Source organism: Mya arenaria, chromosome 10, assembly GCF_026914265.1.
Source record: "Mya arenaria isolate MELC-2E11 chromosome 10, ASM2691426v1".
NCBI classification, from domain to species: domain Eukaryota; kingdom Metazoa; phylum Mollusca; class Bivalvia; order Myida; family Myidae; genus Mya; species Mya arenaria.
The window spans coordinates 35,271,290-35,549,877 of NC_069131.1; the positions used below are offsets into that span (position 1 = coordinate 35,271,290).

General features: G+C 34.1%; 10 protein-coding genes across 19 annotated transcripts; 7 read left to right on the top strand and 3 right to left on the bottom strand.

The window, feature by feature from the left end:
* Window positions 1–2,221: 2,221 nt before the first annotated feature.
* Window positions 2,222–11,194, top strand: LOC128204637 (uncharacterized). Its single transcript, XM_052906039.1, has 9 exons — window positions 2,222–2,273; window positions 2,836–2,940; window positions 3,593–3,679; window positions 4,441–4,545; window positions 5,967–6,037; window positions 7,172–7,306; window positions 8,144–8,252; window positions 8,596–8,667; window positions 9,521–11,194. Exons 1-9 carry the CDS (start codon window positions 2,222–2,224, stop codon window positions 9,625–9,627), a joined length of 843 nt encoding a protein of 280 aa, XP_052761999.1. The 3' UTR covers window positions 9,628–11,194.
* A 17,373-nt stretch (window positions 11,195–28,567) lies between these two features.
* Window positions 28,568–34,133, top strand: LOC128205226 (toll-like receptor 3). Of its 2 annotated transcripts, none has more exons than XM_052906727.1 (2): window positions 28,568–28,666; window positions 30,477–34,133. In XM_052906727.1, the coding sequence occupies exon 2, from the start codon at window positions 31,342–31,344 to the stop codon at window positions 33,853–33,855; it is 2,514 nt and encodes an 837-aa protein (XP_052762687.1). In that variant the 5' UTR covers window positions 28,568–28,666; window positions 30,477–31,341; the 3' UTR covers window positions 33,856–34,133. The 2 variants fall into 2 exon arrangements, with proteins under 2 accessions (XP_052762687.1, XP_052762688.1); XM_052906728.1 differs by lacking the exon at window positions 28,568–28,666 and adding an exon at window positions 29,067–29,199.
* A 13,032-nt stretch (window positions 34,134–47,165) lies between these two features.
* On the bottom strand, window positions 47,166–55,429 carry LOC128204638 (uncharacterized). Its single transcript, XM_052906040.1, has 3 exons — window positions 55,314–55,429; window positions 51,437–51,664; window positions 47,166–47,664 (listed from the first exon to the last, which is right to left on the bottom strand). Exons 1-3 carry the CDS (start codon window positions 55,427–55,429, stop codon window positions 47,166–47,168), a joined length of 843 nt encoding a protein of 280 aa, XP_052762000.1.
* Window positions 55,430–82,251: 26,822 nt separating this feature from the next.
* Window positions 82,252–112,528, top strand: LOC128206338 (uncharacterized). Its single transcript, XM_052908723.1, has 20 exons — window positions 82,252–82,328; window positions 83,731–83,865; window positions 84,271–84,413; window positions 84,886–85,006; window positions 86,587–86,776; window positions 89,814–89,981; window positions 90,817–90,957; window positions 91,445–91,579; window positions 92,924–93,301; window positions 93,723–93,822; window positions 94,716–94,896; window positions 95,662–97,445; window positions 98,170–98,348; window positions 99,454–99,909; window positions 100,258–100,383; window positions 101,163–101,297; window positions 103,830–104,029; window positions 105,545–105,678; window positions 107,579–107,719; window positions 108,230–112,528. Exons 2-20 carry the CDS (start codon window positions 83,744–83,746, stop codon window positions 108,358–108,360), a joined length of 4,965 nt encoding a protein of 1,654 aa, XP_052764683.1. The 5' UTR covers window positions 82,252–82,328; window positions 83,731–83,743; the 3' UTR covers window positions 108,361–112,528.
* Window positions 112,529–113,838: 1,310 nt separating this feature from the next.
* Window positions 113,839–123,298, bottom strand: LOC128206530 (toll-like receptor 2). Of its 5 annotated transcripts, none has more exons than XM_052909072.1 (2): window positions 123,225–123,298; window positions 113,839–120,402 (listed from the first exon to the last, which is right to left on the bottom strand). In XM_052909072.1, the coding sequence occupies exon 2, from the start codon at window positions 119,217–119,219 to the stop codon at window positions 116,706–116,708; it is 2,514 nt and encodes an 837-aa protein (XP_052765032.1). In that variant the 5' UTR covers window positions 119,220–120,402; window positions 123,225–123,298; the 3' UTR covers window positions 113,839–116,705. The 5 variants fall into 5 exon arrangements, with proteins under 5 accessions (XP_052765032.1, XP_052765035.1, XP_052765031.1 ...); XM_052909075.1 differs by lacking the exon at window positions 123,225–123,298 and adding an exon at window positions 121,242–121,260; XM_052909071.1 differs by lacking the exon at window positions 123,225–123,298 and adding an exon at window positions 120,890–121,104.
* A 4,279-nt stretch (window positions 123,299–127,577) lies between these two features.
* On the bottom strand, window positions 127,578–161,771 carry LOC128206164 (toll-like receptor 2). Of its 5 annotated transcripts, none has more exons than XM_052908464.1 (3): window positions 147,808–147,855; window positions 140,999–141,094; window positions 127,578–131,641 (listed from the first exon to the last, which is right to left on the bottom strand). In XM_052908464.1, the coding sequence occupies exon 3, from the start codon at window positions 131,595–131,597 to the stop codon at window positions 129,138–129,140; it is 2,460 nt and encodes an 819-aa protein (XP_052764424.1). In that variant the 5' UTR covers window positions 131,598–131,641; window positions 140,999–141,094; window positions 147,808–147,855; the 3' UTR covers window positions 127,578–129,137. The 5 variants fall into 5 exon arrangements, with proteins under 5 accessions (XP_052764424.1, XP_052764423.1, XP_052764422.1 ...); XM_052908463.1 differs by lacking the exon at window positions 147,808–147,855 and adding an exon at window positions 141,403–141,482; XM_052908462.1 differs by lacking the exon at window positions 147,808–147,855 and adding an exon at window positions 141,302–141,465.
* Window positions 161,772–164,521: 2,750 nt separating this feature from the next.
* LOC128204639 (uncharacterized) lies at window positions 164,522–180,154 on the top strand. The gene is made up of 13 exons (XM_052906041.1): window positions 164,522–165,128; window positions 165,512–165,589; window positions 165,986–166,099; window positions 166,336–166,398; window positions 166,864–167,088; window positions 167,371–167,613; window positions 168,427–168,501; window positions 175,805–175,875; window positions 178,293–178,365; window positions 179,054–179,117; window positions 179,363–179,464; window positions 179,778–180,016; window positions 180,102–180,154. The coding sequence occupies exons 1-13, from the start codon at window positions 164,522–164,524 to the stop codon at window positions 180,152–180,154; spliced, it is 2,007 nt and encodes a 668-aa protein (XP_052762001.1).
* On the top strand, window positions 179,994–181,249 carry LOC128205143 (uncharacterized). The gene is made up of 2 exons (XM_052906591.1): window positions 179,994–180,219; window positions 180,596–181,249. The coding sequence occupies exons 1-2, from the start codon at window positions 180,199–180,201 to the stop codon at window positions 180,989–180,991; spliced, it is 417 nt and encodes a 138-aa protein (XP_052762551.1). The 5' UTR covers window positions 179,994–180,198; the 3' UTR covers window positions 180,992–181,249.
* Window positions 181,250–193,549: 12,300 nt separating this feature from the next.
* Window positions 193,550–195,451, top strand: LOC128204640 (uncharacterized). Its single transcript, XM_052906042.1, has 5 exons — window positions 193,550–193,630; window positions 193,746–194,034; window positions 194,222–194,455; window positions 194,610–194,818; window positions 194,920–195,451. Exons 1-5 carry the CDS (start codon window positions 193,550–193,552, stop codon window positions 195,376–195,378), a joined length of 1,272 nt encoding a protein of 423 aa, XP_052762002.1. The 3' UTR covers window positions 195,379–195,451.
* A 47,063-nt stretch (window positions 195,452–242,514) lies between these two features.
* On the top strand, window positions 242,515–245,311 carry LOC128204641 (uncharacterized). The gene is made up of 2 exons (XM_052906043.1): window positions 242,515–242,753; window positions 244,813–245,311. The coding sequence occupies exons 1-2, from the start codon at window positions 242,515–242,517 to the stop codon at window positions 245,309–245,311; spliced, it is 738 nt and encodes a 245-aa protein (XP_052762003.1).
* The last annotated feature ends 33,277 nt before the right edge of the window (window positions 245,312–278,588 follow it).

Sequence of the window (278,588 nt, forward strand, 5' to 3'; positions counted from 1 at the left end):
GGTTGTACCATAAGTCGTGTGTTCGTGTATTTTAATAAAAGTTTTGCACTCAAAATACGATTTAGTTATTATTTAACACTAAATTTTGAGTACAAAACAATAAATTACTTAAAACACACATAAATAATTATTGCCTTCGACGCTGTGAAACTCTTGTTGTTTACTGAAGACTATAATCCATTGACTATGACCCTGATTTTCACTTAAAACGTTTATTTTACATTACAAATACTGAAAGTAACCTGAAACTTAATACCGGAAATGAATAACAACGGTGCGTCCTGCAAAATATTCCCGACAAAAAAGACTGTCAACAAATATCGGCTATTTTGCGGTTACCCGGACCTTATTTTGTCCTGACACGAGGAAAGTTTCCTCGCGAAGAATGTTAAGCATGGAATTACCTTCAAAAAGGCGAGGTCGACGTTGCAGGTTTAAATTCTAAGTAAAAGAATTTCAGAAAATAGAGGAAATTTAGAAGTCAACAAAAAATATAAATATGCGCGCCCAAATAGTATGTGCGGGCGCAAAAAAAAAGTTTTTTATTTTTTTTTTCGTTTTTCGAATTTTAGGTGCGGCAAATCCGACGAACAAATGATCAATTTGTTGTGGCCTTATTACACATAGAACATTGATAAAATAACTCCGAAAATTGTTCTGATAAAATGGCGGTTTCGGCGAATTTTGACAAGATCGTGGACATGATAAGTAAATACTAAATAAAGCATCAACATAATTTTGTGGATTACAAAGAAATTTTCATCATGAATATTTTATAAATAAACTTTCAAAACATTTACTGAAAAGGTGATGTATTTGATTGTATTAGCGCCACCTTTCTTATGTTTACATATCGGCAGTGCCGTCTGCTTCAAATCAACAATGTTGAAAATGGCAAGTCTCGTCTGTACAGTACAATAAACAATTATTTTAAAAGATTTAATTGTGCTTCACAACATTTTTCACCATCCCTTCGCATTTTCTATCGCATTTTACGAACTTTCATCATTGGTTGAACGAGTTCTCAATGTATATTCTGATTGGCTGACATTCAATAGGCACGCCTCCTGCCGATGTTTCCCTATTTGGCTCTTCCTAATTATCGGATTAGTAGATGACCGATTATGAATACACAGGTCGTCTGCTCACTACACAAATACACAATTAGCTGTCATATGACTTGGTCAAGGCACATGGAAAGATGAAAGGGCAGTACGGCATATTTTAAGCAATCAATGGGGGCATGGTGACACCTAGCGGGAACACTATTATCATAAGTATTACGTAATTTGTCTCAATTATGACAGCGGATTAAGGGCTGTCAATCTTTTTATAATCATTTCAATAGTAAAAGGGCACAAACGGGATATTTGGGGCTAATAGAGCATTTTGAAAAGGGCACTACTCAAAAAGGGGGCAGGGCGGTAAGAAAAGGGGCACGGGCGCTGCGCCATTGAAAAACGGGCTAGCTGGAGCACTGGCCTTAATTGACACTTGACGCGCCACTGTGTATTGTCTAGATGCTCGCGCCTCGATAATTGGTGACATGCGTGGGTGTATTGACGAAACGAGGGTAAATTAGAGCGTTTTAATCTTTAAATATAAATGTTAAATAAATGTTCAAGATGGAACAAAATTTAGAAAAAAGTAAAAAATAAACGAATATTCGAATACCGATTTTAATATTCGAATACCATTCTTTTGATCGAATATTCGAATATTCGTTTGCATCCCTTGTTTTTTCCATAATTAATTCATTATGTGATTGGCCTTTGTCAAGACCACACAATCATCTATACTGCAGTTCATCATTATGTAAAATTACCTCCAGCTCATTTATCCTAAGTGTGTTAGAATTGTACCTCAGAAGGTTTGTCATAATTTAAAATTGTAAAATGATTTTATGGCGCTTGATATACATGGTTGTGTGCTGAAGACAGATACTTTTATGATATCTCATAAATGATTATGAATCCCAATTGGGCTAATTAAAATCATCCGTGTGTCCTTTGTCCCTCCCAGTTGTGTCTGGACTGTTATGAAGTCATCTATGGACTGATTTTAAAATACTTTTGCAAATGTGTTATGCATACAAAGACGTCATGTTGTGTGCAAGGCCAATGTCCTTACCTCCAAGGTCAAAATTACACTATATAACCCGGACTGTATCCTCTTCATGTATAGACAGTTCTCAAAGTAATTTGCTGTTTTGCATACAAAGATGACATTCCACTTGCAGGACCCGTGTCCCTACCTCAAAGGTCACACTTATGGTTTGATTTCTATGAAATGCTGCGTTTAATGACATAGAGTATATCTGTTCATGTCCGAACTGTATCTTTCACATGTATGGAAATTTTGAAATTATTTGGCACACATGTTTAGTATACTTTAGGCATGTGTTACGTGCAAGGTTTGTGTTCTTACCTCCAGGGTCAAAGTCACACTTTGTGTTTGATCATTATAGATTGTTCAATAAACATACCGTACATTGAGTATAGGTGGTCATATCCAGGCTGTAACCTTTTGATGTTTGGACAGATTTTAAAATAACTTTGCACATCTGTAAACCACATAAAGACAGCCTTTAAGACCTGTTTCCCTTTGTAAAAGATCCAGGTCACACTTGTCTATGTTTTATTACCTCACAAAGTATGCCAAAGGTTTTTAAATAATGGTGTGTTGCTGTGTGATAAATGACTGTATATAACTTTTTAAAATTTTAAAATGACCTTGCAACTCCTGAAACCCTGTCTTTGAACATAAGACAAATACTTCTCATGGCATTGTGACATGGCAGATGTGCGCATGGTATAGAATTTTGATACATTTCAGATGCTGTTAAAGATGGTCATACAGCTGCAGATACTACAGAGGTCACAGAAACATCTGAAGATGCCCTCGGTGAATCAGCAGAAGTCTTGGAACATGCTTATCATGGTAAACTTGAGTGCTATTTAGTTCATACTAATTGATTTAAGCCTGATTGTGTAAAAGCTAACAGCTTATTTTAAACACACTCCAGTCGGTTTTCTTGGTCAAACTCACCAGTACTGAGTGTAAATATGAGAGGAAACTAGAACATTTTCCTCACTGGGGATCAAACCTAGCACCTCTTGGCTGCAAGGCGGACACTATAACTCTGAGCCATCCTTACATTAATTGTGTTTATGATCTGAAACAGGTACATACATGTTTCTGTTGCATCTAGACAAGCATCGACTTTAAAGTACCTCATGATGTATGCTAAAAGTTTGTAATGAATTGTGTGTGTGTTGGAGTCAAACCTCAGAAAGTTTGTTAAGCTTAATTCAGTAAAACTTATGCTTGTTCTCAATCAACAGATTTATTCAGTCTGGGTTATTTAATCACTCATTGGGTGTCACCTTGGGGGACATTGTTTCTCGGAATGACAAACACATGTTGATTTATACATCTAGATCTTGTATGTTCGTAATTTGGCGATGTAAGCATCTAGTTAGTTAATAATTGCTTGTGTTATTTTTGTACCTGAATACCAGTATATATGTGTGAAGCTTTTAGCTTTAATGAGTTTGTAACAGAATACAATCAACTCAACTGTGTGTTTCAGATGCTGTAGGGGACAGTGGGACAGTTGCCCCATCCACAGTTGCCCCATCCACAGTTGTCTCTGAACATGCTGAAGGGCCGCCTCAAGGTAAATTGAATACAAAAACCAAGTTTCTTTACATAGTTATTTCTCACTGGTGACCACAATCTGTTGATGTTAATTACTTAAGACTATTTTTCTGTGATGAGGTACCTCATAAAGTAGACATAATGCTTGTAAAGATGAACATGGAATGTGTGTGTGTGTGTGTGTGTGTGTTGCTTACAAATGTTAGATATCTTGTCATCTATTAAAATCAGGCTTATTATACTCTTTAACATGTATTTGGACAAGGTATGCGTAAAAATATTGGTGAAATGTGTGTGTTGAAATGAAGAACCTCTGTGTGAATTGGGTCATCTTGTGTCGGAAAACTTAATTGTTAGGTCACATAAGAAATAGCCTATTTATACCGTCTTAACCATTTTTTTTACCTTTCTTAAACATGGTGAGATTGCTTCCCTGTACAAATTCTTGGACAACTCTTATACTTGTTTAACATAATTGAATTGATCATCAGATTGGCAGATGTTTAAACCATACAGATGTAATTCAATCATACTTCATTTGAAAGTTTTCAAAAGACATATTTCTATGTTTTATTACCTCACAGAATATGCCAACAGCTTTAAACTAATGGTGTGTTACTGCTTGTCAAAATTGTAGCTCTGAGTGCTTGTATGGTAACTTAAAACTAAACTTACATCTCCTGAAACCTATGTTTTTGAACATAAGACAAATACTTTACTATCTCACAGCATTGTGACATGGCAGATGTGCGCGTGGTATAGAATTTTGATACATTTCAGATGCTGTTAAAGATGGTCATACAGCTGCAGATACTACAGAGGTCACAGAAACATCTGAAGATGCCCTCGGTGAATCAGCAGAAGTCTTGGAACATGCTTATCATGGTAAACTTGAGTGCTCATTAGTTTATACTACTTTATTTAAGCCTGATTGTGTAAAGCTAACAGCTTATTTTAAACACACTCCAGTCGGTTTCCTTAGTCAAATTCAGTACTAAGACAGTGTACATATGAGTGGAAACTAGAACATTTTCTGAGCGGGAATCAAACCTAGTGCTCACCTCTTGGTTGTGAGGAGGACACTCTACCTCTGAGCCATCCTGACATTAATTGAGCTTATGACTGAAACAGGTACATTTCTTTTTTCTGTTGCACCTAGACCAGCACAGTCTTTAAAGTACCTCATGATGTATACTAAAAGTTTGTAATGAAATGTGTGTGTTGAAGTTAAACCTCAGAATGTTTTTTAAGCTTTATTTAGTAAAACTTATTCTTGTTCTTAAATTATTAGATTCATAGAGTCTGGGTTATTTTTTCACTTATTTGGTGTCACCTCAGGGACATTATTTCTCAGAACAACAAACAATTGTTGATTTATACATCCAGATATTGTATGTTTGTTATTTAGTGATCATACACTGATGTAAGCATCTAGTTAGTTTATAATTGCATGTGTTATTTTCATCCCCCCCCCCAGGTGGGCATATTAAATTGCACCGTCAGTCTGTCTGTCCGTCTGTCCGTCTCCGTAACTTTCCCTTGTATGGACAGATTTTAAAATAACTTGCCACATGTGTTCCACATACCAAGACGACGTGTGGCGTGCAAGACTCGTGTCCCTACCTCAAAGGTCAAGGTCACACTTAGTGTTTATTCACGATGGAGTGCTGCATATAAGGACATAGAGTATAGGTTGTCGTGTTCGGGCTGTAACTTTCTCTTGTATGGACAGATTTTAAAATAACTTGCCACATGTGTTTCACATACCAAGATGACGTGTCGCGTGCAAGACCCGTGTCCCTACCTCAAAGGTCAAGGTCACACTTAGTGTTTATTCACAATGGAGTGCTGCATATAAGGACATAGAGTATAGGTTGTCGTGTCAGGGCTGTTACTTTTCCTTGTATGGACAGATTTTAAAATCACTTGCTACATGTGTTCCACATACGAAGACGGCGTGTCGTGTGCAAGACCCGTGTCCCTACCTCTAAGGTGAAAGATACACAAGTGTTGATTCACAAGGGCATTCTGAATATAAGGACATAACAGTGTAGGTTGTCAAGTATGGGTGGTATTTTTTTATGTTCAGAGGCAATTTAAAATAACTTGCCATATGTATTTGACACGTAAAGGCAAGATAAACTTTTCATGTACTGACCTTGTTCGTAGGTCAATGTCACATTCGGGGGCATTCGTCACATACTGTGACAGCTCTTGTTTATACCTGAATACCAGTATATTTTTGTGAAGTTTTAAGCTTTAATGAGTTTGTAACAGTTTACATTCAACTTAAATTTGTGTTTCAGATGCTGTAGAAATCAGAGGGATAGTTTACCATCCACAGTTGTCTCTGAACATGCTGAAGGGCCGCCTCAAGGTAAATTGAATACGAAACCAACTTTCTTTGAGTAATTATTTGTCGCTGGTGATCACAGTCTGTTGATGTTCATAACTTAAAGACTTTTTCTGTCAAAAGGTACCTCATAAAGTAGACACAATGCTTATTAAGATATACCTCGGAATGTGTGTGTTTGTTTGTGTGTGTGTGTGTTCCTTACAAAATGTTATAAATTTTAAAATACCATCAGTTATACTGCGGTTTGATTACCTCACAAAGTATGCTAAAAGCTTCTCAAGATTTGTGTATTGCTCACTTGTTGTGTGTTCAACTTGTACCTCAGAATGTTTGTATGTAACTTAAAATTGATTTTAGGACATCTGACATATGTTGGTGTACATACAATCCTATCAGTTTTAGCATGTCTGTTTTTCAAAGAAAATATCACCATGGTGCCTGGTCAGCGGGGGAGTGAAAAATCTTCAAATAAAGTCACAACTCTTTGGGCAATCATGGCCCTCTTGTTAAAATATTAGCATATTTTCTTGGTTGAAACATTGATAATCATTTCATAATGAACAAAGGGAATGAAAACCAGGCAATATCTGAAGAGAATGATGAAGTTGATTCTGTAAAAGTGAAATGACCATGGAGAAAAAATAATGGAATTCAAGATCGAGATTAAATGTATAAGGTAACCGGAAAGGTCTTGTTTCCTTCACCGGTCAAACCTGAATGTGTCTGTTTTAAAAGCTTGTCAGAAAGACATACATCATTACATGTATCCCTGATACAGAATGAACCCACAACTGTTTGAGTGAAATACCTGCACATAGACTAGATAATTAACCTTGCTCTCAAGGAATCTTGTTTTGTCATTTCATTTTATTGATTAAGGATGTGTTCAGTGCACATAGTATGAATAATGTTAGTTTCTTTCATGTACTACTATAAACAATAAAAACATTGGTGACTGCTTCGCCAATGGAAAGGGCTACAACAGACACCTTTCCATGGAGTTGTGAAACACTTCTACATCAGCTATAGGTGACTTGTGCTAAACTTTACCTATCCGGTATATAAAACAATGTTATGTACCGTAAGCATACTTAGTAATCTTAAGCAATTGTTTGCAGGACATGTTTTTCTATTTTTGTACATGTTTTTTTGCAGCAATGTTCAAGATTTGACCCAGGAGCAGCTACAGTATTATGGTTGATCAGAGTGAGAGGCATCTGCGGAAAATATTTGGAGGATATATTCTCTGCGAGAGACATATTGCATTCAAGCAGGAAGGAAGAAGCAAAAGTAAGGCATTTATGAGCTCAAACAATTTCAGGAATAAATGCACTGTACTTTTATGGGTAATGTATGAACTTTAGGCCACACCAAATATTTGTTTATTTGTTCGATTGTGACCAAGAAAAGTTGAAGCAAGGAGCGGGAGCAACAAAATTCATATTTCCCATTTCTTTCACAACCAGGAGTTGACAAAGCTGATTTTTTTTAATTGTATAATGCCATAAATACATTCTTGAATTTTCCCTCCTAAGTACAAGTTAAAATAAAGAACAAACAACACAAAAAGTATGCACATTATTATTCCTTGTATTTTAATATCTTTTACACCCAAACACCAGTAGATTAAAATAACTTTTTGCATTAAAACCTTATCTTTTGAATGAGGAAACCAGAATTCTTATACTTCTGCTTGGCAATACAATTTTAAACAAGCCCTGCTGTATAAAACCCAGGAACTAAGCCAGCCCGGAAGGTATTTTACGAGTGCGGCGCTTGTGCTAATTTCAACCACAAGTGAACAATATGCTTGGTCCAAAATGGTCAGCAAACAGTACCATTAACCCTACAGAATTATCAGGAGCTCTGCACTTGTAATTTAACTTTTTATGGTATTCTGCATCATAATGTTGTTTGGAAATATGGTTTTCATTATTCAACAATATTTATATATAGAGAGAGATTTCCAAAATTACTAGAAAACTGGCGCCAGTTTTTTAGAATGACTATTTAATGCTATTACAGTTCTGTTTGCCCATGACTTCAACCCAACCCTCTATAACACAGGTATATAATATAAACTGAACCGAGAATGTTGCAGTTTGAAACACTTTCAATGCATTTCAGATGCTGTTAAGACGATTATACAGTTGCAGAAACAACAGAGATCTCAGAACCATCTCAAGATGCTCTTGGTGCATCAACAGAAGATCAGAAGTGGACCATGCCTATCTTGGTAAACTGCAGGCTTAATTGAGCATTTTATCTGTAAATAGGTACATACTTTTTAATGTTGCACCTAGACATGCATTGACTTTAGTACCTCATGATGTATGCTAAAAGTGTGTAATGAATTGTGTGTGTCGAAGTTTAACCGCAGATGTTTGTTCACCTTGATTTATTGTTGCCCAAAATGACAACACTTCTTGATTAATACATTTAGATCTAATAATTTTTGTAACATTTATAATTTATGTATCCAGTAAGTTAATAATTGCATGTGTTAATTTTGTACCTGAATACCAGTAAGCTTTCATAATATTGTAGCAGTTGACATTCAACTTAACTGTGTGTTTCAGATGCTACAGGGAACAATGGTACAGTTGCCCCATCCACTGTCATCTCTGAACATGCTGAAGGGCTGCCTGAAGGTAAATTCATGTTTGTATGTTGCTTGCAGATGTAGACTTATCTTGTTTCTCATTAAAAGTGTTCGCTTAAAAATAAGAGTTTTATTTATGATCCAATAGATTTGCAGCAATGTTGCTGTCTGTTATATAGACAAAGTATGCTTCCAGTTACTGATGAAATGTGGGTGTTGAAATGAAGCACCTCAGTGTGCACTGGGTCATCTTTTGTCGAAAAACTAACTTGTTAGGTCACTTAAAAAAGCCCTGTTATACTCAAGAGACCATTTTGGCACTGTCTTGATAAATCTGGTCATAATGTTTTCCTTGACAAAATCTTGGACAAATTTGATACTTGTTTTCCATAATTGTATTAATCCTGAGATTGACCATTGTTTAGACAACACAGCTCAAATGCAATCATATTTGTTTTAAAGGCTTTCTAAAGACAAGTCTCTATGAGTTTTTTTACCTCCTAAAGTATGCAAAAAGCTTTCTAAAATTGGTGTGTTGCTGTTTGTTAAAATTCTACCTCTGAATGCTTGTATACAACTTAAAGTTGTGTACATGAGGCAAATATTTTATATCTCACAAATGATGTTGCAATCATGAAATGTTATACATTTTTGCCGATTTTGTGATTTTTTAATCCACTTGTGGAATGGTGAGACCAACATTCACATGATCATTTAGAGTTTCAAGCTCTAGTTCCAATTTCCTCAAACCAGTTTGCACATATCTTCGAACTCTTCTGTTGCTCATAACATTGGTAGTTATATATATGATTTAAAGTGTAACGATATTCCTGGCTTGGTGATTTATTCATGTTATTTAACCTTTATCTTTTGTCCAGCTTAAATCCTCTCTTGCATTTCAGCCAGGAACTTTCAGCGTTTAACAGAGGAGCAAGGCCAACTCCTAAGAAAATGTCGAAATGTTCAACATTACTATGAGACGGGAACTGAAGATGATAGACTGTATTAATTCAATCAAAAGCCACAAGTGTTTGAATTCTCTGAAGTGGAATTAAATAAAAAAACACATTACACAGTTGGATAACGACAGATTGCACACTGAAACAATAATAAGTGTTCAAAGTGCTAGTACATCTTGTACATAGTGTCAAGGTGTCCAAGCATGTCTCTGTAAGCCAATGGTTCACTGCATATGAGGTTAATTTATATCTTACAGTGGATTGCAGCAAAAGGCCAGAGGAAAATATGTTTTGATACTCGTCCGTATTTTGAAGAAGAAAAATGGGGCTGAATGGCATGTTTATTTTTTTATTTGACGGGCGGGCTGGGATGAGAATCTAAAATATTTTTCTCTGGCTTAAGGCTTTATTCTTAGTATGTATCTATTATTTCATCATGATGAAGTCATCGTTACTATTCTACATTGTTAAAAATTAGATTCAATCATTTTTAGATTTCCGGAGGTTTTGAAGAGCATATTTTTAACAGCCAATGGGATCATAAGCACATTTCGAGTGTTACATGACCCAGCCTTTTTATCAAAAGTTGCTCAGAGTTCATTTTTGCGTGACAGAGTAATAGGCCTTGGAAACTTCAAAATGGCTGAAAAGGCTTGTCCAAGCACTTTATTTTCGCTTGCACTGTTTATCATCTAGGTTAATAAATATAATTTCAGTTGATTTGCAGATAGTTTACCAGGATAAGAATTTGTCGATTGTCTCGATACAATAATAATTTCAATAAATTAACTTTATTTTCAAACAGTTTTGACACAATGACCACAATGAATTTATATTTTGTCACAACTAAAACTGGTACCAAGGTCTACTGCATTGTAAATGAAAAATAGAAGATATGTGTTGACATACGCTCGAACAACAATTTAACAAAATGGGTATGTCATGTACAACACTGATACAATGTTCTCAGTAGTGGTGACATTATGTCATAATAATTTTTGTCACAAATAGATTTTTAGAGTTGCCGATTGTTTTATTCAAACAGTAATTTCTCATTTGAATTTTATGGAGAAGTGTATTTTAATTATACACATTCACAGTTAATGTGTAATTTCATGGTGTCAGTCATTGGTTTGCAGTTCATGTTACTTTGTAGTTTCTCACTTGTATTTTGTGACATATTCTTAACATGTAAAGATGGCAAATGTATGTGATGAATGTGAGAGATTAACATTGTTCATTGCACAATGTATTCACATATGTGCTTGTTAACCTCGTTCACTATTTTATTTCCCTCTGCATGTAACCAAAAATGACTTGTATATAAAATGTCCATGATTTATTTAAAATTCCATAATCATGGCAACTCGACTCAGTCTCTGCAATATTCAAGTGTAGATCAAGGGGCAATCCCCTGGCATTATTAATTATTAAAATAATTAATTTTACTCGTTTTAATCTTCGAAAAAAGGTGAGGGCTCGCTCCACGGCGCTTCTTGTTTGTTTGTTTCTAGATTATTTTTGCTCTGAAGCAAAATTATGACCCCCAATTCTTTTGCTTATATTTTTTAATGAAATGTATAAAATACATGTACTTAAACGTGAAATAAATTTGCCTTAAAAGGATGCTTTGTTTTACACTGATGGTGAACAAAAAGTTCCTTCACGGAGTTCCACCTACAGAATGGAATGTATACAATGTATTGAGCGAACTATATAATGGACTTGAGGAACAAAATACTACGTCATTATCTTGATGAAACCCTGAAGTGGCTTTAAGGGGGACAGGGAACCCGCTGCTGGGAATTGGCTCTGTGCTCTAAAGGTAGCCAAAAAGTTATACTATAAGCCAGTGGCCAACACAGTTCGGGTAACCGTTTAATATTGTGGTCAGTTTGAAACGTTACGTGTGAAATAATGAAGATTTACATTAACAAGAGGACACATTTCAAAACCAAAATAAATTTAGACGTTTTTATGAAGTATATTTTTACTCTAGCACCGCTTATTAGCAGCCAATCTACAAGTCCGAGTTTCCGAATGACAAATATGTCAAATTCTCTTACTCAGTTATTTCCCTTGACAATTATATCATATTTCTTTTGCATCATCGCTTCTAGATTTGACAGCCAACAAATTATACGCAATGTGAATAATAAGATGAAAATAAGCTCCATGGTTACACATAGGTATAAATAAAGGAAGAAACATAAACTTAGGCAAAACTATGCAGGTATCATTTTTATGCCCCCTTTTGAAAAAAGTGGGGTATATTGTTTTGCACATGTCGGTCGGTCGGTCGGTCTGTCTGTCTGTCGGTCGGTCGGTCGGTCGGTCGGAATACCAAATGGTTTCCGATCAATAACTTGAGAACGCTTTGACCGAGGGACCTCATACTTGGTATGTGTATTGGTCATCACCAGCAGATGAACCCTATTGATTTTGAGGTCAGTGGGTCAAAGGTCAAGGTCAGTGTGACCTTTACATGAAAAACGGTTTCCGATCAATAACTTGAGAACGCTTTGACCCAGGAACCTCATACTTGGTAGGTGTATTGGTCATGACCAGCAGATGAACCCTATTGATTTTGAGGTCAGTGGGTCAAAGGTCAAGGTCAGTGTGACCTTAACATGAAATACGGTTTCCGATCAATAACTTGAGAACGCTTTGACCCAGGGACCTCATACTAGGTAGGCTTATTGGTCATGACCAGCAGATGAACCCTATTGATTTTGAGGTCAGTGGGTCAAAGGTCAAGGTCAGTGTGACCTTTACATGAAAAACGGTTTCCGATCAATAACTTGAGAACGCTTTGACCCAGGAACCTCATACTTGGTAGGTGTATTGGTCATGACCAGCAGATGAACCCTATTGATTTTGAGGTCAAAGGTCAAGGTCAGTGTGACCTTAACATGAAAAACGGTTTCCGATCAATAACTTGAGAACGCTTTGACCCAGGGACCTCATACTAGGTAGGCTTATTGGTCATGACCAGCAGATGAACCCTATTGATTTTGAGGTCAGTGGGTCAAAGGTCAAGGTCAGTGTGACTGTAAGCTGAAAAAAGGTTTTCTGATTGTCCATATTTTATTTTCTTATATAGTAGACAGTAGAAATTTATATGTCACTAAATGCATGAGTTGAAGTATCAGTTTTCAGTGAACATCTAGTTTAATTATGCCCCCCTTCGAAGCAGAGGGGTTATATAATTGCTTTGCACATGTCGGTCGGTCTGTTGGAAGACCAAAGCTTGTCCGAGTGATAACTCAACAATTCCCGGACCTATGGTCATCAAACTTGACATGAAGATTAGGTATGACCAGTAGATGACCTGCCTCATATGCATCCAATGACAAATCAGCTGTCATTTCAGTCCATGCATATTTCATTCAATTGTCCAAATATTTCTGGCAACTTGGCGCTCAGGGGGCATAATGTTTGACAAACATCTCTTGTTAGTTTTAATTTTATTTCCGTCGGCTGGGTTTGGTTAGAATAAGGCAAAAGCCGATCAAGGGTTAAGTACAAAGCTCGTCTTTTTTGTTAATTGTGATTAAGTTGATGAAAGAAACACCACTGGAACACGTGTTACATGTCTATCCGGTCTCCGGACAGGTGAACAGTTGGTTAAATCGAAGTCTCGATGTCAAAGTAGTCTGATAGTCCGCCGATACAAAAGAGAAAACGATTTTAGACTCCTGGCGTCTATCATGTACCATTCCAAATGACATTAATGGTGCCGCTTGTTTTTACAATTTGGTTACGAGGTTGTGCGTACGCAAACTAATTAAACCCCAGTAAAATTACATTTTGCTGACGTTCCAAAGTTTTAACCCAACAATCCTTGATAAACAGTTCCCTAGTATTATACATTATATATGTTGTGTGTCGTCTGTGCATGTTTGTGTTGTTTTTCTGTGTTTCTGGCTTTAACCCTATGTCATTATGTTTTAACTTTCGACTACTGAACTTGTATCTGTACTTTCAAGTCAGTATTAAGATACATTAATGTAGAAATGTTTGCTATGCACCTTTTAAGTCTCAAAATGCGTTTGATATAAGAGCAATAATCAACGATATCACGGCATTGTTCCCAGGTTTGAAGTATTAGTTTAGTTTATTTACTTATTTTTTTTGCAACGATTGTGAAACAAAGTTGTTACGATTAATCACTCAAGTTGTTACGCGATAGTGTGGTGTTGTGTTGTGCGGGAAACCTGAGTGCCAAGAGAAATACCACTAGTACAGCTTGGTGACCACAAACTAAACCAACATGCGCCCAGGCTGGGAACCAAACCCGGGAGTGCGTTAACCGAACAACCTTAAAGGCCTAGTTTAAGCCTTCTATAAGTGCCCCCCCCAAGTACCCAACTTCTGTTAATTGATCTTAATCTTAATGCCTAATTGGCTTATCAGATCTCCAATCTGAGTATCCTGTTGCGCAGTTTTCATTGTTTTATTATAAAAATTGACCCTAAATGGCCCTGAGCCAATAAACCAATGCACATGATATTGGCCCCTACTGTGGAACCAGTGTGATAAGCAGGAGATGCACAGCATGGGATTATCATGCCAAAGATTCCTTAAACTAGGCCTTTAAGAGCTAAAGAAAGCGGATTCTGACTGGCGCGGTTACACCGCCTCATACGACAGTAACTGGAACAAATCATACACCATGATTGAATTTTGACAAGTTTCCGTGACAGGAAACAAAACAACGCAGTCTGTTTAAATTTCATGGTGTGCGCTCTACCCACCCTCCGGGGCAAAACACGGATAGGTGCAAATATTTTTAGAGTCATCAAACAATTCTGAAAATAATGAAGCGGGAAGAAAAATGCCGTGTACAATAATGTGTCAAATGCAGCATAATACTTGTTCAAAGTCGTTAATGCCACACACAAAGTACACGAACGCAAAATGTTATGGTTAGATGACATGAAGTAAAATCTGTATGATAAGGAATGGGCGGAGCTTACGAATGCTAAATAAATAATAATAATAAGAAGAAGAAGAAGGAAACAAAAGGCCCAAGAGGGAAAGATTGGGGTTTGCTCTGGAGGAAGAACACTTGAGGTAAAATCCTCCTAGGGGTTAAAACTTCATGATGAGTGCTAGTAAACTCGAGAATTAATGTATGATTTAACACAACGATATTTTACCTCGGTGAGTAAACACGTATTCACTGATCATCAACGTTATGAGTTAAAACAAGTATTCACTAATCATCAACATTATGAGGCAGTTGTGTGTAATATGCAAACGAGGAGATGACAGACACATGTCATACCATATATGGAGATGCCTCTAAATGATGTTGAAAAGTTGAAGAACAAACTATTGATGTTATTTGAATTCTCGACAGCAATTTACAATATATGCCACATTTACGATATTAATTTGAAAGATGGTTGCTCTATCTTCAACAGAAAGGGAAGACCTCGGTACGTCGGTGTAGCTCTATATAACTCACAAGTATATATAAACGCGTATGTGTGTGTGTGTGTGTGAGCGTGTGCGTGTGCGTGTGCGTGTGCGTGTGCGTGTCATAGTAACAAACCAAATATCTCATAAAGTTATAACACAGACTGATTAACAAAGTATTACTGATGATATCTATACTAAAGCACGACATCATGAGAATGCTTTGGATACATACGTGCGTTAATAAAGATTTAATTTAATGTGACAAATATATAACACAGGATAACCTGCTAAAGTTATTCAACTTATTTCCAATGGGGTTCTTATGACAAATATAATTATTTGCCAATATCTCAGTTGTAAGCTGTTTAAATAAGGTTTTCTTATACAAAAATAACATGCATGTACTCTTGACCAGTTAAAGAATGATTAAATGTTTGAGATCGAACTTTTACAGTTATAATGCAACCGACTGTTAAAACCATATGACACTTTAGCATAATATGACAAAAATCTTTGAACTGATATGCAAGATTAAATGAATAACAATTGATAAAATAGGAAATCTTCCATTTCTGCACATTTCATACCAACAATGAAATGTGATTTCACTTCTTTTTTAAAAGTATTATTATTTTTCATTTCTTTCAACTTTATTGGAAGACTGTTCCAGTCCTGGATTGCTTGATAAAAGGAAGTATTTAATATAAAACTGTCAGCCTGTGGCACTTTAAAATTTCCAGGTTGTAACAATGTGTGGATGAGACTAAAGTAAAATGTTTATGTAAGTATGATGGGCATTTGCTATCAAAGATTTTATGTACATGGTTTAGTCGTAGTTGTCCTTTATCCTATTTTCTATATTAAGCCATCCAATATCACTGAAAGCCGAGACTTTCAGGGAAGTTCTACAATCATAGCCATAAATAAATCTAACAACTTTGTTCTGAGTGACCTATAATCTGTTCTTGAATTGTTTAGATATACCACTGTACCAAGATGTCGATGCATAATCAAAATGACATTGTATTAAGGAGTTACATAACAATCTTCTTAGATTCATATGTAAAAAACGTTTTTGTCTATGTAAAATTTTTAGCCTAGAATTACCTTTACCGACAATATTGTTAACAATAGATGCAGCACTGAGATCATTGTCCAGTATACTTCCAAGATATTTAACAGATTGTTTAGGTTTTATGATATGGCCATTGCAGTTTACATTAAAGCTATCAACTTTTGTTAGTTTTCTTTTAGACCCAAATAAAATATATTCTGTTTTTCCAAGATGAAAAGACAGTTTGTTGTCAACTAACCACTTACTACAGTTTTCAAGTTCCTTGCCGAGTACATTACTAATAACAGACGGATCTTTGTGTGAGAAAAGGATAGCACTATCATCTGCATATAATATTAATTTAGATGTTTCACTTATGCTTATACTCATATCATTGACATAGCATTAAAGCAGCAACGGTCCAAGTATGCTTCCTTGAGGAACGCCACAAGAGATGTTCATGAATTCAGACGTTGTATTATTTACATTGACAACTTATTTACGCCCAGATAGATATGATTGAAACCACTCAATTGAATGCACACCAATTTCTTTTAACTTCTGACATAGAATTTTGTGATCTACGGTATCAAACGCCTTTTGAATATCCAGCAAAATCATTCCTGTATATAGACCGTTGGAATTGTGTTCTTTTATATGGTCGGTCAAATGAATTAGGCAGGAGTAAGTTGAATAGTTACGTCTAAAACCACTCTGAAGTTCGTATTTTAATCCATGTTTAACAAGAAAATATTCTAGTTGGTTGTATACAACTCTTTCTAAGATTTTTGAAACTATACATAATATGCTTACAGGTCGATAGTTTGAAACATCAGATCTGTTGTTTTTCTTAAACAATGGTTTAACTTTAGCATTTTTGAGTTACGATGGTACAATGTTACTTGTGATAGAGCTGTTTATCAGAAATGTTACTGGTATCTTTAAAAATGGTGCAGCATCTTTTAAAAATCTTGCAGGAATGTTATCTAACCCTGTGCTTTTTGAACAATTTAGTTTACATAGTTCCTTGTAAATGTATTCTTCACTAACAGTGTGAAGTTTAAATTTAACAGTCAGACTCATAGTGAGACAAATTGAAGGGCAAAGGTAGTTTTTGTACAAAAGTTGAGGCTACAGTAGTAAAAAAGTATTAAAGTGATTTGCAATCTAACATGGTTCAAAACAATTTTCATCATCATGTTCAAAACAATATTTGGAGAAGATTTACTTTTACTACTATATCCATAGCTATTTTGGATCATTTTTATTTTTTTCCAGCTTGTTCGACGTATATTCCGATTTGGCCTTAATTACTTCTTTCTGAAGAAGGTTTCTGTAAAAATGATATTTATCTAACATCTCCTTCTGTTTGTATTTTTTGAATTTGAAATAAAAAGCATCTCTTTGACTGATGAGTTCCAGAATGTTAGAATCTAACCATGGTTAACTTCTTTGTTTTAGTCTGATTTCCTTGACAGGAGCAACAGTGTTCAAAACTGACAGAAATGTTTCTTTAAAGACAGCCATGAATCTTCTACATTTTTTTTGCAATAAACATGTTTGATCAATCGCAAAGTTTAAATTTGAATAAAATGATCTACATTGTAATGTTTCAAAGATCTTATAACAACATTCTTATGCATAGTATACGTCCCTTTCTGTGTTTTACGCGTATAAAATACAGGCAAATGATCACTGAGACCTATCGGAAGAGTACCAGACTGAACAATCTTGTCTTGATGGCTACATAAAATGTGATCTAACACAGAAGAGGGGGACTCTGAGATTCTGGTAGGGTCATTTATGATCTGTTTTAGATTAAATATATTAAGAACTTGTTCAAACCTTTTAAAGAGAGCTGATTTCTTTGCAAAACAAACAAATGTTAAAATCACCAAGGATGTACTATTCTGTGTCAGATCTAACCGTAGATAAAACATTTTCAAAAATAGCAACAAAAAATGTTTGTTTAGGTGGTCTATAACATGACCCTATCAAAATAGGTTTGTTTTTTTTGTTAATAAAATATCAGCCCACACTGCTTCAAGATTGTCCTTTTCTAGGTCCCGTCTTTCGGTGAACGCCAGATCTTCATTAACGTATAAGCATACTCCACCACCTTGTCTGTTCCTGTCCTTTCTGATCACATTGAATCCTTGAATTTGTATTTCCGAGTCCATAACTAAATTGTCCAGCCAGGTCTCTGAAAACGCTATGGCTGCAAATCTATATTTCGACATTAAATGTCTCACTTCGGGCAACTTTGGTAATAGAGATCGTATGTTGAAATGAATAAAATGAAGTCCTTTAAGTTCAAAGCTGTTAAAATTACTACACGATTCAGCAAAACTATTGTCATGTAAATCTGGCAGAATTCTATCATGAATATCGTTTAAATCATCACAAAGATAAAACGGTAACAATTTAAAAGTACATATCCGACAAGTGAAATAGAAAGATCCATTTGAATTGCATACGTTTGAGAAGAAAGAATCACTTATATAACCTGCGCATCTTATATGTGTCCGGATTTCACAAAAATCACAGTCGACAGCTTTACTACGGGCAGTTACACCTTTTCCACAAACTGAACAAGGAAATTTAGGTTGTCTCCCTTTCTTCATATTTGAAAATCCCGAATTATCAGCATACATGTATCATATTGGTAACGTGTAACCGAAATTGAAATCTTCACGACTTAGTATTTCACGTCATCTATTATTCGCGAACGCTGTCAATTATATGAAAATTGTTAATCCGAAATATCGTTATCCCGAAATATTTTTTGGGTCCCTACGATTTTCAATTAACGGTGTTCAACTGTACTTTTTATTGTCATAAAGAGTTCCAGTAAAAGATACATTTTTACCTCATTTTGTTAAACTGAGATGGGAGAAAAAGCATATAACATAGCCGCCGGTATAAGAAAGGTTCGTCCCAACACTCGCTCAGGGTGTTCTGTGAAAACTCAGTAAACCTCGAGTAAACCTCGTTCCCACAGAACACCCGACGCACAGGTTGGTAATGAACCTATCTTACGCTCTCGGCCATGTAGGATACTAATAATAACGTTGTTACGTAATCGAATTAGCTAAACACTTCCAACTAAAAAACAGAAATTGCCAACCGAAAAATTAAGTTAAAGTTATAGTTCAGTAGATGTAAAGATTGTATGAAAATAATAATTGATTTTAAGAAAATCAACTTATACATGCTAAATTGTTAATGTTTATTTTCCATGATTTCTTTACCAAAGATAACTGGCAAAATCTTATTTTATGTAACAATTATAACTGAGCATAATAAATGATTTTAGTAATGAACTGAAACTTTCCTTCCAGTATTCAAATGAAAACTTGGCAAGTGGCATACATGTATTGCATATCACATTCATGTTGTATGCAAAATAATAACAATATGCAATATAATACTCATATAGTCATATTCATAAATTTGGCAACCCAAGAAATAGTGCAAAAAAATCATACATACTTAAGAGCAAAGTATACTTTTGCAATTGCATTAGAGCCCCGGTCCTGTGGTTAGACCATATACTTAAAAATCACGCGGATTCGAATCCCGCCTCCGTCCAGCATATTTTTATTATGGTTTCCCCACCTCTGTTTGTTATATGCTTTTCATAAAGTTAATCGTTACTTTAGTACAGCAGGATTCAAAAATATATTTTCAGACAGCAGAAACTGAAACTTTAGCCGAAATAGCAGAAAATATGACGGTATGTTCATGTATAAATACAGAAATATAAAGCCATTTGTCTATTAAAGTATGAAACATTATATAACAAACCATTTGTCTAGTAAAGTATAAGACATTATATAACAAATATACTAACCTTAAAATGATCATTAATTGGATTTTGGCTGTAATGGCAATATGTACACTGTAATTTTAAGAATACACCACATCTATAAAATCTAGGAAATACTTATATGTTTGGTTCGTCTTCAGGTGGCAGTTGTGGAAAATACAAACCAGAGTGTGTATATTGGAGAAATGGAGGAAAACATGATGACCTTTGCCCGTCGGCCAGTCGGAAAACTAACAAGTTCTCTCAACGTAAAAAATAAACAGAGCGTGATTTTGAATCCCTTGGACAAAATGAAAATTAATCGTCGATATTTAATTGCAAAATTCGAAGGATGTAAGAAAGACAACGTAATACAATTATCGGAAATTCAGATTCAACTTATAAATCAGTCCGTAGCTTCGTAGTGTTCCAAACAAGCTTCAGACATCTAAAACCTCATATATTTGGTATGATCATAAATATCAGATAACAGTTTGCCTGTACATATCTTTTAAACCTTGTTTTTGTATTTCAGCAAGCTTACATTGTGTTTTCATTTTGTAAATATTTGTACATTTTATGATTGAGTTATTTTTTATTTACTTTTGCTTTGCCTTAAAGCCTATTTTAGTAAGTTACTAATTCAAGTTTCATTTTGTGAACACAGAGAATCGGTCAATCGCGAAGTCGGGAATCTAGTCTTGGTCTCTCGAGAGCCATTCCAGTATGCTAAGCTCTTACCCTACATAACTTATTATTAAAGTTCTTCCTGTGATTTCTGTGATGGAGTTTTTTTATTTATCCACTCCTTTCTGCATAAAGCCTGACATATTTGAGAAAGTGCCGTCTTTGGTATTCATGAAATATTACATTTATACCCTTTACTGTCACTTGATAACAGTTCGAAGGCCATCATGCTTTGGCTCATCTACTCTGTGTTTATTACATTTATCTTTTTTCAATTTTGTTTTCATAATTTGTTTGTACGAAATACCCCTTCTTACAACAACATTTGTGTCCAGCATAAGCTGACTCAGAGTCTGATATAGTGACATCCTTGTAGGAAATATAAATCCACTTTTAAATGTTTGCTATAGGTTGTATAGCATATACTATAAAGTATTCCGATCAAGAAAATGTCTTGTAAATGACGAGAACGAATGATAGAAGTATTATTATTTTCTTGAATAGATAACTTTAAACAGATACTTTAGGTTTATTTTTATGATATGGAAAGAAACATAGAACAATAAAAAAGTATTGAACCTGCTCCATGTTTACTGATGGAACATTCACCAATTATGTTAATCATGTTCTCGATGACTTTTTTATTTAAGCATACTTTAAATGTACAGTTCATAACATACGCTTAGTTGTTTGTCATTCACGTTGTGAACAAATTGTTTAAAACTGTACATGTGTTATAACCGAAAAATGTTCAATACTTCTATTCATTTAAATGCCCCAGTCTGAGAGGCAAACATATTTCACTTGTCTGTCTGTTCGTCGGTTCATCCAGCTGTCACAAAACATTTTGTCACATGTATCTTCGGCAGTAAATTAGCAAGAGTCGTAAAACCAGCATGTCTAGTTTTGTATCTTAAGTTCTATTTGTCTGTTGGCTGTTTGTATGTTTGTCAAATAATCATATTTGTATTTCACTTCATCTGGTAACATCCCCGAATTGATTTGGTTATGTTACCAAACCTTTCAAGATTTAGTTGGTAATATTCCCAGAAATATATTTAACTCTGTCAATAAATGTGAGCTGGTTAAGCTCTGCGATTATGTTAAAGAATCAGTATGTATTCGTAATGCTATTCCTAATTATTATTATTATTATTATTATTATTATTATTATTATTATTATTATTATTAATTTAGTTTATCCTATGATACTGCTGCCTTTACGTCAACATATTTATGTCTTTAACCATAGCACTAATCATGTACAAGCATTTGATATCAAAAACCTAAGTGTATGTGTTTAGACGATGTTCTGATGTATATGACTTATAAACGTCTGTTCTGCTCTTTTCTGTGTGTTTTATTTAAATCATAATATGCGAAAGTCTACACTTGTACTTAAGATAATTATTGTCAAATTGTAAAATTGCAAGAGACATACCTGTAATACTGAAATAACATTCTAGTAGGTTTAAACAACCAGGAATATGTAATCTATGTCGTTCTATCAATCAACACTTAGAGTCAAACGTCATGATCATAACTCATATTCGCCATTAAAATGTTGTCGTATTTACTTATTCCCTTCTAAGAGGACACATTTTATCTGCAAATATCTGTTATCATCTGAACACGATTGAACACTATGTCTACTATCCTCACACTTTGAATGGTCATAATCTTTAAACTGCCTTAAAGTCATCCAATGGCAATGACCAATCAGCTGTCATTTCAGTCCATGCGTATTTCGATTGTTCAAATAATCCTGACAACATAGCGCTCAGGGGGTGGTCGGGATTAATGTTTGACAAACATTCCTTGTTATAAAATGTTTATATTTTTATTGGAAATATTACCACATTTGCGAATATTGCATGTTTTAGAAATATTTAGAACAATTTTAGTCATACTATAGATTATTCTGGGAATATTACAAACATGCTGAAAAACCTTTCAATACTATGCAATGAAGATTTTGGTAATATTCCCAGAATAATTCATGTCCTACAGCAGCCCACGTGGAGCTTTTTCTTTTGGATTATTTTATTTCACTTCATCTTTTGATATGCCCAAAAAAGTTTTAGTAATGTTACCAAATATTTCAAGATAATATAATTGTATTCAGGATGAATTTTAGAACGATAACGGAAAATGTTCGTAATTCATTTTGGGAATATTACCAAATATTTGTGACTATTCCTAGTTTAAGAATGATATACAAAATCTCTCGGCATAATATGGATTATTTTGGGAATGTTCTCAAAAATGCTGAAAAGCCCCAGTTTTCAATACTAATAATATGAACTGTTTGGTCCTACAGAAACTATTTGTGGAGTTTTCAAAGGCTTTTTGTTGAATAAGTCTGTTTCAGTTTATCTGGTAATATTCTCAAATAATTTTGGTAATGTTACCAAATATCACGATCAAATTGGTAATATTCCCAGAAAACCTGGACATTTTATTCAGAATCCTAGCAGAAAATGTTCATCATTTATTTTGGGAATATTACCAAATATTTGTGACTTTTTATGTTGAATAATATTTTTGAAAATCTCTCGGCATAATATCGATAGTTTTGGGAATGTTCCCAAAAATGTTAAAACCCCCACTATAACTTCAATTACTATACTTTGAAATGTTTGGTAATATTCCCGAAAGATTTTGGTAATGTTACCAGAAATTTCAAAATTAACTTTGGTAATATTCCCAGAAAACCTGGACATTATTTCCAAGTCGATTTTTAAAAAGTTAGCCGAAAATGTTCATAATTCAGAAAAAATACCAAATATTTGTGACAACCCCTAGTTTTTATTAATTTTTAGAAAACCTCTCAACATACTATGGATACTTTTGGGAATATTACCAGAAATGTTGAAAACCACACCATAACTCTTCAATACTATACTACAAAGTGTTTGGAATTATTTTCAAAATGTTTTGGTAATGTTACCAAATTTTCAAGATCAAATTGGTAATATTCCCAGAAAACCTGGACATTATATTCAGATTCCTAGCAGAAAATGTTCATCATTTTTTTGGGGAAAATTACCAAATATTTGTGACTTTTCATAGTTGAAGAATATTTAAGAAATTCTCTCGGCATAGTATGGATTATTTTGGGAATGTTCCCACAAATGTTAAAACCTCCACCATAATTTTCAATACTATTCTACAAAGTGTTTGGAAATATTTTCAAAATGTTTTGGTAATGTTACCATATTTTCAAGATGAAATTGGTAATATTCCCAGAATACCTGGACATTATATTCAGAATCCTAGCAGAAAATGTTCATCATTTTTTTCGGGGGAATATTACCAAATATTTGTGACTTTTCATAGTTGGAGAATATTTAAGAAAATCTCTAGGCATAGTATCGATTATTTTGGGAATGTTCCCACAAATGTTGAAACCCCCACCACAACTTTTAATACTATACTACAAAGTGTTTGGAAATATTTTCAAAATGTTTTGATAATGTTACCAAATTTTCAAGATCAAATTGGTAATATTCCCAGAAAACCTGGCATACTATGGATACTTTTGGGAATATTACCAGAAATGTTGAAAACCACACTATAACTCTTCAATACTATACTATGAAGTGTTTGGTAATATTCCCAAAGATATTTCTAATCCTACAGAAATGCTTTGAGGGCATTACAAAGGGTTTCTGTTGAATAAAAATGTTACCATGCTGAAAAGGGAAAGTTGCGTTTTCCCTTTTCATTTTGCGGTTTGTTAATATTTAACTGGAATATTTAACTTTTTATACAATAGAACACTTCACTGACAATCAATTTTAACTTAGAAATACAAAATTCATTTAATTTAAACAAAACATTATACCTCTACTAATAAACCGCCATAGACCCGAGGTCGTCTTCAATGGAAAAGGTTTACGAGTAGCGAACTGACCTGTTCACATAAGCTGGGCGTGTGATGTTCAAATCTCCCCTACATGACCACGATACCCATGGAATTTAGACGAAATACATGGTTTGGTCTGATTCAGCCCTGATGTACGTGATGTACACAGTCGTCATGACTTTGTTGGCAGCCACGCACGCAAGTATGCTCAGTTTAATATCGATTGAAAGGACGATCATTTTCGGTGACGGTGAACCCAGCCGATATCAGGGACTTCACGTATGTGGGATTGTAGACTATAAGTATATATCATGTGTTTCCGGTACGGATTGAAAAATCCGACCCGAGGGCACGTGCGCAAGCCGGTAACGAGGCTTGCCGAGTTACCGGCCTAGCAGCGTGCCCGAGGGTCGAATTTTTCGATCCTGACCTGAAATACATGATTGATATGTTTTTCTTGCATATCTTAATTTATTAATTTGTAAGAAGTGGCGCGTTGTTGCGCGTGACTCATCTTACATGGATACCCCATGTCAGATGGGGTTTTCCAGCACTGGTCACATGACCGGAAACACACGTCCGGTATGCAAGAGTGTCTCTGTTTCAATACCCATTATCCAGAAGTTTAAATGGCAATACTCCAGATGTTTCAATAGCAATACTCCTGATGTTTAAAAGTATATACTCTAGATGTTTCAATGGCAATAATCTAGATGTTTCAATGGCAAAATGTGTGTATGGCAAAAGTCTAGAAGTTTCAATACCAAGCTGTAGATGTTTCAATGGATATACTCTAGATGCTTCAAATGCAATATGCTAGACGTTTCAATGGCTATACTCTATATGTTTCAATACAAAACTGCGGATCTTTCAATGGTTATACTCTATATGCTTCAATACAAAACTGCGGATGTTTCAACGGCTATACTCTATATGTTTCAATACAAAACTGCGAATGTTTCAATGGCTATACTCTAGATATACAAACCTATGTTACTATCAAGTGTCCAACTGTTTGGCAAATTTCTACATTTATCAATCACTGAGTTAAAATAAGAATTTAATATTTGTTGCTAACGTTTTCTATTTGACATTTTTACTATGTAATACCTGCGATGGGATATATAAATGCGCGCTAAAAGCGCTAGATACATAAGATCTCAAATGGAGTTACATGTTTATTCATTCATACCCAAGCATTGAGTGAAGTACAATTCTATATGCATAGCTATATAGGAAACATAGTATTCAGTATGAATAACTACAATAGAGAAATATGCTGTAGTATATAAAGAATTGTGTCCCTTAGATACGAGATATATTTAGATTAAGAATATCACAATAGAAGTTGGAGGATACACACTACTCTATATATACAGCAGACAAGACTTCGCTTGTAGCTGTTTTGTTTTATATAAAAGGATAGTTACATATATAGTAGACAGCTGGTACCACAATTCGAGAGTAGATCTTTTTGATTCCTAAATAAAGCTACAGCAACCAAAACTGCTTTAGCAATACTGTTGGTGTAAACAATAGCTACAGATATATATTCAGAGCATCCATATCTTATCTTATCCCATCTTCTATTATCTTACACTGTCAAATGCAGTGATTGAGCAGTTATAAGGCTGGTGTTCAAACAATGTTGTAAGTGAGAGAGTTAAAATGTGTTGGGCCGTGGGGAAACGGGTTAGGGGTTAGTGACTATAAAAAGTTTTAAATGATACTTTAGTTGCTTTTTTGAGAAATGCGTTTCATTTCATATTATATATTTATGTTTCAAAATGTTCTGAAACATAAGAATCTAGTCTCTAAAGTTTTAAAACTATAATTTTATAGCATGTCGATGTATTCCTCGGGCTGTTGTTAAAGTTTGTTAAACAGGCGTATTGCACCAATTATACATGTAAACAATATAACGCATATGCAGCATGTAATTCAATATATTTTGGAGAAATCTTGAAAATAAACATTTAAAGTATTGGTGGGAAGTGCAGTTTTTAACAACGACCTCTTTAGGCACGTAGTTTTTGACAGGACATGTTAACGTGAAGTAAAGAATGCAGTAATTTCTAAAATATATTATCTGTCCATGTTTGCGCCAACCTTTGTTTCATTGTGTGTTTCCTTCATCTTAAATATTATAAATCTAAAAATATCAGTTAAATGTACATTAGACATTTTTACCCCCTATGATGCATTTAGAAACTGTTTCAAAGTCAGAAACCTTTTAAGCTTAAATTCAAAGGAATTTAATTTATATCCAATTTGAAGCAAGCATATGCACATTTGTACAAATGTAAAATAAATCGTTTTTAAGGAATGAATGTAAAGTAAAAACGTAAAAAACATTTCATGACAAGGATTTTTTCTACCTGTAAAACATCAATGTCAGTTAAATTACTTTTATGGAGTTATATTCAGGAATATTAATTTTAATAGTCAATTTTGCTGTTGGGTTGAACCTAGTTAATATACACAGCTGCTTCAGTGTCATTGACATTTTTTTGTTTTGGTGATTCTACGCTACGTTGAGGGGAAAATAATAAATGTCCACGCTACGCGAAGGGAAAATAATAAATGTCCACGCTACGTTGAGGGGAAAATAATAAATGTCCACGCTACGTTGAGGGGAAAATAATAAATGTCCACGCTACGTTGAGGGGAAAATAATAAATGTCCACGCTACGTTGAGGGGAAAATAATAAATGTCCAAATGTTAAAAAGTTCCCTTTAGTCGCAATATTGTGGCTTAGGTTGACCCATAATGCACTTCCCTCACATCCTCTAAAATGGCTGACAGCAGCAACAAAGCTGAAATGAAGAAAGAACCAACGTGTCAATTTCACTGCGAGCGATCAATATATAAATCAACGTTACATCTTCTACGAATGTTTCTACAATTGGGCCAGTGACTGCCCATATAGAGGGTATCTTACACACAAAGATGTGTTCTACTAGAAAATGTAAAGTTGTTAGCATGTTATTACACAATAATCGGTTACAGAGTAATAACCTTTGACTGCTCTAGTGGTTCTGCGTCGCATCAAACCATTTAATAATGTATGTACATACTTACATCTTTAACTATTTCTAAATCTAAAGAAAAGTATTATTTATAAAAGACGAACACTGTAAATTCATAGAATTAATGAACCAACCTTTTTGAGAATACAACCTACATTTTCAGCCAATGAAATTCCAGGTTTAATACACCAACATATTATCAGATAGAACACAACCTACATATTCAACAAATGCATATTCAACAAATGAAATTGCAGGTATAATAAAAACTACATATTCAACAAATGAAATTGCAGGTATAATAAAAACTACATATTCAACAAATGAAATTGCAGGTATAATACAACCTACATATTCAACAAATGAAATTGCAGGTATAATACAACCTACATATTCAACAAATGAAATCGCAGATATAATACAACCTACATTTTAAGCCAACTAAATTGCAGGTATAATGCAACCTACATTTTCGGCCAATTAAATTGCAGGTATAATACAACTTACATTTTCATCCATTAAATAACAGGTATAATACTACCTACATTTTCATTCAATGACATTGCAGATATAATACAACCTACATGTTCATCCATTTAAATTGCAGGTAAAATACAATCTACATTTTCAGCCAATGAAATTACGGGTTTAATACACCAAAGATTTTCAGATAGAATACCGCTTACATATTCAAGCAAAAATTATTGCAGTAAAATTACAACCTACAGTACATTTTCAGCTGTTTAAATTGCAGGTTTAATACAATCTACATTTCTACCCAATGACATTGCAGATAGGCAATCATTAAGTACTAGACTTAATCAATAAGAGTTTTAAATTTCGCGGGTGTCTAAAGGTCTGCCTACTGCCATTCATCCGATACTCATTCTCTGAGTCAGAATTTCGTTTTCAATGTATCAAACAAATTGGTTGTATTCTTAGTTATATGACTTGAGGTAGAACCTTTATGATCAAGAATGGGCGGAGTGAGCGTAGCAAAGAGTAGATTTAATTTGATGTCATCTAACCATCACAAATAATACATTGCAGTTCAGTTTTTGGACATTTAAACGTCCCTGCGACTCTGAATAACATTACGGAAGTTTATTAAGGTAACTGAAACTCTTCCTTTAGTAGATAACGTTGATCATTTGTTAAATATTGACACACCGAGGTTTTAATGGATACTTCGTTGTAGCATTTGAGGGATGATTGGTGAGTTTTATTTTGCAGTTTAAATGAAATGTCAGATTTTGTTCACAACATTCATTGTCTTATTTATTACATTACGGTGAAATATAATATCAGTTTGTATACTAAGCATTGTGTTTGAAATTATATTTGGTGAAACATGTATGAACAATTTCCGTATTCAAACGATGTGAAAATGATAATCAATTTATATATATATATATATATATATATATATATATATATATATATATATATATATATATATATATATATATATATATATATATATATATATATATATATATATATATATTCACTACATTTTTTTATATAAATCTATAAACACATAGTCTGATACAATGTACAATGGAAAACATGTTTATGTTGACGCAATATAGATCAATTGGGGTGGTATTCAATACTGGTCTTAATTGACACCACGATGATAGCGATAAGACTACGCCCTAAGTATCACGTGACCCCTTGGTAACGGCCCTCCAAATATAAGTACGGAGGAGCTGACGAGAATGCATGGAACATGGTAAATCGTATCAGTAAGAGCAAGTATAACATTTAAGTAGATAATTATTATTAATTGAATCAATGTATGATTCAGGTAGAAATAATTTAGAAACTAAACTTTAAAATAATTTATATCTAAATAACATCGGAATTTTGTTACAGTAGAAGAGCGGTCTCTATTTTAAAACTCAAATTTAGGGAAACAAAACATGTATTAGTTTCCTGTACGAAAGTCAACAAAAAAAGACGTTTGTTTTGATAAAATGTAAAAACACAATGGAATTTGCTGTTTTTCTTCCTTTCTCCATTAATGAACTATTATTATTTATATAACTACCTTATATTTCTCTCAATTAGTCAATGTCCGTTTTAAATGAAATACAAATCGTTCTAAAATGCAACATAGGAGTTAGAAATGATCATAGTCATTATACATGCACAGGTTTATTCTTTGATTTGCGTCATTTACGAAGATGATTTTTCTTAAGAGCTGTTCTAAAGGTAACAACATACGCTTTTAAAACTCTTATGGACATTTGAATAATATTTGTATTGTTTTCTTTGCTTATATTTCCTGCATGATCTTTGTTAATACTTAAGATTCCCGATAGGAAAGTACTGAACTTTAACTTCTGAATCGAAATAACTACGAAATCTACTTGCACCGTAGTAAAATGAAAATATCTATCACATAGTTAACCGTCAGTATGAATCAGAGGTTGTTTTCGATGGGAAATGACCGAGTTTTTCCGAATTGGTATTTGCGTGGTCTTGAATAACAGTGGAAGTATTATGTACACAAACAATTTTTAACACTGAAACGAACTGGTTCAGTGGCACACGGCAAAGAAAGTGAAAGCATTGTTTGTAAGAATGATACTGTTTCAGCGTATAGTTGTTTATACATTAAAATATAAATAGATACATTGGAATATTCAAATACAGAAAATGATCTACTTATCTTTGATTTTAATTTCACCACGTAATGGACACGTTCTTAACTGTTTTAAATAGCGTTTCAAAACGTTTACTTTTCTTGGTGAAAGTGCTTTAATTTGCTATCGAATTTTATTAGTTTATCCATAAAATATTATTTCTTATCTAAGTGCAAACACCAATGTTTATATTTCTAAATAAATTTCCTCTTTTTTATCAAAAATGAATTTAAATAAAACTGGACTCGACGGCTATATGCGGTACTTCCTGAATTAAATACGTGTTTATGTTGAACAAACGTTTAATGAATTAATCACATATAGAAAATATACAGTGTATAACTTTTGTTATCTCAATATCTCTTTGTTTTCAGAACAATAATCGTACGATTTTGTTCCGAATGAGAGCTCACAACTAGTATCTGGATTTCCTGACGACACGTACCAGGATCTGCTGATGATTAGTGCCTGGATTTCCCGACGATAAGTACATGTATTCCATGACTATTAGTATCTGGATGACGATAAGTACCTGGATTTTCTGGCGATATGGACCTACATTTGCTGACGATAAGAATCTGGAATTGTTGACAATTAGTATCTAGACATATATACGACTAGTTTTTGATTCGCATATGATAAGCTGAATTTGCTTACGACAAGTACCACTCGGTCTTAATTGGTTGAAGACGAATTTAGGATAAGCATGCAACCAGTGTCTGGATATGCTGAAGAAATGGTCAAAATAAGTTCACAATAATGATACTTAATTACTAAGGACTTGTTTACAAATAGTGTCTGAAAATGCTGAGGAATAACATGCAGATATGCTAAGAACTATTTATGGATTTGCGGTGGACTATTACAATTTGCTCACAACTAGTGGCTGTATTTATTGAGGACTAATATGAGGATTAGCTTATAACTATTGTATGGATTTTCTGTGGACGATAACAATTTGATCACAACTAGCGACTGGATTAGCTGAGGACTAACATGAGGAAGTACCTAAAACTATTGTATGAATTTGCTGTGGGCTATTGCTTTTTGCTCATAACTAATGATTGGATTTGTTAAGGACTAATACGAGAATATGCATATAACTATTGTATGGATTTGCTGTGGACTATCACATCACAATTTGCTCACAACTAGTGACCGGATTTGCTGACGCTAATATTTAGTACCAAGATTTACCAACTTATTTAAACTTTTATGTAGAAATCAAATTTTGCAAACATGGCCCTTTTTAAACACCGTTTAAGTGTAATGATAATAACCTGTTTTGCAATATCTGTACAACGAGCATATGGAAACAATTTGCGTAAAAGACTTTCTGAGTGTCCCGGCTCCACAATTTGCACTTGTACAAGGTCAAAAGATGGACAATACAACGTTTACTGTGATGGAAATGAAGAACGGCAAACCTTAAGGCAGGAAACGCTACCAGACAATATAACAAATCTCTACGTGGAACAGTTTCTGTTCCAGAGTTTGTCTATTAAACAGTTTCCACCAAATATTCGTGTGAGAAAATTTCATTCCATAAATAATGACATATGGGATATGAAAAATGACACATTTTCTAATTTCGGCTCATTAACAGAGGTGTTGTTCTCAGGTGGAAAACTAAGAAACAAGAGGCAGGTATTCGACGCTATTGAAGGAATTAAAGGCAATGTTAACCTTACACTTGCTATTGAAGGTATGAGACTCACGAATTTGACGAAATCAAGTCTGAGGTTTCATGGTTTTGCGAAAATAACAAATCTTCGCCTTAACCGCAATGACATGGCCATATTAAGGCCCGAATTGATTGAGCATTTTCATTACCTCGAGAAAATTTCTGTTGTACATAATGCTATAAGCAAGTTCAGCAACACAAGCCAACAGTTCTTTTCCTTAACACAACTGGATATAAGCAATAACAGACTTAACTCAAGCACAATAAGATTTTGTTTCGACAACGACAGGGGTCTATTCCCAAACCTTCGAAATTTAAACGTTGCTAAAAATTTCATATCTTACATAGAAGAAAAGTCGTGGAAATGTTTCAAAAAGCTTGAAGTTTTAAATTTGTCAGATAACAAAATACAGGTGTTCGAAATAAACAGTATTAGACTCTTAGTTTCCCTCAAGGAGCTTAATCTAAGTAAAAACTGGATCAACTCCAAGGAAGGTATTATTCCGGGCAAGTATCCACCCCAGCTTCGCTATCTGGATTTGAGTGCCAACCAGTTGGTACCGTTCATGCCAAAGATTTGTGACCAGTCAAGCAACGACACAATAGGAATAACAAAATTAAACCTCAAATATAACCACATTAGTGTGCTTACAGATAAATACACCAAATGTCTTCGAAATCTAACAGAATTACAGCTAAGCAAAAATGCTATAGAGACGATTGAAAATAATGCGTTTGCACATTTTCCAAAGCTAAGAGTTTTACATATGGACAGACAGATTCAGGGATTAAAAAAGTTAGCAGAAAATGCATTTAACATTACAGATCTAACAGAACTAGATTTATCGGGGAATTTCTTGAAATTTAAAGATAACAGTTTTGAAAAAATCTTCAATGCATTTAAACATGTTTTAAAACTTAACCTTACTGACAATCATATCGTGAATAAGCCGGCATTTTTTTCCACTTTGGCGCAATTAAAGAATCTTAAAACTCTTGCACTCAATAGGGTTGGACTTAAAAAAATCCCATATAAAATCTTCTCAACATTTGATGAACTTACCTCTATTAAACTGGACCATAATGCAATTAAAGAAATACATTTTCCACCAAATATTACAATTAAAAGCAAAGTTGAATATATATCCGTCAGGTGGAATCGTATAAAACTTCCGGATAAAAGTAATTTATTTCCAGAGCCAGTTGTGCATTATTTAAAACGTTTGAACATGAAATATAACCTTTTTGATTGCTCTTGTGATGAAAACTCAAGATGGTTCCGAAGTCAGATTAAATCAAATGCGCGTGGAGGGTTTATTCAAAACGTAAAACTTGTTGGATGGCCAATCGGTTACTTTTGCCGTTCACCTCGGGAAATGGATGGAAAAAGATTGATAAATTACCATCTGTCAGCTAATGACTGTCGCCCGCCAGATCCGTACATCCCTGTCTACATAGGGAGTGCTTGTACAGTACTTATTATTTCTGTTTTCGCCACAATGTTCTACTGGAACCGATGGTACATTCAGTACTACTGGCATAGGCTAAAAAAGAAGTACAAACCTGTCCGGGGTGTGTCAGATCCCGAACGGCAGCCGCTTGTAGCAATATTAAATGAAATGTACGATGCGTACGTCATTTATAACCATAATGATAGGCATTTCGTTCTTAAAGATTTAAGAAGACTGTTGGAAGATAAATTACAATACAAACTTCTTCTTTGGGACAGAGACGGCGGTGTAGGTGGTTCTAAAGCTGATGCATACTTTGAGGCTATGGACAGATCAAAGAACGTTATAGTGGTTGTTTCAAACAATCTAATGAACGACGCCTGGTGCGAATTTCAAATAGACATTGCATTGTTGAGTAAAGTTGAGACAAGAGGAAGAAAGAAGATATTTCTTGTAATTCTGACGGATATGGATTTGGAATCTGTGAGTAAATCTTGGTGTGTTCTTTTAACAAAGAAGAGCAACGGAAAATGGTGTGAAACTGAAAATAGTATACGAAGAAAAGTATTTGTAGAGGACCTGAAAGCCACAATGGGAAAACCATTGTCTGATTGTTGAAAAGAGGAGTATTTCCGAACTTTGTCATAAATAATTTAAATTCAAGATTTTACAATATTTTATATTATTCATATACAAGCGTTTATGAACTTGGTCATTTCCAAATACTTCGTTCTTTGAGACTGTATTGTAAGAATTAGTACATATATAAAAATTAATAGACATTCTTCATAGAAAATTGTGTGTATCCGATACCGAATGTTGTGGTCTCATTTTTCTTCATCCATAATATTTGTCTTTGCTGTTTTTTTTTTATTAGGAAATAAAGTGTAACAAATCTTTAAGAGAGTTAAAACTAAGATACTGACGACAGGAACCCTTCAACAAATGTTCATATATGCTCAAATATTGCCTTTGATGTCCACGATTTTTAAAAAGCATTACTAACGCGATTCAGCAAAAGACTGAAGTGAGTGGTTGTTTGATGTTATCACGTGATGCTTCCAGTGTTTTCACCAAGGGGCTATTTATGAAATATTGTGGGCGAGTGGTTCAGTTCTTTAGTTCTTTCTTGACTACTGGCGTGGGTTTACAACTAGGTTTTTAAACAACTTTGTATATTTTTTCCATCAAATTTGGTATCAAAGAGTAAAATAATTACAATAAAGGTATTTTGAGATGCATTACCGGGAAAACTCAGTGCCAAAACATGAGTAAGTCCCTTTGAGGCTTTTCTGTAATACGGTCCAAGATGTAACACAGCATATTATCATGATATAGCAAGACATAATCATTATACTTACTCTTACGACGAATTGATCAAAAATGGACTTTTTCAAAGCCTGTGCCTATAAACTGGGATTCCGTACCAAGCCGACCTATACCAGAGTATATTCCTGTTATAATTGTTAATAATTTAAGATATGAAATGTTCAAATTTTAACACTATAAAAAGGCACATTTTTTAAAGGAAATTTCGCAAGAAAATTCACACTATTCGGCAAAACATGTGTGGGGTCGGGACAAGAAAATAGGGTCGATCTGGTCAGTGGAATTAATCAAAAACAAATTACGCCTTAAGCTAATTTAATTAGTCTGAACTTTCCAAAACTAAAATGCCAAGCAAATTATATATTTTTTGCAAGACACGTCGCAAGTTGTGCTATCAATCGCGTTATAAAGGATTTGTAGCAGGTTTAATCTAAGCTCACAATTTGAGTAATTTAACTTATTTTTAAAAGTTTTAGACTTTCAACGGAAATCATTCTTAGCATTAAAGTTTTAATTAGTATTTTAGCTAAGTGATCAACTATGTTCGTTAAGTAAAATCAGGTATAAAAAAGCATATGACCAAATAAAATAAGGTTATGCTTAAGTTTTTTTCGAGAAATGGGTGCAAGGAGTCATTTGTATTTTGGTACTTTCCACTAAACACGTATATATATAGTTATTTGTGTCATTTTTCCGTTAATGTTTTTAAACAATTCCTTTTTTCGAACATGATTAATTCGCAATGCGAGACTTGATAACGTTTGGCGCAATTCGGCAGCATTTTATAGCATCCCGCTTTGCGCTTGCTGATCGCTTAACTTACTGCAAAACTTTCTCTCTATGGCTTTAATCTTTCACTTTTTCTTTCAACATCAGCACAAATATAGTATAATATTTCTCTAAACAATGGTAAACAATTATGCTAATTCGTTTGCTAAACCTACATATATCTGAAGTTCATTACAATATATATTTTACGTTCTTATCAGTTTGAAAAACAACCCTGAAATAATATTTCAGTTTTTGTATTGTTTATCGCATATATACTGCCGCAACGTTTACAGAACCCTTTATATGGCCACACCACCCTCTCCAAAAATAAATTTGTTTTATCAAGACCAAAAATGATTGGAGCCCGAACATTTATCATAACATTCTACATATCAACCAATATTCCACGATTGTTTCCCCCAGTATATTTTTGTATTATACCTTACATAAAGTTATCCCTTATGTGTACATATAAAGTCGATCGATCCATATATATCAGAGTATTAAATCAAAAATCCAGTTTAATAATGTCAGCGGTCCATATAATATTTTGGAGAGGTCCTGACCTTGTCAAAAATGATATGGACCGCTAACGTCATAAAAATGGTGAGTACAACTTGCTCTTCTTACAACGGCGCACAATTGTCGAAAGTAAACATTAATTGCTTTGTTCAGTAAATCACATCAAAAGCGCTTTCAGAGTATTGAATGGTAATATAAAAGGTTCGGTGAAATACAATTAATATAAAACACGACTTCGGGCCATATGGCATTATAAGGACCGGCCAGTTAGCCCCCGAAAGTTAATGGACCTTGGCTAACGCCTCGTTAGCTGACTGGCTGGTCCTTATAATGGCATATAGCTCTCAGTGGTGGTGTGTTTTATTTCTTAATTATAACAGAACAGAACGGAACAGAACATAAGTTTATTTTGATTTAGACTTCATAGTCTCTCTTCGTACAAACAATCATAGAAATGTACATACACACAAAAACAAAAACAAACACATACACATACAAATAATACATTCAAAAAATAAAACACAGTGATGTGCTGTCTGTCATTACGTTACTGCCGCCTGTTTTTTTTATAAATTGGTACTTATATTTAAGAAATATTACACGCCACTGAGGGTCATATGACATTATAAGGATCGGACAGTCAGCACCCGAAGGTGTATTTGGACCGAGGTAATATGGCCCGAAATGGTGTGTAATATTTTTTTATTATTATACGGAAAATTGTTTTACCATTTAATAATTTTAGAGCGCCTTTGATGTCTTTTATTGAACAAATCTAATAAGTTATACTTGCGAAAAAAATATTTGCAAACAATAGAAGACATTATTAGCTTTGTCAAACATCCGTCGCATTTAAACATGCCTTTTTTAATTGATTTAAAAAAGTGACCTCGTTGCTTTTGATTATTTCTTTATTTGTTGAAGTATCGACACTCTCGTTTGGTTCAAATGGTACAGTATCCTAGTTCTTAAACAAAGTTATGCCTACTATTTCTATCAAATATTTGTTTAAGTTTTTTTTTGTTTTTGGGGGGAGAGGGGGTCTAATGTTTATCATAATGAACTAGTTTTTGTTTTGGAAAATCAAATGAAAATTATTTGTCTTAACAAAATAAGGAACTTGAACTTGTAAGGCTTAAGGTCTTCGGAGAAATTTGGACCTGATGATTAATACCCTTTTTACATTATAAATATCTTTATAAACTACTAGTAATAAACTAGTACAGAAAACCCCATCAACTATATATTGTACTAAAAGCAAATAATAAAACAAATATCAAAAACAAGTATGTATATTGTAGTATTTACATTCAAACAGTTTGTTAAAAGACGAAAATGAAGTAATAGTGGTAACAATTTTGCAAAAGTAGGTCATACAAAACTGCTATACACAAATTGTAGTTATTGTAGCATTCATTTTTGTCAGAAAAACACCACACACCAAATGGGTCTAGGGTATGTATTATCTTTTGGGGAAGGTTTTAGATAGTTTTCAGAGGCAATATGTATTTATGTACAATGGTTATCATTGAATTGTTTCAGTAATCTGCTAATACTCACATTAACAATGATTTAATTGCATAACTAATTCAGTAATTGACAACTTGCAACTGTTATGAGATTTATGTTGAGCAGAAGCAATTGACACTTTAAAATCTAGAATATTGGCTAAAACAATCCTTTAGGTGTGATCATATTTACATAACAGATAAAAAGTAGCATCAAGTTGTAAGTGTTCCAGCAGCCAGTATCTTATATATAACACTCCTATTGACTTGCCACATCTCATTTCATCTCACACAAAATGCATTTTACAAAACATGAGCGAGTCCCCTTTAGGTGTTTTACGAATACCCCTGGTCCCAAGTACAAACTGGGTGTTTATTCTCATACATTTTGCATTGTTCCGATCTTAAATTACAAATGTAAAACCACAAATATAAGCATTTGCCTTTCCCATCCAAATTAATGCCGAGCAAGAAAACACTATTTTACCAAATAAAACAATACTGTATGACACTTTTGTTGTTTTTACATTTTTTATATACATAACACTTAAAACATACATGTTTTTCACAACACTTAATGCATAGTAAACATATAGCAACAAACAATCTTGACCAATTATAATCTTAACATTAGTATCACATTCCCATACTCCATAGCAATGATGCTATGAGATAGATTTAGCATTATCAAAATCTGATGAATAAAAATTAAAGGTCACATTCATGGAAGATAAATTTCGTCAAACAAATCCGATTTTCAAATTCAGCGTGACCTTTAACTGGGCAATCCTCGTTACCGACTACTGCAAGTGCACTGTGGTTTTTCGCATATTCCATTCGCCCTGAATAAATGTGAAGAATACATTACTTAAATACCAAAAAATCAGTGCTTTATTGACCACTCGATCTTTGAATATAGCAAACTGAAAAGAAAAGAAAGAAAGAGTAAGTTTTGAATTAGTATATGCTAACAATTTATTTCAGCACAGTTATGTCATAGTCATGTACTTCCACAATACTTTGCAAGAAATTGTATGTTATGAAATAAAGTTTTACATTGGAAATGGCCATTACCTTGCGATTGATGTTCTAAATCAATCTACAGCGAGTTCATACATTGTATAAATGCGTATATAACAATAACATACATACATTTATATATACATTTAAAAATAAATGAGGCTAGAATTTGATTAATTTCCATTTCAAATCTATGGAAGACTTTCAAATGAGCGTTAAATGGTGTTGCATCGACCATTTGAGTAAAAAAACATGGAATAACTGTACTAGTTTGTAAAAAACATTTGGTGAAATTAGTTACTTATCACGGAAAGATATATATGGTCTTTAAGACGTTGTTTGTTTGTTTGTTTGCATAATTTGTTCTTTTTCAGTTAACATATTGCTTTTTTAGCTTTGCTCAGCTCATGTTGACATATTCTATTCAGCTAACGTTCGTGTGCTCTGCTGAACAAATGATGTAACTTTATCGGTTTTGGCATTAATGTTAACTTGTTCTGTTCAGCAAATACAGACATGTTCTATTCAGCTAATGTTAACTTGTTCTGTTCATCAAATGCTAAATTGTTCTATTCAGCTAATGTTGATTTGTTCCATTCAGCTAATGTTGATTTGTTTACACTTAAAGTCGCCTAGCGACTCCTTGTTCTCTCGGCCAGTTGGTTTGATTGGGGTAGGGGAGTCCGGGCGATTGTCTGAAGATGTGTTGCCATAAAACTCTGAAATAATGAATATTTAAAAAAATCAATAACTAGCTCGAACTGCATTAGGGTGCAATCCACATGTCATGATATCATCCAGAAAATGTCAATGTTACAAAATAGATAGATATCGTCAACAATTAGTTCATTATATACATAATTTATTTATTTGATTTATTTTTTCAAATCTAATGACCTCTTTTATCATAAAATGTAAGGGATTGTTTCACACACTCATCTCTTTAATTTGTTAATGCATCTAAATAACCTTTTATCCAGCTTAGTGTTTCACACAATATTTTCTCTACTGAACCAGCCTCTGTTAAAATATACCAATTCACCTGATAGAGTCAAAAACATTGACTGCTAATATTCCTAAATAAAGGTATGGCCTTTTTGAAAAAAATAATTGAACAATCAGTTTTAAAAACGTATCATACTGTCCATTGACAAGTACCATTTCCAACAATCCGTCACATTTATCCTTTTGAAAATACAGAGAGAGAAATGAACGTACCGCAGTTGGGCAGGATCTCATCCCAGCTGTACATTGCCATGTCAATTCTCTGTGTGACCAAGCGGTTCTTCTCCAGGGCAGGCATCGTGGCTTTGCGCTTTGGGCCCGTATGTAGCAACCAGCACAGTAACATCATCAGCTCTGGAATAATCGTGCAGATTAGATATTAAATCATATGTCCATATCTAGCAGCCAGCTAAGTATACTTCATGTCATTGAGAAAGGGGCGATTTAAGTTTCCCTAAATTGTTCCAAACACCAAACGTACCAACATTTGTTGAATTAATGCAATCCGAAATTGTTGAATTAATGCAATCCGAAAATGTTCACGTGAATAGAAATTTAGCCATGTATGTTAATTATGCATTTTATTTAAGAAACACGTATCATTATAATTATGACTAGTAAGTGATACCCTATATAAACGTTATTTCACACTGATCTCTCGCTGTCATATATTGTCATGTATTGATTTCAATTTCTACATGTATACAATAGTTATACGTTTTGTATTCAATGCGATATCATATATGTTCTGTATATTATAAATATTGCATTGATTACCTGACAACTATATATATTATTTTCTCAAATGTATATACATGGACAGCATGGCTATATGTATTTCTGAATAAACACTTAACATATTAAAAAAGCACAGTATGTGTACAAAGCAATTGGCCCAGTGGCATCCAACAGAATGTCTAGGTAAATATAGTAAAATTAACAATAAGATAAAGTTCTGAGGTATTAGGAAAATGACAAAGTTTCAAGGAGTGAGGTTAACAATAAAGATCCGATATAATAAAGTTGATTAGTATGTAAAAGAGAAAGCAGTAAAAATCAGAAATGACAAAACACTAAATTGCAATTAGAATGATTGACAAAAGTCTATGCAGGAAATATGAAAGTGAATATTTTAGAAAAAAATACCCCCCCCCCCAAAAAAAAAGCAATAACATATTATCTAATAAAATTTGTGAAAGAAAGTCTCCAGGTGAAAGATATAAATTGGAATGATGAACCATGACTTTATTATTCAATTCAAGACATGGTACTCATTTCGTTTTGACCAAGAACTGACAAAAACAGCGAATAAATATCTGGTTACAAATAGCTATCGAATATGGAATAGAGTGGAACAATGGTCCGGATAGATAAATAATGTTAAGCCTCACCTAATGTATTTGCCTTGATTTCTGTTTTCTTTTACATGATAATCCGGTATGAATAAAACAACTCCCTGACCGTAATAGTACTTTGAATATACACTTATACTTTATATTTTTCATTACAATAATGATTTCATTTGAAATAACAGTGTTAAAATAGCCACCCATAAAATCGAAAGTCGCATAGAAGTGTTCAGGGGAAAGTGATAAATTTAGTAGCATGTATATCCACCATTTGCAGCAATACATGCATGGCACCTTGATTGAATCCACATATCAATGCATAAAGTTCTGTAGGATAGTGTCCCACATCTGCAATGAGTTCGTCGGCATTGTGTTGGGGTTAAGTCCTACCTTTCCTCATAAACAAGTACAAAACATTTTCTCTTGGGTTTAGAAATGGGCTGTTTGCCGGAAAATCTATCACACGATGTTATTTGTTGCCAGCATATTCTGAGTTTTCTGTGCAACATGACAAGGCGCATTGTCTTGCAACAACATCATGCCTCGATTTGCTTGAAAGTGCGGTATTAATGCAGGTTAAATGATGTCGTTCTGTTACCTCATTGCGTTTAAATTACCATTGATAGGGACAATTGGAGTAGTTGAGCGCATGCTATTTCCTGCCAAGGCCATAACGGAACCACCTCGGAGCTGGTCTACATTCAGACAACATTCCCTGTTTCTCTATCACCTCCGTCGGTAAATGCGGACGCGCCCGTTTGTCTGACAGAGCACAAACTGGTTTCATCCACAAAAAATGACACAAGCCCAGTCAGCTCTAGTTAATCGTTGATTCTCTCTCGCCCTTACTTACCGTGTTGCTATAAGCCCCGCACTAAGGACACGAAACTTTCGTGACCGACGGGCGCGAATACCGACTGCCCGGAGCTGGCTGCGGACGGTCTATATATCAATCTGCATCAAAATTTAAAAATGGAACAGGATTAAGTTCAATGAATATTAATCTAAATGACAGAAATTGTCATCTTTGTCGCGAATTTCGCAATTGTTTGTGATTTTTATTATTGTTCTTTCCTTCGTTAATTATTAAGAGCTATACATTTATCAAATAATAATATCCGTTAAAAAACCGGTATCAAATTGACAGAGAACCGTTAAGGAAACCGTTCTACATTTGCTATGACTTTCACCGTCTTGTAACGATGCTGTTTTTTTTTTCGTGTAAAATGTATATAAGCTTTTGTATTGTATTAAACATGTCAGGGTTCGCTTAAACTGGATAATTAACTTCTTTAAGATAATGTTTTCTGGACCTATATAGATTCTAAAAGCTCAAGAGTTGTCCCAATAACGTTTGACATTAATATATGAGTATATGATTGTGCCAATTTAATGTCAAAACTTGTGTGAAAAACTACAGAAACAAGCTCAGTAGCAAAGAATTTTAAACATATTCCCGGTTTAATGGCACTGGGTAAACGCCAAAGACATAGAACACTAAAACAAAATAATCACAAATAAGAAAGTTTTAACATGGAAGAACAAAGTTTATACAGTTCTCAAAAAATGTTATAACGCCGCCACAATATATGTGACACTGATCGTATACGTGATGAATTGCATTATTTGTTAGAGTGTAGTTTTTTCATTACCAAATGACGACGTTTCATTGAAAACTTTATTGTTAAAACCTCATTGTTTTCATTTAAACATGTTATGAAACTAAGATTTGAATGTAATATGATTTTTCAATGTATGATAGGAAAGTTTAATGTAGAATATAATGCAATATTATCAGACTTTTAATCAGAGAGTTACAAGTTCAATCCCTGTTCAATATATAGCAGATTTTATGGTATGGTAAGATAATTGATAATTCAGATTATATGGTATGGTTAATTTTTGACAGATCCTTAATATTGCATGCTTAGATAATTAACAGTTTTATCATATGTTGCGGTACCACTGTCTTTTACTCGTTAAAGGAATTCTACACTTTTATATTTTTATCATTCATTAAAAAACAAAACAGATAAACTCTCATTTATTAACACTGTCAGTACATTATTCCCTTCAATTGTCTGTACATACAGCTATCTGAAAATAAATATTTATGTTTTTCTACCATTAAACATAAAATACGAGTTCATTAAAAAAAACTTCCGTTCAATTTGAATACTGTTCGTCTGTCCGCTCGTCCAATGGGTTGTCATACACCGGTTAAAAGGTTTGTTCATGTTCAAGTGCTTTGATGACGACAATGCACATGTAAATAAAATAATTCCTTATCAAGTTTTCAAATATCATCTTTCTTTTTCATAAATGTACTCTTTGATAATACAAGTTAAGTCACAACATCTATAGCAATTTCGAATATTCCTTATATCAACTAAATTCTCTTATACATAAAAGGGTTTAACATTTGTGAGCGAATAACGCAAAGCTGGAGTATAATTCAAAACGGATAAATATGTGGTATTCTCATCATTTTTGTTTTAAATTTCAAAGCTTCAAAGGCAAGCATACAAGGACATCTAATTATTACTTAAATCCCAGTTATCCGTGAACAAAATGACCATTTTGATACAAGATTTCCGATGGATAAGTAATTATGTGATCTTTTCATCAGTGTTGTATTAGAAGCTGCCAGGGCAAGCATAAAAGGTCATCTTATTATCGTTTTAATTAAATTTATCCGTTGACAAACATGAAAGAAGGCCGACAGATAAACACTGATTAATGTATAATGACCATTTGATATTTACGTATAGCATGTTCTTTGCTTTTATTTCTAAACACAAAAACGCGATAAACGTAGGCAATAATTATACGGTTGTTTTTTTTCAAACAAAACACAGCCCAAGAGTCTAGGGTAGTAATGAGTATTGGTGTCTATATTGAAATGAATTGTTTGTGCATACAAACTTGGACCTTGATCCGAATAACAACCTTTAAATATGTTCTCAACTTGGGGCCCGTTTTATTAAAGGTCGTGAATTGAAACTTAGTCTACCTAATTATTATATTTATATAGTTTTCTGTATATTTTACGGGGTTGTATTGAAACCAGTCATTAATTTAAACAAAAAACGAAACAAATCACTTGCTGCCAATAGATAAGTTCAGATTTAAGAGTTTTGACATTACAACAACGATCCTTTAGGAAAATGTGGCCCTGCAACTATGTACAGGTTCCCAGTGATAGAATGCCTATGCATACTTAAGTCCATACCTCTCTGGTAAAGGCACGCATTGCTATGATTTTGATGAGATGCTTGGCCAGGCGTTTGAAAACAAATCTATCTATTATAGAGTTCAATTGCATCATATATTCTTTTTGTAACGTTCAGCTGGCAGGGTAGGTCAGGGATGGTGGATATAATATTGTTGTATACATAAAAAAATAAGCCTCTTAATTTAAAGATACAATAATATTTATTTAAAGTCGAGTATATGGTAACAAAAAACATAAGCTTATTGATCTGTCTTTCGACATGAATAACAAAGATAATAATCATGACAATACATAACAATGAATTGGTGACCAGGAAATATACGCATATAGTTATATAAAGTAAATATGCTTTTCTTGGAAAAGATATTTACAAAAGCCGTTTATATTCATGCAGACAATTACATAAAGAAATATAGATTATTGCACTGTATACAATAATAATATCGACTAGTTTCCGGGCTGTAGGGTCAGACTACACGCGCACAGTTCCGCCAGTTCACATACCACTGTAAAATAGTTATAAGTACATGACAAAAATAAAGGATAATACATTTAATAGAGTACATTTTAGAAAACAAAGTTGATAGTAGCATTATGTACATGGGAATCAAAACATGGTATTATAATGTTTAGTTGGTATAAACATGTTTTTTAATATAAGCTTGCAAGAAAACATGTTTGAAAGTATTGCAAAGAGAAGGTAATTAATGTATTATGTAATTAAAAGCATTAATAGATTCTACTGACATTATCAGAAACAGTAATGTACATACACAATCTCTATATATACATGCAACCATCCAAATCTTTGCCGTGACAATAGCATCACCACGGTGGAAAAATGTTAATTGAATATACAAAATCAGTATTATTAAAAACTTGCTGAGAAAACTCAAGTAGTGGTATGTGTTCTAAAGATGTTAATGATGTAGATATTTCTGTTTAAGTTCTGTGATGATGAGAATTCACATGTATGTATAATCATTCCTTTTGATTTTGATTATCATTTTTATATAAATGAACTGTTAGATAATACAAGATAGTTCACAACATCTAAAGCACTATGAAATGGGCGCACACAAAATTGTAAACAGCAAAATGTTTAAGGGTGACATCTGATAATGTATACATATACTTTTTAATCTTTAAAAATGCTTTTAAACTTTGACCTGCATTTTTGGGGTTATATTGTGTGTACTTAGAATTGAAAGAATACTTTTAATGATTTTCGACTGATATTTTTTCTAGCAAAAGCAGGCATTGAAAACGTATTACTATTTATAATGTGTTTAACATTTGGAGCTCTATCGATTAAACTATTGTTTTATTTACTGAATCAAACAATAATCATCTATGCATATATAATGTCGTAAACAATTTTCAAATTCCTCGTATTGAAGCTTAAACTATTTGGACCTTTCGAACAAATCGGAAACGTCGTTATTCATTCGTTCATCAACTTACTTGATGCTATGCTAAGTATTTATACACTAACTTACGGCTTATGTTCACTGGTTCCTGCTAATCGCACAGATAGTGCTTTAAAACAGTTTCTAAAGTACCTACTAGACTAGCCGAAAATCTATCATGTATTAAAACGTCCCTGCTAAGGCAACACTCAAAGAGGTTTTTGTGACAGAAAACTGTATATCGTTTCATTCTACATAGGCATTAAGTACAAATGAAACCCCGTGCTGACAATATTAAAGCATCAATATCCGGCTACCCACAGAATCTAGATTCATTAAACAGTCTTAGTCTTAACTTCAATAACCTCAAATCTGTTTAAACGTCACATATATGAAATACAGTTCAATACCGCTATTCCGAACACCGTTTATCCGAAATTATCGCTATTAATTATTTTTCGGTCCCGATTTTACTACTCCTTTGTTTACCTCAATTTTTAATCTTTAATCCGAAATCGTTAGTCTGAAATAATCGTTATTCCGAAGTAAAAATTACGGTCCCGATTTGGTATTTCACACCTATTTATCAATTCTTATTTCGAACTCATGTCATAGTTTTCACACCACACTGCGAAATCACTCAGGCATCGGCTTGAGGTGACAATGGATCACAATTAGCGTTTGTTAAAGAATGACATTGAGTACGCGAAGGTTATAAACATCTATGTCAGAAAATGAGCGATTTATTTGGGTGATGCAGTGTGTAAATAATTGCTGGTTTACACAATTTGAATATCATTTGCATATCCCAATCTCATTAGATTCGATCGCCGCATTACTGTTCCGACCCGCTACTGAAATATCCGTGCTATGTTCCGAATGCATACATGTGCTGTCATTTTGTTTTAAATGTTTTATGTTGTTGTAATAAAGAAGTATAAAACGAGTTATTTGTAATTTATTAAACAATAAATCAACAAAATATTTTGTTTACGAAAGATCACTTAAACCGAATGTATCGAATTGGAAACGTGTAATCGACATTGTAATCTTCACAACTTAATAATTCCAGTCATCTATAATTCGCGAACGCTGTCATTTTCTGAAAATTGTTAATCCGAAATATCGCAGTGTTCAACAGCAGTTGATTGAAGGATATAATGTGCGTATGTTTAATACTACCTTAAGGTGAATTGGCACACACGTATAGGACAGTAACGGAAATATGACACAAACACCATTTCAATAAAATACTGAAACCGACTTAGATCTTTATCTAAACGGGCTACTGGGGCCGTATTTAATCATCAACTTAGACCAAACTTAAGTTTAGGAGTACAAGCTGAGTGTTTAGATTGGGCTGTATAATAACTGACCAACAGACAGTATGGAACCACTGAGATATATCTACAGAAAATGATAAGAATGATATTTAATATTGCTCTGTGGATGTATTTAATTTCCACATCAAATTTCACTTAATTTTAATAATCCAATCGTTTTGAATATGGGCTGTAAATATATCTAGCCAAAATACTGAATGGAATTAGAGAGGCATATATTTAAAAGGAGAATGACATTGCATTCTGCCCTTTGGGCTGTTTTCAATAACCACCTTAGATTTTGAATAAAACATCAAAGTGTTTAATTGCAGTGTACAACTAGCTGGCAAATGGACTGAATGGAATCATAGAGGCACATATGAGATTTACAGTAATTATAATATTGAATATATCCCTAAGCATCCAGTTCTAGTCGATATCATAATTACAAGTTTATGTTAGTTAAATTCGAATTCCTCAGTGCCTTGCCCTGAGCCGTAAGCGGGACTTCTGTTGCTGTCGCCCACCGAGTGTGTTTTTCGCGATTCCATATCTGTGGCCATCTTGGACATAGGTTTTTTTTCCTTAAATACCGCCAGGTAAACGATCAAATTAAAAACACCGCCACTGTTGGTCAACACCATAATGAAGAAGTTGAGAAATACCGGTACCTCTGCCGAATTGTCTACAAACATGTTCCAGATGCCGACCACAACAATGAAGGACCATTGGACGAAGAGAGACGCCACAAACATAGACATATTGCGAGCGGCCCTAATATGCCTATAAGCTGTTGACGTCATTTTGCCGAGACTTTCTCTCGCAGCAATCACTTCAATACGGATTTTGATGAACGTCAGAATGTAGAGCAACACGTTGGCAAGCATTATTGCTGCTATGGGGATCGTAATTAGGACCAAACTGCCAACCTGGCCATTGACAGCATCGAAACAGCAACTGAAAAAAGTATACATGCAATTTAATATATTTACAATCACCTAGTACTTTGTATGGATAAAAACGTTAATTAGAAATAACACTCAAGGAGTTATGAAGGTGATTGTATATTTTGAATATTTCGCTCCGATTTCATAAGTGTGTCACCATTTAACCAATGATATACGACGTAACAAACTCAGCTATTAGTTTAGACAAACATATGTTGTCGGTTGCATTTCTAAGAACAAATACTCAATTGCAGAGGAAACTAATTGACAGAATTGCTAAATTCTAATTCTAATGTTTTTGAAATGTAATTAGTATTGATCGCTTTTGTTCTTACGCACTTTGCTCGAGTGTCCTACTGCGTTCATAAAGCATAAATGCAAGAAAAATTCGACCAATCCTTAAATTATTCAATTACAATAATAATGTTGATTCACATTCATATATTAAGGCAAATTTATTAATTTTAGAGCACACTGTTTTATTGCACTTTGCTATTATTTGTGCAATATTTTATATTTTGTAAATATGTATATTTTACACAAACTTTGTATGTTTTAAATAACTGTTTGGAAAATGTCACAAGAAAAATATTGTATTTAGTTTATATCCTATTAAGTAACATAAGGTGTCAGGAGTGTTTTTTTAATTCTAAAATAAAGAGAAACTTGTTCGTTATATTCTGTTCAAATCTGGAGGGATATTAATACGTATTGTCCCCATTTCATTTGAAAAAAAACACCAACGTGTACGTTAAAACACCTCATCTATTTGCACTCCATTTAATCATTCAAACTGACTTAAACCAATTTGTACATGCTTACATAACATGTTTGGAAAGAATAGCGTATAGAAAAGTTTTTTTTATTAACTGCACATCCTGAGCTATTAATGACAATAAACTAGTTTTCTGGTATCATATTTGATCTTAAATAGAAAAAAAACTATCGTTTTCTGTGAAATTGTATTCACATGTGGAACATTATTATATAAATATCATATCGCAGCATATGTGTCATTGATATTATCAACCCGAGTGCAGAATGTCACCCGAGGCGTAAGCCGTGGCTGACATTCTGTTTCGAGGATTGACAATATCAATGTCACGCATGCTGCCATATGATATTTATTTTATTATACCGTACAAAATAAAGAACATAAACAAGTTTTAAAATGTTTTAAATTCATCTAATTTAACAAGGTAAACAAAATATAACATAATACAATACTTATATCTAGAACAAAATTTTACTTGCTGACAGTTCCTATCGTCTGAGATTTTGTGTACACATTAAATAGTGACGTCACTGCTGCATGTGTATAAGAGAGGCAATCACGTCATGATTTAGCTAAAATATTGAATTAGTTATTTGCCCGTATATAACATTCAAAATATCAGTGCGGTCACATGACCTGACAATGAATTTTCGCTTTGTCACATGTCAAAAAGGTTGAAAATGTTTCTGATAGTCAAAATATCTCTTTTTCGGGTAATGGGATTTTACCATTGTGGACAAAAGTGGGGTATAATATTAAAACACATTGCATCATGCAGCAACTTAGTAAGGCCTTAAACTCTTTTGTTTGTTTCTGATTTTACTGCCCCTCGCCCCCCTTGTTTCGACTTATTCGACCGTGCCGGCTAGTTCTCCGATAAGAGTGTAAGTCATATAAGGTTTTGGGAACATAATGTACTCACAGAATGTAACCCTGTTTAGACCTACTTTGGGTCTTTAACGTGCACCAGTGTATAGTGTTATTCCGTACTTTTGTTAAAAAAGTTTATTATCAATTGTTATCATGATTAGATTCATAATTTCGGCGTTCCTTTATGTACAAATAATTAATGTATTAGGTGTTTTTTATATCCGCTTTTTGGTACACTTGTGTGTTGAGATATTGATAATATCCAAACAAATGATGTGTCAGTCGAAGCCATATTGACTTTAGCTGACTGTTTTTATTTTTTTATTTGTATCTATTTTAGCAACCTGTAAGTTCAATTTGACATCATAGGTAATAAGTTTGTGCTGAACTGTCAGCCGTTTTAAAGTCTGTTCTGTATATATTTTGGTTAAAAGATTATGCACAAGGGAGCTGATTTTTGAAATATATTTTATAAACACTCGAGCTCGAAGGTGTTTTTACCACAGTCCAGCAACCGTAAGCGGTATCGCTGTTATACAAATGGATGATGCTTATATTTTGAACTGCATATATTGTGCTTTTATCAAGTATCTGGTTAAGAAAGAACAACAAAAAATATCGTTAACAGGACTTGGTTTGGTCTTTAAAGCTGCACTCTTACATATTGAGTGTTATGAAAACTTTGTCTTTCAATGCGCCAATATGTGCGTACATGTCTGCAAACCAGTGATATAAGACTGCTAACAAAGATCAGTGTATCATATTTATGTTCGAAAATTCATGTTTCATGGCTAAAAACGTTATAAATGCTTTAAGAAAAATTACCAAACATCTTATATTTGTTCTATTGTGAATTTTCAATTATGACTGAATTGAAGGCATGGATTCTCAAATCAGCCGATTATGAGACAACATTTTTTATGTGTCAAACCTAACGATATGTAAAAGCTATATCCGGATTCATGGCACAAAAAAGCACCGTAACATGCGACCCCCATCTAACGATCCTCCCGGAAGATGATTACTATATTAAGTGTTGCGTCGGGGAATCCGCAACAAAACCAAAACAAAAATAACTTTGGGCAGCCTTTATGTATCAATCTGAGACAACGTACTGTCTAATCTAACCAATATTTCATTGCCCCATTTCTCATATACACCTTGTTTGTTATCATAAGGAAAATATATAACCCCTACACATGATTTTCTCGAGAAAAATTAATCAGTTTCGATGAACGTTTAAACATGAAACAGTTTTCATATTGTTGTTTGTTTGTTTTTTAAAAGAGGAAGAAATGCCTCATTTATTTCATGGTCTTTTCAGAATGTATTTATTACACTTCGCATTGGAACAAAAACTGAAATATGATGTAAAGAAGCAAATGCAGCGGTACCTGAGTAATTCTAGTCGTTGTGACCTCGGTAAATAAATCGAGAAAACGAACATTCGATATAACCGAAATACAGAGGTTGCTATAGCAGCGTTCAAAATATCGACTTTCGAGTGTTATATCTATATTCTTAAACAAAATCAGTAATATGTAGATACATATTGAAGCAGTTATTAATATTTGAAAGATAATTTATTTCTCCACCTGGCCCCAATATCACAAATTTTAAGTCAATTCTACAGCAATTTATCAAATAAAAACGTGATATGATTCTAAATGTTTAATTATTTCACTATTTTTAAACGCCTATTTTCTCATGGAATGTGTTGATTAATATCTTCTGTCAATCTCCCAAAGAAAAAACAAAACACTCGTGAGCAAATAATTCAGTAATTGCCCAAAAACAATTAATTGTACTCAAAAACATTGTTCTTAAAAAGAAATGTCCATTTGTATAAAGAACACTATTTTTATTATGATAAAATAGCAAAAAAATTCTAGTGACTATAATGTTTATGCTTTCGGAAGAAATCTTTTAGAAATGTATAAAAGCTATGCATTTATAATTTAATAGTTCTTCCTTATTTTAGCTGACCGGTGCATGACTGTTGGCCCTAAATTTATCAAAGACGATATTGTTATGATTTTTTTCTTCATGATAGTTGACACTTCAAAGAGGGTCTTTGTTAAAAGTGTGGCAACTGCGTTTTGTCCCATTGTTTTATTAAAGAAATAATATGACTTACATAATTCCCATTGGTCCGAACTGCTCAAGCAGTGCTGCAATCAACGCGCCGATGAAGGGAACACCAAAGGACCACAGAAGTATGCCGCTATCAAACTTGCCAAAGGAGATTTTGGTGTTAAAGAACATCATGGCGAAGATGTTTATTGCTACCACGTTGACTATCATGATCTGTGCAAGCATGAGCTCTGTCGTGATGAGTCCAAATAATGCGCAAAGTTCCTTTGGTCTGGCGTGCATTTTGGTGATCAATACTTGTAGATGGTTTACCAAAAGTGATATGCTAAACAACAAATCACAAATCGACATATAAACTACTAGTCGTTCGCCGCTCGTCCATCTGGTATAAAACTCGCCAGCCGGGTGACTCCAAAACGAAGAAATTATCGTAGACAATGCGCATATGAAACTTACTGCTAAGCAAACAATTGCAGGTACTTGAATAAAGTAGAACATGCCGTTGTCCAGTCCTTTTAACGGAATGTCATATCCGTCTTTAAACAGTACCATAGGTGTGTTCGTTGTGTTATTTGATACCATTGTATCGCAAAATTGAAAATACGCTTGTAAATAGCCGGCACAAGTGACCTATGGTTTTTGTTGATGAGACTGATACTAGCCGTCTTTCTTGTAAAACCCGATAACAAAATATTGTTCTGGTCGCAAGGTTTTATACACTTCTTTGATGCAAACTATTCAGCTCAACCGAACAAAAATTCGCCATGGGCGAGCAATGTTGACTTGGAAGGCAATGGTTTAAGATTGAAAATCGTATTCAGAGGATATTTTAAGCGTAAATGTCAATTTACATTGTATATATGTGTAGAATTATCATAAACTTTACCAACCAATCTGTCTGCAAAAAGAAGACATTGAGTGTATACCAACTCGAGAGATGGGCTTTCAATGTAGCTTTCATGACATTAATTTTTTTTAAATCAATCCGGTTTGACATTTTTATTATGGATTGAAAAAGATTGACAATATGCTTTTAACATTGTAAAGAAGCATTCACATTATGTCCTGTACAGATTCATGTTCATGCTTATGATTCCCATAAGTTATGACCTGATCCAGCCTTTCCACTGTTTTTTTTTTCTCCAAATACAATTATCAATCAACGAACCAAACCGCGAATTCTACAGACACGTGTAACTTTTGACTCAGAGAGAGCTGTTTGAATGTTTCGACGTCTGTTTTTCAACTTGTACTTCATTTTAATCATGGTGATTTTATGAAACACTAATTGTGACTCCATTTGCGGATATATTCCCAAGTCCTAAATAACCGAATCAAGCAAAGCACAAAATTATTTTTATTATAAGTTCGTGATCTATACGATAAACTTTTTTTATTACGTAAGATCAAGTGAAGGTTAGTCATTTGGCATATTGAAATAAGGTACATGGGCTTGTAACGCTATTGAATTTTTTGAGACATAAGGGCCAGGTCTTTTACTGGCTCGCCTCTATTAAATCAGGTGAGCTGCCTGTGTCCATTATTGTCCTCTTATGAAATCAATATGTAAAAGAGAAATACCTATACGCTGTACTATTGGCTGAATTTAATAACTCATCAGGATTATGTGTGGTCATTATATTGTATATTAATTTAAGTCTGCTTTGATTTCTATGTATTATGTCGGGGTTCATTATAGCGATCTACAAACTTGGAGCAAACTGAGAAAGCCCGCACCAATTTCTGTAAAATTTATTTCATGTTAGCATTTCTTTGGCTAACTAGATCCTCCCAGAATCTAATATGTCCTGTAGCATTGTGTGCGATTTTAAATTATCCAGACGTAATTAGTATATGAATTTCGCGAGATGTTAGATTGTGGCGGTTTTGTGAATATTTCATAAGTGCAAATAAAATAAAATGTTGTTTGTACAAAAGCGGAAAAGCACCAAAAATAAACTTAAGGGTACTTTTTGTTAAAAGTCAAGAAATTGTAGTTACTTGGATTATATTATTATCATCGATATGCTTGCAAAGTACAGTTACTGGGATGGCATTGCTAATTTTGTCATTTTAATGATGTTATGCTCTTTTCATTCACGCTCTTCTGATTCCTTCTCGTAAAAGGTACATTTCAACAAAATATGCTCATCATGTTCTTTATGAATATGTCTCGCTTGGTTGCATGCTAGAACTAAAAGTAGAAGATCTTGCAATAATTTATTTGAATGTTGTACTGAATAGTTAGCAATACATTTCGATAGCCGATTACACATCTATTTTAATTTCGGGTTGCTGACGTAATTAATTAACTACCTAAAGACAAAGACACCCTTAGCTGTCATCATATTTACTTCGTGCATGTACTGAAGGGACAGCAAACTGGGAAGAAAGACGGATGTACCAAATTATGTAGATCGACTTAATTCTCTCTATGAAAATAAATGTCTGTATTCCCCGTCGTTTTGACCGTCGATTCACCTCCATACGATATAGAACTACAGTGAATGTGGTAAAACCTCGATTGTCATTGACAAAAATATGTGCGAATAACACAAGTCATCACCATTTGGCATAATACAACTTAAAATAAAGTATAGTAGAACAAATTATGTCAAAATTATTAAGGGACACCAGCCACATCATTGTACCTATTAAACCTTAATGTTGTTACACGACGTTGTAATGTTGTTTTCCTCTGTTTTGTAAGGCTCTGATGGCATGGCTGAAATTTACATTCATGCATGTATCAGGAGGTACCACTTGCTTTTCTCATTCCATATCTGTAACGTACATTCAGACGCTACTGTTTGAGTTTGTAAATCCGAACAGTTTTGACAGTTGTGTTAACATTCTTTGCGAGTTTTGGTTTTATCCACTTCAAACTTGGCATGAATAATGCTTGGTACAAACCTTAGCATCTGCCAAAGTACACATTTACAAAATATTTTTATTCGTGTTCGCAAAACGTTCGTTTTATACACAGTCAATCACCCATCACGTGGTGACATGGAGTATGTGAATCCCGATCGCTTTTTAAGTTGTATTTTATCTAAAAATAATTTACTTATCCGTCATTGTTTGGTTTTAATACGATTCAAATATATGTGAGAACTGCATAGTATTTTAATCGAAATGAAATAAAACGGAAACAATCGACTCAAAAACATGATTTGCTGTGACCCGCCAAATGTCAATATCACAAAAATACAAGATTGATACGATTGACGACAGTATTCTATTTAAATTAGGTTTTTTCTTACCAACACAACTGTCGAGTTGTTTTCAAAACATCTTCTCTGTGTTTAAAGTGTGACCTTCTATTTATAAATATACTATAAATAGATCCAGATCACTGCGAGGCCCGGATGGGGGTAAAGCTATAACGCACTATTTTTTAAGAATCTCAAATTCTATATTTTAATAATCTGTTCGTGACGTAAAAGTATTTGAAACAAAACAAAATTCACTCATTCAATCAATCAATCAACATATCACTGGAGTAAACAAGAAATATAAAAATCAGGGAACAGTATAATATTTTTTTTTTCATAGCTTAAGTTGCTGTTTAGAGTTGAAATATTTGACAGTATACTTCATATAAATAAAAACAGGCAAAACTACTGATACACTATCATTTACTCCTCATAGGTTTACATCTAACAAATCCAATCACACTGCTGCAACACACTCTCATTCGCTCCAGACAATTCTTCCACATTTAAACAATAATTTTGAAACCATTTATCGATCATATCACACTCAAAACAAAACACACCATTTGCCTCATCATTCACATTCCCATGTTCTTCACACTCAGCACACACGTACGCATATGCCCTTATAACGTTAATATCATCTGCGGCACTCCTTGCAGTACCTGCCCTCGTTTCCCCCTCGCCCTCTTCCTGGTAGCCTACTCTACTTCCTCTCTCCTTCTCTTCTCAGCCTGAGCAGGCTTAGCCTCCTCCCTTTGGTGACGTTTGAGTTCTGCCTCTAGCGTTTGGGCCAACCGTTTCTCCTCGACCCCCTTCATTTTTCTTTAAATGGCAGCTTTTCCTTCATCCTGACGTTCCTTCTCCTTGAAATATACAAAAAATGTGTTTACATACTGTATAGCGGAAATGGAAATGGAAATGGTAGAATAATTAATTACTCACGAGTAGTTTTTCCTTTTTATTGTATTTTTCCACGCAAAATTTATTGACAGGTTAAACAAAACTAAATTACTTTCAACTCTTGCAGCACTTCATTACTGCTGATTACACGACCCTTTTCTACCCGTTTTCGCGACGGGGCTTTCTTTGTAGCAAGAGAGTTGACAGGGGGTGGCACCAATATGTCGGCCAGTCTTTGGGGAATTATCCCCCTGGTTACGAGAGGGTTTGTAGTAAATTTGCTGCAGGTAGGGCATGTCTCTGCGTCTCTATCCGTAGTTCCTCTTTGAACAATTAAGCACATTGCAGTTATAAAATTTTAAAAAATCACACTGTGCAATATTATAATACAATTTAAAGTATATTTATATTAGTATATATCAGATTGTTTTTGTGTATGTTCCTGCAATGGTCTTTAATTTGATATACAAACCAATGTCAATGGCATTCGTACCATCTGCTTTTTGTCTTGTCAAGAATGAAGGTTGTATGATATGCGTCGGGTGGACTGCCGATCGGTTGACGGTGGCAGCTGGTACTAAGGTGCCCAAGATTTGCCATGAGTTTGGCCATCCTGGCCTTCAACTGTTTGAATACATACAATTAAAACATATCAAGCATTAAACGAAACATATAGGTTACATGACTGTACTTTGACGTATTGCATTTAATTTGGTGTGTAAATCAGTTTAAAGCTGATACTGTGCATTGAAGATGTTCGCCTAACTCCCCAGTTCCTTTCTATACATGTATTCAGAAAATATCTTATTAAAGTAGAACTGAACTGATATTTGACATTTAATTATTACATAACGATATAAAAGATCGATAATTTTAAAGTTTGATACGATATGTTATTCAGTTCAAATCATTTTCATAAGCTGGCAGTTTTGTTACAAACTACCCCCTGTTCCGCATTTTCCGAAAAACTCGACTGACTTGCGTCCCTTGGCGTTGCTATACGTGCGTAGTTGCTTCCCTTGGTACTGCCTCTCGGTTTTGATAGAGAATTAAGATGAAACGGGAGCCGGTCAATCGACATATCAACTTCCGCGTCCGCGAAAATTCAGTAAAAAAAACATGGACTTTCCGAGGTTTCCTGTCCACTTACATGGTTTATCACCAAAATAACGAGTAAAACATGTGGATTTTGCTTAATCTTCCGAAGTAAACGCTTTTAATTTGAAAGTTAACAGAAGGAAATGGAACGAATCAATATGTTCAACCAAGTCAAACACAGAAACTGAGATTGAAGAAGTTTGATTCCTTGAAACGGTTTCAAACTGACGAAAATTCCTGTGTTCCTGAACCGGCTGAAGTCTGAATCTGTGAATAATTTAGTGTACCAGTATCAGTCTAATATGCAGGGGCGGTTATAGATTTTCATTTTGGGATCGGTGTTACCCATAAATACCCCAAATACATGTAGGCAACAGCTTTGCCTCTGTCCAGTCCACTCCTTTGACCAGATGTGATGTTGAAAGACCAAGAAAAAAATTGCCAGCCATCAAAAATTTAGGCACTTAAATTCTCATGAAAAACTTGGCATAACAGTAGTGACACGCAAAACGATGGCAATGCCAAGCTGTTAGTGGCAGTCATTTGACTGATAAAAGGAATGTCGTGATATGTTACAACAAAAGTGGCTTTAAAAACCTAGGTATTTATCGATGGAGTACTATCAACGTTTGTATTTAAAGAAAGATCGTCTCTAACCGTCGGCTTGATTAAAGAGTAACATCCCTTTTATGTAAATTAGCCACGGAATAGATGATTTGCTAAGCAAAAGTTCTCAAATGTCTACCAAATTTTACAAATGTACATCAAGGTTAGCTAGATAAAACCTGCACAAAATGTTAAATCATTTAGCAGAAACATTAATTTATAACATTAATTTTGCAAAACTATCGTGAAATTTGCCAAGAAGCGCATATGTTGTTCATTCTTAAGGTGAGAGAACTTCATCATGGTTCACACTGGCTTTGACCAAAGACATGTATTCTCTACATAGGAAATTGGTGAAATTACTACAAGATCGATGACCTCCTGTGTTGGCATGGACGCCCGTGATCTGTCCATGTTCTCAGCCAAGTACTCCGAGAGGACAGGATGACGGGTCAGGAAGCTCCGGATCCAGTTGTTTGTGGGCCCATTCTCTGTTATTATGATCTGATAAATAAATGATAGTATGATTAATTGTATTAGACAAACAGTAGTAATTAGCAGATTAACAATCCATTCATAATATATTCTTTGATTTATGAGATATTTTACCATAATGTTATTAATCATACCGTATGTAAGAATTATTTCCATTATCTTTTCCCTATAGCATGAACTTCAGCAACTTTTTTTCTCTTAGATTTTCATTATTTGTTAGAGTGTAGTTATTTCATTATCAAATGACGACGTTTCTTTAAAAAAACTTTAATTTTAGAACACTAAGCATATTGTCATTTAAACGTGTAATGAAATTAGGTCCAGAATGTAATATGCCTTTAAGGTTCTGTAAATTCATGTATTACATTGTTAGGAAAGTTAAATCTGGAATATAATGTGCTCCTCTTTATGTCCTGAAGGAAAGTTAAATCTGGAATATAATGTGCTCCTCTTTATGTCCTGATAATAATAACTTATATGATATATATATGCTTAAAGTTAATTTTTAATGCCTTTAAATTCACTTCAATGCTTATTTTGTCACGTATTTGTGACATGAGCTTACTGAATAAACTTACTAAATAAACTTGATTATATTGTATGGTAAGATAATTGACAGTTCCGAATAAATTGTATGGTTAGATAAGTAACAGTTTAGGTTAACGCTTAAGCTAAGATATTATGAGTTCCAATTACAAGTTGTATGCATAGATAATTAACAGTGCCGGCCCCATTTTCTCGAAACTTCTTAAGCTTAACAGGTTTAAGTAGCTTATTTCAATTAGCCGAAATACATACTCAAATCAAATCTTGATGAATGAAAATGGTTTATCCTGATGATCATCAAGATAGTTCCTATTAAAGTATAAAAAAAACTCTTGAAGAAGTTAATATTATGAAATTATTGAACAACAAAAATAGTGAGCTTAGCTTAATCTTGTTAAATTGGACTTAAGAAGTTCCAGAAAATTGGGACTAGATAATTATATTGTATTGTTAAATTAATAACATTTCAGATCATATGGTATAGTAAGAGAATTAACTATTCAGGTTATATGGTATGGTTAATCATTAACAGATCCTTTTAAATTGCATGCTGAGATATTTAACAGTTCAGATTATTTTTTGTGGTTGGATAACTAACAGTTTTTATTATATGTTACGGTACAAGCGCTTTTTTATTCCTTAAAGGATTTCTACATTTTTATCATTCAAGTATAGAAAAACAGACAAAAAATCTCATTTAATTACACTGTCAGAACATACTCTTATTTCATTTTATTTTCTCTACATACAGCTATATGAAAGGAAATATTTATGGGGGTTTTCTACCATAAAACATAGAATACGAGTTCACTTACAACCCCTTTTTGTCAATTTGAAAACTGGCCGTCCATCCGCTCGTCAGACGGGTTGTCCTATACTGGTTAAACAATTATGTACATGTTCAAGTTCTGTGATGACGACAATTCACATGTATATAAAATAATTCCGTGCCAAGTTTTCAAATATTGTTTTATTCATAAATGTACTCTTTGATAATACAAGATATTTCACAACATCTATAGCAATATCGAATAGTTCTTATGTCAAATCAACTACCTTATATGTAATAGGGTTTAACATTTGTGAGTGAAAAGCGCATAGATGGAGTATAATTTTAAATGGATTAATATGTGGTGTTCTCATCACTTTTATTTTCAAAGCTTGAAATGCAAGCATAAAAGGACATCTAATTATTACTTTAATCCCAGTTATCCGTTGGCCAAACTACACACACACACACAGTTCCGCCAGTTGACATACCACTATAAAATAGTTTGTCGTGAACAAATTGAAGTATTGTACATTTATTAATATACATTTTAAACAACAAAGTTGTTTGCAGCATTATGTACATGGGAATTAAATCATGGTATAGTAATCTGTAGTGGGTATAAACATGTTGTTTTTTAACATTATATTGCAAAAACAAAATCGATGGAAATTGCTAAGAGAATGTACTTAGTTTATCATGTATTTAAAAGTATTAATAGATTCTACTGACATTATCAAAAAATATTAATACATAAAGACAATACCTATATCTACAGGCAACAATCCATATCCCTGCCATGACAATATCATTACTATGTTGCAAAAATGTAAATTGAAAAAAAAATCGTTATCATAAGAAACTTGCCGAGAAAACACCAGTAGTGGTATGTGTTCCAATGATGTTTATGATAAAGAAATTTTGTTTAAGTTCTGTGATGATGAAAATTCACATGTATATAAAATAATACCATGTCAAAATTATTAACAGCAACTTGTTTAACAGTGGCACCTGTCAATTTAAACAAATATTTTTTTAATCTTGAAAAATGCTTTTAGATCTTTACCTGCACTTTTCAGGCATCTGCAAATGAGCCACCGGTTCTAAATTTGTTCCCAGAAAATTAAACTTGTTCAAAACCTAAATGTCATTATTATTGAAATCAAAATGATTATTTGTCTGAGGCAGTCATTCGTTCATAAAAATTATACTTTTTGTATAATCAATATTCTCAACTATTTTTAAGATTTTCTTGCAAGGATTGTTAGGAAGCAGAAGGATATCATCAATATTAGTAACAGTAATTCCCCTTTCATATACACTTATTATAAATATAAAACATTGAGAACAAGAAATGTGATAAATAGTCACCCTGTCGTATACTATAACACTCTTATGTTCCAAATTAATGCTTACAATTCTTTTTTTTTACTTAACTGATAAATACATAAGTATAAGGATGCCATATAATCCATGTTTCCACGTGATCAATACCTAACAAGTGTACTTACGAATGCATCCCTAACAACAAAATCAAAGGCTTTTGTGAAATCGACCATCCACTATGCAGCGGTAAAGAACATGCGTAATAAACCATCATGTACGAAAACGTTAGCTTCAGTTTTCATATTCGACCTAAAACCAGCCTGTGATTCACTATCATAAAAATAACTTTCGGCTCACTCAGCTATTCTGTTGTTTAAAAATACTGTTAAACGTATTCACGTTTTTGTGTATTATATAAGCTTTGTTTGCTGAAAAGAGCTTAAGCTTCATAATATATCGTTTCTATACATTGACACACTTATATATGTAATCTATAAACCCGTCATAAGTGAAATGTCCTTAAGAACATGCCGAACATCAAGTTTCGATATGTTTCCAATAATGTGTTGTATTTTCTTAAAATAGTGTGTACTAAGATGTGGAACAATACTTTAAACCCTATTTGACTGTTTTTAGCAAATTCAGCAATCGTAACAACTCGGCCATCTCCGGCTTCGAGATAGACCTCGTAAACAGTAGTAAGGATATACGAAAGTGCGATGCGGCTGCCGGCGATAAACACCGTTTTCAATCCGCGTAAAAGAAGGACCATGTAACAACAAGGAAATGGCAATTGTGTTAAATTAAATGTGCTTGTTTAAGAGAAAATATGTATTGTAACCTCAAAGAATGTTTTATGAATATTTAGATGTTTCCTTATACATGAAACACTCTGTTTTCTCTAGAAAAATCGTGAGTACACGAAAAATGTACTTGACAGTAATTGAAATGATCATACGATTAATGGCATGCATGAATCATTACATCGGATTAAATGCATGCATAGACTAAATGTCAGCATTTTCTCAACAGTCATACGATTACCCTATGAAATGTAAGTTTTAAGTCATACTTTGCTTGTGTTATTTTTCACACCATGCCTTGCCATTCTAACAACATTACTATTCTGAGGTAGGGTGAGTGTGAGCTTGGCACCCAGTCAGCTTTATCAGCTGATAGCCATGCATGCCTTTATTTCAGCATTATTGGGTTTGTGCTGCAAAATGAATGTTTTTGTGTAAACAGTTCTGCGGGGTTGGGGTGGGGCTGTGACTAGCCACCCAGTAAGCTGAATTGGTAGAGCACCAGTACCATACAACGTTCATGTGGCTATGCACCAGTCATTTGTAACCAACCCCCCAACCCCACCCCCAGGTCTGGGGAATAGCTGGTGAATCAAATGGTAAAATCCCTGCCAAATGCCCTGCACCCCAGGGAATCTAAATAAGGCCCATTCCCCTCTATATTTTAAACGAAGACAAAACCACTACATTCACCCAGAACTGCAGGGCCACCCGATAGATAAAAACACGGCCCATTTCCCCGGTTAACCCCAGTATACCCCGGATCTGGGATGGGGGTGGGGGTTACAATTGACTGGTGCACAAAGTTGACAGAACTTGTCTTCAATAGTATTTACATTCTTTTAACCCATGTAAGGTTTATATGTCCGTGAGTGTTGGTATCAAACAGCTTAATGCAATGGCACAATTGAATGCCTGTTCACTAATATAGCTATCTAATTAAATTAGATCTTCATTCTAGTAGTTTAGCAAAATGAGTTTGAACGCATAAACCAGCACACATTTCTTTCAAGGTTAAATTCTATGATATCCACCGGTGGTGGTGATGCAGAAACATTGAAAAACGCTGAGACTTTTACTGTGCCAATGAAATGCAGATATTTAAATTTTAATCTTACTGTCATTTTCAGAGAGCAGTATGGTGGTGCAGCCGACTCTGAATTCCCGGCTTGTTCTAATGAAAAAAGGCAGATGAGGTAATGGTTGTGCTATTTTCGAAATTCAGACAATAATCTAACAATCAAGTACCCATTGGTTTAAGCTCAAATGCACCTGGATGTCTGTACAATTAATCAACAAGGATTGACAGTATTAAAATATCAACATTGTAGTGGAATTTAAACATGATAACAATTTCATTTCATGTTCTTTAATTTACCAGTAGTCCAGAGCTAACAGCTGCTCTCTCACAGATTGACAGTTCTTCTTGGTCATTCTTCAAAAGCCCTCAATTGATATCAAAGGATTAATTAAATTAAATGTACAGAAATATTAAAGCAAAAGCAAAAAATATATTGCAAACAATTGAAATCTGTTCTATTATGTGTGACCTTATATATACCAGTATGATTAAATAGAAGGAATTTATACCAAATTTTCAAACTTGAATATGAAAGACTTTGATCTGATATTATGTCAGTAGTCTAATATCACTGGTGTCCTTACTTTATAATATTTAAAGGCCTAGTTGAATCCTAAGTTAAGTGACCCCCCCCCCCCAAGAAATATATAGCGTATAGTACAAAACATCTGTGTATTGATTCTAATCTAAATGTCTTATCAGATCTCCGATCTGAGTATCCTGCTGTGCAGTTTTGGAGGTGTTATTATAGAAATGGACCCTAAATGGCCTTAAACTAGGCCTTTAAGACTGCCCCTTAATCGTTAGTACGGGTACATATCATATTGCAAGTTCTTGTTAGTTAAATTCGAATTCTTCATTTCCTTGCCCAGAGCCATAAGCCGGAGTTTTGTTGTTGTCGCTGAACGAGTGTGTTTTACGCGATTCCATATCTGTGGCCATCTTGGACGTTAGCTTTGTTTTCTTAAATATCGCCAGGTAAACGATCAGATTCAGAACACCGCCAATGTTGGTCAGCACTATAATGAAGAAGTAGAGAATTTCCGGTAAACGTGATGACTTGTCTCCAAACATGACCCACGTGCCGACCAGAGCGATGATGGACCATTGGACGAAGAGAGACACCACAAACATAGACATATTGCGGGCGGCCCTAATATGCCTATGAGCTGTTGACGTCATTTTGCCGAGACATTCTCTAGCAGCTATCACTTCAATACGGATTTTGATGAACGTCAGAATGTAGAGCAGAACGTTGACAACCATTATTGTTGTTAAGGGGATAGTAATTAGGACCAAACCGCCAACCTTGCCATTAACAGCGTCGAAATGGCAACTGAAAAACAAAGCATACATGTAGATTCATATTCATAGTTAACGCAATTAAATGATTTTATGAAGAAAATTTTATTTGATTGCAGTTGATTTTATTTGTGCAATATTTCATCCATTTAAAAGACACACGCAAGTTCAAAATATTTGTTTGAAAGGTGATTTTTTTTACTGCATATCCTGTAAGTTACATACGAGGTCAGACATGAGTGGTCTGTTCGAATTCTATAATTGAGAGAAACCTGTTCGTAATATTCTGTTAAACTCTGATAAGATATAAAAACATATTGCCCCCGTTTGTATTAAAACAAACATAACGTGTTTGTCTGAACAAACCGTTCGTTTGCGCACTTTTTTATCATTCAAATTGACTAAAATTTGCATATCATGCTTAAAAAACCAGTTTGGAAAGCGTTGTATGTAGAAAATGTTTCATTTACTGTATATACTGGCCCGTTATTCAATATTGGTCATCATTGGACTTTAGAAAGATGTAGCTTATCGGATGTATTGTTCCTTTAACCTACCTATAGAGTGAATTAAGTCAGTGATATATGGCATTATTAACTTGCATATTGAATACTACTCCTAAGCAGTTACTGAAAATGAAATTGTCTTGTGGTATCATATTTTCTTTCGAGTCGGAAAAAACTCTCATTGTTTGTGATATTCAATTCACATATGGGACATTATTTTTATGTTTATTTAACTACCTCTCGTCAGAACTCCCTAGAAAAAAATAAAGATAGGATAGCTAGTGTCGATTTTTTTTTTAAATATTTAGGTAAATTTGTGTCTATTTATCATTGTCACACTTTCAACCCCACCATTTTGTCTTGATTAACGTGAACTAGAGCGCCGTATGAAACAATATATTGATGCGACTTTCAAAAGCCATAGTCTACCGAAAAGAAAACCCCATGAGCAGAAAATATTAACATTCAATAGTGTGAACAATACTACGGAACGTCGGGTACCGGAAGTACACTTCTTTAGAGAAGCATTGTATTGGTGACCGACTGACCGTATAATGGCGAGAGGTTCTGTTATAAATTGCTAGTTTTGACTTAGCCTGCTTGTGCATAATAAAACACAAAATAGTTTGGGTGTGTAAGTTCATTTATATTCGCACTCGGGCAAGACCCATTCGGTGTATGCTCCGATAAGATTGTTAGTCATAATGATAATATCGTGAACGTAAGCGGCCTTATCAATACAGTGTTTTCTTGCCGTCCAAAAAATTGCAAATTAACAAATTAAACTAACGTAGTTGTGAGTTTAGTGTGTGTGAAAGGAATAGGAATATCGGATTGACTAGAACACGTACACAAATCTGGACAATTAACTCGTCATAAAAGTAAAAATAACGAAAATCCAAACAGAACAAATAAATATTATCAAATTGGTGTTCCTCTCTTGCTCATGAGGGAAGAGGATCATATAAGGCAACGTAAATAAGCCTCAAAGAAAGGTTGAAACATGTTCACTATCCTGCTATTGCATAAAGGGTCAACTGCGAAGAAAAAACGCTTACCCTGAATGTTATTAGATTTTGTTGTATCAGCACCATATTTGCTGCTGCTACTAATTATAAGACAAATAAATACATTAAAAATTCTAAAGGGAAATATATAACAAAATGTTCTAGAATTCACGTATGTAAATGCTTTTAGAAAACATCTCAGAGAAATTTGTAAAAGCTATGCATTTATATATTTATATATTTAATGGCCGAGTAACCCAAAAAGGTTTCCTAAATTTTGAATGACTGTGGCAGAATTGTTGGCCATAAAATCATTATAGGAGATATAATAATGTTTATTTCATGTTTGCTGTTTTGAAGCGTTGCGGTTCTTAGTTTACATTGCAAAGAGGCTACTGAGTATGTCCCATTATTTTATTGAAAAAAATATCTTACACAAGTACCATTGGTCCAAACTGCTCAAGCAGTGCTGCAATCAACGCGCCGATGAAGGGAACGCCAAAGGACCACACTAGAATACCGCTATCAAACTTGCCAAAGGAGATTTTAGTGTTAAAGAACATCATGGCGAAGATGTTTATTGCTACAACGTTGACCATCAGAATCTGTGCAAGCATGAATTCTGTCGTGATGACCCCAAAAAAGGCGCAAAGTCCCTTTGGTCTGGCGTGCATTTTGGTGATCAATACTTGTAGATGGTTTACCAAAAGCGATATGCTTGACAACAAATCGCAAATCGACATGTAAACTACTAGTCGTTCACCTCTCGTCCATCTGGCATAAAACTCGCCAGCCGGGTGACTCCAAAACGAAGAAATTATTGTAGATAAGGCGCATATGAAACTCATCACTAAACAAACAACAGCAGGTATTTGAATAAAGTAGAACATGCCGTTGTCCAGTCCCACCAAAGGAACGTCATATCCGTCATTTAACATTACCAAAGGTGTTTGCATTGAGTTGTTCGATGCCATTGTCTCCAAATATTGAATAAGACTTGAAGTAAGCCGACACAATTGTAATTATGCTTTATGTTGATGTGGCTGATGCTAGACGCCTTACTTGTAAAGCCCAATAACAAAATATTGTTCTGGTCGCCAGGCTTTATACACTTCGTTGACGCAAACTATTGAGCTTAGCCGAGCGTAAGTCTGCCGTGGGCGATAAATGTTGACTTAGAAAGCAATGGTATACGCTTGAAAATCTTCTGTTTCGATTTAGGTTGACGTCTTTGAAATATTAAATGATTGGGTGAACTTATCTGTTTGTCGGCCCTAATGAATTAAAGTGTATGTTTTTCATTATTTAAGGTTTGTAAATAGGAAAAATCATCAACAAGAAGGTATTGAGCTTATAGCCGAGTTCATTATTACCCCAGATATGGGCATTCAATTTCTTTTTTGAATCTTGTCTCATGCCAAGGAATATAATTTTTATAAGCTTTGATCTTCCAATCAAATTCTTAAATATTTGTATTTAAAACGATGCCATTTGTATCTTTCATTTTATTAAATGTATTTAAATCAATCCGGTTTGACTTTTTATAATGAATTGAAAAAGGAGCCAACAACTAAAACATGTATAGCCCTCCAAACCTAACAATATGCTTTAAACACTAAATAAATGCATTCACATTTTGTCCTGTACAGTGTCATGATTTGTCAAATGATGCCCATGATTTGTCAAATGATACCCATGAGTTAAGACTTGGTCCACCCTTTCAACTTTAAATATATGGGCCAATCAACATTGCAACAAAATCGCGAATGCTACAGGAACATGCAACTTTTGACCCCGACGGAGCTCTTTAAATGTATCGACATCTTTTTTTCAACTTGAACTTGATTTCAAACATGGTGATTGTCTCAAAAACTACTTGTTACCCCCAATGGCTTATACATTCCTAAGTCCTTTATAACAGGATCAAGCTACGCTATAATATTTATCTCGGTATGTATGCTTAGCACAATAACTGGGATGACATTGTTAATTTTGTCTTTCATAATGATTTTATGCTTTTTTCAAACACGCTATTCTGATCGCTTTTCGCATAAAAAACATTTCAACAAAATACGCACATCATTTTAGTCCTTAATTATTCTTGTTTTTCTTTTTTGTATGTTAGAACAAATGGTTGAACGTAAATGTTAAATTTTTATTTGAGTGTCCTGTATGGTAGTCAATACAATTCGATAGCTGATAACACATCTTTTAAACTCTGGTTGCTGACGTAATTTTCAAATGCCTCAAGACAACGGCACCTTTATCTGTAAATCATAGTTATCTTATGCAAGTACAGAGGGAACAGCAGACTAGGAAAAAAGACGGCTGTACCAAAACATGTAGATCGACAATATACTCTACGAAAATAAATGTCTGCATTCCCCGTCGTTTTGACCGTCGATCCTCATCCACATGGTATAAACCTAAAGTAAATGGGGTATAACCTCGATTGTCATTGGCAAAAATAAGTGCGAACAACAAAAACTATCATCATTCGCCATAATCGAACTAAAATATAGTACAGTAGAAAGATGATATCAAAATTATTAAGGGTTACCAGCCAAATCTGGTCACCAGGTCCCAACAACTTCGTCATGCTTTGAATTTATAATAAATCTTGGAAATTGCTAGAGCTGTTGTCATCAAAGAATAAAATGGTGTTATTTAACATTTGTTCATTTTTTACTTTGAAATTAGAAATGTGTTAACATACAACCTGATGTTTAAATATATGTACATGTTTTACAATGTTTGTTTTGTATTTGCCTATATTTTGCGTTACAATTACTTATATGGATGAGAGGCTCTATGTTTAAATCAGCAGAAATCATGCTTCTATTTTTTACCTGTAAAGAACCTGTAGGACCTTCTATTTGTCTTGCAGTTGTGTTAAGTTTCGAAGTATGTTCAAACAATGCGTATGGTTAAACTTCATATCTGCAAACAATAAATTACCTAACTGCTATGATTATAACTCTATATTTGTTTGTTCTGAGGCAATTTCCATTAAACATCTTAGTTTTTTTTTATTTCTTAGTGAGGAAATGTTGTTGTTTTTTAAATTATAATTTAAAGACAACTAAAAATTTACAACAAATTCACCGAAGATGTGGAAATAAGCAAGAACAAATTCCAAACAAATAACAAAGCCATGTGAATATATTTTATGAAACATAGAAGGTGTCATTATATTCGGTGTTTAAAAAGTCGATAAATTTCTGTACGGATACGGTGATAGTGATATATTTACGTTTATGAGATATGCTGGTGTTTTTAAATGTCTTTCAATACCTATGTGAAAAACTACATAAAAAAGCTCAGTAGCATAAACCCGGTTTAATGACAGTGCCTAAACGCCAAAGACATAGAACACAAAAACAAAACATCACAAATAAGAATCATGGAAGAACAGCACCAAACTTCAAACAGCACAGTGCATACATATAAATATATATATAACTAGGTATGTTTATAAGTATTGTTAGGTACCGCCTTGGAATGGTCAGTAAATTGTAAATTTACTGGGGGTTTAAACCAGTTTAAGTGTACAAACCTCACAACAATTGTTGTCATTGTTATTTCAAGACAACAACCTCAACCTTGTCATACCTCATTGTTATCCCAACAATCATAAATAAAGAAAAAACGTAAAAGGTAAATCTTATCTAAGTATGCATTAACTTGAAGAAACTTAATAATAAAACAAATAATAAAACAAATAATAATAAACTTATAGATAAGCCTCAAAGGTTATAATTCAGCTCCTTTCAATGCACACCATACCAATAATGTTCCTACTTTATCTCATGTTTTTCTTTTCAGTAATGAAACGTTTAAGTAAATAAGCAAGTTAGTGTTATTTTTTATCCTTTTGAATCATATGATAAAGGAGTATTTGAATCAGTGTTATATCGCAATATATTTCACCTTGTGATCACCAAAAGTATGATTTTCATAGGGTTTTGGTTCTCACTCGGTGAATTATATTACGATCTTACACTGAAAGAAACAAATGCCGTCTTTTTTATTCTAGTTTTGAAAGGTGAAGTGCTTTACTACTAAATAATTAAACGTTGAATATAGCGCTCAAAATAATCAAGCCAATGTTCTTGCTCTAATACCTTTCGGTGGATTATATCAAGAAACTGCGACATCAAAGACTTTATCATTATATAAATGTTAGCCCATAACGAGCCTTATTTATCCTTGACGGTTATAATTAAACCGATCCATTATCGGAATAATTTGAATCCTTCCATTCCATTACAAACAAATCCATGTTTATGTAACATTTTAAGGGATTTGTATCACAGAAACACAAATCTGGTAATAATAAGGCACCAGTTCTGATGAGACGTCATGGTGATGGCAGTTAAGACTTTTCAATACCAGTTAAACCCATTCAACGGTCAATCCAGTGTAAAAGTGAAGTGGGGTTACTACAGAAATACAATATTTGTATAAAGAACTACAGAAACAAGTCCAGTAGTCGAAAGTTTAAACATAAACCCCGTTTAATTACACATAGAAGAAACATTCACAAACCCGAAACTCGGAACACAAAATTCCACAAACAACACACTGCATATATAATAAATAAAACTAGGGTTATTTATCAAGGATTGCTAGGTGCCAACTTGGAACTGTCAGTAAAATGTTAATTTACTTAATTTTACTTAAATAGTTTGTGTGCATAAGTTTAACTTAGCGTTCTGTCCTTTAAAACACACAAAAACTACACAAACTTTCATTTATATTTTTTTTTCAGATACCGACCAACTGTGAACAACAACAGGAAGTTTACTAATTCTACATCAAAATTGCAAAAACTGTATATTTTGAAAGGAACATCATTTTAATATCTCTCATTTTTTATGAATTATAATAGAAACATGATCTAGATTCTCCAATTTTGTACACATTGGTTCTGCAATGCTCTTTTTACAGTATGTTTAAAATGTGTGGTGTATATGATGTGAGAACCAAAAATGAGACAATTCAAGATCAATCAGCAAAGAATGGACTAAGCTTAACTTGAATGAAAAGTATCTGACTTATAACATCCTTGGTTTGATTTGAACGTCAATGAGAAAAAACCTAACTCGCCATACAACATGATATTTGGCGTACATGGCTGGCATTTCAAAATATTTTTTATAGAACTTCCGCGAAAAACTGTTTTACATCCCCAAACTTCTGACCCATAAAATAGAATTGGTCCATCCATTGTACCGAGAAGGTGAATCTGAATTTCAATAGATAATCCGATAGCACGTAGTTTAAACAGAAGAGAAAAGAGGCGTGTTTTTTCTAGCTTGTCTACAAAGATGAGATTTTGTTTTTTGCAAATTTTCCATCGTATTTAAAAACTAAATCCCACGGTAGCTTAAATGATCTTCAAGCTCAGATTATTCCCTTGATAATAAAAAGCAGGTTTATTTCTCAACGTGACTCTAGAAAACACAAACACTTAAGATTCCGTAACATTCACCTTTTACTTATATATACGATAAAGCACAGTATAAATGCATTAAGAGCCAATTGCAGATCATTTTTAGATTCAGCAATAACTACTATGTCATCAACAAATATAATTTGAAAAAAACAAAGTCCTCTGTATCTTTAAAGCTATAAATATCATCAGTTATACGTTTAAGAACATCAAATTTGGTGGACATTTAAGTAACAATATCTTTAAGTGTAATATTGTGTCGGTACATTTTGGTTCATTCTCTTTATGTGCACGGGTCAGAATGGTCTAACAGTATAACTGTCCGCTCCTCACCCAATACGTTGTGGTCGATCTCCGCCAGGTCGATCTACGCTATCTCACGGCATCTCTAATTCGATAAGAGCTCTGGTTTCAACCACGAAAACGTACTCGATCGTGATTATATAAGCTGAAAGTGTTCGTCATAATCGAACTTAAAGAAATAAGCTTAGTTAAAGAAATAAAACCAACATCTTATATCGAAAAGCCTTATGCTGGTAAAATACCATTTTCCCTGTCTGTATGAATAATATTAGAATGTTTTATCAATTATTTTTCAACTGGTTTCTTCTTCTCTAGCCAACTGTTTAAAAATGATTAAGTTTTTGATTTGGTAAAAGTTTTCCAAAGTGTTTATTTATTGGTCAATATTTATCCAAAACTAACTACCAACCAACAAGATCTTTTGATAAGTCAACTAGCCAGACAATCTATCAAAAATATATACAACTGACTGTTGGTTTTTAAGGTACGCATAACATGAATGAAATTAAGTTTTATGTAACAAAAGTCGTCAATGAAATTTTCTCAATTCATGAAGAAATGCCTTACTCGCCGCTAGAACCTACAGCAGCCACTATAAAACTAAACTAGTTGTACAAATGTTTTTCTTTATTTTAATGATATGATTGTTAAGTAGTAATATTTGGGAACTGTTGACCAAAAACACACTTTGGCTGAGCAAATCAAACAAATAACCAGTGTATATACAATTTGCTGTAGGTGTTTCGTGTGTATGTGCGTGTGTTCGTGCGTGCGTGCGTATGTGCGTGTGTAGATGATGGAATGAACAAGTTGCTCTACCAAATATTATACTGAGAATTCACCACTTCTTTCACCAGTCTAAATTTGTCAGCGTAAGACTAGTCTTCTCAGATATAATGTTTCTTTACATGATGTAAAAGTGGTAAACTATCTTGATGAAATCAGTGGAGCAGACAATGCACAGTGATTGGTGTGTTTTGCACGTATAGACAATCCGAATTCTATCAACACATCTCTTTGTCCTTGTACCCAAGACGCACTGATCACAAATAATGTGTATACGAGAACCTTTGAAGTTCGGAAGTCTTGAGGGGAAACGCCATCATGAACGCGAATCCAGAGGTTGGTGGAAAAATACCAAAAGTCCATTATACTATCCGTCCACGGACGTCTCCGTGCATTTTCCTGTCGGATCGACACTTGTGCAAAATACGGGATCTGATACGCCGCGAAATTCATTGTCACATTTTATATTACAATACCTCAAAATTCGGAGTAGTTCGGGTAGAAATACAAGTCGGTTCATCGGTTCACAAATAACGTGTAATTCAAGTTCTCTAGTCAATCTTTCTGAGCAGAATGATACGGACACTAATCTGACTCCTCGGATGTTTCCGGGAAATGTTATCCTTGGTGTGGCACGCAGCGCAAATCTACTTCACGGAACGTTTCTTTCATTGACACTGTGTGTTGACTGGTTTCACTGCTCTAACCACGCTGATAATCAATGCAGAACCAAGAGCGTACTCTTTCTTTATTCGAGGTGGAAGTATCCCTCCAACAGGTATCCTCCCGACGGCCAGCACCGGGCCTCTCCAGCAGTAAACTTAAAATTTACAAATCAGGAAAATTATCACCCAAACTTAGGTTCTATAACTCAATATTAAGTGTAACTTATTCGTTTATACAATTCCAGGAGTATGTATGAGCAAACACATACGCGATTTTAGAGGGCACTAATCTGTACTTAGTAGCATGCATCCATTCACACTGGCCGTGTTTTAGAACAAAAATGTGTAAAAAAACGATACGGATATTTGAGCCGGTTTAAACGCATTCGGTCATAAATTAGTGTGACAAACCGAAATATCAGTTGATTTCGAAGATTTACCGGGTTTCAACCTTTTTAGAATGCGTAATGCCTTATGTTATATCCGAATGCTTTGTCGGCTAAAAAGTCCAGTCTTTAGGTCATCGAATGCATCGAGCGAAGGTCGTCGAGCGATTACAATTACAAATATATAGTTCTATCAACTAGTATCAAGACAATCCGTAAAAAACAGACGCAATGGTGATAGTAGTAAAGCTCAACAATGCCAGAGTAAGCCAATTAATGGCAATAACAGTAAACCCAGCGTAAAATATATCTAAATTGTGTAATCAATATTTGAGAAATCTCGCACAGGATTACATTTAGCTTACCGATCGCAGAATAAAACGCAGTATTGCTCTATTTAGTCCAATTCAGCGCCATTTAACATGTTCATTTAGAGGCTAAAAAACACCCATGCGGCGATCGTGGCTTAAATGTTTTACTCACTGTCATAGCAACCTAACATATCAATAAAATTGGTCGCTTAATGTACTATTTCAAACATTACCTTTTTCTAAGGAAACAAATACCTTGAACATAGTCTTTGTGATGAACTGTTTATAAAAAAATAACCATACACATCGACCGAAAACCACCCAAAGTTTTTAAAGCAGGGAGGATTTGACTGACAAGAGGACTGGAAGATAGCTCTTGATAACGACTTTTATGTAGCGGCCATATTAAAGGACTTGTCAAAGGCCTTCGACTGTTTCCCGCACGACCTCATCATTCACACACTCCAGTATTATGATCTCACAGATGTGTGGTCTTCTGAAAAAGTACCTCCAAGAAAGGAAACAAAGAGTCAAGTTAGGCTACCACTCATTCAAGCACATGTCAACACATGCTTATGGGTTCACTCAAGGGTCCATACTAAGGTCTATTATCTTCGACATTTTCATAAACGACATATTTCTATTCATCAGCAATACCCATTCCTAACATTATGCTGACGTCAACACAACTTCTTGGCACCAAAATAAAGATGTAGTAAAGTCAACAGTAGAAACAGAAATCAATCAACTCCTTGACCGGTTCTTTTTTATCAAATGCAGGCAAACACAGATAAGTTTCAAGCTATATCAATTAGTAAAAAACACGCAATGAAATTGACTCATTCACTATGTCTAGCAAAAATATATAATGTGATGACAGGTCAGATTTCAAGCAGTGGAACTAGATTATATGTTAAATTTGAAACACAGCTATCACACCTGTGCACAAAGTCGACTTAACATTCTTATAACACTAAACACATTTCTCTCTGAAAAGAACAGACTTCTTATTTTTTAATCTTTTATCAGATCGAATTTTAAGTATTGAGCTATCATTTGGCAGTTTTGGTATTTTTGTAGAATGAAAAAAAACACTAAAACTTTAATCCAGGGCTCTTCGAATGGTCTATAATGATATTAACTTATCTTATGAAGATCTATTAAATCGCTGTAATATGTCTACCCTTCATGCTGGAAGAATACAAACAAATTTTTCACCTGTTATGATTTTATCAGTAGTATTTCTTGTAGATTTTAAAAATTTAACTGTACGTATCTTCATTCTCAAGTAGTTTTAATTTGTTTTAGACTGCATTAATATTGCTCTAAATGTTATGTTGTTTTGCTTTGGTAGTATTGTATATGTGTAAATGCTCCCGAAAGCGTCCAAGCCGTCGAGGTGGACACGTCGCCGTACCGAGGACTCTTGCCGCGGCCACCTGCTTCGGGCCGTCCGGGTGGGTTCGACTTCGGTCTCACTATCGTAGTTATATAATATGCTTAGAACATAATAAATCCTTTGCCTTTAATCTCCATTTATGTAGATTTAAGAATGCTCAACCCTATATTTATCCTACATTTAATTTATATTCTTGACGTTCATTTTCCTTTTTATTTGTCTCATTCTTTCAGATACGTCTGAAAAACCATGTGCTTTGCGCTGCTTTTTGTAAAAATAAATTAGCAATCTGCTTTTGTATCAATTTTATTGGCATATTTGGATATTAGTCAAACTATTAAAATCAGACATAAGCACGTCGTCTGAATAATCTCGTAATCATCTACTTAGAATTGATGCATTTTAATCATTTAATATGATATTATTTTCTGTCATAAGTATTCTGCTAGTACTTGTTAACGTTTAATCTTATCTTAATGCATTTTATTATTTTATCGGTTTCTGTTTTGCAATAATTATATGTTATTTGATTCGCATTTCGTCGGAAAATAGTTGAATCAGCAGTCTAATTTGAAATCAAGATATTCTGTAAAGTTGTTAAAATCAGAAAGAAATTAAATGGGTTAAAATCTTGAGGTCTACAATCCGAGTTGAGGCCTTTTAGTTCAGTCAGCTTTGCTCTCGTTTAAGTAATCAAAAATAATTGACATCTAAGTCATAAATAATTGCTGGCAATAAATCTTGTATCGAATGGGTGCGAGGGTGCTTCAGTCATGACTTATGCATGGAATGTGAGTGTTCGCACGTTACGTAGAGTCATTTTGCTTTTAAAAATAATAATAATAATAATGATTATATCAGTAGTAATAATAATAATAAGTAAGCCCCAATACCTTTTAGGAATTTGCATAGTTTAATGTCCAAAATACCATATTGATTTATATACTAATATTTTCAATTTTACTAGGAAGTATTTAGTTTAAATAGTCATACTAACAATATTATTTTCATTAAATATTTCAAATGAAAGCTAAATCATAGTCAATTGAAGAAAAGCGAGGTAATAAGACATTAGTATAACATCACATTTATTTCAGATACAGGGGCTTACTTATTTTTATTTGAAATACAACCGCTTAGTTCCTTGACTGAAACCTTTCGATAGCCGAGAATGAGCTCGTCTGTTATACCTTTCTAACAGGTCGTACAACCACCAAACGCAACAGAGCAAGATTAACCAGTAAAATACTTAACACAGCAACAACAACACCATTTATTTACTAACAGTTTTGCAAAAGTAATTTTGAATGGGTAAATTAAGATTAGATATACCAGGAATATTGAATAATGTCAAAAAGGTCAAATAATATATTCAATACTCCTGATTTGAATGTCAACATAATTTAATTCACATGAAATATTGATCACAACTTGAATACTTATTAAATCCAACAACACTTTCAGAATCATTGTAACAAAAGGTGAAAATGAATATTAATTAAATGCAAGATTAAAAACAATCTAGTACTTGGGGAAACTTTTACAAAGACTTGATGACTTTTAAAAGAAACCGATCAAATATCTTAGATCAGAACATATTCCTCATATGCAAAATGAATGTGTTTCACTGAATTCTACAAAAAGCATCAGGGGTATTCTCTGAAATAGTATCAATATATTGTTTATTTTGAGAATATGATATTTGGAATAAATAGAAAGCTCAAAAATGTTCTATAAAAATATTGACAAATACTTACAACAGATATCATAGGATGGAACATAGTTAATTTAGATAAATCAAGGTCACCAAGTATACGAAACCAGATAATTAAACAGGGAAATTTTAAATTTAAAGTACATATGTAAGTGTGTGTTTCATCTGACCATGAATTATTCTTTTTTTGTAAGAGTTTTTAACAGGTGCTTTGTTGTTGTCGTTGAGGGGCTGTGGTTTATGGGCTCCATATTGGTCGCCATCTTGGACATGGATAAGGTCTGATTTCTTAAATACCCTCAGATAAACGATAAATTTCAGAACATATCTCAGGTTGGTAAAAATAACAAATATGAAGTGCAGAAATAACGGTACATCTGCTGTCTTTAAACATGGCTTAAACACAAATCAGAACAATGCAGGACCATTGGACAAAGAAGGCCACCACAAACATAGATATATTGCGGGCAGCTCATATATGCCTACCAGCTCTTGACCCTCTATTACCAAGACTTTGTCTAACAGCCCAAACTTCAATGCGAATCTTGATGAATGTCAAGATGTAGAGCAGAACGTTGACAACCATAGTAGATGTAAGGGGGTCGCAATTAGGACCAAGTGTGTAACCTTGCCAATTTAAGCATCGAAAGAGCATCGGAAAAGCATACAATCCATACAATATAGTGTAAACAATGTAGAAAAATGTAATACATTCAATTTTAGAATACACTTTAATTAAATTTCAGTTTGTTATAGATTGATATCGTTTGTGAAATATTTAATTATTTAAGAAAAAAACTTCGTATGCATGTTCAAAATAACTGTTTGAAAAGCTACGCGTTAAGACAGTCTTTCATTTACAATATATCCTGGGCTATTATTGACAAACAAATTGGCTATAGTATAATATTTGTTACATACTAGTAGTTGATAAAAGGATTATCGAGTTGTAACAGTTTTATTGTATAAATCATTCTCACACTTTCCACCCGCATCATTTCGTCTTTCGAATTACGTTAACTAGAGCGCTGTATCAAATAAAACGTGAATGCGTCTTTTAGCAGCAAAAAGAAATACTAAAAGACGTAGAGAAAAAGAAGAAAAAAATATTAACAGTCAATAGGGTCTGACTGAAAACTATTAGGGAACGTCGAGAGACTCACTGCTTTTGTTAAGCCTTATATTTGTCTGTCTGAAAAGCGGGAGGTGACGAAATGGACTAGTTTTGATGAACGGCCAAGCATGAACTTGTTTGAAAAGACCAAGAATTGAAGATGTTTTACGTATGTTTATACAGGTATGACGTTTCCATTATGTCATGTGTATTTCGTTGTGTGGAAAATTCTCAATGAAAAAAATGTTAAGAGTGAGAGACATGTTTTTGCATGCTCAATGCACTGTAAATCAAAAATGTCATAAATCTTGAACATTTTATACCTTGAGTCTGTTCCTGCTTGGAAAATAACTTAGAGTAGATATTAAACCACATAATGCTGCCCTAAAGTTGAAAGGTCGTGTTGGTGGAACTGTCATTGGCAGACTGTGCAATGTTTAGTGTGTCTTTAGTTCAAGTGGGTAGATTTCTTCTTAAAATTAACTTAAATCCCCAATTTATTGTCTTTAAAGGTCATTAAATGTTTGTACATAAAGAATATATATGGTTATCATAGACTGCATTCACTTGAAATGTTGTCTAAAAATAGTAATTTTACATTTCATTAGAGAGGAGAGGACAAAGGTGTTGTGCAACCTACACGAATGCAAAAAAATATGTTCAATGATATAAAATGATTATGATTTAAAAATTATTGCAAAAAGGTCATATTGATTAGTTGTATTGATTTATTGTCTTTATTCCGTAGTTTTATATGACCGTGCCAAGATTGTTGTCAAATGTTGACATTCATCAAGGACCATATTTGTTTTGTATATTTTTTAATGTTTGCTGTCTAGTAGCGTTGTGTTTCTTAATTGGCACTTGCTTTGCCTTTGAAAAGCATATTGGTAAATGTGTAGGCTAATATTTACTCATCAACTTCAATTCCTTAAATGAATTGCCTTTCGGCAATTGCGGTTATCATCCAACGGACGCAACATCTTCGGATATGTTCGGATCGCGAATCATCGCATAACGATATATATGGAAATTGTGTATCTTGTAATTGTGTCCATTGTGTCAGCAGGTCTCGTAAAAATATCAACATTTATGAAGTGTATATTTATGATATGTTTAATATACTGGTGCCAATAGTGTTTCAATTTTTCGTTTAAAATTGATTTCAAGTGGTTGATCTTTTCCCGCGTTGTTTTGACGTCATTTGATAACTTGTTTCCGGTTACGGTCGGGTCGTTCTATTTACAGAATGGGTGAGAAAGGATAACTGTAAGGTTTTCTTAAATAAAATGAAATATTTTTTCACAATTCTTAAATGAAATAATGAACTATTAGTGTAAATATAAGTAATGAATTGCGGGATTGATGTCATTATCGGGTATATGAACGCAATTGGGATGGTCAAAGTGTGTGGAGTCCGAGAAAACTGTTGTGTCCATTGTTTAAGTGGAAAAATAACACGACTTACATAACGCCTATCGGCCCAAACTGCTTCAACATGGCTGCTATCACCGCGCCGATGAAGGGAACACCAAACGACCACAGCAGAATGCCGCTATCAAACTTGCCATAAGAAATGTTGATATTGAAAAACATTGTCATGAAGACGTTTATTGCTACAACGTTGACCATCAGATTTTGAGCAACCACGAATTCAGTCGCGATGCAAACCCCAAATATGCGCCTTTGGTCTGACATGCATTTTGGTGATCAGTGTCTGCAGATGGTTCATCAAATTCGATATGTTAAACAACAAAACGCAAATTGTCATATAAACTACTAGTCGTTCACCTTTCGTCTATCTGGTATAAAACTCTTCAGCCGTTTGACAATAGAACGACAATATTATCGTCGACAATGCACATATGAGACTAACCGTTAAGCAAACAATAGCAATTACTTGAATAGAGTAGAACACGCCTTGTCCAGTTCATACACAGGAATGTGATATCCGTCTTTAAACACCATAGCTGTTTGCGTTCAGTTGTTCGATGTTATTGAGACTTAAACTAAACGACTTACTTGTTTAAAATGACATTGATCTGGCCTATCGGTTTTATGCACTTCTCTGACGCAAATTATTCAGCTCACCTAAACATACGTTTGCCAAGGCCGAGAATTGTTGACTTGCAAAGGAATGATATAAGCTTAGCAATCTGCTGGTCCGATTTAGGAAGACGATTTTTTTCTGATTGGGTCAAATTAGTTATTTGTCAGCCGTAATGTGTTAGCGTATGCTACTAGCATAAACCTCAATTAATAGAGTTTGAACAACGTTTCTACAATTTTGATACTTACTGTCCAAGTCAACTTCTCTTTTGAAACCTGTTTCAAATATTTTCATTCATTTTAATAATTTGTGATCGTGCCATCCGTCCATTTGATCTCTTTATACATTGTGAGTCTCATGAAAATTGTTTGATAAAAGCCCTTTTGTCAGGTCTTGTCAAAACGAATTTTGAGGGTACTGTTCAAGTGCTGTCTATCACTCAATTAGAATACAACCTACATTGTCAGCAAATAATAATCATCAATTTTAGCGGGTGTTAACAGTCCAGGTGATTGTGATTTTTGTTCGCAGAACACATGGTACATACCTTCAACTACATGTACATCTTTATCTTAATCGAAGCAAAAAGCACAAAGTTTATCATCACGTACTTTTCCTAGTCGCTGTACCATATTTGTGACTAGAACATCTGACTTTTTCGGATCCATAATAGACTATAAGGCAATACTGTTTCACTATAGAATCACATATCTTAAAGCTTTCGGCATAGTTATGATATCCATATCTCCGCTAAAAACCTTGGACACAATTATCAAATTAGGCAGCTTACATAGCTAACTTACAAAAAGAGGCAACATTAATTGGCGTTACACCGAATGACTACTTTTCAGTGCCCAGAAAGGTCCGCCATTACGGAATCATATAACTTAAGATTTGTTTGTATTGACTGTCATCCCGGTGTCGTCATAGAATGTTTTAATTGCATTTTGTACTACCGTCAGCTGGAAGTACAATGTCATCAGCGAGTATTAGCGTTAGTATGTCAGGATACGAAGATACCTGAGTTTTCAGTGGACACTTAAATATGTGTACATGTCATTTATATACAAGACAAAAATCAGGCGACTACAAATGTCACATTGGTGCATTCCTTTTCACTAGCGGAAGCTTTGTGTCAGGCCATGACTTGTTCTGACTCGCGCCACAAGGTTTTCATACTTAGTTTTCAATGTTAACAAAAAAATGCCTGTAATACCTTTACAATCTTAACATGAAAATATTTTGACGATTGATATTACCAAAGGCATTGGTGAAGTCTACTTATAAGACATGTACCATACACCTACTTTTCAAAGATAGTTTTGTATTATTGCATTAAGAGTAATAATATGATCAATTTTACCATTCTTTCCTGCCCAACGGTATAACCTACTATTAAGTTTTGGAGAATCTATTTCACAGAGAGAATTTATGAATTATATACTTCGGTAATTATTAGGCTCATACTTTGAGCCAGATTTATGAATAGGACAAATAATACTCTTAGAACATTTATCAGGAAATTGCCCCAATTCAAAGACACGGTTGAACAATCGAGTTATTAACGGTAATGTAAATCCTTAGTAGCTTTAAACTTGGCAAGTACACCATCTGGCCCTTGAGCTTAACATTCGACAAGGGCATTAATAGCTCGAAAAATTTCTTCTTCAGTTAACGTGTACATTCAAATTTACATCGCCCAAAAGTTTTCAAAAATGCTTAAAACAAGGAACAAGGAGACACTTTATCGTTTATATTGCATCGTGTAGAGCCATTTTAGTATTTTCTAAAACTCATTATTCTTACTTCGATTTAATAAGCTCAGATGTTTAATCGCTCTGACATTGTAATTTATGGCTTAAAACATAATATTTAAAATCCAATTTAGCCTGCATTCAATCATAATTATCGTTACTTTGACGTTATTTTCTAAGATTTCTGAGCTTTTTTTGCCTTTTAACGGCGCATTATTGCAAGTATTGAACACATGTTTAGTTTTAGTTTGTATATATTTTTATTGAATACATATATTTGACATTAAATATTGCAACGTTTGTCATGCCAAAGAGGAGTTTCAATAAACTTGAATAATAATAATAATAATAATAATAATAATAATAATAATAATAATAATAATAATAATAATAATAATAACTTTATTTACATCTGAATAAGATGCGATGCAAATAATACTCAATACTGAAGAAAAGAAAAGTTTGAACAGTTGAATATGTTTTATCATGGACCTATAAACTAGTTTATATATGTATGTCCGTGGTTTTAAAGAGAGTACTTATACTGGTTTTAGACTCGAAATATACAGAATATCATATAAATGTTTGCTGGAAGTCACATATTGGTGTAATGAAAATTAAAACCATCACATCATTATTAATGTAAGTAAGTGTTAAATTTTAAATAATTGATTTCACGGTCATCAGCTAGCAACTTAATCGGAAAATCAAATATTTTTTATGTAGAGTCGGAACAAATATTCTAGGGTTAAAGGGTTTTGTCAGGTAGGGTCGGGATGCTCAAAACACAGAATTTTGTACAGGCCTTATAGAGAGAATGGCCCATAAAAAATATCATCAGTGTTCATTTCTTCCATTTTCCAAAGAGTCAGATTTTGTAAAAAGAAATGATTCACCCCTTTTTTTTGAAAAGTTACTAAAATGTCTTCTTTCGATATTGATAATAAATGAATTAATGTATCATCATTGTAATTAATAAAGTTATTTACTCCGTGTATAGTTGTTTGCTTTCGTTAAGCAGTATTCTGACCAGATTCAGATTATACGGTGAGAAACCGGGAAACTTTAATTTTCATTTTCCGAAGAATGGTAATAAACAGGTATTTAAATAAAATTATGTGTGCTACGTGTAAACGTGTAAGGGATCCAGGCCGGGAAAACCCTTACCTTAAAAATACATTTAAAAATAATATTTTGTAAATATTTGAAACGTTCCATTTATTTTCCGTTCCGCACTTTGGTAACTTTCTTATACGGTGGTGTCCTGTCATGTTTCCAACGGAATGGCGGAAGACTCAAAACAAATCAGTTCTTGAACTGACGTGTGAAAAAACGTAATATGTACGTATCTTTTAGATAACCATCTTATTTTCTAAAGGCCATTGAATTTTTTCCATTAGGCTACCCGAAGTAAACGAGTTTTGCCGAAAAGAGGATTCTTTTTACTGATGTCTCAAAGTATGGAAAGGTGGGTGGGGCATGTAAAATGATTTTGAGCGAACTTACCAACTTAATTCAACAGGCAATAATGATCTCAATAAGAATTTACTTAAATGTCAAAACCAGTCAGTTGTATTTAGTATAAATGCTATTGCTGTGTTCAATGATGGTAGCATTCCGGAAAGGCTAATTTCAGGATTCAAACCCACCTGGGTTGATTTTGAAATAAGTGATAATCTGAGGAAGGCTTTTCATTTTTATGAGTTGCCAGCATGCCATCCGGTATCTCTCAGGTCACCAGATTGAAGTTTATAACTGTTTACAGAGCAACATTTACTGTAGTCCAAATAATTGTACGTTGACAGATTTTTTTTTATTTTTGATATGGCAAATCCTTCACGTACAAATTGTTTAGTATCAAAAGTGGGTAGTTGTTCCGATCAGGATTCCGGGTTAAAGCATTAAGCGTCTATTAAATATCATAAAAACAAGAAATATTACCAGATAATGTTATTTTATATTAGTTCCGTACACAAAAAAATAAATATCCAACTTATAATTATGAGTTTGACAGCTTTTCTTCATTTCATTCTGTCAAAACATAACGATATATACATGAAGGGCACCTGCAAGGCTTCAGGGCACAGTTTTAAATCGCTCGGAACAGTTCGGCCATGGCAGAGTTGTTACGATTGTAGAATGAGGTCTATCTCGAAGCTTTGTCGGAGAAGGCCGAGTTATTACGATTGTATCGAGTTGTTCCCCTTCGCATAATTGTTGTCTGTGTCAGTCAACTTTCGTTTTATTGCAAAGGTAAACAACTTGTTTTAATGCATTAAATGCTTGTTTTGTGCAAAATAACATTTCACTTACATGGTAAAATATGAATATAGCTCTTTATGATCAATTTCAACCATAAAATACTTCACTTAAAACAATTTCAATATTTTTAAAACACCCCCGTTTTTTGCACATTCCCGTTTAGACGTTAGGGATTGGAAGAATCCCGTATAACACGTCTATTATTTTAGACTACAGTTACTGTTCCCTATAATTTGTGAGGTAGTGTGTTACTGTTACACAGTTTAACTCGTGGTGAATCAAGGAAACTCTCAGTATCTGCTTAAGATGAATTGGACTTTGGTGGTTAAAGTTCGAGCCACATCTAGGCAATGAGACATGTTAAGCCATTTTTGGCAGGACATGGAATGTGCTCGGGGCCTTTCTGATAATCAAATATGTATCTTATTTCATTGGAATGGTCCTAATTCATATTTTTGATCTATAATGTATTTTATTTAAGACAACTCCCAAACATGGAAACTGAGAAAGATGCACACAACACTTATGGCAAGACAGGAAGGATCCTACCAGACCTTGTACCTCGACACATGATGTTTGGTTCCCCTTGCTACCCGTCTCCACTGGATAGGATCAGGTCTGAGTCCAGTTCTACATACACCCCCTGCACAATGAGCAGTGTTATCAATAAGAGAATGAACTGGTCAAAAGAGGGTTGGGATTTGTTTGAATTCGCAAAACAAGTGACTTTGAATAGAAACTGGTCGCTTTCTTTCCTATTTGAAACGTTTCAATCAAAACTAATTGCAGCCCTTATAAAAAGTATACAACATAAATTGGCAATAACATAGATCTTGTTTTTGTTTTCTGTCAACTTGCAAATTTCCCTTTTTAGCAAAAAAAAGGCTAAATATCCCTTTCTTAGGGCCCCAGCCCCATTCCTCATATGTAGAGGGATAGCCCTGTGTTTTATATGGTCTTTGAGTTAAGAAAACAAAATGGTTCATTAAGAAATAATTTAATTATTTTTTTCCTAAATAAGGTCGGGACAAAACGAGAGAAGAACACAGTTTGGTCTGAAGTCACCTCTCAGTGAGTCGTTCGAAGGGAACCAGTCATTTCCTAAGTGTGCCAAGGTCAAAACTGCCATACCTGTCAAGAAGGTGCCTTTGGATAACTTTAAAGGTTTGTGGGTTTTGTGATACTTTCTTTATAAATGACAAGTTATCTGTACTGTATTTAATTTAAATAATATTGCATCATTATCTGTTACCTTTTTTCCTGAAACAGCACTGAAAAAAGTAACAATACAATGTTTCAGGCAGTGAAAATATTAATTTGATATTTTTTTTACTGTTACGAAAGCTAACCCCATTTTGCTTTTCAAATAAAAAATCAGCACACACAGACAGAAATAGGACACAATGTCAGCAATGTCATTTCTGAAATAATTTTACGTTCGCTCAAAGTTTGGTGCATTTTTTCTAACAGAATGCAGTTAAATTTTACCCCGTAAACACCAAAAGTGAATATTTCCCTCGTGGTTATGCCACTTGTGAAATATAACTTTAAGTGCGCAATCAGTGAAATATATTACGATCATACACTGAAACAATTATCCTAGATATGAATCATTTTTATGTTTCTTTCCTAACAGTTGCAGAGCTGAATGATGTGAGTTTCTCCGGCCAGCTGCCGCGGTCAACTAGGAGCGGGGACTACAACACGCCGCCCCGACTACACTTGTCATCTGGTGGATCTAGTCATGTCTCTTCTAGGTATATGTAACATGGTATAATTTATTGTCTTTATGCTTCATCAACTTTCACACTTTATTTCTATCCTGTTCCCCTGCTGATTAAGTATATATTTTCCCCTGCCCTGGGGAAGTGATTACGAACAGTCTCAAGTCTGAGTTCAGACTAAAGACTCATTATGGCAAAACATTTCATTATAATTTTCCTTCTATCAGAGCATTGATGGTTAAATTTGCTGAAATATATAACTATTTGAATGTTTTGCTATTATTTAAAAAAATAAATATTTTTTTAAAAATGGAATACATGTAATTCTGATTTTTTGTTCCTTTATTAAAAAGCTTGTCTGAGTCTAGATTTGGACTTGAGACTGTACGTAATCATAGCCCCTGGTAAATAAAACCCTCCTTTTTTGGAGGAGCATTGACCTCTAAACCACAAGCACTAGTAGCAATATAGTGCTATTCATGAGTATGTTCACAGGTTTATTGAATAGAAGGTTTGAAAACAAGTGGGCCATTACAAGAATCATGTTAGTTTTATTCCCCTTTTTTGCAAAACAGATGCTATTTTTCCCCTATTAAAGGGCCCCTCCACCATTTCCTTAAAAGTGGAAAAAAGCGCTGTTGACCAGTTTGTGTCAGGGCAAAATCTGGTGGTACTCAGGCCTAAAAAAAAAATACATTTGGTTCGGGTTACCCGACCCTACCTACGGAATAGGCGCCGACCCTAACGTTTTTATAGTCAGTTTGAAAAAAAAAATGAAAAACTAAAAAAAAAAAAAAAATCTTTTTTTTTTTTGCTTTTCAATATGTAGTTTAAAACCTTAATTGCTTATATAGAAGATAACTTTAACACCATTCTCCAATGATGAAAATGACATTCTTATATAAAGCCTAATAAAAAAAATAAATAAAAAAAAATAAAAAGCCTACAGGTCTACCCTACCTATTTTTGAAAAGGATGTAACCCTAACCAAACAATTTTTTTTTTTAGGCCTCATCAAGACCGTGATAGCTCTAGTTAAATATAAAGAATTTGGGTCAGTAACATGATTGTATATCACTGATTGTATCTCACTGTAGCATTATCCATGTATATTATACCTCACATAAATGTGTCCCTTCTTTGTATATATAAACTCAATCGGTCCGTATATCACTGTATTTTGAAGAAATTCCAGTTTAATGACGTCAGCGGTCCATATTATATTTTTGGCCGGTCCGGACCTCGCCAAAAATGTAATATGGACCACTGACGTCATACAGTTGGTAAGTGCGGTTTGCTATTTTCACAAAAGCGAAAACTTGTCGCAAGTAAACATTATCTTTGTTCAATAAAACACATTTAAATCGCTTTAAAAAATATTGAATGGTAATGAAAAATGTTTGGTATAATGTAAGAAATATAACACACCACTTCGGGTCATATGGCATTATAAGGACCGGTCAGTCAGCCCCCGAAGGTGAATGGACCTCGGCTAATGCCTCGGACCATATACACCTTTGGGGGCTGATTGGCCGGTCCTTAAAATGTCTTATGGCCCTCAGTAGTGTGTTATATTTCTTAAATGTAAAGTTTCACCACTATGTATATTTCAGAAATAGTAGCTTCAGTGCATCAAGAGATGGAAGCTTCAATGCTTCGAAGACTGAGAATTCCTACTCCAGCAGTCTTGGTGAATATGGGTCATTCTATTGGCGAATGTGTGGCGAAACCACAGGGACGTACCCTTCCTCGGTGCGCAATCCTAACAAGGCGATATGTACCATCAACTCAAAGACATCTGAGGTAAGAAACATGTAATCTTCTTTTCTTTTTTTGAACATGTCTGTTTTTAGCTCGACTATTCAAAGGATAAGGAGAGCTATACTACTCACCCTAGCGTCGGCTTCACACCTTGGTTAAGGTTTTGCATGTAAGCACCTTTAAGCCATTATCTCAGTAAATACATCATTTATTGCATTGAAACTTTTGATATGTATTTCCAACTATCTAACCTACTAAATTAATGAAGTAAGATAACACTTTTTTGATTATAATGCAAATTATGGGCCTTTATTATTTGACTTAGAAATTCTGGTTAATGTTTTGCATGTAAGCACACTCAAATGTAGGTTAATATCTCAGCAACTACTTGATGTATTGCATTGAGATTTTATACAATGATACTCAACCATCCAGTCAACTTAAATAACCAAGTAAGATAACTCTAGTTTGCATTAAATTCAAATAATGGCACTATAACAATAATCCTTACACTGTAGAGCGGCGGAATACTGTGAAATCATTAATGTTCGTGGGGCATTAATGTTCGTGGTTTTCGTGGGTTGGGTGATCCACGAATTCAAGATCCCACGAAATATAAACCCTTTATTCACTTTTTCAATTGCCTTGTTACGTACATACTCTAGTATATTCTTAAAAGAGGTCGCAGTATACAGTGTTAAAACCTGTCTCACTGTATAACTTACGATCATTATTCTGTTAATATATTATAACTGCCTTTAACAAATAATGAACCAAATCAATTAAATGTGTTTTATGCAGCAAATGACAGTTATAAGCATGTGGTTAAACGTATGCTGATGAAAATCTCCAAGTCTACAAGATGTGCGTGATGAGTGTCCATACTCGATTTTTTTATTTAATGAAATAATTAATCGATTACTAGAACATTGAAGGTTACTAATCACCGAACATGACAATATACGCACCTTTTCGGTGTTTTCACAGTTTGCAAAATTCTTAAATGTCATTCAATGGCTTCCCCTATCTGTATTTATGATCAGGGTACATCTTCTTTTATTACCTTTATTCCCAATTAAATCGATAAGTGACATGGGTATATGCACTAATTGGCATGTCGTACCACATTAGCGAGTGTCATAAACAGAGTGACGTAGAAGACAGAAATTACGGGCCAGCGCGTGGATATTATGCAGACAATCGCATCTTCGATTATTTTTTTTCAAAAATGAAAATCCACGAATTCAAGTACCCACGAATTTTTTTTTTTTTTGCCAACCACGAAATTTCATGCCCACGAACATTAATGATTTCACAGTAGTCGAGCGGTCTGTCTCTGTGACAGCTCTTGTTAGAGATAAATTGATAGCAGTGGTGTCATCATGGGTGATGCGTCCATCCTGTTAGCTCAATCGGTAGAGCGTTGGACTGTGAATCGGCAAACCCGGGTTCGATTCCCGGGCAAACCAGTCACTTCTGTTGTGATTGGTTATGAAATCCTTTCTACGACCATTCGCACTTTACCACTGCCCCTGGCATGTACAGAAGTTGTCAGTTCCTTGCAGAGGTGAAGGCACCTAGTACTGGTTAACCGCCTGATAGTCTGCCCAGGATAGGTGTGCGGTGGCTGGACTGTCACTCTGGGACCCTTCAATGTGCTCACGCCGGGACCTGGAGTATAAACTACTCCAGCACCACATCATGGGTGATGTGATTTGTTTAAAACTTAGCCATAACGCTTAAATTATTTAACAATTGAAAATATTCTGATGAAATTTAGTGAACATGTTACCAGTGACCAAGAGCATATATGGAGCAATGTCAATCTTAAAAACTGTTAAACCATCAAGAAACTTGGTCAACATGTAACCAGTGAAAAAATGCATTTATAAATGTAGCAAGGGCAGTATTTCTGGCTTTAATAACGTAGAGTTACACCCTTACTTGTCAGAAAAACAGATAAGCATTGGCATATGCTGCATATACCTGTATTGTTCTTGTTAACACAAGGTGTTTGAAAGGAGGATTTTTTTATTATTGCCTTTGAAAAGGTCCTAAAAATCTTAAAAGTTCTTTTAATTGGGTAACGATCTTATTAAAGTACCGGTAGCTTATTTCATAAAGCCAAAATTCCTACTTAATCTTGATTTTTACTAGTTAAAAATAAGTTTATTGCCATCAACATAAAGATAATTTCATGTTAAGTCCAAAAACTCTTAAGAATGTCAAAGTTACACAAGTTATACCAAAACAAAAATAGTGAGCTAAGTTTACTAAATTGTGTTAAATTGACTAAGGATGTTTAGAGAAATTGGGACAAGAACTAAGAGAGTTTTCATTGTTATTTTTTGTGGAGGGGTTGTAAGTCCTGCATTGGTAAACTCATCCTCAGCACCCAAGCATATTATAACCTATATTATACCCTGGGCAAATTGGCTAGGAAAACTTCATAAATCTTGAATATTCATAAGCATTAAATTTTACTAACCAATAAAATAGCTGATTTTTATAACAAAAAGGAAAGAATCTCCTTTATGAAGAACCGCTGGCATATTGAACAATATCCTGCCTAAAACGATTTGTAAGCCGTGATTTCATTGGATTATTTCAAACTGAGATTACATCTGTAACTTCTCGGCCATTTCCGCACCGCATTAGGTGTGTCTCATAAGACCAATCAAGCGGCTGGAAATTAATTATTCATGAGTACGAGATTTTTACAGCTGATTTGCCCTGGGTATCATATAGGTTATGATTCGCTGATGTGTTGAGGATGTGGTAAATGTGTCAGGGCTAACTCAAGTTGTGGAGTTTACATAGCAAGTCTTGTTGATAGATTTTGATGAATGATTTCATCATATGGGGCATAATTTCAAAATGTCTTGGTTTGGAAGAATTAATGTTTCCGAAATGATCAAGAATTATCACTGTCCTCTGTTTCAATTGTATTAAAAGTATTCTTTTTAGCCAACAACTTATTTTTACATTTATCATAACTTTTTTTAAGCCTCCTTCCTAATATGATGGGGAAAAAACTGGGGACAAAAATATATACATCATACTTTCCCAATATGTGCAGGTCCTGATTGCCAATGAGATGGCATGTGAGTTATTCGGCTATGAGGAGACAGACCTGATTGGTACACCTCTGAGTGATCTGGTCAGGCTGAAACGGCGGGACACAGCCACCATACAAGAGTCGCACCTCGACCCCACAGGGGAGGTTGTGAACGTTAGTGGGAAAGTGGTACGTGTATAGAATACATCTTGTAGAACTGTGATTCACTTTTGAAATCATTAATTTGTTAAAGTGTTACACTGTATATATAAACATTCAGGATCTGTGATTTGTCTCATAGACGTAGTACTACTTGTTTGTTTCAAACTGATACACAAATGAAAAAGACATAATTTTTTCTCTTAGTTTAAACTCATTCATGTATAATGATTGTAATAAAAGTTATTACAGCATTATATTAATCACTCCTGTTAGCATGTTGTAATTCAAGAGTGTATGAGGTATTAGGTTTCTGAAATCCAATGGCCCTCATGATTTGTTACTCAGGGATTTTGCTGAAGAGTTATGGAACTTGAAAGGGTGCTGCACTGTTACTTTTTGGCACCATTCTGCCCTAGAACGAAATGCTAAAATCTGTCAAAAATTTCTTTGGTTCTTTGGTTTTGAATGAAATTTATATCTTGATTTTAAATACGTCCAAACTTGACATATCTGGCAGTAGAAACCTGAATTGTGTTAAGTATTGGTAATATTATTTTAATTAAAAACAAATCCTACCATTTTCTAACACATTCATCATGTCCTGGACTCCTTTCTTCACAACGAGACACAATATACCCTTTTTACCTTAGCACCCTGGCTCTCTTCTGTAGCACCCTGTCTTTTATTAAACCTTGCTAAAACCCTAGTCAATATTTGACCATTTCTGTCTTTTTGTGTTATAGTTTACACGGGTATGTAATTGCTCCATGTTTAACTTTTCCTTACATGGAAGTCTGTGAGAAACGTTTTGTTCAGTCAGTTTATTCATCATTAACAACTTGCATATATCCATTTGTTTAAGGTTGAGGCAGTGGACAAGTCCGGTCTTGTACTACCAGTGTCCATCTGGGTGAAGCGGCTTGAAGGGGCGTCAGAACCGCGATGTCTGGTTGTCATGGAGCCTGTTGAGCGTTCTGTTGCCACTGTGCACTTTGGCGCTGAGGTATCAATTTTTTTAACAATGTTGCAATTAAGTCAATATTTAAAAACAGTGGACCATAGTACAAAACAGGTTTTTTCGAAGCATATTGTGAACACATACTTCGACCTATATTTGGGAATATTGATTAATAAACTCCTTAATTTGGGAATGAAAATAAAAAAAATAAGCTGCCAAAATGTTGAAATCTGCCTGATTTTAAGGAAGTTTGCCATTGGGAATGGGTCAGAATATCTGGCCCATGGAATGGCTAGAAAAAGACTTGCAGAGCCTTCCAAAGAAAAGGTTGGAATATTCAAGAATAAGTGTAAAAATATGAATTGTTATATTTCCTTAAAATCTTTTTTTCAATGGTGTTTTCGTATGTAAGAAACGGAAAGTTTCGTAACTTGAATTATAGAATATTTATTGAGCACTCAATACTTTTAACCTGTGGTAAAATACTTACTTATCTTGCATATTTAGCTCCTTATGTTCCTCTTATTTCCAGGGTAACATTGTGTCCTGTGACGATCAGCTAGCTTATCTCCATGGTTACCTAAATGACGAGGAGTTGAAAGGGGCACATATAACAGAACTTATTCCTGCCTTAAAGTTGCCTGGGACTGCTGAAAGACTGTCAAAGGTTTTTAAACAGATTGAAAGAAAATCTTGTGTTCTGAATAACAAAGTTGGCCATTTACATATCTTGTTTAGTACTCATTACTTGTTCTTAACAGCGGAGTTTTTTTTGTAATTTGGGAATATGGCCTATACCTGTGAGATTGGGATTTTTGCGTTCTTTTTGTCAAAATCGGAAAATAGACATAAAAGTGTTACAATAACATAGACAAGAAAACCACCAAAGACGGGCTACTGAGGTATTGGGTAACAGATGCTATACCAGCATTGTATGTATCAGTGAAACAACTTGCATGTAAGGGAAATAACTGTTGTTATTTTTTAAATTTTCATCATTTTTTTCACCTTCTGATTGGGATTTTTTATTGGATAATTTGGAAAAGAAAGATAACTTTGCCAATTGGATCATGACCAAATACTGATTATAGAAATGGCCAAAATACAGTTTCCTGTAACGAGACATTAGTGAAAACCTGTAACATTTTATCTGTACAATATTGTTTTTGTAATTAAACATTTGAGCCGCATCGCGCGATTTTGGGCCTGCTATTATTTTGCAGGAAGTATTAAAAAAAATTCTTGATGATATCACTTAAATTGCATATTTAAAGATACATGTTTACAATTGACACCATGTATTGTGCATTTTGATTACTAAATTTGACGTCATTCACATGAAGTCGAAATGAAAGCACATTATTCAAATGACGTGCACACTCAACATATCAATATTACAACGAGCTTATAATTCAAATTAGTTTCCTAACACAGACTCTTTAAGGCACATATATTAAGAAAAAGATTATGATTCATTAATGGTCATTCATCCTCGAGAGAATGATGCACCAATGACAAACCTTTGTAATAAAGAAGTTTTGAAGAAATTGATATACATTGAAAAAATCATTATTTTGGGCATCTTTTAAAAATGATTATTTCATTTGTAACAATTACGTCTGAAGGCCCAAACTCGTGCGATGCGGCTCATTTGTTCTCAACAACATCTATGCCTGAATATCAGATTCTGTATAAATCAAGTTTCTGCCAGCAAATATGTTCAATAAATAATTTACATGCTTTTATTGAGCATATACAAATGAATGTCTATTTGATCAAGTCAATTCATCACCATGGTCCTTGTCTTAAAATGGCACACATCATTAAATAGATAAAAACAAGATATGAGAGATATTATGGCGCTTTAACTGCAGAATTTATGGTCACTCAGCTCTTAATTGAAAATGAAATAGAATTTAACGGCTCATATTTTCTAATCTGTACAAATGAGTTGAACATAATAATGCAGTCTTATGTTTACTTCAACAAAATAATATTTGTCCTCATTTAGGATGTGCGGAAGCAGAAAGCAACCGGCAAAACCAAAGATGGAGCCAGTTTTCCACTTAGTATTGTCATAGAGGTTGCAGACGACAGTCTTCTGTGTGAAACAAACCCCACTCACCTTAGCAAAGCTGAGAGTCCAAAGCAATGCATTCTGGGAAGGAAAAGCCAGGCTGAATCTATTTTTAGTAAAAGTGTTAGAGCCAATGACAGTGGTGCTTTAAATAGCAGCATGGGACAGTCCATTGTGTACAGAGGGGTGGTATGGGTGTTTGCAAACATCAGCGGGATGATTACCTTTCTTCCGGATGGAACCATTCACAACATAAATGAAAACTTTTCCCTGATGCTATTTGGTTACAAGAGTTCTGACGTAATCAATAAGGTATATAACTTTTTATTGTGTGAAATTGAATGCTGGAGTTATTTTTGAATTTCTATGCAATGACTATTATTATTTCCCCGTAACATGTGTGGAATAATAATCGGAATTGGGCAGGGATCAGGAGTTATTTATAAATAACATTTTTCAGTACATTTATCCATTAAACTCGAGTTTCTTCTAGCCTAGTCAATTGATGCTTGTCTGTTAAATTTGTTCATCTGGCATTTTCTCTGAATACATTTAAATCTTACAAAACGAAATGGTCAAAAGGGACTCATATCATTGATAATGATTAAGATATTGTTCATGACCATATTTACTGTAAAAATATATTTATTAAAAGTGATGGTATAAATCATAAAGATGATTTTGAGTTCTAAAACAATAATGAATGCCATTAAGTTAGTTTTCTTTTATACAGAATGTGAGCATGCTGATCCCGGACTTCTACGAGATTCTGGAGCTTGATGACTCTAACAGTGAGGACAGTGGGGCCCATGTGTCTGCCTGTAACATAAATGGTAAGGCTCGATCCATAAATGGTACGGCTTGTTCCATAAATGTTTAAAAGGCTTGTTCCATAAATGGCAAGGCTCGTTCCATAAATGTGTTTGCATGTTACATATATGGTAAGGCTCGTTCCATAAATGATAAGTCTCGTACCATATATGGTAAGGCTCGTTCCATCAATGGTAAGGCTCATTCCATCAGTGTGTCTGCATGTTACATATATGGTAATGCCTGTTCCATAAATGGTAGGGCTCGTTCCATATATGATAAGTCTCGTTCCATAAATGGTAAGGCTCGTTCCATCAATGGTAAGGCTCGTTCCATCAATGTGTTTGCATGTTACATATATGGTAAGGTCTGTTCCATAAATGGTAAGGCTCATTCCATAAATGATAAGGCTCGTTCCTTAAATGGTAAGGCTTGTTCCATCAATGTATTTGCATGTTACATATATGGTAAGGCCTGTTCCATAAATGGTAAGGCTCGTTCCATAAATGGTAAGGCTCGTTCCATCAATGTGTTTGCATGTAACATATATGGTAAGGCCTGTTCCACAAATGGTAATGCTTGTTCCATCAATGTGTTTGAATGTTACGTTTATGATAAGGCTTGTTCCATAAATGGTAAGGCTCATTCCATCCATGTGTCCACATGTAACAAAGATGGTAGGGTTCATTCCATCCATGTGCCAAATGTTGCAAATATGGTAAAGCTAGTTCCATCCATGTGTTAATATTGTGAGTATCTAAATTATATTTAAAATTGATACAGAAAGGCAATAACTGTCTACAAAAGATGTACATCTTTTGAAAAGTTTATCCCATCAGAATCATTCACACCAGAAGTGAAGGTCACACTAATGTTGTTCTAAAGTACATGTAAAATGTATTTCATAATTTTACAGAGACTGACAGCCCCAGGGTAGGAGCCACCCCCAGCCCTGTAAGGGACACCAACAGCGTGGCCCCACCCCTACCATACAAGTTTGAGGGACTTACATCCCTAGAGGGATTCCATTTAGAGGAACCAGGTGTTACGTCAACACCGAATAAGTCTTGGCCCTTGGCTAATGCTAGTGTAAACAGGTATGGGTAATGTTAGCTTGTATTAATTTTCAAAGGGTTCTTTATCTGAACTACAACCATTTATGAAATGTATGTCACCAAAATAAACTATTAAAGCCCTTTTTACAATTCATACAATTGTTGACATATTCCCAGTGAAACACATAGGGCTGATTGTTTCAGAACTTTGGTTAAGTTGACGATAATGTTAATAATATAGTTGTTATCTTTTAAAGGTGACTTTTGTATGATGTGCTTATATAATTGAATAAAAACGAACACAGCTGAAACAGTTGTCTCAATATTTGTAAGAATCACTCCAGGTCATAAGTGAGTCCATAAAACTTCAAGAGTAGTCAAGATTTGAAAGTTAACAATGGTGACATTAACAAAGCTTTAAACTTAGAACAAAAAGTTCGGAACGTTCAGCACATGGTTTAGCAAACAGTAATTTAATGTTAGAAATGGACAGTGATGAACAAGTAAGACATTTATCATAAGCTCCAAAAGAGCTTTAATATTGACAAACATATAAATTGTTGTAATATCTGAAATATATTGAGCGGGGATTAAACTTGTAACTCTCTAGACCAGCATTTAATATTATTCTTATCCTTATCCTTAGACATGCTTCAGTGATTCCATTCAGCCTATTTAAATATACCAGCCAATTAAAACACTTAGATTATATTCTTAAACTCCAGATCAAGAGTCCGATATGCTACTGAGGTCTTCCTAAAGAGATTTGAATATGGAACATTTCTTTTTAATATGCTGTATTTTCAGGTTGTCTGTAGGCAGGGCTGACAAGTCAGATGTTGGAAGCAAAAGGGACTTCCTTATAACTGAACATTTGGACAAAAGTGAAAAAGGAACAGCTGATGGTGTGAAAAACAGTGGAGATATGGTGCATGAAGAAGGTGAAAAGATACAGGAGGAGGAGGAGGATAATGATGATGATGATGATGATGATGATGATGATGATGATGATGATGATGATGATGATGATGATGATGATGATGATGATGATAAAAAGGTTGAACAAGATGGTGAAAATGAACTTCAAAAGAATGACAGGAAGAGTGTAAATTCTGGTGAAGAGACAATTGAAGAAAAGGTTTCAGAAAATCAGCAAAAATCAGTTGTATGTACATTCAATAAATCTACTGGTGACTTTGACATTGTTACTGAATACTCGAGTAAAGGAAGCAAGAAGTCCTTCGATAAAACTGACATCACAGGTTGTTCAACACCAAAAATGCTTGACCTTAAAGCTAAACAATCGAAAAATGTCATGCCATCACCTTGTTTGTCAGATATTGAGGCGCCGATAGGTGAAGGTGATTCGAGGATTCTTGATGAGTCAGGAGATGTGTGTGCTTTGGAAGTTGGGAAACTGACACTGGAAGATGAACAAGCTAACAAATTGAACACTACTGATGACCTCTTGGCTGCTTCAGCTGGGTTTGAAAAACTGCTGGATTTAAGTGATAACAGCTTGCCTGAAGATGTTGAGAAAGATAAAGAGGGAAATGACAATGCTGAGGTTGAGAATAAACCGGACATTCCAAAGGATAAGGATTCTAAGATTGAAGGGCATGCGACTGAAAAATGTGTAGCTACCATCAAAATTACTGATGAGAAGGAAAAAGACACTATTGATATGACAGAAGTTGATAAAAATGAGATTAAGACAGTTTTTAATACTCCTGAACGAAATGGGCTGAGAAATGGTCCTCTTCTTCAAGGTGTTCAACGAAAGGCAAGTCCAAAAATGGGGCTTAGGGTTTCTTCCCCTCTTGCGCAGAAAAATAAGGCGGACATTGATAACTTTGCTAACATTGGGAACGAAAATACGAATAAACCTGAAACAGTTATACCATCATCAGATGAAGTTGTAAAGATTGTCACTGAGAAGAAAACTGAGGTTGATGGTGATGCTGATATGTCAAAGAATGGTAGTTCACTGGCAGGTGATGCCTCTTTAAGCAAAAGCTCTGTTGATGAATTTGAAAAGTCCTCAATCAGTGTATTAGAAGATGTGGATGAGTCTTTGCTACATAGATCAAGTATACATCAGTTTTTGAGTTCAAGATACAACAAGAGTAGGACTTTAGAAAATAGTGGGTTAGATTATACCGATTCTTTCAGACAGAGCAGGAGCAGGTTAGATTACACTGATTCTTTCAGGCAAAGTGTTTCTGAAAAGTCAGCAAATCGTGAGCAGATTAAAAGTAAACTAAAACCGGATGTCATGAACGATGAAGAAAAAGAAAATCATCCGATTATAAATGGATACTTTAACAACATTGAAATTTTTGAGCCAGAACTTCCTGAAACTTTGTCACCACCGTTCACTGGGCGACGATCAAATAACCTTGACATGAGTGGTTACAGTGATGCAGTTTCACCAAGTTTGAAGAGCTTTGAACAACATGAGAAGGGGGTGCGGTATTTGACCAAATCAAGGACCAGGTCGAAGCACTCAGACTACAGTTCTAATGGAGCGGTTGTGTTTCCAGAAGGGAGTTTTCAAGGACAGTGTCAACACAGGGACAAGACTCTGCTTGGTAGGTCTTTCACTGTTTTTTCCTTTTTTTAAGGCAGTGATTTTTGGGGGAATTATTTTTACCGCCTGTGCCTTACAATTTGGGAAAAAAAGTTGACTTTCGGAAAAATCAGGCCAACATAGCTAATATAATTGTGAATATACATGTTCTAACTTTTTTATGCATACATTATGCTGTGAAAGAGTAAGTATTGTCAAGATTTTGTTTATATTTCAAGAAATTCATTGCTTTTTTTATTCATTAATGTAATCTACATTAATCAAATTGGGAAAAAAATAAATCGGAAAAATGGACATTTTTTTGCAAGGGGAAACAGCCATTAGAAGGCAATAAATTGCACCAAAAAATCACTGTAAGGGAATGGTGGCAGGGGCCTTTAATTGGGGAAAATAGTGTCACTTTGCTAACAGGAAAAATGCTATTTCCCTTTTTTGACAAAACGATGCTATTTGCCCAATCAAAGGGCCCCGCTTCCATTCCCTTGAATGTGAAAAATAAACTGAATACGGACGACTGCATAATGTGGGTGTCTCCTGATCCTGAGCATTTTTGATATATTTTCTTGCAGGTATAGTGTTCCAGAAGCGTGTATAATTGGAGGATGGTAGTATTGTCGACTGAATATGGGTGTCTCATGATCTTGAGGAATTTCAATTAAATAGGTAGTTTTACATAATTAATGTATTGCTATACTAATGTATATTGCTGTTTATTTTTCTTGCAGGTATAATTTTCCAGATCAAGCGTGTAGTATTGGAGGATGGTAGTGATGTCTATTGCATGTGGGTGTCTCGGGATCCTGAGGAGCCCGCAGAGTTTGGGCACTCGTTCGCCAATCTGACCCTCGCGTCCTCACCCGGAAATACCACACTGGATAGGAGTGAGAATTTCAGCCTTGGAGAGGTTTGTTAAATGGACATAACCCCTGTAGTACTGAATCTAATTCTTAGTTTTAAGTAATTTTTAATTATAGCTAGATTGTAAAGATATCTGTAAGCTGATAAGAATCTCACTTTTGAGTCCATTCCTAGGTAGAAGCATGTATAAATGGATATCCTTTGCAGTGATTTTTTGAGGAATTATTTTTACCGCCTGTGCCAATATATAGCTAATATAATTGTAAATATACGGTACATGTTCTAACTTTTTTATGCATACATTATGCTGTGAAGGGTAAGTATTGTCAAGATTTTGTTTATATTTCAAGAAATTCATTGCATTTTTATTCATTAATGAAATCTACATTAAATCAAATTGGGAAAAAATATAAAAATGTTTTGGAAAAAATAGACATTTTTGCAAGGGGAAACATCCTTTAGAAGGCAGTAAATTGCACACAAAATAATCACTGCTTTAAAAAGGACCAAGGGAATGTACCCCTGGCCCCAATATCATGAAACCGGTCATTTCTCAAACTCAACATTTTTTCAAAATTGAAGTATGGCGTGATTCAAAATAGATAGTATTTTACTCTTGTGTATAATGTTGATAAGCATCATTTTCAAATATTCAAACGACGATATAATTTTTGTACAAAGTACAATTTTCGCTCTAGTATTGTTTTTCTATAAAATCTTGACAATTTTTTTTTAATCCACATAATCTTTGAGTTAATGGGATTTTAAAAACAGTTAAAACATCAATTTTTTTAATAACGCCACTCTTTGGTGTTGTAAAAGTGTTGAGACTGATATTAAGATTTGACTTAAATGTTTTTGTGATATTGGAGCCTGGTGGCCTATGATCTCTTTGACACGTAAGAGCTGGAGCTTTTTACCACCATACCACTCTTAACATTCAAAAGTATAATCCTTAACATTAGACATGCCTCGCTTATGTCATTGTACATATTTGTCAAGTATTAATGTTATAGTCCAATAGAAACACTCACAGTATTTGACTGAAAAATAGCAAGCTGTTAGTGGACTGCACACCATGTTTTTATGGAAAACGCTTTGAATAACATAACAATCCTTTTAAGATATCATCTTAATAATCATTATTTCAGGCTCTAGTCGGCAAAGCACATTCCGAGTCTAAGGACATTCTTGAGGATGATGATTCTTTTGAGGACCAATCATATGCCATGCATGACCAATCAGTCTGGTCACATGATCTTTCCCATAGGTCACATGACCATTCCAGAAGGTCACATGACCTATCTGAGAGGTCACAAGACTGCACAAACAGGTCAAATGACATCTCTAGCCGGTCACATGATCACTCTAGGCGGTCACATGACTTTGCGCACAGGTCACATGATCAATCAGTCCGATCACATGACCACTCTAGAAGATCACATGACCAGTCAATTCGACAGCAGGACCAGGATTTGATGGAAACAGAGGAGGAAAAGGCCATAAAGCATGGACCTTATCCGAATCATTACTTCACCATGCAAACCATTGGGAAAGGAGCATTTGGATTCGTGAAAATAGCCAGAAGGAGGCAGGATGACAGACAGGTGCCCTGGTGTTTTATATGATATAAGATATATGATATAAGATATTTGGGCTTAATGCAAGACAGTTGAAACTCCTCATGATAGAAGCTCAAGTTGGCTTTGTCTTGCACTGACTTTATTAGAAAGTTTAAAACTTTGTTTGTACTAGTACAATAGTACATAATTGATGTAGCTTAATTTTTTTAATTTTTTTTTAGGTAAAGAAATTGATTTAACTTAATTAATGTTGGATAGAAATGCTAATAAATATCTGAATTACTATCTTATCAGGTAGTCTAAATTTCAAAACTCTGGCTCAATGTTAAGAAAAGTAGTAATGAACTAAAATCAACGTAATGCTGTTCACAGGTTGTGGTAAAGTTTATACGGCGTGGGAAGGTGTTTTCTGACTGCTGGGTCCAGGACGGCAGGTATGGCCGGGTACCGCTGGAAGTGAGCATCCTCGCCAAGCTGGACCATCCCAGCATTGTGGCTGTGAGTTGTCTGTTAAAATTTGGTGAATCTTTAAAAATGATCTGATGAAATTTGATGAATATTTTATACCAGTCTGTTAAAGTTTGATAATCTTTTATACCCAGTAACCAGTCGGTTAAAGTTTGATGAATCTTTTGTACCAGTCAATTGAAATTTGATTAATATCTATTATACCAGTCTGTTGAAATTTGATGAATCTTTTATACCAGTCTGTTGAATACCAGTCTGTAGAGATTTGAGAATTTAATTTAGAATGCTAATTGACAAATTCTTTAAATCTATGTAAAATTATTAAGTTTTCTTCTAGTAAATTATCATTTTCTTCCCAGTCTTTATGTGTGTTTATTTTATTAGGGTTTAAGTGGTATGGAAGGGTCACACACCCTGTCTTTTTTCGGTAGTACCTTTCTGCCCTCATGGAGACCAGCATGTGTACCCTTCTGCTAAGATTTTAGATAGAGTTATGGAATGGTGCTGCACCCTGTTCTTTTTTGGTAACACCTTTTTGCCCTCATGGAGACCAGCATTTGCAGCTTTCTGCCTTCTTAGAATAAAATGCTTACGATTATCTAAAGTTCATAATGTTCCAGTTCATTAAAGCCCAGTACAAATGTGCCCTTTTATTCTATTTTTTTTTTTTTAAATTGACATTTTTCACAAGGGGAAATAGCCTTTAGAAGGTAGTAAAATTCACCAATAGAAATCACTGCCTATCAACTGCTTTCTTATATCACTATTGGATTAGTTACCAAACAAAAACAAGCATTTCTGTTCCACAGGTGCTGGATGTATTTGAGAATGACGACTACATTCAGCTGGTAATGGAAAAACATGGCTCTGGGATGGACCTGTTTGAATTTATCGACCGTAGCCCTAATATGGACGAGCCACTGGCGAGTTACATGTTCAGACAGGTGGGTCACAGATTATCAGAGGTTCTTAAGTTCAGGCCCAAATTTCTTGAAACTTCTTAAACTTAACGGCAGAGGTTTAAGGAGCTTACTTAAATTAACCAAAATACATACTTAAATTTGATTTCAATAATTGATTAACTGTGAATTAAGGTTATTCATTATTTAGTCTACAAACCCTTAAAGCTGCACTCTTACAGATACCGGTATACCGTTTTGACAACTTTTTCATTTTTTGTCTTGGAAAGAGCAAATTTTTGCTTAAATATCTGCAAGCCAATGATAAACAAGAGATGTTTGTCAAACATTATGCCCCCTGAGCGCCAAGTTGCCAGAAATATTTGGACAATTGAATGAAATATGCATGGACTGAAATGACAGCTGATTTGTCATTGGATGCATATGAGGCAGGTCATCTACTGGTCATACCTAATCTTCATGTCAAGTTTGATGACCATAGGTCCGGGAATTGTTGAGTTATCACTCGGACAAGCTTTGGTCTTCCAACAGACCGACCGACATGTGCAAAGCAATTATATAACCCCTCTGCTTCGAAGGGGGGCATAATTAAACTAGATGTTCACTGAAAACTGATACTTCAACTCATGCATTTAGTGACATATAAATTTCTACTGTCTACTATATAAGACAAATATCAGAACAATACTCTTACTTTAAAACTTTACTGAAGAAAATATATCCTTGATGATCATCTATCTTAGTTTGAAACAAACATGGCACTTAGTGGATAGAGGAGCTTGAGGCAAATGTTCTCCAAAATTGCATAAGATGCACTTTACTTATGATAACTTAAGAAGGCAAATAAATGCCCAACTAAAATAGTAACATAAAAGAAAATCATTTCTATACAAACATTTATACATCAATCCCAATCATCTGTGCATGCATTAAAAAAATATGGACAATCAGAAAACCTTTTTTCAGCTTACAGTCACACTGACCTTGACCTTTGACCCACTGACCTCAAAATCAATAGGGTTCATCTGCTGGTCATGACCAATAAGCCTACCTAGTATGAGGTCCCTGGGTCAAAGCGTTCTCAAGTTATTGATCGGAAACCGTTTTTCATGTTAAGGTCACACTGACCTTGACCTTTGACCCACTGACCTCAAAATCAATAGGGGTCATCTGCTGGTCATGACCAATACACCTACCAAGTATGAGGTCCCTGGGTCAAAGCGTTCTCAAGTTATTGATCGGAAACCGTTTTTCATGTAAAGGTCACACTGACCTTGACCTTTGACCCACTGACCTCAAAATCAATAGGGTTCATCTGCTGGTCATGACCAATAAGCCTACCTAGTATGAGGTCCCTGGGTCAAAGCGTTCTCAAGTTATTGATCGGAAACCGTTTTTCATGTTAAGGTCACACTGACCTTGACCTTTGACCCACTGACCTCAAAATCAATAGGGTTCATCTGCTGGTCATGACCAATACACCTACCAAGTATGAGGTCCCTGGGTCAAAGCGTTCTCAAGTTATTGATCGGAAACCGTTTTTCATGTAAAGGTCACACTGACCTTGACCTTTGACCCACTGACCTCAAAATCAATAGGGTTCATCTGCTGGTGATGACCAATACACATACCAAGTATGAGGTCCCTCGGTCAAAGCGTTCTCAAGTTATTGATCGGAAACCATTTGGTATTCCGACCGACCGACAGACAGACCGACCGACCGACCGACCGACCGACCGACCGACCGACCGACCGACCGACCGACATGTGCAAAACAATATACCCCACTTTTTTCAAAAGGGGGCATAAAGATTGCTGACAAAAGATCAGATCGCAGATTTTCATATTTCCGTTCAATAACGGTTTAAGAAAAATGGATAAAACATCTATTTTTTAACTTATATATAGAAATCTGCGATCTTATTTTTGTCAGCAGACTTTTATAACTGGTTTACATGCATTTTTGCGAAAATGGGCTCGTTCCAAGACAAAAAATAAAAAGTTATCAAAATGTTCAATTTGTGAGAGTGCAGCTTTAAATAAATAAATATCACACAAAGTATACCAAAAATAAGGGTGAGCTTAGCTTAATCCTTTTATAAGGGGCTCAAGAGGCTTTCGAGAAATTGGAGCCAGGATTAATTCTGAAACCAGGATTGAAGGCTTTAAGCTTTTAACAGACTGTTGTAGTTAGCCACCTTAGTGCAACATCTCAATATCTGGTTCTAGTTCTGTTTGCAGTTATTGAGTTATTGCACTAATTTGACAATTGTTTTATTGCTTGGACTTTGCATTGAAAACAGTAGGAAGTACATTGAAATGAATAGAATTGACTTTTGAAAAAAAATCAAAAGGGTTCTAAGCGCCTTCACTCTGTTTTGGGCATGAATTCCTCATACTCAAACAGACCCCTTGCTATTTTCAGGATTAACAATGAGGCCATGATCAAGGGTCACATCTGTGAAATGGGTAAACGGGTTTTAATAGGAATAATAACTGGTATTTGATGGTTCACTATCATATTTTTTGAAACATTTTGGATTGCTTCTCATTCAGATGGTGTCAGCAGTTTCGTACCTCCACAGCAAGAACATCCTACACCGAGACATCAAGGACGAGAACGTGATTGTGAACGAACAGTTCCAAATAAAGTTGATAGACTTTGGAGCCGTGGCCTTCCTTGAGCCTGGGAAATTGTTTTCTACTTTCTGCGGAACTCTGGAGTATTGTAGTCCCGAAGTTCTCATGGGGAATAAGTGAGTATTCTCTTGTCTCTGTATAAGTGTTCTGTTTAGCCATTGATTAACCTATGTCAGACGGTCCCGTTTCTGTCCAGTCCTTATCTTGATCATTCATGGTCAGATTTTAAAAATATTTTATTTTATTATCATGTGTCACTCACAAGACCATCCTCGGCAGTCAAGCGTATCATAACCTATATAATACCCTGGTTAAATCAGCTGTAAAAATCATGTACTGATGAAAAATGAATAAGGTGAAATCCAGCCGCTTGATTGGTCCCATGAGACTTACCTCATGTGGTGTGGAAATGGCCGTGAAGTTACGGAAGTCCAGGGTTCTCAATAAGTTTCGGTTGAACCGTCTCAAATAGTAAAGTAAATGACCAGCTTTTACTTATTCTACTTAAAATTCATTTAGTTTTCCAAATGTGAACTGGCCCAATTGCCATTTGAACCGTCCATTTTAGCCGGCATCCAGTTCTTATTGAGAACACTGAATCTTGGTTCGAAATAATCCAATGAGATCACGGCTTACAAATCGTTTTAGGCAGGATATTGTTAAATATGCTGATAGCTCTTCACAAAGGAGATTTTTTCCTTTTTGTTATCGGCAATTTCATTGGTCAGAAAATGCTTATGAATATTCAAGATTTACGAAGTAGCCAATTTGCCCAGGGTGTCATACAGGTTATGATAGGCTGGGGTGCCAAGGATGTCACAAGACCAGTGTCCTTACTATCAAGGTCACAACAACCTTCTGTGCTTAGTACATGTCTGTCCTTCTGTCCTGTTTTGTCCGGCCCATATCATTGTCACAGACAAGACAGATTTCCCTATTTTTTCAAGGTCAAAGTCAAAGCAACCTTCTAAACTTAGTATGTTTTGCTATATAAGCTTAACTGATGATTGTGTGAAATTGTGTCCAGTCCATATCTCATACAAGGTCAGATTTTAAAATTATTTTTCATTCCGACACTTAGGTGTCTGGGGGTATTGAGCATAGGCATATTCTGTGATAGGTCTAATTATACATGTCGTCATTGAAATGTTGTGTTTATTTCCAAGTTTGTTGTCAGATTACTAGTAAGTTTGATAATTAAGCATGTGTCATGTCACATCCCCACTTCATTGTAAAAAGTACTTGACATACATAACATCATTCTGCTAAGATGGGATTGTGAGGGCACTTGAAAGAGTTCATAAAAAAATAACTATACCAAGCACATGACTGTATGCTCTTAGCATTCTAATACTTTCTAACAGCTTTGTTATTGACTGGCCGACATGGCAAATTATGATCAGTTTTATTTTGAAAAGCAATGGCCATGTTTCATTGACCAACTTATCTTAAATGGCAAAATCATTGAAAATATCAAGTTTGATATTGAAAACAATAGCTTTGGTATTAACTGCTCCAAAATGACAAATTAATTGAAAACAGCAAGAATTTTATTTTTCAGCTTATCACTGGAATTATTTTTAAGCATATCAAACTATTGTTATCCATTAAACCACATCTTTCCCCTACAGATACTACGGCCCGGAGCTTGAGGTGTGGTCTATGGGGGTGACCCTGTACACACTGGTGTTTGGCGAGAATCCGTTCTTTGATGTGGAGGAAACTATCAAGAGTACACTCAAGCCTCCTTTCCCAGTCTCCAGTGGTGAGTGGGCTGTTATTGTGTGGTTACATAGGTGTAATTCTGCCCCAGTCTCCAGTGGTGAGTGGACTGTTATTGTGTGGTTACATAGGTGTAATTCTGCCCCAGTCTCCAGTGATGAGTGGACTGTTATTGTGTGGTTACTTAGGTGTAATTCTGCCCCAGTCTCCAGTGGTGAGTGGACAGTTATTGTGTGGTTACATAGGTGTAATTCTGCCCCAGTCTCCAGTGTAGAGTGACAGTTATTGTGTGGTTACATAGGTGTAATTCTGCCCCAGTCTCCAGTGGTGAGTGGACTGTTTTGTGTGGTAACATAAATGTAATTCTGCCCCAGTCTCCAGTGGTGAGTGGACTGTTATATGGTAACATAGGTGTAATTCTGCCCCAGTCTCAAGTGGTGAGTGGACTGTTATTGTGTGGTTACATAAGTGTAATTCTGCTCTAGTCTCCAGTGGTGAGTGGACTGTTATTGTGTGGTTACATAAGTGTAATTCTGCCCCAGTCTCCAGTGGTGAGTGGACTGTTATTGTGTGGTTACATAGGTGTAATTCTGCCCCAGTCTCCAGTGGTGAGTTGACTGTTATTGTGAGGTTACATAGGTGTAATTCTGCCCCAGTCTCCAGTGGTGAGTGGACTGTTATTGTGTGGTTACATAGGTGTAATTCTGCCCCAGTCTCCAGTGGTGAGTGGACTGTTTTGTGTGGTAACATAAATGTAATTCTGCCCCAGTCTCCAGTGGTGAGTGGACTGTTATATGGTAACATAGGTGTAATTCTGCCCCAGTCTCCAGTGGTGAGTGGTCTGTTATTGTGTGGTTACATAGGTTTAATTCTGCCCCAGTCTCCAGTGGTGAGTGGACTGTTATTGTGTGGTTACATAAGTGTAATTCTGCCCCAGTCTCCAGTGGTGAGTTGACTGTTATTGTGTGGTTACATAGGTGTAATTCTGCCCCAGTCTCCAGTGGTGAGTGGGCTGTTATTGTGTGGTTACATAGGTGTAATTCTGCCCCAGTCTCCAGTGGTGAGTTGACTGTTATTGTGTGGTTACATAGGTGTAATTCTGCCCCAGTCTCCAGTGGTGAGAGGACTGTTTTGTGTGGTAACATAGTAGTAATTCTGCCCCATTCTTCTCCTGAAAAGGTATATAGTTTTCCCCAACACAGGTAAAAAATCTCCTTTAAAAAAAAATCAAGAGAAAAAAACCAATGCATACACTATACCTTGAGGCACAGAATGCACAGTACCAAGAAATAAAAGAATAACAGCGAATAAAAATGTCAAAGAAAACTTAATACATAAATTATACACCATTAATTCATTAATTATGAGCTGATGATGATACTTAGCTGGTTGCTTCATATGGATTCAATGCATTTCTTAGACCCCTAATAAATGGATTTACTCTAATATTTGATGTACACAGTTATTCTAAAGCTTATGATGATACTAAGCTGGTTACTACTTTGTGACACGAAGCGTTTATGACAAGGGGACTATAAATTAATTGCTAGATTTTCATTCCCGCCCGCTTCTCTTTTCCGCAGCCCCTGATATTTTATTGACCCAAATAAAAATGTTGAACTAGGGTCTGTAATTGGGTATCGGTCAAGTACTGTCCTGCATTATATGCATCCGTCATATATTCATAATTATGATGTCAATGTATATCATTCAAAAAGGATAATTGCTTCTACTGTGTTCATGGTTTGTCTAGAAACTCATGTATATGGTCCCTTATGCAATAAGAAAGAGTATGAACACATATTCTGCAGTGAAACAGTTGACATAGAAAAATAAAAAAAATAGAATGTCATCCCTCACCCCCATTTAAAAGAATTTGGATGAAAATCTAGCAATTAATTTATATTGGACTAAATTTAACTATAATATTTGATGTATTCCAGAGCTGATGATGTTACTGTGCTGGTTGCTACATCCGGACCCAAAGCGTAGAGCCACGGTGCCTGCCCTCGAGAAGAACCGCTGGGTCACACAGAGAATTGACATGGCAATGTACAGCTGGGATGAGATCCTGCCTAACTGTGGTACGTTCATTTCTCTTTCTGTATTTTCAAAGGGATACATGTAACGGAATATTGGAAATGGTACTTGTCAATGGACAGTATGATACACATGTTTTTAAAACTTACTGTTCAAAATTTTATATTTTTCAAATAGGCCATACCTTTATTTTGGTAAATTAGCAGTCAGCTGTTTTTTACTTTAATCAGGTGAATTGGTATATTTAAACAGAGGCTGGTTCAGTAGGCAAAATATAATATGAAAAACTAAGCTGGTTAAAAGGTTATCAAGATGCATTAACAAATTAAAGAGATAAGTGTGAAACAATCCATAAAATTTTACAACTAAAAAGATGTCATTAAATTTGAAATAATTAAATCATAAAATGATTATTTATATAATGAAATTAATTGTTAACGATATTGATCTATCTTGTAAGGTTGACGTTTTCTGGATGATATCATGATATTTGGCATGGACACTTATGCAGTTCAAGCATTGATTGAAACTTTATCCAATATTCAATATTCCAGAGTTTCATGGCAACACAGCCTCAGACAATCGCCCGGACTCCCCTACCCCCATCAAACCAACTGGACGAGAGAACAAGGAGTCGCTGGACGACTTGAAGTGTAACCTGTTCAGTAAACTTAGCATAAACTGATCCGGGAGGATTTAGTTAAGCTGGAGAGTACAAGTTAACATAAGCTGAACAGAACAAGTTAACATTAGCTGAACAAACAAATCAACATTAGCTGAATAGAACAAGTCAACTTAAGCTGATCAAAACAAGTTAACATTAGCTGAACACACAAATCAACATTAGCTAAATAGAACAAGTCAGCATGAGCTGAACAGAACTAGCTAAATAGAACAAGTCAGCATGAGCTGAACAAGTTAACATTAGCCGCCAAAAAGAAAAGTCAAGATAAGCTGATAGTTTGAATTAACATTAACTGAGCTAAATCAACAAGTAAATATTAGCCATTAGCTAAACAAAAGAGCTCAACCTTAGCTGAACAAAAGAAAAGAAAAAACATGCCATAAACAGACTGTAAAGTAACATCATTTGTTAATCAGAGCACATGAATGTTAGCTGAACAGAATGTGTCAACATGAGTTGAGAAAAGCTGAAAAAAAAACCCTATGTATTAGCTGGAAAAGAATAAATTGTGCTGCCATTTTTACCAAAAAATGCCATTTATTATATTTCTTGCCATGATATTTTACATGCAACGTCTTAAAGACAATTTATATTTTTTCTGTAATTAGTATTTTTAATTTCACGAAATGTTTTCTCAAACTAGTATAGTCATTTCATGTTTGTTTACTCAAAAGAGAAGGTCGATGCAACACCTTTTAATGCTCATTTGAAAGTCTTCCATAGATTTGAAATAAAATTTAATCAAATTCTAGCCTCATTTATTTTTAAATGTTTATGGAAATGTATGCATTTTATCGTTGCGTATGCATTTATACAATGTATGAACTCGCTGTAGCTATATTTATTAATCACATCAATCGCAAAGGTAATGGCCATATTCTATGTTAATTGTCATCTCATACATACAATTTCTTCCCAAGTATTGTGGAAGTACATGACTATGACATAGTTGTGCTGAAATAAATTTTTAGCATATATTAATTCAAAACCTACTCTTTCTTTCTGTTTTTTTATCATTTTGCTCTATCCAAAGATCATGTAGGCAATGGGGCACTGAATTTTCGGTATATAAGTAATGTATTCTTCACATGTATTTAGGGCAATTGGAAAAAATCTGACCCAAGTGCACTTGCAGAAGACAGTAACGAGGATTGCCTAGTAAAGGGTCTCACTGAATTTAAATGTCTGATTTATTTAAAGAAATTAATATTCCATGTATGTGACCTTTATTTATCATTCATCAGATGTTTGATAATGATAAATCTAGCTCATAGCATCATCACTCTGGTGTATGAGAATGTGATACCAATGTTAAGATTAAATTTGGTCAAGATAGGTTGTTTGTTGCTATATGTTTACTATGCATTAAGTGTTGTGAAATACATGTATGTTTTATAAGTGTGATGTATAGAGACAGTGTATGTTTAACGAAAGTGCAATACTGTATTGTATTATTTGTGAAAATAGTGTTTTTGTGTTAGTTTTTGCATTTAGTTGATGGGAAAGGCAAATGCTTATATGTGTACCTTTGAATTTGTAAATAATGATATGAACACTGCAAAATGTATGAGAAAAAACACCCTGTTTGTACCTGGAGATCAGTGGTATTCTTTTAACACCTTAAAGGGACCCTCTCATGTATTGTAAAATGCACTTTTTGTATGATGAAATCAAGTGTGGAAAATCAATAGGAGTGTTCTATCTAAGATACTGGCTGCTGGAACGCTTCAGCAAATGTAGTATACAATTTTTGCTACTTTTTATCTGTTATGTAAATATGATCACACCTAAAGTATTGTTTTAGCCAATATTTTAGATTTTATAGTGCTTATAATTGCTTCTGTTCACATAAAACTCATTTCATAACAGTTGCAAGTTGTCAATTACTGAAATAGTTATGCATTTAAATCATTGTTATTGTAAGTGAGTATTAGCAGATAAGTTGAGATAACTGTAACCATTCAATGATAACCACATGTTCATAAACACATATTCGCTTTGAAATCTTAAATAAAACCTTCCCTAAAAGATAATACATAACCTAGACCCATTTGGTGTGTGGTGTTTTTATATCAGACTAGTGTACATAAAGTACAATTTGTACATAGCAGTGATGTGGTACCTACATTTGCTAAATTACCGCTATTGCTTCATTTTCTGTCTTTTAGCTTTCTGTTTTAATGTAAATACTACAATGTACATATTTGTTTTTGATATTGTTTTACTTTTTTGCTTTTAGTACAATATATAGTTGATGGGGTTTTCTGTAGTTTATTACTAGTAGTTTATAAAGATATTTATAATGTAAAAAGGGTATTAACCATCAGGTCCAAATTTCTCCAAATATCTTAAGCCTTACAAGTTCAAGTACCTTATTTTGTTAAGACAAATTACTTTTCTAGTTGATTTTCCAAATGTTCCCCCCCCCCCAAAAAAAAAAAAAAAAACCTAAAAAATAACAGGATAGGTAAAGAGGCATATTTTTTTTTGAGAACTTAGGTTCTGTACCAAGCCGACCTTTAGGTTCTGTACCAAGCCGACCTTTAGGTTCTGTACCAAGTCGACCTTTATCAGGGTATATCACTATTGTAGATACTTTAAAGGCCTAGTTAAAGAAATGTTTGGCATGACAATCCCTTGCTGTGCATCGTCTGCTAATTGCACTGATTTCACAGTAGGGGCCAATTTCCTGTTTATTTGTTTATTGGCTGAGGGCAATTTAGGGTCCATTTCTTTAATAAAACCTTCAAAACTGCACAGCAGGATATTCATATCGGAGATCTGATAAGACAATTAGATAATTAGATTTAGATCAATACACAGAGTTTATGAACAATACTTATGAACTACAGAAACAAGCAGTAGCAAAAGGTTTAAACATAAACCCGGTTTAATGGCACTTTTAAATACACGTTTTTTCGGGGGGGGGGGGCACTTATAGCAGGATTAAACTAGGCCTTTAAGATATCAATTTGAAAAAAAATTAACATGTTCACTCTAAAAATGCACATTTTTTAAGGAAATTTCTAAAAAAAAAAATTACAACGGCAAAACAAGTGTGGGGTCAGGATGAAAAAATATGGTCGATCGGGTCAGTGGAATTGATCAGAAACAAATTACGCTTTAAGATAATTTAATAAGTCTCAACTTTCCAAAAACTAGAATACTATATGCCATAACAAAAATAGCGTGCTTAGATCAGTCGCGTTATAATGGACTTCTAAAACAGGTTTAATCTAAGCTCACTTTCTGTGTTTGGTAGTCATGATTTTCACAATAAATTATTTTTCATTTTGTTCATTTAAGTTTAAATAAGTATTTTGGCTAAATGATCAACTATTTTTCATTGAGAAAAATCAAGTACAAACAAGTAATATGACTGAAGGAAATAAGGCTATGCTTAAGATTTTTCGAGAAACGGGTTTCAGGACAATTAAGTTTTTTTTAGTCATTTGTATTTTGACACTTTCCACTAAAACACGTCTATATATAGTTATCTGCGTCATCTTGCCGATAAAGATATTTTAACAATGATTTTTACCGAACATGAAAATTTCGATATGTAAAACTTGACAATGTTAAGCGCAGTTCGGCAGCATTTTATAGCTACCCGCTTTGTGCATGCTGATCGCTTGACTTACTCTAAATGTTTCTCTCTATAGCTTTAAATTTACATCTGTTATAAATATCAGCACCAATATAGTATAATATTTCTCTATAACAATTTTTATACAAAAATGCTGATTGGTTTGTTAAACTTTCTGTCGTACACGCAATAATGATATATTACATTCTTATCAGTTTGATAAAAAAACCTGAAAGAATACGTCAAAATTGGTATTGTTTATCACAAGCGGCAGTAACGTTGACAGGACCCCGCATATGGCCACGCCCCCTCCACCCAAAATAATAAATAAAAAAGTGTATTTGTTTTTTTCAAGACCAAAAATTATTGGAACATGATCGTTCATAAAAAAAATCCTACGTATCAACCGATATTTGTTTCCAAATATATTCTATTATTACCCAGAGATGTGGTATCTGTGAATATTACTGCCGCCTGTGTTGTTTATAGATTGGTACTTTTATTTTTGAATAATCTGCAACTGATGCTTTTATTCTTTTATTTACAAGATAAAGAAATATATTAAACGAGTAAAGATATTGATCTTGTGTTTTGTTTTCAATTCAAACTTTTACAAAATTAAGTTCTTGGGCCTTATTCAGGAAACAACCAATTATAAGATAAATGTTCAACTTAATTAGATAATTGCCATTTTAAAATAAAATTAAAAACAATAACGATATTTGTACAACTGAAATATGAATATACGCGGGAAAATGTTAAAATAATAATTATTAAAATAATAAGTTTTATGAAAAATAGAAGGCAATATTAGCTTTTTCAAAAACGTGGATATGTTCCACTTTTTATTTACTTTGTCAATGTGAGTCCTGATCGACACTTCAAAGTTTATAAACAGTTGCCATCCGTCGCGTTTAAGCATGGTTAACATATATATATGATTTTTTTCACTGATTAAAAAAGTGAACTGGTTGCTTCTATTGGCACTCTGGTATGGTTTAAATTTAAAAACATGAGCTACCTTAAAAGGACTAAAATGCCAATTTTGCTTCTGCGTTATTGTGCTTCACACCCTTTCGACCCCCATAAGGGGCCTTAAAACACCCCGAAAGAAACGTTTAATGTATTCATATGAAACCCTGTACACATGCTGTTAGATAAAATACGTGTATGCTTAGGAAGGCGCAGCACTCTGGTTGAAATAATTGTCGAGTTGTGGCCCCTTTTTAAATGAATGACAGACGAGCGTTTGCTCCGCGGCGCTTTCATTGCAAATATCGTTATTTTAAAAGCAGTCTTAAACCAACGGAAGCTGATTCCTGCTATTGCTGTTTTTTACGTGGCGAAAGGGGAAACATGTGAGAACCATCCAAACGGCGGGACGAAAATGCGCCGAGGAGCGGGGCGAAATTGTAAAAAAACATGGCGGGCAACAATGATAAAATGCGCGTAAGAAAACTGTCGCACTGTCGCCACGTCATGTGTTTAAATGTTTTCCTTTTCGCCGCCTCAACGTGAAATGGCAGATGTCAGTCACCATACGAATCCGGACAATCCTCATATTACATGTACGGAAATTAAAGACAGATTGTTGCTGCACTTGAAGAAAACATAACAGATACTGATTTGTTTTAAGATTTATTTATTTCCGCAAGTGTTTATCCTGTTTCACAACTGAAACGAACGTGCATTCAGTCACAAGACCTCCATTGTTTAAATTACAATGCGTCACCATATGACAATGAGTAAACCACTTACAGTGAAGTGGTGAATATGAGATCATAAAAACTTTTTCTTCCCGGCTAAAGATGTAGTTTCTGTAAACCGTTAATAGGCACTGGCTTTGACAAAATCCATTTTTAATCAATTCGTCGTAAGAAAAAATACTCAAGTCAAGTCACGAGTTTATTTTGTAAATAAAGGCCTCCGGCCCAAAACACATTTCAAAATAGTAAACATCATACTTAATGCTTTAAGTTGTGTCACAGTACATTTATATACATGAGATGAAAAAGTGCACAAAAAGAGTAACTATTTTTATTCCTTGATACAATTCATAAGATGAAATATGTACACTCCTAATTTTCTTGTTGTGTTAAAGTCATTTGTGGATAGTAGGGCATACAAACTATTCAGTTCATCACCAGATTCATACCAATTTAACAAATATTGGTTCCTTATATATGTATATTTTTTACAACGAAAAAAGGCATGGTATTCACAATCAATTTCAGATATATTATAGTTCAGTAGACAGAAATTGCATAATCGATCATGCAAAGCAATGCTTAATTGCCTTCCAAGTTCAATATGCAAATCATGATTAGAACATCTAAATTTAGCATATGTAGTTTTATGTTTTAGTGGCATCTCTATCAATAAATATCGTTCGATGTTAAGCAAACTCTTAAAGTGGTAACATCGGCTGGCATTACTCACATGATCGTGCCAAGTTTGAGTAAAACAGTCAATTATCCTGTCTCTAAACATTCTAACAATTTACACCAATACCTTATACAATTTGTAAAATATGTTATACATAATGGTAATCTTCCACAGTTTCGTAAAACCATACACGTATTCGTAGTTTTTCTTACATGTAAAAATTGTCTACAAAATTTATTTTGAATCATTTCAATGGTTTGGCTATACTCATATCCCCATACTTGGGAGCCATAACATAGTATTGGCTTAATCATAGTATCAAAAATCTTGAAAACCAAAACGGTTTTTGATAGTTTTTCAAAGCAAAAATCGCCTTTTGTGCCTGAGAAGCTAGTTTAACATGAGCTGAACTCCAGGACAACTGTGGAGTAAATAACAATCCCATATATTTGTATACAGAAGTAGTTTTAATTGACTGCCCTCGATATAACCATTTTTCATATGCTCGTAGAGGACCACCATTACGGAATACAATGATTTCAGTTTTATCAAGATTTTTTTTTTATTTAAGTATTAAAACAAAATTGATCGACTGCGTTTACCTGTTGTTGTAACTTAATTGCAGTTTCAGCGCAATTGGCAACATCATCAGCAAACATTAAACATATAATGTCTGGAATATCATTAGTTATAAAAATGCCTGAACCACAATTTAGCCTTAAAATAGACGATAACTCGTATTTAAATAGAGCAAATATTGTTGAACTTGACTTATCCCCTTGTCTAGTACCAATGTTACAGGCAAATGACTCCGTGACACTATTTGAGACTTTGACACAAGAGGTTAGACAAGAATACATTGATTTCATAACTCTTAAGAATTTTCCAAACACATCTTTTCTTTCTAAGGATGAAAACAACTTAACATGGTTAACTTTATCAAATGCCTTACGGAAATCGACATACAAACAATAAAAACGGTCACCTTTCTTGGAAAGGTATTTTTGAGTCATTGCTAGTAGACAAAAAACATTGTCAACAGCTGAATAACCCCGACGAAAGTCAGCCTGAGATTCATAAATTTTCTGATTTTTCGGCCCAGTCATACAATCGTTTATTAATTACACCGGAGAAAACTTTATATTGTGTTCGTTATAGAAATGCCTCTATAATATTCAGTTATATTGCAAGGACCAGACTTATGTATTGGTGTACTATGATTGTGTCTTGCTGTATCATGGTAATATGCTGTGGTACATCTTGGACCGTATTTCAGAAACATCCCCAAAGAGACTCGCTCATGTTATGGCACCAACAATGAGTTCCCGGTAATTATAAAAGTTTTACTCTTTGATACCGAAGTGCAAAAACAACAGATACAAAACGTATAAACAACCTTGTAGTAGGGAGCGAACCCATGCCAGTCGTCAAGAAAACAATAAAAAATCGTGGACATCAAAGGCAATATTTGGGCATATATCAATTACATTTGATGAAGTACTCCTATCGCCACAATCTTAGTTTTAACCCTCCTTAAGATTTACCACACTTTATTTCGTAATAAAAAGAAATCGGTTAATATTGCATCTTACAAACCATGAAACAGTCACTTTAAGAAAATTATACATTATTTTAAGGAAATTATAAGCTTCTTAACACTTGACATACATTTTTACGGCCTATACTGTTATTCAGTAGCCCACAACCATTAACACTTACTTGTATAACAAAGTAATGTCGACCACGTTTATTAAAAGTATAATTATAAACTATGCGTATAACTCAATCGTGACGTTCGACTTCTGATAACCAATGCTTGTATGCGTTATATCGCAATTATCAAACAAAAAACGCAGTCATGTATTTATGCAACATTTATGTACATCATTCATTATGACACAGGCGTTGAATAATTATACACATATATTATAAAATAATAAAAAACGATACTGCTCAGTTTCAAATTCTCATATATTAATTAAGCATATTTTTCGCTATTCCATTTTCTTCTAATATCAATAATTCACCAAGGTACATACATACATATATTATATACAAACAAATTCACAAGATGGGCATAGAAGCATTAATTTTGAATGCGAACTTTTCAATTCAACAAGAAAAGAAACACAATATCAAAGAAACATATTATTGATGCAGGAAAATGAAAACAGAACAATCGATAAAAGATGCACACAATTTTCTATCAAGAATATCTATTAATTTTAAACTTTGAACTTTTTATAATTGAGTTTTTCAGAATGAGGTATTTGGAAGTGACAAGGTACATAAATGTTTGTCTCTAAAGAGTTTATATTACTTAAAAGTTTTGAATTTCACCTACTTATGATAAAGTTTAGAATTTTTGTGCTATTCAACAATCAGACAATGGTTTTCCCAATGTCGCTTTCATGTCCTCTACAAATACTTTTCTACGAATGCTATTTTCTGTCTCACACCATTTACCGTTACCCTTCTTTGTTAAAAGAACACACCAAGATTTACTCACAGATTCCAAATCCATATCCGTCAGAATTACAAGAAATATATTCTTTCTTCCTCTTGTCTCAACTTTATTCAACAATGCAATGTCTATTTGAAATTCGCACCAAGCGTCGTTCATTAGATTGTTTGAAACAACCACAATTACGTTCTTTGATCTTTCCATAGCCTCAAAATATGCATCAGTTTTAGAACCACCCACACCGCCCTCTCTGTCCCAAAGAAGAAGTTTGTAATTTAATTTATCTTCCAATAGCCTTCTTAAATTGTTAAGAACGAAATTCATATCATTATGGTTATATATGACGTACGCATCGTACATTTCATTTAATGGTGCTACAAGCGGCTGACGTTCGGGATCTGACACACCCCGGACAGGTTTACACTTCTTTTTTAGCCTATGCCAGTAGTACTGAATGTACCATCGATTCCAGTAGAACATTGTGGCGATAACAGCAATAACAAATACTGTACAGGCACTCCCTATGTAGGCAGGGATGTACGGATCTGGCGGGCGACAGTCATTAGCTGATAGATGGTAATCGTCCAGTCGTGTTCCAACCATTTCCCGAGGTGAACGGCAAAGGTAACCGCTTGGCCATCCAACAAGTTTCACGTTTTGAAGAAATCCTCCACGCGTATTTGATTTAATCTGACTTCGGAACCATCTTGAGCTTTCATCACAAGAGCAATCAAAAAAGTTATATTCCATGTTCAAGCGTTTTAAATTATGCATAACTTCCTCTGGAAATAAAGAACTACTTTTGTTTGGAAATTCTATACAATTCCGACCCACGGATATAAATTTTACTTTACTTTTTATTGTAATATTAGATGGAAAGTAAATTGCTTTAATTGCATTCTGATCCAGTCTAATATTGGTAAGTTTATCAAATGTTGTGAAGAGTTCATATGGGAATATGTTCAGTCCAACCCGTCTAAGTGCAAGAGTTTTAAGATTCTTAAGGTGCGCTAATGTCGAGATAAATGCCGTCTTATTAACGATATGGTTATCAGTAAGGTTAAGTTTTTCAACATGTTTAAATGCAATGAAGATTTTTTCAAAACTGTTATCTTTAAATGTCAAAAAATTCCCTCTCAAATCTAGTTCTGTTAGATCCGTAATGTTAAATGCATTTTCTGAAACATTTTTTAATCCATGAATCTGTCTGTCCATATGTAAAATACTTAGTTTTGGAAAATGCGCAAATGCATTATTCATTATCTCCTTAATAGCATTTTTGCTTAGCTGAAGTTCTGTTAGATTTCGAAGACATTTGGTGTAATCAGGTGTAAGCACACTAATGTGGTTATATTTGAGGTTTAATTTTGTTATTCCTATTGTGTCGTTGCTTGACTGGTCACAAATCTTTGGCATGAACGGTACCAACTGGTTGGCACTCAAATCCAGATAGCGAAGCTGGGGTGGATACTTGCCCGGAATTATACCTTCTTTGGAGTTGATCCAGTTGTTACTAAGATCAAGCGTCTCGAGGGAAACTAAGTCTCCAATACTGTTTATTTCAAACACCTGTATTTTGTTATCTGACAAATTTAAATATTTAAGCTTCTTGAAACATTTCCACGACTTTTCTTCTATTTTAGAAATAAAGTTTTTAGCAACGTTTAAATTTCGAAGGTTTGGGAACAGAGCACTGTCGTTGTCGAAACAAAATCTTATTGTGCTGGAACTTAGTCTGTTATTGCTTATATCAAGATGTGTTAAGGAATCCAATTGTGTACTTGTGTTACTGAAACTGCTTATAGCATTATCTACGACGGAAAGTTTCTTGAGGTTATGAAAATGTTTAATCAATTCGGGCCTTAATTTGGCCATGTCATTGCGATTAAGTCGAAGATTTGTTAAATTCACAGAACCTTGAAACCTCAGGCTTGATTCCGTCAAATTGTCGAGTCTCATATTTTCAAAGGCAAGTGTAAGGTTAACCTCGCCTTTGATTCTTTCAATAGCGTCTAATAACTGTCTCTTGATTCTTAGTGTTCCACCAGAAAACCAAACCTCTGTTAATGATTCGAACTTTGAAAATGTGTTATTTTTCATATCCCAAATTTTGTTATGTTTAGAATAAAAAATTCTCACACTAATATTCGGTGGAAACTGTTCAACGGACAGAGTTTCGAACAGAAACCGTTCGACGTGGAGTTTTCTTATATTTTCTGGTAGCGTTTCATGCCTTAAAGTGTTTTGTACTTTATTTCCATAACAATTATAATCGCATTGTCCATTCTTTGACCTAGAGCACTTGCAAAGTCTTGAGTCGGGACACTGAGAAGGTCTTTCACTCAGTTTTCCGTTTGCCCGTTGTAAACATATTGCAAGAGTGATTAAGAGCATTAAAGTAAAATGGTGTTTGAAAAACGCCATGTTCGCAATCTACATAAAACCTGCCAAGTTTAAATACAAGTTTTAATTAAATCCAGATACACGACATTAACAAATCCGGACGCCAATTGTACGCAAATCCTGGTACTTACAAGTAAGTAAGCACATTCAGTCTTCAGTTGTAAGCAAATTGTGATAGTCCTCAGCACCATACAATAGTTCTTAGCACATCCTGATACTTGTGTTTAGCGATTCCAGACACTAGTAGTAAACACATCCTGATACAAGTCCTTAGTTAGTGCGGTGTAATTTTATCCTGATACTAGTTGACAACAAATCCAGACACTAGTTGTATGCTTATCCTGATACTAGTTGTCAGTAGATCCAGACACTAGTTGTATGCTTATCCTGATACTAGTTGTCAGTAGATCCAGACACTAGTTGTATGCTTATCCTGATACTAGTTGTCAGTAGATCCAGACACTAGTTGTATGCTTATCCTGATACTAGTTGTCAGTAGATCCAGACACTAGTTGTATGCTTATCCTGATACTAGTTGACAACAAATCCAGACACTAGTTGTATGCTTATCCTGATACTAGTTGTCAGTAGATCCAGACACTAGTTGTATGCTTATCCTGATACTAGTTGACAACAAATCCAGACACTAGTTGTATGCTTATCCTGATACTAGTTGTCAGCAAATCCAGACACTAGTTGCATGCTTATCCTGATACTTGTTGTCAGCAAATCCAAACACTAGTTGTATGCTTATCCTGATACTAGTTGTCAACAAATCCAGACGCTAGTTGTATGCTTATCTTGATACTAGTTTGAATTAAGACACAAGTAGTACTTGTCGTCAGCAAATCCAGGGACAAGTCAATGTAGGCATAATCAAATCCCAAATTGATCGTATGCGAATCAAAAACTTGTCGTATATAAGTCCAGAAACTAATCGTCCGCAAATTCAGTTACTTATCGTGAACAATTTCAGATACTGATCGTCAGCATATTAGGTCCATATCTCCAGAAAATCCAGGTACTTATTGTCAAGCTCACATACTAATATTCAGCAAATTCATGTATTTATCGCCAGCAAATACAGATTTTAATCGTCAGCAGATCTTGGTACTTAACGTCAGGAAATCTAGAAACTTCCTGTCAGGACATCAGTATACTAGTCGTAAGCTCCCCTTCGGAACAAAATCGCGCGATATTTTCTCTGAAATCACAGATATATTGAGAAAGCAAAAGTTATACACGATATATTTTCTATAGGTTACTAGTAAATAAAACGTTTGTTCATCATAAACACGTATTTAATTCAGGAAGTACCGCATATAACCTTCGTGTCCAATTTTACTTAAATGTGTAAGTGGCTGCTTTATTTATTGCTAAAATAAGAGGAAAACTTTTTAAAAATATCAACATTGGTGTTTGCATTTAGATAAGAAAATATATTTTATGGATATAAAGCTGATAAAATTCGCTAGCAAATTGAACACTTTCACAAAGAAAGCAAATATTTCAAAATCCTATTTAAAGCAGTTATAAAAACGTGCCAATTACATATTGAAATTTAAATAAAAAAATGAGAAGTTCGTTTTCTGTTTTTGAATATTCCAAAAGTACGTACCTATTTATATTTTAATGAATAGACAACTATAAACTGAAACAATTAATGTCGTTCTTACAAACAAAGTTTTCACCTTGCTTGCCGTGTGCCACTGAACCAGTTAGAACTTGTTAGTGTACATTATCCGCCCACTGTTATTCAAGACCACACAAATAACCATTCGGAAATTCTCGGCCATTATCTATCGAAGACAACCTCTGTTGCATATCGACGGTTAACTATGTGATACATATTTGAATTTAACTACTCTGCAAGTAGATTACTTCGTAATTTTAATTGCGCGGTTAAAGTTAATGACTTTCCTCTTGGGGATCTTACGTATTTATGCAACAATACACTTCACTGGCAATCAATTTAAACTTAAAACAAAATACAGATTAAAACAATACAATTAATTAATACTATTATTTATTTATTTTACGAACCGCTTCTACTTGTATACTGGCATACATCCGAGTGCATATAAAACAATACTAACATTTTTCGCATGTCCGTAAGGGTTTTGAAATCATACGTTTGTTCTCGTTAAGTCAGCTATTATTACAGCCAACATAAATTATAATTGAGAAATAATGACAACTCAACTGCATTAAATAAATGTACCAGGGGCCCGTTTCCGTAATGGCAAATCAGTTCTTTGTCTGCAATAACATATCCAAACAACAAATAGGGTAGGTAGGTAGGCATAACCTTTTTTCTATTTTTTTTAGAACAGATTCTCTACCTAACCAGCCTATATCAGAGTATATCTAAATTATGATATTTTTTTATTTAAATGTATCTTAGGACTGTATTTAAAAAATCGTCTAAAATGTTCATAATCTAAGGAGCAAAATCTAAGACTGTTTCAAATTACCATCCGAAAGTGATCTCAATCTAAGAAGTAAAATCTGAGGCTGTATGTAATGACCATCTCACAATAATCTTACTCTACGGGGCCAACTCAAAGGCTCCTCTGTTTTTAATAACCATCTTAAAATGATCTTAGTGTCAGGAACATATCTAGGACTGTATTCAATAATCGTATAATTATCTTAATCGACAAGGCAAAATCAAGTGTTGTTTTCATAAATCATCTCAGGGTGTTGTTTACCTATGGAGAACGATCTAGAGCTTTGTTAAATAACCATATTGAATTGATCTAATTCTAAAGAGCAAAATGTAGGACTGTATGCAACAACAATCTTAGAGTGATCTTATATAAGGGATACAATCTAGGTCTGTAGACACTAACCATCTTAGAGTGGCTTTTATATAAGAAGCAAAATGTCGAGCTCAATGCATAAAAGATATAAGATCAAAATGCAGGGCTGTAGTCATTTACCATCCCAGAGTGAACTTTGTCTAACGATAAACATCTAGGGCTGAATTTAATAACCATCTTATATTGATCTTGAATAAGGAGCAAAAAGCAGGGCTGTTGTCATTTACCACCTCAAAGTGATCTTTATCCATGGAGCAAAATTTAGGGCTGTTTTCAATAAACATCTTAGAGTAATCCTAATAAATGAAGCAAAATCTAGGACTGATTTCAATAAATATCTTAGAGTAATCCTAATAAATGAAGCAAAATTTAGGGCTGTTTTCAATAAACATCTTAGAGTAATCCTTATAAATGAAGCAAAATCTAGGACTAATTTCAATAAACATCTTAGAGTAATCCTTATAAATGAAGCAAAATCTAGGACTGATTTCAATAAATATCTTGGAGTAATCTTTACAAATGGAGCAAAATCTAGGACTGATTTCAATAAATATCTTGGAGTTATCCTTATAAATGGAGCAAAATCTAGGACTGATTTCAATAAATATCTTGGAGTAATCCTTATAAATGGAGCAAAATCTAGGACTGATTTCAATAAATATCTTGGAGTAATCCTTATAAATGGAGCAAAATCAAGAGCTGTTTTCAATAAACATATGAGAGCGATCTTTATTAAAGGAGCAACCACCTAACATTGATCTTAATCTAAGGATAACTATTTTGGGCTAGGCGTTCCTTTTATAAAGGTTGTAAACCAAATACAGCCTAATTCCGATTGTTTAAATACACTTAACAAACTATCAGGGGTGGTATTCTTTATGCAACCTAAGTCAATGTTATGGTCATACATCATTGACCCCATTCACTATATAGGTCCGTTATTTATACAGAGCAATCCGATTAGCTACATCGTTCTTTGATCCAATTTATCTTAATTTCCACTAACTTGTATTGTTGAGTGTATTTAAATAGAATGACACAATTAAGATAAATACGAGCGCATATTTAAACACCGAGTATAATTTGAAACACAATTATTTAAGTAAACATACTTAATATATAATAATTTTATATTATTATTTAGAAGAAAATGAATGTTGTGAAAAGAGGATGACATTAAATTCAAAGTGCAAATAAAACTTACCACACTTCCCTTACAAATGCTTTAACGAAGTATCGATTTGAACCTTGTAGTTTCAATGTTCAAAAAAGATAAAGTGAACGTTATTTACCAAAGGAAGAGTTTCAGTTATCTATATAAACTTCCTTAATGTTTTTCAGAGTCGCATGGCCATTAAATGTTTACAAAAAATAGACTGAATTGTATCATTTGTGATAGTAAGATGACATAAAGTTAAATCTTCGCTATGCTCACTTTGCCCATTCTTAATCATAAAGGTTTTACCACAATTCATATAACTGACTACGAATACAACCCTTTTGGTTGATTCATTGAACACGCAAAATCTGACTCAGAGAATGAGAATAGGATGAGTGGCAGTAGGCAGACCTTTAGACACCCGCGAAAGTTGAAATTCTTATTGATTAAACCTTGCACTTAATGATTGCCTATCTGCAATGCCATTGATTGACTATGTAGGTTGTATTATACCTGCAATTTAATTGGCTGAACATGTAGGTTGTATTATATCTGCAATTTCATTGGCTGAATATCTAGGGTGTATTCGAATAAACGTTGGTTCATTTATTTAATGTATTTACAGTGTTCGTTCATAATTAATACAATTTTTCTTTAGATTTATTAAAAGTTAAAGGCTTTAAGTATGTACTTACAATAATAAATGGTTTGATGCGACGTACTACCACTCTATCAGTTCCAGGTTGTTACTATGTAATCATGTCTTATGTGTAAGTACATTCCAACAACCTTAAACCTTTCTAGTGGTACACTTTTTGTGTGAAAGATAACTGCTATATGGGCAGAAACTTGTAGGAACATTTGTAAAAGATGTAACGTAGGAATACATATTGAATTGTTCCGTAACCATCGTTAGATGTGGATAATATGAACAGAAAGACCATAGAAAAACATTGGTCATGGTTATTCAAAATTGCACACTTATTGGACAGTAATTACGAACCACGACTTCGTCTTGCCTCATAATATTAGGACTATTTTAGACCTTCACAAAGTTCGGGGGTAAAGGTCGATTATAGTAGTATAGTATTTAAAGGTCATTTAAACTACAACACTGCCCTCATGTGAGTTTAAAGGAAATTCGGTACTTTTGGACTCACGTTTTCACAGACATTCAAATGGAATACAAAACTTATTCTAATAGGCCCCAAACCATATTAATTGCTTGGCATACCAAAGAATATGTTATGTTCATAGATGATGTTTATTAAAATTAGATAGTTTCATAACATTAACAGATACACCTTTATGTACTAGGATATAAGAACATTACTTTCATCTCGCAAGTTTATTGCTTGTGTAAATTTTAAAAATGGAAACCCGATATTGGCTGAGGACGTTTAAACTTCTGCTTGCGGCATACAGCTAGGTTACATGAGAGGCTTTTAAGCTTACCTGAATTCAGGACGGGCATTGCTATATTCTTAAGAATAACTTCCATATCTACATGATGAATGATAAATTCAAATCCGGCAAAATAGGGCTTGTGGATATTCATATTTTGGCAATGGTAACCAAACTAAGTAGACTCCATTGATACTCAATAATCACAAGAGGAAAAACAGTCACCGTCTAGAGTATTATCATTGAATCATCTACAGTATTCCATTGAAATATCTAGTGCATTACCATTGAAACATCTAGAGCATTACCATTGAAACATCTAGAGCATTACCATTGAAACATCTAGAGCATTACCATTGAAACATCTAGAGTATTGTCATTGAAACATCTGGAGTACTGCCATTGTGACATCTAAAGTATTGCTATTTAAACATCAAAAGTATTGCCATTGAAACCCCTAGAGTATAGCCATTTAAACATATAAGTATTGCCATTGAAATATCTTTAAAATTGCCATTAAAACATCTAGAGTATAGCAATTGAAACATCTGGAATGTAGCCATTGAAACATCTTAAGTACTGCAATTGAAACATCTAGAGTATAACCATTGAAACATCTAGAGTATTGCGTTTGAAACATCTAGAATAGTTTCATTGAAACATCTAGGTAGTTGCCTTTGAAACATCTAGAGTATTGTCATTGAAACATCTAGCGTATTGCTGTTGAAACATCTAGAGTAGTTCCATTGAAACATCTACACTCTTGCTATTGAAATATCTCGAGTATTTCGATTATAACCTCTTGAGTATAACCATTCAACCATCTAGAGTATTGCCCTTGAAACATCTATAGTAGTTCCATTGAAACATCTAGAGTATTGCAATCGAAACATCTAGAACATTACTATTGAAACATCTAGAGTATTGCCATTGAAACATCTAGAGTATTCCCATTGAAACACCTACAGTATTGCCATTGAAACGTCAATAGTATAACCATTGAAACATCTAGAGTAGTTTCATTTAATCAATAGAGTATTGCAATGAAAACATCTAGAGATTGAAACACGTAGAACATTACAAATGAAACATATAGAGTATTGCCACTGAAACATCTAGAGTATTGCCAATGAAACATCTAGAGTAATGCCATTGAAATATCTAGTGTATTGCAATTGAAACACCTACAATATTGTCATTAAAACATCTACAGTATTACTATTGAAACATCTAGACTATGACTAGAGTATAACAAATAAAACATCTAGACTATTACTATTGAAATATCTAGAGTATTGCCTTGAAACATCTAGAGTATAACCATTGATGCATCTGGAGTATTGGCACTGAAACAGGGACTGCATAAAATCCCGCATGCGGTAAAGTCATTGATATCGGATGGATATCACCGTCACCGAAAATGATCTTCCTTTCAATTCGATTTTAAAGCATAAGTGAGTGCGTGGCTGCATACAAAGTCATGACGACTGAGTACATCAAGTACATCAAGGCTAAATTTGACAAAAATAAGCAATTTGTCTTAATTCCATGTGTATCTTCAATCTTGGTCATGTGGGGGATTTTTGACCATCACATGAACAGCTTATGTGAACTGGCATTTGTTTAACAGTCCAATTATCTCAATCAGACTCTACTCGTAAACCTTTTCCATCGAAAACAACCGCGGTTGTGTGCCGGTACTTCAGTTGAAGTATAAATTTTAGTTTAAATTAATTGTATTTTGTATGTCTAAGTTTCAATTCATTGTCAGTGAAGTGTATTATTGTATAACAAGTTTAAGATTCCTAAAGTAAAGTCCTTAGGATTAACTGCTATGTAAAACGTAGTTAAATGTAAATTATTTCGACATTGATAACCCTCCATATTCATCCGAGGTTGTTTACAATAGATAATGACAAAGGCGTTCCGATCGATTACAACAAATTTACGGATTCTTTAAGCAGCGTAAGGTTATCGATATTTTTTAAACGGGGCCAAGGCCCGAATATCTCGGACGATATTAAGTCCCTTATGAGAGAGAAGAGTTAACCCCCTTGTTTTGTTAGGTATAGTTAGCGTCACATTCCATTTTCAATAGTTCTTAGATTTTTTAATAATATTTTGGACAGTCTACTTAATGTTACGAATTTGGCTAAATGCTATAAGACACTTAAGCCTGTTAGGCGTAAAACATTTCGAGAAGTTGAGACCTGGTCCGTGGGTATTAGCATTAGCAGTGTTGTCATGAACATCGAATAAGAACAGACATTTTCTCCACCAACATCCAACAGTAGTTAACATTTTAAGTATTATGGATTTTTTCAAACCAAATGGGGGCGTTTTCTTTTGAGGATTCGTCTTCGTTAATAAGTCAACCAAATCACATTTAAAAACGTATATTAACATACTTTTATAGCTCAATTTCTATTTTCGTGTACTCATAGAACTTCTCTATAATGTACCTATACGATTCTATATTGAGGAATTATATATTTGGCCAATATATAGCCCATCGCAAACACATAAGGCTTGTTATGAGACTTCATAGCACATTTTCTCTATCTGTTATTTTGGTTTTGCCAATTTCATATCAATATTCCTCAAGTGATACTCCTATCTAAAATAAATAACTACAATTGTATAACAAACATAAGATTTGATCGATAAACCTTTAACTTCTAACTGAATGCATTTATGGAAACTATCAATTACTGATAACAAGATTGTAACCGTATATTTGGCTGGTGGGTCTTTCCAGATTTACAGTGATCAACTATCGTCTCATAAGGTAGAATTACCGATGAAGCGACACCTATCTTTTAATTTAAACACGGTATCCTTCATAAGAACTGTTGTTTTTTGATATTGTGTTTTGATATGTATTCATCTTTTTCGAAATATTGAAACAATTGCATTACTTGTAGTACTGTCTATTTGGGAGTAAGAGTGCATCTTTAATAATATTTTATGATATTTTATTTTCTAAAACACATATATAATATCAATACCTGGTGTAACCATTGTCAAGCATGACAGTTCATCTATGAAGTTTTATGACAGGGTGTATCATATTCGTCACGGACTATGGCTAACAGATACTGGTCGTCACAGGATCATACCAAAGCTGTTAAATACATGTACGATGTACTTGATATACTAAGACGTTCAAAATAAGTTTGAAAGATATATGATATAGCTATCAAACATGAGAGGTTAAAGGCGCATAACATAGGTTGATGCAAACAAACAATTATTTGTTTATTTTGATGCTATATTTTGTTTAACTATGAAAATAACAGATAGCATATATATGCATTATTTTTGTAAAACATATTGGCCTTTATGAAAGTGTTTTTTTTTAATTAATTAAATTACCTGGAACACATTATCCATTTAAAAAGCGCAAAAATATCGATAATATATTTTTAATCTATACACATATGTCTCTTTGTTTGATCATTTATGACAAATATGAACCAAAATAGTGCATATAACATTTCAAGCAATTGGGCATCAACCTTTAATGTGCCTAATTGAAAGCTCTTTTGTCCATATGTATATATTGATTTTGTATATATAACAGACAATGCTCCATTTAACCTACAAGGTTTAGATTTTCTTTTAAAGTTTTTTATGTTTGAATTTGCAAAACTCTGTGCAAATGAATATCAGTCATTTTCTATACGCTATTAAAGTAATAAAATTTAGCTAATTAATTTGACTACTGTAACTTATCCGCAATACAGGACAAACACAAGTGAACATAAACTTACAATGTAATTAGTATTTCTACAAAATATACACCGATAACATTCAGAATACGGAAACTGATAGAAAAGACATTCATATGATAAAATATATACAATTAAAACATGATATACAACAAATATATACATTGAACATGTGAACCCAATCCAGCATGTAATTTCACGTATAATACGTATCTCATTGCTTCAGACAATAATCGACGAAAAAATATATGTAATATTATTCACTGAGGGGTTCTCATAATTTTTATCTTAATTTAAAATGTCATTCTATTAATTAATAAAAAACAGGTTTGGTTCTTAGTTATCATATCAGTTTCCTTTTGGCTTGCGAAAGAGAAAACGAGAACCAATGAATTTCAAAAAACCCGATTTGATTCCTTGTTTTTTTCACCAACGCATTGTTTTTTTAAATGAAATTAGAAACAAAGCAAAACGAAACTGTCATATAGTAAAACATTTCAGGCCATATCAAATGGCTTAGTCAATAATTATATATCATTATACATAACAAAAGAAAATCAACGTTGTGATTTCACACGGTACACTACATGTCATATAAGAATTATCGCATCTAGAGCTATTTCTTGCGACTCTGCACGTACAATCGAGACAGATTAGATTCAACAAGACTCCTGTAAAAGAAAGCAATTTGAGATCATCGAAAACATTCGAAAACAACCTGTGATGTCTTTGTGAAACTTTCAATCGTCATGAAACCAAGCACATTGTTTCACCTTATCAACGGTTAAACAGCTATAACTACTAATACCTATGTGGTTTGGTGTCATGTCACTGAATGATTTGAACTGTCTGAATCCGCGCGAGAACGAGATCGGCTGTATTCGACCGACAATGGTTTTCCCAATGTTGCTTTCAGGTCCTCTACAAATACTTTTCTACGTATGCTATTTTCAGTTTCACACCATTTACCGTTATTTTTCTTGGCTAAAAGAACACACCAAGATTTACTCACAGATTCTAAATCCACATCCGTCAGAATGACAAGGAATATCTTCCTTTTCCCTCTTGTCTCGATTTTATTCATCAAAGCAATGTCTATTTGAAACTCACACCATGCATCTTTTATCAAATTGTTCGAAACAACAACAATGACATTCCTTGAGGCGTCCATAGCGTCGAAGTACGCATCCGATTTAGTACCCCCTACAGCACCTTGTCTGTCCCGTAGGAGTAGTTTGTAGTGTAATTTTTCTTCTACTAGCCTCCGTAAATCTTTAAGCACGAACTTACTGTCATTTTCATTGTAAATAACGTTTGCGTCGTAAAGAAGTCCACTTTCTTCTATCAGGTGTTCTCTTTCCGGATCTGCAATCGTTCGTATTCGTTTGCAGCTCTTTTTAAACATATGCCAATGGAACTGAATGTACCATCGGTTCCAATAAGATACGACTGCCATAACAAAAACAACAAATCCTGTACATGCGCTAGCTATATACACAATCATAAATGATTCGCGACAGTCTTCGCCCGTAAGATGGAAGTCCGCTAATTCTTTTCCAATCATTTTTGCTGGTGAGTGGCAAAGATAATTGTGTGGCCATCCAATAAGTCTAATGCCTTGGAAATAGCCTTGTGATCCGTGTTCTGCTATCTGGCTTCGAAACCATCTTGAAATTTTATCGCACGAACAATCATAAATGTTTTTTCCAAAATTTACTGCCTTTAAATTTTTTAAAACTGCCTCTGGTAAGGTAGTTTTGTTCTCTGTGAACACAATTTGATTCTGCTCAGCAGAAAAATATTGAACATGGCTCTTCAATTCTCTTGTATTCGGCGGAAAATAGATTCTTTCAATTGTATTTTGGTCGATTACTAGGTTATGAAGATTTTTAAACGTAAACAGTTCATATGGAAATTCGGTCAGTCCTACCCGTTTCAGAACAAGCACCTCTAAGTTTAAACGAGCTAACGATGAGAAAAGTGCTGTCTTATTCATGACAACATTGTCAGTTAAGGTGAGATTTGTAACACCCGTACAACTGCTAAATATCATTTTCGAATTTTCGCTAGTAAATGTTATGAAATTTCTTTTCAAGTTCAGCTCTTTAAGATTCTTTTCAAATGCATTTTTTTTTATTGTACTCAACCCATGATTTTGCCTATCAATATGTAACACTGAGAGATTTGGGAACTGTGCAAAAGAGTGAGTATTTAATATTTCTATTGCATTCTTACTTAGGAACAATTCTGTGAGATTCCGGAGACATTTAGTGAAATTGCCGTTCAAATTACTTATATGATTATAGCTCAGGTCAATTCGACGTATGCTTATTGTTTTGTTGTTAAACTTGTCACACAATTTTGGCATAAACGGCGAAAATTGATTATCACTTAAATCAAGAAATTCCAGATGTGGTGGATACATCCCGGGACTAATTCCAGACATTGAATTCATCCAGTTCTTCTTTAGAATAAGGTGCTTTAAAGATACCAAGTGTGTAATGCTGCTGATGTTTATTTTCTGTATGTTGTTATTAGACAGATCCAGAATTTCTAACTTTTTCATACATCGCCAAGAGTCTTCTTGTATACTAGAAATGAAGTTCCTAGAAACATTCAATATTGTAAGGTTAGGAAACAAGCTGCTACCGTTGTCAAAACAAAATTTGATATTAACGGGATCTAGTCTGTTATTGCTCATATCTAACCACTTCAATGGATGCAGTTGCGTGATATTTCCACTGAAACGACATATATTATTATCTGCTACAGATACATTTTCCAAGTAGTCTAAATTTGTTAGCAACTCTGGTCTAAATGTATCAATGTTATTGCGAGTAAGCTGAATCTCTGTTAGCTTCACCGATCTGCCAATAGCTTCCATTAGCTGAAATTGTTGCTGTAGTGTGCTATCAGTAAAGTAAACCTCACTCAGCGACTCAAAGTTGTGGAACGTATCGTTGTTCATATCCCAAATTTTATTTTTTATGGAATGGAATCTCTGAACTGTGATAATATTTTGTGGAAATATTTTTGCTGATAGTTTCTGGAAAATAAACCGTTCAACAGTTAGAGTTCTTATCTTGTCTGGAAGTATTTCCTTATTTATGACTTGTCTTTTTCCATTCCCGTTGCAGTAAACATCGTAAAGGCCGTCTTCTGACAATTTCTCACATTTACAAAGTGACGAACCAGGGCATGGTGGAATTTGTGCGCATAATATAAGACCTATTCCAGTTATAAGTGAGTAATATATCGAACGACCCATGGCTATGTTTAACATATAACTCTTCCGAATTTCAGTCAAGCTGTTGAACTTTCTGCTCACTGAAATAAAACAAAAAAATATTATCATTTTTTTATTTTTTATTAACTTTTATATATATTATTACATCAGTAAATATTATACACATAATTATGTTGAACAAGTTACAAGTTATTAATATCCATGTATATCTATACAAAAAAACAACATATACAGGTTATGTTAACAATATTTACTGCTGTTGTTGAGAGTGTTAGAGAGAGATTAAAGGTAGGTTAATTATAGAAAGAAGGGAGAAGAAGAGAAAGATAGTTTGGTTCCGGGTGAAAACTGAACAAAAATTATCCCAGTCTGCTTTGTACGTAGAACTGCTATGTACATACATGTATATACTTTTTTTAAATAATAGTTGAGGCAGAGGGTATGTTTTGCAAAGAAAAAAATGAGTTTTAAGTGGTTATTCCAAGACCAGTCGATTCCATTTTCTATTATGTATGTTCAGTTTGTTTTTAGTTAAGGCTATGTGTGCTTCCATTTCTTTTCTTTCTTTAACGAATTTAATAAAATATTCGAATTTAAGTTGAGATTGGTTCACCTTACACTTGTAGATATAGTATTTTGCTGCTAATATAATGAAGTTAGTTATTACGGAATAATCTGTTTTGGGCTGTACACCAAATGATATTGTTTTATAATCAATTAGTTCTGGGATATTATTTTTACTGATTAGGTTTTTTATATTTGACCAAAAAACTTGACTATGATGGCACTCCCAGAACAAGTGCTTTATTGTTTCGATATTCATATTACACATATCACAAAGGGTAGATTGTACTATCCTACAATTGAAAAGATATGTGTTCGTTGGCACTAATCTATTGATATACTTATATTGAAACGCTCTAAGTTTTGTGTCTATAGTACATTTAATGGGATTTAAATATATCGATTTCCAGTCGAGGTCTTCAAATATATTATTCCATTTATTTTGAGGTTTATTTATCACTCCTTTAATGGTTTGTTTCATATAATGTTCATATACATATTTGTTTTTGTTTTTTTAATCCTAGTATTTTGTCAATCAATTTGACTTTTGGACTCATGTTTGTACAGTTGCTTTTTAACGTACTTTTCCATTTATCTGGTATAAAAATATTATCATATCTTGTAGCTTACTATGGTATCCAATGGTATACGATGTGTATCGGGATAGGTACCGATGGTGTCCGCGATATACGGAGTTTAATGTATGTGACTATAAAATATTTTCAGAAAATGAACAAAGCATCCCGTTTGCAACAATTAAATACGGTCTCCTATTAAAACGCGCTCAAGCTCGATGGTTTTATGTTGCGCAAAATTGGATGAGAACATTATATAAATATCATATGGCAGCATGTGTGATATTGATATTGTCAACCCGAGAGCAAAATGTCACCCGAGGCGTTGACAATATCAATGTCAACCATGCTGCCATATGATATTTATTTTATTAAACCGAACAAAATTAAGAACATAAAAATGTTTTAAAATAATTTAATTCATTTTATTAAACAAGTTTTAGAAGGGAAACAAACTATAACATAATAAAATAATTATATCTAAAACAAAATTTGCACTGTAAATTTCCTGTCGTCAGATGTTTTTGTGTCCACATTGAATAGTGACGTCACTCTTGTATGTGTATAAGGGAGGCAATCACGTCATGATTTAGCTAAAATATTGACGCAGTTATATGTCCTTATATGACATTAAAATTATCACTGCGGTCACATGACCGGACAGTGAATTTTCGCTTGGTCACGTGTCAAAATGGTTGGAAATGTTTCTGATAGTCAAAATATCTCTTTTTGGGGTAATGAGATTTTACCATTGTAGACAAAAGTGAGGCATAATAAAATTAACTACACATATGACGTCAGCACAACTGACAATACAAAACAACTGGGTACATAGTTTACATAGTTTAGGCTTTATTTTCAAATGTTATACACAGATTAAAACACGATATTAAAATGCAGGTTAACGCATAACATTCAAACTCAAAAATTGAAACCCAAAGAGTACTATCTGGCTATTGTCTTTAAACAAAAGAGCACGTGTACACACAACCGTAAGCAAATGTGTTTTGTCATCATCAAAAGCAAATGGCCAATGTTTAATATGGCGTCTCCATGAATATTAATGGTAATGTTAGTACAGGTTCGAAATATTGCGTTATATCTAAGGTAAAGTTCACCCGGATAACTCTCTCTGGAATGTGTTTTCTGAATAAGTGTACTAAATTTAAGAGCAATGCGACAAACAATGAATTTGAATGTTATTCCGTTAGAAAGCATTTTCTATTTATAGTATGAGGGTATCCAACTATTTATATACTCTGTTGATAGTCGATTTCATAAGCTGGGTTGATATTTGTACTATATATATAAAGACAGTTTTCATACGGTTACATTATACTAATTTGATATTAACAGGCTCGTGTTTCGTGTGTTCAGCACATTTAAAGGCTATTTGACACACTGTTTCACAAGAAGCGCGTTAATTTTTTGGTAACAAAGAGTTCCCATACTATGCAGATAATTGAACTGCTCTTCACACAATTACGCACATTTGTTTGAAATTTGAAAAATATATTTACAGCTTGAAGAACCCTGTACAATTTTGATTTAATAAGGTTAATTTATTTTCAGGACTTAAAGAGTTAATGATCTAAGGTTCGAGTTATTGAATTTATACGATGTTTCAATCATATAAATCAGAGCTGGATAAAATATAGCAATAGTTAAATAATTTAATCATATCGACTTTTGTTTATAATAATTCATACGTTACATAAATAAGCTATAGTGATAGAAAAATTAACGAATTAACATGCCTCATCCGACCGTGCAAATTTGTTAAAACCCACACAATGCATATAAAGACGGCGAACTGTCTGTGTGTGTGCACATCAACCGTGATTTTAAAGATGTCAAGCCAAATTATATCGATTTCATTTTGAAGTTACACATTAGAAATGTTTCCATACACTCTCATGCAGAAAGCAATGTTGTATATCGTGAGTAGTTGTAAGCCATACCATAGAAGTGGCATGGACCGAATGGACAGCATAGAATTAGTGACTAATGAAGTTGTTTATCAAAGTAAAATGCTTTATTCATGTTGGGTTATACTCTTACACAGAACCTGGGCTCTGAAGGGTTTTAAAACATGATTTAGCTAAATTAACTATTTTTATCTTGTATAATTTCTAAAAAAAATTGGATTTATTTGACTGTTTATTGAAGGTATCTGTCTGATAATCACTAAAAACTAAGTCAAAATCAGGATAAAGTTAGAAATTTGTAGAACAAATTAAGCTACTTAAGTATAGTTATCTTAAGAAGTTTCGAGAAATTTGGGCCTGGGGATGAAGCTTAAGCAATGCTAATATGGAATTAGGATAGTAAGATAGCTTAAACAAAAAAAAAGATTAGGCCAAATAATAAGTTAGATATTACTCAAGTAGAGTTAAATCGTCAGACAAAACATTTGCTCTCTGGTGGAATACAACTCTAATGCTTTGTATGTAGTGTTTGGATCTTCATACAGATAGAAAATTGCAGTATATGGTTGCAGTTACAGCTCTAACATTATACGCAGCGAATAGTTCTCTGTCAGAGCAAAATGTCAAAGTAAGTTGTAACTCATGAAGAAGAGTGAATGATTACGAATTAGAGAGTTAAAAAATAGAAGCTTGAATACAAAAATAACATATCAAGTGAGTTTATTTTATCGAAAGTCAGAAGAAAAAAATAATAGATGCAAAGGTCGTTGTACAGAAAAATCACACCATGGCAAACCTTTTATCTTTTACATTAATCCGTAAAGAATATTGATAGATTATAACTGGTTATCGAGTCTAATCAACAGCCTTGTTGAAATACACGGTACTTAAGAATATTAGATAGCAAACATGTTATCTTTTATGTAAATCCAATTGAATTTGACTGGTTATCGAGTTTAATCAATAACGCTGTTGAAATGCACAGTACTTAAGAATATTAGATAGCAAACATGTTTATCTTTTATGTAAATCCAATTGAATTTGACTGGTTATCGAGTTTAATCAATAACGCTGTTGAAATACACGGTACATAAGAATATTAGATAACAAACATGTTTATCTTTTATGTAAATCCGATTGAATTTGACTGGTTATCGAGTTTAATCAATAACGCTGTTGAAATACACAGTACTTAAGAATATTAGATAACAAACATGTTATCTTTTATGTAAATCCGATTGAATTTGACTGGTTATCGAGTTTAATCAATAACGCTGTTGAAATACACGGTACTTAAGAATATTAGATAACAAACATGTTATCTTTTATGTAAATCAGATTGAATTTGACTGGTTATCGAGTTTAATCAATAACGTTGTTGAAATACACAGTACTTCAGAATATTAGATAACAAACATGTTATCTTTTATGTAAATCCGATTGAATTTGACTGGTTATCGAGTTTAATCAATAACGCTGTTGAAATACACGGTACTTAAGAATATTAGATAGCAAACATATTATCTTTTATGTAAATCCGATTGAATTTGACTGGTTATCGAGTTTAATCAATAACGCTGTTGAAATACACGGTACTTAAGAATATTAGATAGCAAACATGTTATCTTTTATGTAAATCCGATTGAATTTGACTGGTTATCGAGTTTAATCAATAACGCTGTTGAAATACACGGTACTTAAGAATATTAGATAGCAAACATGTTATCTTTTATGTAAATCCGATTGAATTTGACTGGTTATCGAGTTTAATCAATAACGCTGTTTAAATACACGGTACTTAAGAATATTAGATAGCAAACATGTTATCTTTTATGTAAATCCGATTGAATTTGACTGGTTATCGAGTTTAATCAATAACGTTCTTGAAATACACAGTACTTAAGAATATAAGATAGCAAACATGTTATCTTTTATGTAAATCCGATTGATTTTGACTGGTTATCGAGTTTAATCAATAACCTTGGTGAGATACTGCACAGCTGTTAAGTATGTTAGATAACAAACCTTTTATCTTTTATGTAAATCCGTAAATAAAATAAAAAAATATGACTAGTAATCGAGTCTAAAGAAAGAAAAAACTTCGGTGAAATGGACAGTACTTAAGTATGATATCATAGCAAACCTGTTATCGTTTACATACATCTGTAAATAAAATAAATATATTTTAAATGGTATCAAGTATTCTAGTGTTTATTGATGTGCCTTGTATTTACATATACATACATTATGTACACATCGTTGACATCGCTTTTTGATCAACATATTCGTGTTTGACCCTATTTTGTCAATCTCGTTCTATGTACTATTTTGTTTGAAAAGTGTATTTATTACGTTCATAGTTTTGGACTTTCCGTTAAAAAATAAATTTGAAATTGTATCAAAATTGATACAAATTGAAATAATCACTTTCATCTCTTCGAACTTGTTTGCACTTTTAAACCAATTCACATAAATTAATGCATATAATTATATGAAGCATTCCCATATAATTTTATATACTTAGTACTCTACGCCGAATATACGTTTATTTGCCAAGTGGTAACACATATAAGCTGCACTCTTACATATGGACCGTTTTGACAACTTTTTATATTTTATGTTTTAAACTGAGCAAGTTTTGGCGTAATGGCCTGGAAACAAGTGATATAAGACTGTTGCGAAAATACCAGATCGCAGTTTTTCATAGTTACGTTCGAAAATGGATGTTTTATGCCGACCAACCCAATTTTTTTTAAACCTTTAGTAACGCTTTTAGCCATATTTTTTTCCAACGTCAATGATAAAAAACTTCGATCTGATATTATGTCACAACTTTTGTATTACTAGTTTCAAGATGTTTACGCCAAAATTTGATCATTTCAGGCCAAACAAAGTTGTCAATGGTCAATCTGTGAGAGTGTAGCTTTAATACAACATATCCAAAGGTTTCACGGTCGCAACTTTTGGTCGAAATTGATACAGATGTAAATTACTTAGGTTTTTACGCATGGGATGTGCTGTAACGAAGAAATAAGTGTATGTTGAATTTAATACATAAGTATAAGTTATAACTTTCTAGCTATTAGATTTCAATAAAAAGATATTAAAGATAACACATATCATTCTTCAACGGTAATCAAACTGAATCGTAACCCTCTCTTATCAGACAGTTCGAATTCTTCAGTTGTTTAACAAAACCATTGAACAGAAAATCTTAGATTTTAACATCGACTTCTGATTGTATGTATTTTGTCTGTTAATATAAATTTCACCTCTTACTCATTTAGACAAGAATGCATGTTCAATAAATCATATCGATTTGAACATACGCTTAATGACTCTTATCAAAAGATATATACAATAAAATACTTACCCTTAAACACCTATTTAGCTCCATCGTATCCGTGTCAGGTATGATCATATCATATTTGATGTTCAAAAGCAAGGTTGATAACGCACATGGAATATTAAAGGGACTCGCTTACGTTTTACAGGACAATTAATTCGTATGAAAATGTGAACAAAATATTTACAAACAAACAAGGATAAAACACAAGGTACAATTTAAATTAAAGCCATATTTTTAATATACGTTGTTTTATTTTAAAATATTATATTAAGGTTGCAACTTAAAGCTGCACTCTCACAGATTGAACGTTTTGACAACTTTTTTATTTTTGTCTTGGAACGAGCCATGTTTTGCGAAAATCCATGGAAGCCAGTTATATAAGACTGCTGACAAAAAAGGCAGATTTTTATATTTCAGTTCAAAAATTGATCTTTTATGCATTTTTCTTAAACCGGTTTAGGCCATAAAACATTAATTGTCGAACGGAAATATGAAAATCTACGATCTGAGTTTTTGTCAGCAATCTTATATAATTGGTTTGCAGATATTTACGCAAAAATTTGCTCTTTCCAAGACAAAAATAAAAAAAAAGTTGTAAAAATGGTGAATCTGTGAGAGTGCAGCTTTAAAGTGAATCGCTCATTTTTTAACTTATTTTTGAATGTCCTAAAAGTCTTGGAAATCATAAGGACTGTTCATACTAAGATAACAAATTAAAACTAAAACCCCTAATCAATTGTTGCAATTTGCTTAAATATCGTCTTTAAAGACCACAGTTTCATAAGTGTTATTTACGCTTATGGTCACTTAATTACGGCTTTGTTGTTGCGTCACTTAGTTATTGACATTATTTTATGAATGATGTTATTAATGTATTGGTAAAAGTTTAAATACATTAATCACTTTTGTATAAGTCGCTGTGGCCTAGTTGTGAAGGCGTCTGTTTTCTACTTTTTTCTTGACTTTACCGGCGTGGATTCGCACCGTAATAAAACCAAAATACCTTTTTTACTATATTTGATTTTATTTCTCTTAGCATTTTCGATATCATAGAGTAGACCAATGATACAATACGTATTTTCAGGTGCATAACCGGAAAAAAATATTTTTGGTCCAAAAATGATCGCGTCCCTTTAAAGATTAGTCATGATTGTCCTCATTGAATTTATTTTAAAAACGAATGCATGGTAAAAAGGCAAACAAAGATTGTTTTAAGTTTCGACTCAGACTGTGAGTAGCTGCTAAATGAACGGTGAAGTACATTGATAGTATATGTAGTAAGCAGCTTTAAACTACTGAATAAACTTTAAATACAATTTTGAAACATTAATTATATATGTTTTAAGTGTGTGCAGCTTGCTTGCTTTAAGGCCTCGGTTAGGAGGACTTGACACATTTAATACGGTCAGACAACGAATCCGTATAACAAAAATATTACACTGGCGTAGCCTTAATTGTAACTTTATATAAAAAACCCTTCTTCTTCGAAGGGGAATATCTGTATTTTAACCCATGTAAAAGCTTTGTCATAGTATTTCGTAATAAATACAGTCCAATGCAATTTGAGAGTATGTACTGTGATTTTGTTTTAAATTATAATCGAGTGTATGTATTTACGTTGATGAGTTTATCGTTTTCTTTATCACTTACTGATTTAAAATATTTTGGCAATAATGTTTCTCTGTTGGCATATATACCTGCCGAAAGATAACCTGTTAACGTTCGAGAATAGTTTCGTATTAACCACTTAATTTTCGCGATAATTAGCCTGCTATCAATAATTCAAAACGTCTTTCGGTAAGATCTGGTTTACGGCAGAACTAAGCCACAATCATGGTTTCATCCAGAAGATCAATACTGATTCTCATTGTTGAATTATGTTTAAAGACATCGGATGTCATGCATTCATGGTATCAATGGGAAATAAATACGGCTCATCTAGTTTCAAAACAGACTGTAAATAGCTGCTTAATGTATGGAAAGTACATAGTATTAATTTACATAAGCTTAACTGATTTGTACTTAATAGGCCTTGGACACAAGTTTGAATCATCACTGTTATGTGAATTAAGCGTGTGCAGCTATGTTTGCTTAAAATGTACAATGAAAATACAAGGACTAGGCCAGTAGTCTCAAATTCAAAACTAAACCCTGTTTAGAGCCACAAGTCATGGGCCCAGACGGCCGTGAACTAAAGAGACAGACCTGTTATCATCAAATACACAAAAACAAACACCACGGTGACGGATTCTCGTCCACGTTTTATAGGGTCAGATAACGATAAAATCACTTCGTTTGGAAAAGGAACAAAATGCTGCTTTTAAAGATAAAACCCCAGCAAAAGTTTTAAATAGAAGCTCTCTTGGTTAGGCGTAATATATAAGATGTTTGTTTCTGATTTATTTTGGTGCAAAAAGGCTAGGTAGGTCGATTTTTTATTTCTATGAGGAAAATTGTTTCTTTAGATTGTTTTTATTACCGAAACCCATGCATAATATTTCTTAAGAACACCTTAACAATCAGTGTTAGCATCTCTGGTATTGTTTAAAGCTAAAATCCCTTAGTTTTAACCTTTAAAGACAACAAAATTAAACAAATGATAAAAACTATTTCTCAAAATAATAAGGGTCTAGGGTCGATGCCAAAAATAGGGAAGGTCGGGAAATCGCCTTATAACCATTTACAATGTCACGGACAATGCTCTTTTTTTCTGAAATACGTTGTTAACGGTATTAAAATGGTATCATATAAGGGCATTCAGTCGAAATATGAATCTTTCAGTTTCTGTTTATTAATAAAAGTAAAAGAAACACAACCCTTTTTTAACAATTAAGTTAAAAGCAGTTTGTAAAATATAACATATGTGAAAAAGTCCCTTAAAGATACACTTATGGCAATTTCAACATTGTAATTATCCTTAACAGAGCTTAAGATAAGTTTAACCTTATGCTCTCAGCAATTACTACATTATACATGTTATAAGTATATATATATTTTAGAGAGTGTAAGGTTTATCCTTACCGTAGCGTAGGGAAATTTGCGGAAACGATCGTGTTTATCTATCAGGTTTAAACGATGACAGGGCGTTACCCGTTTCGCCACAGGCTTTCATTAAGGCTGTAAAAATAAATGAATTTTATAAGTTAGAATACATACGTTACTGTTTGTACAATACCATATCTTGAAAACAGTTTTTAAACATACATGATACATTCTTCAAACATGTTTATCTTTGTAGCGTCTTCTTGACTTTAAGATATTCGAATAAAAGTTAATAGTGTAAAGCTGTCCTCTTGTTTGTAAAATACAAAATAAACAACAAACCTTTACATATATTTGTTTGTCAGCAATGAATCTAGCAACTTAAACCAATCCCAAATCATATCCCTAGACAATTTGTAATAAGTGTAATAAATGTAACTCACTATCCTGTGAGGTTTATTCGGCGAGTGTAAATACTTCTCATAGGTTATATCTTAACAGAGATATGCTCGATGCAGCTTCGTTGAATGAGAAGTATTCGGTGTATTTATAGCATGCATATGCATTTTCGGATATCTTCTTTTGACGCCATGTGATTGACAATTACGTATTAAAGTATCAACAAACTATGTGTAAATTGAGCTGAAATTCTACACATTGGAAATTGAAATAGTCATAATTTACAAGCACTACCGACCGCTTTGTTTTCAAAATACGTTGGTGGGTGTATTCATCTGTTTAAACTTTTTCATAGTGAAGATTCTTTTGATACCGGTCTTCTTACTTCAATGTTGTTGTGTTTTTTTCTTTTCGCTGTTTAAAGAAACAAACTCAGTTTATTTGTCTTCCAGGAAATGACGCCTCGTCCTGGAGCGGTCACATGGAGATGTACTCCCATCAAATGTTAAGGTCTGATTGGTCCCCTATAGTCAGCCTTGTACCACGACAATATCTGCATTTATCCACCATGAACTGATACAGGTCTGGGCAAGGGGACATTTACATACATGCATGATTGTACGTTGCCCATTTACGGTATTTTGACTACATGTATACATTCGGAATGAGCTCCTTTCTCGGAATTAGCTCGTATATTTGTTAAACCTAATAACAACCGAAATCAAGTATATAATGCTGTGTATAAACCATACATGGCTTTATATATTTTTGCTGCCTTTTAAATCGATTACATGAGTAATGATAGAAACAGTTGTTACTATGAAAACTATTGTAGAGTTTCAAGAAGCACGTTGAAACAATTATCAAAGATTCATTCATGATTGGTTTAAAATTTTCAAATCATATCACAAATATGCCTTATGTTAAATTGATGTGTACCATCCTTCTTTACTAAGTTTTGTCATCTTTTGATGGTCACCGACTTGAAACATGAACGATGCATTAACAAGTGCTTTTAAAACTACAGTGAAAAGAAGTGACTGTTTACATTGCTGTGTAGATTAAATAAAACAGATCAACGACGGACGAAATAAAGGATGTTTCCCATTCGTTATTGTTGAAGACATTCTCAAGATCAAAACCTCTAATGGAAGACAAACGTAACAGGATTAGAAAATAATGCCTATGGACTTTTTTATTTTAGTGTTATCCTCAAATTGTAATTCAATCAGGGGCGCTAAATTTCTAAGATGTTAAGTTTCTTATTTCTGAAGATTCGTTACTAATTGCTAAAGATGACTTATCATGATAAAATAAATTGTTATATATACTGCGCATGCGCAAATAGTTACGCCAACTGTTTGCATATGCAAAGGCACAATTACAGTGTCAACGCTGATATAAACGACGTCCCATTATCTTGCAGTGATTGATCTGTTTCTTTGACATGCACACGGCTAGTTGGTTAGAGTTCATTAAGAAATTTCTTTGTGAATGAGTAAATTTAGGAAGCGCAGCTCAGCGAAGAAATTACTTAATAAATCCTAACCTATACATAACATGTAATAATTATCGCTCAAATTTCATAAAAACACGTAAGTCAAATCTTAATCTAAATTTCAACTCCTTTTACCACGTAACCACATAACATGATTCAAATTTTATATGTTCTTAAAGCGCATTCTCTCATAGATTTTTTTTGGAAAATATGTCAATATTTTAAAGAAAGTCTTTCTCTAGCAAGATTTTTACTTAATGCCTATTAATAGTAATAATATTTTGCACACGCACATTTTTGCTTAAACAATATTTTCTTTAAAATATAAAACATTGATTTGTTATCAACACATTACGTAAGAGAATGCGTTTTAAAAATGGGTAAACGTACATAGTTTTGATCCATGCCGTGCTGTTATGTCAACAAATCAGTAGTGATTGAGATTTAAAAATGACTCGAGTAATTTCGTGAAATTAAGGCATGGCGTTGTATTTAGTATTTTCTTGTGCTCAACTAAAACCTAAGACGCAAATGGACAAATGAGGAAAATCTTTGGCAAACTGAGCGAAGAAATTGCGTTCCAATACAAATTGCTTATTGAACGGACCGTATCATATATAATTTAGTATCATATATTTCTCCCATGTATAAGAATAATCAAAAATGTTATGGGTGTGTTCAACATCTGACATAACAGCTTCGACATAATACAAAGACATATTCTAACATCAACAACAAATAAAATTAAATATTTTATTCAGAAAAACAAAACCACGACCCATTCACAGTCACATGAGAAAGACTACTATACATTAAAAAACGTTGACGACTCATTCAAAACATGAAGTTGTATCTTAAAAGTATTTCAATTCATTCAAAGACGATTGGAAAGTACTAGAACCACTCGAAGCTAACCTTTGGCTCCCGGAAAAACTCAAGACACTTTTGATCATATATTACAGAAACTTAATTAAATTAAAATCATCAAACCAATTTAAAAAAACTGGGTCTCACGTGGCTATACTACTACAAACAAATTGTAACAGAATGGATCCCACGTGGCTATACTACTACAAACCAATTGTAACAGAATGGATCCCACGTGGCTATACTACTACAAACAAATTGTAACAGAATGGATCCCACGTGGCTATACTACTACAAATCAATTGTAACAGAATGGATCCCAACTGGTTATACAACAACAAACCAATTGTAACAGAATGGGTCCCACGTGGTTATACCACTACAAACCAATTGTAACAGAATGGATCCCACGTGGCTATACTACTACAAACCAATTGTAACAGAATGGGTCCCAAGTGGTTAATACTACAAACCAATTGTAACAGAATGGGTCACACGTGGTTATACTACTACAAACCAATTGTAACAGATTGGGTCCCAACTGGTTATACAACAACAAACCAATTGTAACAGAATGGATCCCACGTGGTTAATACTACAAACCAATTGTAACAGAATGGGCCCCACGTGGTTATACTGCTACAAACCAATTGTAACAGAATGGGTCACACGTGGTTATACTACTACAAACCAATTGTAACAGAATGGGTCCCACGTGGTTAATACTACAAACCAATTGTAACATAATGGGTTCCACGTGGTTATACAACTACAAACCAATTGTATCAGAATGGTTCCCACGTGGTTATACTACTACAAACCAATTGTATCAGAATGGGTCCCACGTGGTTATACTACTAGAAACCAATTGTAACAGAATGGGTCCCACGTGGTTATACTTCTACAAACCAATTGTAACATAATGGGTCCCAAGTGGTTAATACTACAAACCAATTGTATCAGAATGTGTCCCACGTGGTTATACTACTACAAACCAATTGTAACAGAATGGGACCCACGTGGTTATACTAATATTACAAACCAATTGTGACAGAATGGGTCCCACGTGGTCATACTACTACAAACCAATTATAACAGAATGGGTCCCACGTGGTTATACTACTACAAATCAATTGTAACATAATGGGTCCCAAGTGGTTATACTACTACAAACCAATTGTAACATAATGGGTCCCACGTGGATATACTACTACAAACCAATTGTAGCAGAATGGGTCCCACGTGGTTAATACTACAAACCAATTTTAACAGAATGGGTCGAACGTAGTAAATACTAAAAACCAATTGTAACAGAATGGGTCCCACGTAATTAATACTACAAACCAATTGTAACAGAATGGGTCACACGTGGTTAATACTACAAACCAATTGTAACAGAATTGGTCACACGTGGTTATACTACTACAAACCAATTGTAACAGAATGGGTCCCACGTGGTTATACTACTACAAACCAATTGTAACATAATGGGTCCCACGTGGTTATACTACTACAAATCAATTATAACAGAATGGGTCCCACATGGTTATACTGCTACAAATCAATTGTAACAGAATGGGTCCCACGTGGTTATACTACTACAAATCAATTGTAACAGAATGGATCCCACGTGGTTATACTACTACAAACCAATTGTAACAGAATGGGTCCCACGTGGTTATACTACTACAAACCAATTGTAACAGAATGGGTCCCACGTGGTTATACTACTACAAATCAATTGTAACAGAATGGATCCCACGTGGTTATACTACTACAAATGAATTGTAACAGAATGGGTCCCACGTGGTTATACTGCTACAAATCAATTGTAACAGAATGGGTCCCACGTGGTTATACTGCTACAAATCAATTATAACAGAATGGGTCCCACATGGTTATACTGCTACAAATCAATTGTAACAGAATGGGTCCCACGTGGTTATGCTACTACAAATCAATTGTAACAGAATGGATCCCACGTGGTTATACTACTACAAATGAATTGTAACAGAATGGGTCCCACGTGGTTATACTACTACAAACCAATTGTAACAGAATGGGTCCCACGTGGTTATACTACTACAAATCAATTGTAACAGAATGGATCCCACGTGGTTATACTACTACAAACCAATTGTAACAGAATGGGTTCCACGTGGTTATACTACTACAAACCAATTGTAACAGAGTGGGTCCCACGTGGTTATACTACTACAAACCAATTGTAACAGAATGGGTCCCACGTGGTTATACTACTACAAATCAATTGTAACAGAATGGGTCCCACGTGGTTATACTACTACAAACCAATTGTAACAGAGTGGGTCCCACGTGGTTATACTAATACAAACCAATTGTAACAGAATGGGTTCCACGTGGTTATACTACTACAAACCAATTGTAACAGAGTGGGTCCCACGTGGTTATACTACTACAAACCAATTGTAACAGAATGGGACCCACGTGGTTATACTACTACAAATCAATTGTAACAGTCCCACGTGGTTATACTACTACAAATCAATTGTAACAGAATGGGTCCCACGTGGTTATACTACTACAAATCAATTGTAACAGAATGGATCCCACGTGGTTATACTACTACAAACCAATTGTAACAGAATGGGTCCCACGTGGTTATACTGCTACAAATGAATTGTAACAGAATGGGTCCCACGTGGTTATACTGCTACAAATGAATTGTAACAGAATGGGTCCCACGTGGTTATACTACTACAAATCAATTGTAACAGAATGGATCCCACGTGGTTATACTACTACAAACCAATTGTAACAGAATGGGTTCCACGTGGTTATACTACTACAAACCAATTGTAACAGAGTGGGTCCCACGTGGTTATACTACTACAAACCAATTGTAACAGAATGGGACCCACGTGGTTATACTACTACAAATCAATTGTAACAGAATGGATCCCACGTGGTTATACTACTACAAACCAATTGTAACAGAATGGGTTCCACGTGGTTATACTACTACAAACCAATTGTAACAGAGTGGGTCGCACGTGGTTATACTACTTCAAACCAATTGTAACAGAATGGGTCGCACGTGGTTATACTACTACAAACCAATTGTAACAGAATGGGTCCCACGTGGTTATACTACTACAAACCAATTGTAACAGAATGGGTCCCACATGGTTATACTACTAAAAACCAATCGTAACAGAATGGGTCCCACGTGGTTATACTACTACAAACCAATTGTAACAGAATGGGTCCCACGTGGTTGTACTACTACAAACCAATTGTAACAGAATGGGTCCCACGTGGTTATAATACTTCAAACCAATTGTAACAGAATGGGTCCCACGTGGTTAATACTACAAACCAATTGTAACAGAATGGGTCCCATGTGGTTATCCGACAAAGAAGAGAGTTCAACGAAATAGGTCGCACGTGGCCATTCCAAAATAAACGGAGTGTAACGGAATGGGTCCCACGTGGGTATCGGAAAATAAACGGAGTTTAACAGAATGTTTCTCACGTGGATTTCCGACACTGAACGGAGTTGAAGAAAAATGTATCCGACAAGGAACGAATGGTAACGGAATGATTCCCACGTGGGTATCCAACATGAACTGATCAATTGGTAAATGCGCTAATACGAAAACAGATTATATATACGTGCCAACCGTCTCACGGTACAAATTGTTTCAGTTGATTGCAAAAGAACATGAACAAACAATAATACTAATTCAAAGTTTTAGGTATATGTTTTAACAATAAAATAAGCAATTTAAATTTAACAAAATAACTACGACCAAGTTTTTTCTTTCGGGTCATGAGATTTAATTGTAAACTATTTAATATAAAAATCAACGAATCGTTATTAAACGGTGATCAAACCATTCGTATCCCTCGCTTGTCAGATTGTTTGAGTTAAGTGTTTATTTAGCAAAACACTAAAGATAACTATATCTTTATATTGATTGTCGACTGTGGTTATACAAAAATCAACATAAATAAGAAAACCTTATGCATATTAAGTACAATTATATCAGTTTGTAAATACGATCAATTGCTCTTATTAAAATAAAGATGTATGTTTACATACCCTTAAACGCGCAATTTATTCAGTTATCCGTGATACTCATATAAGTGTGGCAAATAACAATAAAACTTCCGCAATGTTATATAGGTCAATGACATATGAAATGGGAGCATGAAAAGGCAAACAGATCATAGATAAGCTAATAAAATATAATGAAAGCGCTGACAGGCTGTATGCGCGACAAGCGTGATTTTACTTTTTTAAACTGTTACCGATAAATTCCTGTCACTACCTCAAATGGGTAAATTAGATTGATGTTTTTTTGATACAATTAGCTAGTTTTATAACAGTAACTGATAAACCTATATGTACTATGATAAATGAGCATTGCTTTCATCTGGCAAGTTTATTGCTAGTGTCAAGTTACGTAAATGAAACCCGATACTGCCTAAGGACGTGTTGACTATTTAAAGTAGGTAAACTAAGTCAGGGTCCTTTAGGCAACACAATACTATTGTCTGCGTCGGCTCCACATACACAAAAAACAAGATTTATTTAAGATTCTTCGACTTGCTTTAAAATTCATATTAGCGATTAAATCTTCTGAATCTATTTTAAGAAATTGGTCCTTTAATTAAAACTATTTTAAACCGCATTACACCATGCGTCCTCTTTATATAACCCCGGCGCATTAATCATTTAAAATGAAATGTTAAAAAGTAGATCTGACTATACCTGATTTCGATTTGCGAAACTTAAGTATGTAGGTATACGACCTACAGCCTAAAAACATTAGTCACGCTTTGGTAGCACCAAATCGAAAAGGTTCCTCTTAAGCGGGAGAATATCAAAGAAATGGCTATATCATTCAAAAGAACTATCTAAAAAGTAGGGATAAAATTGAAACCGCGTATTCAAGTATTATTTATTTGTATAGAACCAAATGACGAAGTCTCAAATTCAACTAATTTTGAATTGTTCATGCAATGTCCTTAATAATGTCTTTAAATTTAATAAATAAAAAAGGGTGATACTTTTACAACAATGTGTCATAGATTTATTATTCTTGCATTGTGCACAATTACAAATTTACATCTAAACATCTAAATATTATTGGCAATTCCTTATATAACTTTATAGTATTGATCCGGAATAAAATTATAAAAGCTATGAATAAGGGAGATTTTACATTCAAGTTTCTAAAGTTTAAGCTCTCACAAGGCTCACATTTTTACATTGTCATCTATCTGTTTAGTAAAAATGAACTGCGAATCAACAATAAACAATTAAAATAAATGCGAACAATATATTTCGTAGTTGAACATCCGATTTACCATTGTTGCAAGTATCTTGTTCACATCGCACACACTGGACCTCTAAAATGTGTAAACTATTCTGTAGCTGAGTATTAACTGTTAAAGAACGGTTACCAACATTATATGGTTGTATAAAACATATATACAGAAATTGAAACGTCGTTTATCATTTGTTATATGACATTGTTTTTATCTAGTCAAAACACAACATTGAAATAGACAATGACGTCATCATCCTTTGTGTGTTATTAAAGGATTGATCGCAATTTTACTGTATGAACGCGAGCGATTCGTATTTAAATAAATTTGTCTTTTAATTTGAACGTTTTAAACCGCATAACATCATGCTTCTCATTTTGTTATCCGGTGCATAAATTCTTTAAACATAGCATATCAAACGTAGATCTGAATATAACTTGTATCTTTAAATACGATTTTTCATTTGGTTGCTTGCCCTCCTGTGTTCGCATAACATGAACACAAGAAAAAAATGCTCTCTTGCATTCATACAGCATAAACGCAGGAAAAAATGCTGCGTTATCACAGCATAAGAACGTTTATCGTTTCCGACCGTAAGATTTTGAAGGCATTTAAGGGCGCTAATGGACTATCATATTATAACAAGCACTTTCATGACTGACGTCATTATCACGAATATGAAAATAGCCGACTTATAGGGAAAAAAGACACATTGTCAAGCAAACCTTTCTTCTATCAGTCTGAGAATTATTGATGAAAGAAAACTTAGTTTTACCATAAGTAACACTCCCCGTGATACAGTAGTGACTATTAACGGGAAAATGTAAAAACTGATGCGAAAATAGTCCAATGTAAACACAGTTTTATTTCAACTTTTGAATAAAAGCAATGATGACGTGTAAATGCAAAATCACGAACAAAGGTTTGTAATTTAAATTAACTGTCATCGTTATTGATATCTGCAGATTTTAGGAAGATTCACAATTACTGCCTTAAACATAAGTTCCCTTTGGATTTGAAACAGTTTGTGTGTCCTCAACCTCTCATTTTTCAAACATTTATTAATTTACACTAACGAAGACATCGCGAACAACAAGCTATTAGACTAAAAACATACATGCATGTATCCTGCATAACTGTAAATAGCTGTCTATAAATATATTTTGGGAAACCTATCAACGGAAGGTTGCAAGACTAAGCATTTTAAGCTTAAACTAGATTATAAGTATTCAAAGTTAAGTCTAGGGTTGTTCATATACATACTCTTGTTGCAATACATGTAAATGGCAAACATGATTTAAAATGTGAAAAACGATATTCAACAATTAACTGAGTGTAACTGAATATTTCAATAAATGGTGTCGGACGATTTACAGTGTGTTGTGGACTTTGTATGCATCGGTTAATAACTAATTGAATTTTGGCCTGGGCTATTTCGGCCCACTTTTGTATCATGGACGGAGGTAGAATTATGTTGATGATGAATAATTTTTAACAACAATAATTATTCATCTTTGCAATATTCAGGACAAACACAACCGTCCATAGTACTGTTAGTTCGAATAGGGACATTAAATAAACCAACCGCAAGTCAACCGACAAAGTTATTATACAGTTCGTTATACGTTACTTATATGCTCCAATATAATTATAAGAAAAATCCAAACGTTTATTGGTGTGTTAAACATATGACACTAAAACATCTTGGAAAGAAAATAAAAAGAATAAATATTCTAACATAACATTCAATAAAGATGATCTATTTAACTAAGACGAAGAACTCCCATGACTCATTTACGTCATATGCGAATGACAACTTTAAATAAAACAAAAACCGTTGACATCTCATTGACATCACGAGGATGTACTTTCATGTTTTGTGAAATATTTGTTAGTTTGTAAGTCAAACCATTACAACAAACCCTTGAAATGTTTCAATATAACACTCAAAGATTAATCAAAAGTATTATAACTTGACACTTAAATTGAGCTGCCGGAAAACAATCAAGATTCGCGCTGATAACAGAAAACAAATGTATCAAGTATCTGCGAGAATTATAAGTGTCGATTTTAAGTGTCAGTTTAAAATATTAAGAGTACCCATTGAGTTTATATGAATGGACGTTTTACAGCGTGTGACATCGAACTCATAAATTCCATGTGAAATGGAAATAAAATATTTGTTTCAATGATAAACCATCATAGACGTATCTATTTCAGGCTTTAAATAACAACAAAATACGTGCGAATGAAACTTTTCAAGTAGCTGTATGGTGTTTGCTCTTAAAAATCAATAAGACAAAGTTAAAACATTGATTTTCCACCCTAACCTCTGTTAGTGAGTCCTTTAAAGAAAAGAGACAGAAGAGTTGAGCTCATGGTTCGTTTTACTCTTCTCATTTCACAGAAAAAAATAAAAGTAAACATTTAATGACAATGTCGTAAGTATTTTTTCAACAGCTATAGCGTCAGCATTTATAATATGAAAATCATAGGATGGACATTTAGCAAACAGGTTTTTGCTCAGTTTAAATATACACTTTGTACAAGATTATATACAAATTATAGTACAATTATTACATCGGTATACCATCCGATGTGTAATTGAATATTATCTAACAAAATGTATAACGAAAGAAATCATATGTATGGAGATCTAACAGTTCACTGCAAGACATGTCAGAGTAATATAATACCACAAATCCCTGCACATACACAAGAGACAGCTTGGAGTTAAACATATTTCAGATCAAACAATGCAATTGCGGCGGCGAAAATAAATTGGAAAACCACCAGACATGTCTTTCCATTTCTTTTCAATCACTTTAGAACCAGGCACAGCTTTCATTTTTTTCATCGTTTGAAGAGCTATGTGCATTCAAAACATTCCAGTTTGGTGTCATGTCTCTTAATGACTTGCATTGCTGGTCTCCTCGGTAGAACGGTATCAGGTGTATTCAACAGACAATGGTTTTTCCCAATGTTGCTTTCAGGTCCTCTACAAGAACACACCAAGATTTACTCACAGATTCTAAATCCACATCCGTGAGAATGACAATGAATATCTTCCTTTTCCCTCTAGGTTCGATTCTACTCATCACCGCAATGTCTATTTGAAACTCACACCAAGCGTCCCTAATCAAATTGTTCGAAACAACAACAATGACATTCTTTGAGGCGTTTATAGCCCCAAAAAAGCATCAACTTTAGAATCCCCTACACCGCCTTGTCTGTCCCATAAAAAAAGTTTAAATTGTAGTTTCTCTTCCACTAATATCCGTAAATCTTTAAAAACGAACTTACTGTCATCTTCATTGTAAATAACGTATGCGTCGTAAAGAACTCTAGTTTCTTCAATCAGTTGTTGTCCTTCCGGATCTGCAAACCTTCGTATTCGTTTGCAGCTTTTCTTACATCTATGCCAACAAAACTGAATGTACCATCGATTCGAAAATGATAAGATTCCGATAACAGAAACAACAAAGCCTGTGCATTCACTGGTTATATACACAAATATATTTACACAGTCTATGGCCGAAAGATGGAAGTTCACGACTTCTTTTCTTTTCATTTCTGGTGGCGAGTGGCAAAGATACGTGTGTGGCCATCCAATAAGTCTTATATGTTGTTGAAAAAAGCCTTGTGATCCATTATCTGATATTTCACTTCGAAACCTTGAGCTTACATCGCACGAACAGTCAAAAATATTGCATCCAAAATTCACTGCTTTTAAATATGTCAAAACTTGCTCTGGTAAAGTAGTGTTGTTTTTTGAAAACGAAATTTGATTATGGGCGGCAGAAAGATATGTGATTCTGCTGTTATAGATTATGTTTGGCTGGAAATAGATACTTTCAAATCCATTGTGGTCGATAACTGTATAATGAAGTTTTTCAAAAGATGTAAATAATTCGTATGGAAACTCGATCAGTCTTACACGTTTTAGCGCAAGAACCTCTAGATGTTTTAAATGAGCTAACGATGAGAAAAATGCTGTCTTGTTCACGACATGATTATGAGATTCCTAACACCTTTACATCCGCTAAACATCCTTTCAGAACTTTCGTTAGTAAAGTATATGAAATTTCTATTCAAGTTCAGCTCTTTAAGATCATTTAATTTAAATGCATTTTCGTCTATAGTAGCCAGTCCATGAATCTGCCCATCAATATGTAACACTTTGAGCTTTGGAAACTGAGCAAACATATTATTATGTAATATTCCGATTGCATTCTTACTTAGGTACAATTCTTTAAGATTTTTTAGACATTTAGTGGAATTATCTGTTTAAAAGATTATGTGATTATAGCTCAGGTCCAAGCGCTGTATGCTTATAGTTTCGTTACTAGAGTTGTCACACAACTGTGGCATAAATGTCATAAATTGGTTATCACTTAAATCAAGATATTCCAGATGCGGTGGATACATTCCTTCAGTTACATCAAACGACTTCATCCAGTTCATCTTAAGAATAAGGTGTTTAGGGAAGCCAAGTGTGTTATACTTTTTATGATAATCGTCTGTATGTTGTTATCAGACAGATCTAGAATTTCGAGTTTATTCGGACAACTCCAAGACTCTTCCTGTATAGTAGAAATGAAATTCCTTGACACGTTTAATGTTGTAAGGTTAGGAAACAAACCTCTACCGTTGTTGTAGCAAAAATCTATTTCAGTTGGAAAAAGTCTGTTATTACTCATATCCAACCACGACAATTGATTCAGTTGCGTTCTATTTTCACTGAAATGACTAATAATGTTATCAGCCAAAGATAATGTTTCCAAGTTATCAATAATATTTACCAGCTCTGGTCTAAATATGACCATAGCATTTCTGGTTAGTCTAAGGGTTGCTAGCTTCACCAAGCCTTGAAACACGATATTTGAGAAATTCAGTTGACTGAATCGCATGCCTTCAATAACCAGAGTAAGATTTCCTCGGCTTCTAATTCCCGCAAAAGCTTCCATTAACTGTGTGTTGTGCTTATGTGTGCTGTCACAAAAGAAAACCTCACTCAGCGATTTAAATTGACGAAACGTATCGTTTTTCATATACCAAATTTCATTGTGTATGGAATGGAATCTCTGCACTCTGACATTTCGTGGAAATGTGTCCATTGATAGTTTCTGGAAAATACATTTCTCAACGATAAGTGATCTTATGCTATCTGGAAGATTTTCTTGACTCATAGTTTGTCCTATTTTATTTCCGTTACAGTAAACATTATATTGGGAGTCTTCTGACAATGGCTCACACTTTCAAAATGTCGAACGTGGGCATTTTGTGCATACTTGTAAAACTAGACATATATCAATAATGAGAGAGTAATATATCGATCGTCCCATGGCGTTATTTCACATTAAGCTCTTCCAAACTTTAGTCACGCTGTTGAACTCTCAGATGACTGAAAAAAGATACACGAAAAGTTATAATGATCACGTGTCAGTCCAATTTTTTTTTGAATCAGTGAACTCTTGTTTTGTTTACCGTTGCAATGCAATGCATTTACCCCATATATTAATCATAAAGATATTTCGATGTCTATATAAGTTGTCCTTTTTGTATTTTGACGTTTTGAACTCTAGTACACGTATTAACATACAGTATGCAAGGCTCTATTTGTTGCACCTATGAAACATATAGGGTAAGTAAGAAAGTACATATTTTTGTTTTGAATATCATAGAAGACAGGTACAAAAAGGAATACATGACTGGTCTGAAAATAGATTGGACCGTAAGGATCATGATATTTTGGTAATATTTTCAAATATAAATTCTTGAAGAAAATACTAACACAAGCAATATAATTAACCTTTCAACAAAGTATCAAAGGGGGGATAGTCTTACATTATGCACAAACATACGTAATCATCTATATATCTTATTAGTTTTAACTTTGTTAATAGCTTTTGATTAATGCCATTGAAAACAAACATGTTAACACAACTATGAACAAGCAAAAATAACTTCGAAATAACTTGCATAGACGTTATCAGTCCAACATTGTGCATATTCCCATTGCCAGCCATCTATTTTTATAAAAGTGAATTGCATTCCAATTATTAATCATATATGAGATCAATATATTATCAGGGGTAATCGCTTTAGAACGGTTTTGTAAATTTTATTTTTATCAAAACAAACGTTCACTGGGGGTTAAAGTAGTTTATGAGTATTGAACCTCACCCTTGCCCGAACATACTAGGACGACCGCCCTGGACCAGTCATTAGAACAAGCGTTTACTTGGGGTTAACTAGTTTATAAGTATTGTACCGCATACTTAGGTGTAACCGCTTCTGAGCAGTCAATAAAAAGGAGCGCACTGAGGGTTTAAACTAGTTTATGAGTACTCAACCTCTCACTTGCCCCAACATTGGTGTTACCACCTTGGAGCAGTCAATAAAAAGGAGTTCACTGAGGGTTTAAACTAGTTTATAAGTACTCAACCTCTCACTTGCCAAAACATTGCGGTAACCATCTTGGAGCAGTCAATAAAAAGGAGTTCACTGAGGGTTTAAACTAGTTTATAAGTACTCAGCCTCTCGCTTGCCAAAACATTGCGGTAACCATCGTGGAGCAGTCAATAAAAAGGAGCTCACTGAGGGTTTAAACTAGTTAATGAGTAATCAGTCCAAAACATTGGGGTTACCGCCTTGGAACGTTTAAAAAACAGGCTTCACTGGAGATTAAATTAGTTAATGAGTATTTAACCTCACACTTTTCCAAAATTTGTCAACAAAGTGTATTTTATATAATAGGATTCTATTATAAATATAATTAATGGTCACAAACAAAGACATTACGAACAACAACTAAGTAATGTGTATGCAATATATGAACAAATCAGTTCTTATTTATAATTCACGGCAATTATAATGATTAAAAGTGAAATAAAACTTAAAATAAAACTATTATGTCCATTCGTTGGAAAACCCCAGGCGGCACATTCCGACACACACATTTTATCAGACGTGTAACAGAATGGTCCGATGTTGGTATTCGACGATTAAAACATGCCACTAAGCTATCCGAAAATAAACGGAGTGTAACCGATAGGAGTTTGAAAACAGGATAAATGTATCATTTTAAATTGAAAAAGGTAATTTTACACACCGTTCAAGGTGCATTTCTATTCAAATTATCCATTAACTATTTTTTCATATGATATTGAATATTTTAAAGCAGGGGTGGTATACTTGTGTTAATCTTCCGCAATGGCATAGGTCAATTTTATTGAACTATAGTCATGAGAAAACAGGAGTATGTCGATGAATGCGGTAATTAAATATCAAATAAAATAAGTTAAAATGTTGATTCACGAATAATGTTTTATAAACCAATACACCGTTAAACGCTGCTATTTTCTCACAGTATTTAAAGTGACACTCATATTCAAATTCAATACAGACGCAACTATCACAAACATTTATTTTGAGAGATAAACCTTAAACTACTTATTAACGAATGCTCTTTTGAAAATCATTATTAACTAATAACAAATTATGACTGTGTATTTACTGGCTGAAAACGCAAAAATATTAAATGATTGGTGAATGCTAAAAGATTTACTCTGATCTACTATCATTTCATATTGTTGAAATACCGTGTATTCTGCACCTTTCTTTCAAATTAAACTCAGTATCCCTCATAAGAACCATTGTTTTTTACATTTATTTATCCTTCTTGGTATATAAAAACAATTATATTAATTGTGGGCATTCTATTTGGGAGTAAGAGTGCATCTTTAAGTTATAAAATTACCAATACTGTATAGGTGAAGGTTACATGGGAAATGTTATCGCATTGATGAAATGATGGAGGGTATCGAAAACTAACCCTAACCTTAATTTTACGTTATTCAAATATCGAATCCCATAAATACTCGATTTAATTTCCAATGTAACTCGTATGAACTGCATATACCATTATATTAGGCATAACTATTGCAATAAATTCTAATCAGATGTTGATGCCTTGTGAACTTATGGTGAAGCCAAAAGGCTGTGAAAACAACGATTGATTAAATCTAAATATTCACACCGCGTTGAAAGTTTGTAGGGAAGGAAAGCCTATCCTATATAGAGAACGCGGTGGTCTTCGTCAGCAAACCATATGGTTCAGATTGCAAAACAATATGGCCAAGTAGGCTTTTAAACTCATAAAAAAAGTCTGAAACGCATAGAACCACGCACAATATATTAATAATGAAATCAAACATATATCAATTTTAAGCTACTTTGAACAATAGCTGCGTGGCCACAAATTCCACAGTTTAAAAGCTTCAAAATATCGCCAATACCTTTTCATCTGTACCTAATTCATATGCATTTTTTGCTTTGATTAGTAAAGTCAAATGAGATAAAAAAAAAACGGCATTGGAATTAAAAAAAAGCAACAACAATGGCATCAAACTATACTGTGCGCCTTTGAATTGGTTACTGTAAGGGAACCAGGGCCTTGTTTCACTAATTATCGTAAGGTCGTATTCTTCCAAGCGTTATCCAATTTTTGGCGTAAACTTTGTTTCAAAACCAATATAAAATGAACATGTATCGCATAGTTTCATTGCGTAGCTTTAAGGGTGTCCCCGGGCACCCTTCAGCAGCATAAGGTTCACGATTAAGATACCGTATTTAATCAAAGCACTGAAAGTATTGAACGACTGGGGGAATGGTATAGTGCGTGTGGAGACTGATTCTGATGACGCAGGGAATAGCAGTGGTGATGGCGATATGAGGTAAACATCAATCGAAATAACTTCAACACTAGACATAACACTGACTTATGTGTAAGTACTGTTGATACAAATTCTTTGCTAGAAGTGTGGTTGTAATTGAAAATTGTGCGATAATGTTATATATCGTTACGAAAGATGATGTGAATACGATTGGTCCGTGAATTCTGAAAACAAATAGTAATAGTAATTATTAACTTACATTACAAACGTTGCAAGTACTAAACTTTGAATGATGCATGATATGAAAGCAATAATACAGTTTGGAAGAAGTTGCTCCAAAATATATTGGCTTGCAAATGATCTATAAATCATCCACTCGTACGAACTTGGAACCATGCTTTCTATCGTTATGCAAACCCCCATCTGCTATCACAAATTGTATATCACTGGCATCTCGCAATTACCTCTTCAATGCTTTACATAATTTAAGTTAATCTTGACAACCACTATTCAGTGCTTTGATTTCTAGAGAACAGTCACGAATATGCAGACAGCAAGGAGTCGGCACTGGTGAAATCGATTTCCGAACATGCCAACATTTGAATGCGATTAATCGTCGATTTACACCTTAATGCACTACATTATTGCTTCTCTAGATTAATATCTAAAATTAAGAAATTTTTCATTGACTCAATAACCAACGAGAAGCTGTTGTCACCATTGCATTTGCGGTTCTTCCGGCGGCGCACTTCCAAAATATGACAAGGATCAGATCAATTGTAATGCATTTGTCTATTTATAATACTTGCTTGAACAAAAGTCGAATAAATAAAATTTTCGATTTTTTACCGAGGTCTTGACAGTTGTACTAATATCCTTCCTTTTCATCACTCCCAACCACTCCTGTTTTCTGTCGACATTTTTTGGTTAAAAATAAAATTTTAAAAATGGCAATATTTGAATGGCAATGTATGTTTTTTGCCACAAATTGACATTTTCTATTAGTTGTTTGTTATTTCGTTATTTGTTACTGAATCATATAATACTCAAGTGTTTCCTTCCTTACCTATGTAAGGCATCATTATCTGATTATAGGATGTCCTGGGTGTTTTTGGCCACAACATAAGGGTTGAAGGGAGACCATTCGTACTGATTATTTATCAAACTTTCTCGTTTTAATGTGGATGCACGTATGAAAGCGATCTCATTCAGCTGCGTCTTTGAAACATGATTTAATGTCCGTGGCAATTTCCAGAAGGCGGAGACATCCGTTACAATCGACTTTACATATCTTACGACAGCCTCAACACAAAACAGTAGAGAAGCTACATGGACGCAGGTTTATACAATGTCTCGCAATGATTAAACCATCTTTCTCTGCAATTATCCAGGGACGGAGTGTTTTTTGCTTAGTCATGGTGAATTGAGAACCCGCAATCACCTTTAAACGTTACATGATCTGACAGCTTACTGCATCAGTGCTAAACCTTTACACAATTTGTGGCAATATTTTTAATATGGGATAACAGTTTGAATTTAGTAATATGATAAAAAACCTCTAAATTTAAGGCGTCCTACCACAATTACATAGTAAAACAGTGGTATTACTGTCTCTTCACCGTTAGATGGGATATTCCATGACACTAAAATTTTGAGGGAAAAGCAGATGTTTTTTAGCAAAATTGTATTGAACTTCAAACAAGTCGTTGAGAAACAACATAAATTTCAGCCATGGTGTTGGTAAATATATCTTATTTAGATATTAACATCTAAATGAAATAAGAATATTGAAAAACAACAGACAGTCACGACATATTGATTTTGTCGTTGAACACATCAGCTAACATCACTAACAAAGCCAAGGCCCTTGTAGCATCTTAACTGTTTCCTTGTGTAAGGACGATCGGTAAATATCAGATAATCGATAATGTCAAATATGTGGCGCTTGGCAGAAGCTTTCATCAGTAGACCACACAACAATTTCGTAGGGGTCTTGACCGTGAATAACAGTTATGTTGTCATTATAACGCTGTTTTTTTTAAATCATCCAATCCATCCCGATATAGTAACTATCCCACCACAATTAATAGACGCATCGTTTACTTGCCTGCTTGGCTTTTTGTATAAGATAACACTGTTTTTGGCTTAATGATCGCCATTTTGACCGGTTTGCGCACTTTTCTACTAGTCCATTACATTTCGCTTCATTCCGTCGCCAAACCTTCAAAATGAGACGGTGTTTTTTTATTAAATAATTTGATTCAAGGCTGTTGCGAATGTTAACCAAATGAAATGCAATCATATGGATACCATTTGCTCATTCAATGAACATTCTTTTTAAAAACCGATCCAACAATTCGAATATTTAAAACCACTGATTGCAATGAATAATGATCATTCAGTTTCGACTTTCGACACCGTACACACTTCTCTGACAAATATGGTCGAACCAACAGACTTAGGCAGTAAAAAACAAAAACACAGTGTAAATGTGATTTTAGTCTTTTGTTTCGCTGTTTAAGTAATGCTTATGAAAATGCACTGATCTTTAGTCGTAACGACAAGTACGATAGCAGGAGTTTTAAGTTTCTTAAGATGCTTGATGGAGACAGATACTCCATATTTCACTTACTTGGACTTTGAACAGTACGTAATTGCAAGCATGCATTAGTTACCCTATTTGAATTTTGGTTTGAGTTTTCTTTAATAGTTCGCTTACCGAATATTGATAACCATTTTCTCATATGATAAATGTGTTGGTGAGCTCCCTAGCAGATATAAAACGAACTTTCTCCATTTTTCTCCATTTCACGAATAGTTCAACAGCAAATTGTTGTCATGATAGTGGAGTGAAGATATTTTATCTTTAATTTAAACATTGTAATCTACGCTCTTTTTTTTAAACCCATTCGTGTGTTGGCACCAAAAACGTTTTTAGCTAAATAAGACGGAAATTAAAAACTAAGAGAAACAACATGAAAAAAGTGCTTTTTACTATCTTTGAAATTTAATTTCAATTGTACAATTAATTCATTCATTCATAGGCAAAGTAAGCGGTATCCTATGTGACAGTAACAAGATAAATTACTAAGATGTAGAACCACAATAAATGAGGCCGTTGGGAAAATTTGGAATGTCACTTAATGAAAATCACCAGGGATGTGTAAGTGAGCTAGAGGTTCTTCGATTAAAGGAAGGTAAGGAACGGTGGCCATGACAAGAGTGCTTCAGTTTGGTGTGGCCTGAATATGACAGGATGAAAAAAAAATATGTTTTTCATCATAAATATGATGTTAAAATTTCAATCAATCATCACCAGTTTTCAGTTATTTCAACCTACTTTGGACTTATTAAATCAACATTCATCCTGTCATAACTGAACGCTCTCAAAGATGGTCGAATAAATGAAAGGAAGATAACATTTAGTTTGATTAAGAGTTTTTACTGATGTTGATTGTCTTTAATGGATTCACTTACCTGCATTAGAAAAGGAAATTGTATAATTTACGTTCCTTCCATCACACACAATCACAAGATATTTGCTTTAAAACAAGTTTTTTACATCATATTCATCGAATGTCAACTGTACTCATATTATTCCTATTTGAACTGTAAAAACATCGTAAACAGCCTATACAGTAAACAGTATTTTATTAAATAATTCAATCGTGTACAAATGATCACAAAAACAATGTTCACCACACTTAACATCACATCAACAATGATTTTACCAATTTAAGGAATTGAACGCTCTTAAACCCCAATCTTTCTCTCTCTCACGGTGTCAGTATTATTTCCATGCTGATAATCAACTGTAAACCAAACCCATGTGTTAATTTTGGAAATAGACTAAAATGAGCACATCAGATTTGTCATTTCGATTTTAATACCAAAAGTACATCTGTCACGAAATTATGTAACAAAACTAAATGAATACAGCCGAGTGAATTTATCGATCATTCCAAAACATTGCAAAGCCATTACAAATACAAAAGACAACACATGCAAACGAATACTGACCCTTGTGTATGAATTGTCACTTAATAACCATCAGACAAGTAAAACATGCCTGAATCGATGATTCCATTTTTGCACGTAATGAAAACGAGTGACCACATGACTATTTTCCCGCAAAGTCATTGGTCTGTAACAATCATTATCAAAGGGAGATTTTTCCTGTTAAACCGAGTAACTCTTCGAGCAAGAGTTATCTTTGTTAATAAAAATGAACCTTGCAACATAATTAAAGAAATATTTGAGTCCCATTATACAACCCCTCCAGATTCCTTACCTCTCCCACCCCCTCACACACGACATACCCTCATCTGATACAATACAGTATAAGCCCCAGCCGCCCAAATCCTACTCGAACACAATGATGTTGATGACAGGGACAATAAAAAAATATTACTTTTCCGTTAATTAGAGTAGCATGTGATACCTTTGTATATCCCCCTCTATTGCCGCTTCCCAACACCACCCTCACCCCTCATATATGGAATACTTCATTCATTTGGACCAGGTATCTGTAATTGTTGTTATAGTTGTTAGTTCAACGTTTGCTCTTAATTCTTGATTCTTATTTTATCATCAAACATTTGTCACTCTGATTAGTTCAAATTCCGATTAACAATGATGTACATGTGTATAAACCTCAGTTATTTAAATTTTATGTTGAATCATCCTATACAAAGAAGTATCAACAAAAGAACAATCTTTCGAAATATCTTTATACTACATTGGTTTCTTAAATTAACCCAGTACCAAAAGGGCGTTATTTAACTTTATCACCTCTTTATTTGATTAGCAAGATCTCATATCTCAGACCATTTGTCTGCTTAACAAAGCGATTAATGCATTCAATAGCTGGGTATTGCAGAATATATATATATGGTGCTCTTTCCCAGATAACAGGTTGAATGCAGGTTGATCGCGTCAATTGTCAAGATGTAAGCTAAAGAAATTGTAATCTGCATTTTAAAATGAGTAATTCAGGTTGTGCATGTTTCTGTTATTTACGTCGGTTGATGAAAAGTGGATGTATACAACCGGTAAGTACAATAAAGTTATGTTAATGTGATTTCCCCTCTTTGCTTAGCTATTAGATAGATTTGAAAACTCGACGAGTACATGCAATTGTAAATGTACTTACGAGTACTTGTTAAAATTAAAGTTGTCTTCAAAAATTATCTTTGAATTGTACTTTTTTCTCGCATAAATAGTTTTAAGCTGCTCTCAATTCGTATAACATAATTTGTTCATTGAATTTATCTATTTTTCCTTTCATTAATATCACAGATGTAGTGGATCTCAAATTTGTGATTATTTTGTATCGAATATATTACGCGAGTTCATTTATAAGGACAAAAATGAGGCTCTGTCGAGTTTATATCGTTTTTAAATGACGAGTTTAATACATTTGATACACAATTATCACGAAATTGAGATTCTATTCATAACATCTCAATAACGTTCGAAATCTATGTCAATTCACATTCTCGTGTTCTAGTGCGAAGAATTACAATGTGTGCTATAAGGATGCTTCATCCGCAGGAACGAAAATAATACGACATTAATCATTTTATTTACAATAAAAAACATAATTCATGTCTCAATTATCAACAAATATTTCACTTAAAAACTATAAAAATACATATTTTAATCCATTTTAATCATGCAAATCAATAATGAGAGCAATGTCATAACTGCGTGACGTCATAATTATCACGCTAATGTGTACATGTCATTTGGCTGTTGATGTTTGTAAAGGCCGTTAGTCAGCGTCACAGTCGCTTTTAATAGTGAGTATTCGCTTTGAAGTTAGTGAATAACAGCATGTATTTATGTCTTTTTGACAGATATGCACATGGATATTGCCTTCGTGATTTTAAGCACCAAATTTGTTGTAAAATCCATCAGAGAAAGTGAGATTTAATGTAGATTCAGTGACTTTGTGAATTTGAGTATTGCTGGCGAACTGCATAGATCGAGCATTTTGCATGAAAGTAGACGTGTTATTTTCACTAGATTACATGATGTTGGTTATTTCCTTGTTTAGATTTGGATTTACTTGGCTTAGAATAAAAGTTGTTTATAGGTGCAATTTTTTGTGTCCCGATATTTCCATAATCTGGTTCGCAATGTCTGGAACAGGTATTTTCTGGCACTGTGATCAGGGAGATGTTTGTTTGGATTAAGCCCAGCCTTCTATACCTTTCGTTTCATAATGAAGCAGTGTTTGTTGACACAGATAGGATTTCTTTTAAAATATTGTTTCTGATTTTTTTTTTGGACAGCGCGTATGAATACATTTTTTCTGTGATGTGGTTACCTAATTTGCATAGCTATTACACTAGTTATATATGAAAAATATTGCATGGGGCTAAATCACTCCTGCGCCGTAAGCTATGTTACAAAAATGGTAACAAAATTACTGCATGTAATAATTTAAAATGTATTGAACAAGTAATATATGCAAATGAAAATATTAACGCTATTTTTCTCATAACGTTCACTTATTCACTTGTCAGCTGACTACTCGTTTTAGTGTCGTTCAAGTGCGTTTTACAGAAGACAGTTATATTAATCGCATTTGGCCTTGGCCTTTTACTAAATTACTTTAATAATTATTAATAAAATACATATTTGACTTTAAAACAGTAATAGTAAATGACGTTTTGTCAATTGCTTTCGAAGTAGCTTTGTATTTAAAGTAGATACTAATAATGTGAAATGATAGGAAAACAAGAAATAATTGCGACTATTCTGCATTATTCTAGTATTATTTTTTTCAGATTTGACAGCATGGCAGAAGCAAGAAGTTCTGCAGATGAGGAAAAGGAATTCTTTTCAAGAGTAACCCTTGCACTGACCGACTGTGGAACGAAATTGTTATTACATCTTTTAATACGAAGAATTCAGGAGCTCACACCAAAAGACCATCCACGTCAACCCTGGTCACTAGATGAGTTTTTATACAATAATGTGAAAGATATTTTGATATCTATAGGCAAAGATAAAATGAAAAGAAACATTCTTTATCCAGGTTTTCAGAAAGAAACAGATTTGAGCAAGTGGGATATTCCTCTCTATGTGTTTGTACTTCTAAACGCATGTGAACTAGACGACACTGACTATATACGCAGTCAACTCAGACACGACATCTGTAACATTAGAAACATAAGGAACAAAATGCAACACATGGGTAATCCTAGATTGAAGGAGGCAATTTACCGCAGTTATATTGGCCGCATTGTCGGTGCAGTTGAGCGAATATGCGACTACATTCAAAAGCCCAAAATGAAAATATCTCTTCTGAAAGATATTGAGAAGTACTCAAGCCTTAGACATTTATTTCAAACCGGTGTTATTTCAGAGACAGGTTGCAAAAGCGTTGACATAATTAATGAATGTGAGTTTCTTTTCTTATTAATCAAAGCTAAACGTTATCATGTTTTTAAAATATGCAATAAACCTGACTCAGTTTATCTCCTATGGTAATCATAGCTTAATTTCACAAAGAAAAGAAAATAATGATAATATTTTAACGTAATATATTATACATTATTAACGAGGCTAATAACTTTTAAACTATTATAAGTGTCGCTATCGACTGAAATTATCAGACAATGGTATTGCTCGGTGGTTCTCTTGTATTGTAAAACAAAAAAGCATTAAAATGCTCCCGCAAAAAAACACACTTTTGGGCACATGTTTTGTATCGCCTTTTAAATCCGTGCTTAGTAGATATATTATATTGTATTGAATTATGTATAGAGAGCATTGCTTCTTTAGCTGACGCAGCGGTTGAAAGCGGGTTGCAGGAAATGATGACGATCATTGAGAAAAAGAGGTTGTCAGTGAACATACCAGGTAGTAGACCGTTCTCTAACCAATTCTATACTTTGTTAGATGACTGGATAATTTAAACAACTATGCGCAACTAAATCTAAAACACAGATACCTTACATGTAATCTCATTCTTAAAGTTAGCAAAACACATCGCTACATTTTGCTATACTGACGATACATATAAAAATAACTTGAAGAACATATAATTGTTTAGACTTTTTCTCAACCCAGAAGTAATAAAACATGGTTGACAAGTTATGTAAACATTTAAACTTTGTATGTTTATACATTATAGTTGTGTAATGAAAGATCTCCGCGACACATAATACACTTAACGTTTGAAAACAGCAGTATTGCTTTCATTGATTCTGTTCACTCAAGTGTTGGTGCAAATGTTTTTTTCTGTTTTTGTTGAAGTAATTGATGTCATGGTTATGTTTCGGAACTACAATAAAGAAGACGAACAAGCTATTACGGAACGATTGCTTGAAATCTTTTCACAGTCATTAGAGAATGGCACAGCATTACCAGGTAAATGATTCTATTTTCTGAAAAATGGTAGCAACAATAGTAGGAAATATTTAAATGTTTAATTCAAAGAATGCTGGTCATGTCCCTTGTGTATGCATATCGTAAGTAAATATATGCACGTATTAAAGAAGTATGTCAATCGCTTTGTCTATATCTCAGTAAATATGGTCTAACAGATATTCCTAAAACAGTGAGAATATATGCAAAAACTTATATGATTTGTAACTATTTTATAGCCGACAGGTCTTCAAACGAGCTGGATGTTGTAGTAAAGTCCCTTGTTCGAAAATTAGTTGACGGTAAGATTGTTTATTTGCCAACACTTAGTCAATACTGCGTACTATCAAAAACATACACGTTCAAACACCTCGCCATTACTGCGTACTATCAAAAACATACACGCTCAAATTATATTCATGTTTTTTTTAATTGCATACGCTCTTTGGTTTGAACAAAAATACCCAGAGAAGCCCCCCTCCCCTCACACAAATATTTGATTTATATTCTCAAAAGGAACCTCTGTTTTGCTGACCGTTCCAAGGGAGCAACCACATTTGTTTGTATGTCTTTCAGGGTCTTCTAGGCCATCAATCTTGTGCGACTGAACATGTTTTAGTTACAGTTTAGGATATTGGGCATATCCCTGAAGTTTCCCTTCTATTTGTTTATGGAAAGATGCTTGGCATACGTATGACCAAAGAAATTTGTAAAAAAATCATTGGTACACAGAAACTGTTATAACTAGATTATATGTGTTTCTTCAGAGAAAAAAGAGATAACGAAAATCAGCAGAGGCTGTCTTGTCCTATCAATCCGGTGTCACGATTTGGACGCAGTTATTTCTTTGATACAAGACAGTCTTTCGGGAAAGCTGGAGAGTATATTTGAACCACTTGAAGAACTTATGCGAACTGATGCATACCATGAGCTCTTTGAAGTTTGTGTTGGCATAACAAAGCAAAGTTGCTGGGCTCTCTTTTACGAAATGTGTAAGTTTCACAGGAAAATTATAGATTTTCATATTCATACCGGGCATCCTGATTAGACTTTTTTCTCACTAATATTCGTAGTTTGGATGTACACATAAAGGTAGCTGTTAGCTGCGTTGAATCACTTTGACGTTCATTTTGAGATAATAAATAAATAATTGCATGTTTCGATCAGAAATATCAGATTTTGAGTTCACGGTAGTCATGTTGAATATGTCCAAATACTTGCAGCATGTGTGATTTACCGAGTATATTTGATCCAATATAATATATTTGTTCTAGTCTGTGAGGTGTCAGACCAATGTGATCAACGTAGATTCACTGTAGAAAGTACAGTACAGAATGATGGTATTGTTGTTAGAATTCAAGGGTTTCTTCAAAATGCCATTGTAAAAGAAAACTTAGAGAAGTCATTTTCATCGAAGGTTAAAAAAGAAGTATGCAAGACAATAAATGAATATTTGGCGTCAGATCTTGACCAACCTGGCATGGATATGATTTTATTGTCACCGAAATTACATGAAGGTATTTGTGACATTTTTATATAGGATATGTAGGTTTTTGTTTCTGTTGTGAAGTTTCATCTGATTTTTATTCCAAAAACCAATATTTAATATTTCATCAACGAATTCATGTTAACGCATTTGATTAAACAATGTTAAGCGTCCTGATTTTGGTTTAGTTACGTTGTGTAACGCCCTCAAACTCAATTAAGTACCTTTCATTTCAATCGTGAATACTCTAACCTTTGCAATATGTTTGATGATTTATGAATAAATCATGTACCTCATGACACGACGGGGAATCCACGTGACCAAATGGTTGGTTCCAGTGCAAGATGGCGCCACCAAGACGCTCGACTCTAGCCAAAACTCAAGATAATACATATAATCATGATAGTTTCTTGGAATTTAAATATACAACTCATATATGGAACTGCAACCTATCTCTGTAATAATCGGAACTGCAGCCTGTATTTTTCTTTTCGTTCTCATACCTTTTAAATTTAAAATCATTGAACTATTCGTTCACAAACCCAAACCATTCCCTCATTTTTCGCTAAATCCGAGCAAAGATGATAAATGGGCCTGTAACCTACCTGTCGGATTTTGTGCTGGAAACATTGCAGAAGTGTTCTTGAAAACTGTTACAGTTTCAAGGAAAATATGGATATGCTCATACACACTAGGTCAGTGGGCATATGATAGGCTATATTTAAATTCCAAGAAACTATTATAATTATATGAAACCAACCATTTGGTCACGTGGATTCCCCGACGTGTATTGAGTTAAAATGGATGTTTGTTTAAAAACTGTTTTGCGTTCAAATGGACGTAGAAATGGAAGATATGACGATCGGATCAGCGTCCAAACATACGACATCTGGGTTAAAAAAGAAAGAAAAAACAAAAGGTAAAAAATGTAACTGTTAAACTGCATGTGATTTTTATTTTTGTTTTGTTTCCTGGTGTATTCTAAATACTAAACATTTGTACATTATTATTAGCATGATATTAACAAACATAGTTAAACTGATTACTGGCATTTCATTTTGGATTGTTGATTGATTGGATGCGCATAATTGCGCGTTAGCTAGTTGACTTTTCCTCGCTCTGATTTGACTATTGTGTCCGACAATCCCTCTTTATGTCTGGAGATCTTGCTCTTGTTGATACATTCAATAACACTTTAAGATATATTGACGATATTCAGTTTGTATAATACGGTATAAACAGATAATATTAAATCGGTATACCCTTCACAATTGCAACTTGTATATCAATATATATTGAATACCAATCTTGATGATAAACGTGATGATTTAAATTTCAAATAATCAATTATCTTTCTTTAAATGTAGGTGTTCCTTGTTCACCATCATATGTTGTTTTTACTGCACAGTTGATAAGATTCGCTTAAATATGTTCAGATGTCCAAAAATTCAGCTCCGTAAACTTAAGACGGAAACAAACTTCTAAAACAAGGTTTCAGATATCATAAATTAAGGAAACCCTCTAAATTCGTTAATGGTCATTATAATTTTATATCAAAGTACAATAGTATTGGTAAGTCGCTGATTGCTAACAGTATTGCTCATCCCGATTTTAATGGTGCTGTTTTAAAGGAAATTCGTAAAATTAAAATATTTTCAGCAGCTAGTTGGGCAGATAGACTCATTGAATTGATTGCATTTTATTTAAACCGTGGATATAACGGCACTACTTTGAAGAGTACTTGTTTCTTGTTTTTGATGATGAATTCCTTATACAAAATATAAGGTTGAATATGCCTTCCTTACCTAATTGAACTTTGAGTGCTTTGATTTTAAAAATAGCCTTTTTTTCTGCTACTCCAGCGTATGACGTCTCTTTCTTGTAAAATTCTACTTAGTAATACGTAATCATTTAGAGGAAAATGTTAGCTAATACATGTCGCTTTTTTAGTTTTGATAATGATTTCTTTGATTGTTCCCAGTCTGAGTACAATGATGTTTTTTATCATGGAACTCTTTGATAACACAATTTCAAACACTTTATTTGCTAAGCAGATTGTGTGATGCTTATAGTTTCAAACAATAACTGCATCAGGTACTCTGAATTGTTTTTCTTCGTCTGCAGAAAGATTTGAGATCGATTATCATTTAAGCACTTGAAATTCACCTATTAGATTATTATTATTATTATTATTCAATTTATCATTAAGTTTCCTCAGGTAAATCCATGCTTTCATAAGATACCCTTGTGCGTTTTAACTTTATTCAGGATTGTTAGGATAAGAGTGTGGTCCCAAGTAGATTTATTTTACTGAGAGTTCCAAGGCGGTACCTAACAATCCTTGATAAAAACACCTTGTCTTTTATATAGTGTATGTGCACTCTGTTGTTTGTGGAGTTTTGTACTGTTTTCCGTGTTTCTTGTTTGTGTTTTTTTGTTTTATGTCTTTGGCGTTTACCATGTACCAATAAACGGGGTATATGTTCATTTTTGCTACTGAGCTTGTTCCTGTAGCTTTTCATATAAATATTGATTGAACCTAACAGTAATTTGCGCATTTGCTTTGGCTGGGTGCATTCTGTGACAGGTGATGTAGTCAGTCGATAGTGTATATTGTGATATGGCATTTTTCTGGGGACTGCAGGTCGATACTGATACATACTTACACACCGAAAGAGACGTGATGCCAACAGAAAAACGTCCGATCGTAGTATTGACGTACTTTTGTGTACTGAAGTCAAGGGAGGCTATTCCAGCAAAGCAAGTCAGCAGTAACAGAATTCTGAACAAAATAACAAAAAATGTTTTACATCTCAGCAATATAAATGGCTTAAACGTGAACAATAATTAAATTAAAGAAATACAATATAAACGTTAATCTTTACGACTATCACCAGATCTTCTTTTTCTAGTTCACACGTCACGCGGCCTTTTATCAAAATTGTAAAAGTGAATGTTCGTTGGATTTTTTTGACGATCATTATATGTAGAAATAAGGGAAGCTCGTTATTTAATCGCCATCACTATCAACGATGGCTCTTTGTTGAATGTTTGGCTAATGGGCTTGTCATAATAAAACAAAACGAAATAATCTGTACATAATTTATTAGCTCGACTATTCGAATAATAGGTGGGCTATACTACTCGCCCCAGCGTCGGCGTCGGCGTCCGGTTAAAGTTTTAGGGCCAGTTGGGATTTTCACTTATAAGTCCAATACCCTACATTCAATTGTTTTAATACTTCACGCAGTTGTTCAGGGCCATCAGATGATGAGGTTAGATAACTCCATATTATTCTTTACACATATTATGGCCCCTGATTGACTATGGAACTTAGGTTAAAGTTTTAGGGCAAGTTAGAATATTTATTAATTACTTATATATCCTTTGTTCAATTGACTTAATACTCCACACAGTTGTTCAGGACCATCACACAATGAGGTTAGATAACTCCATATTATCATAAATACAAGTTATGGCCCCTGATTGACTAAGTTTAAAGTTTTAGGGCAGGTTTGGATATTGTTTAATAACTTCTATACCCTTCATTCAATTGACTTAATACTTCACACAATTGTTCAGGACCATCACCAAATGAGGTTACATAACTCCATATCCTTAAAACAAGCTATGGCCCCTTATTGACTTAGGTTAAAGTTTAAGGCAAGTAAAAGTTACGCAAGTTGGGATTTTAATATAAAAAAACTTCTATGCCGTTCATTAAATGCACTTAATAAAATTCAAAATTATTAACGACCATCTTACAACAAGAAACATAACTCCTTTTTAATCCTAATTTCAAATTATGGCCTTTGATTTTTTTTTAATTTCCTTTGAAAGGCATATTTGTATATTCTAAACAACATTTTCATAATGAGAAATCAATTTATTTGAATGACTTGCGTCATTGTTTGAGCGGGCTTGTGGGAGGGCAGCATCAAAGTCACCTTATGTATCAAATAATTTTAGTTAGGTTTGACATAAAGATACCAAACTTGGTATTATTACATCGTTATTGTATTCTAAGTCAAAGCGGCGTAGTCGAGCGCGCTGTCTTACGACGGCCTTTGTTTGATATTCGTGTGAGATATCAGCGTATTTTTAAAGGAAAAACAAAACAAACAGCAATATTTGATATTTTAACAAAATTGTTTGCGTATGTTACTTTTTCTATCATATCCGTAAGTCACTAAAACGATATTATCCTAAGTATACATAACTGTACTATTGATAAGTTAAAGGCATTTACACACAGTTGTCAGATAGCAACTTTTGACAACAAATTGTTTTCCTAGTATTGCGAAAGTAATTAGTAGTAAAACATGCCAAGTGAAGTATTGTACCATCCATAAATGTATATTAATGTTTTGTCCATGCCATAAATTTTGAGTTACGTTAATGACGCAATTGAATTCTGTATTAGCATCACCGTTTGAGACTTATACTCTGAAAGTAGATCTTCAAATGATACAAAAGTTCGTTGATATAATCTTTCGGAAACAAAGAATGCTGAAATACTGAAGTCCAATGAATAAAATCAAAACTAACACATGAATGATACAGAATATAAATGCTCTTTCCTTGACATGAAAACAATCAAAAATGGATGTGTACACCATGTGACATACATAATAAAGAGATACGATACATTGGTCATTGCACATTAACACTCTATGTAACAAAAGGGCGCTGTTGGCCCTAAATCACTCACCCGTTTGAAAGTCTTAGTCCTTTGTTACCATCAGACAATGTAACACAAATGTCTCAGCTCTTGACCTTTCGGTTTTAAACGTAAAAGAGGTTTTTAAACACTGGTTACCTTCATTGCTGGGCCAACCTCTTAACTAGTGCATAATTTGAACAATCTGGTTAGAGGACCATTAGGCAATGCTACACACCAGATATATAAGCTTGATTTTTGTTTGCAACACAACAGTTCACATCGTCCAAATTGTATTGATGTAGCTTGAAAAAAAAATACAGATCAAGAGGTCGTCACCTGTTAATGCCGATGTTGATATTTCTTTGATAGACTGCACAAAATTTAGTGCAGAAGTAGCTGCAAAAACAGAAAAAAAATATGTAAAAAGGTTTCAATCAAGGTGTTCAAACAACAACATTTATGTTTGTTTTCAAAACTGTACACATGGTCCAGATTTTTTTGCTGTTGCTTTAAATTACAAAGTAGGTCAAAATGTTACAGTCAAGGTCCGAGGAAAACATTGATAATTGTTCCCAGACTGTAGACATCGTCCCATTTTCAGTTCAGTAGCCTCAAAAATATGATAGTAGGTCAAAAGGTTACAATCAGTGGGATCAATGCACATGTCACAGGTCATAATCAATGTTATCCGAGCACACGACAAGTATTTGTTTTCAAAACTACACACATAATATTCAATTTATTTTTGTAGTTTTAAAACGAATAAGGTAGATCAATTGCCACAAATTTTACATATGGTCTGAATTTTGTTTCCCAAACTTCAATAATATATTTTTTTAAGTCAAAAGGAAACAGTCAAGTTCATCTGAGGATAACATTGTTAATTGTCTACAAAACTGTAGACATGATCGAAATTCCATTACTGGAGCTTCAATAATAGAAATGTTAGTCAAAAGGTCAAAGTCAAGGTAATTCAAGAACAGCATTCATATCTGTTTATAAAACTGTACACATTCCATTGCTGTAGCTTAAATCTTTCAGCAAAGTTAGTCAAAAGGGGTGGGGACAGCTTTGCCCAATGTGCATAACAAGAAAAAAAATGTTTTGAGCAATGCTATCAAAGGTTTGGACCTTGTGGTTTGAGAATGATTTTTCTTTCTTTACAAGTATACTGGAAACGTATGTTGCCTATGGCAATCCAGTTTTGTCCAGAGGGGCCTATTTGAACACAGTTGGTACAGTCCCTGATCATTATTTGATGCTACATACCAATTACGAAGGGTATATGCCTAACAGTTTCAGACAACAGATATTCAAAGATTTCCATATATAAATTTACATAAAATTGGAAGTCTACAGGAATCTTATGAACTCCGGGACGCTGTCAATTTTGACACACTTAATTGTTAAGCTAGCGTGTACGCCTTACGGTTTTTGTCAAGAAGCATTTTAATATTTCCTTTTGGGTGCATAAAATAATTTTCATTTATTTAAAATTATTCTTCGGACATAGTTAAAAGGGCACCACCCAATGGGCATCCCTGTGATGTTTCATCATAATTATCCAAGCGGGTAAGGAAGAGATGTTTTTTAAAGCAATTAACATGACGCGACATATCAGTCGAACCACCAACTCGATAACTGACTGGCCAATCAGTGTGAAGAGAAGGCAAGGATTTTCAGTTAGCTGAGTAGATTGTTGTTACCAACATGACCCGTTAACATTTTTCTTAACAAACGTTGCTAATTCTTGCTGAATTTCAAAAGGAAAATTAATGCACGTTAAGATACCTAAGGTTTGAAATAGATAGTATTTTCATTTAAAACGATACTTAGTGTCCGGACACAGAAGGCGAAGGATTATCGCTTTCGGCGTTGGCAAAAAACTACGCATGACGGACATCAGACATAGACCGATGAACGTGCAGGCTCAGAGTCCTTGCCTGTCTTTATACTTTTTGTGGAATCTGATCATTGATGGCTAGACCTAAGTGATGAAATTTCCTTATAACAACAATTTGTACTTGGAAGTTTTCAAATCATTTGCAAAAAATCGTGAATCATCCATGTACAATGAATATGTTATTGGCCTCTTAAACAATGTCCAAATCCGTTGTTATATATAATGATATGTCCAGGTATGCGCAATAAATTTTTGCATTATACTTTAAGTAGAGATATAGTGGATTTCAAATATTGGCATTCTAGATCCGAGCTAAGCGCCGTCCCGATTTCACAGATGAGCTAGCTCCGTGTCCATCATGTCAGAATCATTAACAGAAAGTCTTATTTAGAATTTAATACTTGATAACGCTCAGTTGTTTTAGACTTCATGATTTGTTGTTGCTTTTTTGCAGATGATTTGACAACTGTGAGTCATTTAATGTGTCATTGGCATTATTTTTCACTCAACGATCAATAACGAGAACTTTCATCAAGCCTGTTATTTTATTTGCACAAACACAGCAAAACGAAGAAATTCTTGCTTGAAATTAGGTGAACCACATACTTTAGTTATATTTCGCCACCTTTTTCTGAATGGTGGGTACTATGGATACATGTATAAAATCAGGTTTTTGACATTTCACCAGAACCATTCCTCGAAATCTGGATCAGTCATAGATATTGCGTTGAATTCAGCATGACTATATTATACGACATGGGTTTTTTTATTCCGTTAATCATTCATTGTTCATCTTGTTTACACTTATAATCAAGTTCATTGTCATCTTTTCACTATTCCGCCGTCTTAAATATTTCCAAATTCTGGGTCATTACTCAGTCGGGTCAATAACACATCGAATTGTATTATTTCGACTTAGAGAGTCTTTTACATAAGATCGTTCAAATATAATAGTATTATTTTGTTTCGGAAACACGTACTCAGTTGATTTTTCTTTTGTAGAACATCTGCGTTTAACGTTTAACGCATGGATCTATTCCATGCGAGATAATTTGTCCTGAATGAGTGAAACCATTCCTACACTACTGTAATGACAGTCTTTGTGCATTGATATGTTGCTATTAATATGAATTTCGAGCTGCAAATTGTCTACATAGTCAAAGGTGGCTACTTTTTTTAACTTGAGTGTAACTGTCCAAAAATGGCAGATTTATATGCATACAACTAATATAAGTTGTAATAACCGTAGAACCGACACTTCTTAAAACAGATGGATTTTTTTGTAAAGCACCTTACACGTAAATTATTTAACAGTTTGTTTGTACATTTTCAAACTCTTTGCCAACACTGCAACAATGCATTAGCATAAATTTATTGTAATAAGCAGGTGAATAAACTGTTTATAACGCCATTAGGATAAGAACAGAAGGCGGCGCATGTAAACATGAAATACTTCTGAACTTCCAATACCAGCACTTTACACTAAAGTTCGTGCGTTAAATTGGGAGGATATTCACATGATTATTGGTTCATGTTTTCCGAGATCAACATTATTCGGAAATAAACGAGTTGAATTGTTTAATTTTAAGTGTTTTTATGATGATTTGATAGATAACGAATGTTAAAAAGGGTAATCATTTTTTAATCTCGTTTTAGATGTAAGTCATATTCCGTTTGTTACTAAGCCGGACAAAACGAGGGGTTTTGGAGTCTGGCAGAGACCGAAGGTAGGAATTAAAGTAATTTCGATTACCTTTGTATAATTACCTCACCAAGAAATTGAAAAAAAATGTTTGATTAATAATCCTAATTTTCCATTTAATTTGATCACCCAATTTTATAACCATGTGGCCGCCTAAACGGTCCTTTAATGGCTTTTCCTGTGAAATTTGGGGCGTATACATAGTCATGCCTAGAAGCCATGTAAGATCAAAATAAAAATAGCAGCAAAGCATTACTACATAACAAACATGAAAGGTTCGACCCATTTAACACTGAAACATTTGCGATATATCGTAGAACACATTTTGGGAATCTGACTGTACTACAATTGGGATTTAAGAGCCAAAACCGTTGTCGACAAAGAAGAGCAAAAACCATTTATAAACAGTGTTTATAGTGACTCATTCACATTTTAAAGTGTCAGACACGGATAGTGTTATTTTGTAAAGATTGTGAACAAAATGTTTGTAAAAATATCAGTAAAACATTCTCAGAAGCTCAAAACTGTGTTCTATTTTAAAGTTAAGATTGATTAAGAAATGTTACACAGAATGCTCTATTTTGATGGAAAGCATTTGTAAAGCGGTGAAAGTTAAATGATTTTAGGCTTCGATGTAAAACATGATGTTTTAATATATGAATGTTAAATGCTATTTAGCGGGTGTTGCTAGTTGCTTTAGAGTGTTTGTAAATAAAAGAAAAAACAATATAGAGGATATTTTATTATTTCAGTGTAAGATCGTATTTCATTTCACGAGTGTCATAGAAAAACATATTTTCACGAGTGGACTATAGTTTTTCTGTGACCACGAGTGAAATATAATACGATCCCACACAATATAATAAACAAATTTTGTGTTTCTTTAATGCTTATTTTCGGAGTTTTATTAGTATTTTTTTAATTACCCCTTTTCTTTGAAAAGGGTATTTTTTACGCCGTAACCCGTGGGACCCCCCTCGCGCAAATTATATTTATATAATAGCAGATGACGTTTTTTTTCATGAAACATGGATATTCAGTCATCTTACTGTCAGAAACCAGTCTGTTTTGCTTGAAGACAGGTCGAATTCCAGGTTATAATGTTGACCACGCTAGGGTGGGGTAAAGAAATATCTGTTATTTGTTGTGTGAATTTTCCGGGAAGTTCGTATTTGGTATTGCATCGACAAACAGTTCAACATACATTTGAATGATGATATAACATTCCATTTATGTTCGAACAGTTGTTTTCGTCTGTTTGGTATGAAAGCAAATGTTCAAACATTCAGTTTGAAGATCAAGAAAACGTTTGAAACACGGGATAACCATTTTTCTAATAGACGGAAAGTTGTTAATTTCCATATATATCTTTATTTTAACTTATGAGACAAAGCTTAGAATTTTAAACAATTTATTTGCCAACATATTCAGGTTCAAGTGAGGAATTTTGTTTTGATCAAGGGGATCTAGCACACCGAATAGGCATTTCCGATGAATTCAGCCGTGCTGTAAAAATCAATCCGGCATCCTCCATGCTAGATGACTCACGCGCTGTGACGCAATACTTTTTATTTCTTTTATCTTACACTTTGTAATCATCTGAATAGATGATTTCCATAAACATTAACTTTACAAAAATAAAACTTAAAAAAACAAAAATAACTCTTAAAAGACGTTATATTCTAAGGAACTTTTGACGTTTGTAGTGAATAAAAATATTGCGCCTCATGACGTCAGTAAACATCATTGCACGCGCGTTTTCGTTAAATATTCAATAATACGCTTTTTCTATGTCATTTCCTTTCACAACAAGTAATAATATGTTAGCAAGACAAAATATAAATCATGTGTGTCCGGTCCGGATAATAAGTCCCTCTGGCAACCCTGGTGCCCTTGGGTCGGATTTTTCTATCTGGACCGGAAACACATGACGGATATTATTAATATGACTCAATGACTGCTGATAATAGAAAACCGCTTAAGCCGTCGATATGATATAAAAGTGAGTTGGAAGTGTTACATTGTTCGTTTATGTCAATGAACAGTTTTAAATCATACCGTTACTCTTATTTTCATTTATCGGAATGAAGATCCTGCTTTCCTAGCCAGAAATTATATACAAAATGTATGGTGGTCTATAGACCACAGGTAAATGTGTCAACCGAAATCTTTTTGTCACATTGGATACTTTTATTTATAAAAATGATTTATAAAGGTTGCCTTTGATATGTAGAAATATCTTTTATTTTCTGGGTTAGTAAACTTATACAATAGTTACAGAAAAATACGTTTATCCTATAACATTCGACCATAATCACAGTACAAATATTGAGCTTAATATTGACACATTGAACTCTTCATGGATTGGTAGAAATTTCTTAGTAATTATTCTTACTATCTTCATATTTATATTATTACACATATATGATTTTGAATCGGTAGACGCCAGATCGGATGGATTCAAAGGAGAAGAAACGCCCATCACTCATGAAGATCAAGGAACAAGACAACGAAAGTATGTACATCAAACTAGAACTAAATACATTTTGGAGATATAGCATTGACTTGAGCGATTTTCTATTTTCATGGGTCGAAATCACAGTTAGTGGTACCGAAGGGCCAAACTATAAAAACAACTGCAAGGAATAATTACTGGCGGATTCTTTCACTATAAGCAAGGTGAAATAAACGATAACAAAATTATTGTACAGAGTCTAATATACCCAAATGAAAGCATATTAAACTATTACAGGAAAAAACACAATTACCATGAACAAGCAGAACAACTGTTATACCATTTGCATGTTATACATTTTTTTGAAAATATCAAACAAACAAAGAAAGATTTTTTTATATTATTTCAACTTTCACTATCTGTCGTTTGAGTCAAAGTCGTGGCGAAGTACTAGTATTCGATCAATTTCAAAATTCGGAAGCTACGATCTACGACTGCCAATGTCAGTTAGGGTATGTTGTACGTGATGGTAACTGAAGAGACGTTGTGCTACTGAAATCCTACTATGCTTCTAACGACTACTACTCGCATTAAATTTAATTCATGTCTCCACGGTAACGGTTGAAAAAGAGAAACCTAGTGAGGTCAAATAATTATATATGTTATACTTGTTTTCAGTCAATCTTTTCCGATCCATTATAAGCTGTGACATTTGTAGGAGCTGCAGTGTACCGTAGTTTTATTTCAGAAACACAAGCAGTTGTTGACTTATCGAATTGTGAACCAGGTCTCAGTGAGTTAAAAGAAGAAAGGTAAGTTATTTTCAGTAAACCAATACGAAACCAATATGATAAACTACAGAAACAAGCTCAGTAGCCAAAAGTTAAAACATAAACCCCGTTTAATATATTTTTTCTCTAACCAATGTATACGAAATAGACCGACTTAAGAACTAACAAATCGTCATTAAATGCGTCGTCATTGACTTTATTATCTTACACAATCAATTCTACATTGAATCTCGTAATTGCTATATACTATGTTGGCTTATGTTTAGGTTGGTGGCCACCAATACTGTGACAACTGATAAAAAGAAAAGGGATGAAACCAGTTGTGCCAGCAGCACGGACACATATAATAAGGGATATACCGTTGTCCAGTAGGTCAATGGTGTAATATCTAAGTTTATTCTAAATTAGCGTGTAGATAAATGGCATTTCTAACTAATTTATGTGCGTATAATAAGCTACTGTTGCCGATACCATTGTCCGTCTACCACAGTACACACAAATGTCTAAAAATATCAGTACGTCCAAATTACAAGAGGGTTTCATTTAAAAGAATTGGTATCGAGACATAGATCTACCACTACTACCACTACCACTACTACTAGTTACTTATTATTATTATTATTATTATTATTATTATTCTTATTATTATTATTATTATTATTATTTTTCTATTATAATTAGAAATGCAGATAACGATCCGATTCTTCAGCACAAGGGTAAAATGGGTAATATGGAGTTGCTTGACAAAAACGGTAAAGGCGAATACGGTAGCATTTTTGGGTTAACTATCGTAAACGACAAGTACCTGGTTGCGGCTGACAATTGGAAGTTGTGTTTGCGATGTTTTGACATTGATAATAGGAAACAAGAATACATGTATGAAATTAAATTGGAACCTTGGGATATAACGACAATACCTGGTAATCGTGTGGCATTGACAACTTCAGCCCATGAGGTATGGTTTCTGAGTGTCACTGGAAATGGAGCCTTGCTGTTGGAAAATAGAATTAAAGTTAACCAAAGATGTTATGGAATTGCATCCTGTGGTGATAACTTAATTGTATCTTACGAACAACCGGATCCTGGATTACAAATTCTGGATATGAGGGGGAATGTGATTAAGGTAAACGATTTTACATAACGCTTATACTTGATTAAGGTTATATTTCAGTTTACATGTACATTTGTATTTTATGATCTAATTTATTTTATGTTATTCATAATGATAAATCATAGAGCTTAATTTGATTAATAAATTGATAGTCGATTAATCATGTATAATTCAGGTTTAATATGAAGATCACTAACATGCTCGATTTTCCTCAAATATAGATCTATAGATCGTGTGGATTCGCATCATCATTAAATGCCTCATTAAGAGCATTGTACGAAGGACTCACAAACATTGACATGTTTAATCAAATAAAGCCCTAAATACCGTATACCATTTCCTTGAGTACCATCCAAACATGTAACAATCTGTGTCCGTATTATTACAGGTGTTTGAGAAGGATGATGATGATAAGAAACTGTTCCAGTTCCCTGATTACCTAGCAGTAAGCCCTGACCTCAGCACAATATACATCAGTGACTTTAACAATGACACGTTGACTCTCCTAACACAAGAAGGCCGTGTTCTTGATGTAGTGAAGGATAATTACAACATTTACGACCCACGTAATGTGACAGTGGACTCTGCAGGTCGTGTGTACGTGTGTGGTCAGAGTTTCAACGCTGTGAGCCGGTTGTCACCCGAGACCGGCACTGTCACCGCGCTGCTTGGAGGACAGGATGTGAGTTGGCCACGTTGTGTAGCTACGAGCGATAGAACTGGATGTTTGTATGTAGGGATGGGAGACAGCAAGTTGATTGAAATTTTTGAAAATCCTAAATAGAATTGTGAAGTTGCAAGCGTAAACTATTTGATGATGTGCGCTTATAATTAAATACAACTAGTGCAGCTTAGACAGGTTTCTGAACTCCTATAAGAAACAATGCGTATCACTAATGAATCATTTACATTAACAAGAAATGCAGTAAAATGATGACGTTAACAACGTTGTCAATATTAACAAAGTTCTGAACAATCGGCGAAATATTAAGTTTTAAGTTATTTTCTTGTTGGGCTGAAACATTTGCGGATAAACGATAGTCTACCTGTAGTTGAATTTCGAATCACAATTTATGGACATTTGTTTTTTAAAAAAAAACGTTTAATATGTTCATTTATATATATCATAATATAGTTTGTTCCAAAATGTGTTGATTTAAAATTGTCTTATTTTTCTAATAAATAATAACAAACAACACAGTGATTCGTGACATATTAGCTTGCAGCAAGGCAGTCGATGGAACCGATGTTTACATCCCTAGGACACTTTTTCAGTTGAAGTTATACTTTAAGGCAACGATTTTTAAAACTTCTGCTTTTGCTTATTACAAATTTAATTCGAAATGGAGTTATGTCTGAGTTGCAACTGCTTTAAATTCAGCAAATTCAGCAAAAGCTTATGAATACAACACCAATGTCTAATTACATAACCGAAACCCCCCAATCCAATTACCCCATCCGTATGGAAAAAATATCATACGCAAAGCATTTGATTTAGTTGACCACGAAATTCTTAAACATATTTTTTTTAATTCTAGCTATAATTCCTCTAAACATTCGTATTTGAACGACATACATCAAATTGTTAAAGTTTGCGATGCATATTCTTGAAGATTTGTTAACTCTGTAGTTCCTCAAGGGTCCATTCTGGGACTCATCATTATTCATATACAAATATATTCTCCGCAGAATAGGTTAATAGGTTAAGGACCAAATTCTACCCCATATACTAAAACTAGATGACAGTTATATGTTTTTGCATAATTATGCAATTCATTGTAGTGTATACATGTAAATGAAACTGATCGTGCGTAACCCCACAAGTAAACATAATATTACGACCAGAACATGTGTACCCCTACAATATACAGTAAATTAATGTCATTCTTTTTTCCGACTCTTGTCAATTCTTACATTTCGATTATTTTTGGCGTGGATTTATAAATACAATTTACATTTGAAATGTTTGAGACTAAAAGACCTGTTTGAAGACATTAACCAGTTGGTGAAAAGAATAAATAATTGGGCGACTTTTGGTTGGACAGAACCAGCGTTACATTTGAACATCAGTTTAACATGAGCCATACAGTGATTTGCCGGATATGACAAAAGTACCTGGGCACAGTCTCTGTTGTAGGAGGTTCCCAAACTGGAAGACAACTGTCTGCAAATCCCGTTATATTTTGAATACTGCCTTTAACGCGGTAGGATCCAATCGCAAAAATGCTGAACATAAAGTTCCGGGTGCATCTGGGTTTTGCTTTTGCATTTTTTATTCCTAAGATAGACTTCATACCCCCAATATCCAAGCTTGCAAGCTTGCTGTTCCTCCACCTTTGACCCAAAATAACTGAAGACTGAGGCTGTAATTTTCCCAGGCTCACCAAATATTGCACTTTTAAGACTCTGGTAAAAACAAATCACAGATGAGTCTAAATTCAGTGTTGATTTCAATGACATGAAAGGTTCGGTGGTCAGTCTGTGGTAATCTTTTAGAAAACCACTTTTTTGCAAAATATATATCAAATATTGTGACTCATACCCTAGACAATACTCTGAAGGTCATGAGCCTGTTCCTTATATCAAAAGTCAAACATGGGGAGTATCACAAAGTCCCCCAAACTACTAGTTAAATCGCTGTATTAGGTACTCTTATAAAGACCAAGATTTGCATCAATAACTGCAGGTTTGCTACCTGCTTGGTGGAAAAAATCAATTGGTGTGATAGACCTTAATAAAATCACTTTCTTTTTTATGTTGACATATTTTGCTATAGCTAGAAATGTTTTCTATTCAGTACTGTGTTATCCAAATTCCCCTATAAAGAAGCAATGTTTAAATAAATGTTATCTAAATAGTGATTTGAAGAATTGGAAATGGGAAAGGAACGGAGATAACATTGCCGTTTGATGCTTTATTTATTTATTTAGTAGGTTCGGTGTGATATTTCAAGTGACTCGCTCATGCTTTATAAAATGCACTTTTCTTCTGACTAAAAAAGTGTGGCAAATCATTCATATTTTTAAAACTTAGAAACTGACATCTGGAATCCCTAAGCAAGTAAATATCGTTTTTAAAGACCATAATTTTGAATAACATTATTAACGGGGTATTCTTATTACCGTTTATGAAAATAGTGAACATTAGAAATTTGCTTTTCTGCGTCGTATAAAAAAAATAAAAATTGGCATCAGCCTATAATGTGTGACTTAAATACTAAAATTGATGCTATACGTATATTTAAATACACTGAATGAACATTTGTTAAAATTTTATTAAGGCTGTTTATGTTTTACACCGTAACATTATTATTATAATGCATAATACAAGCATAACTACCAGCCCAGTGAGCCTTTTTTAAAGAAACAACTGTTTTAAGGCAGAGGCTTGAAAGCTCAAACGGACACTAAACTAGGGACACACAACATATTAAACCACTCTGACTGACCCCACATGCATCAAAATAACTTATAAATAAACTTTAACCACTACAAAAATAAGAGACAAATGATTTTGTACCTTGACTAGACTTTCTGCAAGAATAATCCTCTAAAAGTTAAGCCAGACTTGAGGTATTTTCTTGCCCATGTAGCCCTGCAGTAGAGTGACATCCAGCAAACTTCCATGCAGATCTTTGATACCCTGACATGTGAAAATAATAATAACGTCAAGAATAGTTTCGCTTAGTATCAATATTTTAGTTTAGTTTAATAATATACTTCTAACATCTGCGACTTTTGAGACTTAGAAAAGTTTATTATAATTGTTGTTGTAAAAATGATATTATAGCACCAAGTATGGTAAACCATTATAACTGTGTTAACAGATACAGTCGAACCCCGTTGGCTCGAACTCGCTTGGCTCGAATTCTTCGTTGGCTTGAACTTGATGTAAAGGGCCGATTTCTTCATATTGAAGGTAAACATTCCCGCTCGAATTTTCCGAGTCTCGAGGTATTTTCAACGGTCCCTGGAAGTTCGAGCCATCGGGATTCGACTGTAATCAAGTTAATACGGAATCAGGAGGGGAACAAAGTCACAACCTCTTCGGGTAAATATTTACATTGGAGCAACATGAAGCAAAAACCAATGCTTGTCTTTTTTCTTCAGTTAAACACTAGCTGAATAACGTTCCAATTATCAAACCCAGAGTACTGTACATGAGCATGTTGTCTCTAGAAATATGTTTTATTGGAATAATTTGAAGTGTATTGAAATATAGTCAAGGCTGAAGATCTTACACAAAAATGCCAACAACGGCACAACCAGCGCAGTTAATGACACAAAGGCAATACCGTGAATTTTATCTGCGAAATACAGACGAGCTAGAAATTACTTTTAAATTTAAATTACCTCTCCTGTGGTTGAGCTGGCCTGGGGATATCACTCCAGTAGCTCTTTTATTGGAATTTTAGCTTAAGAGATGATCTGATAAAAACAATGAATGTGATGTTAGGTTACACACCACCAATTCCACACATTACATGAGTTTTTTATGATAATAGCAAGGGAGGGGGGGGCATTCTATCAATATTTCCAGGCAAGAGTTCAAGTGGTATCTAGAAGAGATTTTCAACAGTAGGACTGCCCTGTTGTTAATTCAAGGGCCATAGCTTTGGTTAAACTATGTGCAATTTGAAATAAAACCCCAGATTGTAGGTTCCACTTTCATTTGGTATGCGAGATTTCCAGCAAAAGTAACGATCTGTTGAATATCTCTTATTAGTACGAAATCGCTCTGAGAACACTTGATGAAATAACCTTATTTCATCACACTAGTATGTTACACATAAATGAAATAAGTCCTGAAATGCCTATCTTTTGCTAATTTCAAGCCCATAACTATGCTTTTACTATGTGCAGCTGGAAACGAGACCCCATACCACTTGTTCAACACCATTAAAACTCGGTCAACATCATTACCACCCGGCAAACACCATTACCATTCGGTCAATACCATACCACTAGGTCATCACCATTACCACTAGGCTGACCCCATTGCCAAACGGACTTTGCCATAACCACTCGTCCAACACCATTACCGCTTGGACGACACCATCAACACTTGGCCTATTCAATTACCACCCGGCCAACACCATTACCACTCGACCAAAACCATTACCACTCGACCAACACCATTACCACTCGGCCGACACCATTATCACTCGGCCGACACCATTACCACTCGGCTAACACCATAACCACTTGGCTAACACCATTACCACTCGGTCGACACCATTACCGCTCGGTCAGCACCATAAATACATGTCCAGCACAATTACCACTAGGTAAACACTATTTTAACTTGGCAAACACCATTACCACTCGGCCGACACCATTACCATTCGGCCAACACCATTACCACTCGGCCAACACCATTACCACTCGGCCGACACTATCACCACTCGGCCGACACTATTACCACTCCTTCAACAACATCACCACTCTGACAACATCATTACCACTCGGCCGTAACCATTACCACTAATCCAACACCATTACCACTCGACCAACTCCATAACCATTCGACCAACACCAATACCACTCGGCTAATACCATTACCATTCGGCCAACTCCAGAACTACTTGGCTAACACCATAACCACTCTACCAACACTATTTCCATTCGGTTAACACCATTACCACTTGGCCAACAACATTACCACTCGGCAAACACCATCACTACTCCTACAACACCATCACCATTCGGACAACATCATTACAGCTCGGCCAACTACATTACCACTCGGCAAACACCATCAACACTCGGCCAACACTACCACCACTCGGCCAACACATAAAAGTTGTTTCTTTTATTGCAGTTTTATTTCCACTGAAATCTGCTGTAACACTTTCTATTTTTAAATATTCCGTGTTCAAACAATCTTGCTTATATAATTATTTTTCGGAATACTTTTACACATTCTTTCTATGCACAATAAAGCCTTATTAATGGAATCTACCTAACGTGAGGTCACCAAACATCGAAATGTCACATATAATACTTTAGATACCCTAACGAAAATCACTCACGAGGAACATTCACTAGGTTTAAATAACTATTGTATCCACGTTGCACATGCAAGGTGAAGTAACCTTTGTACTTTTGTACTTACGAGGTACACTTCGGTTTAAATAACCTTTGCACTATCGAAGAACGTCCAGGTTTTTAAAAATTCTACTTTCGAGATACAAGTACTCGAAACTTAAAAAGCCTTTGTACTCTCGTGACACACTCGGGTTTAAGAAACCTTTGCACTCTAGACACTCCCGAGCAAACAGCCTTTGTACTGTCGTGGCACTCTCATGCTGAAATAACCCTTGTACTGACGTGACATTCTCAGGTTGAAATAACCCTTGTACTGTCGTGGCACTCTCAGGTTGAAATAACATTTGTACAGTCGTGGCACTTTCAGAATGAAATAACCTTTGTACTGTCGTGGCACTTTCAGATTGTATTAACATTTGTACTGTCGTGGCACTCTCAGATTGAAATAACCCTTGTACTGTCGTGGCCCTCTCAGATTGAAATAACCCTTGTACTGTCGTGGCACTTTCAGATTTCAATAACCGTTGTACTGTTGTGGCACTTTCAGATAGAAATAACCCTTGTACTGTTGTGGCACTCTCAGATTGAAATAACCCTTGTACTATCTTGGCTCTCTCAGATTGAAATAACCCTTGTACTGTCGTGGCACTCTCAGATTGAAATAACTCTTGTACTGTCGTGGCACTTTTAGATTGAAATAACCCTTGTACTGTCGTGGCACTTTCAGATAGAAATAACCCTTGTACTGTTGTGGCACTCTCAGATTGAAATAACCCTTGTACTGTCGTGGCACTCTCAGATAGAAATTACATTTGTACTGTCGTGGCACTCTTAGATTGAAATAACCCTTGTACTGTCGTGGCACTTTCAGATTGAAATAACCCTTGTACTGTCGTGGCACTCTCAGATTGAAATAACCCTTGTACTGTCGTGGCACTTTCAGATTGAAATAACTCTTGTACTGTCGTGGCACTCTCAGATAGAAATTACATTTGTACTATCGTGGCACTCTCAGATTGAAATAACCCTTGTACTGTCGTGGCACTCTCAGATTGAAATTGAATTTGTACTGTCGTGGCACTCTCAGGCTGAAATTACATTTGTACTGTCGTGGCACTCTCAGGTTGAAATAACCTTTGTACTGTCGTGACATTTTCCGGTTGAAATAAACTTTGTACCGTCGTGGCACTCTCAGATTGAAATAACCCTTGTACTGTCGTGGCACTCTCAGGTTGAAATAACCTTTGCACTGTCGTGGCACTCTCAGGTTGAAATAACATTTTTACTGTCGTGGCACTCTCAGATTGAAATAACCCTTGTACTGTCGTGGCACTCTCATATTAAAATTAAATTTGTACTGTCGTGGCACTCTCAGAGTGTGGCACTCTCAGATTGAAATTACATTTGAGCTGTCGTGGCACAGGAAGGTGTAAATTGTCACGAGACACACTAAGGTTCAAATAACCTATGCACTCTCGTGATTTTTTCAGTTTCAATAACCTTTGTACTGTCGAGGCACACAATGGTTTAAATAGACTTTGAGACCCACTCGCGTTTAATAACGTTTGCACTATTGACGTACACTCGGGTTTAGATAACGTTGGTACTGTTGAGGTACACACGGGTTTAAGAACTATTGAGGTTTACTTGGGTTTTAATAACGTTTGCACTCATGGTGCGACCATATCTTTTTTTTGTGATTTTCAATAAAAAAAATGTTTTGATTTTTAGCGGGGCGGGGTTCTTGTCTTTTTATAGAACGTTTCAATACCTTCCAAATTGGCAATGTTTTTATGTGTGCATATTAATTTACTTTACCTAAAAAACCTATCGCAACAAACCTATTTGTGAAAGGAAAGCATAAAGATGAGAAATTATTAAAATGAAAGTGGAACTTGTTTTTAAAGTAAGAAAGAATACATCTTGTACATGGTTTTATTTAAATTCTAGCATATCCATCACGCATAATTGTTATTGAAACTATATTTATTATATAATACTAGTTGAGAAAAGTACTGAAAAATATTAAAATTGATTTTCAAAACAATGGATGGCAACATGAACACTGCTTTTATAGTACCTTATATCAAAGAAATTTAAATAACAGAAAGTATATACATAATTAATTTTAGTAACGATTATTGTAATAACATCAGTGGTTTTAGAATCAGGCATTTAACTGGTATTGTCTTGCTTCGAGTACACATATATAGACATTGTATACCTTTCCAAAAACGTTCCTCAACGCGTAATACCAATTCAACCTTTCATTGGGCACCTGGGCGTCGACTATATTTGATATTATACAAAATGTAGCTTAAGATAGAAACCAGTTCATCAATTGCAAAAAAATGCTTTCATTTTCCACTTTACACGATAAAATGTAAAGTACAGTGTGTTTTTAAAACTGTATACTTTTATTGGTAATGAAGTCATAAAATATAAAAACGTAAAGAGTAGAAATGAAGTGTAATAATTATGACGGCCTTGAATATTGTTTTTTGAAAATATTGATTTTAAATATCAACTTTTCCCCGAATAGATGAAGGTTGAAAGGTACTATTAAAGTGTCCTATATGTTTTTATTGTTATGTTTTGAAAATGTCTTTCAAAGTAATATATTCCTTGCAATTCCTTAATGATGTTTAGTCTTTTTTAGCCTCGTTCAATTTACTCATAACAGTAAAGCGTGTTCACAAAAACAACTGTAAAGGTATAATCAACAATAAGAACTTTCGATCATATAGTTACTTAACATGCTATCATTGAAGTAAATTGAAATGTTTTGGTGATAAACATGCATGTTTTGTCTTCTATTTCATCGCGCCGATAGGATGCTATGCATCACTTATTTCTTGTTTTCATTTGAATCACAGAATACTCTCGTGAAGTCAGATTTGATGTTAAACGGTTCTGCCCAACTGAAACCACTGAATGTGTGTGTTTTTAAGAAAATCAAGTGTTGTTTGCAGTTCTTCCCCTGCATTTTTGTTTCAAGATTTAACAGTGAACTGTTTCTCCCACAATCAGATGATTTTCAAACTTCGGTCCATCCGTCAGGTGGGGGTTTCAGGACCACACTCCAAACTAGCTCACATTACTCCTCGTCCGTGCAATACTTTGGGTCAACTTTGGTAGAGCGATATAAAGAAGTGAAAAATGCTACTTTCTTTGATTCAGCATGTTCAAGTTTGTATAACGTAGTACATTCAAATGTTTGTTTATAGGTAAGCGTTTGGCCTTTCGTTAACATTGTTTTAAATTAGTAGACTCGCATAACTTTTCCATCTCTGACTCACTTAAAATGTTGAGAATGACCGCCTTCAATGAAATATCTCCAAGCAACAAAATCCATAGGTAAATCTGGGCAATATTCCTCTTCTCTGGTCCCATCATAACGTTGCCCTTGATCCTAGCTAACGGTGGGAAATTTGGTTTCTCAAGTAATGATTTTCCGCAAATTTCCAAACCATAAGTATCGTTTCGAGCTCATCATCTGCACATTCCTCGATACTGTTTTGCATTAAAACAAGTTATCGACACATTGTAAAACACTTTGAAAACTGATGTATCGAATGTCATCCGGCCGTTTGTTTCGTCTTGCGTTATATTTGCACAAAATCTGGATTCCTCAATGGTGTGGTTAACACAAATTCTCATTAGATCCTTTTAGATCAGATTAGTTTAACATTTCTCTTAGTGCCGTTAAACGTTTCATTTTCCCTCTTCAAATCCCCGCATTTGCATGGCATGGTAGTGCGTATATCATCTGCTACCTCTTTTCCAAATAAAGAAACCTTCGAACGCCGCATCTCCAATCGTTTCTCCTAGGTCCTCCCCTGTGGCTCTACACAATCCTTTCAAATGCTCATTTTCAATTATTTCACGGACGCAAATGTCTATAGTACCTCCACCTCAGTCCACAATGACATACTTCTGTCCTTTCGCTAATGTTTTCTAGTTCCAAAATATGTAAGGATAATTTTTCTGTTTACGGCAAAACAAGGACACGGCTTCAGGCTCAAGGGCCAATCTTATTTAATCGTTTTGTTTCCTGGCTCCTTCAGCTGCTTCCCGCATTAACTGGCGCACTGAGTCAGTCCATGTAGAAATCTCGTTGCTTACATTTGTTATATTCCCTATTTTGTGATGCTTCATTATTCTCGCTATGTCTATTTATCTTTAATTCTGCCATTGCAAGCTGGAATATGATTTTACAGGGATAATTGTTTTCATTTTTCATCTTGTATCGTGATATCCCTTGATTATTATCGATTTTTGTATAAGGCCATTTCGAAACATCCAAAGAAGTAAACGGCTTCTCTTACTCCACTTTCCATATCGATGTATTCATTAACAACCTTACTACCAAACGATTGAAAGGTTTTGTCTTCGTTTAACATAACACATTTAGGAACCCTTTCTTTCCTGAGATTGCGAACAGTTTAACTGTTCGATAAAAGTTTTTTTTTAATTCTGGATATATTTTTTCTATTGAAGTTTTACAAAAAGAATTAACAAATAAATACAGTATAAATATATAATATAAATTAATTTGTAGTTGCATGCTTTATCTCGGAAACTGGAGTACTGTTAGAGTACTGTTGAAACTTATATTAGCTTGTGAAAACATGTCGTATACACTTTTTTAAAAGTCTTCATTTTAACAGTTTACGTTCTTAGCTCTTAAACCGGAATTGTGAAAAAAGTGTTTGAATAAACTCGTTCATGAAGTCAACAATGTGAAATGTGTTAAACTTGTTATTTAATTAAATCTTACTAGAGGCAAAGTCGAAAAACTACCTTTAAGTGACTGAAGTATCAACATTAAAGAGAGGATTCATGAATACCAGATCGATGATTATGACATATATGACACCGAGGTATGAAGCACTAGAATAAATATAAATATAGTTTCATTTAAAAAACTTAAGTCATAGCAAATTAAAGTTATCATGCTACATGTTACTTTTTTTATAAATAACTCAATAGTTTCTTTTTTGAGATTTTAAAGACTTGAGGCATCGTCACAAAAAACAAATCAAGTCAAATCGTATGTCTTTTTTAAAGCTCCATCCTTAGCAAATATTTTACATGTACTGGGTGAGTACCTAAATCGAAACAGTACCTAAATATGGAACATCCCTTATAAAAACATTTTTCCGATTGCGATCGGTTTATTTACTATTTTAATCAATATAGACGCTTGCCTTAGATACGAGTTCCAAAGAACACGAAACTCCGGTAAGTATTTCAAATGCTGCTATCATTTAAAGTTTTGCATGTTCAAATGTCAATAAATGGCACGCGGGGGAATGACGTCACATCTCGCGAGACCATATGAGGAGGCCCGTCTGTGCTAAAATACAAAGATCAATTATTGTTCTTGCAACAGACGAACATTCGTTAGCGACTGAGAAGTCTTAATTGTACTGGATATCACTTTCCAATCAACATTCTGTTGGTTCAAAACAAATTTCTTCAAATGAAAAATGCATTCGTCATTAATTTTAAGGGTTCCTGTTCTAGTAACGAAAACACGTCAAAAACGAATAAGAATAATGCCCGATTTTCTATTCAGGGGAAGTAATTTCGCTAATAGTTCGTGATAATATATTTTGATTGTCTTCCTTCCATGTTTTTTTAAAACTTGTACAGAATGGAAAAGTACAGCCGTGAAGCGTTTACCACGGCTGTTAGCGCGGTCAAGCGCAATAAGCTCAGCTTGCGTAAGGCTGCGGACGAGTTCGGGGTCCCTGTGACAACCATTCACAACCATGTAAAGACTGAGAATGTGGCTCCGCGTGGACGCAGGCATGATTTGCTTGAAGATGACGAGCGCGCCCTGGTTGGTTATTTAAAGTACATGGCCAACGAGGGTGTTCCGGCTGACAGACTGACCCTGACGAATACGGTTCTTCAGATAGTCAACTCCTATGGTACTGTCACGTAACGGAGTTACGTATAAAACACTTTAAAATAATAACAAAAAATCAAAAGTAGACTTCAAAGTTTATTTGGAACGAATTTTTTTTATTTCATCATAATTATCAAAGATAGATTTGTATGTAAATTGCCTAGACCTAGCTGTTGACAGATCGTGATAGCCGCTGGCTATTAGTCCAATTAGCTTGACAGTTCATGACTGTAAAAAGACGTTCTTTGTATGTAACCAGAAATTAAATGGGTGATTGATAGGCACGCCTGTCAAGAGCTAGGAGTATATATGAAAGCATGTTGGAAAGATAGTTAGAGAGGGGTTAGGCAAGGCAAGGAAAGCGGCCTTGGGTACTTAATGGACGGCAGTTAGGATGCGGGATTACCTTAAATGTCATGCTGTATTTAGAACTTATTATTATACTTAGAAAGAACGTGGAACAATAAAGAACTGACATTCGAGCGGTTGTTGTTTAATAACTTAAAGACTTCCAACAGTTTAAGTGAACACTTAGAGAGTTATGTGGCTGTTACGTCACAGTACATTTGATATACATTAACCAATCATGTACTGTGTGCTTACATAGATATAAATAAATATAACGTTTCGCAGAGACATACATGTAAACACATATTATACCATGGATTTCGCTCGAAAGTGTTGTTAAACACAATATGTACCTTTATTCTAAATATGATATTAGTTTGTCTTGCACATACACTTCACAGATCACTCAACGGGGATAAACAGCTTGAAAGGCCCATCAAATAAGTGGATGAGATGCTTCATGAAGCGACACCCGGAACTATCCGAGCGCATGGCCGAGTACTTGGATAAGGCCAGGGCTTCCATGTCCACCCCGGAAGTGATGGATACATTTTTCTCCTTCTGGGGTGAAATTATAGCCAAATATGCACCCCAAAACAAGCCAGAACAGGTTTATTTTACATGCTTATTATAAAAAATATGCCTAAACTGTCGGTAATATTCACCGGGAAAAAGGAACGCCGGGATGGCTCAGAGGTAGTGTACGCCTCCCGACCAAGAGGTCACAAGTTCCATTCCCACTCTTGGAACATATTGCAACCTCTCTTATAGATACTCAGTACTGGTGAGCTTGACACAGGAAATGGACACAAGCGTGACTCTATGATCTATCAGCTTTCGTCACAATCGTATGAATTATGATTAAATAGTGAAATGTTCTTAGATGATCCCTTACTTATGTGTTAACGTATAACAATTGAGCACCTATATTTTTCAGATCTTCAACTGTGACGAAACTGGGTGAACGGGGAGGGAAAAGAGCGCGGTTAGAGTGATTGGCGAAAGAGAGGGCCACGTCTTCCGCAAGAAGATGTCTGGTAGCGGACGCATAACCGCCCAGGTCTGCATGTCGGCCAGCAGGAGGTTTTTACAAACACTAGTAATTTTTTCGGTACGACAACTTTGATAATGGGATAAATAGGCAGTAATAGCAATTGTCACTTAATATTAAGTTATTGTATCTATATATTTCGTTGTTCCTTTTCACTATTATTACATATTTACAGGGAAGCATTCCACACAGGACGATCGAGGGTGTGCCAACGTCGTGGATGTTCAGCTCGAGTGAATCAGGCCACATAAACGCTGAAATATTTTACCAATGGCTGGGCAAGGTATTCATTCCGAACTGCGGGAAAGAAAGGCCATTTTTACTCGTGCTTGATAATCACGACAACCACATTTTCATTCCCACAATCAAGGCCGCGATCGAAAATGGCGTCGTGCTTGTTGGGTTTCCGGGGCACACGACCCACATACTTCAGCCTTTGGATGTGAAGGTAATTACTAAACGGTGTCTTAACATAAATGTCCTACAATAAGTTATTTACCAGGTGTATTAATTGGTTCATTTAATTGCTTCTGAACATGTGAATTGAGATACACTATCTAGAATGCAGTATGTAATTGGTTTGTATCAATAAGGGGTGTTCTTAAAATGTGTTTGTAAATTGTAAATCAAACAACAACCTTTTTAAAACAGATTTTCTGTCCGCTGAAGTCGCAAAGATTGTGACAAACGTTGGATATGTGCGTGATGGAGTTACTGTCGGGAACCACAAATTCCCGGCAATTCTTCGTCACGCCATAGACCAGACTAGTAAGGCCTCTGCACAGAAGCCCTTCGAGGTAACTGGTCAGTTTCCAGTAAACAGGAATGCTATTGACACTTTACAGCTGATTACACCGACGTTCTCAACTGCAGAAACCAGTGATGGTATGATATAGAAATAGACACAACTTCGTATCGTACTATATAACACTATATAAAAATACGTCATCAATGATGTAATAGCACAAACTAGCAAGCATTGTACTTTAATTGCTTTTTAATTGATACTGTTAATGCCACGATACATATACTCTAATAGGAAAGATTCAGTTTGAGGCAGAAACGTGTCTGACGTGTGGATACTTCATAAAGAACCCACTAGTTACAAGAGGCATAGTGCCCGAGAGATTGGCACAAATTTTGGTGCCTCCCCCAGCTAAACCAGTTGCCCACGTGCCCAAAATGTCAAAGAAAAGGGTTGAAAAGGGAAGGGTGGTTAGCACAGAGGAAATGTTGCTTGAACTCCAAGTAAGTAAACATATGCTACATGCTATTCAATTCAATATTTATAAGTTAAAGATAAAATTACAACGCTTAAAGTATCTCTTGACTGCAAATTGTACTTTGAGGAGAAGGAGCGACAGGAGGAGGAAAAAAGGGCAGGTGTTGAGCCACGGAAGAAAGATGCAGAGGAGAAACACAGAGTGAAAGCTCAAGAAGCTGAGGAGAAAAGGCAGAGGAAAGAGACGACCAAGGCAGCCAGAGAGGAAAAGAGGAAGAATGAAGAAGACGAGAAGGAAGCGAGGAAGAGAGCTAGGATGGAGAAAAAGAGCAGACCCGGGAGAAAGGAATTTAGAGAAAGAGAAATAGCTCGTGTTCGAGCTTTTTCTTTTGTGTGTGGGGTTTGTAGAGAGCACGGGACTGTGACTGACGAAGAGAAAGGTCTATTTTGGTATAGTTGTGATGGCTGTGACCGATGGTTCCACAATGTGTGTCTGAGTGTTGATGATTTGTGCAAGGCAGTTGAGAGTTTGAATGGCGGTGAGTGGATGTGTGATTCGTGCAGACCAGGACTAATTGAGGAATGAATTTGTTTTAAATGGACTTCAGAACTCAGATTGATGATTATGAAATGAAGCAGTTGTTTTGAATGTTGTTATGTATTGAATGAATGGACGATTGAGGGGTGGGGTTGGGGGCAAGAATGATGGAGAGAAAAAAATGAGTGTTTCTTAGGCCACTCCTTTTTTATTTTTTGGTTTACAAGAATTTTTGGAAAAAATGTCCACTGGGTGGTCGAAAAAAAAAAAAAAAAAAAAAGGAAAAAAGTCATAAAACATACTCTTAAAGGGTGAAAATCAGAAAACAACATAAAAACAGTGAAAATTTCTTTTATATCATTTACTTGTCATTTTAAATTCTTAAACTGCTATTAATGCATGCTTTAATACACTCAAAGTTTCAAAGTTCTTATTAAACACACAGTTTAAATCTTACATACTGTGCATATAAAACATCAATGAAATTGACTATAAAACATGTTTACATGTATAAACTACACTTTTAATCAAAGATACATTGAAAATCACTCAGCAAGACATTTGTTTAGCTTTAGGGTATGCTAAAGCAAAAGTGAATGCGGGAACACTTAAAAACTTACCAATATTAAATTGAAAAAAGAGGAGGCGAATTTTACGCATTAAAATACACAAAAATTGCACTGTATTAAAACAATACATTACATTTTCTAAACATTGTTTAAGTTATTTTAATATTGAAAAATGTCAATAAAGTGAAATAATTACCAATTTTGTAAATAAGGAAGTAACATTTATGAAGACATTTGAGCTGTAATATTGTGAAAACAATTCCTGAAAAACTAAAAACCAAACTAGACCGAGATTTGAGTTTTAATAACTCTTACCATGGGGGGTCCTAGTTGTGTGTAACCCGATTCATGCTAAGTCTGGATATTTTCGGACCGGGATACTTACCATGGGCTGTTCACCAAATCCATTTCAAATTCAAATCTTGCAGCAAATTACCACATCAGTACATAAAAATCACATAGCAAAATAATAAATCTAGCATGTGGCTTAACTTTATGTACCAATGATAGCAAACTGACAGAGAAATCCATAATTATGTATCGGATATTTTCATCTTCTCCCAACTCCGCCATTTTGTGTATATATATATGCGTTCACAGGGCATCTATACTTAATGCTTGTTTATTTTTTTCATTTTAAAGAGTATTCCTTGGTGACTACAACAAATCTCATTTATAGTGAAATATCAAGTTCATTACAAATTGAAATGGAATTATTCAAAATAGTTTTCCGTGTTGTTTTATCTAAATGTTTTGCACACCACTCCCGGCTAGTCCAAATAATTGTACGTTGACGGATTTTTTTTAGATTTTTGATATGGCAAATCCTTCACGTACAAATTGTTTAGTATCAAAAGTGGGTAGTTGTTCCGATCAGGATTCCGGGGTTAAAGCATATAGCGTCTATAAAATATCATAAAAACAAGAAATATTACCAGATAATGTTATTTTATATTAGTTCCGTACACAAAAAAATAAATATCCAACTTATAATTATGAGTTTGACGGCTTTTTTTTCATTTCATTCTGTCAAAACATACCGATATATACATGAAGGGCACCTGCAAGGCTTTAGGGCACAGTTTTAAATCGCTCGGAACATTTCGGCCATGGCCGAGTTTTTACGATTGTATAACGAGGTCTATCTCGAAGCTTTGTCGGAGGAGGCCGAGCTATTACGATTGTATCGAGTTGTTCCCCTTCGCATAATTATTGTCTGTGTCAGTCAACTTTCGTTTTATTGGAAAGGTAAACAACTTGTTTTAATGCATTAAATGCTTGTTTAGTGCAAAATAACATTTCACTTACATGGTAAAATATGAATATAATTCTTTATGATCAATTTCAACCATAAAATACTTCACTTAAAACAATTTCAATATTTTTAAAACACCCCCGTTTTTTGCACATTCCCGTTTAGACGTTAGGGATTGGAAGAATCCCGTATAACACGTCTATTATTTTAGACTACACTCCCTGGCATTAGTATTAAATGTCATTGAGCATGTGTTCAACTCTTCATTGTTTTTACTCTACTATTAACCCAAACATGAATAAACATGTAATCTAGAATAAACACAAGCTTTACATTGACTCAATGACAAGTATTTCCAAACCATTATGTGATTTTCAAATCCATAAACACCATCGACCGAACTTGTGAAACTAGGTCACCGATGTCAACTTAGAAATTTTACTTTCGAATTTCACCACTCACACTTTAGTGCACTGTTATTTGAATATTAACCATAAAATGTTATAAAATGTTTTTCTCACACATAATTTACAGATATTTGTGTCTACTTATTCGATGGCAGCCGCTGACAATTTTATTATTTATCTATAAACAACAATATTTTCATGACCTAAATTAGGCGGGGAATAACAACAATCACTGTGACAGTTATTGTTTTTGTCGGCTGTTAAATTTGCAAATGTTTATTGCTATTGTTATTTTAACAACCTGCATATTTTAATTAATTATTTCATACAAAGAATGACTGCTATCGTCAATTCCGCCATTGCCATCGGCGCTGCCATAACAGTTGACTGGCTCACTATGCTATCACTATAAATTGGCGAAATACGGCTACGGAACAACAAACCAGTCGAGATCTACTGCATTCGTACTCTTATCTATTCGTTTTTTCTTTCGTTTCGCACCAAAACCAATACGGTCGGGAAAATCATTTTGAAAATAAAAGTGAAATTCATTTTTTTTTTTTTTGTACTTTTCGGAAAATTAGACCCGCCGGTTTTGTAAACCAATTTATATAAAAGTAGTGGCCTTACAGTCGACTTTGTATCTTCTAACACGATATATTGGGCCGGAAAGGCTTCTTTAATCTTGTTTCAGGAATAACGCTACGCATAACCACCAACCAAAATTAGTGTTTTCAACCTAATTTGCACATTCTTGGACGATCGCTTATAAATATTTACAATTAAATTTCCTGATACTAAAAATGTCAGTAGATTTTCAAATTAACATGTTTAAGATTAATTTTCAAGAATGACATTAGAAGCCTTTTTTACGGAAAAGTTCACTCACGTTCATTTTTTGTTGAACTGTTTAATTTAATCAATGATAATTATGTCACATTTTACATCAAATGTGTATACTTATAAGTAAATCATTGTCCTGAACAGATTCAATACCGATATCATTTGCATCTCACAGAAATAAAACAAAAACGCATCTCTATTTTTTCTTTAGAATTGGAAATTTTATTGTTGGTTTATATTGTGAAACAATTGAATTCTTTCAATACTTCTTAACAATCATTTCAAGAATTTATTTCACATGTAATCGAAAAATATGTTTTAACAGTGCTGCAAACAAGGGTTTACAACATTTTTAAAAATGAAATCGTCTTAAGAACCAATATATATTATCTTTAGAGAATGTTTGTTCTACCATTTCATTTTGGAGGTAGAAAATGCAATTCAGTTGACATCATTTATTGTATTTTTTAGCTTCCTTACTATTTTGTTTTGGGGGGTTTAACTCGTCGATATATTACATTGTATATGATATGTGTTTTTCAAAACGAAGGTCAGTGAAGTTTTGAATTTAAAACGTCTGCAACGACTGTGTGATTGCTTGTGTTTGTATACCTTTCGGATATCTAATTGTTCTTTCTCTTGATGATTACTGCAGTCATGTTGCCTATGGTTTTCAACATGGTATGAACGAGCAAATACACTTCGTAAACTTAAATAAATAAAAATACCGAATACTTTGTACGTGTACATGCTTCGTTAACAAAAATGACGTACTGTTGAAACTTCTATAAGTTTGCTGAAATATTTCACCTATGAGTTTAGATTCTTCATTTATACAGCTAATGTACTTTTTATCTCTTAAAACGATATTTGAAATCAAAGAAGTGCCTGACAGTAGAAATTGTCAAAGCTCACACTGGTTATTTAATATTTACTTGCTATTGAAGTGCTTTTTAGATTCTTCATTTATAGAGTTAATATACTTTTTACCTCTTAAAACGCATGACTGAATGATTTGTCAATGCGCACACAGGTAATTTTATGTTTACTTGCTATTTAAGCAAGACAAAAGGAGAAAAAAAACACACTAGGTTTAACGTACTTCAGTCTAAGGGCTTATTCAGCATGTTAGATTTAATCGACCATTTGGAAAAATGACACCGTGGCATGAAGCACAATTATGGATTTGAATAGAGCTTTATTACAAAAACTGCATCTTCGAGCACGATTGAATAGTGCCTTAAATAACTCTTCAAGTTTTATAAACCACAGAAAAGAAACATTCGAGAGATTAACGATAATAGGTGCTAGTTAAGATACGGGACCTTACAGAATTTGTAACTTAACAAATTCTAAATCGATAGTGTCGGAGTAGAAGTACGACATAGATATCAGTTCATGCTCAGTACTGGATATACCTATATCCTCTCGCGAAATAATACACAAATAATTTATATACCGGTATTCCACCGAGGCGCAGTGTATAAACACATATCGCCAATGATCTCAAATGAGAACAAACCAGTTTCCCACCAAATTAAACAATAAATTCAATTTTGCCCCGATATATATGGTCTGTAAATAGACCAGATAATTAAGAAAAGAACTGATACATATTTTCAACTCCTTTCACAAGATTATTCAAATTGCAGACAGCAGCTGAAATATTGTTCATCTGCGAAATATGCATGAGGAGTAAAAAATTTGATACATCAGTAGTTAAGATTCAATGCGTTGCTCACAACAATATAATGTTTATGTACGTTTTCGGCAAGTTTCTTTTTTCTTGCAATTGAATCATGATGGCAATTGTGTCTGATCCTTTTAAAGCTCGCCAATACATACTCTCTCGCTTGTTGGATAAACTTTCCAAATCTTGGCACCAACCATATTTTCTCTATATTTTTTATTAACGATGCTGATTCTAATGAGTCGCATTCTAGTGCACCAATGAGCGGTAACTCGAACGTACATGTATATTAAGTTGGGTGGAACTGGCATGGCATTTACAAATAAGGCAGTTAAATGTGCAGAATTCATTTTCAACATAAGTGTTGCCTTTATGGTAAATGTTTTCTTATATAATATTGTATCAGTACGGTACAGTATTTTTTGTTTTTTTGATTGGTCTCTTATTTAAAACAGCAGCGTGCATTTTTGCTAAGGATCGCTTTAAAATTATGTTAAAAAAGGTGTCGTTTGTTATAAGTAGCGCTTTGTTTCAGTCCCATTGGATATCAGTGTACTGGTTTGAATGTCGATTGTATTACCTTTGCTGAATTACTAACTGGTTTTCAATTTCATAATATATAGATTCACTGTAGAATTGCTGCATTTGACAATTTTTTGCAGCCTATAGTACATGATGAAATGAGATTAAGTCTTTCTAGGATAAGATCTCATTACAAAGAAACGTTTGAATCACCGGAGTTTAAATACCAACCCATTTTGTCGGGCTGGAGTAATGTGAAAATCAGAATTTGTAAGACTAGACCCAATGTAGTTTAAAGCTGCACTCTAACAGATTGAACGTTTTGACAACTTTTTTTATTTTTCGTCTTGGAACGAGCAGTTGTTTGCGTAAATATCTGAAAAAGATCAGAATGCAGATTTTCTTATTTCCTCTCCAAAATTGATGTTTTATGCATTTTTCTTAAACCGTTAGTAAGTTAGACATCGTAGTAAGGTACCTTTGCATATTACACAATAATTGAAAGGCAAAACGACCTTCAATCGTTATCTCTTTTATAAATAAACAAGTTTGAATTACCTTTCGTTACTAACGGTTTAAGCCATGAAACATTAAATTTGGAATGGAAATATGAAAATCTGCGACCTGATCTTTTGTCAACAGTCTTTGATCACTGGTTTGCAGATATTTATGCAAAAACTTACTAATTCCAAGACAAAAAATAAAAAAAAAGTTATAAAAAACGGTAAGTCTGTGAGAGTGCAGCTTTAACAGATCAGAATGTTTTTGCAAACATTTCCCTTCAGTGGTACTTGAGCATATCGTAAAGAGCAAACAAAAGGTAATTCAAACTTGTTTATTTATAAAAGAGATAACGATTGAAGGTCGTTTTGCCTTTTAATTATTGTGTAATATACTAAGGTACCTTACTACGATGTCTAACTTAATGCACCTTGTTTACCTTTGAGATCTTTAAACCGTATTTTAGTTGATGTTTAAACTGTCGTACAACTAAAACGCATACGTAGATCAATAAATTTGTATTTGCATAAGGCGTTTAAGTAGAGTGTTCATTCTCACTGACACGAACGCATGGTTATCCCCCATTTATATTTAAACGAAAAACAACAGTACCAAATTGTATACAATGATGAAAGTAAAAGGTTTTAATTGCGTTTGCCAATTACGTTAATAATGCGTTAAATAGACCCCCACCCCCTCCAGTGACATTTAGCAAGGTAATGTATCAACAAAATCTCTTGCTTAACATTCAACAGTTGGACGGGATAGTATCTTAAATTGTTGTTACAAGAAATTTGGACGACATTAAAAAATAGCTGCATTTGACCACACGCGGACTTTTGAGGCCCTGTTTGTATGTTTTTCTTCAGATTTTCTTTTATTTTATACATTGACAAAAATAAGTGTTATTTACCAATAATATTAAGTAGATGTATACTTGCAAAAATCAATTTCTGTATAATCGGTATATAAACGAGTGATTCTATGGCTTTTTGAGTGAGGTATTTCAGTCTTATTTCAAAGATGACGTGAAAAATGTAAAAGTCATCGTGTTTTGGGCCATCGTTTTCACAGAATGGGTGTTCGTCTTAACGAAACGGCTTCTTACGTCTGTAATAGTGTTGGTAACTGAACGTATTGAATATATAGGTTAGATTATCACGATCACACAATTATAATAGTGCTTCGAAAGGGAGATAACAAATAAAGAACTTTTGGTGTATTTTAATCAATAAGTAACAACACAATATGTCTGAAGTTAAATGAATGTTACAAAATATTAAAATGCAAACATCTAAGGGGTTTAACACACACCCACGCACGCACGCACGCACGCACGCACGCACACACACACACACACACACACACACACACACACATATATATATAGTCTGAGTTTGAGACTTAGAAAAGTTTACCATAAATTTTGTTGTAAACATGACATTATAGCATCAAAGATGGTAAAAATGGTACATGTGTTTACAGATATAGTTGAACCCCGTTTGCTCAAACTCGCTTGGCTCGAATTATTCGTTGGCTCGAACTAATGTAAAGGATCGATTTCTTCATATTGAAGGTAAACATTCCCGCTTTGATAGAATTTTCCGAGTCTCGAGGTATTTTTAACGGTCCCTGGAATTTCGAGCCATCGGGGTTCGACTACGATCAAGTTAATACGGAATCAGATGGGGTCAAAGCCACAACCTCTTCGGGTAGACATTTACATTGGAGCAGCATGAAGTAAAAACCAATACTTATCTTTTTTCTTCAGTTAAACATTAGCTGCATAACGTTACAACTATCAACGCCAGAGTACTGTACATGAGCATGTTTTCTCTAGAAACATAATTGTGTTATTGTGTAATATGTTTTATTTGAATCATTTGAAGGGTATTGAAATATAGTCAAGGCTGAAGATCTTACACAAGAATGCCGACAACGGCACAACCAGCGCAGTCAATGACACAAAGGTAATACCGTGACTTTTATCTGCGAAATACAGACGAGCTAAAAATTACTTTTAAATTTAAATTACCTCTCCTGTGATTGAGCTGGCCTGGGGATAGCTATTTTATTGGAATTTCAGCTTTAGAGATCTGAAAAAACATAATGAATGTGATGGTAAGTTACACACCAACAATTCCACTCATTACATGAGTTTTTTCATGATAAAAACAAGGGTTCAGTTTTCCAGGCAAGAGTTCATGTGGTATCTAGTAGAGAATTTCAACAGTAGGACTGCCCTGTTGTTAATTCAAGGGCCATAGCTCTGGTTAAACTATGTGCAACTTGAAATGAAACCCCAGATGGTAGGTTCCACTTTCATTTGGTATGCGAAATGTCCAACAAATGTAACGCTTTGTTGAAAATCTCTCTTTAGTACGAAATCGCTCTGAGAACACTTGATGAAATAACATCATTTCATCACTGTAGTAGGTTACACATGAATGACACTTGGACGACACCATCAACACTTGGCAAATTCAATTAACACTCGGCCAACACCATTTCCATTCGACCAACACTATTACCACTCGGCCGACACCATTACCACTCAGCCAACACGATTACCACCCGGCCAACACGATTACCACTCTGTCAACACCATTACCACTCGGGCCAACACGATTACCACTCGGCCAACACGATTACCACTCGGCCAACACCATTACCACTCAGCCAACACGATTACCACTCGGGCCGACACCATTACAACGCGGCTAACGCCATAACCACTTGGCTAACATCATTACCACTCGGCCGACACCATTACCTCTCGGTCAATACCATAGCCACATTTCCAGCACCATAACCACTCGGCAAATACTATTACCACTAGTCCAACACCATTACCATTCGACCAACACCATTGCCATTCGACCAACACCATAACCACTCGGCCAACATCATTACCGCTCGGCCAACACCATTGCTATTCGGCCAACACCATAACCACTCGGCCAACACCAGAACCACTTGGCCAACCCCATTATCACACGGCCAACTCTATTTCCATTCGGTCAGCACCATTATCACTCGGCAAACATCATTACTAGTCGGCGAACACCATCACAACTCGGCTAACACCATCACCAATCTTACAACATCATTAACGCTCGGCTTCATTTAACTCTTACACCTTGTGCAGTTTTGACTTAATACTTATCCCACTCTGAGGCAAGTTGAACAAAATAAGTTAATACTAGTTTGTCTTAGCTCAATAATAAAGACAGCTATAATCTGGTATCCAAAGAATACAAAGTGAACTTATATTCTTTGGGAAAATCCCCCAGGCCCCATATCATAATCAGAGCATGAAGAGTTCAGTCATTGGGAACTTGTGCATGCATCAATTTGATTCCTTTTCTCAGGTATTATAATATTAAGACATTCACCACTAGGACTCATTTTTACTGTTGCCAATGTCAAAGGAAATAAAGTAAATAAGAACTAATCTCCAAAGTGAATTTCAGCATCTCTTTATTGAAAAGCATTTGCTGACAAGATGCCCGTACAATTTGCCCATTGATTTCTCCTTGCTAATATTTCATTTCATAATAAATATGAGAGCTACATGTACACCAATGGTCATTTGACCATGAATAATCGTTTGAGAGCTAAGCATATGGTCATATAACCGTGAACAGTTTTTCATTATGAGTGATGCAATATAAAGTTATAATATAAGTATATTTATTATCAGAATCGAGTTAAACATGCCAGTGCATTTACATTAGATATAGTACTATTGGTTACTTAAATATTTATACTTTCCTCTGGAAAACCCAGTATTTAGTGATATGCTGATTTGGTATATCATTCCGCTAGCAAGCAGGGGGAAAACTCATCGAATTTATAAATAAAAGTGTTTTTATAATTATTATGTAGATACAGTCGAACCCCGTTGGCTCAAAACTCGCTTCGCTCGATTACCTCTTTGGCTCGAACTTGATCTAAAGTACATATTTCTTGAAACTGAATGTAAGAATTCCCGCTTGGCTCGAACTCCCCGATGCTCGACGTAGTTTTGCCGAGCCAACGGGGTTCGACTTTAGTTTGCCGGTGTGACCACCATACTTGTATTCAACAATTCCTTTCTAAATTACATTGGCAAAAATGAGCTTGACAAAATGTGATAATAACCCTTTCAGAACTTATAAAGGCGATATAAGAAAAAAAACAGATATTATTCTGTTAAATGCGATTTAAATTGAGGGTGTTCAGCTTAATTATTTAACAGGTTATAATAAAGAATTTGTTTAATAAATATCCACAAGGGGCCCGCTGAAGTATCATCTTAAATCTGTATAAACGTCACAATTGAATATCAACAACCTGTTGTGTTAATTTAATTTAAATAACTTTGTGTTATCTTTAATGTCTAAAATGAAGGCATTTATTATCAGCTAATTCTGAGACAAAAACACGAAAAAAAGTCAATCTGTCAGAGTGCAATTTAAACTGACCGAAGTCAAATTCACACGAAAAACGTCACAAAAGGCAGGTGATTTTGTTTACCACCAGATCAATATGTATATGAGTTGCATCCCGTGAGTTGTTTTGGTCGCATATATCTCCTACACCAATGAAACTTCATAAGATGGTTGGTCAGCAAGTATTCAAATTGCTTCAAGTCGTTTTTTAGTAGGTTGCATTATAAAAAAAACAAGGAGATCATGTTCCAAGTTTCAAACCATTCATTTAAGCAAACATCTTTCCCGTTCTGGGTAACAAAGTTTGGACCTACCTCGCTCAATACATCAGAATAAAAAACTGGTATAATAAACGAAGACATAAACAAAACATTTTGACATTTATTTAGTTCAAACAAAAGCAATCTTGCCATGTAACACATGTAAGTATGAGTAAAGCTATGAGCAAATTCTGCCCTAATATTACTTCAAATATTGATACAAGCGATTCCATAACATACCTCTTCTTTTACAGAAACAACAAAGTATGCATCATGCCAGAAAATCTTGTATTCAAGAATTTATAATTATCGGAGCCGAAGAAACCAAATTCTATATAAATATTAATAAATTACTAATTATAATACTTAAATAATAGTTGCTTGCAAAAGTTTTAAGTAAAGATTATTCAAAATGGCAGCCTCGTAAACTTTGAATCTGAAAAATCCACTTGTGTTGAATACACTGGATTGTAACGCATAAATAACACTCCTATTTGATTATCAGTATAATAGTCATTAATTTTCCAAATAATAAATTTTGAAGTCAATTTAACAGTCTTTGGTTTATTTCGTTTAAACCAAAAATCAACAACACATAAATACAATACCAGACAAATAGTTAATTAAGAGATGAAGTGCAGCCGACAAAGAAACACGCCTCAACAAACCCTTAACAAAAACATAACATAAGCAAACACACACTGCTTATGAGACCGTTTATTTTAGGCAATAACAGGTACATGGGGTGACAACAAAAATAGCTTTACAACAAATTTTTATACAGGGTTCCCACAAAGATGGCAAAACAAAATTCCCTGACCTTTCACTGACTTTTCCCTGACTAAACTCAGTTTTCCCTGACCAATTCACGTGCTAAAAACCACACGTACAGGTCATATATGAGCATGAAATGTACTTTAGATTTTGGCCTCCTTCCTTCCCCATAGCCAACCCTTACCTCCTTGTATTATTTCAATAAATATTATGTTTATTATTTTTTTTTGGTAATCTCCCTCTTCATCCTAAGTATCATCTAAAACATTATCACATAGATTTATTTATTACTGTAAGAAAAAATCCACATATTTGTATCTACTGGTAGTATAAATCAAGACAAACAATCAAATTAAGAAAACAAATCCCCTGCCCTTAATTTTTTTTTTTTTTTTTTCTGTATGATTTTTACATGGATTCAACACAAAACTTGTACAAATAATAATCATAGAAATTCTCCTTAAGGTCATTTCAGTAAAAGCTATTTAATACTGATACTAATACTTAGGAATGAATTAAGAGAATCATAAACATACAAATCAAGCTCATGTTATAAAAAATTGCTTAGAAACTGCTCACAAACTTAAAAACAACCTGTGATATAAAAATAAAGTTATGAGCTTATACCACAAGTATTTTTACAGAAGCATATAAAGCAATTTAAAGCTATATATTAATAAGGTACAAAATATGTGTATATAATTATAATGACAACAATAATACAAAATGGAAGATTACAGGGTTCCCATAAAGATGGCAAAACAAAATTCCCTGACTTTTCACTGACTTTTCCATGACCAATTCACGTGCTAAAAACCACACATACAGGTCATATATGAGCATGAAATGTACTTGAGATGTTGGCCTCCTTCCTTCCCCATAGCCAACCCTTACCTCCTTGAACTGTTTATATAAATATTATGTTTATTCTTTTTTTTCTTTTTTTTGTAATCTCCCTCATCATCCTAAGTATTAACTAAACCATTATCACATAGATATAATTATTATCATTATAAAAAAATCCACATGTTTGTATCCACTGGTAGTATAAATCAAGACAATCAAATTAAGAAAAAAAATCCCCTGCCCTTAATTGTATTTCTTTCTCTGTATGATTTTTAAATAAATTCAACACAAAACTTGTACAAATAATACTCATAGAAATTCTTAAGGTCATTTCAGTAAAAGCTAGTTAATACTGATACTAATACTTAGGAATGAATTTAGAGAATCATAAACATACAAATCTAGCTCATACATGACATTACAATGCTCTAATATTAGCAGTTAAGTGTTATAAAAAATGAATAGAAACTGCTCACAAATTTAAAAACACCGCGATATAAAAATAAAGTACATGATCTTATACCACAAGTACTTTTGCACAAGCATATAAAGCAATAAAAAGCTATTGGTTAATATTGTACTGAATGTGTGTCTATATTAATAATGTCAACAAAAATACAAAATGGAAGAAACTGCCATAGCCTTTTGTCACTAAATAAGAGTAGTGGTACGACCAATGGACCTTCATCATAAAATTCGCTGACTTTTGCGAATAAATCATTTTTACTTGACCAATTTCAAATTTCCATGACTTTTCCCTGACCTTGAAAAAACAACACTTTTCCCCGACGTGGGAACCCTGTAAAAATAGCATACGTACACATATCCGAGTGTCAAATGTTACAGTCACCAATTATAAATAATAATCACCCCCAAACTGAGCATGTCACGATTTTATCAGAGTAAAACACATGGCTAAATAAACTTACGCCATGCATTGTTCAGTGATAAGATCGAATATTTTTCTCTGGGATACTAGCCGCCCAGGCAAAACCCCGTTTTTGTTTTTTAAATGGACGAGGAAACCTGTGTTCGTAACAATGCGCGAAACAATTAATGTTTCTTAGACTAACCCTCCAAATATGAGATAACGAACATATCTCAACATGCTCCATTTAACAACTACAAATATGATTTTATCATCCATATAATTTTCAGTATAAGAATGTCACATCAGTATAAGAATGTCACATCAACAAAAGAATGCCACATCAATATAAAGATGTCACTTTAATATAAGAATGTCACATTGATATCAACAATATAAATTTGCCACAACAGTATATTCTAAGAATGTCAAATCAATATAAGAATTCCATATCAACCTAAAAAATCACATCAACTAAACTAAACTAAAGATGAAAACAGCTTAAAGAACCTAAGAATGCCGCATCAATATAAGAATGTCACATTTATATAAGAATGTCACAACAACTTAAGAATGTCGCATCAATATAAGAATGTCACATAAAGTCAATGTAGAATTGTCATGACAAACACAAATCCCGAATTTTCGTTTTCATAGTGTTTCCCGTGAAACAGCATCCATTGTTTTCTCTGAAAGAAAAAAAGAAAAGATAAATATTTAATAGTATTTCAAATGGGTTTTTTCTGAGCATTTTAATTAAGGTATTGGAACACAGAATAGTAAAGTTTTCTTGCAAAGTTTAAAAATATAAATATTGTCATTATCATCATTTTGCTAGACCATTTATCACTTTCCATAATATGATTGCCCCTATTACACTTGAAACATCTTTTCTCAACACTATTTACAAATATATTTGTATTACCATGATAAAATTTCATAAACAATTCACACCCTTACCTAATCTAGTCAGAAATCAGGCCATTGTGTCATCAGCGAGGTGTCACCCATAGAGTCACCAGTGAGGCGTCGCCCATGGCCAACTCCAAAAGCGCTCTATGCCAAAGCCAGGTCTGTGTTTTCTTCTTTGGGCTGAAATTATATAACACATCAACAATTCAATAAGGCTATCAATTATGTATTTTGCTATGTTACTGTTAACTTGATGGCAAAAAATACCACTTTCATTATCCTTCAGAATAACAGCAACAAAAGCTTTGTCAACAAAAACACCACCATCATCTTTTATAATCATCATTATTGTTGTACGGAATTATATTAAAGTTATAGTGATATTTCAATTTATAATATTCCCTTAAATTAATATCTTTACCGTATTTTAATTCTAAAATCCAACCAAGCATTTTTTTAAATTCTTACCATGGCCACGGCCACTGATGGAGCATTGAAGCACGGGGTATCACTTCCAGTTGCATGGTGTGGCTCTTCCGGTTCCATGGTTGGGTACCCCCGGTTCCATGGTGGGGTACTTCCGGTTCCATGGCGGGGGCACTTCTGGTTCCATGTCGGGGTACTTCCGGTTCCATGGGGGTATTTCCGGTTCTCTGGACACTGAAACATTGAACCAAAGCATGTCTTTATTTCAATATAAAAATTATATCACTAAACCAAGTATAATAATTACAACAAATGTTAAACATATGTGCCAAATTAAGGATAAGTTAATCATTATCATTATCATCAAGAGCTGCCTCAGGGCAGGTGCTGCTTAGTTTTAAAAATGAGTGCATTAATGTTATAGTATATATTTTGTCAAAAACAAATGTAAGCAAGGGCCATAATGTGCTAATAAGATGATATGGAGTTAAATTCCAATTGTTTGATGGTTGTGAATAACATGATAAGAAGTGTAGACTTCCTTATTGTTCGAAGTCGAGCTAAAAAACAATACAATAATCATTCCAGGAATACCATTGACTGTAATCATTTTACATTACTATTACCATTGACCATGTATTTACCAATTATGGTCAACAATAAGTTTTATAGACAATGCTTACATAATCCAGTTCAGCCATGAAGCAAGTGTCATAATAACCCAATTGTACGGGACATCACATCTGACTAGATGGTGGGACACACGCTGAAATATAGAAGAGACGCAGTCACCTATTTCAATAAAGGGTCATATCATCAAAACAAGTACCCTATCATTGTTAAACAAACAAATGTTAAAGATTGGAATAAATGTGATAATGAGCATATTAAGTACATCGTTCAGACTGAACTCAAAATATATTTATTCAACAATAATATTCATATAATTTAAAATGATTTCTGTAATTATTATTTCAAACTTACACGATCGATGTCCTGCCAATATGGAAATATATAAGGAACAATAATTAAAAAGATGTTTTATATTACAAATATATTCAAATTGCATCAACTATGTCTTATATTACTTTTAACAACATATTCATGAGCCTTTCCTACTGCTAAGTTTATAATTAATCTCATTAAAACTAATGCAATTCAAGCCCTCCAATGTCCACAATAATATACATGAAAATGAAAAACAAACATTTTCTGCTACATGAGTTTGGTTAAGGAATCTTGGGAAAGAATGCTGGTGCCTTTTAGCATTTTCACTGGAAGATTTCAAAAACCAACAGAAAATGCTTTTTCAGTTTTCGTGTTTTTCTTTAAATCAAATTTGAATTAATAAAACAAAGAATAATTTGGGTTTTGTCAAAAATTTCATCATGGGCAATTAAAGATTTTGTCCATGAATTTTACTTAAAAAATGATTGGCTCATGAAATATGAAGTGACCTACTTAGTGAAAATATCTCTTTTAAAGCTTAACATTTTTTAAAAAGAAAAAAAACGATGATCCAAATAATGCAAACCATTTAACATTCTTCATAATTTAAAATGCATAATCGATATTTTTTACATTTAAGAATTTTTTAAACACAAAAATGACCAAAATAATACATATCTTTGTTGATAATGTTGTCCACAGCATCCGGTGAGAACAAGACGTTATTGTTGCCCCAGAACAACCATCATCATCTACCAGCACCACCACCATTATGACCAGCACCAGCACCATCATGACCACCACCAGCACCATGACCAGCACCAGCACCATGACCACCAGGACCATCATGACCACCTACAACAGCGCCACCTCCACCAGCATCAGTAGAACCCCCTGCCCAGCACCATCATGGTCACCAACAGCACCACTACCACAAACACCACAACAGCACAACAAAGACCATGACCACCAACATCATGACAAACACCATCAATCACCAGCACCACCATCATCACGACCACAATCAGCATCAGCAGCACAATCATCACCAATACCACCATCATCATGACCACAACCACAATCAATAGCAACAATCATCAACACTGTCGCCACCACCTCCGCCACCGTAATCATCATCATCACCAGCACCACCATCATTACCACCAGCACCACCAGCATCATCATCTCTTCCTGTTGAATGGTTGAACACTTCCTATCTAAGAGACACTGAAACATGGAACCAATGCTGTTAGTTATTGCAATAAAACTCGTACATAATTGAATTAAATATCATAATTAAACAAGCAAATAACAAATATATTAATAAATGTGCTATATTTAACTAGTATCATTCAAAATTTATTTACAATATGTTCATTACACTTTTATATTTACATTACTTAAATTATTTGAAATTGCTTTTCACATCTCAATTCATGAGCCTTTCCTAACAGTCTGTTACAAGCCACATGCAAAATAATACATATGAAGCCACTCCAATGTGCAATATTTTATATAAAAGTATTATATATTAATATACACGAACATGAAATAAACCTTTTCTGCTACCAGTGTTTGGTTAAAGAAATCTTGGGAAAAAATGCTGGTGCCTTTTAGCATTTTCAATGTAAAATTTCAAAAACCAACAGAAAATGCCTTTTCAGTTTTCGTGTATTTCTTTAAAAACAAATTTGAATTAATAATACCTTTTTGTCCAAAATTGTATAATGTACAATTAAAGATTTTGTCCATGAATTTTACTTAATAAATGATAGGGTCATGAAATATGAAATGACCTACTTAGTGAAAACATTTATTTTAAAGCTAAACATTTTTTAAAAAGAAAAAAACGATGATCCAAATAATGCAAACATTTAACATTCTTTATAATCTAAAATGAATAATTGATATTTTTTACATTTAACAATTTTTTAAACACAAAAATGACCAGAATAATACATATCTTTGTTGATAATGTTGTCCACAGCATCCGGTGAGAACAAGACTGCTATTGTAGCCCCAGCACAACCATCATCATCCACCAGCACCACCACCATCATGACCAGCACCATGACCACCATCACCACCACCAGCACCATGCTAGTACCAGCACCATGACCACCAGCACCATCATGACCACCTCCAACAGCGCCACCTCCACCAGCATCAGCGCCACCTCCACCAGCATCATCATGAACACCACCAGCAACACTACCAAACACACAACACCAGCACCACGAGGACCATGACCGCCAACATCATGACAAACACCATCAATCACCAGCACCACCATCATCACAACCAAAACCAACACCAGCAGGACCATCATCACCAACACCACAATCATCATGACCACAACCACCATCAATAACAACCATCATCAACACCACTGACTTCGCAACCATAATCATCATCATAACCAGCACCACCATCATAACCACCAGCACCACCAGCATCATCATCTCTTTCTGTTAAACGGTTGAACACTTCCTATCAAATAGACACTGAAACATGGAACCAATGCTGTTAGTTATTGCAATTAAACACATACATAATTGAATTAAATATCATAATTCAACAAGCTATTATCAAAGATTTTACAACATGTACTTATATTTTACTAACAACATTCAATATTTTTTTTTAAATCTGATCCTTATAATTATATTTTAACATAACTTGAATTATTTGCAAATTGTTTTTCACTTCTCAATTCATGAGCCTTTCCTAACAGTCTATTACAAGCCACATGCATAATAATACATATGAAACCACTCCAATGTGCAATATTTTATATAAAAGTATTATATATTTATATACATGAATATGAAATAAACCTTTTCTGCTACCCGTGTTTGGTTAAGGAAATCTTGGGAAAGAATGCTGGTGCCTTTTCGCATTTTCACTGTAAGATTTCAAAAACCAACAGAAAATGCATTTTCAGTTTTCGTGTATTTCTTTAAAAACAAATTTGAATTAATAATACAAAAAATAATTTATTTTTGTCCAAAATTGAATAATGTAAAATTAAAGATTTTGTCCATGAATTTTACTTAATAAATGATAGGCTCATGGAATATGAAGTGACCTACTTAGTGAAAACATCTCTTTTAAAGCTTAACATTTTTTAAAAAGAAAAAAAACGATGATCCAAATAATGCAAACCATTTAACATTCTTCATAATTTAAAATGCATAATTGATATTTTTTACATTTAACATTTTTTTAAACACAAAAATGACCAAAATAATACATATCTTTGTTGATAATGTTGTCCACAGCATCCGGTGAGAACAAGACGTTATTGTTGCCCCAGAACAACCATCATCATCCACCAGCACCACCACCATCATGACCAGCACCAGCACCATCAAGACCAGCACCAGCACCATGACCAGCACCAGCACCATGACCACCAGCACCATCATGACCACCTCCAACAGCGCCACCTCCACCAGCATCAGCAAAACCCCCTGCCCAGCACCATCATGAACACCACCAGCACCACTACCACAAACACCACACCAGCACAACAAAGACCATGACCACCAACATCATGACAAACACAATCAATCACCAGCACCACCATCATCACGACCACAACCAGCATCAGCAGCACAATCATCACCAACACAACAATCATCATGAAAACAACCACCATCAATAACAACCATCATCAACACCGTCGCCACCACCTCCGCCACCGTAATCATCATCGTCACCAGCACCACCATCATTACCACCAGCACCACCAGCATCATCATCTCTTTCTGTTAAACGGTTGAACACTTCCTATCAAATAGACACTGAAACATGGAACCAATGCTGTTACTTATTGCAATAAAACACATACATAATTGAAACAAATATCATAATTAAAGAAGCAAATATCAAAGATTTTACAACATGTGCTTATATTTTACTAACATCATTCAATATTTTTTTTTTTTTTAAATATGATCCTTATAATTATATTTTAACATAACTTGAATTATTTCCAAATTGTTATTAACTTCTCAATTCATGAGCCTTTCCTAACAGTATATTACAAGCCACATGCAAAATAATACATATGAGGCCACTCCAATGTGCAATAGGTTATAAAAATAGTATATATTAATATACACGAATATGAAATAAACCTTTTCTGCTAACCGTATTTGGTTAAGGAAATCTTGGGAAAGAATGCTGGTGCCTTTTAGCATTTTCACTGGAAGATTTCAAAAACCAACAGAAAATGCATTTTCAGTTTTCGTGTATTTCTTTAAAACAAATTTGAATTAATAATACAAAGAATAATTTATTTTTTGTCCAAAAATGAATAATGTACAATTAAAGATTTTTTCCATGAATTTTACTTAATGATAGGCTCATGAAATATGAAGTGACCTACTTAGTGAAATAATTTCTTTTAAAGCTAAACATTTTTTTATAAAAGGAAGAAAACAACGATTATCCAAACAATGCAAACCATTTTACTTTCTCCATAACTTAAAATGCATAATAGATTTTTCTAACATTTAACAATTTTTTAAACACAAAAATGACCGAAATAATACATATCTTTGTTGATTATGTTGTCCACAGCATCCGGTGAGAACAAGACGTTATTGTAGCCCCAGCACAACCATCATCATCCACCAGCACCACCACCATCATGGCCAGCACCACCGCCATCATGACCACCACCAGCACCATGACCACCACCAGCACCATCATGACCACCACCAGCGCCATCACGACCAACTCCACCAGCGCCACCTCCACCATCATGAACACCACCTCCACCAGCACCATCATGAACACCACCAGCACCACTACAACGACCACCACACCAGCACAACGAGAACCATGACCACCAACATCATGACAAACACCATCAATCACCAGCACCACCAACATCACCACCACAACCAGCATCAGCAGCACCAACACAACAATCATCATGACCACAACCGCCATCAATAACAACCATCATCAACACCACCTTCGCCACCATAATCATCATCATCACCAGAACCACCATCATTACCACCAGCATCATCATCTCTTCCTGTTGAATGATTGAACACTTCCTATCAAATAGACACTGAAACATGGAACCAATGCTGTTACTTATTGGAATAAAACTCATACATAATTGAATTAAATATCTTAATTAAACAAGCTATTATCAAAGATATTAATAAAAGTGCTTATATTTAACTAGTATCATTCAAGATTTCTTGACATTATGTTCATTACACTTTTATATTTACTATACTTAAATTATTTGCAAATTGTTTTTCACTTCCCAATTCATGAGCCTTTCCTAACAGTCTATTAAAAGCCACATGCAAAATAATACATATGAAACCACTCCAATGTGCAATATTTTATATAAAAGTATTATATATATCAATATACACGAATATGAAAAAAACCTTTTCTGCTACCCGTGTTTGGTTAAGGAAATCTTGGGAAAGAATGCTGGTGCCTTTTAGCATTTTCACTGTAAGATTTCAAAAACCAACAGAAAATGCTTTTTCAGTGTTCGTGTATTTCTTTAAAAGCAAATTTGAATTAATAAAACAAAAAATAATTTATTTTTTGTCCAAAATTGAATAATGTACAATTAAAGATTTTGTCCATGAATTTTACTTAATAAATGATAGGCTCATGATATATGAAATGACCTAATTAGTGAAAACATTTATTTTAAAGCTAAACATATTTTAAAAAGAAAAAAAACAACGATTATCCAAATAATGCAAACCATTTAACATTCTTAATTATTTAAAGTGCATACTTGATATTTTTTACATTTAACAATTTTTAAGCACAAAAATGACCAAAAAAATACATATCTTTGTTGATAATGTTGTCCACAGCATCCGGTGAGAACAAGACGTTATTGTAGCCCCAGCACAACCATCATCATCCACCAGCACCACCACCATCATGGCCAGCACCACCGCCATCATGACCACCACCAGCACCATGACCACCACCATCACCATCATGACCACCACCAGCGCCATCACGACCAACTCCACCAGCGCCACCTCCACCATCATGAACACCACCTCCACCAGCACCATCATGAACACCACCAGCACCACTACAACGACCACCACACCAGCACAACGAGGACCATGACCACCAACATCATGACGAACACCATCAATCACCAGCACAACCATCATCACCACCACAACCAGCACCAGCAGCACCATCATCACCAACATTTCAATCATCATGACCACAACCGCCATCAATAACAACCATCATCAACACCACCTTCGCCACCATAATCATCATCATCACCAGAACCACCATCATTACCACCAGCATCATCATCTCTTCCTGTTGAATGGTTGAACACTTCCTATCAAATAGACACTGAAACATGGAACCAATGCTGTTACTTATTGGAATAAAACTCATACATAATTGAATTAAATATCTTAATTAAACAAGCTATTATCAAAGATATTAATAAATGTGCTTATATCTAACTAGTATCATTCAAGATTTCTTGACATTATGTTCATTACACTTTTATATTTACTTTACTTAAATTATTTGCAAATTGTTTTTCACTTCCCAATCCATGAGCCTTTCCTAACAGTCTATTAAAAGCCACATGCAAAATAATACATATGAAACCACTCCAATGTGCAATATTTTATATAAAAGTATTATATATCAATATACACGAATATGAAATAAAGCTTTTCTGCTACCCGTGTTTGGTTAAGGAAATCTTGGGAAAGAATGCTGGTGCCTTTTAGCATTTTCACTGTAAGATTTCAAAAACCAACAGAAAATGCTTTTTCAGTGTTTGTGTATTTCTTTAAAAGCAAATTTGAATTAATAAAACAAAAAATAATTTATTTTTTTGTCCAAAATTGAATAATGTACAATTAAAGATTTTGTCCATGAAATTTACCTAATAAATGATAGGCTCATGATATATGAAGTGACCTACTTAGTGAAAACATTTATTTTAAAGCTAAACATATTTTAAAAAGAAAAAAAAGAACGATTATCCAAATAATGCAAACCATTTAACATTCTTAATTATTTAAAGTGCATAATTGATATTTTTTACATTTAACAATTTTTAAACACAAAAATGACCAAAAAAATACATATCTTTGTTGATAATGTTGTCCACAGCATCCGGTGAGAACAAGACTGCTATTGTAGCCCCAGCACAACCATCATCATCCACCAGCACCACCACCATCATTACCAGCGCAAGCACCATCATGACCACCACCAGCACCATGATCAGCACTAGCACCATGACCACCAGCACCATCATGACCACCTCCAACAGCGCCACCTCCACCAGCATCAGCACCACCTCCACCAGCACCATCATGAACACCACCAGCACTACTACCACAAACAGCAAACCAGCACCACGATGACCATGACCACCAATATCATGACAAACACCATCAATCACCAGCACCACCATCATAACAACCAAAACCAGCACAAGCAGCACCATCATCACCAACACTACAATCACCATGACCACAACCACCATCAATAACAACCATCATCAACACTACTGACTTCGCAACCATAATCATCATCTTCAACAGCACCACCATCATTACCACTAGCACCACCAGCATCATCATCTCTTTCTGTTGAATGGTTGAACACTTCCTATCAAATAGACACTGAAACATGGAACCAATACTGTTACTTATTGCAATAAAACTCATACATAATTGAATTAAATATCATAATTAAAAGAAGCAAATATCAAAGATATTACAACATGTGCTTATATTTTACTAACATCATTCAATATTTTTTACAAATATGATCATTATAATTATATTTTAACATAACTTGAATTATTTGCAAACTGATATTAATTTCTCAATTCATGAGCCTTTCCTAACAGTATATTACAAGCCACATGCAAAATAATACATATGAAGCCACTCCAATGTGCAATATGTTATAAAAATATTATATATTAATATACACGAATATGAAATAATCCTTTTCTGCTAACCGTGTTTGGTTAAAGAAATTTTGGGATAGAATGCTGGTGCCATTTAGCATTGTCACTGTAAGATTTCAAAAACCAACAGAAAATGCTTTTTCAGTGTTCGTGTATTTCTTTAAAAACAAATTTGAATTATTTAATAATACAAGAAAAGTTAATTATTTATTTTTGTCCAAAATTGAATAATGTACAATTAAAGATTTTGTCCATGAATTTTACTTAATAAATGATAGGCTCATGAAATATAAAGTGACCTACTTAGTGAAAACATTTATTTTAAAGCTAAACATATTTTAAAAAGAAAAGAAAAACAACGATGATCCAAATAATGCAAACCATTTAACATTCTTAATTATTTAAAGTGCATAATTGATATTTTTTACATTTAACAATTTTTAAACACAAAAATGACCAAAAAAATACATATCTTTGTTGATAATGTTGTCCACAGCATCCGGTGAGAACAAGACTGCTATTGTAGCCCCAGCACAACCATCATCATCCACCAGCACCACCACCATCATAACCAGCGCAAGCACCATCATGACCACCACCAACACCATGATCAGCACTAGCACCATGACCACCAGCACCATCATGACCACCTCCAACAGCGCCACCTCCACCAGCATCAGCACCACCTCCACCAGCACCATCATAAACACCACCAGCACTACTACCACAAACAGCAAACCAGCACCACGATGACCATGACCACCAATATCATGACAAACACAATCAATCACCAGCACCACCATCATAACAACCAAAACCAGCACAAGCAGCACCATCATCACCAACACTACAATCACCATGACCACAACCACCATCAATAACAACCATCATCAACACTACTGACTTCGCAACCATAATCATCATCTTCAACAGCACCACCATCATTACCACCAGCACCACCAGCATCATCATCTCTTTCTGTTGAATGGTTGAACACTTCCTATCAAATAGACACTGAAACATGGAACCAATACTGTTACTTTTTGCAATAAAACTCATACATAATTGAATTAAATATCATAATTAAAAGAAGCAAATATCAAAGATATTACAACATGTGCTTATATTTTACTAACATCATTCAATATTTTTTACAAATATGATCATTATAATTATATTTTAACATAACTTGAATTATTTGCAGTGTTATTAACTTCTCAATTCATGAGCCTTTCCTAACAGTATATTACAAGCCACATGCAAAATAATACATATGAAGCCACTCAAATGTGCAATATGTTATAAAAATATTATATATTAATATACACGAATATGAAATAATCCTTTTCTGCTAACCGTGTTTGGTTAAAGAAATTTTGGGATAGAATGCTGGTGCCATTTAGCATTGTCACTGTAAGATTTCAAAAACCAACAGAAAATGCTTTTTCAGTTTTCATGTATTTCTTTAAAAACAAATTTGAATTAATAATACAAGAAAAATTAATTATTTATTTTTTGTCCAAAATTGAATAATGTACAATTAAAGATTTTGTCCATGAAATTTACTTAATAAATGATAGGCTCATGAAATATGAAGTGACCTACTTAGTGAAAACATTTATTTTAAAGCTAAACATATTTTAAAAAGAAAAGAAAAACAACGATGATCCAAATAATGCAAACCATTTAACATTCTTAATTATTTAAAGTCCATAATTGATATTTTTTACATTTAACAATTTTTAAACACAAAGATGACCAAAATAATACATATCTTTGTTGATAATGTAGTCCATAGCATCCGGTGCGAACAAGACTGCTATTGTAGCCCCATCACAACAATCATCATCCACCAGCAACACCACCATCATTACCAGCACCAACACTACAGTCATCATGACCACAACCGCCATCAATAACAACCATCATCAACACCACTGACTTTGCAACCATAATCATCATCATCACCAGCACCACCATCATTACCACCACTAGCATCATCATCTCTTTCTGTTGAATGGTTGAACACTTCCTATCAAATAGACACTGAAACATGGAACAAATGCTGTTACTTATTGCAATAAAACTCATACATAATGGAATTAAATATCATAATTAAACAAGCTATTATCATAAATATTAATAAATGTGCTTATATTTAACTAGTATCATTCAAAATTTCTTTACAACATGTTCATTACACTTTCATATTTACTTTACTTAAATTATTGCAAATCGTTTTTCACTTCTCAATTCATCAGCCTTTCCTAACAGTCTATTAAAAGCCACATGCAAAATAATACATATGAAACCACTCCAATGTGCAATATTTTATATAAAAGTATTATATATCAATATACACGAATATGAAATAAAGCTTTTCTGCTACCCGTGTTTGGTTAAGGAAATCTTGGGAAAGAATGCTGGTGCCTTTTAGCATTTTCACTGTAAGATTTCAAAAACCAACAGAAAATGCCTTTTCAGTTTTCGTGCATTTCTTTAAAAGCAAATTTGAATTAATAAAACAAAAAATAATTTATTTTTTGTCCAAAATTGAATAATGTACAATTAAAGATTTTGTCCATGAGTTTTACTTAATAAATGATAGGCTCATGAAATATGAAGTGACCTACTTAGTGAAAACATTTCTTTTAAAGCTAACCATTTTTTAAAGAGAAAAAAACGATGATCCAAATTATGCAAACCATTTATCTTTCTCCATTATTACATTAAAAAATTATTTAAACACAAAAATGACCAAAATAATACATATCTTTGTTGATAATGTTATCCACAGCATACGGTGAGAACAAGACTGCCATTGTAGCCCCATCACAACCATCATCATCGACCAGCACCACCACCATCATGACCATCACCATCATAACCACCACCAGCACCATGACCACCACAGGCACCCTGACCACCAGCACCATAATGACCACCACCAGCACCATCAAGACCATCACCACCAGCACATCCAACAGTACCACCTCCATAAGCATCCGCACCATCTCCACCAGCACCATTATGAACACCACCTGCACCACTACCACGATGATCACACGAGCACCACGAAGACCACAATAACAGCATCATCACCACCACAACCAGCACCAGCAACCACTATCAACACCAAAACCACCGCCACCACCTCCTTAACCATAATAATAATCATCATCACCAGCACCACCATCACTACCACCAGCATCATCAACTCTTCCTGTGGAATGGTTGAACACTTCCTACCAAATAAACACTGAAACATGGAACCAATCTGTTACTTATTGCAATAAAACTTTTATATATAATTGAAACAAATATCATAATTAAAGAAGCAAATATTAAAGATATTAACAAATGTGCTTACATTTAACAAATATCATTCAAAATTAATTTAAAATAAGTTTATTACACTTAAATATTGACATTACTTATTTGTTTTTGAAAAATGTTGTTCACTTCTCAGTTCATGAGCCTTTCCTACCAGTCAATTACAAGCCATGTGCAAACTTATACATATGAAGCCATTCCAATGTGCAATATCTTATAAAGAAGTTTTATATATTTATATACACGAATATGAAATAAACCTTTTCTGCTACCCGTGTTTGGTTAAGGAAATCTTGGGAAAGAATGCTGGTGCCTTTTAGCATTTTCACTGTAAGATTTCAAAAACCAACAGAAAATGCCTTTTCAGTGTTCGTGCATTTCTTTAAAACCAAATTTGAATTAATAACACAAAAATTAATTTATTTTTTGTCCAAAATTGAATAATGTACAATTAAAGATTTTGTCCATGAATTTTACTTAATAAATGATAGGCTCATGATATATGAAGTGACCTACTTAGTGAAAACATTTATTTTAAAGCTAAACATATTTTAAAAAGAAAAAAACAACGATGATCCAAATAATGCAAACCATTTAATATTCTTAATTATTTAAAGTGCATAATTGATATTTTTTACATTTAACAATTTTTTAAACACAAAAATGACCAAAATAATACATATCTTTGTTGATAATGTTGTCCACAGCATCCGGTGCGAACAAGACTGCTATTGTAGCCCAGCACAACCATCATCATCCACCAGCACCACCACCATCATTACCAGCACCACCACCATCATGACCACCACCAGCACCATGATCAGCACTAGCACCATGACCACTAGCAATATCATGACCACCTCCAACAGCGCCACCTCCACCAGCATCAAGCACCACCTTCACCAGCACCATCATAAACACCACCAGCACTACTACCACAAACAGCAAACCAGCACCACGATGCCCATGACCACCAACTTCATGACAAACACTATCAATCACCAGCGCCACAATCATAACAACCAAAACCAGCACAAGCAGGACCATCATCACCAACACTACAATCATCATGACCACAACCGCCATCAATAACAACCATCATCAACACCACTGACTTAGCAACCATAATCATCATCATCACCAGCACCACCAACATTACCACCAGTACCACCAGCATCATCATCTCCTTCTGTTGAATGGTTGAACACTTCCTATCAAATAGACACTGAAACATGGAACAAATGCTGTTACTTATTGCAATAAAACTCATACATAATTGAATTAAAAATCATAATTAAAGAAGCAAATATCAAAGATATTACTACTTGCGCTTATATTTTACTAACATCATTCAATATTTTTTATAAATATGATCATTATAATTATATTTTAACATAACTTGAATTATTTGCAAACTGATATTAATTTCTCAATTCATGAGCCTTTCCTAACAGTATATTACAAGCCACATGCAAAATAATACATATGAAGCCACTCCAATGTGCAATATGTTATAAAAAATATTATATATTGATATACACGAATATGAAATAAACCTTTTCTGCTAACCGTGTTTGGTTAAGGAAATCTTGGGAAAGAATGCTGGTGCCCTTTATCATTTTCACTGTAAGATTTCAAAAACCAACAGAAAATGCCTTTTCAGTTTTCTTGTATTTGTTTAAAAAGAAATTTGAATTAATAATACAAAGAATAATTTATTTTTCGTCCAAAAATGAATAATGTACAATTAAAGATTTTTTCCATGAATTTTACTTAATGATAGGCTCATGAAATATGAAGTGACCTACTTAGTGAAAACATTTATTTTAAAGCTTAACATATTTTAAAAAGAATAAAACAACGATTATCCAAATAATGCAAACCATTTAACTTTCTCCATGATTTAAAATGCATCATAGATTTTTCTAACATTTAACAATTTTTTAAACACAAAAATGACCGAAATAATACATATCTTTGTTGATTATGTTGTCCACAGCATCCGGTGAGAACAAGACGTTATTGTAGCCCCAGCACAACCATCATCATCCACCAGCACCACCACCATCATGGCCAGCACCACCGCCATCATGACCACCACCAGCACCATGACCACCACCAGCACCATCATGACCACCACCAGCGCCATCACGACCAACTCCACCAGCGCCACCTCCACCATCATGAACACCACCTCCACCAGCACCATCATGAACACCACCAGCACCACTACAACGACCACCACACCAGCACAACGAGGACCATGACCACCAACATCATGACAAACACCATCAATCACCAGCACCACCAACATCACCACCACAACCAGCATCAGCAGCACCAACACAACAATCATCATGACCACAACCGCCATCAATAACAACCATCATCAACACCACCTTCGCCACCATAATCATCATCATCACCAGAACCACAATCATTACCACCAGCATCATCATCTCTTCCTGTTGAATGATTGAACACTTCCTATCAAATAGACACTGAAACATGGAACCAATGCTGTTACTTATTGGAATAAAACTCATACATAATTGAATTAAATATCTTAATTAAACAAGCTATTATCAAAGATATTAATAAAAGTGCTTATATTTAACTAGTATCATTCAAGATTTCTTGACATTATGTTCATTACACTTTTATATTTACTATACTTAAATTATTTGCAAATTGTTTTTCACTTCCCAATTCATGAGCCTTTCCTAACAGTCTATTAAAAGCCACATGCAAAATAATACATATGAAACCACTCCAATGTGCAATATTTTATATAAAAGTATTATATATATCAATATACACGAATATGAAATAAAGCTTTTCTGCTACCCGTGTTTGGTTAAGGAAATCTTGGGAAAGAATGCTGGTGCCTTTTAGCATTTTCACTGTAAGATTTCAAAAACCAACAGAAAATGCTTTTTCAGTGTTCGTGTATTTCTTTAAAAGCAAATTTGAATTAATAAAACAAAAAATAATTTATTTTTTGTCCAAAATTGAATAATGTACAATTAAAGATTTTGTCCATGAATTTTACTTAATAAATGATAGGCTCATGATATATGAAATGACCTAATTAGTGAAAACATTTATTTTAAAGCTAAACATATTTTAAAAAGAAAAAAAAACAACGATTATCCAAATAATGCAAACCATTTAACATTCTTAATTATTTAAAGTGCATACTTGATATTTTTTACATTTAACAATTTTTAAGCACAAAAATGACCAAAAAAATACATATCTTTGTTGATAATGTTGTCCACAGCATCCGGTGAGAACAAGACGTTATTGTAGCCCCAGCACAACCATCATCATCCACCAGCACCACCACCATCATGGCCAGCACCACCGCCATCATGACCACCACCAGCACCATGACCACCACCATCACCATCATGACCACCACCAGCGCCATCACGACCAACTCCACCAGCGCCACCTCCACCATCATGAACACCACCTCCACCAGCACCATCATGAACACCACCAGCACCACTACAACGACCACCACACCAGCACAACGAGGACCATGACCACCAACATCATGACGAACACCATCAATCACCAGCACAACCATCATCACCACCACAACCAGCACCAGCAGCACCATCATCACCAACATTTCAATCATCATGACCACAACCGCCATCAATAACAACCATCATCAACACCACCTTCGCCACCATAATCATCATCATCACCAGAACCACCATCATTACCACCAGCATCATCATCTCTTCCTGTTGAATGGTTGAACACTTCCTATCAAATAGACACTGAAACATGGAACCAATGCTGTTACTTATTGCAATAAAACTCATACATAATTGAATTAAATATCATAATTAAACAAGCTATTATCAAAGATATTAATAAATGTGCTTATATTTAACTAGTATCATTCAAAATTTCTTTACAATAAGTTCATTACACTTTTATATTTACTTTACTTAAATTATTTGCAAATTGTTTTTCACTTCTCAATTCATGAGCCTTTCCTAACAGTCTATTAAAAGCCACATGCAAAATAATACATATGAAACCACTCCAATGTGCAATATTTTATATAAAAGTATTATATATTAATATACACGAATATGAAATAAACCTTTTCTGCTACCCGTGTTTGGTTAAGGAAATCTTGGGAAAGAATGCTGGTGCCTTTTAGCATTTTCCATGTAAGATTCGAAAAACCAACAGAAAATGCCTTTTCAATGTTCGTGTATTTCTTTAAAAGCAAATTTGAATTAATAAAACAAAAAATAATTTATTTTTTGTCCAAAATTAAATAATGTACAACTAAAAATTTTGTCCATGAGTTTTACTTAATAAATGATAGGCTCATGAAATATGAAGTGACCTACTTAGTGAAAACATTTCTTTTAAAGCTAACCATTTTTTAAAGAGAAAAAAACAACGATGATCCAAATTATGCAAACCATTTATCTTTCTCCATTATTACATTAAAAAATTATTTAAACACAAAAATGACCAAAATAATACATATCTTTGTTGATAATGTTATCCACAGCATACGGTGAGAACAAGACTGCCATTGTAGCCCCATCACAACCATCATCATCGACCTGCACCACCACCATCATGACCATCACCATCATAACCACCACCAGCACCATGACCACCACCAGCACCCTGACCACCAGCACCATAATGACCACCACCAGCACCATCAAGACCATCACCACCAGCACATCCAACAGTACCACCTCCATAAGCATCCGCACCATCTCCACCAGCACCATTATGAATACCACCTGCACCACTACCACGATGATCACACGAGCACCACGAAGACCACAATAACAGCATCATCACCACCACAACCAGCACCAGCAACCACTATCAACATCAAAACCACCGCCACCACCTCCTTAACCATAATAATAATCATCATCACCAGCACCACCATCACTACCACCAGCAGCATCAACTCTTCCTGTGGAATGGTTGAACACTTCCTACCAAATAAAAACTGAAACATGGAACCAATCTGTTACTTATTGCAATAAAACTTTTATATATAATTGAAACAAATATCATAATTAAAGAAGCGAATATTAAAGATATTAACAAATGTGCTTACATTTAACAAATATCATTCAAAATTAATTTAAAATAAGTTTATTACACTTAAATATTGACATTACTTATTTGTTTTTGAAAAATGTTGTTCACTTCTCAGTTCATGAGCCTTTCCTACCAGTCAATTACAAGCCATGTGCAAACTTATACATAGAAGAAGAAGAAGAAGAAAGTTTATTCAAAGAAATATATCACACAATACATATTTGAAATAGGCCAACATGACCCGTGATCAAATCAATGTAATACAATGACTAATATATACATGTATGGCGGAACAGATTGATTGACTCTATTCATATATTCACAGATTTAACAACTATATTCATATAATTTAATATAATTGTCTTTATCGGTTATGAGTTATAACTTAAATACATATCTATCAACCGTATGACGTATGCACAACACTACAATGATACCATGAATTTTGATAAGCAATTCTCGTTACTACTGTACTCATTATCTACAAATAACTTCAATAATGTTTTGCTAGTTTGGACTAAGTTTTTAACAGAAAGATAGGCTATGGAATACAAAAATCAGGCTTGTACGTACAAATATGTATGGTTGTCATCGATACCGGTTAATGTGTGTCAACAAATTTCGAATAATTTATTAATCTGTTGTATTTCATATATTCATTCTACGTCTAGCATAAAGAGTACCGTTATTCAAATACAATGTAACCGTACACTAAGTCGTGTTTACACTCATTCTTAATTTTCTTAATTCAAAAGCATGATATATGTATGCTGATAAGTTTCTTACAGTATTAACGTTTTCGGACTGCAAAAGTTGTACAGTCTTATACATACTAGGCCTAAGTCTATAATATCGTTTTATATATTTATCTCTAATAGTATTATAAAGATTACATTCCATCAAAAAATGGTATTCATCTTCAAGTACTTGGCATAAATTACAGATCCTATTTTCTCTTGGTACATTTGACCATCGTCCAGTTTCTATAAGTAAACGATGAGAACTAAGTCTTAACCGTGACATAGCAATTCTATATTTTTCTACATTAACAATATTCAAGTATGCTTGGTATTCAAAATTACCGAGAGATATATAAAACGTTGCTCTAGATGAATCATTTATCCGACTATTAAGATTTTGAATAAAGTTATCTTTGACTCTTTGCTTAAACAAGCTGATAAATACATTTATATCACCAACACCTTGTGTTAACCATACCTCATTGAACCCAAAATTACACAGCATGTCTCTAACACTAGCGGCCCAGTTCTTTTTTCTTGGTCTAATATCAATGTCTCTTAACATCATTTTATACACATTGTTAATAAATTTTCTATCCGAGCACTCTATCACTTTAAACCAGTATTTAAGAATAGATACATAACGTAGATGAACAAAGTCTAAGCGTCCCAGCTCGTTATATACAAAATCGTTTTGCGTTGATGTCTTAACTTTCAGTATTGATTTGCAAAATAAAGTATGTATGCGTTCTACACACAATGCATCTGTAAATCCCCAAACCTCACATCCATAAAATAAGATAGGCTTAACCAGCTTATCAAAAAGATCTAAGATATGTTCTACGGAAATATTAGTGAAATGAAATAAGTATCTCTTCAACTTGAAAATAGCTTTTAGCGCTTGGCCAGCTAATGTCTTGCATGTATTTTGAAACGAACCACCAGGCGTGAAAACAATACCCAGATAACAATATTTGTTAACAATCTCAATATTCCCACCCTCATAACGGAAGTTCAAATCATTAGGCAGTCTACCGCCTTTTCTAAACACAACTATCTTTGTTTTATCTATATTAACAATTAATTTCCAGCGTTTACAGTATTGCTCCAGAATATCTAAATTTGATTGCATATCTGCTGGTGTAGTTGCAAAAATAACAATATCGTCTGCGTACATCAACAGGAATATTTTTAGTGTATTTACATCAATGCCATTTGCACCTTTTGTCATAAGCTCTTCCTCTAAATCGTTTAGATACATTGCAAATAAAAATGGACTCAAACTTTCACCTTGCCTGACACCGAGTAAACATTCAAAGGCATCACCTGTTTTACCCAGTAACTTAACACGTGAGCAAACAGTATTATACATTGACTTTATAATATTAAATAATTTACCTCTTATACCTAGTCTATATATCTTTTGCCAAATATTTGGCCTAACAATATAATCGAATGCCTTGGAATAATCCACAAATAAACAATATAGCTTGTCATTATTATTTAAACAATGATTTATTAATGCGTTTAGAACAAAAACATTGTCAACAGTGCCCATCTTTGCTCTAAAACCCGCTTGAGCTTCGACGTACACATAATAATTCTCAGCCCATCTTGTTAAGCGAGTATTAATAATTTTGGTGAACAGTTTTCCTATAACACTTAATAAAGTTACTCCTCTAAAATTGCTTACTTCACTAACACTTCCTTTCTTGTGTATAGGCACTATATAGCCTTCTCCCCATGATTTAGGAAAATAGCCTACTTCTAATATTTTATTAAAAAGGTTTGTTAATACTAAAGTAAATATATTTTTACCATAATACAAGAATTCATTAATAATTCTATCAGGGCCTCCACTTTTCCCCAGATTCAATTCTGATATGCCTTTATCTATATCAACAATAGTAAATGGCATGTCTAATTCTGCAAACATGGTTTTCATTTCACTCCCTAATAGTTGATTATTAAAAAATAATACATCTTCATCAGCCTGAAAAAATCTACTCCCAGGATTATTTATAGCTTTAAAGTATTCAGTAAATGTTTCTAATGAGATATTCTTTGGTGATTTATGTGTGACAGTCTCTTTTAACATATTCCAATACAACTTAGCATTTTTAAAACGTGCCTTTAACAAATCTTGGGTTTTTATTCTACTTCTATTGTAATTAAAAGATCTTACATTTTTCTTATACACACTTCTTGCTTGTATCATACTTATTCTATTCTCTGCAGTTTTCTCACGCCTATACATATTTAATTTGTTATAAAAGTATTTTCTACTTTCAATACATATATCTGAAAATAAGGCGTCACCACCTTTTGCATTTCTATGCAAATCATGACAGTCAGAAAATGTTTTAGAATGTTTCTCAAATAATGGTTTACAAACACTATCAATATGATATAACAATGCCTCTATACATAAGTCTATGTCACTATTTGAAGCAATATTACTTATATCACTATTTAGTTGTTGTACATGGTTTATAAAATCAATATCATTAATACTTTTCATATAGACATCTTTATGTTCTGTGTTCCACTTATAATATGCATTCATATTTAACCAAGGCGCATAACTTTCATTTTGTTCGCAATCTATATTATAATCGTTTCGCTTAACATTATTCAACAATGAAAATTCTATTAGACAGTGATCCGATAAAATATTTGGTCCATGATTGACAAAACACTGAAAAACATTTAATAAATGTTCGCTCACAATACAGTAATCTACCACACTTGACCCATTACTGCCAACATAAGTAAAATCACCACAATCACCGCATACACGCCCGTTAGCTATTCTCATCCCGGACTGTTTTAAAAAATCAATCAACAGTCGTCCATTCGAATTAACATTTAAATCTTTATTATTTCTGGCTAAAATCGATCTGCAATGTAATCATCAGGTAAAATATTTAGATTTGATAATTCAACATTATCATCCTCGACACAATCATGTAAATTTCCTATGCGTGAATTAAAATCGCCTAGAATCATAAACGTATATTTATTATCTCCCCCTGCGCTCTGAAAATGGGCGATATTGTCTAAAATATTGTCAAAAGTACTATTTTCTACAAGTGCACTTCTGCTGGAGTTAGCCGGTATGATATAACATACACAAATCAGCAAGTCAGTCATAAGATTAAAATGTTTTCCATCTAATTTAACCCAAAAATGAGAATCATTTTGTTGCATAACACACATATCTGTACTTGCTAGCTTATCTCTAATATATAAAATTATTCCACCTGAATTTCGAGTACTGCCTTTAAGTTTCTCTTTTCTATTTAAGACTACATGTTGAAATCCACTAACTGTAAAATCTAAATCATCACTTCCCCAAGTCTCAGTTAAACATATAATATCATTCTTATCAAATATCAATCGTAAATCATTACTTTCAAGTTTGTTTATACGCTTAAGTTTTAATCCCTGAATGTTCAATAAAGCAAATTTAACTGTACTGTTTACATTGTTTATGTATACACCGGTAGTACTACAACCGTCCTAGGTATTAACCCCAGTAGGCGGTTCACTATTTGAAACCACGCTCTGATTGGTCAGCTGTGTCTTCTTTCGTGACGTGGTAATCGCTGGCTTAGCGCTGGCTGATCTCGGTCTGCTCCGATTAGTTGATGACTGGCCACGTGATCGGGGTCGACCACGTGCACTTTGTTTGGTGCACTTTGTTTATCAACAATAGCACTGTTAATCGGAGTACCTGAAATCAATGACTGCGATAATGTCTGCGAATATGTCAGATTACTGATGTCACCAGCCGTCTGCGTAAGTGGCACATGTTCCGGAAAAGGCCTGCTACTGGTCTGTTGCTGTGTAAGCGCTGGCTCGGCAGATCCCGTCGTGCTAAGGGGCACGTCCTCACCTGACACAACTTTACCACTGGATGTCGAACCCAAAACGCCACTCACCGCTTGAAACGCCGACGGATCTCGTGTCGGCGCGGTTTCACTAGTTACATATGGCGTAGAACGTCGGGGTATGGGTTTTGCTAGTAAAGTATGCCAGTTCGGGAATTCATTTATAATCGTTCGGTTATTTACAACGAGTTCGGCGGGATATTTTAGTTGCACTCTGTTGGCACGATTTGATTTGCATTCCTTAAACTTTGGCCATAATCTTTTCCTTGCGTTTCGTATCTCTATTGGATAGTCCCTATCCACGGCGCATCTCGACCCAGCCAAATATCTTGCATTGCGCATGACCGCGTCGACTTCCGTTTGTGAACGGAACGTCACTATAAGCGGACGAGCTCTACGCTGACCGGGGCGCTGTGTGGAACCCAACCTTTCTGCATGTTCTATATAAAACTCGTCAGGGTCTAAGTTCATGTCATAGAGAAAATCACTGACTAGATCGTAAATTTCTTTCCTCTGATCATCGTCTAGCCCATAAATAATCACATTACAACGTTTCTCCCTTGCTTGTAGGTCTATGAGCTTATATGTTAAAGTTGTTATTTTATCGTCATGCTCCTCAATTTTGTGTTTCACCTGCTCAAGGCTGGCCTCTACCTGTATCACAGAGCTTTGAGCTTTTTCCACTGTGTCGATTTTTGTAAATAGAACATTTAACTTACTGTCCGTGCTCATGGTTTGGAAAGAGTCCAGTTCGACACTACCTGTATCTGCACGTTTACGCTTCGGATCCCTCTTGCCGCCGACGACTCGCCATTGTTCTCCTGCTCTTTCTCCCGCGCTTGAAAATAAATCCTGGTTCTCCTGGTCTTGTGTCAAATCTGATAGTAATTCACTGAATTCCATTGCCTTAGATTCTATTTCACTTTCAATCCACTTGGTTTAGATCCACTTATTAAATTAATCAATCATTGAAAATCCATTTTTTCACTACAGGTAAAATTTCCGATGTGTACTGTCCGCCATATTTAATCCCCATGTAGAAGTATTCCTTTCCTACCAGTCAATTACAAGCCATGTGCAAACTTATACATATGAAGCCATTCCAATGTGCAATATCTTATAAAGAAGTTTTATATATTTATATACACGAATATGAAATAAACCTTTTCTGCTACCCAAGTTTGGTTAAGGAAATCTTGGGAAAGAATGCTGATGCCTTTAGCATTTTCACTGTAAGATTTCGAAAACCAACAGAAAATGCCTTTTTCAGATTTCATGTATATCTTAAAAAATCAATTTGATTTATTAATATAAAGTATATTAAGAAAATAAATCAAAATTATTGGTTTAATAATGAACAACTAAAAATTGTGTCCATAAATATTAATCAATGAATGATCAGTTCATGAAGTGTAAAGTGAAATTGTTTTCAAAGTAGACGGTTTTTTTTTCTTCTAAAATACAACATTGACCCAACATTGATCCAAATAGTGCATATCATTTAACTTTCTCCATAATATAATAGGCATAAGAGATTATTTTTACTCTGAACAAAGTTTTATACATAGGAGTAAGCAAAAAATACATATCTTTGTTTAACTACATATCTTTGTTTATGATGATGTCCACAGCATCTGGTGCAAACAAGTAGCCACATCACAACCATCATTACCACCATCATCATGACAACCACCACCACCATCATCATGCCAATGTAGCCGCATACCACCAATCTAAATAAAACAGCGTAGGTACAAATGCAAAGACATTTAAAGAACTTCAAAGGTAAGCTTAGGGAAAAATGAGTGCCAGGGATCATCATCATCATCTTCATATCATAGTCATCATAGCATGACCACAACAACAAACTCCATGACCACCAACACCACAAACAACGTCACCACCGCAACCACCATCATCATCGCCACCATCATCATCATCATTGCATGACCACAACAACAAACACCATGACCATCACCACCACTACAAACATTATCATCATCACCACCACCATCACCACCACCACCACCAACACAACCACCACCACCATCACCACCATCATCATCACCACCACCATCGCCATCATTATCATCATCATCATCATCTTAAATACTCATTATATTGACTTTGTTCACCTGGTCAAGTTCTGCTATGAAGCCATTGCGTCTTCAATGCGTGGACACCCATAGCCAACTCCGCTGCAAGAGGCATCTCTTCTGGTTGGATCGTTGGACACTTTCAGTTCTGCAGTAGTTGAAAAGTGCAACAACTGCAGTCACTTATTTCAGTAAAGAATTTATTCATAATCATAGTTAAACAAATAAATATTTAACATTTGAATAAAAGAAGTAATTGAGTATAATTGTATGTTCTTGAAACAAATATAGTTATATTATTTAAATTATTTCTTGTATTAATTAGTACATTATATTCATAAGCCTTTCCTTATGTGCCTTTTACATTTTCACGGTATTCCTTGAAAGGAAAATGTTTATTTAGTTAATTGATTCGTTTTCACTTAAAATTCATTGTTTAAAAATAAACATTGATCATCTTGTTCATAAATTCATAAATGATATTCTCATGCAATAGTAAGTGACATATTAAGTGAAAACTTTGTTTTAAGCTAGACTGTTTTTCTCAAAAAGTCCATCCAAATAGTGCATATCTTTAATCTGTATTTTGCCATATCTTAAAACACATTTGTTTTACTTTCAAAAAAAGACTTTTAGAACTTCAAAGTAGCATTATCTATACCATGTTTACTCAAAGAGTTTAGTTCCATACACTAAGATCACCTGATGCAATCCAGTTATCAGGCCAGTCATCAGTGAATTGTCACCCATCATCATCATCATCATCATCATCATCATCATCATCATCATCATCATCATCATTGAAATCACCATCATTGAAATCATCATTAATATCAACATCCACCATCATCATCATCTCCCCCATCATCACCTTAATCATTTTTACAATCCTCATCATCCTCATCATCATCATAATATTCAAGACCATCACTATCCATTACATACTCAATAACCCTTGTACACGGACTAAGTATGCAGGTTTTCCTCACCACTAGCATTATCTATATATTTACCAAAAGATGCTAAGTTTCATACACTTTGATCATCCGCTTCAATGCAGCTGTCAGGCTACTGTCATCAGTGAATTCTCGCCCATAACCAACTCCATCGCATGTTTCATCACTTCAGGTGGAAGGTTGTACACTTCCAGTACAGTGGGCACTGAAACATTGTATCGATGCAGTCACATACAAGTAGCAAAATTAAACAAATACTAAACATGTGAATGCCTTGAATGAATGTTAATGAATGGCCATCATCATCATCATCATCATCATCATCATCAACAACAACATCATCATTATTATCATCATTACATATTTCATCCTTGTACAGTGATTATGCATTTTTCTCATCATTACTAGCATTATCTTAAACAAACAAATATTAAACATATTAAGTGTTAATTATCCTGGATGTACCAATTACCGGTGTAAAAAGAAACTATCCAATTGAATTTTGGCCAGGTTACACGGAAGCAGCTTGAATTTCACTCATATTTAAGAAAAATTAGTTTGCCATAAGTAACAGTATATTTTGTATACCAGAGAACGCCATTATCGATTTCTAATTGCCTTTTGTTTACCGACCATGGCCGCCATCTTGGAATTTTCAGTTACCAATTACTGGTCATCATTACTGAATAATGGGAAATGTTGCTACTGCATTCAACTCCCAGTCAGAAAGCTAAAATTATTATGTCAGCAATGTTGGCAGGTCTGTGTATAGAATTGTAGTACACCTTGTAAAGGAGCACATACCTCTTGACTTAAATCTAATATAGTGCCATTCATGAAAATGTCGATAGGTTAGTTAAATAAAAAGTATGGGAATAAAGCATGTAAAAAAGGTTAACAATAAACAAATTATGCTAATATTTTCCTGTTTTTGTTTGTTTGTTTTTTGTTTTGTTTTACCAAAACAATGTTATTTTAGCACTATCAAAGGATCCCACCACCATTTCTGGGGTTCAATATTGGCATCTTTATTGATCATTAAAAAGTCAAAAGTTTAGTCGAGTAGCAGTGCTCCCAAAAAGCACATGCTCAGTGATGAAGTAATCAACAAGATGGATGCCGACTGTCAAAATGTGTTTGTGAATTATTCAAATGTTATTCATTCATTGTAACAGATATGAATAGTAAAAGTTCAAAAATTATGTTTCTAATGAATTTTGACATTAAAATGTTTTTTACCCTTAGGAACTACATAATTATTGAAAGTTTCACACTGACATATACCAAGAGATATTGCAAAAGGAGGATACCGGAAGTGCTCTTCGTGATTTAGATATTCAGATTTATCGGATTACACCGGTAATAGGTAACCACCGGTAATTCTGACTCTGTGAATAACTAATATCATTCATATTATACGGCTCAATAACTAATAAGAAACACCATTGTACACTTAAATATATAAAGACATAAGTTGACACCTTTCACAAAACTTAAGTCGCGGAAATATGTGACACAAATTCATAAATTCAACTTAACTTGAACTAAACAATCAAAATAATTGCAAATACTGAAAACAAGAAAATCAAAATAATACAGACCATCCAGACTTTTAAAACTTTTAAATCGTACAACACTACGAAAATTGGGGTAAGAAGGGCTTTTTCAAGAATGGCAGAAACGAAAACTTCTCATGTGAAACATTCGGAATTCCTCACCTATTTTACAGTTTCAATGGAAAATGGCCGAGATGTTCCGAATGATGTGAAAAGGGAGGCGGTCAACAATTTTAATATCATACTGTGTCAAAACTTTCCACTTAACGATTTTTGTATCAAGCTTTGGGACAGCTGTTTCAACTGAACTAGTTTTACTGAAATATATGAGCGTATCATCAACTACTTCACGTTTAAAAATTAGAAACGAAGCAGTATATCAAATTTAATAACTTTAACAAAGTTCTGAACACTCGACCCATTGTTGAATAATTTCTTACATAAAGCTCACCTAAATTTTCCACCATTGCACCCTCAATTAAGTGTCACTTATTGTGTATCTTTAGCCAACTCCATTGAAAAGGTTTCACTTCCGGTTGGACGGAGCGACACTTCCGGTACCGTTGACGCTGAAACATTGAACCAACATGTATGTTCTAAAATGCCGATTTAAAGTTTACACAAAAAAACTAACATCATTAATAAAAGACACTTAAGATGATTTAAAGTGGTAACACAGAAATAAAATATATGATCCGCATCGCGCGATTTGGAACCTTCGGTAATCTCGTTGACTGTTATTATCTGATTGGATCTTTGAATTAAATGACATTTTAAAAAGCGATACTTAAAATCTCATGATGATATCATTTTTTTGAAGGATACTTGTACGTGTTTACAAGTAAAACCATGTTTTTCACATTAAGAAAACTACATTTGACGTAACGCACATGACAGGTTTACGAAAGTACATAATTGAAATGGCGTGCAACATTAACGTATAATTTTACATAAAGCTTATAATCTTAGTTGTTTTCTTAATGCGAAATGCTTTTGGAACATAAACATTTGGTGAGTCATTCTTGTACCGATAATCCACAGGGCTGTTTAAGACACAGACTATGAATTCAGTCAAAATAAGTCGGGACGAAATCTATCTGCTTTGGAAACAAGAGTAAATTGATGGTCATAACTTGTCAAGAAATTGATGCGCCAATGACAATCCTTTAAATAAACGAAGTTTAGAAGTAATTAATATGCATTTTTTCTTCTTTTTTTTTATTGATTATTATTTCACTTGTAATAATTTTGTACGAAGGCCTATCATCGCACGATGCGGCTCCTATATTCATTAAACATTTACATATTCTTTCTTATGATTTCCACTGCCTTTCTACCGTTAACTAAACTGTTACCGAAATTCTAAATATAATCATGAATCTCATGGAAAGGAATGTCTGTAACAATTTGCAGTATTATATGTATATTTACACGAAAATGAAACAAATATATACTTATTCGGGTTCGGTTAAAATATATATTGGGAATGAAGCAAACGCCTATAAAAGCATGATTATTGTAAAACAAAAACAGGCAGACATGCATGATCGTGTTTTTCTTATACTCAAGTTGATCTGAATCTGAATAGTATGTAAAACTGTCAAATTTGACCACGATATTATGATGCGCTGGAATACAAATAATAAAGAGCAAAATAGATAGAAATAGAAAGAAAATATGCACAGTCAAGGGTATGCCTTAGCTCATTAGCTAATTAAGGAGAAGAAAAGAAAACACAGCAGTAATGCCCGATTAAGACTGGAAGATTGAACTCTCCGGCTTGCATATCACTGCCAGGGACGAGACCGCGCAGACACAGCTCAAGACTTATGGACTTGTTAAGAAATCTTATGATAAAGGTAACACACTTGTGGACATTTTGCTCTTTGCTGTTTGACAACATTTGAAAGAAAAAAACAACAACGTAAAATCTTTAAAACCAGTTCGGGATATTCGTACAAATCATTAAAATATTGCATGTAAAACTCATACAACATACCTGCAATCCGAAAGACAACCATTGCGAAACGTCCGTCTTATCTCGTTTCCCGCCTTCAACTGACCAATTTAAACGGTAAATGCAAGGCTGACCACATAATGTATCGCTCCATGCATTCACACCTATACGTATACATGCCCAGGGGCTAAATGGCATATGATCATTACTCGGTCTATTTTGTTTCGATACCTTCATTCAGAGTCTGGACGCGCTGGTCCGGCACGGATTACATGAATTATATACTGTTCTAGTGCTAGCTGTTCTAGCGGGGTTGAGTTGAACTATATATGTTTTATATTTTAAACATCATTCCCTTTTGTGTGCAATATACTCATGCATGTTTTATTAATTGAATCTTTATAGTTGCGGAGTGTAATGTGAACAATTTGCAGATAGATCTGTGATCTACGTACCGCGTCGGCTATAATTTGATTGTCACTTACTCAATACCGATTATAGGGATTTATCAAGATACCGCATCGAGGGGCGAGGCTAGACCAAATAAAACGTGCCGGTCTGTTCTGCTCGTAGGGTCAGGAACATGCTTACTGGAAAAGTGTTTATTCCTTTATAGACATCGCTAACGAATTTACCACAGCCATATAAAACGGGTTTGACTAGTAAGAAAAAAGTGCACTTTCCGCCTACGGAAAGTACTTACGAAATACTTATTTTTATCAAAAAACACTTTATTTTTTTTTCTAAATATATAGCAATACAGTACATGAAACACGTCATGTGTATAATATTTGTAGATTTTGGATAATATTTGGAAACGTTATTTAAAATTTACATATTTTGAATTAGCGGAAAGTACGAAATCCTACTTAAAGTACCTAGTACATAAAGCTCATATGCTGTATATAAATCACTCAATCGGCCAATTATTCGTTTACTTACTCATTTATTTATTTGTTCATCCATTAAATCACCCATCAATCATTTTAACATTCAATAAATAAATCGTTCATTCAAACCAAAGTGAAGATATTGATGCCGAAATCAGCTGTAATTGAGACAATTTAAAAAAAATGTCAACACTGTCAATCTATGAGAGAGCAGCTGTAAATAATTTGTTTTATTGTATATTGTCCAACTTGCAATACATGTAGTTTAATCCAGTTCGAAATACAATGGAAGGATACTTTTCGATGGTTATTTTATTTTGTTTTTATCATGCGTGTGTATAAAGATTATTTTTACTTCGTGGATGTGATGCATTGAAATGCCATATATATGATTTGTATACCGATACAGATATAAGCCCTTAAAATTGTTTTATGGATTAATAGCTACGTACTTCTGTTGGGGCTCGAACCCACAACCTCTCTTGGGTGAGAGTTGTTTTGGCCTCTTAATGAGCATTGCACTAAATGGGGCTAAATTTAGCATTAATGCATTTTATTCTGCGATCGGTGGGCTTCAGGTAATCCTTAGCGAGACTTGTCTAATATTTATTGTGGCATACTTCTGTCACCAGATAACCATATAACTAACTAGTTAATTATGTGGTAAACTAGTTACGTATTATTATTAAAATTGTTTGTAATTATTTAGTGCAAAAGAACAGCTTTATTTGGAAATTTAAGTACACGATATCTTTGTACAAAAATGGACGCGCATAGGTCCCGTCGCATTTAATTTTGATTTTGTATTGTAATAACGATTTTGAAATAAAGGCACGTGGAAAATACATGTCATCACTACCGCTGTGTATAACTGTACTTGAAAATTCTTTCCTTGTTATTCAATAGCATGCATTTATTGCTTACTTTCAAATTACATAATACATAGAATGACCGAGCTTATGTAAAATAAAACAATTTATCATATCCAATTAATTTACCTTTCATTCTTTAAGTACAAATCATTGCAACTTACCATACATTGCTGCAACTAATTCACTATATATCCACGGTTAGAATGTCATTCACCAATTTATAATCCTTTTTATTCATAGAAAGTTGGTTGTAGTACCAAATAGCACGTGGGTGTCAAGTCATTTGAGTACATACAAAAACACGAGTTAATTCATGATATTCACGACTGGATAAATACTACTCCATCTAACTTCTGTTAAACAAACACTCGGACTTTGGTGAATTACTTATTAAAAATTTTGTTCAATCAAATTGTTAATAACAAAATGTTTTATTTAAGCATTCTAGATTTACCTTTAATTACAAAATATTTCACTACTACTGACTAACAATCATTTATCTTTTCGTTCACATTTTATTTTTATGCTTTTCGCTAAAATTTACCTGTTTGCTCGTAAAATGTTTGTATGCTATATGCATTATATATTGCCTGAATGCATTAAAAGTTGTTGTTATTGTTGCCAAATTTGTGACAAAATGTGGAATTAACTACCATTCAAAGCCTTCTTTATTATTTCAAGCGAAAAAATCTGAGGTTGAAGATCATTTAAGCAACATTGGGATTTTATTTCATTACGTTGGGAAATTTGCAAAAGCACAATCCAATCTTTGTAGTCAAGCCAGACAAGCTATGTTTTCTCTTCTGTCTAAAATATGTGATAGTCAGTCAAATACATACTAACACCAAATAAGTTCTTCAGAAAATGGTGCGAGCTTTCTCAGCATCCGGTCTCGCTGCGCTCTCTCCATTTTTCGCAAATCACCAATGAACTCTAACATAATACATAGAAATCAAAGCAGACTTCAATGAATGTACAATATCTGACCACAAAAAATCCTGTTGAGTTATTTAACTCAGCCAACGGTAGGGCGTATAGGTATTTCCCTTTTGAAATATTGATTTCATAAGAGGACTATGATGGACACAACCTGCTCACCTAATTCCATGGAGGCGGGCCAGTAAAAGATTTGGCTCAAATGTCTGGAAACATCTTAAGCGTAACAAGCCGAAGTACCTTATTTCAATATGCCTTATGACTTACCTAAACTGATTTTACGTAATAAAAATAGTTAAACGTATAGATCATGAAGTTTTCTTTTACAAAAATATATCATCAGAACTTTTTATAATGACAAAACAACTCACATTACATCCAAACGAAAACTATGCGCTTAGCTTGATCATGTTATAAAACAAAAACTTGTAAATGTATGAGCAATTGGGGTCAAAAGGAGTGTTTCACAGAATTACCATGTTTGAAATCAAGCTTAAGTTGAAATAAGATGTCGATACATTCAAAGAGCTCCTCCAGGGTCCAAAGTAACATGTTACAGTAGCATTCGCGGTTTGGTTGCGACGTTGATTGACAATTGTATTTGTAGAAAAAACACTTAATTGAAAAGGTGGAACAAGTATTAACACATTGGAATCATTAGAATAAACATCAAACTGTACCGGACAAAATGTAAATGCTTCTTTACAATGTTCAAAGTATATGTGTCGGGATTGGAGGGCAATAGATAATAGTTGTTGGCTCCTTTTTCAATCTATATTAAAAAGGTCAAACCGGATTGATTTAAATACATTTAATAACATGAAAGCTACATAATTATGACTTCGCATATTTGATACAAATATTTAAGGATTTGATTAGAAGTTGGAAGCTTTTAAAAATCATATTCTTTGGCATAAAACCTGATTGTTGCAGACATATTGATTGATGAAGTTATATATATATATATATATATATATATATATATATATGATATATAAACACATTTCTTTATACAAGTTGGGTCATACTATTATTAACGTTGTTAGAACACTGTAAATTGACTTTAATGCTTAAAATATGCTGTGAAAATATGATATTCAAGCGTATACCATTGCCTTCCAAGTCAACATTTCTCGCTCATGCCGAACTAATGCTCGGGTGAGCTGAATAGTTTGCGTCAAAGAAGTGTATAAAACTTAGCGACCAGAATAATATTATCATATCGGGCTTTACAAGTAAGACGTCTAGTATCAGTCACATCAACAAAAAGCATACGTCCACTTGTGACGACTACCTACAAACCTTTTTCAATATTGAGAGACAATGGCATCGAACAACTCAACGCAAACACCTGTGGTACTGATTAATGACGGATACGACATTCCATTGCAGGGACTGGACAACGGAATGTTCTACTTTATTCAGGTACCTGCTATTGTTTGTTTAACGATGAGTCTAATCTGCGCCTTGGCTACAATCATTATGTCGTTTTTGAGTCACCCGGCTGCCGAGTTTTATACCAGATGGACGAGAGGCGAACGACTTGTAGTCTACATTTCGGTTTTCGATTCGTTGTTCAGCATATCGCTTCTGGCAAACCATCTACAAGTATTGATCACCAAAATGCACGCCAGACCAAAGGAACTTTGCACATTTTTTGGACTCATCACGACAGAATTCATGCTTGGACAGATTCTGATGGTCAACGTTGTAGCAATAAACATCTTCGCCTTGATGTTCTTCAACACCAAAATTTCCTTTGGCAAGTTTGATCGCGGTATTCTTCTGTGGTCCTTTGGTGTTCCCTTCATCGGCGCGTTGATTGCAGCACTGCTTGAGCAGTTCGGACCAATGGGAATTATGTAAGTTGTGTTTCAATAAATCAATGGGACAAATTCAGAAGCCCAAATTTAAACCAAGATATTCTTTGCAGTGTCAAATAAAACACTTCAAGACAGAAACATGAAACTAATATGCCAATAACGTCATTCAATTGGTTTATTTCTGGTCAACAGTCCGGCCACGGTCAGTTAAAACTGATGTAGAACTATTTTGGGACTACTCGGCCATCAAATATATAAATTTATAGCTTTTACACATTCTATCAGATGTCTTCAAAGACATTTACGTACTTGTCACTGGAGTCTTTTTATTGTACACTATCAACATCAACAAAAATCTTATTCGTCAAACGACGGACCATTTCTATCGAAAAAAGAAATTATTTTCAGTAAATTCTTGCTCAAGACTGCCTTTTCTTTGGAATATTTCCGAAAGGTATTTATGAACGCATTCATTGAAAAAATGCGCTTTAAAAATTGTAAAATCATGCACGAGTCTAAATTACGTACTTATGTGGTAAAATGCAATGATATTAAGATTTAGATTTGACTTAACAGTTCTTTTTATTGTGATTTTGGGGCTTGATGCTGAAATTTATTCGCTTTAAAGTATTTATTACTGCTTCAATAGGTATCCACATATTAGTTACAATGTTGACAAAAACAGATATTACAAAGTCATTCGAAACTCGCATTGTCGAACTCTGCTATCTCGATGTTCTGGTTTTTACTAATGTGTTTAGTTATAGTTAGATACGTTTTGTATTTCGGTTTTATCGAATGTTCTCGAGTATTCCCGATGTCCCAACGACGTCGACAAAGCGAGTATTCGACACTGCTATATTGTTTTCTTGTGTTTATAAATGTCACATTGATATTACTACTTTTAACATTTGAAAATCCATACCGTTGAATTTGTACGTGTATCTAACTTCCTTTAAAATCTTAAAACATGCTTGAACAAGCCTGCTCTAGATTGGATTATAAGTAAGCTAAGCTTGATGTATGAAAAGATTATTGTTTTATGGCGGATCCTTGATCTAGTGGTGACGAACTTGACTGTGAATCCAGGGGTCGCAGGTTCAATTCCCCGCCGCACCACCAAACAAATATTAATTGTCTTCCGAGAGGGACGTTAAATTGGCGTTCCATCTAAAAGTTTTATACATTGATGTACGTCTAAGAACCAATGTAGCTGTAACCAGGGTTACATTCTGTCTGTGCATTATGCTCCAAAAACCTAATATGACTAACAATCTTATCGAAGAATTCGCCATATTGGTCTTGCCTGATTGAAAAGGAGTAATAAACTTACACACCCATCACATATTTTTTTTGTTTACAGGCACTAAGGATAAGTCGAAACTAGCAATTAATAACAACAATTTCGCACCTTTCATATGTTCACTCGTTCACCAATATAAGGCTTATCAAAGGTAGTGAAATACCGCTTCCTTAGTATTGTTCAACCCGACCCTATTGACTGTTAGTTTTTTTCTTCTTATTGTTTTTTTTTTTTTTCGTTTCGGCAGTTTCCGGCTTATTTCGGGGGGGGGGGGGGTAATGGCTAGGGTAGTAGATTCAACAACCAACAATTGATTGTAGGGCCTTACTATGTTGTTTCATGATCAGTAATGGTGTATGATATACATATAGTGAAACATTTCCTACAAGAGACACTTTCCAAACGAGTTATTTTAGCATGTGGGCGTAATATTTAGTCATTTTGAATTAAAGGACGAGGTGTTTACAAGATCACGTTATGTTTTGTTTTCAATTGAACTGGGGTAATATGTATTCATATCTTATCAGAGTTGAACAGAATATTACGAACAAGTTTCTCTCAATTTTAGAATTCGAACAGACCACTCATGGCTGACCCCATATGTAACTTATCAGAAGACCTTCCAAACAATCATTTTGAACATGCGTGTGCGAATTTTTTGGCCTTTTAAATGGATGAAATATTGCACAAATAATAGTTAACTGCAATCAAATAAAAGTGTTTTCTAAAAATTATTCAATTACCTTGATTACGTTAATTATGAACATCAATCTACATGTATGCTTTGTTTTTCAGTTGCCATTTCGACGCTGTTAATGGCCAGGTTGGCGGGTTGGTCCTAATTACGATCCCCTTAACAACAATAATGCTTGCCAACGTGTTGCTGTACATTCTGACGTTCATCAAAATCCGTATTGAAGTGATTGCTACGAGAGAAATTCTCGGCAAAATGACGTCAACGGCTTATAGGCATATTAGGGCCGCCCGCAATATGTCTATGTTTGTGGCGTCTCTCTTCGTCCAATGGTCCTTCATTGCTGTGGTCGGCATCTGGAACATGTTTGTAGACAATTCAGCAGAGGTTCCGGTTATTCTTAACCTTTTCATCATGGTGTTGACCAAGAGTGGCGGGGTTTTTAATTTGATCGTTTACCTGGCGGTGTTTAAGAAAGAAAAGCCTATGTCCAAGATTGCCACACGTATGGAAACGCAAAAAACACACTCGGTCAGCGACAACAACAAAGCTCCTGCTAATGGCTCTGGGCAAGGCAATGAAGAATTCGAATTTAACTAACATGAACTTATAATTATGATATATACAAGAGCGGACGGCTTAGGGACAGTATTCAATATCAATATTACTCTTTTACTTATATATGCCTCAACTATTCCATTCAGCCTATTGGTCAGTTATTTTTACAATTCAAATCTTTATTTTTATCTTACAAGTATGTAAATGATATAAGGTGGTTATTGAATACAGCCCCAGGTCAGTATGCAATATTATTCTTAGCCTTAGATATGCATCATTAATTCGATTCAGTCTTTTGGCCGGTAATTTTTACACTCCCAGATTTAAACAATTTGATTCTTAAACTAAGTTATATTTTAGGTGGAAATAAAACATTATTCTTATCCGTACTCTTAGATATACCTCAGTGGTGCCATAATGTCTTTTAGCCCGTTTTAACAGCCCAATCAAATCACTTAGATTCTACTCCTAAATTTAAGTTTGATCTAAGTTGGTGATTAAGTATGGCCCCAGGAGCCCGTTCAAATAAAGATCTTAGTCGGTTCTAGTCTTCAATTAAAATGGTCTTCGCGTCATATGTTCGTTACTGTCCTACAAGTTTGTGCCAATTCAGCTTGAGGTTGTATTACACATTAGCACATTATATCCATCAATCAACTTTTTGACATATGTGACGTTTAAACAGATTTAAGATTATTGAAGTTAAGAATAATGGTCTAACAGGATATTGATGTTTTACTACTGTCAGAACGGTGTTTCTTTTGTACTAAATGCCTTGGTAGAACGAAACGATATACAATTATCTGTCACAAAAACCTCTTTGAGTGTTCGCTTAGCAGGGATGTTTTAATACATGATATATTTTGGGCTAATCTAGTATGTACTTTAGAAACCATCTGTGCGATAAGCAGGAACCACTGAACATATGCCGGATGTTTAAGGGTACAAATACTTAGATAGCATCAAGTTAGTTGATCACCGAATGAATAACGAACATTTCAGGATCGTTCGAATGGGTCATTTTGAAATTGCCCAGTTTTCCGAGTTATATTTAAGCCAAATGATCTACATCAGGCCAAATAAACGTAAGTATGACAAGTTTGATAACTGAAAAGTAAAAAAGGAAATGAAGAATGGACGTAAATGATAGGTTGTGCATTTCATGGCACTGAAGCAAATGTTTAACCATGCCATATAGTTAAAGCCCCCCGTCAGTAGGCTCAGGTTCCAGTGAACCCTTGTTTCACTGACCATTCCAAGACCGTAATTCAATCATTTAACGGTAGAACAATTTCAATTAAGTTGAGGTTTGTTTGTGGTGTTTGTTTTTGTGTATGTGGTGTAAGTTTTTTTGGTGTTTGTATTTGTGTATGTGGTGTTAATACACATGTGTCTCTCTATAGTTCATTGTCGTTCCGTCCCTTTCCTTTTTGAATTATTGAATAGTGTTCTTATCACTGCAGTGTTCATTATATTACTTTTTGACATGTTAAAGCACGTTCTAATCTCAAGGACGAACTGAACGAACAGCAAGCGTATATAACAAGAACAATACATCGAGTAGTTATAAACAATAAGTAACTGGTATTTGTTCCAAATTATCTAGGGTATGTAGATAAGATACCGAATAAACAATAAACACAATCCTTTCAACAGAAATAGCATATATATATATATATATATATATATATATATATATATATATATATATATATATATATATATATATATATATATATATATATATATATATATATATATATATATATAGTATATACAGCATCTAGCTTCAATACGTGGAATTTGATTATTGTTAACGACATTATATATGCATAGATGATTATTGTTTGATTCAGTATATAAAACAATAGTTTAATCGATAGAGCACCAAATGTTAAACACATAAACAATAAATAGTAATACGTTTTCCATGCCTGCTTTTGCTAGGAAAAATATCAGTCGAATTGCATTAAAAGTATTATTCCAATTCTAAGTACACACAATTAAAAAACCCAAAAACAACATATTAATAAAAGCATATCGAAACTTAATGATGATCGGCATTTGACTTATGGCGGGTTTATAGTTTACAAAAGTGTGTCAATGTATAGAAACGATCCATTATGAAGCTTAAGCTCTTTTCAGCAAACGTAGCTCATATAAATGCAAAACTAGTAGTGGAAACGTTTTACAACAGATTTCAACAACAGCCTATCTGACAGGGCCGAAGGTAACTCTTCATAATATTATAACAAAGGTTGGTTGTCAAATGTAAGGGCTGTAGATAATGTTTTAGTACATCGTGGTTTAGTGCGCATGTTCTTTACGACTGTATAGTGTAATATTCGATTCCTCTAAATCCTTTGATTATGTTGTTTTGGATACCTTTGTAAGTATACTTGTTAGGTAATGATTACGTGGAAACTATCTGGCATTCTTAAACCTATGTATTTATCAGAGAAAATAATTGTAATCAGTAATTTGAGACATACGAGTGTTGTAGTTTACAGGGTGAATATTTATCCCATTTATTGTTCTCAATGTTTCAGATTTAGAATATAATGTATATGAAAAGCGTTTTACTGTTACCAATATTGATTCGTATAAAGCGTTACCTTACGATATATGCTGGTGATAATTTTTCTGCTTGCTAACAGTCGTTGCAAGAAGATCTTAAAATAGTTGAGAATATTAATAAAACAAAAGCGCTTTATGAACTAATGACTGCCACAGACAAATAACCATACATCAATAGAAATGATATTCAGGTTTTGATTTAAGTGTAATTATCTGAAAACAGATTTTACTCCCGGGGGCTGATTTTCAGATGCCCTAAAAATGCATGTGGATTTAAAAACATTTTTCAAGATTAAAAAGTATTTGTATAAATTTATAGATGTCACCGTTCAACAACTTTATGTTTACAATTGTGTGTGCGCCAATTTCATATTCCTTTAGATGTTGTGAAGTATCTTGTATTATCTAACAGTACATTTATAAAAACATAATCAAAAACTTGACAAGGAATAATTTTATATGCATGTCAATTTTCATCATCACAGAACTTTAACAGAAATTTCTACATCATTTACATCTGTGGAACACATACCACTACTCATGCTTCCTCGGCAAGTTTTTAATAATAACGGTTTTGTATGTTCAATTTTCATTTTTACACCCTGGTATTATATTGTCATGGCATAGATTTGGATGGTTGCATCTTTATATAGGGATTGTTTTTGTAAATAGCTGTTTCTGATAATGTCAGTATAATCTATAATACTTTTAATCACATGATAAATTAAGTACCTTCTTTTAGCAATACGTTAAAATGTTTTCTTATAAGCTAATGTTAAAAACAATATGTTTATACTAACTACACATTACTATACCATGATTTTATTTCCATGTACATACTGCTACCTACAACTTGTTGTTTAAAATGTATATTACTAAATTTTCTATCCTTATATTTGTTCTTGACAATGTTCTGATAACTATTTACAGTGGTATCTCAACTGGCGGAACTATGTGCGTGTAGTCTGGCAATACAGCCGGGAAACTAGTCGATGTTATTATTGTTTACAGTGCACTAATCGATTTTACTTTTTGTAATTGTCTGCATGAATATAAACGGCTTTGTAAATATCTTTTTAAAGTAAAACATATTTTAAACTATGTATGTATGCGTATATTTCTTGTCATAAATTCATTGTTATGTATTGTTATGCTGTAAATCTGTGTTATTTTTGTCGAAAAATATATCTTGAAGCAAATGTTGTTTTTTTATCATAAACCCGGCTTTAAATAAAGATTATTGTATTTTATTATCTTGGAGGCTTATCTTTTATGTATACAACACTATTATATCCCACCATCTCTGATTAATCCTGCCAGTGGAATGCACAAAAAAGAAATTCGACAAAATTAAACTATAGAATACATTGAGTTGCTTTCAAACGTTTTGTCATGCATAAAACCATTTCATCGTAGTCATAGCAATGCGTGCTTAGCCAGGGGCCCTAGTACGTACATGCATTCCAATACTGGGTATCTGACTACTTGTCATGCATAAAACCATTTCATCGTAGTCATAGCAATGCGTGCCTTAACCAGGGACCCTAGTACGTAAATGCATTCTATCACTCCCAGTGCCGTAGCCAGAGGCACATATAAACCGAGCCAGTGCAGAGGGGTCCGGGAGCATGCTCCCTCCTATTCTATTTCTAGGACATCTCTTAGTTTGCCATTGATGACACTTCGGCCATGTAAAACCACCGTAAAATTCGTATTATTTGCACATTATATACATTTTCATTTTTAATAAGCGAGTGTTAAGAATAGAATTTCATATATTTATATATATATTGTTATTAGAAGCCAGGGACGAGCTCGGCGGAAAAGGCGGGGTTTAGTGATAAAGTAAGCAAACACTGATTCAAAATAAGCCATAAATGTAACTTTTTTTCCGAATAAGAAGCAAAAATCAAAAACACTTCGATGTCCGGAATCGCAATCGCAGAGTAAGTATAAATGCAGTCGATTGGAATGTTTTATGAACACATATCAAAGCCAAACGATTAAGGCAAGCGTCTGACATGGTTGATCTTTTCTTTGCTTTGAGTCCTCTGAAAGCGCCACACGAACATGACCCAACAGGTAATCTAAATATTAACTGACAGATTGCATCAATGGTGGGGAAGGTTTTTTTTGTCACACTTTTGTAATCCTTCTTCGAGTGACGCAGGAGTATTTCTATCTGATAGCATTTGTTTCAAATTTGCTTATCATAGAAAATATAAAAATGTTTAATTTATTTTGTATTTAAAGCTTAAAGGAAGATTGTCATGATTTCCAGGTAACAAATATGTCCCCTCATTAACGTCTTCCAATTGTTCAGGTGAAGTAAAGTGCTGTTTTACGTGGTCTAAAATTGATAGAAGTGATTAAGCTTATAATGATGATAATAATTATAAAAAATATGGCCAATTACTTATGTATTTACACGGTTATCATCCATTAGATTTATTTCCTGGTTTCATTGGCAATACATTTATTTGTATAGCTATTATATCTGACCTGTCATAAACCTCTATAAAATAGTCTTATAAATGCTATTATATACCGCTTTCCATTGACTTTAAATAACTTGCCGCATCTTGTTCGTTCACAGTTATCTTTAATGCAATGAATATGTGTTCATAATGGACAGGGTTCTAATGGAATCCTTTCCTAACCATCTCATAACCGGGAGAATAGGGAGAGTTTGTCGTTTGAAGTCCACTGAAATATGATATATTCGTTTCCTCCTCATCATGACTGTGGTAAATCGGCCCATAGTTCAGACACTGCGCTTTTACATGGTAAGTGTATTTTGCGGAGTTGTGAAAAGAAAGTTGGTGAAATGTGTTCATAAAATTGCAAATTGATGAAACCTGAGTGCATGATGAGACTACTACTTGATTTAAACAACGATTTCTATAAAGCATGACATATTTAGCATCAAGATCAAGGTCAGTAATCTGAGCCTGAATGCCAATTACTTGGCCACTTACTGTCGAATCACCATTTAACACTTTTCCTCAACAATTGTTAGGACTATGTCCCATTGTTATTGGCTGCAGCGATGTAAAAAAATGCGCAATATTCAATTTCAAAGTTTTTCATCATATGTGCTTATCCAGTTCATGCAGAAGAAATTTGGTTCCGTTTTCGCGGTTTAGGACTTTTAAACATCTCCTTCTGAGAGGAGTTCTCCCTGCTTAAAAGTTGTTTTTATAAGAACTTAAATAATGTCAATGGCTTTTAAACATCTCCTTCTGAGAGGAATTCTCCATGCTTAAAAGTTGTTTTTATAATAACTTAAATAATGTCAATGGGGACAAGTATGTGTTTGTGTCTTTCATAACTCCCGTTTCTTGTGTGTTAAACAAGCGTGCTCTACACTTAGCAATCCATTAAACTTCATTAAATGTTTAAATATTTAATACATGTAGCCAAGATTTAAGCATGTATAAAATGGAACATGCAATAATTCGTTGATAAAATTTGTTTATATTGTTTAGGCTGTTATAAATATAAAAGATTTAAAATTCATTCGGAATCAATTGAATAATACGGAGTGCCATTCTGTTCATAGAGCATTGCTTTAGAGTTTGGTACATTGTACAGAGTCCCGGCAGTGCTAAATGACAGCAAAGAAGGTGCCTCGGTTTGGCTCAGTGTCTGTTGCTACGGCATCTTTCATAATTAAATGAAACATTGTAGTCGTTTCACGAATTCAGAGGTCGATCCTATTAGTTTTCATTGTATTATTTTTTTGTTATTTATTTTATGTATGTGCTCTCCAAATTTTAACCGAGGCAGCTGCCTCGGTGTGCCTCAGTGTGGCTACGGCGCTGACTGGGTATCTGTTTTTAGTTGAAGGGCAACATTTCTCTTAAGGATCATACACATCTTTAATTTGTAGGATACTAACTGTTGGCAGCAAGTGATTTGTTTTGTGTTCAACTAAATGACTGGCTTCAATACAATTCCTTCAAATATAAAGAAAATTAGCAAAATAAGATAATAACGTTATTTCAGTTAATGGTCTTTAATTAGACTGGCCCCAGGTGGAGAAAATTAAAAGGTTAAAGGTTATTATTGGGATCAAATTTCCAGTTTGTATTCAAAAACATATCATTTAATTACAGATACCAGTTCTCATTTATACCCTAGACTATTTGATTTGGATGGGTGTTGTTTGAAAAGAAGACGTATCGCAATAATTATTGCCCACGTAAAACGTGATAGAGTGTTTGGAAATAAAAGCAAAGAACATGTTATAATTAAATATCAAAATGGTCATTATGTTTGTCATATGATAACTGGGTTTAATAATTAGATGTCCTTTTTTACTTGCCTTTGAAGCTTTGAAAAAAAGGGATGAGAATACCACATATTTATCCATTTGAAATAATACTCCAGCTATGAGCTATTTGATATAAGAAAAAAGATGAAAAAAAGACGAACATTGAAAACTTTATAAGGAATTATCTTATATACATGTGAACTGTCATCATCACAGAACTTGGACATGCACATACCTTTTAACCGGTGTAGGTCAACCCGTCGGACGAGCGGACGGACGAACAGTTTTCAAATTGACAATATGGGGTTGTAAAAGAACTCGTATTTTTTTTATGGTAGAAAGCATAAATATGCTTTTAGATAGCTGTATGTAGAGACAATAAAAGGAAATAAGATAATGTACTGACAGTGTAAATAAATGAGAGTTGGTCTGGGGGTTTTAAACTTGAATGATAAAAGTGTAGAATTACTTAAACGAGTAAAAAAGCAGTTGTACCGTAACATATAATAAAACTGTTAATTAGCCAACAAAAAAAATCTGAACAGTTAATTATCTCAGCATGCAATATATAAGGATCTGTCAATAATTAACCATACCATATAACCTGAATTGTTAATTATCACAGCATGCAATATATAACAATCTGTCAATAATTAACCAGACCATATAACCTGAACTGTTAATTATCTCAGCATGCAATATATAAGGATCTGTCAATAATTAACCATACCATATTACCTGAATTGTTAATTATCTCAGCATGCAATATATAAGGATCTGTCAATAATAAACCATACCATATAGCCTGAAATGTTAATTATCTCAGCATGCAATATATAAGGATCTGTCAATAATAAACAATACCATATAACCTGAACTGTTAATTATCTCAGCATGCAATATATAAGGATCTGTCAATAATTGACTATACCATATAACCTGAATTGTTAATCATCTCAGCATGCAATATATAAGGATCTGTCAATAACTAACCATACCATGTTACCTGAATTGTTAATTATTTCAGCATGCAATATATAAGGATCTGTCAATAATTAACCATTCCATATAACCTGGACTGTTAATTATCTCAGCATGCAATATATAAGGATCTGTCAATAATTAACCATTCAATATAACCTGAATTGTTAAATATCTCAGCATGCAATATATAAGGATCTGTCAATAATTAACCATACAATATAATCTGAAATGTTAATTATCTCAGCATGCAATATATAAGGATCTGTCAATAATTAACCGTACCATATAACCTGAATTGTTTATTATCTCAGCATGCAATATATAAGGATCTGTCAATAATTAACCATACCATATAACCTGAATTGTTAACTCTCTCAGCATGCAATATATAAGGATCTGTCAATAATTAACCATACCATATACCCTGGATTGTTAATTATCTCAGCATGCAATATATAAGGATCTGTCAATAATTAACCATACCATATACTCTGAAACGTTAATTATCTCAGCATGCAATATATAAGGATCTGTCAATAATTTACCATACCATATAACCTGAATTGTTAATCATCTCAGCATGCAATATATAAGGATTTGTCAATAATTAACCATACCATATAATCTGAATTGGTAATTATCTCAGCATGCAATATATAAGGATCTGTCAATAATTAACCATACCATATAATCTGAATTGGTAATTATCTCAGCATGCAATATATAAGGATCTGTCAATAATTAACCATACCATATAACCTGAATTGTTAATTATCTCAGCATGCAATATATAAGGATCTGTCAATAATTAACCATTCCATATACCCTGGACTGTCAATTATCTCAGCATCCAATATATAAGGATCTGTCAATAATAAACCATACCATATAACCTGAACTGTTAATTATCTTAGTACTACGAGCGTATATCATATAATCTGAAATGTTATTTATTTTACCATACAATGTTATCATCGGAACTGTAACTTATCTATGCATACAGTGTAAAATGAACTGTTTATATCTGAACATATTTAAGCTTTAACCTGAACTGTTACTTATCTAACCAAACTATTTAATCAAGTTTATTCAGTATTTTTATTCGGTAATCTCATGTCATACATTCATGACAAAATAAGCATTGAAGTGAATTTAAAGGCATTAGAATTAACTTAAAGCATATACAGTTATTATTATCATGATGTTAAAATAATTACATTTAATTTTAGATTTAACTTACCTAACAAGATCATACATGAATTCATAGAACCTTAAAAGTATGTAATATTCTGGATTTTTTTTCATAAAACGTGTAAATGATAATATGCTTGGGGTTCTAATATTAACGTTTTCAAAGAAACGTCGTCATTTGATGATGAAATGACTACAATCTAACACACAATGAAATTCATCACCAATACGATTAATATCACAAAGATGTCGTTAAGGTTTATTTTTATCCAAATACACACTTTAATCTATATTTAACATATTTACTTGAAAAACTTACAGTAGTGTACCATTCGTTCAAGATCAAATCAGACAGTTTATGCTTTACACTCTTTTGTAACCATATTTTATTTGAAAATTCGTGATTTTGCAAAAATTTAATAAAATTATATTTTATAAAAAGTATTCTTAACATGCTTAATCCGATTTACCTCATTACCTCTTACATTTGAAGATTACAGTATTTTCCTCATTATGACTCATTATACTGGGATTCGGACTGTATTACCAGACATATGGATCAAGTTACACCAGTAATTGACCATTTGTGAGCTCATATCTATTTTCAAAGCCTTGACAGCCGTTTCACCATATCATACATGTGGGCGTACTACTTTAAGAAATTACATAAGCATTACCAAATCTCAGACATTCACAACCGTACAGTTAAATAGGTTAAATAAAATTATACACAATCCTACTTATAAGTCAATAGCTAAACAAAACTTTTTGACTAGGAACTGTTTGTTATCTACCCATACAATATAATCTGAACTGTTAAGTATCTAACAATACAATATAAATTGAACTGTTAGTTATCTAATCATAAAATATAATCTGAACCGTTAATTATCTTACCATACTATATAATCGGAACTGTTCAGTAGCTTATTATAAAAAGAATATAAACTACTTGGTGTTTTAACGTCAAGTTTAATGGTGAGGGCATATTTGATTGTAACAAATGATTGCCGGGTTGGAAATAGAAAAGGGTAAAGCCCTAAACGCCATATGAATATATATGAATTAAATAGTTTTAAGTACATACAGATACAACAACATCGAACAATTTCCCCGAGCTTGCATTGGTAAAAAGCCGTAATCATTACCATAGTCTCGTTATTCTAAATACATCGTTACCATCCTCAGTCCACTCAATAGTTATCCTTTGTTATTTTTTTGCTTCATCTATCCCCCGTACATCTTCAGGTCATTAAAAGCATGAATATCTCCGTAACAACAAAAATATCGTATTGATATCTTGCATAATACTAGATGTTGTAATTACAATGAAATCGCTCGATTCAGTTTTTATTCTTATTTTCTCTTTGTTGATTTATGTTTGAAATCGTACCACATTACTGAACATTTGTGATTGATCATGCAACTTTCGGCGAGAATTGTGCTATTATGCAAAAGAGGAGACACATTTCCATTATAGTCGTTTATTGCACTGGATCAAGATATTTGGAACTTTTCGATTTTGATATACATATATATCACCATAAAATACAAATACAAACAATGATAAAAAACTTACCATGTGTCAAAATCAAACGCTTATCGATTGATCACGTTTTGAGCTATATCCGGTGTCCGCTCTCACACAGTGGAGCAATTATGTTTATTTAAAACGTGGATAAACAACAGTAAATGAATGTACAATGGCGTTTGGTCTGTATGATGTTCACAAAAAATAAAGGTTCAATTATTGCTATGAATGTTAAACACTTTTCTGGTTTTGTTAAGAACTGACAACAATTTATGGTATCTTAAATAACTAGTTGGACAGCGCTGGTATTTAAACCAAGGACTCTTTCCACATGTTTAAAGGTGCTTAAGTAACTGTGTTAAGAGAAGCATGAAGCAGTGTGCCTAAATATGTTATTTCAAATCAGAATATACTAAAAAAGTAATAAATAAGTTCATACCGTTATGAAGAGCATACATTTCATCAATCTCCTATGCAGTCAGTCTGAATATATCATCAATGCTCAATCCTAGCTCAACCTTTTAACTAAAATCCACGGACCTATAGACTGGTTTGTAGGTCCGTGTAAATCGTTATAAATTCGCAAAAGAATTTAACCGGTTTTACATGGAATGTCAGACGATGCGTATTTCCTTCAACATTCATAACAAAAATTCGATACTTATTGAAAAATTCTGACAAACATTTGTAATACAATGTGCAAATACACATAACTTCTCAGTTGTATTGGTTTGAGTTTGTGTTCCTCCACATTAAGCCTGCTTCTTTAATCTTTCTTAAATACCAATACTTGCTATTTCAGATTTAAGTACATTCCTATCAACATTATTGTTTATATTAAATAGGAGTTCAAGGACAGGTTTTTCCGTATATTAACGTTTATGTATTCAAATCTACGCGGATGGGTACGACACAACCCTTCATTTGTAACGTTGGTACGATACAAGGGGACGTTACCAGTAAAATGATCTCTAGTCTTTATATCAATGAGTTATCCTCCTTCCTATGGTCAAATAGATATACAGGTATTTTTATTACTGAACAAATCACGGACTGCATACTTTTTGCAGATGACGTGTTGACACTGCCAATGAAATACAAGTTTAATTAAATTTTATTTCGGAGTTCTGAAAAATACTGGTATGACAAATAAACAGAAGAAGACAAAAATAATCGTGTTTTGAAATGTTTGGCCTCTGTGTTCATACGAGTATTGGTCAAATGCTGTCTTTGTAAATATTATATTAGTATATAAGTACATGGGACTAATATTCGCGCCTAAAATTTGCTGGATAAAGGCAAAATCAAAACTAGTTAGACAGTCCCGTAAGTCGATTTTGATATAAAGGCTTACCAAACGTTATTTTGACATTTTTCCCATCGATTGGTTTTAAACATTTGCTTCCAATGTTAAGCCTGTTCTTAATATTAGTAATAAAATATATGGTACGATCTGATATTTAAAACACGTCCAAATTCAATTTTGGAAAGAATTCCTTTGGGTTATTAATGTCTGGCATTGTGAGAATGCCAGCCATGATTTCCGTTATGTATTGGCCAGCATGTACAATGCATTTATAGCTGATGCAATCTACTATAAATGTCTAATGAACCTTATCCTAGAAACTGCTGTTCATTGCTTAAAAGACCTAATGACATTCGAAGACGAAATTGGGCTACATATGTAAATAATTTACTATACAAATATGGATTTGGTTTTGTTTGGCAGAGACAGGAAGTAAATGTTTGTGATTTGTTATATCATTTTAACAACCGTTAGATGATTAAAAAGGCAAAACTGGCTCGAAAATGTGAGAGATTCGACACGATGTGACATATTTAAGCATCTTAAAACATTGATGGACCCAGAAAAGTATTTATGTACATGTACTAATTTTCCACATTGTGTGAGTAAATTGTTTGCGACATTTCGGTGTTGCTTATTGAAACTGGTTTTGGTTTTGGTTTTGCGAGGGAAAATCGAGTGTGTAGACATTGTTTGATTATAAAATGTATATAATATGAATTTCATGTATTATTTCATGGTAACAACTTCAGAAAAGAAGGCAATTCTATATCTTTTCGTAATACACAGATGGCAAGATTTCCAAACATTTCATTAATCTGATGCAATGTTTTTAACGATGACAAAGTAAAAAAAAACGTAGAGTTCCTTGTAAATGTAGTAATTAAAAAGGATAAAAATAATTACTATCAATAACATTCATTTTTAAGTATAAAAACGCCACCGAAGGTCAAATAAAGCAACCTAAAAGTAAACATATACACACACATAATACAATAGAAAAACCTCTACAAGCAGACAGAAAAACAGACCAGCACACATACAGCAACAATTAACAGTAAATTTCATGTAAACTGTCTTTATTTACTGACATAAATCTACTTAAAAGAAAGCACTTCATCTTGTAAATATAACGACACAACATTAACTCAAATGTAAGATTGAGACATAATTCTGTAGCATTAGCTCAAACAATATTAAATATCTTATAACTGAAGAGACATAATCACATGAAGTTTAATCAGAATAAAAGTCATGACTTACTTCCACTTTCTTATGATTGAATACCAAACTTGACTTAAAATTTGAAATAACTCCTAGAAACACGTTCCTTAAACGAATGAAGACCTCGATCTTAACCGTACACACGCACACACACACACACGCGCGCGCGCACACACACGCACCCACGCAAGCAAAAAGAACTAATAAAGAGTACGATATTAGATATTTTGTCATTTCTTATTTTAATATTATAGAAAAAAGAAGAAGTTTATTTTGAATACAGGTTCAATAAGCCACAAGGCCAGTTAAAAAAATACACAAATAAAAGCACCATAGAATTAGCATCGTCCACAGGCGATGGATATCTAATGGCACATGCGTATACTCGGAATAACGAGCTCGAATTCCTCTTATCAAATCGACAACCACTGAGCATGTATTGCACACTTTCCCTCTCGGCAAATTATTTCCTCCCAAAATGCAACAGAATACAAATAAAGCTCATGAGTGTTATACCAGAAATTTGCCGGGATAGCCTTGAGACGATCATATCCGGAAACGGATGCACCTCGACTCCCTCGATCGCAATGTGTATTTTTGTAGGTGTTTATTATGCATAGTAAGTGACCCAATATAATACTGGCATCATATCACCTTCTTAACGTATTCATTTTAGTTTGAGTGTCACTAAAGCTGAAAGCTTATTTAAACTGTAGCTTATATAAGCACACTGGAGTCCGTTTCCTCGGTACTAATTCTGGTTACAGCTTAATGTAACCAGCGTTAATGCGGTGCACAGTTCCTTTTACCATACAAGTCTATACTACCGTAACCAGTCTATCACTCTAGAATCTATCCGATGACGTCAATTTAGAGACACGCATAGTAATTAGTTCAGCATGCTTGAACATCATACAGGGCTAAAAGAATACCTGGTGGATTTGTTCTTGTATTAGTGAGAACATTTTAATCCTATATAGGAATAGTATATTAAAACTGCTAAAATTCATTAATTTCGAAAAGGACATCTGAATTGAAATGCAGAACTAATAGCAATTATATCATATGTTTTTTGGTCTCGGTTTATACTAATTTATTTTAGCTCGATTGTGACGAGAGCTGATAGCTTATAAGATCACTCTCGAGTCGTTTCCTTGGCAAAACCAGTACTATGTTCTTTTTGAGAGGCAATGAGAAGGTACTTCTGTTTGGGACCAAACCAACAACCTCTCTTGGGTGAGAGATTTTTTGGTCTCTTAATGAGCATTGCACGAAATGGGGCTAAATTAAGCAGTAATGCATTTTACTCTGCGATCGATGGGCTTCAGGTAATCCTTAGCGAGATTTGTCTAATATTGATTCCATAATTCAGATATATTTTACACAAGGCCAACAATTAGTTCCATAAATTGGGTTAATTGGGTTTTATTTCTATCGCAATTGCGTCTCTTTCGTACGGAATGCCTTGTTAGAACCACCTATTTGTTAATTTCATAAAAATCTGTATGAATGTTCCGTAAGAAGGAAATAAAGTATTTGGATATAATACTGTAATTATTAAAAGATATCTGATGTAACTATTTCCCCACGATTTTTATCACGGTAATTCTCACTGACGCACTATTGTTTTCATGATTCTCTAATATTTTGCGCTGTTTATAGCGCATTCATTGCTAAAGGCCTAGTTTAAGCCTTCTATAAGTGACCCCTCCCCAATCTGTGTACAGTACACAACCTCTGTGTATTGATTTTAATCTAATTCCATTGATACCTCTGATCAGATCTCCGATCCGAGTGTTCTGCTGTGCAGTTTTGGAGGTTTTATTTTAGAAAGGACCCTTAATGGACCTGAACCAACAAACAAATACTCAGAAAATTGGCACCTAGTGTGGCACCAGTGCAATAAGCAGTTCACGCCTCTTGTGATCAATTCGTAAATGATTTTTCCAATTTCATTGAAGACATACTACCTATATATTCCAATCTGCTGATAATGGGAGACTTTAACATTCATCTTGACAATGGTAGTAGTGCGTCCACAAACTTTAATAACTGCTTACACGCGTTTTGCCTTGAACAACACGTAAACTTTGTCACACACACTGGTGGAAACTGTTTAGACTTAGTTATAACGGAGTCAGCAAATGGTGTAAATATAATCAAATGTGAGCAAGGTCCTTTCCTCTCAGATCATTGTGTTGTCAGGGTAGTTGTCGATGTCAAAAAAGAAAACATAACAAGCAAAACTGTAAACTTTAGAAACTGGAAATGTATATCACAATCTGAATTTTCTAGTGATTTGGCTATGATTACGGTAGACAGTGATGATGTCAATACTTTTGTGAACCTGTTTGAATCTGAAATTAAAGCAGTTATGGATAAACATGCTCCATCAAAAACAATAACAAAGATATGCAGAACTCCAAAACCATGGTTCAGTGAGTCCATCTTAGAATTGAAACGTGTAGTACGCAAAAGTGAAAAAATCTGGAGAAAGTACAAACAACCTGAGCCATTTAGAGCATTCAAAGAAGTACGGAATAAATATTGTCATGCGATTGACTCTGAGAAAAGATTAGTAATGAGTGATATGATCCTAAATGCCAAGGGTGATTCTAAAAAACTTTATGGCATAGTTTCGGAACTTACCGGCACTAAAGTTGAAAATCCAATGCCCCAAGCTACAAGTGAGAGCGAGTTAGCTGAACAATTTGCAGACTTCTTTATGGACAAAATAACTAAAATTCGTGAAACACTTGCGGAATTTCCAAGTTTTAAACCACAATCTAAACAGGTACAACGTTTTGACACTTTTGTCAATCTGACAGAGTCTGAAGTGCTGCGTCTAATAAACGAGCTTAACACCAAATCATGTGAGTTAGACTTATTACCAACCAAAATACTAAAAGCTTATCTAAGTGATCTTCTGCCAAATATTACTAAACGTGTCAACCTTTCGGTGGCAAATGGTGTATTCCCTGTTCATTGGAAACAAGCAGTTGTAAGACCTTTGTTGAAAAAGGCAGGACTAGAGCTACAATTATCTAACTACAGACCTGTTAGTAATCTGTCGTTTCTCTCGAAACTCATTGAAAAAGCTGCTCTCTTCAGATTCAATAGCCATGTAGATGAACACAATCTGTTACCAAAAAACCAATCTGCTTATAGACAGCACCATTCCTGTGAAACGGCGTTACTTAGACTAATTAATGACCTTCTTGATGGTATGGAAAAGCAAGAGGTTACAGCCTTAATTGCTATTGACCTAAGCGCCGCCTTCGATACAGTAGACCATAAGATTCTACTTGAGGTTCTACAAAATCAGTATGGGATAAATGGTAGCGTATTAGCCTGGGTCGACTCGTACCTGCGCCCACGTAGTTGTTGTGTAAAAATCGGTTCTACTAAATCTAATCCACGATCTCTGGAGTGCAGTGTACCTCAAGGGAGCTGTCTCGGCCCGTGGCTTTACCTAACATACGCGGGGAGGACTCTTTTTGATGTCATTCCACCAACTATTTCCGTCTACGGCTTTGCCGACGACCATAAAGCTAGTAAACGTTTTCGGCCAACTTCAGTAACTTATGAACTTACTGCAATAACCAAACTGGAAGAGTGTGCTGTTACCATCAACAACTAGATGAACACAAATAAACTAAAAATGAACACTACCAAAACAGAATTTATAATATTTGGGAGTAAAGCACAACTAAATAAATGTCGTACCACAGACATTGATATTGCTGGTGACACTATTCAAAACGTTAAGTGTATACGGTACCTAGGCGCATATTTAGACGAATGTCTTCGGTTTACCACTCATGTCAAAACAAAATGTAGAGCAGCAATGTTGAACTATTTAAGAATAAAAAACATTCGCAAATATCTGACAGAGGACGCAACTAAAATTCTAGTTCTTTCATTAGTGATATCTCATTTAGATTACTGCAATTCTATTTTGTATGGTATCTCTGAGACCGAAATACAGAAATTGCAGAGAATTCAGAATATGTGCGCCAAACTTGTTTTACGTCGCAGTAAATATGACAGTTCTAAGGAATCTTTGTTCAAACTGCATTGGTTACCTGTCAAAGCTAGAATCAATTTTAAAATTTTATGTACAATGTATAATTGCTTTATTGGCAATGCTCCTGTTTATTTAACTGAACTTTTAAACAAGCCAGTGTCAACAGGACGGAATCTTAGATCTGTTAAAAATGTAGAATATTGCTTTTCAACCCCTTTTAACAAACGGAAAACTTTTAATGATAGGGGTTTCAGTACAGTAGGTCCAACGTTATGGAATAAGTTGCCTTTGTATATTAGACAGTCTCCATCTTTGGATGTTTTTAAGAAAAATCTTAAAACTCATTACTTTAGAGATTTTTACTCGTTGTTTTAATGATAACTATATTGAATGTATTGGTGCTGTTTTTACTGAGCAATAAGTAACATTTAACTTGTGCCAACTGGTTTCATAGAACTGAATGCTTTATGTCATGAATACTCAATATTTCCTATTGCTGTTTTTTATTTTTTTTATTTTTTAACATGATGTTGTTTGTCTTTTACTGATGAATGTAAAGTGTATCGTATTCATTTGATGATAATGTGATTTCACATTTTATCATTTTGCATATTTTACTATGATTGTTTTATTGTAAAACGCCGTTGAATATGTTTATAGAAACAGGCGTTTAATCAAATAAAATAGTTTCAGTTTCAGTTTCAGTTTCAGTTTCAGTTTTTTCAGTTTTCAGTATAGTTTCAGTTTCAGTTTCACGCACAGCTGGTAACTATCATGCCAAACATTCCTTAAACAGGACTTTAAGCGCGTCGTCGTCATTGTTTATATGTTAAACTTAGATTTAAATTAAATTTGACAAATATGGCGTCTGGCCTTGTGACCCATCACCCGATTCTTTTACAGTTGAAGGAGGAGGTGACGCTCGAAGATCTTCGCACGATGTCTTCGTTCACCGATAGGCTAGACTTATTGATGCCGGAAATTACAACAGATATTGCACATCCCAAACAATTTGTAACCCGGTTGTTCTTGTTGAGAACGTTTTAAACACATGTAGGATGGGTCTCGTTATAAGCTTTTTTTTAATCATTTACATAAATATTGGTCGGAACATGCACTTTAACGAACGTACATTCAGATTCAATACTTAGGACATGACATTTGCTTACATATTCATAAACAGTTCACTTCAAATGATGTTATCCTGATATTTGTTTCCTTAAATAAAACAGAGGTATGAAAAATAGGATTTCATTAGGCGAAGACCGACTGACAGCAGTATCTGCTAAAATCCATCACTTTCGAAATAGAATTCTGTATTGAAATGCAGTACTAATAACAATTTCATTACACACATAACTGGTGTATAATCATATAAAGACACGCTTTAACATGCAAAATGTATTTGAATAACGCATTAAATTGTTTTCTAACGTTATATAAACATTCTTTATATGATAAGCCACATAAACAGGTACAGAAGTCAAAATGCTAAATATAAATCCCATTTATTGGCACAGGGTCAACGCCTAAGACATATAACACAATAACAAAAATCATAAACCAGAAACATCGAACAACAGCACAAAACTCCATAAACAACACACTACACATATAATAAATACAAAAGCTAGGGGTGTTTATCAAGGCTTGTTAGGTACCGCCTTGGAACGGCAGTAAAATGTAAATTTACTGGGGGTTTAAACTAGTTTATGTGCACAAACTCACTCATATTCCAACAATCCCGAATAAAGTAAAAACGTCAGTGGAAAATCTTATCAAAGAAAGCATTTACTTGAGGAAACTTAATCATGAAACAAATGATATTAAACTAATAGTTAAACCCCAAGTATTTCTATGATCCCGACTCTATGTGCTGACGAAAGAAAACAATTCAGAGTACGAAATGCAAAAACTGTTCAAAGATGCGGTGCAGTCATTGTTTGAAACTATAAATCCCACAGTCTGCCTTAGCATATAAAAGGTTTAAAACTGTGTGGTCATAGTTTCATAATGATGAACATCATTATTCTAATTCTAGGAACAAACAAAGAAAACATATAAAATAATTAAATATGACAATACAATGTATATTTGCTAATATCTTCCAAATTATTCCAAAAGTAATATTTCGAAGAAAGTGACGTCACACGCTGAAACATTCCGATCTAGCCAAACGAATTAAAAAAACGGTTTTAAAGATAACACGCATCTGTATCTTTAAAAAAGTAAATCAAAGGACTGAAAGCTTAGTTACGTAAGGACGCCATATTCTTGTTATTTTTTATGAGGACTTCATCCTCAAAAACCAGAAGGCACGTACTCTTCAAAGAATTACCATTATATCCACGGCGTAGATAAGATCCTAGCAATTCATTGAGTCTATCTGCCCAACTAGCTGCTGGAAACATTGTAATTTTACGATTTTTCTTCAAAACCTTACCATTAAAAAGGGGATGAGCAATACTGTTAGCAATCAGCGATTTAAGGCTATTAATGTACTTCAATAAAACAAAATCTTGTGTATGTATGAATCAAATGGAGTGTTTCATAGAATTACCATGTTTGAAATCAAGTTCAAGTTGAAAAAAGATGTCGATACATTCAAAGAGCTACTCCAGAGTCCAAAGTAACATGTTACAGTAGCATTCGCGTTTTGGTTGCGACATTGATTGACAATTTTATTTGGGGAAGAAACACTAAATGGAAAAGGTGGACCAAGTCTTAACTCATGGGAATCATTAAAATAAACATCAAACTGTACCGGACAAAATGTGAATGCTTCTTTACAATGTGCAAAGTATATTTGTCGGGTTTGTAGGGCAATACATGCTTTAGTTGTTGGCTCCTTTTTTAATCTATAATAAAAAGTTCAAACCGGATTGATTTAAATACATTTAATATCATGGAAGCTACAAATGACATCGCATATTTGATACAAATATTTAAGAATTTTATCAGAAGCTTGAAGCTTATAAAAATCATATTCTTTGGCATAAAACCTAATTATTGCAGACAGATTGATAGATGAAGTTGATATATATATATACATTAACACTTCATTCCTTAACGATGGTTGTTGTTTATCAATTTCATCAATTTTTATATCTGTATAAAGTGCAATGGCATTTTCCATCAAAATCGCGTGCGTTTGTTCGATTCTTCTGTCCTGCCATTGGGCGCAATAATACTAATGGGCGGGGCATATTTACTACGGAACTTTTTTTTTTCAATGAAATCGTAGTAAAATTCTTGGAAACATGCAAAACTGTAATCTGCAGTATAGCAGTTAAAACAAAATAAGCAACGATAATTTGATTGATTTTAATGTAGATGATTTCATGATGGATGGAACAGTTGAAGAAATATTAAATTACAATGATGACGACTTATTTCGGAATTTGGAATTGACATTTGGTAAAAATAAAGCATCTGACAAAACATATAATCGAGGAAATGAAACAATGACATATTGTAGTGCACCCAGCAACGTCCAGAAGAAAGAGCTCAGTTCAAAACTAAGTCTTTTTGCGTCCTCTGGCTCTCCTTCCGCGAAAGTTCACGTTATCCCACCCACCGACACTGTCGTTTCCACAGAGACGTTTTATCCTCATTGCATGTTTACTTCCAAAGAAATGACAATTCACTTGCTGATTTGTCCAACACCGTATTCCAACATGATTCATACACCAACTGATTCTTCAAAATAACGCTCAACAAGTAAATTGACTGGAATTTCTCTCCAATTTGAAAACTCGTGACTTAACAAACGCTAGTATCGGGTATTATCGCGAGATATAATGAGAACTTTATAGGTGGCGATATTTTTGTTGTTTTCTTGTTATTGTTAATTTTTCATAACTCAAGTTGTATTTTTCTAGTTGTAATACAGTTATAATACGTATTTATAATATACTTGACCTTGAAAATATAGAGAAAAAACATATAAATAAGGAACTATTTTATCTGCGCATTCATTGTTGTATAAAATTAGGTTACGATAGCTGTTCTAATTTACCTACCGTTGAGAACAACGAGAGAAAGAAAAAAGAGAAAATGCTCTTAAATAATCTATTTATTTTAGCAGAAATGTAGATTTAAATAAATGTAAATATAAGTATTAAAATTCGACATGTTGCATTTTATTGGGGTATGGTATGCAATGGCGTAATTCAAGATGCTGGTGGAGTCTTTCGGACTCCACCCATTTTGAACAGCCCTATTGCATAACCATACCTCAATAAAATGCAACATGTCGAATTTTAATCCTTAAATATATATATATAATCCTTAAATATATATATATATAACACCGTAAATTGACGTTTATGCTTAAAATATCGTGTGAAAATATTATATTCAAGCTTATACCATTGCCTTCCAAGTCAACATTTCTCGCTCATGCCTAACTAATGCTCGGTTGAGCTGAATAGTTTGCGTCAAAGAAGTGTATAAAACTTAGCGACCATAATAATAGTATCATATCGGGCTTTACAAGTAAGACGACTAGTATCAGTCACATCAACATAAAGCATACGTACACTTGTTACGACTACGTACAAGCCGTATTCACTATTGGGAGACAATGGTATTTAATAACTCAACGCAAACACCTATGGAACTATTTAATGACGGATATGACATTCCTTTGATTGGACTGGACAACGGAATGTTCTACTTTATTCAGGTACCTGCTATTGTTTGTTTAACGATGAGTCTAATATGCGCCTCGGCTACAATCATTTTATCGTTTTGGAGTCACCCGGCTGCCGTGTTTTATACCAGATGGACGAGAGGCGAACGACTTGTAGTCTACATTTCGGTTTGCGATTCGTTGTTAAGCATATCGCTTCTGGTAAACCATCTACAAGTATTGATCACCAAAATGCACGCCAGACCAAAGGAACTTTGCACATTTTTTGGACTCATCACGACAGAATTCATGCTTGGACAGATTCTGATGGTCAACGTTGTAGCAATAAACATCTTCGCCTTGATGTTATTCAACACCAAAATCTCCTTTGGCAAGTTTGATCGCGGTATTCTTCTGTGGTCCTTTGGTGTTCCCTCCATCGGCGCGTTGATTGCAGCACTGCTTGAGCAGTTCGGACCAATGGGAATTATGTAAGTTGTGTTTCAATAAAACAATGGGACAAATTCAGAAGCCTAAATTTAAACCAAGATCTTCTTTGCTGTGTCTACTAAAACACTTCAAGACAGAAACATGAAACAAACATGCCGATAACGTCATTCAATTGGTGAATTTATGGTCAACAGTCCGGCCACGGTCAGTTAAACTTTTTTAGGACTACTCGGCCATCAAATATATAATTGCATAGCTTTTACACATTCCATCAGATGTCTTCAAAAACATTAACGTACTTGTCATTGGAGTCTTTTTATTGTATACTATCAACAACAACAAAACTCTTATTCGTTAAACGACGGACCATTTCTATCGAAAAAAAGAAATGATTTTAAGTACAATTTAATGTTTTTAAGCAATTATTCATGTTAATTCTTGCTCAAGACTGCTTTTTCTTTGGAATATTTCCGAAAGGTATTTATCAAAACAATCATTGAGAAAATACGCTTTAAAAATTGTAAATTCATACACGAGTCTAAATTACGTTCTTATGTGGTAAAATGCATTAAAATTAAGATTTAGATTTGACTTAACAGTTTTTTTTATTGTGATTTTGGGGCTTGATGCTGAAATTTATTCGCTTTCGAGTATTTATTACTGCTTCAATAGGTATCCACATATTAGTTATTATGTTGACAAAAATAGATATTTCATTCAAAACTCGCATTGTCGATCTCTGCTATCTCGATGTTCTGGTTTTTACGAATGTGTTTAGTTATAGTTAGATACATTTTGTATTTCGGTTTTATCGAATGTTCTCAAGCATTTCCGATTTCCCAAAGACGTCGACAAAGCGAGTATTCGACACTGCTATATTGTCCTCTTTTGATTATAAATGTCACATTGATAGTACCACTTTTAACATTTGAAAATCCATATCGTTGAATTTGCACGTGTATCTAACTTCCTTTAAAATCTTAAAACATGCTTGAACAAGCCTGCTCTAGATTGGAATTATAAGTAAAGCAAAGCGTGATGTATAAAGGCCACCAAAGATTATTGTTTTTGTTTTCTGGTGGATCCTTGATCTTGTGGTGACGAACTTGACTGTCAATCCAGGGGTCGCAGGTTCAATCTCCCGCCGCACCACCAAACAAATATTAATTGTCTTCCGAGAGGGACGTTAAATTGGCGTTCCGTCTGAAAGTCTTATACATTGATGTACGTTTAAGAACCAATGTAGCTCTAACCAGGGTTACATTCTGTCTGTGCATTATGCTCCAAAAACCTAATATTACTAACAATCTTATCGAAGAATTCGCCATATTGGTCTTGCCCGATTAAAAAGTAGTAATAAACTTACACACCAATCACATATTTTTTTGTTTACAGGCACTAAGGATTAGTCGAAACTAGCAATTAATAAACAAAAACTTCTCGCTTTTCTTATGTTCACTCGGTCACCAATATGAGGCTTGGGGCAATATGTATTCATATCTTATCAGAGGTGAACAGAATATTACGAACAAGTTTCTCTCAATTTTAGAATTCAAACAGACCACTCATGGCTGACCCCGTATGTAACTTATCAGAAGACCTTCCAAACAATCATTTTGAACATGCTTGTGCGAAGTTTTAGTCTTTTAAATGTATGAAATATTGCACAAATAATAGTAAACTGTAATCAAATAAAAGTGTATTCTAAAAATAATTCAATTACCTTAACTACGTTAATTATGAATATCAATCTACATGTATGCTTTGTTTTTCAGTTGCCATTTCGACGCTTTTATGGCCAGGTTGCCAGTTTGGTCATAATTACGATGCCCTTAACAGCAGTAATGGTTGTCAACGTTCTGCTCTACATTCTGACTTTCATCAAAATCCGTATTGAAGTGATTGCTGCGAGAGAAATTCTCGGCAAAATGACGTCAACGGCTTATAGGCATATTAGGGCCGCCCGCAATATGTCTATGTTTGTGGCGTCTCTATTCGCGTTAATGGTCCTTCATTGCTGTGGTCGGCATCTGGAACATGTTTGTAGACAATTCAGCAGAGGTTCCGGTTATTCTCAACCTTTTCATCATGGTGTTGGCCAACAGCGGCGGTGTTTTTAATTTGATCGTTTACCTGGCGGTGTTTAAAGAAGAAAAGCCTTTGTCCAGGATGGCCAAACGCATGGACTCGCGAAGGACACACTCGGTCAGCGACAACAACAAAGCTCCTTCAAATGGCTCTGGGCAAGGCAATGAAAACTTTGAATTTAACTAACATGTACTTGTAATTATGATATTTACTAGAACTGACGGCTTAGGGACAGTATTCAATACCAATATTGCTCTTTTACTTATATATGCCTTAACGAGTCCATTCAGTCTATGACCAGTTATTTTTACAATGAAAATCTTTGATTTTTATCCTATAAGTATGTAAATGATATAAGGTGGTTATTGAATACAGCCCCAGGGTCAGTATGCAATATTATTTTTAGCCTTAGATAGGTATCATTAATTCGATTCAGTCTTTTGGCCGGTAATTTTTACACTCCCAGATTTAAACAATTTGATTCTTAAACTAAGTTATATTTTAGGTGGAAATTAAACATTATTCTTATCCGTACTCTTAGATATACCTCAGTGGTGCCATAATGTCTTTTGGCCCGTTTTTACAGCCCTATTAGAGTCTACTCCTTAACTGAAGTTCTATCTAAGTTGATGATTAAATACAGCCCCAGGAGCTCGTTTAAGTAAAGATCTTAGTCGGTTTAAGTCTTCAATTAAAATGGTCTTCGTGTCATATGTTCGTGACTGTCTTACATGTTTGTGCGAATTGAGCTTGAGGTAGTGTAACACATTAGCACGTTATATTCATCAATCACCTTTTTGACATATGTGACGTTTAAACAGATTTAAAATTATTGAAGTTAAGACTTAGACTCTTTAATGAATCTAGGTTATGTGGGCTAGCCGGATATTGATTGGGCTTTACTACTGTCACCACTGCGTTTCATTTGTACTAAATGCCTTAGTAGAATGAAACGATATACCGTTTTCTGTGACAAAACCCTATTTGAGTGTTCCCTTAGCAGGGATGTTTTAATACATGATAGGTTTATGCGGCATTTTGCAAATAGAGTTTGGGCTAATCTACAAGGTTCTTTTGAAAGTGTCTTAAAGCACCATCTGTGCGATTAGCAGGAACAATTGAGCATTAGCCGGAAAATTAAGGATACAAATACTTAGATAGCATCAAGTAAGTTGATAACCGAATGAATTACGAACATTTCAGGATCGTTCGTATGGGACATTAGGCAAACGCCCAATTTCCCGAGTTATATGTGTTCAAAATGACTTACATAAGGTCATTGTGTATTTAATGGCACTGAAGCAAATGTTTAACCAGGCTAACTAGTTTAAGCCCCCAGTAGACTCAAGTTTTAGTGAACTCTTGTTTCACTGACCCTTCTAAGGCGGTAATTTCATCATTTAACAGTAAAGCAATTTTAATGAGGGTGTGGTTTGTATTTGTGTGTGTGGTGTTAGTTTCCGTTTGATATTTGTATTTGTGTATGTGTTGTGAATATATTTGTGTCTTGAGTTCATCATTGTTTGGGACTTTCATTTCTGAATTTTCGATTATCAGGCTTTTCCCTTCTTGTTATTGTACTATTGTTAAACATTTGAAAACACTATCTAATCTCAAGGACGAAATTAAAGAAAACAGCATGCATACGCATATGACCAGAACAAACCGATGTGTAGTTATAAATATAACAATTAATTACTGGTATTTGTTTGAAATTAACTAGCGTATATAGATACCGAAACAGCAATAAACAAAATCCCTTCAAATAAAATAGCATACAACTGGAATATAGACGTTGATTATACTATGTATAAGATATATAGCATCTAGCTTCAATACGAAGAATTGAATATAGGTTACGACATTATATATGCCGAGAGGATAATTGTTCGATTCACACAATATTTAAAAAAAATAAAACTTTTTACTGGAATCATATCGAAACTGTAAGTTCGGCATGTTCCTAATGGCATTATAGCAATGGCGGATTAAAAGAGCATGTAAAAGTGTGTATTGGAACTTTACAGGAAGAAGCTCAAGCTCTTTTCAGAAACATTACTTGTAGTGAAAACATTGTTTAGGAACGAATGACTGCTAAAGATAAATATACATTTACATCACAATGGTATTGAAATTCAGATTGTTAACGAGTTTAATTATCTGGGAAATGATTTTAACCCCGGGGGCTCATTTTCAGATGCCTCAAAAAATGCAGGTCATGCTATAAAAGTATTTTTTAAGATAACAAAGTAGTTGTATAAATTTCCAGCTGTTAAAGCTATTAAATATAAGTCAGATATGTTTGATAAACTTATTTCGTCTTTTTTTTTATAATGATGGTGAAGTCTGAGAGCAAATACATAAGCGCTACTATAAAAGAGTTCTGGGTACTTAAAGAATAACACATTCATGATGGCGATCTTTCATAAGACTTTTCACGAAGTTCTTGACCTCACTACGGACTGACTACTAAAACAATCAGTCAACAATAATAACAATTATCTACTTCCTACGGGAAACCTACCACTGAAGTTTGATGGTCCTTCGAAAAGCTGTTCTAGAGTTATTTTGCGGTGAAATTTTTCAACGTGACTATGACCTTTGTCCTATTAACTCGATTAGTTATATGGGTCATCTTCAACCCGAGGGAAATTTACCACTGAAGTTTGATGGTTCTCGACATATTGTGCGGACAAGACTTAGTCTACCGACCGACCGACCGACCGTCACACCAACAAATCCATCATTCGACCGACCGACATTAGCAAACCTATAAATATGCACATGGATCTTTGTTATTTAATATCTCTTCAAAACAGCTTACAATGAAAATATACTACTATGTAAAATCCCTAACTAATTATGTCGTTATTTTTCACATTTGTTTGAAATCATACAACGTTTTTTTAACGCACGTGTCCTTTAATAACAATAATTATTACCCTCAACACGAGTTTTCTGTATCTTGAGATAAATGAAGGATTCACTAATGAAAAACTTATTTTCACCGTCCGCGATATCATAAAAAAATGCATACCTATCCATTGGTGTTTGGATTTTTGTATGAGCCAATGACGATCAAGGATTTTTCAATTGTTCCTGTTATTAATCTAACGATTATCAATTCTGGTGAATGAAGCAAAATGAAGTTTAACAGAGTATATTTAAGTATTTTCCTTAAATGTATTATTTCGTAAGTAAGTAAAGATGCATCACTCAAAATGTATTTTGTTAAAATGTGTATGTATTGATTTTGATTAAGAGTGTCACTTTAAACTATTTTAAGTAGTAAACTGTAGCATATAATTGGTGTCTGCATTTTTGTATGCCAATCACCATCGAGGATTTTTCAAATGTTCTGTTAAATAATTGTACGTAGATCTATTCTGACAAATGCACCAAGAAACACAAAATAAGTTAAGAGACCAATAAAGAACCCTTTCATATTGTTAAAGATGGTGTGAAGAATCTTGTATAATCAAACAATACATTTATAAAAATATGATAGAAAAATATTGTCAAGGTATTATGTTATATACATGTGAATTGTCATCAACACAGAACTTGAACAGACATTTCTATATCTGTGGAAACACAATGTCATATAGTATGTCATACTACTACTGGTGTTTTTAACGGCAAGTTTTAAATCAGGTGTTATGACTTGGTGTATTTAATAAACAGTTTATCACAGTGGTGTTTGAACGGCAAGTTTTAAATCAGGTGTTACGACTTGGTGTATTCAATTAACAGTTTATCACAGTGGTGTTTTGAACGGCAAGTTTTAAATAAGGTGTTATGACTTGGTGTATTCAATTAACAGTTTATCACAGTGGTGTTTTGAACGGCAAGTTTTAAATCAGGTGTTACGATTTGGTGTATTTAATAAACAGTTTACCACAGTGGTGTTTTGAACGGCAAGTTTTAAATAAGGTGTTATGACTTGGTGTATTCAATTAACAGTTTATCACAGTGGTGTTGATATTGTCACGACAGTGTTATGCATTGTTATGTTGTTATTCATGTCGGAAAATAGATCAATAAGCTAACATTGTTTTTGTTATTATATACCCGACTTCAAAAAAGAGTCTTGAATCTTGTATCTTGGAGGCTTAAGTTTATTTATACACCAATATCATTTTCCACCAACTCTGACTGATCCTGCCAGCATTGTCACTGACTGATCCTGCCAGCATTGTCACTGACTGATCCTACCAGCATTGTCACTGACTGATCCCGCCAGCATTGTCACTGACTGATCCCGCCAGTATTGTCACTGACTGATCCTGCCAGCATTGTCACTGACTGATCCTGCCAGCATTGTCACTGACTGATCCTGCCAGCATTGTCACTGACTGATTTGCCAGCATTGTCACTGACTGATCCTGCCAGCATTGTCACTGACTGATCCTGCCAGCAGAACAAAAACATACTCCAAAATTGAACTCTAGTTTAAAAATAGTTGCTTTCAAGTACCTTGTCATGTAGTAAATCCATCTCATCATAATCATACCACTGTGTGCCAAATCCATAAAGTTATAGACCGTAGCATTATGTCATTGGGTATCAGTACTTAGCTGCATGGCATTTCTCTATAGAATCTTAGTCGTAACTACACAAACCTTAAACCTAAAGGAAACTCACTGATGACAGCAAATGATTTGTTTCATTTTTAACTTAAATAATTGCTTAAATACAATTCTTTCAAATATAAAGAAAACTAGCTTAAATATGACAATACGGTAATTTTAATTTACGATCCTTCTGAAATGGGATTCTGGTAAAAAATATATTTAAAGATTGTTAAACCGTCTCCGTGGCCTAGTGGTTAAGGCGTCCGCCTACGGAGCGGGAGGTCGTGGGCTCGATCACCGGCCGCGTCATACCGAAAGACTTTAAAAGTTGGTACAAGTAGCTCCCTTGCCTGGCGATCGGCATTTAAAGGGTTGTGCTTGGAAAAGTGGTGTTTTCAGTACTGGTTTAACCCAGAAAATTTGTACCCCGTGTAATGGTGCTTTACACCGAGCACGTAAAATAACCAAGGGGTCTCTTCGAAAAAAGAGCTAGGTTATCGCACCCAGACTTCCTTGTTTCCCACCACTGTCTCTTCCGCAAAAAACCCAAAACTTGCACTTTCACGGGTTATCCTTGATACACATACATACACACACACATACATACATACATACATGCATACGCTATTCGGATCAAGATTCAAGTCTGTTTGCAAAAACGATAATCTCAATATAGATACCAGATTATATATACAATAATCCGGGTATCATTTCAGTTAACCGGGCCATTCTGAACCCATTTCATCAAGATGCTAAAAGGTAAACCACGACAATATCTTTACAAAATTCATAGTGCATGTGCGAGCCTCGTAAAACATATCAAACAATTTTCAGTTGCATTTTCAGACCGCGGGGACCACTTTCTATAGAAACACTTATTCGACTCTCTCACTTATAGAAAGGCTAAACTTTCACACATAGGTCTTTGTCGTGTAAAAAAGGAATAAAAGAGATAGTAATTGCTTGATTGCTTTTCATGGAAATCACGCGGGAAAATGTGAGAATAAAAGTTGCCCGATTTCTTTATCATTTTATGAAATTCTTACTGGCCTTTGTCGTGTAAAACAAAATAAAAGATTGCTTTTCATGGAAATCACGCGGAAAATTGTAAGACTAAAAACTGGAGCAAACAATAGAAAAAGCAATTTTGTCAGTTTTCATAAAACCTAGTGAAGAGCGATTTTTTTTCTTATAATCCATACAAAGAAGAAAGATAGAATCAATAGAATTGCCCATTTGAATACAATCTTGAACTGAATCTTTATTTGACAATGGAATAATTTTCGAATACATACTTTTTATTCAACCGTTTTTAGTAAGCACACTATATGTGTTTAAACCATATTGTTAAGACAATTATAATTTATAACATGTTTAAAGTATGATGATCATCCATAATAAAAAATACCCTGCTTTTAGGGAAAGGTTTGACACAACAGTTTCATTCAGTTTCATTTTATTGGCAATATCAGCAAATGCATGCCTTTGGCCAAACAAAAAACAGTATCATATATACACAATATATATATATATATATATATATATATATATATATATATATATATATATATATATATATATCTGACGAGTATCTACAAAATATATGGATATCAATAAGTAAAGCAAACAAACAAACGAACGGTTTATTTTGATTTAAGGCCACCAGCCTACGCAAACATCACACAATACCTACATGAAAACTCTTGTGCAAATTAGTGAGCATGGATTAAATAATAGTATCTGTCAAAACATAGTTTGTAGATAAAGTACATTTCGATACAATGACATTGATAACATATATATATACAATACGATATACTAACAGTCAAAACTTGTAACAAGTATGTAATGTTTATTCCTGGAAAAGTGAATTTCTCTTTTCAGAAGCTAAGTAAAAATAGTGTGCAGTTTTTTTCACAACATTTTCAATATTACAAGACATCAATATATTAAACTTTATTATATTTGGGTTCTCATAATATTTTTTATCATTATATTCTTGTCTAATAGTATCATATAAAGGACATTCCAAAAGAAAATGATATTTTGTCTCTACAACATCTTGACAATGAGGACAAAATCTTAACTGTCTTTCAACATTCGTATAACGGCCACGTTCAATAGCTAGGGTATACATGGAATGAAGCTCGAAAACGAGCATACACGTTCAGACGCCAAGGCTCAGTAAAGCAATAAATTACAACAAATCAAGAAGCAACGATAGCGAGAGCTTCAGTACGTTTCTTCATAGCATTGAATATAACTTTTGAAAGATTTCTAATATCCCGACTGTTATTACTTGTCATGATGGCTACAAATTTATTTATAGTATTAAAAGTATTCAGGTTAAATTTAGTTCTCATGTCACTATATAGAGGACAAAAAGTGGTACTCTGATTAAACCGTATTAGTATTACATATTTTACATTAAACATCAATGCCAGAATCAGTCTAACCTCATTTGCAACTGTATTTAGACACTTATTATGATTGATTGCGGATGTTCAAAAACCAGTTAGCATGTTTTACACAGTCAGCATCATATGCATTTTGATATTTGATTCAATTTCATTTGAATATCACATTGCATGCACTGGCATGTGCTTGTCGAAGTGTATAAGCGTATGTTCAGAGTACCAGGGCAGGAAGTTGTTTTATTCATACCAGATTATGCTGAAAAAAAAACAGAAATCGAGGTTACCCCATGATAAACTTAGGTACCTATGTTTCGTCTATCCAGACCATTATATATTCGATAGCTATTTATAACCAGATATTTGTTGCTGTTTTTGTCAGTACTTGGTCAAATTGAACCGAGTATCTATCATGACGTAAATCAAATAACAGAGTCATTGCTCATCATTCCAATTTTCATCTTTCACCAGTGACTTTCCATCTCAAATTGTATTAGAGAAAATGTAATTGCTTTTTTGGAGGGGGGGGGGGGTATTTTCTATAATATTTATTTACTTTCATATTTCCTGAATAGAATTTTGTCAGTCATTCTAATTGCAATTTAGTGTTTTGACATTTCTGATTTTTTAACTGCTTCCTCTTCTAAATAATTATTAATTTAATTATCTCGGATCTTAATCATTGACCTCACTCCTTGAGTCTTTGACACTTCGCAATTAACTCAGAACTTAATCTTATTGTAAACTTTACTTTTTTGACAATAGTAATTTTAAGTGTCACTTCTTCGAATCTTCGTTATCTTTTGATCACTTAATTGCCATTGGTAACTTCTACTCCTTAAGTTTGTATAAATAGTCTGTAGATTTTCATTTATTCACTTACTTTCCTAACTTGATAAATCACATTCGACTATTGGATGTTTCTTGTTGAATAAGTGTTTTTGAATCCAATTTTGTACTAACTATTAAATTGAGATGTTGAAAAGAACTTACTTTTAACATCTTAATTGGACTTGATTTGTTAATCAAATTAAAATTTTAAACGTGATCTGAACAACAACAACGATTAACAGTTGTGCTAACTTATTCACCAATTTAATGGCAAACTGCACCTGTCCCTAAGACAGTGTGACTCTGGCTCGGTGACCCCCTAATATACCGGAGTGTATACACATTGGACGTTACCTACGCTGCACGGCTTAACCGGCGAGAGGTCGCACATCGACAAAATAACCACTAGTTATCTATTAACCATTAATGATCGGTCTAATATAAGCTGCAACTTGTGATTACAGTTTTATATCCAATATATCACAACTGCATGCACTCGACAGTAATAAAAGAACGTGTGAGCTTTATGTTTCCAGGCAACGGTTCAGATTATCTTTAAAACTATTTATAGTTATTAACAGTTTTAAGCAGAAATTATTCACGCACATTTTAAGTCTGTTTTTAGTTGTTGTTTTTTTTTTGTAGTTTCAATGAGTGTCCCCTTTAAATGTTTGAAGGAATAAGCTGTGAACTGGGTAAACTTGGTACGTGTGATACAGGAATCCAGTGTATTTTACGTGAACTTAACATAAAAAGTGAAATATATCCTTTACTTATTTTTTTTCACAAATATATAAAAAAAAATTAATGTAAACATAATGAAATACATGTGTTTGCTTCACTAAGGTGTTATATTTCAAATCTTATTAAAAAAAAGATAAAAAGAATGAAGAAGTTATTTAAAATATTACGGAAATCGATATGAGATTAAATTTGGTGAAGTAAAAGTCACTCACAACTCATTGTTTATTAACGGAAACATATTTTAATATGCTTGGTAAAGGGTTTATATTTCAAATTGTAATGAAAATGAAAACAGAATATGACGAAGTTATAGAAACTTTTCGATAATTGTATGGAATTCAGTTTTGAAGAAGTCAAATGCACAACAAACTCCATTCAGTTTGAAAACAAAATAAAAGATATTGTACACTTATTTGAATATGCTTCATAAAGGGTTCATATATCAAATCCTATATAAATTTGAAAACGA

Excerpts from the sequence above, each read along its gene's own strand:
- LOC128204637 (XM_052906039.1), top strand. The coding sequence starts at position 2,222 with ATGACATTCCACTTGCAGGACCCGTGTCCCTACCTCAAAGGTCACACT. Across the intron at positions 2,274-2,835 it reads CCTCAAAGGTCACACTTATG|ATGCTGTTAAAGATGGTCAT; the intron begins GTTTGATTTCTA and ends GATACATTTCAG. Across the intron at positions 3,680-4,440 it reads TGCTGAAGGGCCGCCTCAAG|ATGCTGTTAAAGATGGTCAT; the intron begins GTAAATTGAATA and ends GATACATTTCAG.
- LOC128205226 (XM_052906727.1), top strand. The coding sequence starts at position 31,342 with ATGGCCCTTTTTAAACACCGTTTAAGTGTAATGATAATAACCTGTTTT.
- LOC128204638 (XM_052906040.1), bottom strand. The coding sequence starts at position 55,429 with ATGAAGGGGGTCGAGGAGAAACGGTTGGCCCAAACGCTAGAGGCAGAA. Across the intron at positions 51,665-55,313 it reads AGAAGGAGAGAGGAAGTAGA|ACCAAAGGAACTTTGCGCAT; the intron begins GTAGGCTACCAG and ends AATGCACGCCAG. Across the intron at positions 47,665-51,436 it reads TTCGGACCAATGGGAATTAT|TTGCTGTTTCGATGCTGTCA; the intron begins GTAAGTCATATT and ends TACTTTTTTCAG.
- LOC128206338 (XM_052908723.1), top strand. The coding sequence starts at position 83,744 with ATGGAAACTGAGAAAGATGCACACAACACTTATGGCAAGACAGGAAGG. Across the intron at positions 93,302-93,722 it reads GTTCTGACGTAATCAATAAG|AATGTGAGCATGCTGATCCC; the intron begins GTATATAACTTT and ends TCTTTTATACAG. Across the intron at positions 94,897-95,661 it reads GCTAATGCTAGTGTAAACAG|GTTGTCTGTAGGCAGGGCTG; the intron begins GTATGGGTAATG and ends CTGTATTTTCAG.
- LOC128206530 (XM_052909072.1), bottom strand. The coding sequence starts at position 119,219 with ATGGCGTTTTTCAAACACCATTTTACTTTAATGCTCTTAATCACTCTT.
- LOC128206164 (XM_052908466.1), bottom strand. The coding sequence starts at position 131,597 with ATGTTAAACATAGCCATGGGTCGTTCGATATATTACTCACTTATAACT.
- LOC128204639 (XM_052906041.1), top strand. The coding sequence starts at position 164,522 with ATGGCAGAAGCAAGAAGTTCTGCAGATGAGGAAAAGGAATTCTTTTCA. Across the intron at positions 167,089-167,370 it reads GGCTCTCTTTTACGAAATGT|TCTGTGAGGTGTCAGACCAA; the intron begins GTAAGTTTCACA and ends TATTTGTTCTAG. Across the intron at positions 175,876-178,292 it reads GAGTCTGGCAGAGACCGAAG|ACGCCAGATCGGATGGATTC; the intron begins GTAGGAATTAAA and ends TTGAATCGGTAG.
- LOC128205143 (XM_052906591.1), top strand. The coding sequence starts at position 180,199 with ATGAGGGGGAATGTGATTAAG. Across the intron at positions 180,220-180,595 it reads TGAGGGGGAATGTGATTAAG|GTGTTTGAGAAGGATGATGA; the intron begins GTAAACGATTTT and ends GTATTATTACAG.
- LOC128204640 (XM_052906042.1), top strand. The coding sequence starts at position 193,550 with ATGTCTGGTAGCGGACGCATAACCGCCCAGGTCTGCATGTCGGCCAGC. Across the intron at positions 193,631-193,745 it reads AAACACTAGTAATTTTTTCG|GGAAGCATTCCACACAGGAC; the intron begins GTACGACAACTT and ends ACATATTTACAG. Across the intron at positions 194,456-194,609 it reads AACTGCAGAAACCAGTGATG|GAAAGATTCAGTTTGAGGCA; the intron begins GTATGATATAGA and ends ATACTCTAATAG.
- LOC128204641 (XM_052906043.1), top strand. The coding sequence starts at position 242,515 with ATGCACGCCAGACCAAAGGAACTTTGCACATTTTTTGGACTCATCACG. Across the intron at positions 242,754-244,812 it reads TTCGGACCAATGGGAATTAT|TTGCCATTTCGACGCTGTTA; the intron begins GTAAGTTGTGTT and ends TTTGTTTTTCAG.